The following is a 288,358-nucleotide window of genomic DNA, read 5'->3' as shown; positions in this document are numbered from 1 at the left end:
CAAAGACAAATGCTCTTTTAAGGAATTTTCTTTTAATGAACCTATTTGATTTATCCAACAGTTTTTGGAATTTTGGGATTATCTAATCTCTTTATAATTTAATCTTTCAGTGTATTTCTTTTATAATATTATTATAAAATTGTAATATTTTATAATATTGCAATTACAAAGTGTAATCCAGTTTTTATTTTCAGTAGAAGAATAAAATTGATGTATGTTCAGCAATTTATCCTCCCTTTGTATCTATCTGCTTTACTTTGGATGGGATTATTTTGCATCTGAGATTGCAATAGGGCTACACATAAAGGTGGAAAAACATTGAAAACCTTTTTCCTTCTTTTGCATATGAAATTAGTTTGCAACTGGAAGAACATTTATCAGATTCCACACAATATCTTTTTTTAAATGGCCTTTGTAGGGGCTTTTATGATTATTCCTCTAAAAGGCAATATCAGAAAAATGAAATAAATCCAGAGTTTTTTTCTATTTCTCTCTGTTTTCTTAGGCTCTTCAAAAACAACTAGATGATGTCAAAGAGGAGGAAATGTCATTGTTAAGCAAACATAAAGAGGTTGAAATTGAGTTAGCAGCTACAAGAGAACGCTTACAACAACAAGCCACAGACCTAGTGCTAAAAGCTAGTATGTGTGTATGTTTCTATTATTTTGTATATAATCCATTTTAAGTTATTATTGCTAGAATGTTTGCTCCTAATATTTGATGCATAAGAAAAACGTTAACTTTTTCATACAAAAGTATCTTCATTTTTTATTTTTATTAAAAATGATTTTATTTATTTTTTAGTCTGTTTCCATTGTTTAGGCAAAAAATCAGATCCAGCACAATCTGTAGGGTTCGTTATTTACTGAGGCTTACAACTAGCAAATATGCAGATGATTGCAGTCTTATGACCTAAGACTTACTTAGCCAATAAACCTCCTTACAGAAATGTTGGCAATATTAATCTATAAATCTATAATTCCAATATAACTGGAAAAACACTGGGGAAGCAGGGTCTGACAGTTAAATCTAATGAATTATAAGCATATGGAATTATTTTTCATGTTTTTCTGGAAATATGTTACAGTTTGAATTTTACAAGATAAAATGTATTAAGAACTCAGAACTCAGAATTTACCGTATTTTTCAGAGTATAAAACGCACCCTTTTTCCTCAAAAAGAGGCTGAAAATCTGAGTGCGTCTTATACACTGAATACAGCATTATTTCTCTCTCTCTATCCCTCTACCTACCTACCTACCTACCTACCTACTCTCTCTCCCTACCTACCTACTTTATTTCTCTCTCTCCCTCTACCTACCTACCTACCTTCTCTCTTTCCCTACCTACCTACTGAATTTCTCCCTCTCTCTCTCTATCCCTCTATCTACCTATCTAACTACTCTCTCTCTCCCTACCTATCTACTGTATCTCTCTCTCTTTCTATTTCTCTCTCTCTATCCCTCTACCTACCTACCTACACACACACTCTCTCTCCTTATCTACCTACTGTATTTCTCTATCACTCTCTATCTCATCTACCTACCTACTTTTTAAAAAAATTCGCCTCTTCAAAACCTTGGTGCATCTTATACTCCAAAAAATACGGTAGTTAATTTGTGTATAACATGCAAAAATGAATATTTAAAGAGTCCATTTGAACAAAATATCCCCATTAAAATAATTATGACTCAGTATTTATCATCTGACTATTACAATGGCCTAGTTCTGTTTTTTAAACTGGTTGGATTTTGGATACCTGTTATTTTGTACATGAAATGATATACCATGTTTCATTCTAATTAACTATTACCCCACATCTATCTTTTTATGTGAAAGACTATAAGGTTCATTGTAAATTTTGCTGTAGTCACACACTGCAGTGTTTTGTTCTTTATTACCTCTGCGCATCATTCAGCTAATATTTGTTGACGTTAGCTACTGTTCCAGCTAACAAAGCTAGGTCTGGCAGATTGTGGATATTATTAATATGTGAAGGACCACAAATTTTCAACCTTTGTCTTAAGTGATTGAGTAAAGGATCCTTTACTTTTTATCTTTAATATAGTAAATTGGCAGTTTCTCTATTTCCGTGATGGCAAACCTATGGCACGCATGCCACAGGTGGCATTTCTGAGGGCACATGAGGCATGCATGTGCGCACTGGCCAGCTGATTTTCGGCCTTCATTTTCTGCCGTTTTTCACCCTCCGGAGGCTTCACCCAATGTGCAAACCGGAAGTTCAGAAATGGACTTCCGGTTTGCATGTTGGGCTGTTTTTCGCCCTCCGGAGGGAGAAAAACGACCCAACAGGCAACTTGGAAGTCCATTCCTGAATTTCCGGTTTGTGTGTTGGGCCGTTTTATGCCCTCCCCAGGCTCTTAGAAAGTCTCTGGAGCTTGGGGAGAGTAAAAAATGAACTAAAGGGCCCACTGGAAGTCAAAAAATGGGTAGTTTCTCGCCTCCAGAGGGCCTCCGGGGGGAGGGAGGAGGCCATTTTCACCTTCCCCAGACTCCAAGAAAGCCGTGTGTGGGGCAGCACGGGGGGGGGGCATTAAATTGTGGAGGACACACGGGCATGCTTTTGGCACCCGAGGCGAAAAAGGTTCGCCATCCCTGCTCTATTTTATTTGTTTTGACAGTTGAAGACATTAGAAATAGATACTGTATTCCACCCCAGTTGAAGAAACAAGGGAAATTCAGATGATGCATAATGTCTGCAAAATGTCCATAGACCTGTCTTTCAGTATCTCACCACTGTTTCCTAGGATCTACTGCTTAAGATAACTGCCTCATTACAGTAAATTCTGAAAGAATTTAGAGTCATTTTGACACCTTTTTTTCTAAAAATGAAACTAAAATTCTTGGTGCCTTAATTTGTTTCTAATTATCTTATAGGCATAGACATTGATTTCTTTTTTTTAAAGTGTGATATATAACAAACCAGAAAAGGATGTCTTTTTGATAGCACCTTGTTTTTTTTAAGCAGAATTTGTTTTGCATTGTATGGGAAGCCTAATAAATAAGCAGTATTATAAAGATAAGCATTTCAGTCTCCTATATAGCTAATACAATTTTGTTTAGCGAGTAATAGCAAAATATAGAGAAAATGTATATAGAGAAATATAGTATATTTTTCACAACTTTAAATCATGAAAGGTTTATGTGATAACATCATAGAAGTGCTTCCTAGAGGTGGGGTGTGGCCGGTGAACTCCTGAAATATATTTCTTTCTACACTTATCTGATTGTAATTTTGGTTTAGATAAGATGGCATTGTAACAAGAATTAATTCTTTTTAAAAGCATCTGTTTTTATGAGAAGCTTTTTTCACTACTTCTCTTATGAAACAAGTAACATCACAATAGGAGATTAGGAGCTAAATCATGAAAATACGTACAGAAAGGAGCAAAGTCACCTTACTTCAGATTTCAGCTTGCTTCTGTTGTACCTCTGGTCAATGAACCAAGTCTAACATTGCATGATATTGTAGTGGGGCATTCCAGAATATTTTCTGTTTCAAATATGTCCCAAAATGAATGGGATTAAGCCAAAATCTATATAACCATTGTTCACTGAATAAAATAATGCCTGGATTCATACAATACCTGGAGTTATCATCTGCATTTACAAATTTCAAATGCCTATACTCTTACAACCCAGTAAGTCAAAATCAGCCATATTATAGCTTGATACATTATGTGAACCAGGCCAGTACGAGAAGCCATTCAAGTATAAATATTAATATTCCAGAAATACTTAATATTTCATTTTTACAGGTCATGTTGGAATGCTTCAAGCTACTCAAATGACACAGGAAGTTACAATATCTGATTTGGAATCAGAAAAATCTAGATTAAAGGAGAAATTGTCTCAATTGGAAGAGGAAAGAAATGTGTTACACAGTAAAACACAAAGTCTAGATGAAAGACAAAGGCAGCAACTTCTTACATTGGAGAAGGTAAAATATTCATGGGTGGGTTAAAATGAAAACTGAAATTATGTAAATATGTAAACTATTTGTTCTCTTTGAATGGCCTCCATGTTTTTTTTTAAAAAAAACCTTAATATTCAAAAGTGTCACCACTTGCATAAAAGCTGCATACCTTGAAAGGACACAATTTTGATCTTGGTACATAAGAACTATGGTAGTATCTTGAAGTCTGCTTGTACAACTTATACAATTAATGCTATTTCATTATTGTAAGCATTAGTCGTACAAGGTGTTAATTAGCAGTTTCTTAATCTCAATATCTGGTATAACATACAATTGCTATTGCATAGCTGATTAAACTACAAGCTGTTAGAAATATTTTGGAAGTTACAGTTAATGAGGACAAGAATTCTAGATATGCCAACAATCACCATCTTCCACTAGTGTGAGAAATAAGGTTTCATTAGTATGTGGAAAAGGCAGGGCAATATTCCAAATTTATAATAGAGAATACGAAAGACCTGCATCCTGATTTAAACTGAGGGCATTTAGCTGCTTAAATGTGTAATAAAGATTCATATCTAGATCTGCTATATTAAGTGAGCTTCTATGTGCAGGTCAGCTGAAGGAGAGAATCTGAAGACTTGATTGCCTTATCATTCCAACATCATTCATATCTAAACTATGATATAGATTAGATATTGCACGCATAGGAAAAAATCACAATGACAACTTAAGTGTAATGAACTCAAGACTATATAGTTTTCAAAATAAATTTATCTCATTTTGATTCTAAGTTGTATTGTTTAAATTAAAGAGAGTAAATGAAGCAAGGGAAACACAACAAGAATATTATGAAAAGGAGTTAATGAAATTGCAAGTCAAACTAGAAGGAGAGACTACGCAGATAAAAGAAGCTCATTCCAAGGCTTTGGAGGAGTTGGCATGGAAACATAATACTGCTCTTGAAGCAACACATAACAATGCTAACAAGGAAAAAAAGAAATTGCAAATGGTAAGAGAAATATTTATAATGATTGTTCCTGTTTTACTATAATAACATGTGTTGAGTTGTGTTTAATTGTAATAGCAGATTTTAAGTTCCACATATTTTGCAGCAAGAAAATTTCCAGCTTCACAGATTATTTTAATCAGATAGAATAGACCAGTGATGGTGAACGTTTTTCTGCTTGGATGCCAAAAGGGTGCACGCACGCCTGATAGCCCACACATGTGTACCCACACTCATAATGCAATGCCATCTCCCCCCCGGCATATGCATGCACAAACTCACTGCATCCCCCTGGCGCATGTGCGCAGGCCTCACTGAAACCTCTGGACTTTCGGTAGCCTGTTGGGTCGTTTTTCGTTCTCCCCAGGCTTCAAGAAAGCCTCCTGAAGCCTGGGGAGGGCGACAAACTGCCCAACGGGCATACCAGAAGTTTATAAACGAGTTCCGGTAGGCCCGTTATACCCGTTTTTCACCATCCACATACTCCAGAGGCTTTCCTGAAGCCTAGGGAGGACAAAAATGGCCTCCCGCTGCCCTCCGGAAGGCCGAAAATCAGCTGGCCAGTGCACGCATACACACTGCAGCTAACATAGGATAACGCCTCGCATGCCCTCAGATATGGCTCTGTGTGCCACCTAGGTTCGCCATCACGGGAATAGACTGTTAATATCAATTAAATAACCCAGACAACTCTTTTTTATTGCTGATATTTAAAAAGATTAATTAATTTTTTACAATATTTTGCACCGCTCCTATAAATGGATGACTATGGATGACTGGAGTTTCATGTAAGACTATGGATTGGGATTGTTTATAAATTCCAGAAGGACTTCAGATTGGTAGTAATTAATTAGCTTCTTGGTCATTAGTTTTGTCATTTGGTCTGCACATCAAATTTAAAAGTAAAACAATAAAATAGGCAAAATTACAGTTTATTATATTTATTCAAGGGAAAGCCATGGCTCAATGGCTAAGATGCTGAGCTTGTCAATCAGAAAGGTCAGCAGTTCGGTGGTTCGAATCCCAAGTGCCATGTAATGGAGCGAGCTCCCGTTACTTGTCCCAGCTTCTGCCAACCTAGCAGTTCAAAAGCATGTAAAAATGCAAGTAGAAAAATAGGGACCACTTTGGTGGGAAGGTAATAGTGTTCGGTGCGCCTTCGGCGCTTAGTCATGCTGGCCACATAACCACGGAGACTTCTTCGGACAGGAGTTGTAAACAACTAGCACATATGTGTGAGGGGAACCTTTACCTTTAGTTTTATTTATTCAATAATATATTATTTAGATATATTAATCAGATACAATAAAAATGTAGCACTGAAATGTAGCACTGAAAAAATTAAAATATGTCAAACAATTTAAAAGTTAACATTAAAAGCAATCAGTCTAAAATAAACCAGTTTTTATGATTAAATCGATTGGATTAAGAGTATAGCATCATAGACAAGAAATTTTAGGGCTCAGGAATTACTATAGAAAGATCCTATCTCTTGCATCCATCTTCTCTCTCTAGCTAGACCATTTGTTTCAACAGAAAAAAATGTCATGGAGACCAAAATCCCCATTGACGTATATCCTAGGTTTACTTCTTTTATGACTAATCCTAATATTGTACTCATATTGTAGAATAATCTAGAAGAAATCAGGTCAAATCATCCAAGTTACTGATGGTTATTTTGAATTTCCTTCTATAGAACTTATTTGCTTTCCTTTCTTTGGGAAGGACACTCATTTCCTTTGGCAGAGATAAACTGATTTTTATTTCCTTTTCTGTCTTCTATACTTGTAAAATTGCTGCAGCAGTTGTCCCAATTTTAGTTACATAAAGAAAACAATGCATCAAAAAAATCCATCACCACGAAAATGGTTCTACTTCTAAACATATTAACTACCATTTATTCCGGCTCTCTGTTTCATGTTTGTTATCCAAAGAGAAAATAGGTAACTCATTAATTTAATGCTTAATTCACAACTAAGGTAACGGAAGAAACTTTGGTGAGGAGTTTTGTCAAAAAAAACCTGGAAGTCTAAATAAGCAATCTATTAGATACCTATCTATTACCTACATAGTACTTCACATTAAAACACTATAAAGTATAGAGATTTGGCAGCTTCTTTTATTAAGCTGTAGTTACAGTTGCCCTGATTGCCCAACTCCATCTATCTGTAGAATTAGGTCTAATGTGCCAGCTGTGAAATTGCTGAATTGAATGAACATGGCAGTAGTTACCCATATTTTTTATAAAACTTGATTTTTTTAAATTGTTTAAATTATTTATAAGGTCACTCTTCTTTTGTATCATAACCCTGGACAACTCATGGAAAGAGCAATGAAAGCATAAAGAGGTAATGAAACCAGCACCAAAATTCCTGGTAACCATAAAAAAGCCCTTTTCCATGCAAGTAACCTTTGACTGATGACCTTATTCACTTAATAATGGTTCAAAGTTATGGTGGCCTCAGAAAAAAGTGACTTATGACCCATACTTGTATTAATGACTGTCATATCCTCCCTGATCACATGATTTCATGTGATGGGATGCTTGGCAACTGGCTCAAATTTACAACCAGTTGTAGTATCCTGTGGTCATGTTATAGTGATTTGTGATCTTTTTTTGCCAATTTCAAACAAAAAAACCCCTGGTTTTGCTTAACAACTGCCATCAAAATTGTCATGAAATTGGGTCTGACTTGACTTATGACTGGGGGAAATGATATGGAGCTCACCTACCCTATTCGATTTGATAGAAAAGGCAGGCACCGTCAGGGAGACAGATAGTCCTGCAAATAGCCTGGTCTTGTGCCATTCTGAGCCTGAAAGGGGGTAACCAATACTATGAATTGCATCCAGAAAGAAACTAGAAACACCTCATGCAGCAGAGGTATAATGTGGACTTGATTGATGAATTATCTTTCTCAATAAAAATCTTTCTACGCTTTAAGGTTATCTAGAGAGGACTGCCTTAGATACATTTGCTCTCTGAAAACAATTTCTGGATTATATCAGAGACTGAGCAGGAAAACAGAATATAAATCGTTAAGCAATATTTTTGAAGAATATAATCAATAAACAATAGAAGACTTAACATTTTTCTGCCTTGTTTTGTTTTTTAAGGAGCTGGAGCAGCAATTTGAGAAAGAGAAACAACATTTTGAAGATGAGAAGAATCAGCTTCGACAGCAGTTGGAAAGCCTAAAGGAAGAACTGACTACCAAATTGACATCCTCCAATCACGAGGTAAGAATCAACATAATAATATTACCTAATGCTGTGTGCATTCAAGTAAGTTTAATTATTAATGTTTTTTTCTTAATTGGTATTTTAGACTTGGATTCATTCTGTTCTGCTTCTTTTTGGCTAAAATAACAGTTCTGTTATTTATATATATATATATATGTGTGTGTGTGTGTGTGTGTGTGTTGTATTCGGGTCTTTTCCCATGTAAGATTGAGATTGTCTTGGCAACGTTTCGGTGAGGTCTCCCTCGCTATCTGCAAGCTGGGTTTATATATAAGCTCTGCCACGCTTTAAGCCGAAAACACCAGTCTGAAGATGGCGACAGAGACCTCGCCGAAACGTTGCCAAGACAATCTCAATCTTACATGGGAAAAGACCCGAATACAACAAGACCAGCATACCTACACCCATGAAAATCTACGAAAAAAATCTTACCTCTATGGGGACAAAACCTTCCTGCTCACCAGGACCTACGAGAAACTTGAAGTCCGAAGAGCCACCATCTTATGTGACCTCACATTCCTACGCAACTGCCGAGACAAAAGCCTTATCCCCACATGCTTCCAACTAAAATTCCATTCAAAAACCTCAGTCACCGAAAGTATCCTGAAAAGAACTGAATTAGCCCTAATCAGAAACGAACTCCACAGGAAAAGATTCCTACTAGATCAAACCAACCAAGACTACTTACTCTTCACCTCAAACTCAGCAACAAAATCCACCCAGCGCTCTGGGACAAATCCAAACAACTAGCCCTCTGGAGAGCCGAAACAGAAACCTCCCACAAGACAGACACACACACCAACAAACTCCACAGACTAGAAAAACAACAGAAGCCCAACCCCACTCCACAGTAATTCATGAAACAAACAACACACAACATATCAGACAGAACCCTCACCACAGCTGAAATCAATGTCCTTTCCAGAGGATTCAACTTTACAGTCGCCCCTAAATGCATCCCCACTGAAGACATCATATGCTGAGTTGAAGCTACACTCACCAAAATCAACCCAGATGAAGCCAATAAAATCAGACTTGCAGTCAGCAACATCCTTTGCTCCAGCAATTTACAGCAAGAAGAACAAAAAGCACTCACCAACCTGAGGAAAGACAACAACATAATCATTCTCCCAGCAGACAAAGGTAACGCCACAGTGGTGATGAACATGCCTGACTACCAAGCCAAACTATCCAACCTACTCCAAGACCCCACTTACAAATCTCTAAACACAGACTCCACCACCTACCTGGAAAAAACCACCAAATCCAAAATAAAAGCCTCTCCCATCAGTGAAGAGATCCAGCAAAGATCATCCCCAGAGAGAAATCTTCCAGATGTCCCAAATTCTATGGCCTCCCCAAGATACACAAAGAAGGAACACCACTCAGACCCATAGTCAGCTCCATAGGCTCACCTCTACAGAATCTTGCCAAATTCCTCGCCAAACAACTCCAACCCTACGCAGAATCCATCACCTCACCCGTACAAAACTCACTTCACTTCATAGAAACAATAAAGAAACAAAACCTACAACCCAGCGACCTACTCGTGAGTTTCGATGTCATATCCCTCTTCACCCAAGTGCCTATAAAAGAAGCCTTGACAGCTATCCAGAACAAACACAACCCCCCTAAACACATCTTGGACCTGACCAATCACTGCCTAACCAACACATACTTCATCCATAATGGACAAAGATACAAACAAATAGAAGAAGCACCCATGGGATCACCCCTCTCACCCGTCATCGCAAACTTATACATGGAACATTTTGAAACTAACGCCTCAGATAAATCTGAACACAAACACAAACTCTGGCTTAGATATGTTGATGACACTTTCGTGATTTGACCACACGGGAAAGAAAAACTGGACAACTTCCTCACACATCGCAACAGCCTACACCCCAAAATACAATTCACTATGGAAATAGAAGCAAACAACCAACTTCTCTTTCTGGACATCCTAATCTACAAAAAACCCAATGGCTCCCTAGGACACACCATCTACCGGAAAAAAAACACACACCAACTACTACTTAAATGCACAATCCTATCACCACCCTGCACAGATCAACTCTGTAGCCAAGACCCTCATCTCCAGAACCAAACACCTAGCTGACAAAGGCCACCTGAAAACTGAATTACACACTCTCACAAACGTATTAATCTCCAAACGGATTCCAAAGAAAAACAATTACCAACCGAATCCGAAGGGAGATTGCTCCCAAGAACCAAGACACAGAACAGGACAACAGCATCGCCCTCCTCCCTTACATCAAAGGCACCACAGATAAAATTAGCAAAATTCTCCACAAACACAATATCAAGACAGCCTTCAACACTGACCAAAAAATAGCCAATATCTTAAGAAACCCCAAAAACAAAATCCAGCTAGAAAACCAAGGAGTCTACAAAATACCATGCAAAATCTGCCCTGCAACATATATAGGACAAACAAACAGGAGAATAAATGCACGCATCGCAGAACACAAGAACGCAGTAAGAAAAAAAGAAAAAACTTCCTCCCTTTTCCAGCACTTTAAAGCTACAGGACATGAAATTAATTTTGAAGGAACCAAATTAAACTCCAAAACTGAACACTTCAACAAGAGAATAATTATGGAAGCTATCGAAATAGAGAAACACCCACACAACATGAATAAACGTGACGATACCTCCCACCTACCAGACATCTGGAAATCAGCCCTAGTCAACAAACGAGCCCCACCCACTACCCAGGCCGTTACAACAACACAAAACAACAATGGACACATAGCCAGACCAATCAGCACCAATCTACTAATCATGATACAACCACACAGCCTATCAATCCACTTACTGAAACAAAGCCAGCACTCCACATCGGCAGCTCCGACCACGCTTTAAGCCGAAAACACCAGGCTGAAGATGACGAGTGAGATCTTGCCAAGACAGTCTCAATCTTACATGGCAAAAGACCCGAATACAACAAGACCAGCATACCTACACCCATGAAAATCTACAAACATACACACACACACACACACACACACACACACACACACACACACACACACATGTATAGAAATAAATGCATTATTTTAGTGCCAGAATTTTATATCACTAACAAAACTAATAGGCTACTCATTCAGTGCTATTTTATATATGGAATTCAATATTACAAGTGATAATATAACCGCATTTGATTTCTGAGTGTCATATACATGTATATAGATTACAGATGAATTTCTGCTGTCAAATGTGGTTAATATTATATACTTTCTGGCTATGCACTATTATTATTGGATTTACTTTGGGGGGATTATTCCCTCCCCTATTTCTTCCCTCAGACTTTGATATAACTTTTCACTAGTATTTTCTATCAGAACATATGATGCTGGTAATAAATATGTTATTTATTACCAGCATCATATAGCACATACATAATGTTACATACATAGTGTATGAATGTTAGATATATATTATGTCTTCATTTGTTTTACATGTTTTAAGAACAGTGTTTTAATTAATTTTGGGTTCAGTATATTAAAATGATATATAAATGAAGATCGAAAATGTAAGATAAGTTCTGAGAATCTAAATATACATTCATCAAATCTAATTTCTTTTTTTAATAAACAATCATTATTTTCTTTCTGTATTATAGGTGGAGCATCTACAGGATGTCTTAAAAAAAAGTGAGCAGGGCCTTAGTAGTGCAGAAGGGCACATTTCTAACCTCCAAGAAACCCAAGAAATATTGCAAAAGGAATTAGAACTAACCCAGGCAAAACTAAGAGAAACCGCTGACTCCTTGCATAATGTTGAGGTAAATTCAGAATTCTATCATATGTATTCACTCCATTAGGCAAGCTCAGGTGGTCATATGACCTTCCATGCCATATATGGAGTAATATATTTTATTTTATTTCTTGAATATGACAATGGTTTTCAGCCTATTTAGAAGTGTGTTAAACAACATAGTGGATATTTCTATTAAATAATGCTTGCTAATACAGTTGTTTGCAACCTTGGGGTTTACAATAGATCTACCATAGCAGCAGTTGGCAGGAGCAAATGAAAGTGTTGCTTTCATGTTCTGTTTATGGTTTTGCTAAGATATTGGTCAAGCTAGGCTTTATTTAGCAAATATTGTATCTTTCATAGTGGTTAAACTGTGGGTAAAGGTCTGTCTCACCTGTTCCGATCAGCAGGCCTGGCATAATTACAACTGTTCCTCCTGGCAAATGCACTATTAACTGGTTATTTTAGGGGTATTGTTTTTAATTTATTGTGTGTGTTTTAGGGGTTTAAAATTTAAATTTATATTTATATATACTGGCTCTGTACAGTTCTTTTAATTCCATTTTAACCTCCTCCATTCCAACTGTACATATTCAACTTTTATTGTATTTTGATATATTTTGCATGGACTGTACACCGCCCCGAGTCCCTTTTGGGAGAGGGGGCGGTCTAGAAGCACGGTAAAATAAATAATAATAATAATAATAAATAAATAAATTACATACATATCAATGTTTTGCAAACTGTTCTTACAGTTATAGACAGGACTCTGTGTTCTCCCTTCTAATATTTATATAAAGCCGATGGGTGAGCTCACTCATGACCATGGGGTGGGATATCATCAGTAATCTGATTATACCCAACTATATATCTCTGCCCTTGGCAAATTAAGTGATGTGGTGAATCTTAGTGTCCAGAGCTTGTGAAGGACTGAATGGAACAGGGTAGGCTTCAACTGAACATCAGCAAGACTTAATAGTTTTGGGTCTTACTTGTTCTAGGGCTATACCATTTTGGCTTTTAGGCTGGGATGCCATCTAGGATGGCACCAGGCCTGGGAATCTTTGGGAACTGGAGACATTCCTAGATGATTGATATTCTTCCTTTTTCTGGGATTTGTATATTTATTTTTCCTATATAATGGTCTCATTGTAACAATTATATTTTATCATTCACCATGATTTATTTTATTTTATTTATATTCTGTGTTATTTAATTGCTGTATGCTACCTAGATTTGCTTTGTTTGAAATGGGCAGTCACATTAAACATTTCCATGTTAATGAAAAAATACTAATAATTCTGCATTTTGAAATGCATTAATGTTATTTCTTAGCATAATATTGTTATAGATTTTTATTTTATTTTAAGGGGGAATTAAATCAGGAGAGACAGCACCATGAAGCAATGATTGTAACCATGAGGGAAGAAGAAAAATTAAAACTCGATAGAATGGCTCGTGACCTGGAAATAAAATGGACAGAAAATCTTCGGCAAGTATTGTTTCCATTTATTTTCTCTTTTAAAGAAATGTGTATCTTAATAAAAAGGAGCCAATTCGGTGCAGTAGTTAAGGCATCTGGCTTAATACCAGGAGACCCTATGTTCTAGTCCTGCCTTAGGCATGAAGCCTGTTGAATGACTTTGGGTCATTCCCTTTCTCTTAACTCAAAGGTAGTGGCAAACCACTTTAGAAAATCTTGTGAAGAAAACTGTAGGGACTAGTCCAGGTAGTCACCAAGAGTCAAAAACTGATTCAAAGGAACAAACATATAGCTTAATAACAATAATTTTTTGACCAAGACTGTGCATTTCAACAAGGTTTCTACAATGTTTTAAATAGTAGAATAAGTTTTAGCTTTGACTCTCTTTTTTAGGCAGGAATGTACAAAACTTAGAGAGGAATTGAGACTTCAGCATGAAGAAGATAAAAAGTCAGCAATGACACAACTCTTGCAACTAAAGGAGAGAGAAAAAAATGCTGCCAGAGATAGCTGGCAGAAAAAAGTAGAAGATCTTTTGGATCAGGTAACCAGAATAATTAGTTGATAAATTAATGTCACTTTTAGATTTATTGAACTGAGATTTTTGTTGCAAAATTAATTCTCTTAAAATTTGATAAAAATAGTTGTTAAATTTGATATGAATTGTGTAGATTTCTCTTTATGAATATATGATTCAATATTGTTTAATTAATTATTAAAAATAGGAATGTGCCATACAACCAGCACACTAGAATGCTTCCTATAAAGGTTATGACATCATTAAGTTCTGCTCAATGTATAGTGTTACTTTAAAAAAACTGGCAGGAACCATTCCAGATTTTTAAAAAAAATCTATAGTAAATAAGTTAATAGGTTCTAGATAAATAAATCAATATATTCAATTACAGAGTTGCAAAAATCACAGTAAGGGACAAGCAAGGAATTTATTGAAGCTTATTCCAATACAGATAGTCCTTGACTTATAAATCACGATTGAGCCCAAAATTTCCATTGCTAAGCAAGACAGTTATTAACTCAGTTTTGCCCTATTTTATGGTTTTTCTTGTCACAGTGGTTGTGAATCACTGTAGCTGTTAAGTTAATAACATAGTTGTCAATGAATCTGGCATCCCCATTCACTTTGTTTATCAAAAGGTCACAAAAGGTGATCACATGACTCTGGGATACTGCAACTGTCATAAATAAATGTCAGTTACCAAACATCCAAATTTTGATCATGTGATCATAAGGATGCTGCAACAGTCCTAAAGGTGAAAAACGATTGTGTTACTTTTTTCAATGCTGAACTTTGAATAGTCACTAAATGAATGATTGTAAGTTAAGAACTACCTGTATAATTGTTAGCTGATGCACACATTTCTTCTGCTAGCAGACACTGGAGGAAGCATGTATCTTTTTTTATTCTGTCACATGTTTTAAGAATTTCAAATTGAAACCTTTTGTTTCTTTTTCTGAAAGAAGTAAATTAGCTTCATCCATTACTAGTATTACGTATCATAGCTAGATACTGAAAACAATAACTAGGTAGCTGAATACAAATTAAAATCCCAAGAAATAATGTATACATTAAGATTGAATAGGATATGGGATGTACATTTGTGTGTTCAACTTACACATTTTAGAAATTAAGTAATAGCAAAATATAATTTTAATTCTGAAATCTTTTAGGACAATCCCAGTAATTCCTAGGATTGTTCCATTGAATTCGGTGGAAATTCTTCCAATGATACAAAAATAAGACTCTGTTGATAGATCATTGCATAATAAGAATTAATGCTTTCATCACTAAGAAAAAATGAAATTGTTGTAGAATGTCCAGTAAAATGAGCAGCCATACTGAATAAAGTTTGAACTTGGTTTTTAAAGTATGTATCTGGAAATATATCAGCCTACTTAACCAAGTAGTTGTGGTTTCTTCTTCTTAATTATGGTGTCATAAATGATTTCATTTTCAGTAAAGGAAGCAGGTTTTGTCATTTGCCAAAGATCTCCTAGTTTTTCTGGATTAGAATATTTTTTGTGGCTGAGATTTTCTGAATTAATTTTATTATTAGCTAACGATTCCTATGAGATTGGTTCAGCAGCTACAAATAGTAGTTTGATTAGTACATAATTTTAATAAGTGAACTGATCTCTTTGTAAATTGTGATTCTGATAAAACTTTAATTAATAATTTAGGAAGTATCATATCATACATCAGTAAGCATTTTAAGGTTGTTAATAATTTGATTGAAAGAACAAATGACGGAATGAATCATGTATCCAACAGTGAAATTATCCATTATTCAATTTTAACAAGTATGGTCCTCATATCCATGTTGCATTTAATGTATATGGTGATGTACCACTTATACATGCTGACAGTACATCTTTAGCTTTTTAATAAATTGCAGGATATAATAAATTTCAAATATAATTTTGCTATGGAGTAGATATTATAAAGTAAAGTTCATATTTAAAAAGGAAAGAAAGTATTTATGAATTAAGTTGGTATTGGTAATAGTAAATTATGATGCAAAATTATTTTAGAAGTAAAAAATTGTATATGTTCAGTATTGAAAAATGTAGCTGAACCCCCCCCCCCAAAAAAAAAAAATATCTAAACAGCTATGCTAACAAATATATTTGCCAATTTTTCAGGAAATTATTTATTAAATTTTATGCAGAATACTATTTGGGCTAAAAGATAAAATACTTTCATTTAGAAACTGTATATAATTCTGAAATAATTTAGATATTTCTGATTTTTATCTTTTAAAAAGATTCAAAACATTTTTATTAAGTAGATTTTTAGAAGTGTTCAGAAGATTTATAAAACCATAGCAAAACTGTTCTATATTAGTTTTTCTCAACATATTTCCTTTATCATATCAATATGAATGTTCTGTCTTTTACTGCCCCTTTTTTATTCCATCTTCTTAGTTATTTCTGAATTATTTCTTTTATTCTTGTGATCTTTTCTTCATAGCGGCACTATCTTGGTGAAGCTTTGCATAAATCTATCAGCAATGTAAGTGAGTTGCACTTACAGTTTGTACGCAAGGGCATGCCTTTAATTTTCAGCTTGCATACTGGGCAATGTTGCTTTAAAATCTAACCCTTTGAAATAAAATAATTAAAATATTTATAGAAAGAGATTACATATTTTCATAAAAAACTGTGACCTGCTTTCACTATGTCTGTATTCATATTTGCTATCAGATATCAGTCATTCTATATACTGAAAAGAAGCTTGCAGCTAATATATTTGCAAATTACATAGCCTTTTTATAAAGCATGAACTAATGCGACTCAGTTATGGATGAACTATTATAAATCTTGGACTTCTGATATTCAATTATTGTAGCAAATATTTTACGGGCAACTTCCTTTAATATGCCACTTTTTGGTAATGCAAAATATCTCTTGAACTACAGTATCATAGATTTGCTGGTATTTTTTTCTGTTTGGTGCAATCCTATAGATGTTTCCTTAAAAATAAGAAACTTTGAGTTTAGAGATTAGGAGGTATAAGATTGCAATCTCCATGGCTGTAATTTTTGAGAAGATTATAATCATGGCTTGCACTTTGAGATAATGACTTATAATTTAAAAGTAGCATATACATATCAAGAAGATTTATTGTGGCAGCCTTTCAATTTTAAGCAAGGTATTAGGTCATATGAATGTTCAATTCTGGTAAAAAAAATCAAAAATATTACGATACATGTATGCGTTCAATTAGTGGTGCAAATAACTGTTTGAGTTGCGGGTTGGGAAAAAAGAAAATAGCATTTTCTTAATGTTATGTTTATGCCTGTGACTAGAGTGGGGCAAAAAAGATTGTGATTGAAACTTTGGAACAATTGTTCCAACTTCTAAATGATTTTAAAAAATAATCTAATCTTGAAATGGAAATCGGAATTGGCCCATTTCAAAGCCATAGCACTTTCAGCATACTGTTCCAAAATCAGAACAAACATTCCAATAGCATGGCAAGATATTACTGTTTTGTAATTTTGGCCACTAAATACATTTACACTTCTGTTTTTGGCTTAAAAATTAAAGTGTTAAGTTAAATATATAAGAAAAACATTAAAATATGCATTTCTAACCCAAGTCAGTACAGGTAATTCTCGACTTATGACCACAGTTCAGCCCAAAGTTTCTATTGCTAAGTGAGACAGTTAAGTGAATTCCTGCAGTTATTAAGTTAGTAACATGGTTGTTAAATGAATCCGACTTCCCCATTGAATTTGCCTGTCAGAAGGTTGCAAAAGGTGATGCTGGGATTTATTGCAACTGCCATAAATATGAGTAAATTGCCAACCATCTGAATTTTGATCACATAACCATGGAGATGCTTCTGTGGTTGTAAGTGTGAAAAATAGTCATAACTCACTTTTTTCAGTGCTGTTGTCACTTTGAATGGTCACTAAATGAAGCCAAGGATTACCTGTATTCAAAATATCAACACGATTAACCAAGTTAAATTAATTTGATACACTGCATGTTTCATATCTATTTTTTGTCAGTCTCTCTTATTTGTTTTATCTCCTTGACACGATTATCTCCCTAAAACTGACCTTGAGAAATTTATTAGGATGTGATGTATACAGCTGCAGAAAGATTAGAGTTAAAGGTATTGGCAAACATTTGGTATCCAAGCTTGTGAGAGTAAAGCATTTTTCACAGATATAACAGTACCACTGGGAATATTTCTGGGCAAATATCAATATTTCATGTAGATTCACAAATTTTAGTCATCCTTTTTCCTGTTTTTCAAAAGGGAGTAATAAATTTATAAAATTGTTTCTTTGGTTAAATGGTTTATTCCATGCAAGTTTGCATTCCACATTAAATATATCTTTACATTTAAAGGGGCTGAATGTGATTTTTTTGTGGGAGAATGGGGGATTTCTGTTTCCAGCAAAACATTAATTAAGAATAAGATATGTTGCTTGTTACAGTAATACTGTATGCAGTTTTTATTATTAATACATTGCTATTAGGCATTTTATAAAGAACATGATTCATGCATAATCCTGATTAGTGCTGTGGAACACCAAGTGAATATGGATCGTTGGCAAAGGGGAAAAAAATAATGGGGCATTTGTGTGATTAGACTTCTATTAAAGCCTTATTCAGTTCTGGGTAGAATAGAACACAGCTTCTGTGGTGAACATAGTTAAACAATGTGAAGAATTTTAGTATTCTGTTGTGTTTGGAAATTCAACGTTCAAATATTGGGGAAAATGCATCAGATTAGGCATGGGTATACTTTTGCTATAGCTGTCAGTACTACCATTAAAAAGCCACACCTTTTCTACAATAGCTATGTATTGCATCCCAAGGTATTTTTTGGATTTTAGGAGGCAATTTCCCAGAAGATTCATTTACTAAAGGGATATTAACTTTAAAATTTCCAGAGATTCCATTTCTTCAAAGGCCTCCATAGCAGAGATCTAGGATTTTGAAGAAATCCTATTGTTTTTAAAACCCATTGTTTCCATTTTTGTTCAACAATGAGATTTACAGCAGGGTGCATAGAAGAGTGAATAAAAGAGAAACAAGACTAGTACCCCTTTACCCTTCAGGCTTTTTGACTTTGGAAAATGTTCACGATATATGGATTTTGTTCTTCCTCCTTGCTTCAAGAAAACTATCTAGTTCTACCATGCAGTTTTCTTATGGTGATGGACTACCAATATAAACTGCTCTAAGTGCTACAGCAGTTAAATAATATACACTGTACAGTAGCAATTTGACAGGTTTTTTTTTAAAATCAAGAATCCAAAGGAGCCATTAGCTCAAAATTGTTTCCAGCTGTAGAAGCTGGATGATCTTCTGTCTGAAATGCTCTAATGTTAAGTTTCTGAGGGTGCCATCGAACCAGGCATATAACAAATTTGTCATAATCCATATATCTCATTCTCTGTGCTAATTTCAGCAGTATAGATATTGAAAATCACTGCAGTTTACAATACATTGAGAAAAGATTGAGAACTCCTGCTATAGTGGATCCTATAATTCTAAGATTTTATAAAAGAAAATTGTATGGTGGAAGGAAACTCAAACATTTATCCAACATCTAACAGAAGGTACTGAATTTGTTATAAATGCTTTTCTACTGCACAAATAGGTCAAGGGGGTAATTGAATTCCACATTGCCCAAAGCAATGAGCCTCTGTTGTGTTGAAGCAGCTGTGTTCTCAGGAAGATGGTTTGTGCATGGGTATCTCCAGACAAAACCTCTTTGGGGACCGCTGATAAAGTAAAGCAGTTCTGCATGCATAGACATGTGAAGACAAAGCCCTTAGAGTACCCACATCCTCCTGAGAATACTGCTACCTCAACATTTCAATGATGAATTCTTTGTTCACACTATTGCATTTGACAAAAGTGCCTTCAAAAATTTTGCACAGGTGTAATACATTTAGCATTTATGTTATCATGTAAATGAAAGCACAATAGAAATCTTAAATCTGAATTAACTTGTGTATTAATTCTTTCATCTATATACAGGGTATCTGTACCTTCACTGAATTATTTGTGAGTTCATCTGTGTTAAATAATACTCTTGTAACTATTTGACATTATGATCTGCATAATAAATATTTACAGACCAATGAAGTATAATGTTTGCACTGATCAAAAGAACTAAATTTAATCAGTTTGCTCTACAGTTAAGCTATTTGAAAACTGATATACTATGAATAAAACTAGTGATAGTGCCTGTGGTCTTTACTAATAATTACTTTATGTGAACTTATTCAGAGAGTGACAATATCACCAATATGATATTATAGTAATATTGGAACATTACACACTATTGTAGTGTAATGTGGTTTTGATAGAAAGAATGCCAATTGGATCTAAAAGCAGTATAGCTCTTCCTTCTGATCTCACCTGCAGTACTATTATTTTCTCCTAATCTCAATCTCTAATATGAACTTCCCATCCTGAAAATACTATGTAAGATCTGTGCATTACTGTGCATAGATAGCACATCACTCAATTTATAACTGAGTTTTAGTAAATTATCTACCATAGAAAAGTGTGGGTTAAGCTACAAAATTATATGGAAATAAGGAATTACAAATTAGGAGGATTATATATTATCTTTCCTTCCAGAGTTTAAGGCATTGTATATAGTACTTCTACTGCTTTACTGTAAAGATATGCTTGTGGGGTGCGTTTCATTGTCAGATAATACCAGATGTACCGTCAACTGAGCAACATGTCTAAATAGCAATTTGAAGCTGATTGTCAGTCCATAGTTGAATACACTAAGCAGTACACTACATTAAATATACTATATGATTATTCTTTTTCAGTGTCCTAAACAATTCTAGAGGTAATATAAAAGTCTAATATTAATTTCTTTAAAATTATTAGTAATTTATTCTAGAATCCAAAAATAAGATTGTAAACCCAATTGAGTTCATTAGAATTCCTGCCTAAGTAAGTGTATTGAAGATTTTTCATCTATTATTTTTATGAAGCAATCTTTTTGTACTTTTAAGAAGACTTTCTGTAACACTGACTAACAAGCTTTAGATATTAAAAGACACTGTCTGAGTGCTTTGAACTTGACTTTTAGATATCTGAGCATGTCACGGACAATTAGGGAGAGGCAGTTTATAGAATGCAAAGTGGCAATCTTTGTAGTAGTTCTCCTATCTTTTGTATCATGTTTGTTTCATGTTATAATGTATACCTGAACATTTCGTAAAAGAAATGTGTTGAACAACATATGCCAGAAGATAAGGATGCGATGTTTAAAAAGATACAAAATTTCTGTGTACATTGTACATTTCCTCTCATATCTCAAACTGCAACTCGGATTGTAGTTGTTCAGTGGACTAGTAACATATTTATAGATTTCTGTACTTTTCCAAAATTAATCTTAGTTTTAAAAAATCTATGCATACATTTAATTAGAATTTTATTTTGATATTTCTGTGTCATTTTGCTTTTCTGTGAATTAGATCACTCTGCTAAAGCAAAACCTAGAAATGCAGCTTTCACAGTCTCAGAACACAATGCAACAATTGCAGGCACAGTTTAGTCAAGAGCAGCAGAGATTGACTCAAGAAATTGAAGAACTGGAGGAAGAGCATCAACAGAGACATAAGTCCATGAAAGAAGCACATATCCTTGCCTTTCAGAGCATGGAAGAAACAAAAGAACAAGAGCAAAAGGTATGTTTAATGGGGGTTGGCAATATAACACATTTTCAAATGAAAGGCCATAAAAAAAAAGAAACATGAACATTATTTTAATTAAATACTTAATTTTTATTTTGAACATCCAAGAGACCCTCACCGATTTTCGTCTACAGTTGTCTTGTAACCAAACCACTTTGCTAAGTAGCACCCAGAGTACAGTGAATTACTGCATAAGATAGGGAAGCTACAGATAAAATTCCATAAGATAAAAACAAACAATTTTATATGCTTCATTGTAAGAATATTCTCATACTGATTTACTTCTCATAGGAACTTGAGGAACACTTGCAACAGAAGTATTCAGAAGAACTTCAAGCAGTGAAAGATGCACACAGACAAGCTATGGATATTTTCAAAATAGAAATGGAGCAGGAAGTGCAGACTCTTCGCTTTGAATTGGAAGACGAAGGGAAAGCAATGCTTGGTACTGTACTGTACTTTCATGTCACAATTTAAAATGTAAGCTTTGATTTAGAGGGCAGATATAATTTTCTCCCTGATACACAACAATGTAGGAATTTGGCTTTAGTTTTGCTAACAATACAGAAATGGTTTGCCATTGTCTTCTTATGGACTGTTTTTCTGACTTTCAAGCTAGTTTACAGGGTTTGGTGGCTTTCAATGTCAAAAACTTTTTGAAATCGACCAGCCTTTCCTAGATCATCTGCAACTTCCTGTTTGGAGGACATACAGAGTACAGAATACAGAATAACAGAGTTGGAAGGGACCTTGAAGGTCTTCTAGTCCAACCTTCTGCTCAAGTAGGAGATCCTATACCATTCTGGATAATTGGCTGTCCAATCTCTTCTTTAAAATCTCCAATGATGGAGCAGCCACAACTTCTGGAGGCAAGCTGTTCCACTGGTCAATTATTCTCACTATCAGGAAATTCATTCTTAGTTTTAGGTTGGATCTCTCTTTGAAACCATGTAGGTTTTTAAGATGAAAAATAGCATTCCTCAAGGTATTCCTTGAAGGGCAATTAATACCTCACAGTTTATAATATAAATATGATACTATAACTCAGTCTTTACAATTGTTATGATTTATCATCTCTTAAATCAAGTTGATGACTCTGCTTGAGATTTTTCATAAGATTCTGCCTGGCTAAACAAAGCTTTTCCATAGGTGTTTTAGATAGATGTGTTCTGTTTTCATATTCTGGGCTATATTCCTGTCTCCTTTTTCATTATCTTTGATAATAGTAGTTTCTTTAGTGTTATCTTTATATCTGTTTTTTTCACTATCAATATCAGTGCCTCATTTCAACAGAAATAGAGCAAAATCAGACCATAAAAAATTAGGGAGAAGTATCCACATCATTGGAGAAACTCAAGGTTTGCAAAAATACAATGCAGTATTTAAAATTTCAGAGAAACAAATCACTAAAAGAAGTAGTGGTGATTGTTCAATGTCATCAAATTGAATATTAGAAAAGAAAAGAGAATACTGGCTTAAAAGGAAGATAACGAATAATGTTTCTTTGAGCCTTTCACGGGTGATATAATATACTTTCCTATGATTTGCTTATCTGGTTGCTATTATTATCTCTCAGAGCTTGGTTGTTTTCTTGCAGACATTTCATTACCCAAACTAGATAACGTCATCAGGACTAGCAACTGATGATGTTACTTAGTTTGGGTAATGAAATGTCTGCAAGATAACCAAGGTCAGAGACCACCAAGGACCCCTCATTTCAACCCTTATCTACAAACATTCTTTATTGGCTTTAATTATCATCATCATTATCTTCTTTGGATTATTTTTGTTTCTCTTTTTGGAATATGTAAATGATGTTCTTTGAAAATATTTGCTTGCTACTTTGAATGTGCATGGTACAAAATACTGAGTTGTAAGTCTTATAAATATACATACATAAAATATATACATGTTATGTAATACTATTATGTTATACTATCCTGGAAAATAGTATGACTCCCTGAAAAAGGAGCACTCTTTCCAGAAATAGAAATTATATTTCTGGTCTAATAATATCCAGGTAATAAGGATAAAGCAAAAATTTAAAAATATGTCATCCTTTATTCTGGTATTTTGCCTTTATGAGATTCCTTCCAAATTCATGAGTTCTCTACACAATTCTTTTATACGAAGTTCACATACTTGGATATAAACAATTTTACTTCACATTTTGAAATTACTTTCTTGCTTGAGCAACATCAAACTTTGAACAACAAAAATAAATTGAAAGTGTGCATTGCAAATACTATAAATATGGAAGACACAAATTGTGGTATTCTTAATGAATGTCAGGGTAATACACTTATTATAGAAGGTTTTCCCACCAATGGCTGGGAAATAGTAGGGAAATCAGTGAGCAAATTGTGCCATTTTAAATATACTGTATATGTGATGCATTCACTATACGATAATAATATATATACCCATCAAAAATAATAAATATTTGTGAAGTATTTTTAAAATACTTTATTTGTATCTCTCAGCTTCTTTGCGCTCTGAACTGAATCACCAACATGCTGCAGCAATTGATCATCTCAGGCACAATCATCAGCAAGAAGTAGCAGCAGCTAAAATGGAACTTGAACGAAGCATAGAACTCAGCAGGCATCAGGTATATATACTCTATGCCCTAAAGATTATTAGCATATTTAAAACTAAAGCATAAGTGTTTGACCTTTATTTTATCTTTTTGATCAAAAAGTAACAAAAAAGCTATTTGATCAAAAATTGATATATGGTATTTGAGTCATTTCCCAGTTAACACATTTGAATTGAGTTACATCATCTGTCCAGTATTTCTTTGGACATTTTCTGGTCTTTTAAGGCACTTTTAAACTACTATTCCAAAGATAAGTAACAGAATTAAATGACAGCAGCAAATTATCAAACTAGAAAATGAAGATGTTTGACAATAAAATTTTCCCAAACTTTGCCAATAAAAATTGAAAATCACAAATTGCAGAAGGTCTGTAAAATGAGGACCCAGATTTTTGGGGGCAATATGCTGACTCTGTAAACCGCTTAGAGAACTGTAAAGCATTGTGAAACGGTATGTAAGGCTAAGTGATATTGCTATTGCTGTGTGCCTATCTGTCTACCCACCCACTTACCCACCCATCCACCCAAATCAAAAACCTGCATCTCCATTATGCACTGCCTGCTTCCTTGTTTTATCAATCTAGGATACCAATCCCACTATTCTATTAATTTATATTTCATTTGCCATTCAGCCATTCATTGTCTACCCACTAACATTCCATTCCCTCTCTTCAGTAATAAAGATTAAAACAGGATGTAGATGAATTAAAGAGATAAGATAGTTGCACAAAGAAAAAAAGAGAGAGTAAAAAATGACACAGGGGAAAAATAAACAGACAATTGGGGAAGAGGGGGAGAGTGCTGTTTAAGCATTATGAGAGAATTAAATTGAACAAGCATCTCAAATATCAGCCAATTATTATGGTAATCCTTGGTATAATCTATCTCTTTCAGCAGCAAGTCCACAATAATTTAAACCAGCATCTTCCAAAATGCACTGTATATTTTATACTAATGTCTATAAGCTTAAAGCCTGATCATTTATGACTGAAATTTCACTCATAGAATGCTTCTACAGGAGAAGGTCTATAGGTGGTTTCCCCCCTACTCCCTCTGTTTCCCTGAAAGAGATTGGGGGTGGCAGGAGAAATCTGTATTATTTGTTAATTTTAGGAACCACTTGTGGCAGTAAAAGTAAAGTAAAGAGAACTTTAGTTCAAATCAGCTATTTTATTTACAGAAGAACAAGTCTGGATCTAAACATCTTCGTTGAAATATGGTTTGGTGCTAAATAAAGGTGAAGACATCATAACAAAGATAATATAGTAATTGTAGACACTACCAAACCTTCTGGACAAATAACAGAAAACCTGAAATGGAGATCAGTCTTAGTAGTCTCTCTAGGTCCAGGGGAGGAAGGAAGTGCTTGTGTTGGCTGAAAAGATGAAAGCACAACTCAGTCTCCAAACTCAATTGCAATCTCATAATTCTTATTCAGTATTCCATTTAACTTTATATTTGATTTTTCACAGATGAAGAGGAATAAAGAGAAGACAAGAATCCCCTAATTTAAGGAAGATACATTGTCATTTAAATCAGGAGTGTACAACCCATGGCCCACAGGCTGCATATGATTCTGGACAGCTAGTAAAGTAGCCCCACAAGATTGTAAACTTTTAACAGTATTATGTGATGCATATGTATTAACTACATTATATATGTTATATGTGGCCCAAGACCATTCCTTTCCACTCAATGCAACCCAGGCAAGCCAAAAGGTTGAACACCAGTGATTTAAATATTCTGTTTTTAAATACAATCTAAATTACTAATAAGGAAATAGAAATATTTTAATGAAAAAACTGAGTATGTTTTTTTCTGCAGAAATGAATACACTATGCAGAACTATTACAAAGTGTTCTTTGATTATTAATATTTGCTCATTAGGAAAAAGAATTTATGTGCCGAATATCAGATGTACAGGATGACCTGAGGCATCGAGACCACCATATATCAGAATTGGATAAGGAAATACTTGCTTTGCATGAGAACATAAGTGCATTAACTAAGGAACTGGAGTTCAAAGGGAAGGAAATTCTACGAATACGTAGCGAATCTAATCAGCAAATTAGGTATGAGTATTTCTGATGTCAGGTAACACGTTCTAATTAATGCAGTTCCTAAAGCTGATAAATAACCTTTTTTAACTTTACATTGAATATTTTAGGTACTCAAATTCAAACTGCTGTACTCATCAAAATCTAATATTAATTAATGTAAAAATACATTTAGGCTGGGATTGCACATTATTCTAGACATTAGCAAGTGAAAAAAGCTATTTTGACCATTTAATTAAACGAATTTTGTTTGCTTTTCATTATTAAAGCATTAAAGGAGATGAAAAAAAATTATAAAAATAAGCTAAAGGTTGGAGAAATAGTAATAATTTTTCAATTATCAGTATCACTGCACAAAGCCTTTTCAAATATCAACATTAATGAACCCAACTGACATAAGAATAACTGTTTTTAACATAAAATGAAACAGGCTACATGAACAAGATTTAAGCAAGAAACATGAGAAAGAGTTGGATGTTATGACAGCTGACCACATCAGAGAGAAACAAAGTATGCTGGCAGATTTTAATAAAACCCAAGAGCTGCTCAAGGAAATTAATTCAGCTTTGCAAGTTTCGTAAGTTTTACTACCTTGAACAATTTCATATACGGGCTGAGTTTGAGTGGAATAATATATAACCATTATCTGTTTCCAATTGATACTGGAGAGGCATAGGCTTGTAAAAGTACATATAACTGAGAAGCTTAGTGTATCTGTTATCTTTGACAACCATGTCAACAAACATGCAGAATTGAACCCATGGGAAAAAATAAGAAGACATCCAATTCATACTTTCACTTAACCCTTGTAATATATTAAGTATTGGAAGCCAATACAAAATAAAAGGACAATGGGCATTCTCATAAAATCAATCAGTTGTTAGGTCAGCTAGATGAAGCAGTTCAAACAGTTCTACACACTCTTAAAAAGTATTTGGAAACTTCAATTACTTTCCCAAATGCAGCAGCCGGCATGGTTTTTTGCAAGCCTAATTTTGCACGTGTTACTTCTCCTGCGGGAGCAGCATTGGCTGCTGATTTGCTTCTGGGTCCAATTCAAGATGTTGGTTGTCACCTTCAAAATCCTACATGGCTTGAGACCACGTCTTTTCCCAGTCATATCTACTGGATCCACTAGAATGGGGAGGCAGGAAAAGCTATGGTCCCCTCTCCTAAGGAGGTCCATCTAGCAGGATAAAGAAGGGCCTTCCTCATGGTGGCTCCTCCCTTATCACTGCAGAGATAAGATTGACCCACACTTTTAGAGTCTTTCACAAGGCCCTGAAGATATGGTTCTGCCAATAGGCCTAGAGACCCAAGAGTGATAGGGAGCCAATTAAGAGGCTTGAATGATTGTTATTGCTGGGGAGCGGGGGGAGTGGTATTGTTTTGGTATTAAGATTTTATCCTTGTAAGCTATCCAGAATCACAGAATGAGTTGGGCAGCTATTTTTTAAAAAAACAACCACCATTTAATACATCCTTTCATTAGGACTGAACATCACACTAAAGATGCTTGGTAAGCCTCTTATTTTATTTTTGTGCCTCTGGTTAAATTGATGCAATATTTTTAAAACTAATAACTCCCATATAACATAATGTTGTTTATATTAATGGTTTTAATTAACTGTGTCTTCCCACAAATATCTATGCCACCGTATGATCCTTATATTTCTGTGTTTCATGTTTCTCTTTGTAATGTCAATTTCATTACACTGAACCTATGTCTTCTAATTAAGTTTCCAGTTTACTTTCACAATTATAAAGCACTGTCATCTTAAAATAGTCTACATTCACATATCTTTTTGGATACTTTTACTGTTGGAGAAAAATATGTCTTTGGGAAAAAATGCAACTAAGGACATTTTAAAATTCTCAAGTGTTATGGTTACTAATAATTATTGGATATCTTTACAGTGCAAGGACTATTTAATAGATTGTAAACTCTTACCCAGCTCTTATTCATCTGAGTCTGAATCTTAGAGAATAATGTACAAGCAAAGTTAAATAGCTGTTTGTATAGGTATGCTTCTTTTAAAATGGTAAGATTCCATTTGTAATGAAATTTGAACTGACAAACTGCCTGAAATAATTCTTTTTTCTATTTAAGTTTTGCTTCTTGTAATAAAGAAGCATAGAGATTTCTGTAAGAATAACAGTCTAAACTAGCGGTTCCCAACCTTTCTAGTTCTGCAGATTGGTAGCATTAGAGCTGAGGGGAGAGGGGATGGTTTTCTGTGTGTGCCTGTCGCTTGCGCAAATGGAGCTTCGTGCACTCACACACTTGCTTGTCGCTTGCACGTCCCAAGGGTTGGGGAATCTGATCTAAACTGCCTCTTCAGGAGAGGATAGAAGATTTTGTTGAATATAATAATATTTATCATAAAATATAATGAAATCAAAATTAGTTTTACTACATAATAACCCAATCTTAAAGCAGTAACTTTGGAGGCATGACCGCAAATAAAAGCTGAAGATTTAATGAAGTATAAAAGTATTTCATAAAAGTTTTTAAACTTTCCAAATATAGTCTGTCTGTAATTAGGGAATAAAAGAGTTCTGTTACTGTATGAGCCCGGCTGATAGAAAATATGCTATGTAGTAGTGACCCTAAGATGTTCTAAGATTAAGCTTGAGAAGATAGGGTTAACAACTTTTATAAATTCTGGTAATCGTCAGAAAACCTGATTAAAATTATGAAGAACTTTTAAAACCAAAGCAAAATTTCAAATTTATGTATTGTAAGAAAAAGGCAATTGGTATATTTAATATATATTTAGCATAATACAATCTGAACATCTCTTGCATACTCTGCATCAACTGGGATTCATAAATTGACACTAATAGAGCCAGATACTGTATTCTAAACTATCTTCCCATTGGGCCACAGAGCAAGTTGGCAAAAGGTCTTCTGCAGCTATTAAAGTCATTTGAGAGGATAAAATCCAGCTTTCAGACTATATACCCTATTCATTTATATGGCCTCCCATCTTTCAACCAACTCTGGGCAGCTACCAATTAAAAATTAAAAGACATATAAAATCATTTTAAAACTATAAAACTCAGCCGATTAAAATATTAAAAGCCACAAAAACTTGACACCAATCAGTTCTAATGTGTTCCAGCACTTGGGGAAAAACCTGATCTCTCTCTCTCTCTCTCTCTCTCTCTCTCTCTCTCTCTCATCTATCTATCTATCTATAGAGAGAGAGAGAGAGGGAGGGAGGGAAAGAGAGAGAGAGATTAGATAGATAGATAGATAGATAGATAGATAGATAGATAGATAGATAGATAGATAGATAGATAGATAGATAGATAGATAAGTAGATGTATGTTGTGGTCCAGCAGGATCCGTTTGAGCTGCTGACGGACTTATTTATTTATTATTTATTTTATTTCTTAGATTTTTAGACCGTCCCTCTCCCAAAAAGGGACTCGGGGCGGTGTACAGTCAATACAATAAAACCAGTCATAATAATTAAATACATTTAAGCTACATTTAAAATACATTTGGAGGGGGAGATAGGCTGTACTAAGAAATAAATACCTAAAAACATCACAATTAAAACCCCAAACCCTAAAATAAAATAAATCCCTGGGAGGTAAAACTAAGAAAGTGCCAGGCCAGCTGATTGAAATAGGTGAGTCTTTAACTTTTGCCGGAAGGAACGGAGGTCGGTGGTAGTTCGAATGTCTGGGGGGAGGTCATTCCAGAGGGTTGGGCCCATCACAGAGAAGGATCTACTCCTAGGTGTCGCCCGCTGGCATTGCCTAGCAGACGGCACCAGGAGGAGCCCCTCCCTGTGTGAGCGGATAGGTTGCAGGGACGTATGTGGTAGGATGCGATCCTGCAGATAACTAGGTCCTCTGCCATGGAGCGCTTTAAAGATGGTGATCAATACCTTGAAACGCACCCGAAAGGCCACAGGTAGCCAGTGCAGCTCGCGCAGGAGAGGTGTTACGTGGGAGTAACGTGTACGTCCCATAATAACCCGCGCGGCTGCGTTCTGAACTAGCTGCAGTCTCCGGATGCGTCCCAAGGGAAGCCCCATGTAGAGGGCATTGCAGTAGTCCAGGCGAGACGTCACCAGCGCATGAGTGACCATGCGCAGGGCACTCCGGTCCAGTAGGGGGCGCAATTGGCGCACCAGGCGAACCTGGTGGAACGCCCCCCTTGCCACGGCTGCCACATGGTCCTCCATTGACAGCCGGGCATCAAGGAGGACGCCCAAATTGCGCGCCCGCTCCACAGGGGACAGTTGTTCGCCCCCTATGGCCAGCGATGGAGTCAGCTGGCTGAACCGAGGTGCCGGTAACCACAGCCACTCGGTCTTGGAGGGGTTGAGTTTGAGTCTGTTGTCCCCCATCCAGACCCCGACGGCTTCCAAACACCGGGACATCACTTCGACAGCCTCGATGGGGTGGTTTGGGGTTGAAATATACAGCTGAGTATCATCAGCGTAAAGATGGTACTCAACCCCAAAACCACGGATGATCTCACCCAGCGGCTTCACATATGCGTTGAACAGAAGAGGCGAGAGGACCGACCCCTGTGGCACCCCACAAGTGAGTGGCCTCAGGGACGACCTCTGCCCCCCTGTCAACACACATTGCTTCCGGTCGGAGAGGTAGGAGCCGAACCACCGCAAAACGGTGCCTCCGACTCCCATCCCCTGATGGGAGTCGGATAGCGAGGAACCATATGATTCTGTCCTGGATGATGTGGATGATGTGCTGGTTTCAGATTCAGAGCAGGGACTAGAGGGGTTGGTTGGCCACCAGGAGGCACCTGAGCCATGGAGCAGTGGGGAGGATCAAAGGCAGTTTGTCCCTGATGCTAGATTGAGAAGGGCTGAGAAACAGAAGCAGCAATTACGTAGGCAGACTCACAGAAGATGGTTCAGCACAGGTGGTTGTGGATCGGCCCCTCCCAAGAGAGCTTATAGGTGAGGCGTTGGGAGGGGACATTTGCAGGAAACAACCGTGTCTGCTCGTTGGGACTGTATGCGGTGCTTCATTCGAAATTATCTGGGTTGTTTTCTTGAACGTGAGTTGTTGGGGCCTTCAGCCAAAGGATTTGTTATCTCAGTAATTAAAGTGGCAAACATCCAAGCCTGTGTTCTGGTTTATTCACAGGCGTGGAAAGGAGGGGTCAGAACAGATATATATGAAACCCCATCAGAAAACTGGTTCTTCAACTGCCTCCAGAATCAATGCACCTAATCATATGAATCCATCATATCAGCATATAGCTTCAGTTTGTTTAATGTTTACCCTTGTCTGTTAGAATCCATATAAAAGTCCAAAACCAGAAAGCAATCTGAAAGGTTAATTCAAAACTTACTAATCTTTCTACAAATTCAAGGGTCTGTGTTTTTGGCCTTTCCGTATTTTTCTGTAGATTGATTTTTTCCACTCACTCCTTTAATGCTTCTTCACTGTCTTTTTAGAACTTTTCTGCAATTTTCTTAATTTCTGCTTTCATTCTGTGGTGTTTTGACTGCTTATATTAACTTTTTTTTAGTTAGCATGATACTTTTTCACTCATTAGTTGATTCATTATAATTTTATTATTGAGGTTATGTTGTTTCAACTGTAAATTATGACAGCATTTTCTTTAGCATAACCAACAAAAAGATGTTTATAGGTATAAATCTATACCTCTTTTTATATATAATAGATTTATTTATTGAATCAATCTGATAATATGGATTTACAGTATTATCTTTAAACTTTGACTCACTACTAATGCATTGGTGATACTTTTGTCTTCTATAAAGTTTAGAAGAAATGGAAGATAAATATCAAAACAGGGAACCAAGGCCAGAAGACCTGCAGCTTATTGCAGAACTGAAAGACCTGATTGCAGAGAGGGATCAGCTGATAAAGAAGCTGATTGTAAGATAATTTGGTGGGCTTTGTTTTGAGCATGTGAGATGCTAGTATTTTTTTGTCAAATATTCCATACATATTACATGTGAAAGGCAACAATCTAATGAAAGTGGCTTTCTGTTTTAATCTCAGTTATCTAAGCTGCACACACAATTCCACATCTCTTTTTGTACAATTAAACAGTTGTTGGAAATGTTACTTATAAAATTGTATCTTTTGTATTATAGATAAATCACAATGCTATTGAAATTTTAAAACATTTGGGGGGAGTATCTTTTCCTTCCTGGTTTGCATTTATATAAACAATGTTTATTTTAATGTGTTTTCTAATAAGTGTGTTCTGAATTTTGCTGATAACAAATTTGCTAATATGAATCGTTTGCGGCTTCCTGTATCACAATAGGGGAGAGCAAAAATTGTCTTACAGAATCTTTGGACTCAATGCAAAGTGAGAATGCTAATGCTACTATAGAGAAGGATTATAGGAATGCCACAAATTATTACATAAATGGAGCAAATGTTGCCAATCTTAGTTCAGCTTCAACAGTTTCATATTTGAAGTGAAGATTTTTTCTGTAAATAAAGTTTGGTCACCCTAGCTAAATAATCATAATTGAATATATTGAAAACAATATCCACTTATTCTTTTCTTTATTAGGATGACAAAAAATTCTATCAACTGGAACTAGTCAATAGGGAGACTAACTTCAACAAAGTGTTTAATGCAAGTCCTAATGTTGGTGTTATTAATCCTCTAGTAAAGGTATGGAACATAATTATTACCTTAAAAGTAGAAAATGGGGGTTGGTAATCTTACAAATAACAGAAGTCTATTAACAAACACTAGACAACAACACAGGTTAGAAATAAGCAAGGTTTTCACAATGTGGTCAATTTTTCTTTTAAATAGGATATATAAGTGTGCTTGTATAGTATATTTGTTTAACACGGGATTTCTTTTTTTAAAGCAACATTTCCTTAGAGTCACACTCAATCCCTGGTGACTTCCTGCCACCCTTTAATTCTTTTAGCAGCAATACAGAGAGATTATTTCATGCTGCTATTTTTTTTACTTCCTGACCTCCTCTATAGGCTGTTGATGAGCCATCCAAGCACTAATTTATATTGAGCTTGTTTAGCATTTGAGGTAGGTGGGTACTGTATTTTAGAATTGCTTTATATTTTATTTCTCAGAAACAATTTGTTCCTCTCAACTTTCTCAAACTACATTGCTAATTATACCAATTTTTGCAACTGCACTTTGATTGCTAATATCCTCTTTCAAAATCAAATTTTGATATTTATTTGGTTTAGCATTTACTAACACTGTAGTTAAGTGGACAGGAAAACTTAGTTAAAAGTATCAGTATAAGATTGCTTCTCTTCCTTCTTCTGGAGTTTCTGTTATAACAAAGTCTCTTCCTTGAAGAAATACTTTGTTGCGTAGCAGCAATTCTGGACTCAGATTATTATCTTATTTGAAGTTATGTCCTTTGCATATTAGCATTCCAGTGTTGTGGATGTATTTTCTTTAGTAAATTGTTATAAAAGAATCAAATGCTTCTCCCAGAAGAAAAAGCAATGGAATGCATGTTAGTCCAAAGGAAAAAACCTCAAAATCCACAATTGAAGAATACTTGGAATTATTGGATTGACTTGAAGTATCAAAAACTATGGAAATCATGTGCTGTATTCTGTTTCAGTATATAAAAGAAATAATATTTAATGTTAGAAAATATGAATAATTATTGCTAAAATAATTCAAGATTTTGTTATATAGTACATTTTCTATTTAAAAAATTGTGCCATCAAGTGAAAGAATTATCTTTTTGTACTTCCTAATATGATGCTGAGTTAATAATAGACCACATTGCTTCCCTTTCTCTACAATTGTCATCTATTTTTCATTTACATTTTATAGAGGATTGCAATGATTATTTCCAGTTGATGTTCACATAGCACTGGCTACAATGCACAAAGTGAACATCTCTTTAGAATCTCATACTTGATTTAAATGTATTCTGTCTTCATGTAATGGAACCCTTTAACATTGTTACATACATGTGTGTAATTTTATTGTGTGAGATACGAACACAAAAGTTTTGATTTGAAATCTGTTTATCTTTTTCTATACTCAAATATAAACTTACTTCTTGACTTTTTAATTTTTTTGTCAGTTTTGGCACTGGAAATACCTTTACACCCTCTTGATAATTTAATTATATTTTTCAAACCATCTTTTCTAGACATTTGAACAGTTCTTTTCATTCAAAAAGAGAAGGAAAGCAAGCAGTTGAAACGGGTGTGTACCCAATTAAAAATAATTAAATGGGTCTACTCTTGAATTATTGTAGAATGAGTCTATTCCAATATACCATATTTTTCAGAGTATAAGATGCACCTTTTTCCCTCAAAAAAGAGGCTGAAATTTTGGGTGCGTCTTATACACTGAACAGAGCATTTTTTTGCCTCTCAAACCCAGCCCCCTTCACCAAAATGGCCGTGCAGAGCCTGTAGAAGGCTTTCAGAGAGCTCCTGGGGACTGGGGAGGGCAGAAATGAGTGAAAAATGGGCTGGTTTTTTGCTCAATTTTGCCCTCCCCCCCCAGGCCCCAGGAGTACTCTATAAGCCTCTTAAAAGCTATGCATGCAATTTTTTGGACAAAAACCGGGCCCATTTTTTGCTCGTTTTTGGGGGGTCCACCCCCTAGGAGCACTCTGCAAGCCCCCTAAAGGTTATTCATGCCTTTTTTTGGAGGGAAAACGGGTCCGTTTTTGTGAAAAATGGGCAGTTTTGGAGAGGTTTGCAGAATGCAAAAGCCTTTTTTTTAAAAAAAATTGCCTCTTCAAAACATTGGTGCATCTTATACTCTGAAAAATATGGTACATTTCAAACTAACAAAAAAAGGAAAAGTAAGTAGGTTGAGCACTTATTATTAAAACGTAATCTTTGCTAGGTTTAATAAGATTTGCCTTCTGTTTTATATATATATATATATACATATATATATATATATATATATATATATATATATATATATATATATATATATATATATACATATACATATATATATATACATATATATATATACATATATATATATATATATATATATATACATATATATATATACATATATATATATATATATACATACATACATACATACATACATACATACATACATACATATATATATATATATATATATATATATATATATATATAACAATGAAAGAAAAGCAATCAATATGGTGAAATTAAGAATGGCTTTAACGTATTTAAAAATACCTGTGGCAACTTGAATCAACAGTAAACAGTTACCAGGATCTTCAATCTAAAATTAAAAGGTTATCTCCAGTGCAGAATCATTTTGATTGTAAACATGGAGCCGCGCCCTGGAGAATTGTACTGCTAACTAAAATAGTGTTAGTTCCATGAGGAATCTTTCAGGTAAAATTATAGCAAAGCATTGCTTTGCAAGGTGACACGACTTTTGTGTGGAAGCAACCTAAAATTGAAAAAGTAAGAGATCTTCACCTAAAACTATTTAATTGGGGAAAATTCTTCCATTTAAACTAAGATAAAATGAAGGATTACTGCATTAGTTATCTATCCAAAGTAAGAGTTCTTAGAAGATTTTATGACAAAGTGTTTAAAAAGAGGTAATATCAATTAGCGTCAAAAATACTTGTTATATAAAATTCTTAGTACATGGCTATAAAAATCAAATAAATCATATTAATAAAAGATAACATTGAATTGTTTTCTGATATGGAAAAACCTTGAGACTGAGCTTAATGCCAAAATCTCGACTATATTATAAACACTAAAAAAGAAAAAAAACATATTAAATAGTATAGATAAGTATTTAATTTCTGACTCCACATGTGCACCCGCCAGCTGCTCTCTTCTGGGTTCTGGTGTGCGCATGTGCATGCTCCAGTTTCGGCACTCAGTGCCAAAAAGGTTAACCATCACTGGCATATATGAAGTAGTTTTGTTAAACATTCTTTAACAAAATTTAGTGAATATCTATTATGTATATAAATAGGCCTACTTATTTTAATATAATTAAATAGTTTATGGCCAGAGTAATTGAGGTTGGGCCTCTTCTTCGCCTGACCCTAACCTTGATATAAACATGCCCTGGCAACTTGACAACTAGCTAAATTAGCTATTTTAAACATCTGACCAAACTCATAACATCCATGTTAGGGATGGTAATTGGTTTTTATTTTCCAATTAACAGGTGATATTTATCATGGCTTGCTGTTAATTGATAAATTGGTTTTCCCATCTATATGATGTTCAAGAATATAGAAAATGAATTAGTTGTACCTGGTAGACCATAATTATGTTTCAGATTATTCTGATTCTAAATCAGTACCTTCAGCAAAGTAACAAAGAACAGATAAACTTGAATGATATTGAAAATAGGGAGCAGATTTTTCTGTGAAAATCTGAAGGTTGTGGAATTAAGACCCTTAATCCAATCAAAAGATTTGTAATTTTTGAAGAACTATTTTATAGAAGAATTCACTTAAGTGAGGCACTGCATGGCTATTGGAAGCATTTTATTCAACTCTTCCCCTATTTTTACTCAGAATATAAGAATTTGCTACCAATATGGCAACATCTGTTATATTCTCTCAACAGTTAAAGCCAGAAAAAATAAAATAAATGGAAATTAAATATTTTTGTTGCAAGTTTTTTTTCCCCTGACAAATGAAACATACTGGGCAAAACTTAGCTTATAATCCTAGTTATTTATTTGTTTGTTTTTTAATTTGCCACTTCCTATGAAAATATTTTGAAGCAGGATTTAATTCATTTTATGGCAATCAGGAACCATGGTTATATAAGAAAATGACTGCAAATAGAAAGTAAAATCAGTTTTTCTGATACACTTAAAACTTTCCAATTTTTTGGTTGGGAGATTCAAAATTATAACAACACAGTATTACTTTTAATAGAAAAGTAGTTTCCACTGTTTTTCGGGAATTGAAGCTAAATAAACTAAATCTATTAAAATTATTGAAAAGTCAAGCATCGTATTGCAGCAATCCCCAAATCATGAATAAAGAATAATTTAAAACATCTCAGTAATTTCCTGATTTGTACACTCCCTTCCCTACATGTGTTATTTTTAATGCAGCAAAAGAAGAAGAATGATAGATCAGCAAACAGGTTTGTGAGTGTCCCCAATCTAAGTGCTTTGGAATCTAGTGGAGTGGGCAATGGACATGCTAACCGCCTGGACCCTATTCCTAATTCATCCATCCACGATATTGAGTTCAACAGCAGCAGACCACTTCCACAACCAATACCACCCAAAGAGCCCAAGATGGTTTTGAGGTGAGCAGAGCCTCACCAGTTTTTGATTATTTTTTTTCCTAACTTGGAAAACAAAAATTGATTTCTTTTTAGTTGACCCCTCTACCCACCCACCCACTTGGTTTAAGAATACTGGAGTATGGATATTATTTTAGAATCATAATTTTCGCACTCTATTTTAAACCTCTTTATAGTATCCCTTTTTATTGTAAAGCTTGTTGAAATATGATTCCCCCAATAAGTCTTATTTCCCTTAAAATTTCAAAGTGTTATATTATTATCAATGTGTTGTGTGCTTTTACCTTTATGAACAATTGTGTTAAATGTTTGTTATTTCTACCTGCCCTTCGAGAATGTTACAATCCCCCAAATCAAAATGATATTTTGTAACAGTATTTCTAACAAAATATTTACCATATTAGATTTGTATTGATTTTCCTCACCACAGAAAAAATATTTTTCGATAAACAAGCTTTGAGTATATGTGAATATAGCATGTGCATGTATTACATACCATTTAATGTTACGCTTCAGCATTAAAATATCAAGCTCCACTTTGCATTGCAATTGGAATATGTTTTATTATCTAACTGAAATATCATTATATAATGCTTGATATCATGGAAAAGTAAATGTTTCTTTATTCTGCTTTAATGCAATTTACAAAGCTGGGGCAGAAAAAAGAATAGGAAGTTTGCACTATAACATTTTATTTCTTAACTTGACTTAGGAATCCCATAAAATGTAATCTTCCTTATTTTCCCTTTGCATGTAAAATGCATGTATGCTCAGACGCCATTAACAAGCATGTGCATGAATTCATGAATTATGATGACGGAGTTCCCTTACAAATTATTGTGTTCCCTGATTTGTCCTATAAACGGTAGGGATTATTTTAATGTTCTAGCTACATAATGTAATTATACTAAAGCAATAAAAATATATGTAGTGATTATATCATACAAGTTTACTCGATAATTGTGGGTAAAAAAAGAGCTTGCTTTGTATTGAATCCCTTGTTCTATTGTATCTGATTCCATATGCATGCAATTTCAATAATTTACTCTGAGTATGTAATATTTAAAATATGTAATTGTTCAGTGCCAGATAATTCAGCATGACCTAAGAATATGATGCTTGCATCATATTTGACAACTAACTTGACCAGAAGAAAAGGATGCTAAAAGAGGATGCTCTTTAAAAACAAGCCTTCCCTTGCTCTTGCTTTTTTTTTTTTTTGACAAAAGCAGCAACTCCAATTTTTTTCACCAAAACACTATTTTTCTACCCTGTTGTGTGACTTAGTGACTTGTCTATGCTGCTGATGCTCTCCAATGGAGTGGATGACCGAAGGTTGAAAATGGGGAATTAAACTACCTCATAGACTAATGTGACTTTGAAATTATAAAAGTTGATTCTGTGCTGTTTTTGTATGCTTTTTCCAGGCAGTTTGCACCTTGACTCTTGGTTGTGGGTTAAATCTGTCTTTTCTTTCTATGAATCTAGCCCTCCTCAGACTGAAGCTTCCCCAATGGCTTCACCAGATCCACAACGTCAAGAATGGTTCGCTCGTTACTTCACATTCTGAGAGATTATTTTGAATGGCACAGCATGGTGTGGACTGTACTGTTCATAATAGCATGACCTTAAAATAAACCCTTATGTGAAACAAGCTTCCTTGTAATATGTCAAACACTGTGAATGAGAACGTATTTGTCTCTCTGATTTGAAAATGCACTCTATTTTATGTGATACTTGTTGGAATCACTTGACATAGTTATATAAATGTGCTTAATGACACTTATTTTTATTTAAAATTGAAAAGTATTTAAACTTTGTAATTACTGCATAATAAAATTTCATACAAGAAATGTAATCTTTCCTCCACTTTTCCTATAAATATGTATTTTCTTTAGTTTCAGAGAAGGTTTTCGCATCCCATTTCTCTCAAATGCAATTAATTGCATGGTTATTATATATTAAAATAAATTGTTAACAATTTAAAAATCAGACAATGGCAAAATATGTTCAAATCCATATATTTTTAATTAACTTAAAGAACTGACTTTAAAAATTGTGATTTATTCTAAAAGTGGGGAAGACTGCTAAATTATAATAATATATAAAGCAAGGTGGTGATAAGATTATAGTAAGAATAATGATGGATATTTTAATGTTGAAATTCATCAGCTTTTGTCATAAATATTTTATAAATACATGCAGAAACAATTCTCTTTAGACATTTAACATTTGGGGTTACTATATTAGGTAATGCTGTTATTAATAAAGTGAAATTTATGGAAAGCTGCATTTTGAGGATATTTAACTTTTGGAAAAACTCAGGCATTAATAAAAAAAATAGTGCTAAACAAAATAATTATGCATAATAAAGCATGCAAATCTTTCATTAGAGTTCCAGCATAAATGTTAACATTTTTCTCTTCCATTACAAAATTAAGCCATGACCATGTAATTTCACCTGGAGAATGAGCCTGATTTTCCACTCTATTACATTTGTCTTATAATTGTGCAGGTTTTCTGAGAGAAAAAGATGTAATATACTGGCAAATCTGGTTTTTATATATTTTGTTAATACTATTGATGTTATTCCCAAGATTACCACAATAAAACTAACACTGGTAATCTCAGGGAGAAGCTTTTCTTTGTTTTATGAATGTACTTTTAAGATTTGATCTTTGTATGCATAAAGGGGGAGTAGGGAGATTGTGTGGTTATTTTAAAAAGTTTTTATTCTTAGATACAAAAATATAGCTCTCCATTATTTCTGCTAAAGCCTGACTGCATCTTCCCATTATGCAACAGCATAATCAACCAATGGTTCCATCAATAATATAGTAAATTTTATATGTAGCATATGTACAAAAAATTTGTATGTTTTCATATAAAATGTCCTAATCAGACTTTTCAAATTGTATCTCCTGTAAACTCATCCTGAATGCTTCACTGGAAGCAGTGTTCTAATGCTTTCCTGCTAATCTAAAGCAGTATTTGGCAAATAGTCTATGTCTGTGTAAAGGTACATACAGCCTTTACATTAGAAGAAAGCCATATTAAGATAAAGATTTCTTGGCTGTTACATATAATAAAATATACTGGATAATTTTGCAATGATGATCCAAAATACTATTGTGTTATGTTTTTCTTTAAAATTGTATGATTTGTTTACCTTAATACTAAAGGATTGGCTGGAGGGCACCAGAATTCTGTAGTTAACATGTTGAATTAGAACTACTAGTAGGCAATCCCAAACAGAAGTAGATCCACAACAATGGAAACTTATTTGGTGACTTTCTATCCAGTTACCTTCTCTGAGCCTAGCTTACCTCATAAGGTTGTTGTGGGAGGAAAATGGAGGAATGATATCTTATATATCATCATAGGCTCCTAAGGAAAGATGGGATATAAGTCAAATGTTAAACTTCAAAACTATAATAGTATTTTAGTATTCTTGTTCATTTTTTCTAGTGTAATATCAATGAAATCTTTAGTATTCTTTTCTATACTGAGAATATGAGAGAAGACATTCATTTGTATATTTTACTCTGCCGCAGCAACTTACTACAGGACAGAAACTGTTTTATCAGAAAACACAAGTCATTTCCCCATACCAATTTTAAATTCAGTCTTCAAATTAATAAACTAACCTTCAAAATAGTATTATCCAAAGTGTTAATGCATAGAAACTTGCTTTCATATTCTATATCAAAATTATGGAAAACATTCAAAAGAGCTTTGCAAAGCAAATCACTACAAGCTTTTCTCCACAATATATTGTCACATCCTTTGGAAAGTGTGCACGGCTACTGCAAAAGCTGTTTCCAGGATGTGTTCAGACATCTCTTAAACTGTTATAGCACCAAAGTAAACTGTATATGGCTCAGGCAATGGGAGACAGCCTTCAAAGCAGTTTTACATGCTTTCCCCAGGTACAGTTGCTTTAATGCCTCAAGGATGAGCGCCTCACCATGCCAACACACTTTGCAAGGCAACTTTTTCAAGATTTCATAGATTCTATTTTGTAGGAAGCTGAAAGTGAGCTTTAAAAAGCCCAGTCATTTCAATATGAAATGGCAAATAAATAGATGAACTACCCTCCTTGTAGTCTAGTCATTTGTTTTCAACAATTTGCTATAAACGATACATTTTTTTTCTCACTAACGTTCAACCTATACATGTAAAAATTGTTCTGTGAATAGCAATCTGCTAATACTGTGATCTCCAATATAGCAAGTTGGAATGCTAGTGCTCTTGCTGTGCAACAGGTTCTATGCTACCTTTTATAAAAAAAATTAATAAAAAAAAATGGGTGATGCTGCAAAAGGAAGTATTAGTCTCCAGAACTGTTTTAATTCCTGGAAGCACCTCTGGTTATTCTAGAAGCTTACTTTTATAAGAGCAACTTAATTTAATGCACAGCTTTTAAGTGTATTAAATGTCATATTTTGAAGCCATATACAGCACCTTCAAGGCAACATGTGTGACATCAACGTGTCACTTTCTAAAACAATATTTTATATATTTAAACTGCATATTTAAAAGCATACATCATATGATTTATTATGAGAAAGCAGCATACATTTCATTACTGTACCCTTAGCTTCATTTCTACAAATGTAAATACTGGTAGATTGAAATATCTATTTTTCCCGTATTTCCTTTTTACTTTGCAAACTTTTTAAGACATGATAAGGAATCTCTCACTATTATAAATTGAGAATAAAAGAGAAATGTTAGTTTCAAAGTTTGACTTAAATATTCAGCCATTTTGACTGTCAAAGCTAGAATGCTCAAACTATTCCTATATCTTGGACCTACTCCAATATTTCCTCTAGATATATCTTACTGTACAATCGCCCTACTTGACATTTTCCAGTGGGACCAGAAGATGTCATTTTTGGTTTGTAATCATTGGCTTTTAAATGATGTACAACTGTAATGGAAAAACCTGTTAGAAGTAGGAAACATCTGGAGGTTTTTACAAGGATAATTATAGGACAACAGACTTATCCGTACATTTCTCACTACCAACACTCAATGGTACAGAAAAGGTCCAAAATATTTGCAAGGCTTTTTGTTTGTTCATAGTCATCCAATCCCTTCCATATGAGCCTATTACTCAGACTGACATAATTTCCCATGAAGAAATCCTGGTTACTGATTCCCATGAAGAAATGTTGGTTATATCCTGCAGTAATTTTTCCACCATACTGCCTCTTTTCAAAATAAATGCAATTCTTTTTAAGTGTGCGTAAGCTGTAACATCATAAACTAAATCAAGTAAAGTATATACAGCAGTGTAAAAAACGAGAGACAATTCCCTTCAGACATAGAAAAATGTTCAGCTCTTCTAACTAGGGCTGCATATGTGTTTATTAACTGATACCAACTCAGTTGATACAAAAAAGTAAAATACTGGGACATGAGGATCATTGCTGGTATTTCCAAAACAGGATTCAAGTATTAACCTTCCTGAGGACTTCCCAGCACACTTCATTTTGCTTTTTCTTTCACTTTTGTCTTAATCTGAGGACAAAGCTGTCTTCCACTATAGTACTTTTAGCATGTGTGTGCCTTCTAGACTAGGGGTCTCCAACCTTGGCAACTTTTAAGACTTATGAACTTCAACTCCCAGTTTCTCAGCCAGTTTTGCTGAGAAGTCCATAAATCTTAAAGTTGCCAAGGTTGGAGACCCCTGGTCTAGACAGCGATTCCTAGCAACAGCCTGAACAAGCCCCTGCGGTTTTCATGGCAAGACTTCAGAAGCGGCTTTGCCTTTCCTGCTTTTTCCTAGTTCTGAAAATGACCGGCTCAAGGAAGGCGAGAAGTCACGGTTTCTGGCCTGGTACCTTAACCCCTACACCGAATTTTACTGCTCAAAGAAATAATACAGATAAGATACTTTAGATAATACAGATGGGGGGGGAGTGGGAGAGACAGCCACCGATAATTAATTTCTGCTTTTTTTCCGGTCTGCAAGAGAAACAACTCTCTGCCCCCCACTCCTCCCAATTCCGGTGCCTTCCCGTTGCATAACTGGAGGACGGCTTCAATTCCCTCTCTCCAATTTTAAAGTTCAATATTGCAGCCCACCTGCTCCACCTCACGCTTATTCATGGAGTAGCAGTTTATTACAACCCAGTCAAAAAAGTGAACTCCCGAGAACGGAGCCGGCAAGCTTGGTTCGCTTTCTCTTCGAAGGGCTTCATTTACTCAGCGAGGCCTGGCCACCGCCAATCGTCGCCACCCCCCCCCCCCCGCACGCAACCCTCGCCCCCAGGGGCAGCACAGACAGATCCAGCAGTCCGAAAAGGGAAATCGCCCGCCTTTTCCCCGCCTGTCACCAAGCGGCAGAGCCGGAGGAGAGGAGCCAATCTTCGCCGGTCCCGCCTCCTCCTTCTCCTCCTCCTGCCGGCTGGTTCCTGCCGCTCGTTTTTGCCGCCAGACCGGTAAAAGGTTTTCCCGCCAGCCCTAAGCTTCGCCATGCGGATGGTAAGTGGCGTGGAGTGAGAGAGAAGCGTCCCGCCCTGGAGAGTTCGCGCTGCTCCTCTTTTGCAGCGCGGCCCCCTATTTCTCCTTCACCGACCCGGGTAAGCCCGCCGGCGTGAAACTTGAGGGCCAAACTTCGCCTGCCTCTTAATTGAGCCGCTCGGAGCTTGCCCGCCCCTCCTTCAGCCCCGCCCTCGTCACTTCTGATTCTCCAACAGGGTTCTCTACAATAACAATAGCACTTAGATGTATAGACCGCTCCACAGTGCTTTTACAGCCCTCTCTAAGTGGTTTACACAGTCAGCATATTTCGCCCAACAATCTGGGTCCTTATTTTATCCACCTCGCAAGGATAGAGGGGAGGGGTTGGGGGGGGGGAGAAGTATCTTTGAGCTCAGAAGGCTAAAAATTGGAGCGAAACGACCTTCACTTGCGCCAAATGCAGCCTTGGACACACACTCACTCTCTCTTTCTCTCTCACTCACTCACCTGAAGATTGAACTATAAAAATCTGGGGACGAGCAAAAAATCTTTTGAGACACGATGCTGCCCTACCTTTTCTAAATGTTTACATCAAATTCTTATTTATTTAGCTGTTCTATACTTTGCTGCATTCAGGACTATTCTCAGAATATATATATTTTTTACCAGTTTGGTAGGTCTCCTTTTCTGGATTTCCTGGAAAATACCTGTTTTCTCTTTATTTGGTTTTAAATATGCCTGTCATAATATAAGTAGCTGGTTAGATCGGTAATTATAAAGCACTAAAATGAGTACATTTAATAAAAACAAAAATAAATGTTGCAGGTTGATAATCCAAAAATTGAAGTGAAAAGGGAGACTAGAGGGAACAGAGATAAACAAAAACTGGGTCTGAAATTGCAGTTAATCTAACAAGCTGTTTTTCTGCCTCTGATGGACAGATGATTGTGGAAGGCTTGTTACAATAATTAATATAGCTCTGTAGCTACTTAATGCTCATAAGAATGCCCAGGAATCTTTTTATGAAGTTCTAATTGAAATCACACCAAAAGCAACAGTTGGAGCTACCCTGTATTTGCCTAATTCTTTAGGAGTAAGGAATGTTTTCTGTTCACTGTTTCACATATATTTATTTTTCTGCAAATTAGGAATGTTTCCAATATTTTGATATTTTTTTCTGTTAACAAGAAATGTTTTCTTCCTACTCTGGAGTTACTGCTCTGTTGTACTGTTTCTTATGAAACTGTTCAACGCTTTAAAAACCAGAAATGTAAAAAATAGCTTTTAAAAATTGAAGGTCTTCCAGACTAGATTTCTCTTATAGAATCACATCGCTACACAGAATTTTGCAGGAGATCCAGCTATTAATAATAATTCATTCATAGTTCCCCCAATTCTGTTATTTCTCTTCTCTAAATAAATTCGGCAAGAATGATAAGCTATAAGACCTTTTCTTGGTTACCATCAGGAGCTATTCATCTGGACGCAGCCTTTTTCAAAGAGAAGAACACTTTTACTGTGACCCTGAGAAGATTGAAGAAGTTCTGCTCTTCTGTACACGAATAAACATTGTTTGAAAGTACTAATATGCCAACTGAACCCAAGATGAGTTGACTTCTGAGCTGCTCTAGTATGTTTATCTTTGATTATTATTTATTTGTACAGATTTTGCATTTAGCTATTCTGAGTCAAATTTGTAAGCCATATAATAAATACATACATACAGACATATACATACATACATACATACATACATACATACATACATACATACATACATTTACATACATACATACATACAGTATATGGACATAAGTATTATCATTGAAATGTGCTGGCCAGGAGACAATAAAAAGGTTTTATCCAAGAAAGGAAGCAAAATAGAGAGCAAGGATTCAGGGGAAGAGTTGAAACATAATTATGAAGCAAATTAGTTTTATGCAATGTGCTAGAAGCATAATTTAATTAAGTTAATTTAATATTGTCTTGTATCTCTTCTAATTATAGGATTCATGATGGTTTTAACTACAGAGCAAATAAACCTGATTGGACAAGTATTTGAATCATATATTCTGGCATATCACCAAAATGACGTCTTGCAGATTTTAAGGGAAAAAGATGATGATGCCCATTACCCTGTTATTGTTGATGCATTGACACTTTTTGAAACCAACATGGAAATTGGTGAATATTTTAATGCCTTCCCCAATGAAGTGCTTCCCATTTTTGATAATGCATTGCGTAGAGCAGCTGCGACAGTTTGTCAGTCAGCTTCCCAAGCCCAGGAATTCATCATTAAACAGAATCTCCATGCCAGAGTATCAGGTAAATTGCATTTCTTGTGATACATAAAAATCTTGGTTAGCTTTGTAAAAAGTCTCTGTGGCTTATGTAAATGTACTTTTATAGCAAGACTGTGCTTTTCATTAAGATAGCCTTATTGCACATGCCAAACCTGAACAATAACTTTCATAATTTCCAATTAGTATTGGTAGCTGAAGATAATTGGAACAATTTTTAGCCGGAAAAGGCTGACTTACAGAATTCAAATCCAAGAGCAAAACTGCTGACCAGACTATAGAATTGTGAATAGGGACCAAGATGCTTTTTCTTGGTCCTTTCTCAAGAAGTTTGGGGTGATTTATGGAAATTCTATGCTGATGCACACACACTGTCTTCTTTTTCTTCTTTCAGTGGTAATTTTCAGCATGCTTCCCCAGTTCCAAGCTTTTTATTTATATACCTATATCTTTATTTATATCTACAGTACCATTGATGGCATGCTCTTTTTCCAGTTTCAGTTCAGTGATTTAATTTCTTTCCTTCACAACAGTCAACACTTTCCTAGTCAGCCTTCATATCTCTTATAATTTGTTAAATAAATTGGATGGACAGACAGATGGACGCACACAGACAAATAGATATAAAAAAATATCCACACTGCTTATATTTTATTTCTAGATTCCAAATGCTTGTTTGAAAGGGGGGGGGGGGGTTGCAAGAGAGGCTGGTAGTTCTTTGAAACAGTGTATCTCTTTTTGTCCTGACATGATTAACCCCTGTTTTAAAATAGGTCACATAGTTTAAGCCAGGGGTGTCCAAACTTGGGAACTTTAAGACTTGTGGACTTCAACTCCAGCTGGGGAATTCTGGGAGTTGAAGTCCACAAGTCTTAAAGTTCCCAAGTTTGGACACTCCTGGCTTAAGCCAATTAATAGAGGGGAAAGGACGTTACAGGGAAAATATGGGAAACAAAATTCCCTTTTTAATTTTATAAAGAGTATAATCTATCTGAATCTATAGAAATATAAGGTCGCCTCAAAAAGGAGCAGCAGTTCTGATGGAAGATTTTTTTAAAAAATTCTGTTTTATGAAGTAATTTTAGATGATTTAACCCAATAAAAATTCTATATTGTGTCGATTGTTTTTATATGATAGCAAGTTCCTTTCTGATGCTGAGTCTCTTTAATGTTTGCTGTTGAGGTTTTGGGTAGGAACACAAAAATATTGTTAGGTGGTGTTTCTAAATTTTTTGACAAATATATCCTTAAATAAGGGATACATAAAAAACGATCAGCAAACTTCTTCAACATCTGATTAGATATTGAGTTTACAGATTATACAAATCCATTATTTTTTAATTTGGTTTTAGCTCAGCATGCTATGTGTAGCCAGCCTCTTTAGTTTCAAATGATCGTTTAAATCTTAGCATGTTATCTAAAGAAAGTACTTTGTCCCCTTTATTTGACCATCCACACTTAAATGAAATGTGTGAACCAAGAATTCCTGAGGCCAAGTTGCTAAATCAAAATTAAAAGTTAGTGGGAACTGCCAATGAAATAATCTCTCTTTGTTGTTTTACCAGGTTTACCTGTATGCCCAGAACTAACGAGAGACCACATCCCAAAGACTAGAGACGTAGGGCATTTCTTGTCAGTCACTGGCACTGTTATTCGGACCAGCCTAGTGAAAGTCCTGGAATTTGAGCGGGATTACATGTGCAACAAATGCAAGCACATCTTTGTGGTCAAGGCTGACTTTGAACAATATTATGCTTTCTGCCGTCTATCAACCTGCCCTGGGAAAGAAGGTTGCACCTCCTCAAAGTTCACTTGTCTCTCTGGAACATCCTGTGCTCCCAGTAGATGCAAAGACTATCAAGAGATAAAGATTCAAGAGCAGGTTGTAAAAAAAAGTATTCACACAGTTTTGGTTGGCTATACATTTCTTGAGGGATTTAATGGATAAATAGTAGAAGCCATGTAAGATCCTTTCTCCATGTTACTGTTGCCTTTTCCATTATGCGAAAAATGTTTCATAGGGAACTTAGCTGATGGAAGTGTAGAGTCACATCTAGGGCTCTTTTTGTTCCCCTTTTGCTATATTCTTGTATCCCATAAATATACTTTTAAATCTTTTAAAAGAATCAAATCTTTTAAAGCAGATTTGTGGGAGTATAGTGTGAAAGGATTCCATTCTAGTTATTCTCCCAGAGGGCAAGCATGCTACTAACTGCAGTGTAAATGCAAGGGCATCTGCTTCTGAATGAACCATTCAATTTTTATTAGAGTTACAGACCAACATTGGAATCTGATTCTGAAGAAACTTATATAAGATAGACTCTAATGGAAATTTAGATCAAATGAAAGCAGATTTCTAAACAGTTGCTTGTCTGAATATCCACAGGATGATCACTATTTATTTCTAGTTCATCATACTTTCTGTAAAATTGGACTCATGGCCAATACAGTTGGTCACTGGTTCTCATCTGGTAGCATACATAAATTTAGTTGTAGTCCTTGAAACTTGTAAGTATTTGCTAACCTTACAATAAAATAAATACATTTTATCTTGTCCAGGCTCAAAGGCTTTCTGTTGGAAATATTCCCCGTTCTATGATGGTGGTCCTTGAAGATGATTTAGTTGATGGTTGCAAATCTGGTGAGTTCTATGACAGATTCTTTTGGAAAATAACTTCATTTTTAGGCATTCATACTTAAAGAAGAATTCAAATTAACATTTAACCGTGTTCTTCTCTACTAGTAATGTACATGTCATGTTGTTTCATTGTTGTTACAATTTTATTGATTGTATAACATGAAATGCCATTGTCTTAGATCAAAACTTCAAATGATATGATGATTAATGTTTAAAATTTCCAAGTCTCAAAAAAAAACTATTCTTCAATAATGGAGACATTGAAATACACGCTCTTCTATGCTAACACCTTTCCACAGAATTTGGGCTGATGTGTTCAAAATACTGTTCCCAGTTAACAGTCTTTATTTTCTATGTTTTAATATAGATTTAAAAGAAAATAAAAATTTAATTGCATGCAAATGTGTGGGGTGGGTGGCAGGAATGGATTGTAAATTCTTCTAAGTGTTTACTTTCTTGTTAACATTTTCCTGCAATTAATTTTTTAAACAGTCCAATAGCCAGAGCTCTCTGGATTTACAATAAGCACATACACACCCAAAGAGAGAAAATACAATTTGTGTTAAAACATATCCAATAAAATAAAATACAAAAAAAACAAAGTTAGGCAAGCTGGTCATCACCAAATATAATTAAAAGCTGATGGTAGCATGCTAACATGGGGATCATTTGAGATTCCCTGGGAAGTGTTGCATAAATAGTGCTACCACAAAAAAGGCTGTCCACCTTGTAAACATCCTCTTCACCTCCTTTGGTGTGGAGACACTCCTCAGAAGATAGTAAGGTCTGGGTAGATACATGCAAGAGAAGGCACTCCTTCAGTTCGTCCAAAACAGGTTTCAAAGAAACTGCTTTGTAATTCTCTCGATTCCTTCTCTATCTCCTTTTAAAGATTTGAGTTATATTGGCCTTTTTTCTAACCCTTATGGAAGGATTCCTGTCTTTTGTGAGAAGTAGCATATATGGTGAACAGCTTAGCATTTTTATTCAAAAAGTTTTTGAATTCCTTTAGAATCCTGGAATGTCTAGAAAACTATAGCCAGTAAACAATAATATGCTAAATTAACACGGCTTAGCATGATCTATGAGACCATTATGTCCCCAAATGCCAATAATTACGTGAGTTTTGACTTAACACAATGTCATTTCACATTGTAACATCAGTATAATTATAATAATAGCAATGAAACAATATGACATGTACATTACAGACAGGCAAAGCTTCTATACTAATGTGTGCCAAATTTTCATGACAGTTCTTGGTGTTTGTTTGCTTTTGTCTTCCTTAGGTGATGACATTACAGTTTATGGAGTAGTGATGCAAAGATGGAAGCCTTTTCACCAGGATTCCCGCTGTGATGTAGAGATTGTTTTAAAGGCCAATTATATTCAAGTGAATAATGAGCAAATTACGGGCATCACAATTGATGAGGATGTTCGCAAAGAATTTAAAGATTTTTGGGAAAGACACAGGAATGACCCTTTAGCAGGTTTGGGAAAAAATAAAAACATTTGTACTGACAGCTTGCTTTTGAAATGCACCAATTTTATCCTTTATAATCAAATTGTATTCCACACACTCTAAAATCTGATGGGGAGCTTCATAGATAATATTTAAATTAAATGAGAAAAAGGGATAAGAATAGTAATTTTTAAGAAAAAGAATGGTGGCTTAAATTAGCTTTAACTAGCTTAAAGCATGGCATCTTAAATTTTAACCTTGCTATGTGTATTGGGTTGATGTATAAAGAGACATCAAACAGCAGCCTTCTCCAATTTAGTACGGTATAGATTCATTGAACTGCAGCTCCCTTTATTAGTTGCACTAGCCAGGAATGAGGGAAATTGTAGTCTTGGAATGCCTTAAACTGGGGGAAGATGCCGTACCATGTACTGCTATTGTGGAATTGAGATGCTAGCTTGAGCATAGATAGAATGCAAATAGCCTTTGTTTATTGTTTTTTCATAGTTGTGATCAAAGAAACAGAAGACAGATGCTGGCATTTGTGTATATGATCAATACATTTTTATATATTATTTCTCCCACCTAAAATTCTATGTATCTTCCTAAATTGCATGTAGAGTTGTTGTAGAAGTTCCAGTTCATTTCGCTGGAGACACCTATTCCATTATGTGCCTTTTTCCAATTAAATGAAGAAAGGAAGCTTTTGTTGATGTAACAATTCTGCATCTGGAGTAGAACTCTTAAGGACCAATAATAATCTCGGGAATCTTTCTTAGAATCTTAATTCTACCCTTTTAGAATATTAAGCTTTACCCAATGTGTTATCTGCCACATGTTTTCAATTACTTTTCATTATTATTAAATTTCTATGCTGCCCACTTCACTGGAATCCAGTTCATTAGACCAAGTTAAGGTAAAATGTGGTTAGGAATGATGGGAGTTGTCATTCTAAACATCTGGAAATAATGATTCAATAAATCAGTGAATAAACCTAAAGAAAAAAACACTTTCACCCTGTTATCTCTGTCAAACTATCCAATAAAAAGTATTGGATCTAGCAGTTTATTTTTACTATAACTGAGTCAAAATGAAATTTAAGGAAACTCCAGTGATTTCTAAACCCTCTATATAAATGCTAAGATGAATTAGGCATGGTTAGTATTTGGATGGGACACCCCAGATTATAGTATTGTCTATATTGAGAAACTGAAAAAGTGTTGCAGAAGGAAACAGCGGCAACGTTGCCTTAAAAATTATATAGATGTTCGAAAAATCAGCAAGATCGCTGGAAATCAATTAGTAATCTATTATTCTTTTCATACTTTTCCAGGGAGGAATGAAATTTTAGCAAGTTTGTGTCCTCAGATTTTTGGATTATATCTTGTGAAACTGGCTGTAGCTATGGTGCTTGCGGGAGGGGTACAGAGAACAGATAATACCGGCACTCGAGTTAGAGGTTGGTATACAATATTCTCTTCCTTCTTATTCTTACACCGTAATAGAACTCTTTTCTTTCTCTCTCTCCTTGTTAGACAGTGGCCTGAAAAATATTTTTAAATTTAGATTAGACTAGTTTTCTTCGTTGTGTACATTCTTGGGGAACTAAACAAGTTAAGGATTCTATTTTATGTTTTGACAAGGCATAGGAATAATAATGCTTACAGGCAGAATTAAGATTAAAAAAATGGAATATACATAGCTTTTACAATTTCTAGAACTAAAGTATGCTTTATTATAAAATGAATATATATATACAAAATGGATATGTTGCCTTCCTTTTTTTTTCCCCTAACAGAATTTGCATCTCTTATTTAATATTGCACCTTAACTTTACCCAAAGCAATTTTTTGCATTTGAAATTAATGGCCATAAATATCATATTGTTGAAAAATTGTTTTTGTTATGGCTCTGTGTATGTTTAATCTGAACAATATTTTAGGCATAGTTAATGCCATAGTCTGAATTTCATTTATAATGACATCCAAAATATCTTTAGATCTTAAAAAAATAAAACTGTGATGTGTCAATACACAATCTCCCCTTAAATGGACAAAAGAATGATGACCTTGTGATACACACCTTGAAAAAATGCAAGAGGTTAGAAAGGTCTGAAACAGAAGAAAGGGCTCAACAGGGATTCTTCTGTACATAGTGCTAAAGATACATAATATAGTTTGAACTTTAAATATACTGTTCCATAGGACAAGGCCCCACTTGTTTGAAAACGTTTAGAGTAGCTATTAAAGGTAAAACTACATTTTTATCATTACTTTAAAGTTAACGATATATTCAAATAATATTCAAACAGAGAAAATATTAATCAGTTTCAACCATTTGTAATCAAAGGAGCAGCTTTTTTATCTCAAACTAGAGTGTTTGCTTAAATTGGTTATGATAAACTTTCGGCCAGTTTTTATTTTATTTCATTCCTTTGATATTGAATGCCTGAATTACTGCTTACAAGAAGGTGCATTATCTGCCTCTTGATTGTGGACGTGATCCTCAAAGGGTTTTGTTAATATGCCTATAAACATAAATTTAAATTTTAAAACTTATCTTTAAAATAATGGTATCATTTCTGTATAAGTGTAGAATATCCAGAACGTTTTTTTGGAAATTAAGGTTCTTTTCTGAATAAGCGTTGTTTTGTCAACTCTTTTTTTGTTTTTGTACCTTGCCATTTAGAAATGATTGTCAGTAAATGTTTTTGCAAAGAATCAAAAGGATAGACAATTCTGTCATTTTAATCACAGTTTTACATTTACCTTTTCCCATATTACGATTAAATTAAATTAATTAAATTAAAAATGTATGTATTAGTGTTTAGTAAGATCATGCAGTAATCTGCATGAAGAAGAAAAGGGGATTCATCTAAATAAACTTCCATGGTTTCCCTATCAACTATAGACTACATATGGGCTTATATTTCTGCATTTTATATTTCTTCAATACAATTCTCATCTAAAATTTGGTCTGTAGAAAACTTGGGCATCTTTACTCTACCTCCAGGTGAATCACATCTTTTATTGGTTGGAGACCCCGGTACTGGTAAATCTCAATTTCTGAAATATGCAGCAAAGATTACTCCACGATCTGTACTTACGGCAGGAATTGGATCTACTAGTGCAGGTAAATAACGCTGCATGGATATCAATTTTTAGAAAATGGGTAAGGGCCTCAGTTGCGCAGTGATTAGAATGAAGTACCGCAGGTTACTTCAAGTTACTGACTGCAATTTGGCAGTTTGAATCTCACCAAACTCAGTGTTGACTCAGCCTTCCATCCTTCCAAGGTCGGTAAAATGAGGACCCAATTTGTTGGGGGACAATATACTCACTCAGTAAACCACTTATAGAGGGCTATAAAGCACCGTGAAGCAATATATAAGTCTAAGTGCTATTGCTATTGCTAAAAGCCAAATTTCTCAAATTCTCCACTAATATGTAGCCTTTCACAGACTAGCACAGGCAATCTGCTTGTCTTACTGTTGACAATCACAGTTGTCCCTGATCCCATTTCTTCCTGTTGTGGTTCATGCCCCCACCGGTACTTCATAACTTCCCTCTTTTTTACCATCACCCAGATGATGTTGCTAGATCTCCAAAAACCCTTGCCTAGCTTCCTCCACATTCAGCAAGCCCAGATATTCCTGTGATCTAATATGTCATCTCTAGTTCCACGGTTGGCTGCAAACGCAATGATAGAGAAAGAAGCTGGTGCTGATGGCAGGCAAAAGTGCAGCTCTAGGCAGTTTTTTTTCCCCCATGCAGAAGAAAACCGTTCCTATTTCAGTGATTTATGTTCGGGGAGGCAGATGACAAAGGATGCTCCTTGAATTATATTTGAATTGTAATGCGTGTGCCCACTCTAATAATGCATCTTCAAGTTAGCTTGTAATTAAGGAGTGATTCTATGCATAATCATTACAGCACTATTTGGTAGCTCAGGAAGGGAACTTTCATTTCTAAACAAGAGAGAGCAACTCATGTACTCTAGCCTCTTTTTCGCAGTGCCTTCAATTTTCCAGTTCACCAACCCTGAGTTAACAATGGCAGAGTTTTTCTCTGATAAATGTGTTCACACATCTTAACATATTTAAAAAACCCAAATACAAGAACAACGGGAGAAACATCAAAGTATCATCATCCTGCCTCTGCAGCCCTCACAGGCAGAATAATGGGTTGATATATCCAAGGCAAAGTTCTCCAAAGTAAAGTGGGGGGGGGGGTGGATTCAGGCAGCAGAAATTAGGAAACACTGGAAATGCACTGCTGCTCAGAAAGAATTAAGAGTATGTGCTAACCAGATTCATTATAAATGTATATAAAAGTTTTACTTAGGAGGTGGTAGCCTTCCCAATGGATTTTATAAGCATCATTAAATAATCTGTCAAAGTTTGGAAACTACATGCAGAGCTTCTTTTCCACTGACTGCTCCTAGGAATTCCCACTAAAAAACAGAGTTGAAGTTCACCCAAGTTGAAGATAATTTGGTTTGGGGAAGGACAATCTAGGGATAATGGGGGTAAATGGTGGGATTTTTCTTCTGAAAGTTAGCCTTACTTGGTAATTTCTAATAGCTGACATGTGAACAGAAGAAACTGCTAAGCTCCACAGTTTTTTCCATTTTCCTCTAGAGGAATGGATATGGTCTTCATATAGTCAACGAATAATGAAGGTGAAGTCCAATACAGAAATTGTTAGCAGACAAGGGTCTTTGTACCCAAACTATAATCTTAAGAGATATGGATAAATGCATCAAAAGTCAGGTGTGTAATTCTAAGGCCCTTATGTTAAAAGTGATTCTCCCTTGGTGCCAAAAAGAAGGAAAAATCCTGGTACTTGAAGATGAGATGGAGCAGTGGTGGGTTGCAGGCGGTACACCCCAGTACGGGCATACCGGAGCCTGCCCGGAGCACCGGGTACAGTTCCGGTATGGTGCTCTGGAGTGCCCGCCTGCCCTTGCTCCTTACCTGTCTTTAAAGTCTTCCGCGCATGCGCACAGCGCATACAACACTTGTGTGACACTCCACTGAGCAGCTGGAGCGTCACAGAGGTGTCGCTGAACAGTAAGATGCTTGCGCGTACTGCGCGCGTCCATGTGGATGATGCCGGGCCCATTCCAACCGTACTGGACCCATCACTGAGATGGAGGCTCAGAAAGGGACATTATAATTTAGAATATGTTCCCAAAGATAAACTGTTAAAATTGTCTGAATTGCTGAATGTTTTGGGAGTAAATTATGCAAAATCCTACATCCTCTAACAGACCTCTTAGTAGATAGTTATTTTAAAGGATGGAGAATTGACTAAACCTATGAGGCTGTTTAGGAATGCAAGCTACTAGTTCAGTAAGCACCAAAGTCCCCTGCAGAATAATAGCTTGTGCAACTGATGTTAGCCTAGACTTCATTAACAGAGTTGACTATGTCAACTGACCAATTCTTGAGCTGATTACTAAATCATTAATTCTTGACAATCAGCTCAGGAATTGGTCAGTTTGATATATTCCTTCCCTCTTCCTAAACATTTTTATTGAAACTAGGGGATGCTAACCTTTTTGATAGATTCTACAGAAATAATATTTAGCAGCGAAGAAATTAATGTATGTACTGAAAATGCTGTTTCACACACTAACATTTTCACATCTTTAAAATTCCTACTTAAATCATTAAGTCTTATTTCCACATTAAAGCCAAAATTCATTTTCTTCCCATCTCCTTACTTTGCACAGCCACCTTCATATATCAATTTTAATCTTAGTAGTTTGCTCGCTGAATTCCAATAGTGGTGGTGTGATAAGTTATATGGCACTTCCCTTTTCACATTGCTAAACTTTATAGTAGAGTAAGCTGCATGGAAAATCATGAGATGTATGGCAGTGATACATACTGAATCCTGAGCTTCAGATACAACAATTTATATCAAATGTAGCCATTTTGAATCTTAACTTTCCTTTGGCCTTGTCACCTCTTAGATTTTCACCTGGAAAACATATGACATGCCTTGCAACCTTTTTTGGAATATTAGATAACAACAAAAAGCTAAAAAGGACAGAAAGTTGAGTCCCAGACCAGAAATGTGGCCATCTCCAAACTCATGTCTGTTCTTGTGTAGAGATTCCACATAAGACATAATTTCAGGCATAGTAATTTTAGCACTTTCTTCTATCTTCAGGGAAGGGAACTTTTCAAAGAATAGGAGTGTTCTAAGATTAGCCAAGAGGGGCAGCTTGGTCTAGTGGTTAAGGCACCAGACTGGAAACTGGGAGTCCAGGCGTTCTAATCCAACATGACCTTGGCCCACCCACTTTCAACTCTTGAGAAGGACATAAGGCAATGATAAGCCATTACTGAAGCCTTACCAAAAAATCTCCAGTGATAAGTCCAGGCGGTTACCAGGGTTTAAAAAATAGGTGTGTGCGCACACACATACATACACACTAACCAATAGTCTCAACCAACTAATGTAATAATTTACCTATATAGATTTGTAACAAATATACTCTTAAATATGAATGGCATCATCTAGAGGAGTCACACTGATCATGTTCAGACCTTTATTCTTTGCAAGTCCTACATTCTACCAACTGTACGTAAATCTTTCATCCAAGAGCCAACAACAAAGCCTGACATTTAAGTCTAATGCACCAAGTTTAGCTGCTTAGAATGAGAGAGGAGGCCAATCGTTACAAGTTAAAGAACAGCGTCCTTGTGGATAATTGTACTGTACTTATAAAGATTTGCGACTTCTGTTTCTTAAACCACAAATTCCTATAACAGTATTTGTCACCCCATCAGGGAAAAAAGTCTGGAGTACCTAGGCCAGCTAATGGTATTAAAATCCTCTATTTTTGGTTTGAGATACTATATAATCCCAGTAGCAGCTGTGCCTTTTCCGACATTGCCTGGGAGCTTAAAGCTTGACAGTCTTTGAAGTTTTAGTCATTGGTCACATTCTTTACTTTTACTTGCTGTAACCATCATAATCTGACAAGAGTGCTATGGCACTTGCCCACCCAAGGCCCCTTTGGCAGCCTGCATATAACACTGTTATCACCGATAAGAGTGATATTAAGTTGCATTAGACTGGTCTCATATGAATCTTAAAATTAACACCTGCAGTTTGCAGGTAGCTGTCACCTTTTGTTTGGGCCAGCTCTGCCCACTATGCACACAATTCACACTCAAAGCTTCTAAAGCATAAAAAGACCATTGCGTTCAAGCTAAGCTTATGTAGGCTTCACTAAAGCCCACCTATAATTTACAACTAAAAACATGTAAACGTTATCATCCCTGCCTATGCCTAGTTTGCATCTCTTTATTGCGTATCTAACACTAGATTAAAAAAAAAAAAACCTCAGGCAGTTACTTAAAAATAGTTTTATTTATACATCCACTCAAATACTTTTCCTTATAAACTTTCTACAGGGTGTGTGTTCTTTAAGCAATTTTCACATTTGTTTAATATGTAATTCCAAAGAAAAAGTTTCTGTGATGGTTGTGTTCTGTGTACGTGTTTAGAGCTCAACATATAACATAGCGCAGAAGGTCACATGCAGTCCATATGAGATTCCAACATGACATTTAGAGAGTTTTCAGATGTTGGCCACCCTTTTGAGGCCGAAGGCAGGGCATCTGTAGAAAGGAGTGACTGGAGGTTTGGGTTACTGCTCTCGGCATCTGTCAGTTTTTCAGTGTTGTCCTCCCAGTTAATATGGAATCTTGTGACTCTGGGATTAGATGCCAAAATATTCCTCTGAAGCTAGAAAACAGAGAGATGAATGTTTTAGAAGATGCAGACTTTCTTTTGTATTAGATGACGTGCGCAATATAAACCAGGAAAGAGAAAGGTCAAGGTTGAGAAAAATAATGTAGCTGTTTAAACGTCAAAAGGCAGACTACTCAAAACAGGCTTATGCTCTTCGATAAGATAGCAATCAACTGATGCAAATGTGGGTAGCAGAGAAACAACCCTCTGTTTTGCTCTAAAAACAAAGCCAACTGTCGTGTCGTCTCCCCGCCCCGCTTCCCCTTATGTTTTCACTGAAGGTTAAATTTGTGATTCAGATCTACAAAAATAAACAGGTTAGCATTTTTTCCCAGTAGGAACTAACACTCCCTGTATCAGTTCAATTAATGATGAAAGAACTTTATGAACACAATGGGTAGTTAAGTGAGAATGTCACATAATCCCCATTTGCGGGACCTTTTGCAAGCTTCCCCATTTACACTGCTTGAAGGAAGCTGGCAAAGAGGCCACTAACAGAGATCACGAGATCTTGGGATCAGATCACAAGGTCTTGGAGTCATTGCAATGACCAGAACTTGAAGGACTGGTCGTAAGTACCATTTGTTTGATGTGACTGTAAGTTCAAACAATTGCTAAACTAGTGGTTGTTAAGGGAGGATTACCTGTAGATATTACATTGTATAATACCAAATAGTATATCCAATACACTCTTCCTTTCAATAAGGGTAACTTAAGAGTTGGGACATTTTTGTTCGGCAAAATGAAATACTAAATTTACAGCAAAAGGAGGACATTTTTATGACTGGCCTGTAGTGAAGAATTTTAAAAAATCCTCCCAAAATGAAGCCCTTTTAAGCCTACCCAGAAATGATATGGCCAAGCTTAGAACCTGCTCCATTATCATGCTTTCTGCTACAAATTGTTAATAAGCAGCATCTGTCACTAGGCTAAGGGCATATTTACAAAGGAACATATGGATATTTAGACGCATTCCTAGACTAACTTGAGTTGATTTATGTTCTAGGGCTTGATGTCTAGCTCACATTTAACTTTAACCATCGTAACTTTGAGACATTATTAAACTTGTTAAGGTAATTATGCGAGGTCTACCTATACACTAAAGATGAAGTAATGAGATTTCTCTGAGCATATATACTCAAGTTTGTCATTTGTGAATAGAATTAAGATTTAAACTCCATTTGCCACAAATCCATCCTTGTTGGTTTAGGATACAAGTTCTTACAGCAATAAAAAATGCTTTCTTCCACACACAGAACAAATGGGGGGGGGGGGGGGAGACACATAGGTCTGCTTGTAGGAAACCCGAAGGTTGGTTTGGGTTTCCCCTAAAACAAATCTGGAAGAGTTTTAAAGAGCAGGTAGGAGAAGGCTGGTGCCCTTTGTTCCTCTCTCTTCATGTCCTAGCTGCAACAGCTTCGTTCCCTTTATGTTCTCTTTCAATTACTCTGCACCAATGCGCTTTCCTTGTTATGGGCGCTTGTACTCTAAACCAACCAGGATGGATTTGTGACAAATGGATTTAGAATCTTAATCCCAGCCTCTACCAGCGTACCAGGCCCTCACCCACCTTTGACAGATGTACACCTCCAAGCCCGGAAGTGCTGATACTCACTAAATGCTAAATGCTTTGAATGCTCAGTGCCCAGAACAGTTTGTAAGTCTCTAGTTTGGAGGAACACTTTCTCAAGTAGTTCTTTTCTTTTTTTCATCACAGTATAATGTAAGAGACAAGGGCCAAATTTGGGGGGAGGGGCTATTCTCACTGGTCTACTAACATTACCTCAGCTCATCCTGGAGGAAGAAATGGCCCCAGAGGTACAAAATGCAACATTATCACTAATAGATGACTAACAGCTGCTTAATTTTTACCTATTAACTGTTGCTTACTTTTAAGCAATGTTGATTAACCAATTCTATTTTGGTTTATTGTAGTTTTTAAAAAAATGGACATATGGATGGATTTACACAGTATATAATATCCTACCTTAGAAAAGTCTGGCTTTACCGGAGGGTTTTCCCTCAATTCTGTTTCAGTGTATTCATTGTTTACATAATACCCAACTCTGATAAATTCTTGGCCTCTGTAAGTGCAGGTGATTAAGACAACCGTTACACCTACAGCATCTGCATCAGGAATAAGTCCTGGATTAGGAGCATCTGCCTATAGTAAAAAATAAAAAAGAACAGGATTAATCAAGTTACATAACTTAGATTTCAAACGCTATCATTATTTCATTTCCTGGGGTCAGACCAGTTAATTTTTAGAAGACTTAAGTGTATTACTGGCCTTCTTTTACCTTAGAATTTTTTGAATACCACCACAAGTAAGTATATATGTCACTAACCAGGCCATTTAATTAAGAAGTTACCTACCTTAATCCCTTATCTCAAAAGGCAACTTCTAAAGATTAGATGAACTCCAACTAAACTTCATATTCATACACACACACACACATCTTTGAAGTGATACATCTCAAAAATGTTTTCCAGACTTCAGACATACAACTAAAGTATATTATCAACAGGTTCCATAACAACTATATCATAATATGGTATTTACAGTGTTAGTTTTAAAATTATAGTTTAACATCTAGCTAATATAAACTGACAAATGCCATGTAAATTTTAAAAGATCATTCCCTCTTCACTTCACATAAAGTATCTGGAATTAACCTGATCACTTTATGTTGAAGTTTAAAAATATCTCTGACTCTTCCAATTCCCTCCCACTCAAAAAGAGATAAATACTATATAACATGCATTTTTATATGGAAACTCATTCTCATTCACCTCTTTTATAAAAGTACATTTAAAAGAAGTTTCCTTTTGCTTCCGAAATCTAATTTCTTCAAGAGCAAATACACTGCATTTTAAATTGCCTCCAATTTCTGCTAATTGATAGAAATGTACATTCACAGTTTTGGACAAAATCATACAATAAAATATATATATTTTTATTGGCAACGCGGAGTAAAAGCAACATGAAGGATGGTGATAGAAGCATTTTGGGATTCATTTTTTTAAAATATACCAGTTATGTGTGCTTAAATGATTTTGTAATGGTTTTTTTTTTAGTTATACACTAGGAAGATAGCAAGTAATGCAATTTGTTCAACAAACAAGTTAAACCAAACCACTACAAGATAAAATTAGATGCTCATAGTACTTTTGCTAACTGTACTCCCCATCTTTGGTTCTAGAGAACCAGATAATAACCAATGACAACTAATATTGAGAAACTACCAGTAAAAAAATAAAAGCCAATCAAAAATTTAGTCGAAAGTGGGATCAACTAACTCAGGGACTTAATGCCTTAAATAATTATTGTATTTATTCTTTCTGAAAGTTGATTTCCAGTAATAGGAAGCTGCAGAACTTAGAAATCTACCAAGAAGCCTCCCTTATCTCTTCTAGCAGCAAACTAGATCCTATTAAGAGCAGCCCCTTTTAATAGGACCTTAATGAGTAAAATTTTGTCCTGTCTGGCACTAGCCATGGTGCTGGACAATTGTAGAAAACCTAAGGGACCCAGATTAGTTTGTGATCCACTGATATCTTAGCTGCTTTTGCAACCATCTCTTCTCCTGCCTCTCATGTTCAATAAACAAAGTGGCTCACTTAAAGTCAAAGCAAGGAAAAACAAGTGGGAGGCTTAGCTTTGCCCACCATAGTTATGAAAAAAAATGTTTTTAACAGAATAACCCATTTTGAGAGATTTACTATTCTTCGACCTCTAGAGATCAAATAAGAGGGTTATCTTAACAGAATAGAAATATTTAACAGAATAAGAGTTGGAAGGAACCTTGGAGGTCTTCTAGTCCAACCTCCTATTCAAGCAGGATATTCTATACTATTTCAGACAAATGATTATTCAATGTCTTCTTAGGTGCCCTCATAACCTCAGGGGACAAGTCGTTCCACTGATTGTTTTAACTGTCAGGAAATTTCCTCCCCAGATTGATTCTACTCCACTTACAGACTCTTCTATTCCTTTCCTTTGGGTCACTTATTGTTCACAGGCATATATATGATTTAAATTAGATGTCAGGTAAAGATGGTTATCTAACCTTGGCTGAAACTGTTTTAAATAAATGGCAGCTCTAAATTTCAGTTCCATTTGACCAATGAATTGGTGACATTTGATCATGAAAAAATTATTTCTATTATACTTTTACCATGATATATGTGTAAACTCAGTAAATGTAAGAAATATTCCTGCCTCCTATTTACCCCCAAATAATTTAGAGGAGCAACTATTGTGTGGCATTTAAGAACTGGCTTACCTGAAATACAAACATATGTCTTCCTGCAGGAACAGGGCCTACTAAAACTGAATCTAAAACTTGATCGTATTCCTCACTTTCTGCTGAGCCCACATAAATGATTTTCCATTCCAAATCTACATTTGGAGAAAAAGACTTTTAAATGAAACATTCAAAATTTAGGTTTTATTAAAAGCCCCCTTCCTCCCCCCCCCACAACAGTAGTAACAAAACCCCTTCCAAACCACCCATCTCTTTGAACTCTACCCTTGAAAACAAAAATAAGAAATCCTATCCTTAAACTTAACTTCGATCAAATCAAGCCTTTACAACCTAATGTTGACGTCAGTGGCACTTACTGAAAATTAGTTGGGTGGGGTGGGTAATTGAACTTTCAAATTCAAATTACAGCACTAATTCTCCAATACCATCGCCTCCATCCAAAGGGGGAAGAGAAGGCAAGGGTCTCTTTGCCCGCCAATTAAGTCCCAGTTTGCAAGGCTTGAATTGCCTGGGTGGTTTTATTTCGCCACCGAGGAGGGCGAAAACTGGATTTGCTCGCGTAACTCCCGACCTGCAAAAGGTCCGATAACCGAAGCGCTCTTCCGAAAGAGGAGCTTAACGGAGGCAAAGCAGCGCCACGGTTACTCCTCTGCCAGTACTTTCCACGCTTTGCAACCGCGAGTCCCTGGAGAGAAGAGCAAACCACGCTCGGGGGGCATCCAAGCCCACCCAAAGCTAGGCCAACGCTGGCGGGAGCCTTGCCTCGGTGCCCCTTTCCCGGCTCGGCGAGTCCTGCTCGGGCGGGCACTTTAAAAAGCCCCCCCCCCCTCTCGCGTAGGCGGCAACATGGCTGCTCCCAGCACCCGAGCAACTTCCCTGCAACTTGCGGCTTCCCTTTTTTCCTCCCGGGCGCTCGCCCCTGGTCCCGAGCCGCGCGGCTGGAGTGCGGGAAAACCTAGCGCCTCCGGCTCGCTTCTTCCAGGCAGCCCGCCCGGCGGAACGCTTCCCCCACTCCCGAGGAAAGACGCTCCCGCAGCCGAGGCCTTTTGCAAAGTTTTAAGCCTGGGAGCCCGGAAAAAAGAGGTGGGGGGCTCGGCGGGGACTCACCTTCGGAGAGGTCCTCTATGCACTCGAAGGTGATTTCGAACTGGAAGGGGTTGTAGAAAGGCGAAGGGTTGTCCAGCACCACGACGTTGTTCACCTGAACCTTTGCCATGTTGGGCGGGGAAGGGGAGAGGAAGCGCGGGGAAAGAGGACCCGCGAACAATAGTCGGAGCGCGTCCCTCCTGCCGCCTGGGAAAGTGCAAGGGAGCTCGCCTTGCGCGGGAGGACGGACGCTGGCCAGGGATGGAGGGATGGAGTTAGGAAACTTCGCCGCTGCTCCTCCCTTCTGCTCCCGCCGCCTTTGGCGGAGGCATCGGGCGGGCGCTCGCTTCTATCTCTCTTCTTTTTTTCCCTCCACCCCGAGAGCGCTCCGCGCTGTTTTGCAGCTTTTGCTACTCCACCAAACTCCAGCCCATTCTCCTCGGTTAACTGGCAGCGCGGGCCCGGATTGGCTACGGGCGGAGCCGTGACCCTCCTCCCGCTGCCGAGGTTTCCCTGAGAGAGCAAGAAGGGCTCCGTGACTGGAGCGGGATGCCGAAGCTTCGCTGGCGCTCCACCTGCCGGGCTCGGCGCCGGCTTTCGCCAAAGAAGCGCCGGCGGGACTTCGCTGGAGGGAAGGGGGCGTGAGCTACAGGCCCGGCCCGGGGATTGCCTGTCGCCTCAAGACCGAGAACTCTTCCCTCCTGTCCGCCGCCTCTTTTATTTTGCGTGAAAAAGTGCCTCGTTTTTAATTTGAGAGATTTGGTTAGTAGTTAGTAAAGCAGTGTTTGTCCACCCTAGTGCAGAGGACCTGATAGTGATGGATTGCAATAAAGAGAATATAAGGTAGTCCTCGAATTACAACAATTCACTTAGTGACCGTTCAATATTTTTTTTAAGTGACTTATGACCATTTTTCACACACATGACCTTTGTGGCATTCCCCGTGGTCACATGATTTACAATACAATACAATACAATAGCAGAGTTGGAAGGGACCTTGGAGGTCTTCTAGTCCAACCGCCTGCCTAGGCAGGAAACCCTATACCATTTCAGACAAATAGCTATCCAACATCTTCTTAAAGACTTCCAGTATTGGGGCATTCACAACTTCTGGAGGCAAGCTGTTCCACTGATTAATTGTTCTAACTGTCAGGAAATTTCTCCTCGGTTCTAAGTTGCTTCTCTCCTCGATTAGTTTCCACCCATTGCTTCTTTTTCTACACTCAGGTGCTTGACTCCCTCTTCTTTGTGGCAACCCCTGAGATATTGGAACACTGCTATCACATCTCCCCTAGGCCTTCTTTCTCTTAAGCTAAACATACCCAGTTCCTGCAACTGTTCTTCATATGTTTTAGTCTCCAGTCCCCTAATCCTCTTTGTTGCTCTTCTCTGCACTCTTTCTAGAGTCTCCACATCTTTTTTACATCGTGGTGACCAAAACTGAATGCAGTATTCCAAGTGTGGCCTTACCAAAGCATTATAAAGTGGTATTAACACTTCACGTGATCTTGATTCTATTCCTCTGTTTATGTATCCTAGAACTGTGTTGGCTTTTTTGGCAGCAGCTGCACACTGCTGGCTCATATTTAAATGGTTGTCCACTAGGACTCCAAGATCCCTTTCACAGTTACTACTGTTGAGCAAGATACCTCCTATACTGTATCTGTGCATTTCGTTTTTCTTGCCTAAATGTAGAACCTTATTCTTTTCACCATTGAATTTCATTTTATTAGATAGTGCCCAATGTTCAAGTTTGTCAAGATCGTTCTGTATCTTAAGCCTGTCTTCTGGAGTGTTGGCTATTCCTGCCATCTTGGTGTCATCTGCAAATTTGATGAGTTCCCCATTTATTCCCTCATCCAAATCATTGATGAAGATGTTGAAGAGTACTGGTCCTAAAACAGAGCCTTGGGGTACCCCACTGCATACCTCCCTCCATGTAGATGCAATTCCATTGAGGACTACACGTTGAGTGTGGTTGGTCAGCCAGTTACGAATGCATCTGGTGGTGATGCTGTCTAACCCACATTCTTCTACTTTATCTAGTAGTAGGTTATGGTCTACCTTATCAAATGCCTTACTGAAGTCCAAGTAAACTATATCGACGGCATTCCTCTGGTACACTAATTTTGTCACTTTGTCAAAGAATGCAATAAGATTAGTCTGGCATGATCTGTTTTTGACAAACGCATGTGGCTTTTGGCTATTACTTTGTTTACTTCTAGGTGTTCGCTAATTCGTTGCTTGATTATCTTTTCCAGAATCTTTCCTGGTATTGAGGTCAGGCTGATAGGTCTGTAGTTTCCTGGATCTATTTTTTTCCTTTTTTGAAGATGGGAACCACATCAGCTCTTTTCCAGTCCTCTGGCAGTTCCCCGGTGCTCCAGGATCTCTGAAAGATATAGTTCAGTGGTTCTGAGATGATCTCTGCCAGTTCCTTCAGAACCCTGGGATGTAATCCATCCGGTCCTGGTGATTTGAACTCGTCTAGGGTAGATTGGTGCTCACTTACCATTTTCTTCCCTATTTCAATTTGTGTTCCTAATCTGATTTTTGTAGTGCTATTTTTGATAGGTTGGACTGTTTTATCCCTTTGTGTAAAGACAGATACAAAAAATGAATTAAATAGTTCTGCTTTCTCCCTGTTGCTTGTCACCTTCTTGCCACTTTCTCCCAGCAATGGACCATTTGAATGCATGGCAATTGACTCATATTTATGACTGTTGCAGTGTCTTGGGGTCATGTGATCACCTTTTGCAACCTTCTGACAAGCAAAGTCAATAGGGAAACTAGATTCACTTAACACCCATCTTACTAATTTTAACAACTGGTGTGATTCACTTAACATATGTGCAAAAGTTGTAAAATGCAGCAAAATTCACTTAACAAATCTCTCACTTAACAGCATAAATTTTGGGCTCAATTGCAGTCGTAAGATGAGGACTACCTATACGTGTGTGTGTTTGGGATTAGACTTCAGCCTCTGATAGATGCATTGAATTTTTTAAGGCTTCAATTCATCTTTAATTTTGCTTCTGGATCAATGGACCTGTGTGTGTGTGTGTGTGTGTGTGTGAGAGAGAGAGAGAGAGAGGGAGGGAGAGGGAGAGGGAGAGAGAGAGAGAGAGAGAGAGAGAGAGAGAGAGAGATCATAACCAAGAATGCATTTTTGCAGCTTAGAATGTTTTCCTAGTTGTAGCCTTCCTTTCATAGCCCTATGCATGTGATTGATGGCTTGGTCATGTTTCAAACTGTTGCAGTAAACTTCATTGTTATGCTACCTTTCAGAAACATCCAGAAATTGTAACTATTTCAGAATTTTAGTGTTCTGTCATTGATTGGTTCTAGCCATTGAATTGCATCAGGACTGTGGTTCATACATTTCTGGAGAAAATCTTTATGCTGTGGCTTGTGGCTTTAAATGTTTGGGTAGTATTGTTCCATTGTTAGGAATGAATCTTGGTCATACTAGTGTGACTCAGCTAAGATATTGAGTTTATCAATCAGAAAGGTTGGCAATTTGGCCGTTAAAATCCCTAGTGCCTTGTAACGGAGTGAGCTCCTGTTACTTGTCCGAGCTTCTGCCTACCTAGCAGTTCGAAAGCACATAAAAATGCAAGTAGAAAAATAGGGACCACTTTGGTGGGAAGGTAACAGTGTTCCATGCACTTTCGGCATTTAGTCATGCCGGCCACATGAACATGGAGACGTTTTCAGACAGCACTGGATCTTTGGCTTTGAAACAGAGATGAGCACCGCCCCCTAGAGTCAGGAACTACTAGCACATATGTGCGAGGGGAACCTTTACCTTAAATCTATAAGTATATATTTAAGCATAAGTAAAGTTGCAGCAGATTGTCAGTGTTTTAGCCTTTTCCAGCTTGTGTACACACCAGCTATAATATATGGACTTCAACTCCCAAAATTCTCAGCAAATAGTCATGCTGGCTTTCAGATTCTAGAAGATGAAGTCTGCAGATCTGGAGAATGCTGAAGTGGGGAATAGTATTCTTCAGTATAGTATAGTATTGGAAATAAAATACAATTTTACCTCTGCAGCAAAACAAATACAACAGCACTAAAATTGTACTTTTAAATTAGCAGACTGAAAACCAAATTGCCAGAGCAGTGTGAATATGAAAATATATTTTTTCTGGTCTAGTTAAAATCAATTGTTAATATCCTTTAAGAAATGAGAGTGTCTTTATTTTCCATGTGATGAACTGTAAAAGTGGTGATAGTTTGCATGTGATGAACTATCAGTGATATATTAAAAAAAGGAGTAGGGCCTTCTAATACCAGTAGGGTGGCTTCATGTTTGAAATGGTAAATGTACAAATTAAATACTGTAATTTTGCTTTAATTTGTCTCTTGTGTATATTTCAAGCAAATGCTTTTTTAAAAAAAATACATATGTGATTAGCATTAGTATAAAATGCAGAATTTTCATGAAGACAGAGTGAGATAATTCCTTGGTTAACAATGCAGATGCCAACAATGTCAAATTTGTGTTCGCCTAGAATTAGTAAAGCTTTTATGTTCCTATAGTTTAAGCATGGGCTTTGGAAAGTCACACTGAGATGACATTCAGAGCAAGAATACTCTGCTTTCAAAGTTGCTTTTTCAGAGGCAACTGGACTTTCTTATTTTTCTTTGAAGACATTTTACTTCTCATCCAAGAAGCTTCTTTTTTAAAATAATTTAATTATAGTTTTTTCTTTAACATCCCTAAGTGCTTAGTGAACAGTACATTGTCAGGGTCAATATTAGGGGTGGGTTTCTGCCGGTTCTAACCTCTTCTATAGAAGAGGTTCCACAAATCTACAGTGCCGTTTAGAACCGGTTCCAGCTCCCTCCCCCCACCCGTCCGCACATCATCAAGATGAAGAACGAGAGGAGGAATTCTGGGAGTTGAAGTCCACAAGTCTTAAAGCTGTCAAGTTTGAACACCCCTGGTTTTTTTTTCTCTAAAGGGTTAGGGGTGCAAGGTTCTTGTAACTTGACAGCTTTAAGACTTGCGTGCTTCAAATGCCAGAGTTTCTGAGCCAACATTTTGGTTGCTAAGCAAGAGCGTTGTTAAGTGAGTTTCACCACATTTTACAAGTTGGCCACGCCCACCCAGTCACATGACTGCCAAGCCACTCCCACTTGGTCACATGGCTGGCAAGCCACTCCCACCCAGTCACATGGCCGGCAATCCACTTCCACCTGGTCATATGGCCTGCAAGCCACTCCCACAAAACAGGCCACACCTACAGAAGAGGTTCTAAAAAAAATTGAAACCCACCACTGGTCAATATACTCTAGGCCCGTGATGGCGAAACTATGGCACGCGTGCCACAGGTGGCACATGGAGCCATTTCTGAGGGCACGCAAGGCATTGCCCTGTCAGCTCCAGTGCGCATGTGCCCGCTGGCCAGCTGATTTTCAATAGTTTTTTTTAATCTCCAGAGGATTCCCTGAAGCCTCCAAACGGCGAAAAACAGCCCAATGCAAACCAGAAATGAGGAGAGAGCTGCTAGAAAGACAAGGGGAAAGACAAGCGGCAAGGAAAGAGGCTTCTTTCACTCGTGCTGGCTGCTCTGTTCCCCCCTCCTCCCCCTGCTACTAAAAAGGATCCTGCCCGATCGCTGGAATCCAAAGGGAAACGAGGAGAGAGCTGCCAGCATGGGGGAAAGACAAGCGGCAAGGAAAGAGGCTTCTTTCACTCGTGCTGGCTGCTCTGTTCCCCCCTCCTCCCCCTGCTACTAAAAAGGATCCTGCCCGATCGCTGGAATCCAAAGGAAAATGAGAGAGCTGCCAGCATGGGGGAAAGACAAGCGGCAAGGAAAGAAAAAAAGAGGCTTCTTTCACTCAACGTGGCTGCTCTGTTGCCCTTTTCTCCATTTCAGTGCTACGCCATCGAGGTTGCCCCACCCACCATCGCCCAGGTCCTCGTTTCTCCCAAGCATTTCTTTGCCTACCTGATTTCCAGCTCCATCGCGTTTCTTGCCATCGTGCAGAGAAACAAAGTTTGTGGGACTAAAAAAAACTTCAATCAATCAATTACAACTTTGGGAGGGGGGAGATCTCACAAAGTTGGAATTGATTGATTGAAGGGGTTTTTTTTAGTCCCACAAACTTTGTTTTCCTGTCCAAAACGGCAAGAAAAACAATGGAAAAATGCTACGGAGGGGAAATTAAATAGGCAAAGAAATGCATGGGAGAAGTGAGGACCTGGGCGATGGTGGATAGGGCAGGCTCCATGGAGTGGTGCTGAAATGGAGAAAAGGGCAACCGAGCAGCCACCTTGAGGGAAAAAAAACTGCTTTTTCTTATTTCCTTGCTGCTTGTCTTTCCCTCATGCAGATAGCTCTCTTCCTCATTTCCCTTTGGATTGCAGCCACCAGGCAGGATCCTCTGTGCTACGGGGGGGGGGGGGGGAAACAGAGCAGCCACTTTGAGGGGAAAAAGCTGCCTTTTCTTCTTTCCTTGCTGCTTGTCTTTCCCCTGTGCCAGCAGCTCCCTTCCTCATTTGTCTATTGACTGTAGTGTCCAGGATCCTCTTTAATAGAAGGGGGGAATTTAGCAACTGGACTCACACCTGCCATAGTAAAAAGGGCCCAATCTTTACACAGGAGAATGATAAGGGAAGGTTTTTTGACACAGGAGCACACTTGAGCATCCCCCCACCCCCACTCCAATCTCTGCCCATTTGTGGCAAAGCAACTTCTCCCCTCACTGGGTGTTAGCCAAGGGGAAGCAGCCAGAGCAGGGAGTGGCGAGGAAGCCTTGCACAAAAATGCGCGGTCCACACAGGTGAGGGGGGGCATTAAGTTATGTGGGTGGGCACTCGAGTTTGTGTGATAGCGCGCACGCATGTGCTTTTGGCACCCGAGGCGAAAAAGGTTCACCATCACTGCTCTAGGCGCAATACTAATAATAGTGATACTATTTAGATATACATATTCATAATCTTTCAACTTCCAGCATTTGTGTATACATTGTAATTGTAATACATTCTATTATATATCAGTATACATAATACTATTTACCCAATTTCTACTTTCTACCTCTTTTTTTCTAACTCTTAAAAAAATAGCCACATATTAAGAAGTATTCTATATCTATCCATCATCATTTGCCCTTTTTAAAATTTCAACTCTTGTTGACTTTTTGGTAAATCTTTCATGTTTCTCCCTTGGGATTTTGTATCTCTTTACATCAAGCTTATTTAATATTAAGTATTTCCTCAATACCTATCTCTTGCTGTTAGAACTCTAGAACACCCATCTGTAGTTTTTTCATCACTTTCGGGAGATCTTTCTCTTTATTCTCTTCTATATTTTGAACTCTTAAAGAGTAATCTATCTGTTCCGTTTTAAGAATTATTACTATCTCTTCCATATCTTTATCTGCTTGTCTCATTTTTTAAAAAATTTATCTCCTCTATTCTTTCCTCAGCTCCTTGTTTCTCCTCTATTTTCTGATTTTTTTGTTCATCTTCTGTTGTCATTTGCTGGGGGTTTTCTAGTCTCACATCTGCATCTGTTCCATCATCTCCCTATGATTCCTTGTCATATCTTCCTATTATATTCCTTGCAGACAGCTGGTCATTTACATTCTTTTAGAGAGTCATTAAGGCCACTTGGAGGTTTATCTGTGTCATCAGGGTCACCTGAGTGGTGCAAAATGCATGTGGGAGCCGCCTTGGAACTGTTGAAAGGAGTGTTGTAGACCAGAGACAGATGATGTCATATCCCCCCTCCCTCTGTTGAGGGAGGACTGTTCAGTTTTGACATAGATGGCCTCTTTTGAACAGCCTTTTCTCAACAGAAGGGAAGGGATACTCAGCTGAGCCTGATGATACAGATAAACCTCCAGGTGGCCTAAATGACTCTCTAAAAATGCAAATCACCACGTGTCTGCAAGGAGTATAATTCCTTCCATTCCCCACCATCCAGCCAGAGCTGAAGAAGCTTTTTGGATGAGAAGTGAAATGTCTTAAAACACACACACGAAAGTCCAGTTGCCCCTTGGAAAAGGTTGTCCTTTGGCACAGCCATGGCCTAGATGACAGAAGCTCCATAGACAAGCTGCTTCCAGTTGCATTTTTAAAGCAGCTGCTTGTAGTCCTACCAGGCTTTTACAGGGAAGATTGTGTTCTCAAGGTTTGACTGTAACTGCTGTGAAAGACTCTGGAGAATGGAATTTGGAGGCTGGTGCACTGGTCCTGGCCGACGGAGGCCTCTGCTGCATAGATGAGTTTAACAGCATCAAGGAACATGACAGAACAAGCATCCATGAGGCCATGGAGCAGCAAACCATCAGTGTTGCCAAGGCTGGGTAAGTAGGTTTAAAATGTTAATATTGCAGTTGTACTTTTTTTTTTAACTTATTGATCCTTGTGCTGATATTGTAGGATTGCCTGTGCGATGAAATAGTTTAAGGCAGTGGTTCCCAATGTGGGCCGCACACCCCACAGGGGGGCAATTTGATTTTTAATGGGGGCAATTCAAACAAGAGCTATTAACTGAATTTTTGAAAGCCCACTAATTGTTCTTATATATTTGTGACGAAACAGCTGTGTTTCATTTACCTATTGTTGCCTTTGTTAAAGTGCATTTCCTAGGGCCTGGTCTGAAAAGGATAACCCAGCTGGGGGGGAGGAGAGAGCAACCGCCAGCCAATCAGATGTAGTCCTACAAAGGCTCATGGGATTGGCAGTCTCTCTCTCCCCCCCCCCCTTGTGGGCTTTGCTGCTGGGTGGTTGCAGGGAGAGCTGATCTGTGGGGAGACAGAGTGGATGGCTACTGGGGGAAACCCAGCAGTGAGAATACAGAACCAGGACCCAGGTTTAAGTAAGAAATCGTTAGATTTACAATTATTTTTAGTCTGTGTTTTCCCAGACTGTGTTATACAAGACTTTTCCTCTCAGAGCAATCTGGGGCTGGGGCACGCATGCATAGGCCTTGCCAGGCCTGTGTGATTCACCTCCACCTACTTGAACTACCAAAGCATTTCCCCACTAAGCTACAGGTTCAAACCGAGTGGGCAAGTGGGGGGTGGTGGTGTCATAGAATCTACTGTCTTTCGTTCTTTTATTTTTCTCTTTCATGGATGCCATGTTCTTTGGAACCTTGTTTAAACCAAGCTAATGGACTTTTAGGCTTCCTCCGCGTGAGTAGGAGTACACTTTTTGAATAGTATGAATTATATGTCACCGGGGGCAGGGAATCAGGATTCTAGAGATGCTTAGGTGGGACATGGCTAAAAAAGGTTGGGAACCACTAGTTTAAGGGTACAAAATAAGCCTGAAAGATCCAGAATCTGCTTCCTATTTCATTATGAAACTTTTGGAATAGGCCAGCTTCAGTCCATATCTGCCCATCCATCTCACCAGCCTCACAGAGAATAAAATAGGAACAGAATGGAAGAAGAAACGTGCCTTGGACTAAATGCAGCAAACAAAATATTAAAAACTTTTGATATTTATGTATTTACTTACCAAGCACATCTAAATTATGTTAAAGTAACCCAAATGTCTTTACAATCCCCAAGGCATGTCACAACTTTTGCATACCCCTCATGTTTGGAAATTGAAAGTTGAAAAATGTTGAGATGCCTTGTGAAGTAATTAAACATTTTCAATTCTATTACTGAGATCAGAGACAAAACAATTTAACTTCATTTTTTTTAAAAAAACTGTGTTCTATAAGGATAATATCACCGCCCTGAGTCCCTTTTGGGAGAGGGGGCGGTCTAGAAATACGAAATAAAGTAAAGTAAAGTAAAGTAATATAAATCACAACCCATTTAGATGGGTTGTATATGGACGTTATAGATTGCAACCCAGCCCACTCAAAAATAACAGAGATTAGAGGGCGGGGCTTGATGTCGCTACAACACGACATGCAATCTTGGGGCTCCAGGATTGCTGTCGATATCTCTGTTGCTGGACATCCTTTTTGGATCTAAACCGTTCTAAAGAAACGGTGATAGTGAAGGGCATGTCCTGCTGATCTCAGGGGCATCGCAATGCCCCTGATTGATCCAGGAAAAAGCTCTTTTTGCCGGCTACAAGAGAAGCAGCCAATATGGCTGCAGAAGGTTGGGACAAGCCCCTGAAATGGAAGCAGTACAGGAGAGACAGTGTGCCGAAATGGTGAGAAAAATCTTCATTATTGGAGAAGAAAACCCAAAAGACTCAGAGTTAAAATAAAATTGAAGACAGAAGGAAATAAGCAGCGAATTTACCCTGGTTTAAAACTATTGTGTTATCTTTTCCACTTTAAATTTGTTTGTTTTCTATGGACGGTCTTTTTACAAATGCCTCATACTTTTAAACTGGACTGGTCTTTTTTTTCCCTTCTTCCTCTATACTTTTCTTATTTTTTGTGGTTGTGGATTAAAAGCCTCTTTCCTTGCAAGGCTCAGCTGGATCGTAATAGTTACAATTTTTTTTTTCTCTTTCCGGCTCCGGAGTTCGGAGCTTAGAAAAGAGAGGCAATAATAGAGGGAAAGGATGTAACACTGCCATCTAGTGGCTAGAGGCTTGGCAACATCTCGGCTTTGTTTACTGAAAGGGTTAGTGGGAAAAACTTCACTGAATTTGTTTGAAATCTAGCAAAAGCCTTGGATGTCTTAGAGACAGTGTTCATAACTTGGAAAAATGGCACAATATGAAAAGGAACTAACATTGCAAAAAATTATGTTAGAAATTCAAAAATTCTTAATAACTACAGAGAGAATTGAAAAGAGTCTTTAATATATAGATCAAAACACAAAATACCAAAATACAGAAAGTACGGAGGGAAGAGTTGAGAATACTTATAAAACAACGATGAAATTTGAGGACAGAGTTCAAAAAATTACAGTGACATGAAAGGGATAAGAAAATTGTTGACATTGACAGCAAATCGAATGCGGAGGGAAATGATAAGTGTGAAATATGGAAGGAGAGATCGATGAACTGGAACTCTATCTCAGATGTCAAAACATAGATGAAGAAAAGGGAGAAAATTTGGCAGAAACAATGAGTGTAATTTCGGCAGAAGCACCAGTGATAACAAAAGTCAAGCAGATGAAAGGAACAGATGGAGGGTTTCGAATTCTTATAAGATATCCAATGAACAACAAGTTGTCAAGAGAAGTCCACATAACACTTATCAAGAAAACACTTAGAATACAGATTCTACAAATGGCAAGAGATATTGGACTGCACTATTTCTGGAAGGATATAGGATGATGAAATGAAATGTCACAATAAAATTTAGTTAAATTTAGTTAAATTTTGAGTACTATGTATAAGATAAAGTAATAATAGCTACAGTCAAATAAATGATTAATAATGATAATAAAGTATTCATATATACTAGGTTGATAATATGAAATTCTATATAAACTGTAAGTGAGGAGGATGGAGATGAGGTTGAAAAGCCTTTTTATAAAAGATAAATAATTCTATATAGAATAGAATATAAAGATGTAATATCATTGGATGATTTCAGGATGATGTAATGAAATGCCATAAAATAAATTTACCTCAAATTTAATATGCCTCATATAAAAATGATGTAATAATAGCTATGCTTAATGGATGTTTAACAATTATAACAATTTGTATAAATGTATTTTAGATTGATAATACTAATAACGGAAAAACATGGAATTGAAAATTATTAGAGAATGTTATTAATGCTAAAATAATAGAATGATTTAGAATAGGATACAAAAAAATCTTTATTGTTGGATATATTGAAGATGATATAATGAATCATTATAACACAAATGGATACATATTTAGAATACCTTGTTTAAAATGGTGAAACAATAGTGATAATTAAACTAATATTAAAAAATAAATAAATAAATAACAGAGATTACAGTGGGCACTCTGCAGCTCCAAAGCTCTTTTACAGCCCCTTGATATCTTGGGTGTATTACGGCATTTTACCATCCTTCCAATATTTTTCAAAATTGCCAGGTGAAGAAGCAGCAGCAGCTTTTGATTAGCTATTAGCTCTCATTCCCCCCCCCCCCAATCTCCCGTTTGAAATTACCACAATGAATTGTCAAAATTTGCAGCAAAGCTTTCAGGATGTGAATAAAAGCTAGATGCATGAGAAAATAATGCACTTTGGTTTTATGTTTACGTCACCCTTGTACCAATGTAAGTCTGATCGTAAACATGGACTTGAAATAACCATTACTGGATACTATTTTCAGCAAAAGTGAAAATCCATTTTTAGTCAAGAGCGCAATGAAACTTGTTTGGTGCTGCCGATGGAATTTTAGAACCTTTTTTCCATTCCAAGTATGTGTTCCGGAGTTCCAGATTTTCCTTTCCATATTTAGCAATCCTTATGGCATTATGCAAAGGGGTCAACTCTCATTTCCTTTTTGAATCTCTGTTGATACTGGCTTCAAGTCAAAATGCTTTTCCCATGTTGCGTACTGTTACAAATATGAAAGCTAAGATGATTGGTGCTGTATTTGTTCCCATTCAATATGTGAGGTAAGGTCTAAGATGGCACCAACTAGAAATAGATCAAACCTAACTCAGATTTAGAACAGCTGCCTGGCTGCCTGCAACAACTGTTATGCTATGACCACGAGGAGAAAAAATATCCTGGTTCTTTGAAAACAAATCTGGGGTCAAGGTCAAACAAATTAAAGAAGGCAAAAGCATATTGTATTCAAGAGCTGCCATAGACATTCTTACTATAAGTCAGACTGTTTGTATGTTGATTCTTTGAGAATATGCACAATAATTTAAGATGTGTATGTATTTACAATAGGGATGCGGTGGCTGAGTGGCTAAGACGCTGAGCTTATCAATTAGAAAGGCTGACAGTTTGGCAGTTCGAATCCCTAGCGCCGCGTAACGGAGTGAGCTCCTGTTACTTGTCCCAGCTTCTGCCAACTTAGCAGTTCAAAAGCACATAAAAAAGCAAGTAGAAAAATAGGAACCACCTTTGGTGGGAAGGTAACAGTGTTCCATGCGCCTTCGGCATTTAGTCATGCCCGCCACATAACCACGGAGATATCTTTGGACAGCGCGTGGCTGTTCGGCTTTGAAAGAGAGATGAGCACCGCCCCCTAGAGTTGGAAACAACTAGCACATATGTGCAAGGGGAACCTTTACCTTATGTATTTACAGTGCATCAAATAAGTATACAGTAGCTGTATGTATAAGTGGCCTCTATCAGAGTGGAAATGAAAGTTTGCATGTGAGTAAAAGTTTTTCAAGTATCAGGATAATCTGGTTTGGATTAAACAAAGAGGGTCTCCTGGGGAAGATTACTTGATCAGGGAATATCTATGTAGATTAAAGCAAACCAAGAGAAGAATTGAATTAATTGTGATTGGGACCTGGCAAAATTTAAAGTTTTCAAATTCAGAATTAGTTTTGCAAATAGTTCATTCTTATTCTCACTGAAGAAACTGTTTTATTAATCAGATAAGAAAGTATTTGGCAACCCAGCACCATTTTGAAATGTGTAGTGTTGTTGCTTCTAGTCAAAATAGGATTGTTGTCATCCATCACCTATATGTTTGTCTTGACATACCTATGCAAATCATTCTTTGTTATAATCCGCAAGTCTTTTTCAGGGACTTGTGCTATCATCCAGATTCTTCAGTTCACATAAAGTAAATGGAAATCTTTGGGATCCCTTAAGGAAGATTTAGAATGAAATATGTTCTACCGGTAACATGTTAAAAATTCATTTCTAACAGAGTTTAGTTCTATTTAATACTAATGCCACCCTCTTTTTCCTTCAGTTTAGTGTGCAAACTAAATACAAGGACCACAATTTTGGCAGCAACCAATCCAAAGGGCCAATATGACACTAATGAATCCATCTCTGTCAACATAGCCCTTGGAAGCCCTCTTCTTAGCAGGTTTGATCTTGTCTTGGTATTGTTGGATACAAAAAATGAAGAATGGGATCAAATAATTTCATCCTTCATACTGGAAAATAAAGGTAACCTTTTTATATTACTTTTTATGGAATTATGTGAATCAGTTTGTCACTGATCATAATAAATTTTTTTGCACAAATAAAGGTTTCCCTTGCCTTACATGAATTCACTTTGTGTAAAGTTACTATTGTGAATCTGTTTAAAAATTCCTATTATGCAAAAAGGAAAAAAAAATCAATGTTATTTGTGCCAACAACATCTGGAAATATGCAAAACTTCTTCTCACTAAAATTGCTTGAACAGTTCCCTATCAAAACCTCTTTCTACTTCACTCGCACATTTACTGTCATGTTGTGCAGTTGTTCTAGTTGTGCATCCTGGCTTCTACTTATTTTCATATCGGTCATGTATTATTACTCAATGCTCAAAATGGCTATCAACGTTTTCCCCAATCCCCTTACATAAAATGAAAAGAAAGACGTCACCAACACCAAACCTTGGGCGTATTATGTCACACCAATCAGATGCAGGATCATCAATGGATCATCATCATAAGTCAAGTTTTTCATCAGGGTGATGCTATTGTGTGCAACAGAGCAAAGATTTTTTTTTCATTTTCTGTTTGATACTATCATACTGTTAAGATATTTTCCATAAACTAGTAGTCTCGATATGAGATATATAGATATATGTTTAGTATTTAGTATTTTACTATTTTTAAACATTACCTTGTTTTCTCTCCTTTTTTTTATTCTGGTTGGGGTGTTGTAAAAAAAAACAGTTTTTACTTTTCAGTATTTCTTTCACCATTTTAGTTTGGTATTGTCACATTCTGTTGTTGTTGTTGTTGTTGTTGTATTATCACTTTAAAATATAATGAAATAGATACGATAATAATAACTAGCAACAATGGAAGAAATACTATTTGCCTGCAAGCAAGAACTTGTAGAACCACAAAATGGACAAGTAATAGGAAATAAAAAAGCTAAAATACTCTGGGACATTAGAATTCAAATAGACAAGCACCTGCCACATAACACTCCACCCTTAACCATTGTTGATAAGAAAGACAAAAAAGGTTTGAATGGTGGACGTCACATATCTGGAGACAACAGAACAGAAGGGAAAGAACTGGGGGGAGGGGGCGGTCACAAAATACAAAGGCCTGAAAATTGAAAAAGGATGACTAGAAAAGAACACAAAGATATCACAAATAGTAATAGGCACCTTGGGTACAATCCCAAAACATCTGGAGTACCAGTACAACACCATCAGCAGTAACAAAAATCACCATCAGTCAATTGCAAAAGACAGTTTTACTTGAAACTGCTTACATCCATGATGATACCTTTAATGGTATTATACAATATCTCCCTGTCGTATGTCCTTGGGATATCCTCAGTAAGTGGATACAAATGCCAAATCCAGTCTAAATATTTGGCTGACTGTGTGACCAATACAAAGAGTATGAGACCATTGCAAAGTGGATTACAATACCCAAGGTGACTTGTTATGCTAAGCAAAACATTTTTTTCCAAATTTTCAAATAATAGGGTTTTGACACTCTGGTATGTGAATCCTGCATTGTCATTCATAAGCTACAGATAGGACTTAGTGATAGGATGAACCCAGCCAATGCAGCTCATACGGTGAACCACAAATAAGTAAGCGAAGGCATAGCAAAGGGTCAGAGTTCAACCAGTTAGATAAACCCAACCACCCAAGCATATTACATTGAAGAAATTCAAATTTATCAAATACAATTATTGAATGCTGATTAAGTTTTGGATTGGTCAGAAAACCACTTCTGTGAGACTAAGGCTAGAACACTTCCCCCCCCCCCCCCCCCAATGAAATCATGCATATAGTGTTGTTGTTGCTTTATTATTTAATTCTTTTTTCAGGCTGCCCAAGCACATGTGAAAAGCTCTGGTCTATGGAAAAAATGAAAACTTACTTCTGCCTTATCAAGAATCTCCAGCCAATACTGACCAATGAAAGCCACCTGATCCTTGTCCGCTACTATCAGATGCAGCGGCAGAGCGACTGCCGGAACGCAGCCCGAACCACCATCCGCTTATTAGAGAGCTTGATCCGGCTCGCTGAAGGTGAAACCTCTTCTTTCCCCACTTGCTTTTCCAATAGCTGCATCGCACAGAATTGATTAACAAACACACATTAAAGAAATGCCGCAGTCAATATTTTACCCAGTTCAATAGATTTGATTTCTAAAGTCAAATGCTATTGTCTACCTCCAGAGGCCACCAAAATAGCTTTCTTTGTTTTGACGTGATTCAAGGGCCAAGAAGTCAAAAGATTCTTGCCCTATATATATAAATAGGTTATAAATGTAAAGTTTCTTCATGCATGCATAATATGATCCAAGCAGAAATTTCTAGCTTACTCGTATGTGAGCTGAAACACAGAAAAAGGAGATATTACACTTTGTACTTTGTTTATTATGCTTTGTACTTTGTTTATCACAGAAGCACACTATGAGCAGCTATGCGTGTGTGTAAGATTTTCTTATTAAAAAAAGATTTTACATAAGATTAAAAACTACAGAAGCGTAAAAAGAAAAACAGAAAAAAGATAGTAGAATCAAAGAAAAAGTGAAGGACAAGGAAAGAGAAGGAAAAAGGAAAATAATCTGAGCAGCTTTCAATGTTCTATCTGGTCACATGTATTCAATGGACTTACATAAAGTCTTCTGCTGTTTCTGGAATGGGTTTACAATACCGCAATTTGGAACAGAATAGGGTTGTATGCGTTTCCCCAGAATATAACTGAGGGATTCTCACCATCAATCCTCAATTGTTATCAGTGACAAAATAGCTTTTTTGTTTCGTGCTCTTATATATACTCTGAAATAATCCAAGTTTAGAAATTATGGCTGATTTTTTTTACCTGGAAGCTGTAAGCAGTTAAGGATATTAATAATTTTGACTTGCTTAAGTTTATAAAATACGAAATAACAGAGTTGGAAGGGACCTGGGAGGTCTTCTAGTCCAATCCCCTGCTCAAGCTGGAGACGCTATACCATACTGGACAAATGACTGTCCAATCTTTTAAAAACTTCCAGTGACGAAATACCCACAACTGCTGAGGCAAGCTGTTCCACTGGTTAATTGTTCTCACTGACAGGAAATTTCTCCTTAATTCTAGGTTGCATCTCTCTTTGTTAAGCTTCCATCCATTAGTCCTTGTCTTGGTTGGTGGGTGGTTCTCGTTGGAAAATATAAAAGGAAAGAATGTTATATATACCATCTGGAGCTCCTGATCAAAAGACAGGATATAGAAATAGTATTAAGGCTTATATGCCGCTTCATAGTGCTTTACAGCCCTCTCTAAGCAGTTTACAGCATATTGCCTCCAACAATCTGGGTCCTCATTTTACCAGACTCAGAAGGATGGAAGGCTGAGCTGGTGAAAATTGAACTGCTGCCAGTGAGCTGAATTAGCCTGCAATACTGCATTCTAACCACTACGCCACAACAGCTCTTTTTTTCATCTAGTGTGGACTCAGATGTTTCGAGATATAAGTATTAAAAGATGTGTATATGAAATAGAGATGCTTCTAATAAGTAGGAAGATGATTCTAATAGGTAGAGAAATAAAGTGACAGATATTTACCTGTTTTAGATATGTATGTTTATTTATGATATACCCCATTTTGAAACCTTACATGCACAGCAAAAGGGAAACTAACAGAAATTAAACAAAATAAAACAGGATAGCACAACAATTCCAGAGGAGAACAGGATTTTAACTACATCAGTAAATTGCCCCTTTCATTGATCACTTAACTCTAAAAAGCAGCTGAAACAGTTGTGCAGTATTGAATACCTGTGACTAAATTAAGCTAGTAAATGCATTCCAGTTAGATTAGATTAGATTAGATAGAATAGAATAGAATAGGAACAGGAACAGGAACAGGAACAGGAACGAATAGGAATAGGAATAGGAATAGGAATAGGAATAGAGGTATATATAGGTATTGGGTGTTCTTAATAAAACTTAGGTGTATGTTCATTTAATTTATTCCATGTAACAATTTACTCATCAACTTTTGTAGATTTTCTTTAATATCTGTTTTTCAGCACATGCCCGATTGATGTTCAGGGAAATTGTAACTGTGGAAGATGCAGTAACAGTGGTTTCAGTGATGGAATCCTCCATGCAGGTAAGTTTGCATATATGCTATAGGTAACAGATACAATTGTCTATAATATAAGAGACCACAAACTGTAGGTACTTTTTAAAAAAAATAAAGACATGTTCTCCAATTTAAAAAAAAGCAAACATATTCTCCACTTTCCAGATCTTGTCACTTTGCATAAAAGTCCATTCCTGTTCATAGTCAGTTATGGAAATTGGAATGTGTCACATTCATGTACCTCACAAGTAAATTTTTCTGCATACACAATATTGTTCTGTTTTAAATGACTTTTCGAGACCTTGCTGTGTGATATTTATATAATATGAATATTATTTGTGGCAAGCCCAAAGAAATGACCTTGGAGAAGCAAGGTAGATTGAAAGCATATGTAAGCCCAGGATACAGAGAAAGGGTGAGCCGTTGTCTCATTCCTCCCAAATTCATTAGAGTCTGACCTTCAAGTTTTTGTTTCGATACCCTACGTCAGGGGTGTCCAAACTTGGGAACTTTAAGACTTGTGGACTTCAACTCCCAGAATTCCCCAGCCAGCCATGCTGGCTGGGGAATTCTAGGAGTTGAAGTCCACAAGTCTTAAAGTTCCCAAGTTTGGACACCCCTGCCCTATGTCAACATGGTTTCCGCTAGAATTGGGGAGCCTGATTCTTGACATGCTCCACCTCGAAGGGATCACAGTATGGTATGACGTGTGTGTACATTCTAGAAATATTTAAAAAATGACCTTATGGAAGAGCAAGTTCAGTTAATATGGCTCTGGAAAAGAAATTATTATAAGTCATTTTAATATTTTAAAATGGACACTTGATAAATCCAAAGATCAACAGGTTTTTTTTACATAAAAGAGATCATAGGGCCTTTATCTGTCCTGCATTTTTTATGAAGAACTACAGTTAGTCCTCTACTTATGACCATAATTAAGCTCAACATTTCTGTTGTTAAGCGAGACATTTGTTAAGTGGGGTTTGCCCCATTTTACAATATTTCTTGCCGCAATTGTGAGGTGAATCACTGCAGTTAATTAGTAGCATGGTTGTTAAGTGAACCTGACTTCCCCATTGATTTTGCTTGTTCAGAAGGTTGCAAAAGGGGATCACGTGACCTTTGGACACAGCAGCAGTCATAAGTATGAACCAGTTGCCAATCATCTGAATTTGGATCACATAGTCACGGGGATGCTGCCAAGATCGTCAGTGTGAAAAACAGTCCTAAGCAATGTTCCCTCTAATTTTTTTTCAGTGTGAGCAGAAAAGTATAGTGTTTGAGCGGCACATTTTTATGCCTGAGCAGCACCTGAATTTTTTGCACAGGTGTCACCTAAGAAAACAACAAAATCAGTATTATTTGAAACTCAAAGTTATGTTTATTCAAGGTACCTGCTTAATTAAAAGTGTTATATAGTATCACTTAACAACGCTCCTGCTTAGCAACCAAAATGTTGGGTCAGAAACTCTGGCATTTGAAGCACGCAAGTCTTAAAACTGTCAAGTTACAAGATCCTTGCATCCCTAACCCTTTAGGAAAAAAAAACCCAAGGGGTCTTCAAACTTGACAGCTTTAAGACTTGTGGACTTCAACTCCCAGAATTCCTTCTCCAGTCATGTTGGCTCAGGAACTCTGGCATTGAAGCATGCAAGTCTTAATGCTGTCAAGTTGCAAGACCCTTGCACCCCTAACTCTTTAGGGAAAAAAAACCAGGGTCTTCAAACCTGACAGGACAAAAAGGTTAACCATCACTGTGATATGGGGGGAGGGGGGGATCTGGGTGCGTAAGTACAGAAAAAACCAGTGCATACCAGCTCTTCTTTCCTCTCAGCAGCTCCTGCCGTTAAACATAATTTCTAGCCCTCAGGTTTTAATGAATTAAGAGCCTAGGTTTATGGAAATGTTCTTCTTTCCTCAAGATAATCAATTGTGTACTATCCCTTTTTGTTTGGGAGTGGCCCAAGTTCTCCTAAGGCTTCTCAGGAGCAGAACAGGGGATGGGAAGCCTTTTATTGATTAAAAGTCTATGAGATTCTCAATCATCGAGGTCATGGTTATTCCAAAGATGCTTTTCAAAAGGCAGTTGGACTTTCTTGGATTTTTTTCCCTTGAAAGCTTCCTTTTTTTTTATTACCTTATTTAAGATCGAAGTCAAAGGTCGTGAATATTTTCTGGGCCTTATGTAACGTTCCAAGGGTGCAAACTCTTAAGGTTTTTTGGAAAAAATATAATGTTGCTCCACGTTTGCAAACTTTACCAAGTTTTTACTATGTTTAATTTAACAGAAAAACAGAGTTGGTAGAGACCTTGTAGGATTTCTAATCTAGCCCCCTGCTCAGACAGGAAACATATACCATTTCAGACAAATATTTAAGAAGTTTTGACAGAAGATAGTTTTTACATCACAATTCTTGTCTTACTTCAGGGAGGTGCACTTCTTGGTGGTGCCAATGCACTCCACACTTCCTTTCCTGAAAATCCGGTGGAACAATATAGAATGCAGTGTGAACTCATCTTGAAGAAGCTGGAATTGGAACACCTTCTGCAGGAGGAATTAAGAAGGCTTGACAGGTGCAAAATATTTATATTTGGCAAGAAAAACATCAGATTTAAATCAGATTACACATCAGCTGCTATGACAATGTGTGATGTGATGAATATTAATATTTTCTTGTTAGCCATGGTCTTGAAGACATGTGGATGAAAATAATTAACAACATAAGGGAGAATCGTTCTGTTATTTGTTTATTTATATTCAATACCAATATCAATACCTAGTATTGCAGTCCTAAACACATGACAGAAAAATCTTCATTTATTCCTGAGTAAATAAACATAGAATTTTACTGCAGAAGAATGATTTGCTTGAATATTATCCACAGGTAGTCATCAACCTATTACCGATTGCTTTACAGCTGTTTGAGGTTACGATGGATTTCCCTATAGCTACTTATGACCCATATTTAAAGTTACAATGGCCATACTCCGACCCACAAAGTCACGTGATTGCATTTTGGGCACTTGGCAACCAGGTTATTTTTGTGGCTGTTTGCAGTATTCTGCAGTCATGTGAACACCCTTTGGGGAAAATGGATTCATTTAACAACTGCAGTATTTGCTTAACGATTACAGCAGTTGCTTAACAACCACTGCAAAAAAATGTCCAAAAATAAAAATGGGTCAGTTCATGTGACTTATACAATGACTTAACAACCATAGATCTGAACTCAATTACAGTTGTAAGTCGAGGAGTACTGTATTCACAAAAAGCAAATCTTCTAATCTGATTTAACTCAAATTCCTAAAGTCATAGATTTACTAATGTTTGCACCCATAAGAAAACATCACTTCTATGTTTCAAAGTTTATAAAAATGCAACTTATTTTGGCAAAAAATATTTTCCTTTTAATTTTTTTTTTAGGTTTTTACAGAATGGAAATTTAAGCCCGTCTCTGCAATGCAAAGGAGCATCTTTAAGTAATGGCATGTTTGGGGAATTAGAGCAGAGGATTCATTCCCAACATTCAGAAAAAGAAGAAAATAACATTCAGTTTCAACCTTTCTCAGCCAAAGTAAGTTCTGATGCTGATATGCATCTGGGATTCCCAACCAGACAAGTATCTAATGATGCCCAAGTAAGAGAAAAATCGAAGAGTCTTAATGAGAGCAACAGTGATAACACCTTGAATTGGTTTGATAGTATAGCAGAAGATAACATGGAAAGTGAGAAGGTCACTTGTGATTTTCCAGTTGCAGTAACATCTGAGGACAATCTGGCTTTGGAAGCAACGAATAGTAGATCTTCTAAAAAGACCGACTGTTTAAGAGAAGCTGAGCAAACCAAGAAGAGGGAATCAATGACAAAAGAAGACCAGGGGGACTCTTGTATACAGACTATTTTTTCCTTTGAGAGGATACAAAAGCCTATAAACTCCCCTTCAGGGGCAATCCATAAAGGTTCAGGTGCTACACCTGGCACACCTAATTCAGTCATTACTCAAAGGGCCTCTAAGAAGTGGCGGAAGAGAAACATTGAAAGCATCCAGAGATTTTGTATAAAAACAGCAGATTCCAAGACTGAGGATCATCAGCCTCCATTATCTTCTCATCCTGCAATTATCCCAGATTGTCCTGGAAAAGATACTGGAGCTTCTCCGTATCACAATGTGCCTTCAAGGCACTTGACACCAACAACATTAAATCGGAAGCGAAATAGAGACCAAACCAACAAAGTAAGAAATTGCAATGAACCTGCCATCCCTGTGAACTCAGAAGCTGCCCCTGCTAAGTTCGCAAAATTTTCCTTTCAACGAAAGCCCAAGCTAACTCTGTCTCCTGAAAATGAGGGACATCACACGTTACAGGAGACTATTTGCAACCCTGACCTTTTTACCCCAAGTACATCAAAAGGAGAACATCTGACGGAAGAAGATCCTGAAAAACATCAGGGGAGCCATAGTCTTAACACAGGAAATACGGCCACGGAGAAACAAGCCGGTGAAAACAAGAAAGAGGAAGAGAAGCCAAAGCCAGCTAAGGCCACCGCCATTTCTTTCACAAAAACACCAGGGGCAAGAATAGAACCTGGGGACCGTCAAGACTCAAGAAAAGTGTGCTCCAGCACTTTGGCAAAGCTAGCAAAATTTGCCTTTACACCATCAGACGAATCTCCAGTTTCCTTGAATGTCACCACTAAGGAAAAAGTGAGAGAAAGGCAGCCATTGAAGACTCAGAAAGATTGTGCAGAACCCACCCGGAAGTGCTTTGAATTAGGAAACGCTCACAGAATTCCAGGGAAATCATTGTTCTCGGTAACTGATTTGGACGATGCACTCTTGGACTTTGACTGGGATGAAGAGGCTCAGAAATATGCTAAAACTTAAACCTTAATGCTTGCTACCTTCTCAAAAATATATTGTGGCACTTTTATAAACGCTTTAATTTTTTGATTGGGGAATAATGCTGCAAATAATAAGCAACCTAACAGACTTTTTAAAAAATTGAATCGGGTTCTAAAAAGACCATGCTCCTACAACAAACTTGCAAAAATGTGATGCTATTGGAATGCTCAAAATGAAATAAACTTGGTGCTCTCCAACTCACCAGGTAAAGGCAACAGCCCTTTACACCACCTTCCTGGGTTTTCTCTTCATTGAGAGCTAGTGTAAACACTAGCAGTATTGGGAAATCTGGTGGTAGATTGGGAATGTTCCTCTTTTTTATGTCTGTTTAAGCATATGGGTTTGATAGAGGACACACATCATGTCAAATTATGTTAACAGTGTCACATTTTTGCATCATTTTGTGTCAACATGCGCAATGTCACTTGTCTTCCTTCCTGCAGATATCCTGTGATATTAAGACCTTTCCAACAATGAGCTTCATATTTTCAGAGGACATTGTTCAGGGCCTAAGGTTTATGGGGACTAGGGGCGTTATATTCCATGATCAGGACAGAGATGTATAAAACTACAGCTTTAAGGTAGTCAAGTCTGCAGAACTAATATGGATAATCAGATTGAAAAGCAATGAGTGAGACGCTTTCATTTGGATGTTTCCCTAAGATATAAATCCATACATTATTCAACTAGCATATTTTGGTGAATTATGAGATGAAGAATCCATATTGAAGACGTACACATTAAGGTTTTTAAAATTATTTGAGTTTCCTTCTTAGCACCCTATAGAAATGTGTGGTTTCAATTTTGTTTTCAAGTAAAATGATCTACAAAATCCTTGAAAAGTGGGAGGGGCCCTCCCCTCTTTAACTTCTGTTTCACTTTACCATATGTTTGTCTAGCTCCGTTTCATAATGAGTACTGATCTATGACTTTAATTAGGTAACAGATAACATTTATTATATTGGGCTCAGGAAGGAGCTTGAATTCTTTGTTAAAAAGGACAGTTTAGCTGCTAAAGTTTGTGAGCCAATGTAGCTATTAAAATTATTAATGTGGCAATTTACTTCAATTAATACGTATGATTATCACTGCTTTCCCCCAATAAAATGTCAACCAATTGCTGTCCTCAGTCCATTTTTAGCACCATGCTTTGCTTTACAGAGGATGTATAAAATGCTCTGAGAATTCCTCTCCCTATTTCAATAATCCAATGAAATTGTAATAAATTGTATATTGATTGTATATTGAACAACATCATACATGACAGTATCTTCTTTGCTTTCCTTGTGTTGTCTGGGATCTCATCTGAAATTTCATATAGTTTTGTGAAATTTAATGTAGGAGATTTATTCATCTCTTGCTGATTTAGACACAAGTTGAAGTGTCAGTGTGATAGTCTCATTCTTAAAGGTCTTCGACTGCATCATCCACAAAAGGAGAACATTTCAGTCACTTGGAAAGTTATAGTACTAAGGGAATTAATAAAACATCAAGCAAAACTCCCAAGTGGGGAGGATTCATGTCGTGACTTACCTAGTTTTGACTTTTGGCATCATTGTGATTATGAACTGATTGCCCACAGCTTCTGGATGTGTGCTGTGATCAGACTGGGGTTACCTAGAAACACCCATCACAATTAATTTTGGATTCATGGAAACAGCGGAAGTAGGATTTACCAACTAATAGAAACAAGGGAGAATAATGTTGTATACCTATGATGGCAAACCTATGGCACGCGTGCCAGAGGTGGCATGCAGCACCCTCTGTGGGCACGTGAGCCATTGCCCCAGTTCAGCTCCGCCACGTATGCCTCCCTCTGGCCAGCTGGTCTTTGAGTCTCTGTCGCACATGCGGGGGGAGGACATATGCGGGGGGCCACATGAATGCGGGGGCCACACATGCATGCAGGGGAGGGCAGAGTGCATGCAGGGGGCCCATGCATGCGTGGGGGGCAGGGCACATGCAGGGGCTGCACATGCATGGGGAGCAGGGAGCATAAGGGCCATTTGCACAAGCACGGGATGGGGCATATGTGTGGGGGGTGCACTTGCATTGCATTTTGGGGATTTGAGCACAGGCATGTGCATTTGCTTGTGCACATACGCAGTGGGCATGTGTGCTTGGTCCAGAAAAGGTTAGGGTGCTTGTATACACTCGGAAGGGTGTTGCATTCGGTTGTCCTTTCACAGATTGGGGTTCTATCATAAAATAGCTGCTTAGTTGATCACAAACAAGGATGCAGTTTGTGAATCAGAACCACATCCTGTTGGTTCATCATAGTCACCCAATCTTTGCCAAGACTTTTTTTTTTATCCATCTCTAGACCAACTCAATAATATCCACTTAAATTCAGTACAAACCCCATTCCTTACTAGCACTGATTGTGTTACTTAGGTAATGAAAATCTGTAAGAAAACAACCAACTCAGAGAGCCCCAAGAACTCTTCATTTTAATCCTGAGCAACAAATATTTACCTTTATTGGCAATATCCAGTTACTCATTCCAAAACTGAAAGCAAAGTGAGGTTTTAGATGAGTATCATAATTTCTAAAGCCAACGCAATGGATTATGAAGCATGTTACAGTTTCTTAAGAAAAAGAGAGGTGAGGTAGGTAAACTTCGGCTTTCAAACCACTTGATTTTGAAAATCAAAATAGCTTCCAATAGGTTTGAAATCTCTTACTCTCTGCTAAGACTTAATACAAGATTTATCTTCCAAAGCACTGCAAATATACACTGGTTTCCCTGAACTTTTTGTATTAAAGCCTTGTCACTCCGTATGGAACAGTGAAGCACACAAAAGCCTCTGCATTTTCGGAGGCATTTTCTAACCACCAGGAGGTGCCCTAACTATTTCAGTAGACATTTAACAGCTAAGTCTGACTTCTCTCTATATATCCCTGCTTCCTTTCTCTCAAACTGTACCGTCCTTAATACTCTTAAGGCTCTATTCCATGCATAAAATGAACTGTTGTATTATAATAATAAATGTATTTTGTTGTTAAGGCATTGCAAGAGTGTTGTATTGCTTTTATGGTAACATACCAGCAGTATCACAGAGTCTTGGAAAGTGTGTGTGAGAGAAGGAGAGAGGGAGAGGGAGAGAGCCAGCATCTCTTCCAAGATATCAAGATTACATATATGACATTTTCTTCCCCAACTTTACACCACAACAACTCTGGACTAGCTTAGGTAAAGTGACTGGTCAAAGTGAGCTTCTGTGGGTGAAGGTGGATTAGAAACTGGATCTCCTCAGTCCTAGTCAACAAGACAACAGTGTACCCACATAACATCAGTCATTGGCTTTTTGGGTTTGGATTGATGGAAACTAGTCCACCATATCTAGTGGTTACATGTTGCAGTAGCTATCAAAACATTGCAGACATGTTCATTAACTAGATATGTAAAAGTGATGAAAAGATTTATCTATGACATATTATTAAAATGTTCTTTTTTTGTTTTTCCTACCATTTAAAGTCTTCCTCCTTTGCAGTTGAGTTCCTCCATCTTTAAATATTCAGTTTTTGTGGGCATAGTGTTAGATACTTGCTCTAACTTCAGTGGTTTCCACCAAGGTCCTCTGTTCCGGCGGGAACAGAGGTTTAATCCTATTGGTCGAAGGGTCTGACAGCTCCCTGAAGACCCACTATGTGCCCAAGCCGTCCAAGCATGTTCACCAGCATGAGTTTAACATCAGAAACCAGAAGGAGGGCAAGTCAATTAACAAGTGTGTTGCGGCACTCCGCAAGGCCGCAGCGTACTGCGAATTCTGAGACCTGGACGAGCAGATTCTGGACCGCATAATTTGCGGCATGCGGGACATTAACCTGCAGAGGAGGTTACTCGCTAAATCTAACCTCACTCTGCAGATCGCACTGGATGAGGCCAGGGTGTTCGAATCAGCCGTCAAATCTACTGAGACTCTGAAGCGCCAAAGCGCTCCACAAGACTCACGAAAGAGTACACCCGTACATCGTAAGGCTGCAGAGCCCGAGAGCAAAGAAGGCGAAGAAGATGACAGCTGCCGCATGCGCAGTAGCCGCACCCAGGTGGCGCGCAAATTCAAACCGCGTTTTCCACCTTGCGCTAGTTGCGGAGGAGACCATGCCAGATCAGCTTGCCGTTTCCACAATACAACCTGCCAGCGCTGCGAGCGAAAGGGGCACATCGCCTAGGTGTGCCGGAGCGAATTCCCTGCCACTACCTGGCAGCCTAGAAGCGCACCAAACCGCCAACAGAGGCCCAGCCAAGGGGCCTGGCAGAACCCACCACGGCGCTCAAAGGGCGACAATAGAGTCACCTACCATACGTCAATCAGCCAAGTCTGCACCAGGCGGCCAAAAAAGCTGAAGGTCACAGTCCTCATCGAGGAATCTCCGTGTGAGATGGAGATAGACACCAGGTCATCATTGACCATCATGCCATGGTCTACCCTAAAGCAGGCTATCCCTAGCCTAAAGAAGCAGCATCTTCGCTCCCCTGACATCCGCCTACACGATTACCAGGGAAACCAGGTCCCCATCGTGGGCCAAGGCACCTTCCAGGTGAAGTTCAAGTTCAGCAGAAAACTCCCAGTGACAGTGGTCAGCGGCAACCTGCAGGGCCTCCTAGGGCTAGATTGGTTCCAAGCCCTGTGCCTAGAGGTGACCAGTATCAACGCCTTGAAAGACGACGGCGCTGAAGCCATCTTTAAGGAGTTCGAGGACGTCTTCAACACCGATCTGGGTAAGTATGTGGGGACTCCAATTTCCTTTGGTTTGGACCCCAACATAGCCCCAATAAGGCTAAAACCCAGGAGAGTGCCTTTTGCTCTCCGCCCCAAAATTGACAGGGAAATTGACAAGCTCGTAGGCCAGGGAATCCGAGAGCCTACGAGCAGGTTACAATAGGTTTAATCCTATTGGTCGAAGGGTCTGACAGCTCCCTATAAAAGGGCTGCTGTCAGACTCAACCTTCGCTGGATTGTTCTCACTTGTACTTAATAAAGAGCTGTTGTTACCGTTAAGCCTGTGTGTGCCTATCCATTACCCAATCTAACACATAGTAATAGGTATAGTAGTATATTTTCATGGAGTATTAATTGCTCTGTGCGTCTTTAGGCCTATTTCCAAAAATGATATTAGACAGACCTTCACCAACAATTGCTAATTTTTTGAATAATTAACTGTTTGTTGCAAGAGAATTTTATTTCTCAATTTGTGAGTTTTATACTATTGTTTCAAGCTAAGCCCTATTCTGAGCATTATTCAAAATATCATTTAAACATTCTCAAATATTTTCTTGCTCAGTTTTTCTTTGTGCAACAACATAAAATACTGTTGGCAATAAAGATGACACTGGAAGCTGATACTGAACTTTATAACTGTAGAAAGTTAGCACAGACACCCCTCTCCCAGAAAAATGAAATATCCTAGGAAATATTGAAAAGGCAGAATATTTTATTTCCCTGGATCAGGAATGGAGAAACATGTTTTTAGGCAAGAAAGAGACACACTCTTAATAGCCCCCACTTTCCTTAGTGGGCCATTAAAATGCCCAAGCCAGTCTAATGCTCAACCAAACTTGATTCAAAGCACATCCTAAAGAGTTGCCCCTGCATGGGCCCATGGGAGTCTGACAACCAATCAGAATATATTTATTACACAGGAACAGGAAACAGAAAGGTGGGGCCGAACAGAATATAAAAACCCAGCAAGCCCCTTCTTCCTCTTCTCTTCCTCACCCAACATCTGGAAGCATGCAATCACCTTTTCTGTTCAGGATCTCAAGCCATGTGATCTTGTCCACCATTAAACCATCTTTCCAAGCAGCCTCCGTGTCTCTAGTGTCTTTTTCCCCATTTGGAGTTGAACCCATGAGGATATTTCTTCCAACATAACAAAACAATCCTTTGTTTAAAAATTATGTTGGTTTTTTAAAAAATTGAATGGATCAAGACTGGAGAACACCAAGTTGGAAGAAGTGTCCTTCTGGGTTCAGCTCCAAGTAGGAAAAAGACACTGGAGATATGGAGGCTGTTTGGAAAGATAGTTTAATGGTGGACAGGACCACATGGCTTGAGTCCTGAACAGAAAAGATGATTGCATGCTTCAATGTTGGGTGAAGAAGAAGAGCGAGAAGGGCTGAATGGTCCTGGCTTTATAGTCTCTGTTCGGCCCCACCTCTCTCTTTCCTGTTCCTGTGTAAGAAATGTGTTCTGATTGGTTGTCAGATTCCCATGGGGCCATGCAGGGGCAACTCTTTAGGTTATGCTTTGAGTCAAATTTGGTTGAGCATTAGACTGGCTTGGGCATTTTAATGGCCCATTAAGGAAAGTGGGGGGCTATTAACAGTGAGCATGGCTTTTTCACAGGTGCCCTCTGGTGAGATGGGTAAAGGGTTAATTATGCCTTAATCCCATCACCCTGGAGCTGAAGGGTGGAAACTCTTTGTTATGTAGAATAGACTAGCTTGGGCATTTTAATGGTCCATTAAGGAAAGTGGGGGCTATTAACAGTGAGTCTGTTTCCTGCCTAAAACCATGTTTCTCCATTTCTGATCTGTTCTGCCTTTTCAATACTTCCCAGGATATTTCATTTTTCTAGGAGAGGGCTGGGTGCTAACTTCCTACAATATCATCTTGAGCTCCTAAATGAAAGGTGAGATAACATGTCAAATAAAACCTGCTAATAGCTGCATATCAAAACATTCTTACAGATCTAGTTAATAAAATCAGATGAAAAGTTAGCAATGACAGTGGTCCTACCTTCCTGATTAATGAATAAGCATCATAATGAGCTAAACTGGACTTCTTTGGAGAGATTTCACCTCCTCAAATGGAGAAAGCAGAACTGTCAGAAAGGGTGACCTAAAAAAACCCCACCTAGATGCTGCCCACAAAAGTCTATTTGGCAGCACACACAAAAAGGATGGGACTTGATCACAGTTGTGGTCGGGGTGGGGAGTTAGAAAGAGAGATTTGAAGGAAAGGGCCTTCATAGGTTGTCCCTATGTGTGGCTTTGGAAATAAGTCTCGCTTTTTAAGAGATAAAAAAGGAATCGCCCTTCCCTTCCCTCCCACCCCCTTCCCTTCTTCAAGCAGTGTGGTTTCCCAGTTCTGTGTGCTTCTAAATAAATCTGCCTTGTCCTTCAGAAGCAATGAACGTCCGCTAGCATTCACTAATAGCTGGTCTCAGCTCATACTCGACCTTCCCAACAGCTCTATTACAGTGCACATGCATTACTCTTCTGAAATGGGACCTGATGCAATTTCCTTAGTTGGTGTTCTTGGAGCCCTCTACAATGGGCTAAGGAGTACATCTTTTAACAAGAGTTCAGCTCTACAGCAATTCTTTCACGGAACACTTTGAAGGACAAAAGATCTTCTTTCCAATCTCTGGAGATTTTCTCAAAGGAAGGGTGACATTGATCAATACTGACTTGGCTTGTGCTCACGTAAAACGATCCTGCGTGCCAAAGAGAAGGAACTGCTGAAGTAAGGAGCTTTCACCCGCATCTCCTCGCTGTCACCTCTGAGCAATTGGCACAGTTTTCCAAGCTAGAGGGGGGGGGGGGGAGGAAACTGCGGAATCAGAGAGAAGACAAGGAGAAGCATTCACCAGACAGGCAAAGTGATACAGTTTTCAGCTGCGGGCTATTTAAACAATGGCTCTGAATTGACCTTAGTGCTTGGTTGGAAGCACAATTTTAATATCTCCATATTGCTGCACTTTGAGAGGGGGGGAGGGAGGAAGGGAGAGGGGGGAGGGAGAGCGAGAGAGAGCTTTCTTTCCCCCAATTTCATTCCTCCACCCCAGTTTTGCATCAATCTCTGTTCAAGTAGTGGAATATAAACCAACCTTGTCTTCCTTGTCTGTGTGGTGAATAAGTGTCCATCTTCCACTGCACCGTTTGGTTCTTTGTTTCTTTGCATTTGTTACCTCCTAAATATTTTTTTCCCTCTATTTCTGGTTGTCATGGTCCTCTGTGTTTTGTTGTGGCTTCTCCTTTGCTAGTAGTTACACATAGCTAAACAGCCAAACTGTAAGCAAGTGCTTGAATTTCCAATTAGTATAAATAACCAAAATCTGTAGTAAATTTAGCAGCATGAACATTTTCACTACAATATTTCGATTACTACCCCTTCCTTTTCTTTTTAATGCCCCAACAGCTTTGGGTCAGCATTTCATGACCGCTTCTGATTGCGACCAAATCGGGTTCCGACCAAAAAATTCACAATTTTTTTTCCCACGGCCGATTTCCCTTTCCTTACCATTTTTTTTTTGTAAGCACCAAATTTTCAAAATTAGGTTTGAGCAGGGACGTGCGGTCAGGGGAGGCAGGGGAGGCAGAGCGTCACCTCTCTTCATGAAATATTATAATATTATATACATCCGCCCGGCCGCACCTGGGAGCTGCGGAGGCAGAAATGTTGTCGGCGCTCCCGGATGACGAAGGCGCTTTCGTGGCTTCATCATCCGGGAGCGCCGACAACATTTCTGCCTCCGCAGCTCCCGGGCGCGGCCGGACGGATGTAGCCAGAGCGACGCCGAGGCGGTCCGGGCGGACGAAAGAGCGAGCGAGCGAGCGATGGAGGATCAGGCAGCCTGATCCTTGGTCGCTCGCCCGCCGGACTGCCTCGGCGCCACTCTGGCTACCTCCATCCGTCCACGCCCGCAAGCTGCGGAGGCAGAAATGTTGTCGGCGCTCCCGGATGACGAAAGCGACTGGGGAACGACGAGAACCTTCCTGCCTCTGCTGGACTTTGCGCGCTCCTCGTGACTGCAATATACGTCCAGAAGTGGCTTTTGTGGCTAATGGGGTTTGGGCTTCCAGCCCAACAGCCCCTGCCACTTCTGGACGTCTATTGCCGTCGCGAGGAGCACGCAAAGTCCAGCAGAGGCAGGAAGGTTATCGTCGTTCCCCAGTCGCTTTCGAGGACTGCGGAGCGCGAGCCGGCGGAGCACGCTCAGGAAGGCGGGGAATGGGATCACGTGTGCTGGAGGCTGAGGCAGACTCAGCCTCCAGCACACGTGGTCCCATTCCCCGCTTTCCTGATGACGTCACCAGCCTCACCAGCCATAAACCTCACCGCACGTCACTGGGTTTGAGTCACAACCAAATTGGGTTGCGACCAAAGTTATGGAACAAATTATGGTTGTGACCAGAAGGTCTACTGCAGAACATATTCTCCTGTTTTGGATTTTTCTCCTGAAGGTTTATCTCCTTCAGGTTTTGTTTTGCTTTATATTTTATTTTACTTTATTATTTTGTATTGTGGTATTTCTTTGCATGTGTCCATGTTCCTTCTCTCTACATAAGTATTCAAACCGGGAGAACTGAGATCAGGCTTAACAATAATGGTGATGCTGATGGTAAATTTGCTCCAGCTGGTTGCTCTGAGATGTCAGACTCCTCTCTCTGGAGACTGAGATGACCTAAAATCTGATGGCCACCATGGCAATCCTAGGTTGATCCTAGATCATCCTTAGCCTGACCCACATTATCAGCAAAACATTAGCTCTGATTTTTAACTCTGAACAAATGGAACCAGATTTCATTCTGTGGAAATTTCCAACAATTATTTGTTTTAGATAGATTGGCTCCTTGCAACAGAGGAAGGCTTGACTGATTAAGGTAACCCATACCAGGCACCTGATGGATCCAGAATGCTTGGAGAATTTGCCAACAACCTGGAAGGCGATATTGATAGATATCTGTTTAATATCTGTTTATGTAGTGGGCCTACATAACTTGTACATGGGAAAAGTTTTGAACTGAAACATTACACAGAAATTTGTAATTGAAAAATCACAAATAATTATGGGCTTCATAGAAATCCAGGTGCACCAATCAGTTTAGTAGCTAAAGCAGCCGTAGAGCTGGTGATAGCGGGGTGGGGGTGGGGGTAGAGAAGGCTGGTAATGTTTGAGATTTACTGACTTTTTAAAAAGCAAAACACAGAGACCAGGGATAGGTTCCAGCAGTCACTACTGGAACCTATTCCTTGTCTCTGTGTTTTGCTTTTTAAAAAGTAAGTAAATTCACCACTGCCACTCTGAAAAGCATGCTGTTGAGCATCTCCAACATCACTAGCCTTCTCTCTCCTCCCCCTCCACTATCACCAGCTCATAGTGCGCTTGATGTGCGCTGTGCATGAGTACACGCTTGATGTGCGCTGTGTGCTCATGCACAGTGCAATAGATATTGATCTGCGCATGTGCAGAAGCAAAAAACAAGATGGCAGCACCATGGCGGTGCCTGGAGAACCGGTTCGGGGGCGTGGAAGGCCAGGGTCACTGCCAGTTCCAGCGACCCAGACTGCCAAACCACTACCGTTTTGGCCGAATCAGTCCAAACAGGTAGGAACCTTCCACTGACAGAGACAATATTTTCCTTGGCTTCTTCCCTTCTTTGAAACACCTTACTGTAGGGGTCCCCAAATCTCTGGGCCATGGACCGGTACCAGTCAACAGCCTGATAGGAAGTGGGCCTTGCAAGCAGCAGACAAGCAAGCAAAGCTTCATCTGCACATCCATGGGATCTAGGTTGCACACAAAACTATCTCCCCTCTCTCCACGGTCCATGAAAGACAATTTTTCTTCCAGTCTGATGCTAGTCCCTGGCATCAGAAAGGTTGGAGGTTGTTGCTTATTGTACCTCTCCCAAAAAAAATGGTTGATAGCTGGCTTTGATGATTAAGTGGCTATTTAGAAGATCTGTACCATTATGGTTCCTATTTATGATCTAATCATTCATACATACATACATACACACACACATACACACATACACACATATACACACACACACACAAAATTTTATATTCTGTTTGATTTTGTATACTGCTTGAAACGTCTGGAGTAACACAATTTGTAAATTTGACAAATAAATGAGGTATACTCTACATGAAAATATATGTATATGTATGCATATATGTAACACATTCAATAATAGTTCCACTTGTGACCCCAGCTCTATTCCAATAAGAATGGATTTAAACTTTGTTAGTCTCTACATCAGAGAGCCCTGTGGGTTAAACTAATTCTTTCTTTTTGTGGCCAGAACTTTTAAAGTACATGAAGCATTTTTTATCCAGGATTTTTTTTTTCCTTTGGCATTCAAGTGCTATTAGCAGCCAGCAAGCCACGGGGCTTCTGTTTACTGGAGCAGAAGAGTTCTTTTTCATAAAGGCCTCCCTCCCAGAATGCTGTGGGAAGGCTTCAGAGTTCTGCGACAATCTAATTCTTGCTTCATCTGATTTTACTAGTGCATCACCAGATGACATATTAAGTGCAGAGAAATCAGGAGGCTGCATAGTCTATTATGCACAATAAAAGGAAGTCTAAAGTTTCCACTGGCATTTGCTCCACTTTAGTTCATTCTTACATTGGCATTTTAGCCAATTTGGCCATGATCCAAGGATCCAAGGCTACACGTTGATTGTTGACATTGGCTTTTGGAAGAGCTTTATCCATTTGGGCAGAAACACCTCTTATTTATTGGCAGCTGAAGAACCAAAAGCTATAATGTTTGAAATGCTTGATAGTAGCTGGTTCATGAGAAAGAACATCTTCACAAGAGGAGAATCTTCTAATTGCATATCTAAACATACCAACAGGTTAGTTGCCTAAAGCACTCCAAAACGACCCGTGCTGGCTGAGGAATTGTAGGAGTTGATGTCCATCTATCTTAAGTTTGCCAAGTTTGAATAACACTGCTTTATTCTATTAAACACATTCATTTTTTAAAGATAGTCAAACCAACACCATTCGACCCAAAGCAGATGTATTCCAAATCTTAGTTTTAAAAAAATCCATGCAAAGACACACACATGTACATACACAAGAACTCATGATAAGCACTGACATCCATAGAGGAAAAAGGACCTTGTGTATATGCTGTTGGATGCTGTTTTGTTAGGAAATGAGAAGATGGAAAATTAAGAGATTGGCAAAGGTTATTTTGGAACAGACTTCCAACTATTTGACTTCCTGAATATGTACACTCTGTAACACAATGTTTTGTAGAACATTTTATTGCAGGCTTCACACTTTTTGACTTCTAATATGTACACATCCAGCTGCTGTAAAAACAGTAATACAGAGTTCAGTACATCCATACATAATATTTGTACGAACAGCAAATCATAGCAGTTGTGGATATATATCTTTGGTTACATGATAATTTACTGATTCCAGAGAAAATCAGATTTGCAAAAAATCCAATTCACAGCTGCCAAGGTATATATAATCTTTGGATTTTTCCTGTTCTTGAAAGAAGAGTTTAATTGCTCTGCAATCCTTCTACCATTATGGTACCCTTTTAGCCATAATTTTTCCATATTTTGGCTTCCCAAACCAATGCTGTAAACCTGAACTATCAGTTCAAATGATTCCCTGAATATCAAGGGACAGATCAATCGACCTGTACAATTACATTTAAGTATAAAAAATGTCTTGCTTTGGAAATGTTTCGTGCTATCTGGGGGAAAAGCAGATTTTATTTTACACTGAAAACTGATTCACTCACATTTAAGGCCAATGACATCAGATGGTGATTTGCATGAGTGAAGGAATCATCATCCAACAAACATTCCATTCTTTATGGACACATTCATCTGTGTGTCACCTCAAGATAAGCAATCAATCAACCTTGATGTAAAAATGAGCCCTGAGATAAAAGCTGAGCTTGAAAGTAAAACCTGACCATATATTTGTCTTACCAGTTTTGAAAGATGGGAAAGAAACTCCAAAGAATTTTAACTGCTTAAACTCATATCAGTATTATTGAAGAGATCCAAACATTGTATATGCACCTTTTAATCTGGAATGGTCTTTCACAAATGCCTATAGTTCTTATTCTTAATAAGATAACAATACTTTCACACTGAAAGAATAAAAACAAAATACAAATCCATGAAACAGAAATCCAGTACCTAGCAGAGCAAATTTAAGACAATTGTAGGAGGTTCCTGGGTGTTTAGGAAGAGGGAATAAGATACAATTTAGAGATACATACTAAGATACATACATATGTTTTCCCATTTGCAATATATGGCTGTGAAAGTTGGACCACAAGAAAGGCTGAGCGCCAAAGAATTGAGGCCTTTGAACTATGGTGCTGGAGAAGAGTCCTGCAAGTCCCTTGGACTGCCAGGCCATCAAATCGGTCAATCCTAGAGAGGATCAACCCTGACTGCTCTTTAGAAGGCCAGATTCTGAAAGTGAAACTCAAATACTTTGGCCACCTAATGAGAAGGAAGGACTCACTGGAGAAGAGCCGAATGCTGGGAACGATTGAGGGCAAAAGAAGAAGAGGATGACAGAGAATGAGGTGGCTGGATGGAGTCACTGAAGCAGTAGGTGTGAGCTTAAATGGACTCAAGAGCATGGTAGAGGACAGAAAGGCCTGGAGGAATGTTGTCCATGGGGCCGCAATGGGTCAGACACATCTTCACAACTAACAACAACTATAACTGTTGAGAAGTATTACAACAGTTAATAGATTACTGTAGAATTAATATTGCATTTAGAGTAGACTTGTTGTCTGAACTTAATATATTAATAAATGCAATGTAGCTAAAATTAGATCATGGAAGTTCATAATTAAATACCTTATCAAACAAGTGTTTGCTTTTGCTGGCTGGCTGGCTGTCTGGCTGGCTGGCTGGCTGGCTGGCTGGCTGGCTGGCTGGTTGGCTGGTTTTGGAATGAGACATTGTGATGAACAGACCCCATCTTGCAGGAGTTCAATTTTAGTCTCTCTAGTTTCATTGGGGGGGGGGGGGAACCAAAATTCCATATATCATTGCTGTTACAAATATTGCATTAATCTGCAACTTGATTCAGCTTTCTCACAAAGTAAAGCTCAAATTCCCTACTTGGCACTCTAGACTTGTTGATATTATAACGTCAACAGATAACATAGGAAGTACTAAAATAGCATTTGAAAATTAATACACTTTATGACTATTCTAAGAATAGTTCTCTTAAACATTCCCAGGACAAAAAGTATACTTCCATTTAAATTCAGGTTATCAGTTAACCGGAAAAATCTCAGCTTCATGGCAGCATCTTGCAGGTGGACTTCAGAAAAAGCTATCACTGCTCCAACTTCCTCTTTCTGCATTTGGCAGTTCCTTGGCTTTCCCCTTCCAGCAGGCCTGCAAAATAGACTCAAAGAAAGGAGAAAGTTCAGAGAAATACTTAGGTATGCAATACATAGACTTTATATGGGAAAGCTGAGATTTCTAGGCAGCTAAGACTTAATGTAATTGTTTTAAAATAGGTACATGTCCTTTGAGGTCTGAAATATCTGCACATATTGATCAACAACCACAAAAAGATAGATGCTACTGAGATTTACATTTGATATTCTCTGAGAAAATAAAAATTACACATTGGTCTAAAAGATGTTCAAAACTGGAGGCCTTTAGTTAGAGCACATTCCAGGGACTGCAATTTATCTCTTGTGCAAAAAAACCCAAAACCCTCTGTGACTGCAACAATGTGTTATACTATTTACTCATTTATCTATTTAATAAAATGGTCATACTTTAGGTCAAGGCCTTTCAAACACTAAGAATCTTTATTTATCACATTTCTGTGCCTTGCTACAACAGTATGTTCATGATTGGGATACTGCCCTGGGCTATGAAGTTTGTTGTAATTGAACACATTCTTCCCCCTCACAACCCCCAAACATTATGTGAAACAAATGTGCTTTTCAAAACAACCACCCAGTAAATTAAGTTTCACTGTAATACAGCATAGCTTTGTTTCAGCAAAAGGCCTTTTTCTTACCAATGAAATCTACATAGATTTGCCTGTAAGGTTCCAGCCACCCCAGCCCATGAACTTAACCCTAATCTTGGCTTGGCAATGTATATAAGCCATGATTGTAACAAATGTATCTGTTACTTTAAATGCTAGAGAGATGTAATTGGTTGCTGTTACCTCAAGCAGCCATAAGAGGGAGCCAGAATGACTGTTAGCTCTCTGTTTGTTAGACGCTGATCGGTGTATTGTGAGGTACTGTGTTTTGCTACTGTTAGCTGTTTTGTGTGCTAAACTGAATATTGATAACTGACTGACTGAACTGTGTATGACTTGGACTGTTTGGTGGACTCTGAATACTTCTATATTTCCACATAGTAAACTACTATATTTTATACTATTCAGTGTCCCTGTATGCTGGTTTGTGCGTGTTCTTCCATACCACTCTCATTATGCTTCTCTGCACACTCGCTCTTCTAATGGGGAGCTTATTTACTTAACACTGGTTATGGGCCCAGAGTGTACCAGACGTAGCTAAAAAGAAAGTTGGTGTTGATACGCAATACCGTATACAGACAGCTGTTTAGTATGTAAGTGTTACTATTATGGAAAAGATGGCACATGCCCCATCAGCAAGTCTATCACTGATAACCTGGTTGGGTGGTCTATGAAATGCAGCCTACTCCTGCATAGTGAGGGATTGTGGGATGCTGTACAGAATCCACTGGACGTGACTTCTTGGGATCCAGATGACGATGATGCCAAGAAGATAGCAGAGGTCAATGGATTGTAATCATCCTCTGCTACCAAGTGTTAAGTAAGTAAGCTCCCCGTTAGGAGAGCGAGTGCACAGCAGAAGCGTGCTGGGCCCATAACCAGTGTTAAGTAAGTAAGCTCCCAGTTATCAATATTCAGTTTAGCACATAAAACAGCTAACAGTAGCAAAACACAGTACCTCACAATACACCGATCAGCATCTAACAAAGAGAGAGCTAACAGTCATTCTGGCTCCCTCTTACGGCTGCTTGAGGTAAGAGCAACCAATTACATCTCTCTAGCATTTAAAGTAACAGATACGTTTGTTACAATCATGGCTTATATACATTGCCAAGCCAAGATTAGGGTTACATCCCTAACACATCTAACTTTCAGGAACTGGAAAATCACCATCTGAGATTTCTTTCAGTCCAGAAGGAAGGAAGGGGGCTTGACAAGAGTGAATGGATGTGTGTGACCTGGGAACAGTTACATGTTCAAGTCAAAACACCATTGAGGTCGTGACATCCTGAGAACAAGAGTGTGGTGGCAAGCGGTATGTCAGGCCTACAGCCATCTTTTATTTTGGATCTTTGGCCTGCCACACTTTCTATTATTCTGCTATGCATTTTCCATTGTGGGAAAATGGGAGGGGGGATTGTAAGGAGTCACATACTATGTAGTCACAACAAAATTCTTTCTGGAAAGCCAAGGTCATCCTTTCTCTCGGCACTGCTGCACCTGACCGGAATTGGATGGGTGGAACTGCCAGCATGACAGTGGGATATTGGACCATGTGATGGACTTCTGGATATGGGGGGAAGATCTTGATCTTTCAACTAGGTGGGGAAAACAGGGAAGCTTTCAGATTTGGGTTTTTCCTGATGAGCCAACATGGCTCTTTTAATAAATTGGAACTTTGAGCAATACTTTACCTTGGACTCTGATTTACTTGTGGATGCTATTTGGAACCCTGACACAGTGATTAGAATGCAGTATTGCAGGCTAGCTCTACCCACAGCCAGGAGTTCAATCTTGACCAGCTCAAGGTTGACTCACCCTTCCATCCTTCCAAAAGATGATAAAATGAGGACCCAGACTGTTGGGGACAATATACTGACTTGGTAAATCACTTAGAGTGAGCTGTAAAGCACTGTGAAGCGGTATATTATGAGGTGCTATAAGTTGGAGGGCTGGATGTTGTAAAGATCCAAGGGATGGTGAGAACAGCATGTCAGCAATGTAGGGAAGGGAATTGTGTGCTAGTGAATATTTACAGGGAATACTGAATTTTAAATCTTTGATGACTTTTATAGTGTGTGTGTGTGTGTGTGTGTGTGTACACACATCTATACAAGACACAGAGAGAGTTATTGCCTATTTTAATCTGATGATAATAACCAAAGTGGAATAAAATTTTTGATTCATTTATTAAATATTCTATCGTTAAAAGATTTTACAGAACTTTCTCCATTAAATTTAACCTTTTTTCATTATTTCATTTCCCACAAAGTAAGAAAAAGGTCTCTCTTCCTTCAGAAAAGTATTTAGCACAGGGGCTAAATTCATTTTCCTCCTTGCTGTAAGTAATTCAGTTAGAGACTCCCAAATGAACTAAGTTTTGCTAGCTAATCATAAACACATCAAACACAAAGATAATCTCTGGCTCCATTTTCTACTCACTGGGATAAAAATGAATCAAGGATGCTTGCTTATGACTCAGCCATATAATTTGCCTGCAGAGTGATGCAGGCACCTTGTGTTATCTTGACAACAGGGCAGCTTTAAACACAGTGCCATAGGAAGGCATCCTTGAGTGGCCAAAATCATTGCTCTTCCCCAACATCTTTTCTGTTCCTTTTGGGGCTTATGTTGAGATACTTCATTTTACTTTGTTCTTTCACAGACCTTAGCATTCAGATCCCAAATCAGCTCTTATCCTTTTATTGGAATTCCAGAATGAGAGTTTGTTTGTATGGATTTTTATTAATGTAAAGAAGGGCTATTAAACTTGCTGTCCACAGGCCAGATTCATCATGTGCTGGCTGCACCCATATCCAGTTTAGGGAAGAGGGGGGAAGTCACGATACATCATGTGACAACGCCGTGACAATGCGAGTTTGACATTCCTGATGTAAAGTGAACCAAGGTTGAATTTTTTTTTTAAAGTGTATGTTAAAAATAAAAGTTGTCATATGTACATGTAGAAACTTTTATTTCCTCTGTAGATAGATGAATCCTCACTCCTTAACAGCAGACCTAGGATCAAGGTGCAAGCTTCTGCACCAGGTAAGTGATCTTTACACTTCAGGCTACTTTCTAAAGCCTTCTTGGTCAACCTTAGAACTTTTTTTGTCTCCTTAAGGTCTAACTAGCTCAAAGTCATTTGACTTCCAGGGAAGATATGACATAGGCACATGACTCAAGCCACTTTGTTAATGTTGACATCACTCTTGGTTGCAGAGCATTGTGAGAAATCATAGGTGTTACTATATGGATTCTTCAATATTGCTTTGAATATTGTCTAACTACCCATATCAACTCAACAGTGCGTACTGAGAGTGAAGATTGTCTACCAGATAATAAATTTCTCAAGCTCATCCCAAAGATTGTGTTGTGGTAGGCTCAACTGATAATAGGGCTTTCTATTAAAGGCACTCAGCATGCTTTCAGATCTCTTTAATAGGAATGTGTCAAGTTTTCTAACAGTTCTAGTCTAGTTGTGGCCATACGTCCTGAAAAATAAATAGCAATGTGTCCATAATCAAAGTATTCTGTGCAAAGGCAATTTGTATTTTGAATCCACATGGTCCTTAGTGTGAAGCTCTTCAGTGTTCCAGCAAAATGCACAAGAAATTCACTTTTGATTATAAATCACTATTGAGATGGCTTCAATGGACAACCTGGAAGCCACTTAAGAAAGCAAATGTGGGGCATTTCTTCAATTTTCGAAACTTTGTTCTGTGTTTCACTGTCTTTCAAACTTAATGTTCTTGGTAGAACTGGTTAACAAGAAGCAACTCTCAAGGAAGCCAAATGTCCACAGAAGAGAGAGCGGCCAAATCTTCCCTGGGTTTCCCATTTCATTTGTTAAGATTTAGCAATACTTCTTCCAAGAATGATGGTGGCCATTTCTCAGCAACATCTACAAAAGTGCTATTTCAGTGCTGTTTTTCCAAACAGAAATTAAAGCAAGATCTGACAGGTCACATTTGCTGTCACTTGAGTGAAAAGATGAAAATTGATGGAATATCAAATTAGCTAGCCAGCCTTCTCTTGTACATGCTTGTGCATCATGGACTAATCTCTCTCCAGAGGATAATGGGGATCAGGTGGCTGAGAAACCTGTCATTACTTCATACAAAATCCATGCAAAATCACCCAGAAACTCTTGGCACTGACTGTCCCCCTCCCTCCCTCCCTCCCTCTCTCCCTCCCTCCCTCTCTCTCTCTCTCACACACACACACACACACGCACACACACACACACACACACACAGAGGGAGAGCGGGAGAGAGAGAGAGAGAGAGAGACAGACATACTAATTTCTTCTCTTCTGAGCAGGCTCATGTCTCAATCCAACCAATTCCATCTGGAAAGCTCTCCCTATTTCGACTGAACAGATTTCCCACCCCAAGAGAGTTGCTGCCAGAAAGAGAAACAGAGTTATGGTTCTGCCAGAGAGTTCACTGACTTCAAAATAATCTTTCAAATATTCAAATGAAATTTATTCCACATTCATTGTTATTATTCTTCAAAAGAAATCTTCTGTGGGCACAGAGCTGAAGGCCAGCCTTTGAAATGGAAGCAAAATATCTGCCTTTTGGTTAGAAGGCAAAGAGGAGTTTTCTGGTTTATGGTGGCTGTTTGTGTTATTGTTTCTCCTCTGCACCCACCCCATTATGAATCCACAGATAACAACTCCACTTTCTTTGTATTATTTCATTCTCCGTTTCTTTCTCTGGGATGTAGCATTTCACAGGATTTGTCAGATTGGATTAGCTAGGAATTCTTGCTGCACTCTAGAAAGAAACTGTGTCTTTCTTTTGATCGCTCTGAACCTTGTAAAGGAAGCAAACTGCCTTAAGCTGTGTGTTCATTTTCCAGCAAGAAGAAAGTCTATAAGGGTAGGGTGGAATTCTAACCATGGCTGATTTTGCAAATGTAAGTGAAATAAGATATGACACACTTGAATGGGAGGCCACTAAGAAACCAGCACTGTAGATTAGACTGGGAGTTCAAACAAACAAACAAGAACAAAACATAAATTTGTTGTGCCAAATCACTTCCATGTTGCTGCCAAGAAAACTACATGGGGATGTCCATAAAGTCACCCAAAGCTGAGGATGATTTGAGAAAGAAACCATACCTTTTAATTCTAAACATATGTATGAAGGAGTATGTCCATGAAAACAGATGGACACCAGACAAACATGTGAAATTGGGCACATGTAAACATAGTTAAGGTGGAACAGGATTGTACAGATGTACTCTTTGTGAGAGCTACAATATATTCAGAATGAAAACAGGAAGATTGCTGTTGCAGAACTAATAGAGTGGCCTCTAGGCATATTTTATTACTTTAATGAATTCAGGATTTGATAGTAAATGCCTATATAGTATATATGGTACTTAGCCTAACCAAGAAACATTTGAGATATCTCTGTGGTTATAGTAATCTTACAGCAAGACATTTTGGGCAAATAATTTGTGGGTAATTCAAATTGTTGTTGTTAATCTTTAATTAATTTAATCTTCATTCAAAACAGTCATAACTTAACTTTGCATTAATATTTGCCACTAAGGCAGGCAATTCAGAGTTAACATTCCAAAGTAATTATACTTTGCTATCTAATATTATTTTAATATTCAGCCAAAAATTATCAACATTTGTCGGCAAAATAAGACTTCTAGAGATTCTATTCATATAGATCCAAAACCATTTAACTAATAGAATGGTGTATAGTATTTTAATTAATTAATCATTAGCCATGGAATTATATACATATGTAGAGCATATAAAAGCAGTATAATCAGTCATGAAGCCACAGCCTGTTTGGCGTAGTGATTAAGGTTGTAGCCTAGAAACCAGAAAATTGTGAATTTTAGTCCTGCCTTAGGGAGGAAAGCAAGTTGGGTGACTTTGGGCTAGTCACTCTCCCTCAGCCCAACTCACCTCACAAAGTGGCTGTTTGGGGGGGAAATGGGAGGATGGAGAAGTGTTTGGCATGCTTATCACTTTGAGTTATTTCTAAAAAGAATAGGACTGGAATTTTTAAAAAAATAGTTGGTCTAATCTTGTATGGTGGAGTTGAGGATATAGACAACTAGTTTAATTATGAAGGTAAGAGTTAATGTGTAAGCCAGAGAGTATGAAATAGTGTCACATAGATTGTGGTCAATGCACATTAAAACAGAAATCATTAGGTTGATGATATTTGAATACTATAGTACAAAAAATTCCTCTCACAAATTTCCTTCAGAGGTTGTTTAAAACTGGAGATTTACATACAATTATTCCTTTGTTTCTCTTGCTTAACCAGTGGTTAACTTGATCAGTGTCTCCTATGTTATGCTCCACCAAATGATAATAGAAAAATAAAATATGAATTTTGAAGAACATTGTACAACATTCTAAATGAATGTGCTAAGGGAAAAATTACTCTGTTAGATGAATCATAGAATCATAGATATCAACTAGTATATTTTGAGACCATCAAAGAGGTCATAGAATCATAGACTCATAGGACTGAAAGGGATCTGGGACATCTAGTGATTAGTCAAAGCCCCTGCCCATGGAAGAAGTCTTTATTTCAACCTGCATAAATGGTTGTCAATTCTTTTCTTGAAAACCTCCAGTGATGCAATTCCAAGAGGAAAGTTGTTCCATTGATTACTGGTAATCATTTCTACTGTCAAGGTAAAAACATGATGACATGGAGGAATGAGAAGAGAAGAGAACATATACAAAACTGATTTTTGCTATTTAGTTGAGAATAGTAAGCATCTGCTTAGAGAAAGGTGTGTGTTTTGATTATGTAGTTTCAAATGTCTATTCATATTCAATGATGGAATGAATCTAAAGGAATGAATCTAAAGGAATGAATCTAAAGGAATGAATCTAAAAACAAAAATATGAATCTAAAAATATAATGAATTTGATTAAAAGAATTAGTGAAGAATACAATAGAATGAAAGGGTAAGCCCTTTATTTGATAGGGATAAAACTATTATTTGGAGTGGTTCTTCAGGGGGAAAAAGACTTTTAAGAAAAGACAATGTGAGATAAATTACATTGTAAATGGATCAATTGTAGAGAGAAAGGGTGTGATTCCTGTATTTTAAAAAGTGCTAGAAGTTGGATTAATCACCCAGAAGAATGAATGTAACATAAGGAAAATAAGTTGTGAAGGCTGCATGGAATATGTAGAATGAAAAAAAAAAGAATGTGGCAAAGTTTTGTTAAGAGTATCTGGATTTATACTGAAGGGAAGTATGAAAAAGGGTGTTTGGAGGAGCTGTAAATGAGCTAAATGCATACAAGAGAATGATTGCTGCAAAACTGAGGATAAAATACTGCATTCTGTAGAGAAAGATAAAATGTTGTTGCATATTATGTAATCATAGGGATCAACAAATAGTTGTGATTAAGGGAAGCAGAGGAAAGGTAGAGCAATTGATGCAAACAAATAATTGGTTTGGGAGCGGCTGAAGAGGTTAAACTAGGAGCCTCCAATAGATTGAGTGGAGTGAAAGATGAAAACGATTATAAATTAGCTTATAAGTAATGACTGAGATGCAATTTAGGAGAATTGTAATCAAAATGGTACAAGAGATAACAATGAGAAATCCGGTGTGGGGTTATTTCAAGCAGGAGATACGTGGACCAGATTTTTTTCTCTTTAGCCAATCATTCAAAAAACACAAGAAAGTTTATTCATTGGTTGATTTAAAGAAAAGGCATTAATAAAGTGAATAGCTGAAATTACAGACTTTTTTTGCATTAGTACAGCATTAGGTGGTTGGCTGCTGAATATAAGAGCAATATAAGGTAGAAGTAAACCAGGCATGAAAATAAATGGCGTAAGTAGCAAATGAATCACTAACAAATACATAAAAAGAATCTGATGTACCAATAGTTGTTTTCTATATTTACGGACTAGAGTATCATAAATGCTTGTAATATTGCTATAACTGGGTTGTCTGGGGAATGAATGTGGTATATTTTTATTAGATGATATAAAGTTCGTGGCCTGGATCCCAGTTTATTTGCAGTAAATGTCAGACAGACCATGTGTTGCAATGAAGAATATCAATCCTAAAAAAAAAAAAACCCAAGGTACTTGTTTTGGACAGAGCAAATGGATTGGATTGCAAGTTATCTATAAAAAGCAATCAAGGAAAACAAATAATCTGTAGGCCTTTCTAGAATGTAAACAAAGTACCTTGATGTGGCTGGATTTTATTGAGACAATAATTGAGGATGAGATTGTAAAATAAATGTTTAAAAACCTTTGAAAGGGCAGAGAGGAAATGGGAGACTGAGAAGTTGGCATTGGTTCATGAAATCCTGAAAAAGAGAGAAGTGAAATGATAGAAGAAAAGTCACCATACAAAGCAATGTGGTAGCTGTGATGGAAATAAGAATGGATTGCAAAACTAGAAGATTAGAAGGAATGTAAGTTGGCTTTAACTATCACTATTGCTTATCTCATGCTTTTAATTACTTTGGGTTACTTTTTTTATTTTTCTTCTGAACTCTGCATAACATTGCTTTCCTTGAAAGATAAAAGTGATGAGTAAACATATGTGGAAATTCTATCCTTCAGGGTCATTTACGTAACAGAAGCTCTGAGCATGCTCGAGGGCAGTGAATTTCTGTGTATTTCTGTTTTCCTTGAGGGACCCTCTGGGTCTGAAAAATCAAATCTTGTAAATATTTCTTTCTTTTTTCCTGATAGCCTTCTAAGATGAGGACAAAACAATAGCAAAATGAAACAAAGGAACCTAGAAGCTGGTAATGGAAATCCTAGACTTCCTAGAGCTGAGAATATAAACCAACATATTCTGACAGTTCAAATAACTTTTAAAAGAGGACTTTCTGAAAAGGCGACTCTTATAACTAACACAGTAGCGACAGTAGGCTGAGAGTGCTTTTTTTAGTGTATCCATATCCATATCCATATCCTGTTGTTGTTGTTTTTGTTTGTTTGTTTCTTAGCAGTAAAGAAGGCAGATCTGAAGCTGAGAAAGATTAGAAGCTGCCAAAGCCTTCAGCCCAGAGTGGCAGAGAACTTGGCCCAAGGAAAGCTTCCCAGCTTCTCCCCGTCTCAGTGTCCTTCAGGTATGAGAAGCTCAACTCCTGGAATATCCAGGGAGTATGGCCATTGCTGGGGCAGCTGCAAGATGGCAAATAATGAAAGCAGATATTGCATAGTGGGCTTCAGTAGGCAAGAACCAGACCAGCGTAACTGCAACAGCTTTTATTGACTCAAAATGGAACTGGGGAACTTCAGGCAAATGCCTGTGATTTATACTCTAGGCCCACAGGGCTTTAACCAATCATAGAACTAGAAAAAGCCCACCCAAATAGAAATGTTCTACATTTCCCTCCAAAACAGTTGGGGTCATCTAAAGGTTAGTTTCACTTTAGCACAGTTAACACAACTATATACAACAGCAAATCTCAGCCCCTTGTTTATGTGTTTCCTATGACACTGTATACATGCTTGGAAGGGGCCATGTTTGTAATCGAACAGCACAACACTGCGTATGTCATTTAGGCAATTGTCTCCAATCTTGCAGGTCCCTCTAGGCTCGCAATGGCGAACCTATGGCACGGGTGCCACAGGTGACACACAGAACCATTTCTGAGGGCATGTGCGGCGTTGCCCTGTCAGCTCCGCCAGCTCATTTTCGGCCTTGATTTTCGGCCATTTTTCACCTTCTGGAGACTTCAGTTTGGGAACAGACTTCCAGTTTGCATGTTGGGCTGTTTTTTGCCCTCTGGAAGCTTCAGGGAAGTCTCTTGAAGCCTCTGGGGGGCAAAAAACCACCCAACGTGCAAACTAGAAGTTCGGTAATCGATTTCCGGTTTGCACGTTGAGCTGTTTTTCCCCTCTGGAGGGAGAAAAATGGCCCAACAGGCAACCTGGAAGTTGGAAAATGAGCCATTTCTTGCCTTCAGAGGGCCTCTGGGGTGTGGGGAAGGTCATTTTCGCCATCTCCAGGCTCCAAGAAAGTCATGCGTGCATGTGCAGGGCAGCTGGGGGGGGCACAGGCGCATGCACAGGGGGCACGGCATGGGGTGCATTAAATTATGGGGGTGGGCACGTGAGCATGCGCAATAGCTTTTGGCACTCGAGGCGAAAAGGGTTCACCATCACTGCTCTAGGCTTTACTGAGAATTCTATGAATTGATACCCAGTTCAGTTCAACAGGGAAATTCTGGGAGTTGAAGTCCAACATCTTAAAGTTGCTAAGGTTGAGAAACACTGCTCTAAGAACAGCTGCTTGCCAATTCTGGTATGAGGGGACAAGCAGACAGCGAGGAGAAACTCTTAGAGCTGTGTGGACCCCAATTCCCAGATTTGCCCCAGCCAGGAATTTGGGAAATTGAAATCCACACACCTTCAAGCTGCCAAGGTTGAGAAACCCAGCCTTAAATTATAGGCTTTATCTTAAATATGCGATGTGCTGAAAATACACCAGATGTGCCTACCTGCCTTCGTCCTCCTTGCAACTGAATGGAAGACCTGATTCAGTGGCATCTATCACACAACTCAAGCATCATGCTGCCAAATACCAATTCTCCATTTCCTTTAGCATCTCTCTGCTTTACATGCCTCATTTCTCAGCTAATGGTTTTCATTTTGCTGTATAACATAAAATACATATCATAAAAGACAAAACTGGACACAATCCATTAAACAATTTAACCTTCCTTCCTTTGGTTCAATAAGCTACAATTAGAATGGAATTAAGTAGCGAGGAACCTCATTATGAACAATTAATGGCTTCTCCCACTTAACAAGAATTATTTTATGGCTGTCAAGGGAGGTGCTTTCACTAAGGATCATGGCAGCTTTGGCTGTAATGCAGGGCACTTCCCAGCTTTATAAAGAAGTTCATAAGAGAATTGACGCAACAACTGGCTAAAGAGATAAGATTGTTTTCTTACTGGAAAGACACAGGTTGATAAAGAAGGTTGATAATCCAAAATTTAGCTAACCTTTGGTGATTAATAAGTAGGATTTTGTAGACACTTTTAGAATGTTTTCTTTAAAATGTTTATTTGTTAATTAATAACTCATTATGATAATAATAATGAAATAATAATCTTATTTAGTAAAAACAACTTGGATATAAATTGTAAATCGAGACCTGGGAAAAAGATTTATCAATTTTACTAATACATTTTTGCTTAGATCTTGTTATAAAGATGTAATTTCTCTTGGGTACTTATAAACTTTAATAACAAACTTTTGTTTAGATTTTATTATAAAGATGTAATTTTTCTTGGGTCGGAGGAGAGGATATGTGATATAAATGGTTACAAAAAATTTCTTTTTTCTTTAGATAACTGCAATAATAATAAGGAAATGTTAATGAATAATGTTTAATGATATTTATACTATAAAAGGGTAATTATTGGAGGTTAATAGGAATAGCTAAAGAATGCCTGTGGTTGGTTGTGTCTTTAAATACAAATGATTCCAGCATGTTTAAATAATCATAGCTAAATGAGAATGATGGTACATTGATGCCAGAATACAAAAAAACTTCAATTTAAAATGTAAATCAAAAATATGAAGGATGTATAAAGAATTATTGTGGTAGTAACGCACGGAATTTATTTGTAACCAATCAACATGCTTTCTACAAGAAGTAATGAAGAATGATTCTTTTTTGTGTGTGTTTTTGTTCAATTAAAATAATAAAAAATGTTTCCCAAAAAAAGAAGAAGTGGTGAGTGGCAGTCATCATCAGTATAAGAGGACATTACTTTTGTGTTTGCATCCACGGGCATAGCAGGGCCCTGATATGTTCCTACATATGACTTAATACGTTGTCTTGCAGCAAGACAATTTCCTGCATTTGTGGAGAGTCACATGCTGCCAATGAAATGTGCAATGTCGTAGACCTGATCAATCTGATTATTTTGGAATAACGTGCTTTATCTGAATCCAGATGCAGTGTTTTTGTCCTGTGATTCTTTTGTTAAGGTTGTTTATTTTTTTAAAAAAGCCATGCAGTTATACAAGAAGAAAGGAGAAACAGATAAAGGCGATAAAGAAGAGCAGAGGGATTACAACACATAGCAAAAAAGCCTTGAAAGAATTATCTTTGGGTTGATATTTAAGTCACTTCGGCCCCTTTTCTTGGTGTAATCTTAATTTTGGGTGTGGGACAAAGTTTCTGAGGTTCAGAATCTTTTGGATACCATGATGGAAACTCTGCAAAACTATTTTTCCAGCTTGAGGATAGGTGGAAAAGTAGCTGTATATTATCAGGAATTTGTAATAGCGTTCTTTTTCATTTGCCGAATCTACTGTATGTAACTGGTTGGGATCAGTAATCACTTTAATTTCCCACAGATAGACTTTAAGAGTTTTAATATCCCACTGGAAAACACATGCCTCTTTTTCAATTGTACTCATATTTGCGGACCAGTTTTTAGACACATACAAGACTGAATGATGTCCATCATAGTAAGTTTATACGAGGACTGCTTCTAGTCCAACTGCAGAAATATCTACACACACAATGTAAAAAGGATGACTGTAATATAATCCTTGTAAGCCTAGTTCAATTCGTCAAGCCATTTTTAAGTACTCAAAAGCTTGTTGACAGCTAGAAATTTATTCTACTTTGAGTTTTAATCTACCTATTTGATTTCATGATTTCTTTTTTTAATGTCTTTATCATTTATAATTGTTTTATATATTCGCCATAACTCTGATTACAAATGGCTGGGCCATCCAGACAGACCTGACTGAGGAAATTCATGGTATGCACATAATATCTAAGGCAACTAGATATCACAGACTTCATTAGTTCTTCAACAATTTTCTTGCCAATGAAAGTTTTTGTTGCCTCTATGGAATGTGTTACATAGTCACAAATGAGCAACGTATAGTAATGGCCTTTGTTAGTCTTAAAAAGTAGTCCACTATATATAAGGCAATCTTCTAGAAAAATACTGAGATAAGAGGCATTCTAATCATAGGTATCTTATCTCAAGTTAAGATGGCTAGAATTCCTCTAATCTCAGTATTTGAGAATCTTGAGATTCTTTTCTTTTTAGTAGCTGTCATTTATAGTAAGACTGACATTACTGGTTCATCTCTTTAGCTTTTCTTGACAAATTAAATCAGTCTGATGGTTGATAGACAGATTTATCCCTCCATAAATGGCCATATTTCTGTTCTTGGTCTCCTCCTAAATTGTGTCATTTTTTTTCTATCTCTTTATCTGTCCCTTTTGTTCCTATATAAACCTGACAAACCTGACCTAGCTTGGATTTTCAAGATCAGCCAAGGTCAACTAGGTGCTAGTTTAAATTCAGAAAGTGATTAAAGTTAAGGTAACAACAGCAACATACTTTTTCCAAATAATATCCTCTTAACAAATGTCTTCATCTAACGAAATGTAGCTCCTTACAGATTCATTCCGCAGTTCACTTTGCAAGAATGATTTTCACAGTGTTCTGTTCAAATGTCCCCTTTTTAAAATCTACCAATAAAGACAAGGGAAGGAACAAAAGTCTTTTAATAGCTAGTCTGCCAAAAGTTCAGCGACTTCTTAATTTTAAACATTGTGTTTGTCTTTTACCAAACTTGACTGCCTCCCAATGAAGGCTCTACGGAGAAGTTATGTTATTATAATTTACTACTGGTGAATTTGAAGAATCAGCCAAGCTTTTATGTGGTAGCTTATCTGGTACTATCTGTAGTTTATGGCTGCTTTAAGTACAGTTGGCAGGAATTCAGAAGAATTTTCACCATGTGCAGGATACAGTGTTGTACAGAGCTCCATCTGTGCTAACTGGGAGCCAGGTCCAAGTCAGTTCCCTATAGATCATCATAGAAAACAATAATTTGAAAGGAATGGGATGCTGATATTTCCAGCTTTTGTACATATTCCTGTTTTTTCCTGTCTTCATAATGAAGTCGTCATGCTTCAGATCCCAAAGCAAGAACCCTTGGCTGGGTTAGGCACATCCAGCAATTCCAATGGGTTTAGGCCTGCTTAATTATTCATAAGATAAGAGTTCTTCACCTAAATGAAAAAGAAAGATCTGGGAATAATACTTGGCTCAATAAGCTATGATGACCATCTGTTTGTCCAAATGAACATATTTTAAATTCCCAATAAATGCATCGAGAAGAACTTCTATTTTGCTGGGTTGTTTTTGGAAAGTAACAACAGTATATGTTATTAAGGTGACCAACTTTTTTACAATGAAAAGGAGGACAAATAAATTGGGAAAAATATATTGTAAATAAAAAAAATATTTTACTCATTGCAACAATAAAACACTAAAATATGATATATGCATAATAAAAACATTTATAACATTTTATATTGTAATTATTTATTTTATTTATTTATTTATTACTTGAACTTATTAGTCGCCCCCTCTCCCCACAGGGACTCGGGGCGACGTACAAAAGTATTATATAGCGTACAGAGGAGGTAAGAATAAATAAATAAGTTACAATACCTAAAAAAGTTAAAACCCCAGTGAAATTAACCCTTAAAAACTAAAATTACCAATTAAAAATGCCCTGGGCTGGAGAGGTTGTAGAATTATGCCAGGTCAGCTAGTCGAAACAGGTAGGTTTTCAGCTTCATACGGAAGGAGCGAAGGTCGGTTGTAGTCCTGATGTCTGGGGGGAGGTCATTCCAAAGGGTGGGGCCCACTACAGAGAAGGCCCTACTTCTGGGCGCTGCCCTCTGGCACTCTCTGGAGGACGGCACCCGGAGTAGTCCCTCTCTGTGTGAGTGGACGGGTCGCAGGGATGTATGGGGTAGGATGCTTACATGCCTGTTAATTATTATTTAAATGAGTACTTTTTCATTGAATTAATATTTTTTGTCAATGTATCATCTTCTAACAATACATTGGAAATATCTGAACAAGAAATATCCTTCATATTGAATTTTACGGCAAGTGCTGCAGCTAGAGGATCAACATTCAATCTCGATTTATCACTTGTCAAAAAATCATTGGCAATTGAAAAAAACTCTTTCAACTGCTGCATTAGTTCCAGGGCAGCACAACATAAATTGAACAAGTATAAATAAATGTTCACATGGAATATGTTCATTTTTGAAATGGCTGAAAATATCCACCCATCTTTTATCAATTTCAACATGTTGATTTTCCCATTGTATTAATTTTTCAGAATTTAAATATACATATAGTCTTCTAATTTCTTCAAAGAGACAATTGTCGTCTATTTTAATGTCTAGCATTTCTTTAGATAAAAATTCAACACAAGATTCAATATCTGTTCAATATACTTGCGATGAAGTAAAAAACCACCATTAAAAACTGTTTAATAAAATGTGAATTGTACTTACCTCTGTATAATTGAATATTCACTGAGAAAGAAATAATTACCATGAGTCATTCAATTGCCGACATGCCGTGAGTCTACTGCGTGTGTATGTGCCGTGTTGTGTTTCGGTAAGAACTAAACAAAGCCACTTGCACGCAGCGCTCTCTCTCAAGGTCTCCCGTGCGGAGCGCATGCGTCTCATAATCACGTCTTATACTGCACTATACCGAGTCTTGACGAATTGTCATGTCAAATACAAATACGTCACATAACTCGCAACAGATTAGTCTTCAAATATCAAAAAGGAGGACATGTAGGAAGACACTTTTCGAGGGAGGACAGAACTTACAAAAGAAGGACTGTCCTCCCTAAAGGAGGACGGTTGGTCACCTTATATGTTATTGGTACAGTATCTGACATAATAAAAACATCATTAATTCTTTACCTTGGGTATGCAAACCGTTAAACTAGTAAGTGTTCCCTAATCTAGAATTAATTTGTGGCGTATTTCATATAGAAGGTGCATAGGATAAAAATCTAATAAAATAAATATAGTAGTAAAGGTAAAGGTTCCCCTCGCAGATATGTGCTAGTTGTTCCTGACTCTAGGGGGAGGTGCTCAACTCCATTTCAAAGCTAAAGAGCCAGCGCTGTCCAAAGACGTTTCCATGGTTATGTGGCCAGCATGACTAAATGCCGAAGGCGCACAGAATGCTGTTACCTTCCCACCAAAGGTGGTTCCTATTTTTCTACTTGCATTTTTATATGCTTTTGAACTGCTTGGTTGGCAGAAGCTGGGACAAGTAATGGGAGCTTACTCCATTACGCAGCTAGGGATTTGAACCGCCAAACTTCCAACCTTTCTGATTGACAAGCTCAGCCTTTTAAAACTATTGCTTTGTCTTAAAGTTCCCCAAGTATTTTCTTGAACTGGAAGCTGTAAATCTGTTGCTCTCTGTTGCTTATTATTTAATTCTATCACGGTATGATTACATTCATAGCTTTCCTGAAAAGGCAATTAATATGGTTTTTAATCGAGTGCTTTACAGCAAAAAAATAAAGGTGTTATGCTTTAGAATGCATTCTTATACATGTGCTCCAAGGTATACTTGAGTGAGTTCCAAGGGGGAGATTGATCCTTTGAAGGATATTTAGGAGTACAGCCTCAATAAATGTATACTGTGTGATCTTGAATGGGATATTTTTCAGAATGTCACCAGCTCATGCATCCATACTTCACTTGAAACTTTTACATGCGTATTTCTGTTTTGGAGAGAAGACCATGTAATGGGTTTTAGAATAACTAAGAAGTATGAGACAATACGATTCCAAAGTGACTGTTATATAGTTATTTCTGAGATGTATTTCTATCTTGCCATTCACTTTCCTTCTTTGACTAGAATATTCTGAAAAAGGCCATGTCTGACATTTAGCTAACTATTGTCTGTTTCTACACCTATTAATGAATTAATATTATTGGCTAAAAAGAATGCTGTTTGGAAACATCTAATCCTTTAGTACTGGTGAATTGCTAAGCATGTTGCCATATATCTTGAATCCAGAATAGGACAATTTTCTGGCTTGCAAAATCATTGTTATTTGTTTAGTAGAATTCTGCATGTTGCCAGCTGCAACCAGCTGGAAATGCTGGCAGCCTAAAGAGCAGAGCCTTAGTTGCCATATCCTAGCCATTTTACACCTGCATGTTAAGCTGGGATGATCAAATTGCTCTGAGACCAGTCCACTGAGGTCCATTTACCTTCCACCAAACATTACTTTAAGCTTCTGAGTAAATCTCCAAATAGGGAAGATGACACATTTTTATTTCTGCTGTTCAAATTGTGCTTCAGTTACAACTTCCCATTTATTCTTTCTCATGGGATACATCTTAATAAATGTAAGGAATTATTGGGGTTTGGCTTTCAGGACATTTGGACAAGATCCAGATGACAGATTTGAAAATGTGAGTTGATAAACCATCTTTGTGGTAACAGTCTGGCAAATAATTTCGCTTTGGTAGTGTGCAGGGTTTGTCAACACAAAAGTCTCATGTTCAAGTACTACTGCCTCCTAGTGAAGGATGTTTCATACAAGAGAGATGAACTTCAGATCTGGAGATTTTTCTCACAATGTAATATTATGTTGTGACAAATATAACTATGCGAATGCTTTAGTTTCTGTTCTCTCGCATCCGATATTAGCTTCTACCTGGCTTGAAAAAACAAACACAGACACACACAGACACGCACAGACACGCACACTCACACGATGAAGATTAGGAAAACTCCTGTGTTAACTTTTGGATGAGAAGGGAAATAAACTGTTATGCTTATCACCTAATGAATCTATATTTTTCACATGTAACTTACATCATTCTGAATATATTTCATTAACTGCTCATTTTCACTGGACTAGGAGGCATACCTTTACATACTCAGCCTCTGTTTAATGTGTTCTTTTTAATTTTCTATGTAATATGCAAAAAAGAAAAAAAAGAAATGATATGGGGCAATTCAGCAGGTTTGTGCTGAAAATGACAGTTGAAATGTGCATTCTCACTTATACCTTGCATTAGAAAACCACGATTTCCTGTCATCTAAAGATGTTGCAGAGGAAGTCATTAAATACCATGTTGTCTTTATTTGAAAGTTGAAGTTTTTCATTCTCTCTTCATTCTGTTTGCTATATTCTTCTCAAAATGTTCTTTAGCATTCTTTAGAAAAACCAATCTCTGAATCCTATGAATGAAAAGGTAAATAAATACTGGGGACGTGTTATATATGAAATGTATGCTTGTAAAATAATCCCTTTCTGGACTAGGCATATGAGTCAGATTCTACAGTTGAATTTGATTCAGGAAATTACTTGATTTAGTACAGTAGCTCTGAAAGTGATGAAATAGTTTTTCAAATACTGGCTTTATAATGTTAAGATGCTGTGGAAACAAAATGAGCAAACTGATTCCTTTGTCCCACAAGACAAAGGGCTGCTACTGTGCATGTATTTCAGAATGAAGTGGCCCATAGATTAGATTATACTGTTTTAGCTTGGTTAGAATCATGTTTCTTAATATAAAATCAGGAAACCCTACCGGCAGGGACACAGCCCAGTGTGCTAACTGGCATGCAGGAAGCATTACAAGATGGCGCACACACTCCTATGTTTCTTTAAGGCAAAAGCATGCAGCCCCCATCAACTAGTCAACTGCATCATGATTTGTGAACATACAATGGGTTAGTGGTGGGATCCTGCGGTTTAACAACCAATTCGGTGATCATGTGTTTCACGGGTGGGCCAAACTGAACAGGTTCACTCTCAGCTGATCGTCGGAGCTACCGGTTCACCCGAACTGGTCCAAACCGACTGAATTTCACCCCTGACTATAGTCAAAAGGAGGTGGGCCAGGATCCCATTTGAAACATTTTCAGGGGAGAACTGAAGGGATTAAAAAAGATACTTCTAATGTAAATCTACTGGATTCCCTGTATGGATTGCCCCGTGACTATGTAGGATAGATGGGGAGAAAGCTAACCAAGAGATTGCAAGAACACAAGCAAGCGGTCAGACGAGGAAACCTAAACTCATTGGTAGCCTCACATTTCAATGAACAAGGGCATACATTCAATTTAGCAGCTACTAAGATTGTAGGCTAAGCAGGTACAAAAATAGCCAGGAAAATGATTGTGATGACTGGAAAATGGGCACCTTGTCAGTCAACAGGAGCACTGGTTTACCACCAGCTTTTCAGGTACTTAGGAGCTGAGGACTTGAGAGCACCCAAAGACTTCATAGCTGGCCATCATCACCCCAATCAACAACTAAAAAGTTGCTTACAACCAGGCACCAGATAAATATTACACATAGAATAGCCTAAAACACACATTCTGGTAGAGAGAAGTTCCCTGAGGATAGGCTCCAAGCACAAGTCCAGAAGCTCAGAAGACTAAGCCTCTGGTCCTAGTGACCGATCCAGATTGGATCCTGTGATTTTAAAAAGTGCCTTAAGAAAGAGAAGTCCTGAAGGATTCTATCTGCCCTTAAATTCAACCTGTAAAGAACAATGAAACATGTTCATCACCACCCTTAAGGGAGAACTCAGCTCCTGAGAGAGACACTCTGGCTGATTTGTTGTTAGTTGCGAAGTCATGTCTGACCTATTGCGACCTCATGGACAACATTCCTTCAGACCTTCCTGTCCTCTACCATCCTCTGGAGTCCATTTAAGCTCATGCCTACAGCTTCGGTGACTCCATCCAGCCACCTCATTCTCTGTCGTCCTCTTCTTCTTTTGCCCTCAGTCTTTCCCAGCATTAGGCTCTTCTCCAGTGAGTCCTTCCTTCTCATTAGGTGGCCAAAGTATTTAAGTTTCATACTGTGCCGATAGGATAGCATTTTTTTGCATCTTTATCTTAAGAACGTAAGTCACTCTTATCCTTTCAAGATTTTACAACCTCATTTGTGGTGGCTGTTGCTTAGGTATCAACAATTTCTTCAAAGGTTGAAGAACTATGTGTTAGAAATAGTGCCCCAGAATGATTGATAACTTTCTGCACTTGCTGTGTGTAGGCCTCTTCTAATGTTTGTATTAAGCCAGTCCATTTAGTATAAAGAATAATATTTGTACTTTTTGTTTAATGGCAGTGGCTTCCTGGCTCTGTAGCAGGAAATGGGGTGGAGAGGAAAAACAGCCGACCGCCTGCCTGACCTGTTCAGATAACCCATTCTCGTACATTGAATTATGGTGTTCTTCAGGAGAGACACTATCGATACAAATCCACTTAGAGGCAGGTCTCACCGCCTCTGCAGTTCAGTTTCACAAACGCACTTGCATTGCAATTATTTTTCAGTACCAAAAAGAAAGGAAGCAAAAATTAATTACATTTTTCCAGTCTGAGGAAATATTGGAGGGGGTGGGGAGAAGGATTATTTTGTAGTTGTTTCCAGGGCAACATGAAGAATGAGCCAAACAAGAGTGAGAGATTAAAGCTGTTTGGATCGGCTTCAGGAACCACGCAAGGTCCTAAGAAGAGCTGGCTGCTCCACATTCACTAACCTACGTGTCTGCACACACTGTTGACTTTTTCTTGACAGATGCTAGAATTGATAATGTATTTCTAGATTACTTAAGGCTATCAGAGGCGGGCTGCACAAACAGGGATAACCACTAGATGGCAAGAAAGATAGTCGTAAAACATTGCTGCCATCTAGTAAACATCTGGATTTTTGCAGCCTAAATCTGCTGGCCTGTCAGCACAAAGGCGAATAACTACCACTTGTCTCAGCCAACAAAATTTGCTTTGTTAAAATATTATGCTTTGATAATTGGCTAAGGCAGAGGACCAGATGGGGCTGTCCTTGTTGTGCATGTGTAGCAGGTGAGGGGTAAAACGATTAATCAACTTCTTGGCTTTGCTGCCATCACGCCTCAGCCTACTACTAGCTGTTGTGAAAAACACCCACCAAGCATGACAACTGCAGAAGGCATGGGATGAGTTTGGCTCAGGATTATGTCCATCATTTTTAGATTCTTTCCTATGGACTTCCTCCTACACACATTTCTGCATAACCTAAGCTAGGTTTGGAGGGGGGGAGGAGAGAGAGGAAGAAATAGAAGGAGAGGGAGGGATGGAGAGAGAGAAAAATAAGAGTTTTGAAGGGAGCTGAATCATAGCCAGCCCTTGTAATACTTCTCTTTATGCAAGAATTAAATGTCAACTTCCAGATTTCAGTCTGCTCTGTTCAGGAGGCCGTAGGGAGAACGATCTTCTTACTTTACTACCATGCTATTTTAGATTGTTATACTCTTTCGCTAATTAGCCTATTTCAAGCACTGGCAAGTAGTTTTCATTACACACGGTAGAGTCCAGATCTTTAGGGAAGCAGCTAGAGAATCTGGGATGAAGCTGGCTGAGAACTGTAGGGAAAGGAGCATGTCTAAAATAGACCCCAAGCCCCACAGTTCTCTGATTCTACCCAGTCTGATTTCACCTCTGATGTAATGGGTTATAAACTGCATCAAATTTTACACACCTTGAGGCTGTCATTGGATGCTGTGAGCTTTAAGTGGGGAGCGGGTGGAAATACTACTTTTGCACTGCAGCGTGTTCTGCCCACAAGGCAAGCTAAGACATCTAGAATGTGGTTTGGACCAGAAACTTTTCTCCTAGGCATAATACCGGAGGGGTTTAAGAAAGATACACTTTATCTAATTATACATATACTAACTGCAGCGCGCATAACCTATGCACAGTATTGGAAAAAAGAAAATACACCATCAGAGCTAGATATAATCAGAAAAGTGTTGGCCTGTGCAGAAGAAGATAGGCTCACTCTTGAACTTAAAAATAAAGGGGAATCAGAATATTTTGTGGTATGGAATAGATTTTATGATTGGTATAAGACAAGATGACAAGACTGGAACAAATGTATATATTGTGATTGGACAGAAGGATAGACAATGTATCAAGTAGTTTAACTGTTAATGGTTGAAACTAGCTGTATATAATGTGAATGTATGGTCACTCCGACTCCGCGGTATTGCATTGTTTTTAAATGTAAAAATAATCAAAATATATTTTTTTAAAAATAGAATGTGGTTTGGAAAGAAAATGGGAAAATAATAATAATACTAATAATACCTGGGTTACATCTAATATGACATAATACATTGCTGGAATTATAGGTAGTTCTCAACTTAAACCACTCATTTACTGACCATTTGAAGTTACAACAGCAACTGAAAAAAGTGACATAACTGTTTCACACTTACGACTGTTGCAGCATCCCCATAGTCACGTGATCAAAATTTGGATGTTTGGCAACTGGTTCATATTTATGACGGTTGCCGTGTCTTGGGGTCAGGTGATCAGCTTTGTTACCTTCTGTCAAGCAAAGTCAGTCAGGAAGCCAGATTCACATAACAACCAGGTTACTAGCTTATGAACTTCAGTGATTCACTTAATAAATGCGGCAAGAAAGATCATAAAATGGGACCTCTCTTAGTAACAGAAATATTGGGCTCAATTGTGGTAATAAGTCAAGGTGCTACCTTTATATATGTATTTACTTCATCAATAAAAAAGTTTTAAAAACTTCTTAAAACTTAAAAAAAAGTTCCCAAAACTTCAATACGTTTTAGATTACTTCCTTTTCAACAAGAAATTATGTTTTACATATTATTCAGTGAATATTGTATATAGTTGGAGGTGCAATTAATGTTGAAATTAACATTTTATTGAAATACTGTATATTGTTCTATTTTAGTAAGAAGCAATTCTGTATATTAACCCAAATCTGAGTTCTTATATTTTCAGATATTCATATGCTATAGCAAATGGGAGTTGACTTCAGACGAAGAAAATTGACTTACAATCAAGGTTTATTGTTCAACCTCAAAAATATAAACATATAACTTAAACCATTTAGTGTTTTGCAGTATTAATTAACATAGTTCAACCCTGGGGGAGTGAAACAAATAATTGGCTAAATTGATATACGTATGTCTGTAAAAAATACTTCTTACAAGTTTTTCTTTCTTTTCTTTTCAGCTCCCTCTCCCCTGCTCCTTTTATAATCTTGTGTGCTTTTGTATTTAGTTAATGAAAACAACTTAAAGGGAACATTGTTACAGCTGTGGAAAGCCCCCCCTCCCTCCTAGAAGAATGAAATACTTTGGGAAATATTAAAAAAGGCAGAATATTGCATTCCTTAAAGGAGAAATGGAGAAACATGTTTTCAACGGCAGAAAGCAGCCCCCTATCTTTCTTAGTAGTCCACAGCAGATTCCAGCACTTAAGGAGATGAAGATCTTATTGAAAGAGGTAGCCAATTATCAAGATTTATTGAGTTCATCAATAAATGAATCTTCTTTCCAATCAGCCTCCATTTTATTTCCAGCATCTTTCTCCCAGCTTGGAACTAAACTAGATGGATGTTTCTTCTGACATAGCAAAGAATGATATAAGTCTATTTCATCCATGCGCTGAGGATAAATGTATACAAAGGGGGCATGGCAAAAAATAAACAAACAAATGTAGCCCGGGCATGTTTTCACTGCGGTTAAATGAAATGTAGAAAAACCCTATGATGTGGTTTGGTCTTCATAAATGGCATTACAGGAATGCTACATGGAAATTACCACAAAATTCCAAAAGATCAACACTGCTATCAGTATGCTTTTGGAGAGAACAGTCCCACATAGATTTTGAAACTCAAACGATGGGTAGTCTGTATTATTCCATAATATAATGGCAAATACACTTCGGTTGAAAGTGCTGTCCATTTCTGAGTTAAACACTGAAATTAAAAATACAGTCTGTGGTAAAAAGCTGATGCAGTTCAGTAAGCTGTAAAGCAAAATATCCTTTGTCATTGAACTGGGAAATTAACCTTGATCACAAGTTTAAGAACATTAAAGGAAACTTGAAAGTGGTTTTTTTTTATAATGGTTTGGTATTTGAAAAAGAACTTTTCAAATCAGCAATGACTTTTAGAAATATGGAGCTGAATTGGAGTATCTAAATGTAATCCTTTTTGGCCAAGTAAGCTTTTTTATCCTGTCTTTCCACTGAAGCTTCCTGTCTGCCCCTCTAGTTGGTCCAGAGGTAGTATTCAGCCAGTTCTGACCAGTTCTGGAGAACCCGTAGTGGATATTTTGAGTAGTTCGGAAACCAGCAAATAGGCTGCCCCTGTCCCCACTGCCTCCCAGTCTCCTAGCTGATCTTCTTTTGTTGTCCTGAACAAACGGAGCTGAAAAGCAGGTTAGTGGGGTGGGGAGGGAATGGGGATTTTGCAGCAACCATCCCCTGCCACGCCCACAAAGTCACACCTACAAAGCCAGGCCCACAAAGCCATGTCCACAGAACCATTAGTAAAAAAAAAAAAAAAAACGAATCCCACCACTGAGCTGGTCCTGATGTTCTGCTGAACCCCTAGAAAGGAGAAATATTTGAGGGGGATGAATATACTTTCAGGGCAGCTTTGGCCTTTCCGAGAATTGCTGCCACTAAACATGCATCACATGAACAACAAACAAAATGTGCATGCATCTATGTCCTTCACACTTGCATTCATGCGCATTTGGACACCAAATCACAGAGTTACATGATTCTCTCAAAGGAGGCATTGGAAGTGTGAGGTTCATGTATCTGTGTTATTTAATGCTTACTGGCAGGTGGGCCTTTCAAAGTCTGGTCTGGCACCGGATATGCTTCCAGTCCCTAAGGATTGGCTGGCTATTCTTGCTCTACCAGGGTGTTATGAGATGGAAGCGACCCTGGCTGGGATGATTGGAAGAGATTTTCATTAGAGTTACAGAGTTGTGAATGAGTAAAGGGGTAAAAAAGACAAACCAGGATTTCAACCAGGTTTTTTTTTTGGTCATATATAAACTTACAGACAATATACATAGGCCCCAAATTTCAATATTCCACAAATTGCACATTCATCAGTTTGATAATTATAACGTGAATTAGTGTTCAAAGTTATCCATCCAGACTATATAATTTCAAAGAGCTTTGCAAATAATAGCTTCCTTAAACAAGTAACAGTGGTAATCACGTATCAGGCACAGGATGCAATTTGAAGTTCAAAAGTGATGCTCAACTGCTTGTGTGTAGGACCTTCGTAAATGTCCCAGCAGCTGATGTCTCCTCCATAATTTTAGCAAGCTGCTAATTGAGGATAAAAAGTGAAGGAAAGACATTTTGTTCCTTTTCTTAATTTAATAAGAAGCTTGGTTTTATAGTCAAATTGCATATATACAGAAAATGCACATTTTGGTTTTCTTACTGCCTGAGAGGACTACATGTATAAGAGAGTCTTCCATGTAGACTTTCGAGCAACAACTGGTTTTTGGGTGGTCAGAAGCTGTTTGGAAAAAAAAGAAAATAATAATTGCAGAAAAACTGGAGTTGCATTACATGAATTTTAAAAGATGGCTAGATTATTCCCAAGATACAACTCAACCCACACTCAAGCTGAATTCCCAGTGATGTTGAGTATAATCCAACACACAATTACACCTTCTTAAAGAAAAAGCTATTCGAACCGGACAATTCTTTTCAGATTAAAAGCGTCTGGCGGTTGTAATACTTTGGGAACCCATTGCTTGTAGTAGAGTTTATAAAAGACAATGTTCAAATAGACAATCTTCAAATAACATTACTGCTTTAGAGAGTTTGGGGACAGAAACAGTGGCAGTGTAGAAAAAGTTCAGCAGAATTTTTTTAAAAAATGACAGCAGCCTGTTCGAAGAAATGAATGTCCTCCATTCCTTTTCTCAAGTAGTAGTTGCCCTGTCATCAAGGGATTGGCCTGTCCTATGTCCCTGAACCCCACATACCTAGAGAAAGATCTGAGGGGATAGCATTAGAAACCAATGACAGACCACTTGGCTGTTAGCAATGTGCTTGGCAGGAACTGGCCTGCTGATTCCATTGTGTTTGAATCATTCTAACATTGTAAAGGACACCAAGATCTAATTGACTTTGTGGGAAAATGGAATTTTGCCACCAAGACAATGAATTCTGACACTATGTATGCTCAACTGCTCTTGATCAAAAGGCAGGAGACTACAATACAATGTATTCACAGCCCTAAGGCCAGTGTATTTATCATCCTACCATCTCTACTAATTTGATTATAAAAATAACAGATATTTAGAAGAAATAAAATGCAAATTAGGTATAGTTGCAATTAACAAGGGATTTCAGCAAATGTAACTTTGTGTCAGTTTGCTATGAAAAGCTGTGTTTACTGAAATTCACTTCTCATTGTGATTATTATTCAAATCAGGTCTATCTATCTATCTATCTATCTATCTATCTATCTATCTATCTATCTATCTATCATCTATCTATCTATCATCTATCTATCTATCTATCTATCTATCTATCTATCTATCTATCTATCTATCTATCTATCATCTATCATCATCTACAGTATCTATCTAGTTCAGTGGTAGTCAACCTTTTTCTACCTACCGCCCACTAATGGATCTTTCTTGATGGAAAAATTTCCTTACCGCCCACCAGTTTTTGCACAAGTGCGGAATATTTTTTAGAAAGGAGGGTGTTTTTTAAAAAAAGAAATGTACATACATTTATCTTTTTATTTCTACTTTATGCATGTTTATAATGTTTTTAACTTTATAAAGTTTAATTAGAAAACAATAAAGTAAATTGAAATTAGCTTTACTAGTGATTAATGAGATCTTTGAGGCTGATGCTGCGAGACTAAATATTTGATATCTGGTTCGATTTTCGTAAGGAACAAACGAAGGTCTCCTCTTTCGGTGCTTTTCCTTTTTATCTCCTTTTTTATCTTCCTTACGGCTATGTACAAAAGTAAGGCTGAGCTAGTTAGCCCACTTATTATTATTAGCCAACAACAATTCTCTCCTGCCTTTTCTTTCTCCTATTTTGCAACTGCTCTGCTCCGCTTCTGCCTGTCCCTGCTATCAGTTTCTACTCGACTTCTCCTCCTTTCCCCACAACCCCACTCCCTTCTAGCACTGTTGATGTTACCTAGTTTGGTAATGAAATGTCTGTAAGAAAACCACCAAGCTCAGAAAGCAGCAAGGATCCCACTATCCCCCACCTCCTCTTTCTCCCTTTCATTCTCCTTTTTGTCTTTTCTGTTCCTTCCCCCCACCCTTCTAGCACTGATGATGTTACCTAGTTTGGTAATGAAATGTCTGTAAGAAAACCACCAAGCTCAGAAAGCAGCAAGGATCCCCTATCCCCCACCTCCTCTTTCTCCCTTTCATTCTCCTTTTTTCTTTTCTGCTCCTCCCCCCCACCCCCTTCTAGCACTGATGATGTTACCTAGTTTGGTAATGAAATGTCTGTAAGAAAACCACCAAGCTCAGAAAGCAGCAAGGATCCCCTATCCCCCACCTCCTCTTTCTCCCTTTCATTCTCCTTTTTGTCTTTTCTGCTTCTCCCCCCCCCCCCTTCTAGCACTTCACCAGCTCAGGCGCGACCGGAGAAGTTTTTCTTCTCAGAAATGTCTTCAGTGGAGCGGTGGCAGCCTGGCAGGCTGAGCCTGCGTCCCTTTCAGGAGCTTCACTGAGGAAACTTCTCCAGTCGCGCCTGAGCTGGTGGAGCGCAGGCAAGCGCCGTCCCATTGCCAGGGAAACAGTGAGTGAGGTGAATCACGTGGTTGCTCAGATCACACAGGTGCAGCCCGACCGGAGAAGTTTCTCTTCAGAAGATAGTCTCCTCCCCTTCCTCTTCCCACATGTTTGCTTGTGCAGGCGCTTGCGCTCACCTGCCCACTCGCACAAAAGTAGGTTTTAACCTCCGAAATCCCTAACGCACGCATTCTCGCGCGCGTTAGTTCAAAAGGAGGTTTTAACCTCCGAAATCCCCACCGCCCACCTGGAATCCCAAACCACCCACTAGTGGGCGGTAGGGACCAGATTGACGACCCATGATCTAGTTGATGTTCATTAGGATAAACCCGTGCTTTTTCATTCTTTATCCACAGATGTCTATATGGGAAAACTGTCATCGTGGTAACTATAACTAACCTATGTGGGACATTTTCAGCAACACAAACACACACATACACACATACCACATACTTCTATGTTGTCAGTTGTCTTTTTAAACCATGATTGGGAAGAAACTAGTGAAGGAATTAGTTTTAGGATCATGAAGTCTGTTTCAGGAATGATTTCCAAAGGGTCCCAATATGAAAAAACTAAACATGCACAAGATTTTTTAAAAAATCCTTATGTGGCTCTATATTCATTTTATAGACACTAATCAGAAGCTCCCAATTTAGCACTGACTTATACATTTTCTTCCATGAACTGTAGCAGAACAGGTAGTTCTCAACAAAAAATAATATATGTAGTTCAGAAGTGAACTGTGGAGTCCTTCATTCTCTCTGACCTTGGTTGTTTGCTTGCACATATTTCATTATCTATGTAAATTGGTGCTCTCTGAATGCCCAACGTTCAGTGCCTGACAATGTTACCTAGTCTGGTAATGAAAAATCTACAAGCAAATAGCCCAGCTGAGAGAGCAGCAAGGACTCCACAGGAAGTCTTCATTTCAGGATTAATTTTTTTCCTTGCAAGAAGCCTATTGATTAAACGTAGTGATGAAACAAACTGGAAGGGGGTGAAATGATAGAGAGCTATTCCCATTATAACATGAACAGTTTTCAGTGATAGGATAATTCCTCTTGCTCTTTCCTCTGTTGCATCTCCTCTGCACCCCATCTCTGCTTTAGAAGATTCCCTAATCCTCCAAAAGGTTGGGCAGAACACAGGATTTTTCAGTGACAAAAGAATTGAACCAACAACGGTGTCTAGTTGTTGATGAAAGGAAAACTTTGGATGCAATCTGGATTATTAAACTAAACTTGTTTATTTTGAAGCAAAAGATTATGACTATTTTTTTTTAAAGGCCAGTGGAAACAAACATAATGCTTAACAGCCTGGCATTATCAATCTCTAAAGATTTGCTTTTAAATTATTACAATAATATGTAAACAAGTATATTATATATGCAATCTATGGATTTATCAGAGAGCTCTAGTTTGCCAGAGTGCAATTTTGCAGCATTAAAGTGTTTTTTTCAACAACACCACAAAAAAACAAACCCCACCCTATTTTTTAATAGTGTACAAAACCCAAACTGGTCATGGTGAGAATGTTCTTACCTCTAATCTGTACTCCCATCTATTTTTGCAAATAATACCATTTAAATTATATTTAAACCTATTATATTTTAGAATGACAGATGTAATCTTCCTTATTTTTCATCACATTTCAACACTGAAATGTTAATCTCTGGAAAAAGAAGCAACAGCTGGTTTTGAAGACTTATTATCTTCTGTATCTTAACGGGTAACAGTTTCATCAATATATTTCATAATATATTTCAGTGCATGAAATTATACAACCGAAGAGGCCATTGTTTTCAAAAGTAAACTTTATAAAATCATCTTGTGAATTCCATATAATGTAGCAAAGGACATGCAAACAAAAATTAGGCCATGAATGAAAATTATAATGGCTGTGTCCAAAATTAATGTGAGCTATACTGTAAACTAATAAATAAATAGTTGTTAAAAGAAAAGTAGAAGAAAACTCCCTCGTGTTGCTGCTTTGTGTATTAAATTGCAAATGAATTCACTTCTTGATTATCAAAATTGCATCATTATTTGGTATAGGTAATTTTATTTTTGGGGGGATCGTGGCAATATTAGTCCTGATCAAAATAACAATGCAATGCACACCTTACTTCTACGATTGAAATGCAGTTTGAAAAGCACAATATATAAGATAGACCTTTATGATGTGTGTTCAACAAGAATGCAGAAGATGGCTTTCAGACATCTCTCCAATTCCTTTCCTAGCAGTAGTCATAGAAGTTATTTGTATTTGCTTCTCTATAGTGTACTGGTTTTTTTCCTCCCCTCATATTTCTTGTGTTTGGGAAACACTGATTATATTGGGTACATGCCACTCTGGGCCAAATTAGTGTTTTATGGTAGAACAGTTCCCAACTTTTTAAGGAACTGCCCAGCTGCTTCAACTATAAAGGTATATTGGAAATTTCTTTCTCCCTACTTGTTTCAATCTGATCAAGCCCACTTTAAAACTTCAACTTTCTTTTGTCAACACAAACCCAAACTCTGTAATAAGCATTGTAGCAATGTTACTAAAATGTACAGATAGCTTTCACTAATACTTTTTCAGCATTTTCCAACCATGAGAATTATTCAACCTCTATTACCCCAGAGTTACCGTAGCTCCTAGTATTGCCCTCCATCACATATGTACTGCAAAGTGCCTTGATAATATGATGGAAGTCAGATGTTTTAAATAAATAAGCCAAGTATTGTTCTAACTGCCTGAAGTCTTATCGACCTTCAAGTGGAAAGCTGGAGTATTCCACAGTCTGTCTGAATGAGAAGCGAAACGTCTTCAAAGAAAAACCAGGAAGTCCAGTTGTCTCTTGAAAAAGCATCTTTGGGACAACCATGACTTGGATGACTGAGAATCTGACATAGAAAATTTGTCTGGAAGACTGGCGGGGGGGGGGGGGGGATTTTCTCAGCTCTCTTACTTTCATCTTCTGATGCACCACATTACAAACACAAGGAGGTGGAAGGGGGAAAATTCCATCTTGAGTATGTCTTCCTATAAACTCACTATAATTAGAAAGTTGTTTACTATCTTCTGCTCCTATTTATATGTTCTTGGGTGTTGATTTTCAGTAGAAGTCATGTGGAACAACATTTGAAAGCACACGGTACAGAACATGCCATGCGTAGATGCAATCCTGAACAGGGTGTAACGTGAGCTCCTTTTCATGAGAAAAATAAAGTCTGTGTGTGGGGGGGGAAGGAATGGAAACAGAGAGATCCTTTCCCTGCCTTGCCTCATTTTCAAGTGACCACCCCATTCCATCTTGGAATGTTAATAAAATGATCCCCACAATATCCCGTATCAGACTTTGAACCTGCTGGAACATGTGCTTCTAAGGCTGCCTTGAAATGATGTCATCTATGTCCAGATAAATTAATAACCCTGAATCTCTCCCTTATAGTATGTCTATGCTTGACTATTTTAACTCCTGGCCCAATAACATGAAATCATATAACGCATTCAGTACAAAGTAAAAAATATTCTGTAATTAACAAGCCAGGCCTAATCATGCCTGAAAAGTGCATAAATAAAAAGTGCATTAAAAAAAGTGCATAAAATGATAAGATAATGTGCCACTACTAGTTTTTTGTGACACTCCTTTTGGCCAATATTTAGGCCAACGCTTGGGGGCAGGTGGCAGCTTTATTCCTAACAGTAAGCAGGAATAATACTCATGTTGACAGGGGGCAATCAATTGATTAAAGAGGTGCCACTGTGTATTATAATACGTATTCTTATCTAGCCATGCCTTGTATAACATTGGGGAAGCTTCTGTGGAATTCAAGTCAGGGAGCCAGATAGTTCGTCCAATAACATAATTAAGGGAGACAGGGAAGAGACAAGGAAAGAAAAACAGTGATAGAAAGAACCTTTGTATATTATCTTGGGTATAAACAACCCAATAATGTTAGTAGAATGTACAAGAGATGAAATGAGGTTTGTGGCAGACAGGTCTGCACTGACATGAACGAGAGTTCACAGAACAGATACCTGGCATGTTGTGTATGTGTAGCTTCTCTGCGTGTGACTAAAACTCACTTTTAGGTCAAGAAAAGGACAAATGTCATGGACAAGGTCTTAATGCTATGATTCCTGATTCCTTTTCATTTAGCTAATAGCCTCTTATTGGTTTCTTAAGTAGAGATAATGAGATAGAGTAATGAGGGAGAGCAGATCAGGGATACATATATTTCCTTTCTTGTAATTCAAGTATTATGGGCTTTCTCTCATCTTTTACTTAATAGTCCATTTCATTCTCACACTTACACTGATTCTATACAGGTCTACACAGAAATATGATCTATTGAGCAATAAGCATATATAAATATCTAGGGTGCCCAATTAAAACATATTCAAATGTGCATTTTATATATGCTAAAATGAATGTGCAAATATCGTGCAATATAATTCATTCAGTCCCCCAATCAAAGTGTGAAAATCCTGAACAACTGTCAAACTAATTGAGAAGACTCTTGATTCATTTGATTCAATTCTGCCAATAATTGAATTAATTGTGGCTCCTATTGATTGCTATTAATTAATTATTTTCCTGTTTGATAGAAAACAATCCAGTCCCCTTAAGAAACCATGAAGTGTGTCAAATTTCATATTTATTTATTAAATTTATAGGCTGCCCATATCACTTAGAGGTGACTCTAGGCAGTTTAAAAACAGGTAAAAGCAACAAGATAAAACATTAAGTTATTGGTATTAACATAAAATTGACTTAATAAGTATAAATTTCAAAATAATATACACATTTAAACATAGTTACTGCATGTAATAACTTTTGTTGAACACTATTGTATAGAAATATATATTTAAATAAAGCATTCATTTCTATTCCCATTTTTTTTTAAAAAATCTTATTTTACATTTATAGGTTTTTGTAAGTAAATACCGTATTTTTCGCCCTATAAGACGCTCCGGAATAAAAGACGCACCCAATTTTAAAGGAGGAAAATCTAGAAAAAAAAGATTCTGAACCAAATACTATAGTAAAATATTTTATATCAACTATATAAAGTTAACAGCAGTTTAAGAACAATTTTATGTCAACCATGTAACACAGGGGTGTCCAAACTTTTTTCAAAGAGGGCCAGATTGGATGAAGTGAACATGCTGGAGGGCCGAACATTTTTCCGAACATTCTTTGAACAATAACAATTAAATGCAAATGAATTATTTTATGCCAAGTTAATTGCAAATGGCATACTTTTCATTTCATAACATTAAGAACAACTGACAGCTGAGTTTTCACAATGTATCCATCTTTTCCCTGAAGACTCGTGTTTAGTACATTCAGATGCTTTCTTTCCTCTTTCCCTCTTACTTGTCTATCCTTCCTTCCACCCTCCCTTCCTCCTTCCCTTCCTTCCTGCCTCCCTTCCAGTTCCCTCCTTCCTCTTTCCTCCTGCCTGCCTGCCTTCTTTCCCTCCTGCTTATCTATGCTTCCTTCCTTCCTTGCACCTCCCTCCCTTCTGCCTGCCTGCCTTCTTTCCCCTTTCCCTATCCTCCTATCCTTCCTTTCGATTTAAAAAAAATAAAACATTAATCAACATTAGAGTACCTGTAACACTTTTCCACTGAATAATTGAGACAAGTGATTGTACATGATTCTGTTTGCAAAGTTAATCTGGCATTGTATTTTTTTTTTTTTAGGAAGCCACAAGATTAACACTGTGGCCTTTCCGGGAATATATTGGTACATGTGGACTTTGGCAATGATTCATCGTTCTTCAGTAAAAATGAGAGATCAAGCAATAGGCGGGAAACAGAAGCTTGAAATTTAATTGTAGAAGACTAGGTGTTCCAATCAGGAAGTCATATATTTAACTTTTGACAAATTTATTTTTAAGAAAGAATAAAAATCAGATAGTAAAAAGCAGCTTCTGCCTAAGGTCTCAGAATACAGCCGGATACAACTTAGTTGTAGTACTGAAGAGGACGTTCAGTCATTTTGTCAAAGATCTGTTTCCTGCTTAGCTTATGAAAACAAAACAAATACGTATGTCAACTGTTGATTCCAAAAATGTGGTTTCCACCCATAACTGATCTTCTATCTTCTCTTCTATCAGAAGCTTCTTCTTCTATCATGCTTCAATTTTATATATTATATAAAAGGGGGCATAGACATTTCAAAGCACAAGTTAAAAAAACTCCCTTAGTTACTATATGCTGCAAGTATTGATCAATACAACCTTAGCTAGATTGAAGAAACTGGGACAACATTGATAGGAAATGTTGGTATTAATTTGTAATAAATTGAACCTTTGCTGTTTCTGGGTTGCTTTACAAAACTTTTTTCTCTTTCTGACTCACTTCTGTAACCAGACATCAATCTTCAGAAGTACCGAGGGAAATATGTGTGTGTGTGTGTGTGTGTGTGTGTTTGCACATGTGTGTATCTTACATTTACAAAACAAACAAGAGTCACTGGAGGGAAACATTATGCTTGCATAAAAGTTAAAAACAGCCAAAAACATGGCTGACCCAAGTCAAAATATCTAGATTCCACCACTGAAAGCAAAATCAGGAGGTTACAAGATATTAGAGAAGGAATTAATGACAGGCACTCCTGCTAATATTATGTTTATTGGGGCACAATAAAAATGGGCTGAAGAATAACTCTCTAGAAAGGATATATCAAATAACTATGAGTAATGAGAAGGTGTGGCAAAATATCCAAATAGTATATGACCAAATAGGACCAAATTTTGACAAAGATACTGAGTGAATAGCAGCATCACTGTTTTCTTACATGTGAATTCTGATGCCCAATTTGAAATGTCTGAACTCCTTTAGATACAATGGTACAATGATACAAACATTTGGGATACTTTTTGGGTGGGAACCATTTTTTGGGGGTACAAAAGTTAATATAGCTTTTTTAAAAATGGAGAACAATATTGCCTGAATTTAAAATTCAACTCCCACACTGCATTTATATTTAAACCCTCTGTGTGGAAAAGCAGCATTTTGCTAAGAAATATCTACCACCTTCAAATACAGGAATAGATTTGGAGTAATTGGATAGCATTTGAATAGACTCAGAAAAATGAAAATGGACCCATCCATTTTTCCCCATATGAAGATCACTCTACTTATTTCCAATTGCTGCCGTGTCTGAACCACTTTGTCAGAGACTTGAGTATAATAAATTAATTATACAGAGGGTAGTTGCTTTTAGAGCTAAAATAGATGAAGATATCAGCTACATTCACTGTACGTCTCCCTTTCTAACTCTTCAACGCATAATAGATGATGACCCTCCCTTGTTTCTAATAAATAAATTATATGCATATTAGCTAAGAATGTTTCAGACATTATTGTCTAGAGAGCTGGAAATGAGCTTATAAAATGCACTCAGTCCAATCATATCTTGGAGTGGAGTAACAAAAGTTATTAGAATAACAATGCCCCAAAGAAAATCTCTAGTACATGTCACAGCTGCTTTCTATTGTACCCTATTTTACAACCTGCAATTAATTATATCTATCAGATGAAGGCAAAAGCAGGGGAGAGGGAGGGACTTGTGAATTAGAGTCCTTCATTGTTCCTCCTGTTTCTGAGAAACATATGCTGCAACCAATGATGAGTGTCAGCTGTTGTCCTTGCAGCAGATTTGAACCTGTTTACTGTGTCCAAAATTAAGGTTTTTTTTCTCTAAGGACAAACCCAAAGAAAAACTGCAGAGCTCTGACAAACCAAGAAACATGTTTGAATGCAAGGGACTGCTGAATTTTCAGTAAACCATATGAAAAATTCTGCAAGCTAGCTGTTAAAACATCTTTCTGATTTCCAATGTATATATGGAGCAAAAATTGGTATAATTTACTTGTGTCTCTTGAGTTAGGGTTTCAATCTGCAACAATTCTTAACAAAACATCAGCATTGTATTATATTTCGATTAACCGCTTGTCTAGGAACTGGTATAGATTATGTTACATCTAGTCACGATCATATTTTAAAGTAGATCTATTGAATAAAGACATAAGTTAATCACTATCAAATAACTCTTAAGATCAAATTAACTTAATTTCAGAGAGCCTATTATAATTAAAGCAAAGTCTAGATTCAATCTCTTTGTATTTATTTATTAAATAAAGGAAATACTCCTTTCTTGCTGAATCATTCAGATATGAAAGATGATAATGATAGATCAGAGGTGGGTTCCTACCGGTTCGGCCTCGTTCGGCCGAGTAGGAAGTAACTTGGCCTGCCACACCCCTGAACTGATTTTTTGCTTCTGCACATGCGCAGAAGCTTTTTTTTTTAGTACTGTGCATGTGTGCGCGGAGTGCATCCCTGAGCCAACTGGCAGTAGCAGCAGCCGGAACCCACCGCTGTGATAGGTAGGTAGATAGGTAGGTAGGTAGGTAGATAAGGTAGGTGGGCAGGCAGGCAGATGATAGATGATGACAGACATAGATAATGCTTATATGTGTACAAACCACCTGGGGTTGGGTGGGATCTAAATTATGTAAATAAATTTAAATACTGCAGTATCATAAAAGCAGTATTTTAGAATAAATAGCCAAGATGACCAAGTTACTTACTAAAACACAATCATAATTTGCCACACATGATGCCAGAACCATAAAGGAGGTCAATTGCTTTTACTAAACAAGATATCACAGTTACTTGCTTGTTGATTTTTTTTATTTATTAAATTTAGAATCTGTTCAATTAAGAGTGATTCCAGGCAGCTACATTTAAAATAGAAAACAGTACAAAAGAATCTAAACATCTGGAATACACATTAAAATACACTATAACCAAACCAAATCAGTCTTGGAACAGTTCCTACATAATTTGATTTAACGATCCCAAGGAATATAAAAATATCATTTCACCTAATTTGAGATCAAAATAATACCTAAAGATTTGTTAAAGGGAGTAGAATACATGGTAATACTGCTTTTCAGTCTGGTTTTAACTAAACCATTTTACGCATTTTATGTCCTAAGGGGAATGGAACAGATTTATCAGCCTTAGTTAATTGTACACATATTTTAACACAGATTCCATATAGACATCCAGATGTGAAAGGCATTTCTAGATTGCAATTTGGTTCTTTAACAAAGAATAATTCCATTCAAAATAGACTGAATATTACTCTCTTTAGCAATCTGGAATACCTACGTGTTTTCTGGAGAAAGGCTCCTCCTTGCAACTTTTAATTGGCATTTCTCCAGCCTATGAGTCATCAGAAAAATACAACATAATTTGTGCTGCCTCACGGCTGAAGTCTAATTTGCCTTAGTAACGAAACTGCAAATGTTTATGTCTTTGCAACTTTCCTACAAGACAGTTTAAGGGTGATTAGTGAATTTCCTTGGCTTCATTTCCCATCTTACCCAATGTCACCTGCTGGCAAGCAAAGTGTCATCAATTCCTATTTTTCAAAGGTGGTAAGAAAAAACTGGATGAATTTAGTGTAAGTAATAGGTTGTCAGCATGGGCAGCATTAGGGACAGGTCTTCCAGAAGATCAATAGACTTCTGCCCATAATAGGTTTGGCTGCCAGGTCAATGGGAAGGAACAGAGTAAACCTACATTAGACCAGGTTTTTCTTTTTGACCCAGGGGAGCACGACAGCAAGATGGTGGTGGGAAATAATGATCAATGAATAATCCATAACAATGGGCATTATAGAAAATTTCTCTACTTTCAGCCATAAAATCCCCAGCCAAACAGAATATCAAATCCATCATGTGCTGTGCTGCATATTTATGCCAGATGACAACTGGGATCCATATTTACTGTAGTAGACAGTATGAAATCCTGACCCATTTCTGTTCTTTCCACCCGAGCAGAAAGAAAATTGCCCTACAGCAGAGGAACAAAAGTTCAACTCCTGACAAGATGATTTTGGGAAACTGAAAGAAAAGCAAGACCAACTTGAATATAATGTGAATTGATTACAAGAAGTGATTTGATTCAGGCATGAAATCCTCTTATTTTCACTTCTGGTTCGGAACTGGGAGCACGTGCGGGGCGCTTCTGCTCATGCGCAGAGCATCTGTGATGACGTCTGGCAGGTGGGCAGAGCCTCCCACCACGACTACTGGTTTGCCTGATCCGGGGCAAACCAGCAGAATACCACCTCTGATTTGATTCCATGCCACATTATTGGATAATGGCATGCCTAGAAATAACATGAGTCAATAGAAACAGCAAAAGTTTTGTCTAAGACCGATGGCACAATGGAAGACACAGTTGCTGGTCAATGGTGATATTGAGAGAGGTTAATATCAAGAGAGGAATCTACCAAAGATACTCATTATTGCTCCTGTTGTTTGTCATTGCACAGATTCCTCTGTCAACAACACTGAATAACTCAGGCCATGGCTATCAAACATCAAAAACATCTGCTATTCTACCTTCTTTACATGGTCAATTTGAAGCTGTATGGAAAAATGCCACCTGAAATAGAAGCACTGCTATAAGATGGGCTCCAGCATGAGTCGAAAAGTTTAGAAGACAAAACCTTTGGTCCCAGTGACTGACCCAGAATGGATCCTACTTCTTGCGGAATTTGTATGGTCTGAGGAAGATGAGAGCTATGCCAGAGATTCAATCATACTGACAGGTCTCATCAGCGGAGTCAGACAAAGAGTGTCTCTCCCATGAAAAAACATGGTGAGATGTAACTTAGAGAAATCCATACCCATTCAGTCATCACCCAGGTTACAGGAACCATGCTGGGTGTTGGAGTTCCTGGACATCTGGTGAAAAATGGACTACAGAACTCGGGATTGCTAGCTGAATAGCAAAGGCCAGCAGCTGAAGAACTACTGGAAGAAAAAATGCCCTTACAAAGAAATAATGATCTGTTATTACACATCAAGTCCAAGAAGAAGGGGATATTTGAAACAAATGCACCAATTCTGGAAAGAACAAAATCTGGAATCATAAATAACAGAACAGAGGCTAGCAGATCATTGTTGAATTATAATACAAAATATTCACAGAAGAATTGGAAGAGTTGCAAAGGTCTAGCACCAGAAAGAACACTGACATTTCCTCCAAAAAGAAGTCGAGGGTAGTCCAATGCCACATCAGAGATCATTCCAGTTAGATCAGCTGCTCAAGTGCAGCAGCAACCATTCAACATTCGCCAACTGTTATTCTGTTACTGAGATGAAGTTTCTATAAACTATAGGCACCCACTTAACACTCACACCCACACCCAGCCCTAGACTGCTGCATCACAGAGTAGCAGACACAACTGGACGTGATTGATTCTTCTCTTAGTCAGGTCTCTGCAATATATGCCAGGTCAGCACTTTTGGCATTAAACCAGGGATAATGCATGTTTTAATGGCAATCGACCTGGCATTAAAAGCAAGGGCATTTAGGTTGCGGATATGTCTGATCACAAAGTTTAAAAAAAGAAAGAGGAGATCTTGTAGAGAACTTCTAATGAAAAAAAGTGGGATATGTAGCCTACAAATCAAATCAAATTTTAAAGATGTTCCCAGAAGGTTGCCATAAAACAACACACAATTGCCTTGCAATTTTATTTCATGACCAATATATGGTCCGTTCTCATGTCACCCTTCAGTTCACTGTTGCAGTTTTTGTCGTGTAAGGTCATTTGCACAGTTTTAGAGGCAGGCACTCTGTCTTAATGAATATTCTCCTCAGATTATATGGCAACATTGCATCCTAAACTAACTGGTGAGATTTATCATTCCTAGGCTGGTACATCATGTACTCTTTTCTTCTTCTTCTGCAGAAAGCAAGGCATTCTTTTTTCTAGCAAGCAGAAAGTGCAATATTCAGAGGAGTCATATGGTTCTAATATGTATACAGGTAGTCTTTGATTTACAATCATTTGTTTAGTCACTGTTCAAAGTTATAATGGCACTGAAAAAAGTGACATGATTATTTTTCGCTTATGACCATTGCAATATTGCCATGGTCTTGTGATAAAAATTCAGATGTGTGGCAACTGACAGTTGCAATGTCCCAGGATCATGTAATCATTTTTTGCAACCTTCTAACAAGCAAAGTCAATTGGGAAGCCAGATTCATTTAATAATCGTATTATTAACTTAACAATTGCAGTGGTTCACTTAACAACTGCCTGCTAAGTGATGGAAATTTTAGGTTCAATTGTGGCTGTAAGTCAAGGACCACCTGAATCTGTTTAGAAGTAAGGTCTCATTGAAATTTTCTAACTAAATCAATCTTAAATTGAATTGCAATTGAAATAGTTCAATTCAACAATTATCAGTCACAAATACATCAAGCAATGGCATAGGTTTTAGATGTGATTATTATGTTGCATTTATTGTTGCATTATCAGTAATAATATATTTCTGTTTCTAAAACTGCAACCCTATGAACATGTATAGGTTTGGATTGCCACTGCAGTTCTCGATAATAATGCAACAAATATTGTATACCAATATATTTGCTAAGTAGAGAATCTCCATATATACTTCTGTTTCATAAATACCTTAAGAGTCACTTTGATTCTGAATTTTAATACTTACTGAATATTCTATCAATAATTTATCTTATATTAAGTATTTACTATGAGTCTCTTCCCAAACTACGATTATTAGATATTGCAGTAACAAAAAATCAACAACGGCTTATCTGTGTTTATCAGAAAATGAATATGCAATTGTTCGTATACAAGATTCAGACATTTTCCCTCTAGGCTACCTTTTGTTATTTATTTTATTTATGTTCTGCCTTTATTATTTTTATAAACAAATCAAGGCAGCAAAGATATCTAATACTCCTTCCTATTTTCCCCATAACAACAATCCTCTGATGTTATAAGGATGCATCATATTTTTGGAACACAAAATTGAATTGAATTGAAACACTGCAGTTGATAGGTTAGTAACCCAGTTGTTAAGTGAATCTGGCTTTCTTATTGACTTCCCTGTCAGAAGGTCGCAAAAGGTGATCACATGACCCTGGGATTCCATGACCGTCATAAATATGAACCTGTTGCCAAGCATCTCAACTTTGATCAAATGATCATAGGGTTATGCAAAGGTTATGTGAAAATCAGTCATGCCGCATTTTTCAGTGCCGTTGTAACTTTGAACGGTCACTAAACGAACTGTTGTAAGCCGAGGACAGTATCAGGCCTGCAGTCATATTCTTTTCTGGATCTTTGGCCTGCCACTCTCTCTCTTATTTTACTATACTGTTTCATTAGTGGGGAACTGGGAGGGGGAATAGTAAGGAGTAGAATGTGATGTTGTCAAAATAAAATTCCTTTCTAGAAGCCAAGGTCATCCTTTGTCTTTGCACCTCTGCACCTGACCGGAACTAGATGGGTGGAACTGCCAGCATGGACCATGGAAGATTGGACCATGTGATGGACTTGTGGGTGTGGGGGCAAGATCATGAACCTTCAACTGGGTAGGGAAACCTCAAGAAGCTCAGATTCGGGTTTCCCCCAGATGTGCCAACATGATTCTCTTAATAAATTGGAACTTAGAGCAATACTTTGCCTTGGATTCTGATTTAATTTTGGAGGTTATTTGGAATGCTGACACACAGCCTGTATTATAGAAAGGCCTTTGATTATATTATTCACCTCTCAAGCAGTAGAAAATGCTCAGAAAAGTTATAAGAATTGCAGAATATCTCATTGTCTCATGTAAAATTATTTACAAATCTGAAGACTTCAGTACAAATAGAACATGGAGGAAAAGAATGGCTTTGGATTGGCAAACGAATGAGACAAAGCTATACAATCTCCCTTACTCATTCAAAGTATATGCTAAGTACATATTGAGGGAAAGTAGATTGGAAGATTACCATGGTTTTAAAGTTGGAGGAAGAAACAGCAATAACCTATGCTAGGCTAATGACACTATTCTAGAAGTTACCATCCAAAGTTACTCTGTGGCAAGATGGATGGCTAATTAATTTTACAAACAAACAAATGCAAAGGATCTGCAAAGTCAAACAAAATAAAAACCACTTACAAAAGCATATCAATGAATATTTCAATGAAAGAAAATATCTGAAAGATTTGAAAAATACAGCAATATGTGAACTGTACAAATCAGAATACTTATTTAATGATAGAATTATGTCAGGACTATTTTGGCAAAATAAAGTTATTGAACAAATAAACCCAGCTTTATTACCCCTATCACAAATGTGAAGCTCAAATTATACTTTGGACAAGTTATATGAAAATTTGTTCTCTGGATAAATTTCTAATGCTGGGGAAGATAAAAGAAAAGAGAATAGGATGATGGCTAAGAGAATGAATTAAGTTATATTGGCAATGATAGACTGCTAGAAGTCCTAAAGAACCAGATTGTCATAGAGATAATCTATCTAGGAATAGGAATATTCTCTATTGGCCAAGTGTGATTGGATGCACAAGGAATTTGTCTCTGGGGCATAAGCTCCCACTGTACATACAAACAACAAGGTGATTAATCACAGATCATAAATCATAAGATATGAATAACAAATGATAAATTGTTATTAAGAGTCAATACTGACTCTTATTGTTAGACAATTGTTGCTAAGACTCAATTGTTGTTAAGAGGCAACATTGATTTGTTCACACATAACCAGTGGTTAAACCTTAATATTTCCAGAATCAATTGCTGATGCCAGTTCCTACTTATTATATATATTTATATTTTGTTGTTTTGTAAAAATATTAGCAATAATGGTAATTTTATCTTTAGGAGCAAGTGACATATCCTTTCCATTCTTATGCCCACTTTCTTATACTTTAAAAATTATATTATAAATATTTATTGATTGTTTAAATTACTAAAATTAAGTAAAAGGAAGTACATGTGGATTTGATGCTGTCAATTGCCAAAAAGCACAAGCCAGATTTCATCTGAAAATGTTCTACTTAGACAAGCAGTTAATGAACCAGGGACAAATATGTTGTAATTTAATAAAATTATATCTGTGATGACATAAAAGGGGATTTCAGCTGTCTTTCTCTTCTACCTGACTATTGGCGTACAATACAATACAATACAATACAATACAATACAATACAATACAATACAATACAATACAATACAATAGTAGAGTTGGAAGGGACCTTGGAGGTCTTCTAGTCTAACCCCCTGCCTAGGCAGGAAACCCTATACCATTTCAGAGAGATGGCTATCCAACATCTTCTTAAAGACTTCCAGTGTTGGGGCATTCATAACTTCTGGAGGCAAGATGTTCCACTGATTAATTGTTCTAACTGTCAGGAAATTTCTCCTCAGTTTTAAGTTGCTTCTCTCCTTGATTAGTTTCCACCCATTGCTTCTTGTTCTACCCTCAGGTGCCTTGGAGAATAGTTTGACTTTCTCTTCTTTGTGGCAACCCCTGAGATATTGGAACACTGCTATCATGTCTCCCCTAGTCCTTCTTTCTCTTAAGCTAAACATACCCAGTTCCTGCAACCGTTCTTCATATGTTTTAGTCTCCAGTCCCCTAATCATCTCTGTTGCTCTTCTCTGCACTCTTTCTAGACTCTCCACATCTTTTTTACATCGTGGCGACCAGAACTGAATGCAGTATTCCAAGTGTGGCCTTACCAAGGCATTATAATATGGTGTATATGGAGAGTTTTCCATCTTATTTATGGTTTTGTGGCTGCTAGATTAGACAGGATGACTACAGTTCACCTGAAAATCATATGACGCAATAATCTTGTTTTGAACAGTTTGTTGAATAATAGACTGGTGGACACAGGTAGCTTCACACTTCATAATGAACCAAAGACTGAAAAAACATATTATTACTGCATTGAATCAACTCTGCCAAAGTATATATCTTAGTAACACTGGAAGCTCTGAGGTACTTTTGCACATCCTGTCTCCATACTTACTTAGTTTAAACATCTTTTGGCTACTAATGGAGTAGAAGTCTAGACTAGATAAGCTTTTGGTCCTATCAGCTAAGTTTGAATTTCTTAAGTTAGTTTCCTATACACCTAACACATGAAATTGAATAAAAGCCAGCTACAAAAGTCCTATTAAACGTGTTTGCTTCAAATGTAATATATTATATGGAGTATATAAAGTATGATGGGTAGATATGAAAAAGCAGATGAGAAAGGCTGAGATGTGAGCCATATTATTACTCCTCCAAACGTTATTGCACAATTGGAAAGTTGCTGGCTAACGACTTCACGGAATTTCTTTCATGCTATTAACAAATGAGAAGTTAAACATTTTCACCTAGTGAATTGTCTATCTATTTCCACATCCCTGGAATAATTGGGAGTGTGATCTGACAAGTTTATTTAAAATGAGAATGGCAAGATTCCTGCTAGATTAATATTTAAACACACATATTTGCTAAAAATTATCTTCTGGTACTGCATCTGATAGTGCCAAGTCTCTGATCCAACTATTTAGCCCTACCTGACCCTGTTAAGAGTTGCCTTTTTCTGATATAATTGTTTCCAGCGATACAAGAGTTCCATTGTATTTGGATCCAAATTCTGTCCATCCAATCAGATGCTATCCAGGTAGCCGTCAATTTACAACCACAATTGAGCCCAACATTTTTGTTGCTAAGTGAGACAATTGTTAAGTGAGTTTTGCCCCATTTTGTAATCTTTCTTGCCAGTTTTTAAATGAATCACTGCAGTTGTTAAGTTAGCAGCACGAATATTAAGTGAATCTGGCTTCCCCGTTGACTTTGCTTGTTGCTTGTTGATTGTATGACCCCAAGACACTGCAACCATCATAAATGTGTGTCAATTGCCAAGTGTCTAAATTTTGATAATATGACCCACGAAGTACTGCAACAGTTGTGTGAAAAATAGTCATAAGACATTTTTTTCAGTGCTGGGTGTAACTTCAAATGATCATTAAATGAACTGTAACAAGCTGAGGAATACCTGTACAGGTAGTCCTCAAGTTGCAACCACAATTGGGACAGTAACTTCCACAGCTAAGTGATCTAGTTGTTAAGGGAGTTACACCCAATTTTACAACTTTTGCTATGGTTAAGCAAATCACCACAGTCCTCCATAATTTTTAAAAGTGGGAAGGACAAAAAAGTGACAAGAACAAATAATTTAAAAACATTGATCTACAACAAATAGATTTTCACAGGAAAACGTATCCACAAAAGGGTGGAAATGGTAGAGGGGTTAAAACGCAAAGTTGAATATTGTAAATATGTTTTTAATCAGTATGTTTTTTGGGTGGGGGGAAGGGGTTACTTTAATACTGCATGTCAAATGCAAATGATTAAGATGTTTGCCAACCTTTTTGAGAGGAGAAACATACCAGTCTATATGTATTTTATTGACAAATAACAGATCACGCTTGTCTCTGGGCAAGTTCCACTAAAATTAGGACATACACACACCATGCTTTTTGAGACTGACATATATATTACCGTAGCCTCTCTGAGGTGTATAGCTGTGAGACAAAAATAAACAAGAGGAAACTGTGCATGTTAGTTCTGCTTTTTTCTTGTCTTTCTGGCAGATGTTACTACATAAATCTTGTGTGGAAACTTTTCTAAGTGGGAAGCCATTGGTGGCCCAGTTTTCCACTCTTAATTTCAACATCATTGATTCTATCTTGAGCCACATCCTCTGATGATATAAAACAGAGAGTTATGGAACTTGCAGGAAATAAACGGTGGGCCCTGAATGAAATACAGTTGCATATTCTCCATCAACTTTATTGGTGGTGGAGGGGAGGTTATTCTAATGTGATTAACTTGGCTAGCAAAACGATTAGCATTTCACAAAGCTCCCTTTATCCACAGAGGATGCTTTCAATAGCAATTCCCTTATTGGTACACTGTTCGTGTGGTGGAAAGTTATTGCCGAAAATCTCCCTTAGCATTAGGTGGTTTTTTTTTTTAGTTTTATTTTCCCCCAATGCCGGAACGGGCTAAATGGCTTTGGCCCTTCTGCAAGTGGTCAGGGGCACATTCCCTTCGCAGCAGCGCTTCTCTTCTTCATCCCCATCCCCCGGTTCTCCAGTTACCCCCTACGCTGCTCGCGGACAAGAAGGCGGCGTGACTCGGCTGCCACGCCACCCCCTTCCCTCCGCGCATCCCGCTGTCTCAGCTCCTTCTCCTTCCTCTCCGGAGGAGCAGCAGCATCTGCTGCTGAGTTCCCGCCTCTATCTCCGCCCGGCACCAAGCAAGGGGGAGGCGGAGGAAAGAGCAGAGAAGCGGCGCCGCAGCCAGGGCAGCCGCAGCTAAAGAAAGGGAGTTTTGTCCTCGCTGCTGCTGCCGGCCTCGGAGCAAAGCGACCATGGCCGCAGCTTGCCTCAGGCCGGAGGCGGGCTGCGAAGCGCGAAAGGCAACTACAGCCGCAGGAGAAGCAAACGCCCAGCAGTGACCAACCCTCCTTCTCCTAACGTCCAGGCCGCGCGTCCTTCGGCGTCGCGAGGCGGGGGGGGGGGGGGCTGACGCTCCGCTTCGCTTTGCCGTCGCCCCTCGCTTTCCCCTCGGCAGCGGAGGCGGTTACCAGCACCATGTGGGGGAGGCTTCTCTCCGAGATCGGGCAAAACGGGGACTACCGGATAGGTAAGGCGAGGGAAAAGCGGGCCAACTTGCGCGTGGCGCGGCGGGGCACACGGCGTCAGCTTAGGGGCGTCAGCTGGTCCAGCTCGGTGCCCGGCCGGCGTGTCGGGGCGAGAGAGAGAGAGAGAGAGAGAACGCGACCCCGACCCCGAATTGGGTTTTGGGGAGAAGAGTCGCCGCTCCGGATTCTGGACTGCGTTCTCTCCTTGCTCGCCCCGGGTTTCCATCGTGCCCTGCCAGTCTCCCTCCCGGGTCTCCCTGCTTGGTTCCCGGGTCCGAAAGAGTTCGTTATGTTAACGCGCGTCGCCATCAGGCTCGGGGCTCTGGAGAAGGAGCGGGGCGAAGGGAGAATTGCGGAGGGGGAAGAGCCGCTTAGGCACCCGGTGGAGGCAGCGGCGATCTGCGCGGCCGTGCGGATTGCAGCCAGCCCGGGTGGGGAGGAAGGAAGGAAGGGAGGGAGAGAGGGGGTTGACACTGTTAAAAGCAATAGTAGAAGTAAGAGTCGGGGCTATATTTAGAGCTTTTCTCCACAATCCTCTTTAAATCTGGGATTGGGGAGCAGGGCTTGATTTGAGAAGTGACAGCCAGCGCCAAGTCACTGGGCTTCTTCTCAAATTGCCCTCTTTTCGGAAGCTTCCGGAGATAAGTTGGAAGACAGAGGATTTGGGGTTAAAAAAGGAATAAATGACGTATGCTCCGCTCTTGGTGCTTAGCTGGTCAGGCAGGAGAGATGCCCGTCCTTGTTTCAGAAAGTAAGGCCAACTTTGGGTGTAGGTAGGACTTTACCTTGAAATCCCGTTGACTGAAACTCCATCCCTGTTATGGGGCTGAGTGAATTACTCCTCGGGAGGTGGTATAGTTGTAGCATTTGGACGGGTACCTAACAGTATGTCCTGCCCGGTTCACACATCAATATCTCAAGTTAGCAAAACAGGCCAGTGATCTGTCTTATTAAACCATCCAAGATAACATTGTGTTGAATATATTGTGCTTTGTTTCCGCTGTCATGCCCTAGGTTGATACTGCTATGGAACAGTTCCTTTGCACTGGTTGAGAACAAGCTGTACTTTCCTGCACAGCTTTTAGGATAAATAATACAGTTATTTGGTAATTCTTTTGATATGAATTACTGTACTGTTCTGTACTTTTTAGGAATAGAATGTGTTGCTTGAAAGGGTCAGCTGTTATAGAGGAGAACAAGTATCATATCTTACATAAAAATGTAATTGTTTACTACCTCCATTTTCTGATATTTTAATTAATAATCCTTTACGCCGAAAAAAGTGAACTTGTTTTGTTGATAAATGTACTAATTTTACATTTGGGTTACAAAAGAATCATAACCTTAAAAATGAACTGCAGAATTTGACTGGTTCACTATAAGTTTATATGCAATTATATATTTAAATAACGCTTTCATTAGGGTTAGTGGTACTCCAGTGATCATGTGTCATAGCTGAGACAAAAGTAGTCCAGATGAAAACCATAGTAAATTATGAAAAGTTTAATCAAATCTTTAAATTTACTATAAATGATAAAAAATAAGCACAGAATGCCTAAAAACATATATTGGTAAACATTGGAAAAAAGTGGATTTTTGCCTCCCTCATGGCAAAACCAATATCTTTGACAGAGTGATTGGTGGCATTTATACAAAAAGTTGAAAACAACTGCATTAGAATATACTGTTGTACCTATTTTGTCCTTTGGATCGATGTCATTGTGATTTTCTGTATCATGAAATGGTTGGGTACAAATGCTTCCTTATGTCATTCTGGATATTATCTCATTCTAAAGTGAAATGTTTTTTAGAATTCATTATAATTTCTCTGCTCTGTGCAAGCCTCCCAAAGACAACCTGACTCATCTACTTGCAGAATTTTATTCAGTTGACCTTTACCTTTTCTATACTATTGGATGGACTCTGAAGATTTATCTATTCACCTTCCCTTTAATTGAATTAGGAATTATTTTTGTATATAATACATCTTATATAATTTTTATTTGATTTCTTAAAGTTGTTTAAACCTATTATTGTGTAGATTTAAATATAATATTATTTTAATATTCTTACAAGTTTGAAAAAGTTTACTTAGAAACATGGCTCATTATTTTTTTTAAAAAATCATAAGTAAATAAATAATTCGTCACGTATATTTAGTTTTACATTACTGATTTCTTGCAGTTTATGTTGCTTAATATTGTATTTATACTACAGGGAAAAATTACACTTTAAAAGAAAGCCTGTTTTGCATTTTAGAAATGTTGGATCCAAATAAATTAATTGAAAATAGAAAACCAAGGCCAGAACATATAGCACAAAACATGGGAATATAGCATCTATGATCTGGACACTATCAACTTTCTATACTCCAAATCCAGTCATGTCTGACAATTGGCAATCACGTGTACAGGCTAGTAGTTGAGAATTATACAGTACTAGGTCATATTTTAATATTTTAGTGATATTCAATTTTATAAACTTAATGAAATACAGGAAATGATAGATCAAGTATCATAGTTTTTAATCATCAACCAAGTGGTGCCAATCAATAAAAGTTTGTAAGTGCAATTAGCAGGCCTTTCCATGAACATAATGTTGAAATGAAGAGATACAGAGGTCTGTGAAAAACACAGTTACAAAAATGCACATCTTCCCTCTGTATTATATTTAAGTATTATTCTTATTTTGTTTAGAAAATACTGAAATGATAAATAAAGTGGATTGATTGAAGTTATTGATAGTGGAAAATTAACAGGAAGTGATGTTTTTCATTGTAAAAGCTAGAAATTCTGTGCGATTTGCATATATATATATTCGTAAATTTTCACGGGTATAGGTATGCAGGTATTGGCTTATTCGGGTTTTTTCCCATGTAAGATTGACAGTATCTTGGCAATGTTTTGACGAGGTCACACTCGTCATCTTCAGGCTGGTGCCTTTGGCTTCGTGCTTGTGTGAGCAAAGCGTGATCGGAGCTGCTGTTTTTCTATAAATATAGGTATGTGTGTGTGGAATTGTTGGCTTTGTTGCTTTAAATGGATTGGTTGGTTGTGTTGTCACATCTTGATTGGTTGATGGAATTGAAGTTTGGTGAGGGTGATTGGTGATGGTGTCCTGTGTTGTTCTGGGTCCTGTTTCGGTTTTTGTGGCTGAGACTCATTTATTGACTAGGGCAGTCAGAAAAGAAGAAAAAACTTCCTCCCTTTTCCAGCACCTTGGAAGGATGGAAGGCTGAGTCAATCTTGAGCCTCGTGAAATTCGAACTGTCAAACTGCTGGCAGCCGGTGATCAGCAGAAGTAGCCTGCAGTACTGCATTCTAACCACTGCGCCACCACAGCTCTTGTGTCATAGTTTGTGTCAGCAGAATGAATCCTAACATATTTCTTCCACTCCAGAATTTTGGAGATATTGGAACAGATTTGAGATTTGGGGTTTTGGGCTCAGTGGCCAAATATATACATACATACATACATACATACATACATACATACATACATACATACATACATACACACACACACACACACACACACACACACACAGTACACACACACACAGTACACACACACACAGTACACACACACACACACACAGTACACACACATACACACACAATATTTTAATTGCTGAGATATAAAAGAGGCTACTTGCTGAGTCTATCATTACTGATGGTGTTACTCTTTGATTGGTGCAAATTACTGTTTGTTATAATGCTTCAACCAATCAGATTAGTTTAACTATGATGGTATAAAGATTCTTAAAAGCTGAACTTCTTTACATTATTCTGTGATTCAGCAATTTTTGTAAGTACCAGAGACAGTAAAAATTATGTAAAGAAAAATGTTACATATTATTATTAATTAATTTATTATGGCTGCCCACACCAAAAATCTGTTAAAGTGTTGACTATAGCCAAACAGAAATATCAATCTTAATTGATTCCAATTTATCCTATTTGTAGATTGCTTAATGAGTAGCCTTGATTATACAAATGGTGATCTGTCTAAACACAGATTCTATTTGCAGGCTAAAAATAAAATAAAAATATTTATGAAGTGCTATCTTCTCCCTGAGCACAATGTATGAATCCACTGATAACCTAGGCAGAGATATAATATTATCCAAATATGAAATATAGTAGCATGCCCTTTTTTGAATTTCTCCTCAGTTTTTAATTGGGATGCCTCATAGTTTTTGAAGAACATTTCTGAACTCTTATGAAAGAGAAAGTACCGTAGCTGTGAAAATAAGACTGATTGATAATTTGATACTTGTGAGTATAAATAAATGTACTCAGCTTTTATTTCATTATATTTTAGATTTCATTGTTCAGAGATGTGACCATCCTCCGAGAAGCAATATGAATTGGCTGTGTAAAGCATTACATAATTCATTCCAGATTCAGATGATTTTTTTTCACATGATAAATGTAGTGTTGAACAAGATTCTCAGCTCTCTTTTCAAGATGAAATTGCTTCTGTTGCTTTTCTAGCATTTGAAAATTTTAGAATATATTCATTTTACCCAACTAAACATGCAGGGCTGATATAGTTGTGTGAGGTGCGTGACTATCAAGTTACGTATGACATCAGTAGTCATGAATGACACAACTGCTCTTTGCTTGTGCTATTTTAAAAATCCATAATTATTTCTTTTCTCTAGAAGCCAAAGACTCCTGCTCTGTGCTATTTGAGTGCAGAGAAGCAATACAGCAGATAAGATGTTGTTTGTAAATAACCTGATTATTTTTAATAAGGGTAGTATTTCCGCTTTTGATGGGCCATATACCAATTTAATTATCTTGATTAATATTATAGTCCCAATAGAGACTGAAATTAGTTTTCAAGAAAGCATACATACAATGAGGCTTTTTTGAAAATGGGCTGACTTTATTTGGTGGAGGACTACTATATGTTTATTTTCATACGTATTATTCCATATAATGTGGCTTCATTGCATTTTTTAAAATATGAATACTACAATGTTTTTAATCTGAAGCAAGTTTTGCAAAGCCTTCAACTTGAATGAGAAAAACATGACAATCTATTTAAAAGCTTGCTGCATCAGTTAAGCAAAGAATAGAAAATAATGAATACATATGTTTGTGGGAGGGAAATATATATTTGTTTAAAATATTTCAGCTGGCCTTTGTAGGAAAATTACTTCCAATAATATAGTAGTGTTGATTTTTGATGGATTATATCTATTGTTGTTGATTGCTGTTGATTAATTATTGTATCCATGCATTATCCCTAACTTGATCCCTCAGGTCTTCCAATGAATCACTTGTCACTTAACGGAGTCCATTCACTTTACCTTTACTTGTGTTCTTTTTCTCTTTCCTTCCAGCTTTCTGAGCGCCGGTGCCATTTGTGGTCATTTGTGCCTCCAAGTGAGAAATGCCACAGTGAAATTATTTTTTGTCATATTTCTTAGCTTTCATAATACAGATTTTTTTTTGCTGAGTATTAATTTGCTATTCATTCCTGTAGTGAAAGCCAATCCACATTTTTATCATCCAAGTTATGATATATTTAAGTTAATAACTCTTCATAAAAGGCAATTAGGTATGATTGATTTTAAAAGACTTTTATTTAAGGGAAAAACTTAGATATAAAACAATTCAGTAATCTTCCTTTGAACCAATCTGCCATAATACATGAAATGATTGGGATGAGGGACGTGCCTTTGTTTCAAACACGAGGAGTGCTATGTGTTTCAAGTACAGCTGCTAGCCACCAGTATATATCCTTGACACAAAATTTCTCAGAAATAATATCATTTTTATCAATCAGTGTTTCCTACTAGTCTATCTGTTCCTTAGTAATATCTAATAATTGCTGTTTCTTGAACAATAACATTTCTTAGCAACAGGTAATTTGTAATGAAAGTGATAACCTCACTGACAATGTCATAATGTAAATTTCAATAGTAGGGTGAGTTCACAATCTGTTATGAGCTTTTTTGGGTTTTGTGGATTGGATGACTATTTAAAGCAAAACTGCTGAATATGTACTTTATAGATGATGACACCTGGATAGTATAACTAGAGCCTTCTTTGTTTTATGAGGGTGGAATGGATGCGGGGGATGAGGATATGATGGAGATACAAATGCAGTGGTGATGCTGGCTTGTAAGAATGCTGATGTGTCCTTGCAAAAACAGAAATTGATAGTGAGCTTTTAATTCTTTATAGTAGCACTGTTATTGGTAGAATGTTCAGTATTAGGTTGAAATTACAGTGCAGCAGAGGTGCACACAAAATATGACTAGTTTTGAACCTGTTGTGTTACACTGTTTCGCATTTGCCATAGTTTAGCAGAAACAAAATCTGGAATGTAGGTGTAAAATTGCATAAGGTACAAGCAAATAAGAAAATAAACCTCAAAATAGACAATCTAACATGGAACATCATGTTTTAAGAACTTACCAGAGAGGAGGGAATAAGAAATCAGCTAATATTTAACCATTGTTAATGTTCAGTTACAACCTTCATTATCTTCTTTCATTTTCAGTAAGAGGAAGTTGAATATCCAAGGTCAAATTTTTTCTGCCATTTATAGATACAAGAATTATATAAAGTAGAGATTATAAATAAATCGTGTAAAATATTATAAAATAAAATCAGTATTGTTATGAATCAGTAATGAATAAATTTATTATTCAATACGGAGTAACAAAGATAACTTCTAAATTACCTGTCACCGTCATGGTTATGGTCCTGAAATACAACCTATACAATTTGAAATGCTTCTTCTTTGTATCACTTCTGCATATGCTAGCAATCCAGTTTAAAATGATAAGAAATATATTTAATTGCTTGGGAATCCATTTATTTATTATATATGGGAGCAGATGTCTCATACCCATTGTTGAAGAAAAACCCATTTGTTACTAATAGTCTATAATAGGAGAAAAGCTGCTTCTGCACTTGTCTCCAGTGTCAACTGTTCTGTCTTCCACATAACTTTAGAATCCTATCTTTGGTTTGTAACCTGAGGTTCAGGAGTCAAACATGTAAGCATACGAGCTTATATTTTAATTCCAGTGGTGTCCTTTACTACAAACCATCCTAATGAACATTTCAATAGCACTTTATCACTACACTTTTATCAAAGGCTAATATTCTGTGTTCAACCACTTCTTATTTTTTTCCTGTTAACCTTTTCTTCTCGAGCAGAGTAAGTTAAATTCATTGATTTCCTTCCACATAATTATATGCAGGCTTTTAATACATTTGTATTTTCACAAACTCTCTTGCCAGTTTGTTGTCTACTTTTATGGAGCATTGATTTGTAGTTTTAAAGTCAACTGTAATAACAGTGAAAACTATATTTCAGATTTCATTGATTTGTTAAGAAATAATACAATAGAATTAATTGATTCTTAGAAGTGGACTATCACTGACTTGGAAACCAGTATAATCCTGTGAATCAAATAGCACAGAATTAGAGCTAGCTACCAAATGCTCATATTGGCCATACTAAGTCTACAACAACTGATAGTGCTGCATGAGATGGGGACAGAAAGAAATTCAGAAAAAGATCTGAAACAACTTTAGCTTGCTTTAAGTGATCTTCATATCCTGATTGATTTATCCTCCTGGTTCGTTTAATGATAATGAAAATAGTCTGTGAGCCCCCCCCCCCCTTTTTAGAAGTTTGCAGTGTATTTTGCAACTCAAAAAATAGTACCTGTTTATGAGGGAATTTATATATTAGGGAAAAGTTTGCAGAGAAACACATCAAGTGGAAAATACTTTTCAAAAGCATGGCTCAACTGGAAAAAAACATACAGAGTAAAGTTGGAGAAATTTTTTTTACGACAATAGATACACATTTTCATGTTAAATGACTCTCTAAATGAGTGGTTCTCAACCTGTGGGTCAGGACCCCTTTGGGGGTTGAATGACCCTTTCAAAGGGGTCGCCTAAGACCACCGGAAAACACATATTTTCAATGATCTTAGGAACTGAGACACCAATTTTATGGTTGGGGGTAACCACAACATGAGGAACTGTATTAAAGGGTCACGGCATTGGGAAGGTTGAGAACCACTGCTCTAAATTGATTAGAAATGGCTGAAAAGAAAAGTAAAACAAACAAACAAACAAACACACATACACACACACACACACACACACGTCCTCACATACTGTCGTTTATGAAGGATATGCACTTTGTATTGAATTTCCCTTACACTATTTTCCCCCCAGTATTTTTTTTTGCTAACTGTGCTGCCAGATCTGATTGGATTTTTCCATTTAAAAATCGAGCTAAGACAAACACAATTGATTAGTTTTTGTGAATAATAGTTTTGTTATTCATGTAACTCTTTGATTGAATGTTGCAAAATTTCTTTTTTTAATGGTAATGTTTTATGCCAATAGAAAAAGTATGTATGTTTGCAGCAAAAAAGAGATCATCACATTGTTAATGTTATTTTTGTTTCAGAACCCTGGAACATAGGGTTCAGTTCCCTGTTAAGTCTATGGCTGAGCATGGTGGCCCTAAGAGAATCACTATCTTGCAGCTTCAGGTTCCTAATTGTAAAATGGGAGTAATAGTGACTGTTCTTCAAAAGGTATCAGAAGACTGTAATACTGAAGGTATTTAAATTTGTTTTCTGTTCTAAGCTAAGGTAGATTATATGTAGTATAATAAAAAGACATACTTCACATACCAGTGATAATAACACTCTTCCTCATCCTAGCATTCTTATAACGTACAGATGTACAGTTCCTTTTACACTCAGCAGCCATGACGATTGGGTAGGTCATATGGATTACATTTTCTGTATCTACAAAGAGCTTTTGCTAGTACTCCTTTTTTAGTTCTAAATTAATGTTTTACAAATTTAAATTACAGAACATCAATCTTTTGGGGGGGAGCACACATGACTGCTTCTTTATATAAAATGAAGTAAAATAATAAATTATACAAAATAGTTATGAGCTTGCATGAAAAGGCATGTTTCAATTTTTGGAATGAAGTTTGTTTAAAAAGTTTATTTTTTTTTAATCCTACTTCAATATTTATTGTTGAAAGATTATAACTCTTCATGGGATATATGAGATTACACTTTCATCTGTCAAGTGACAGTATGACAATTGTTCATTCTGTCAATATTTGGATTTCTTTGTTCTGAGTACAAAAAAAATCCACTTTCATGAAAATGAAGTCAGAAGAACAAATAGTAATATTTATACTATTTTTGAAGGTGCCCATTTTGAACAATACCAAATTGTTGGGGAATACTGATGTTTTTTGGGACACAATTTAAGAAATATTGGAATACCAAGCATAAGGTGGTTTCTTATAAAGTCATTACATTTAAACTATTTTCCTTTTAAATTATAGTTATATAAATTTAAAACAGATTGTGTGGATGATTTTGTCATAAAATATCAGTTAAGTAAGAAATTATTTAAAAAAAGGTTCATTTTTTTGCTTACTTGTTAGCTGTGAACATTTCAAAGGGAAGTGAAGGGATCCAACCACCTGTCATTTTAACATCTCTAGGGTTCTTATGGGATAGGTACCAGAAACAATCTGGGAAGCAAAAGAACATGGTTGAGTCTTTGCTTTCTATCGTATTCCAATCTTTTTTTAAAGTTAGAATAAGAAGGAAAAGAAACTTAATAGGTACTACAGGAGGTATCCATTGATATATGCTTATAAAATACATGACAGAATATAGATGTAAGATAGATTTTACATTATAGTTGTTTTTCTAAGAACAAGTCTTTATTTCTTGTATGTTATTTAAGGCCAGTTTATTGGAAAAGTTTGGAAGAGCCATCGTAACTGAAACAATTCTATGTTGTATTATTGTGAACTTGAAATTAAAAATTGAGGAAATTGTTAGAAAGCTGAACTTAAATTACATAACATGTTTCTTTGTTCCCAAGGCTATGAGTAAGTGAAAATTGGATGTGCATATCAGATGGAGCTATAAAGTGGCTTGAATTTGAAGGCAAAATAGTGCTTGTCAGCAACTTTTTAAATTGAAGAGGCATTTTTCTGAGACTTCATTGTAGCTGAAAATAAAAATAGCAAGATACATTCATTTCCCAAAAGAATGATGGAAAGAGTGAGTAAGAAAAGGTGATGTGGAAGTTGTTTGAAATAAAATAAAATATTTAGATTACAAAGTGCTGCAGATGTGTGTGGCATTAGGCTAGTGAGAACTATGAAAAAGTAAGGGCAGCACAAAAGTTGCTTTCTGGAATGAAGTTTAAAAAGCTAGTGGTAGGAAAAAATACACATAAAAGAGAATTGTTGGTCAAAAATCAAGGATGACAAAAGGTTATTGTATTTTATATGCAAACACATGCACATACATGCACACAGACATACATAGAAGGATAGGTCTGAATAATGTCAAAGGACAAAATAGTTTAAGATTAACGAAAGCAGAGAATTGTAGAGAAATTGTAATAGGAGAAATATTTGTTTTGGAAATAGGTGAAGAGAGTTTAGCAAAGAGCCTCCAGTAGAGTGAGTGGAACTAAAAATGAAAGCGATAGAATAATTTGGGAGGAAACTTCATCAAGAGAATACAGGAAAGTATATTTTAGAGTTTTGTGTGGGAGTGATGGAGATACAGTATGTTGAAGAGTCAGATTGAAATTAATAGAATGAATGTTAACGTCTATGAAAAGAGATGGAAAGGAAGGCATAAATGCTGTGAAAATGTTGAAGTAAAGTAATATAGTTGCAGTATAGGCAGTATAATTGGTGAAATGTTAAAATATGGATGTGACTTATGGACTCGTAAGTGATTTGTTAAATAAATTATGTGATTTAATGCATGTGAAGAGTGCAACTGTGCCTGATTAGAAAAAACCCATTAATTACACCTCTATTACAAAGTGTATTTGTTGATTTAGAGAAAAGGTACAAAATGAATAGAATTATGTACAGGTGGTCCTCTATTTTCAACAGTTGATTTACTGACTGTTGAAAGTTACATTGGCACTGAAAAAAGTGACTTATGACCATTTTTTATACTTACGACAACTGCAGTCTCCCCATAGTCACGTGATCAAAATTTAAACACTTGACAACTAACTCAATTATGATGGTTGAGTATCCCAGGTTCACATTATCACCTTTTGTAACCTTCTAACAGGCAAAGTCAATGGGGAAGCCAGATTCACTTAACAGTCATGTTACTAACTTAACCACTGCAACGATACACTTAACAACTGTGGCAAGAAAGGTCATAAAATTGGACAAAACTCACTTAACAAATGTCTCGCTTAGCAACATAAATTTTGGACTCAATTGTGGTTGTAAGTTGAGGACTACCTGTAATGCTTTGGATCAGTATACAAATGGTGGCTGGTTTGAATTTGGTACGAGTGGTATATGATGAAAACAAGGCATGAATGGGAATGGAAAATTTAACAAATGGTTAGCATTGAGCCTGAAGTAAAGAGTGTGTAATGTTCTGTTGCTTGTTTAACATAGAAATAGATAGAGACACATATATTTTGGAAGAAATCTTCCAATACATCATAGTAATAGGAGGTATTTCAAGTTGACTTGTATTAATATGAGCAACAAATGTCACAATTCTTCTGGTTCCAAAGGTAAAAGGCAGAAACAAAAGGTTCATCGTAGTTCTGCCCTAGCTCCCTCCCCCTTTCATATGGTATACATATTTCTACCTATCCCATGTTATTGATGGTGGCCTGCAAAATAAAATAAATGAGAGCCCACGTTAACTATACTATCTGTGGGGACCCTAGTTCTCCAGTTTGAAAGCGATGTGCCAGGAATTTCTTTTGCACAGGTTGAGGCCCCGAACATATCATACGATACCTGAGTCTGGATTGCCTCCAACTCTACACCTAGCAATAGTGGTTGGTATCTTATGTAAGAGCTGATCTATGTATTTTGTATAGATAAGATGGTTTTATGAATGGATTCACTCTTTGCATTTCCAGAGGTCACAAGAAAACATTCTATTCAAGGCTGTCTCAAACTGGGGAATGTTATTTGGAACAAGCTGGTCATACCTTGTTTTCCTAAAATTAGATATACTAGAGATCTGGTAACCAACCAGCCTATTTATACCCCAGAAGAGGACAAGCACTTTTAACGCTTTACTACTAGCTACTAAAGGAAGCTGTTGCATTGGTACAAATCTCTAAACAAATCCTTCTACTCAGTATGGGAATTTGCTATAGAACTGTCTAGGAATGGTAATTCCATCTATAAAAGTTAACACTGCACTATGTGATTCAGTCCTTCTACATACATCGCCACCTGCATTCCATCGCTGTGCTGCAAAGAGTGCTGTTTACGATTCCTAACTTGCCAGAAGAGGTTAAATAGTGAACCTGCTAAAATATACAGGTATTTACTTTACTAGCTGAATACCTGTGTTTTCTGGAGGAATTTGCAAGATTAGCCAGGCCTGGGTATTCTGATGTCCAATTGGCCTTGAGACAGAGTTCAAATTGAAGCCACGCCTCTGTGCTCCTTGCTTCTGGTTCCCAGTTTCAACTCTTTCTGGCTGAAGAAGGATGAGTTGCTTTTGGTTCCTGGTTCTTCCAAAAACAATCCAGTGCCATCCTGCAATTCCCTCCTCCCTGCCTTCTCCCCTTTGCCTCCATCTGATTCCTGGAAGCCTCCCCTTGGTGTGGCTCGCTCCCGGCCACCAGTAAGGGCTTTAGAAGTTGTTTGTTGGGGCTATAGAGGCAGGATGCCATTCTGACGGCCATTTTGGGTCTCAATTTCCTGCAGGCCGCATGGGCTGGGGCAGAGTTTGCTACGGAGCCTCGATCTCATCCCTGCCTTCCTGGGGGGGAGGGCATCCTTTCTGCAGCGGCGGCAAGGCCCTGCGGGCCCAGATATGGCGATGGCGTCTCCTTTCGCATCAGAGATCCAATTCCGAGGAAAAGGTTCCAGTGACACCACAGGTGCAGCTGTCGTTGAGGTGGTTGCTCTCCCCGGCGCCACACAAGGGCTGCAAGTTCAGGGAGCCGGAGCGCCTCATCCTGACAATGGACGCCAGCTTGTATGGGTGGGGAGCTCTCTTGGAGTCCCGGATGGCGCAGGGGCATTGGACCTCCAACACAATATAAATTGGCTGGAGCTGCAAGCGATTCACTTGGCACTGCAGCACTTCAGGGACCATGTTCGGGATCGGGATGTCTTGGTGCTAACCGACAATGTGGTGGCGAAGGCCCATGTCAACCGACAGGGTGGCACTCACTCCAAGGCTCTTCGAATCAAGGTGATGGCACTCGGCACCTGGGCAGAGAGGCATCTTCGATCGCTCAGGGCAGAGCACATCACAGGAGTGAACAATCATCAAGCTGAGTTCAGTTGGGCCACGGTCGACCATGGCTCAGTTGGGCCACGGTCGATCATGGCTCAGTTGGGCCACGGTCGACCATGGAGAGTGGAGCCTTTCTCCGGAGCTGTTCCAGACCATCTGCTCCAGGTTCGGCCGTCCAGAGGTGGACTTGTTTGCCACACTGCAGAACGCTCAGGTGGATTGGTTCTTCTCTCAGTTCCCTATTCGGGGGATAGAAGGGGTCAACGCTCTTTGGATTCTGTGGCCGGAGGGCCTGCTCTACGCCTTCCCTCCTCTTCCCCTTCTCCCTGGGGTAGTTCGGAAGGTGTCTCAGAGGGGGTGGAGCTCATCTAGTGGCACCTTACTGGCCGCACCCGGCGTGGTTTGCGGACCTAATGTGTCTGTCGGTGTCACGACCATGGAGGAACCTGGGGAGGGATGTGGACCTTAGGCAGGGGAACCTAGTGCATCCTGACCCACAGTGGCTGCAGCTAGCCGTATGGAGATTGAGTGGGAGAGCCTGAGGGCAGCCCAGTTTTCATAGAGGGTAATCTCCACCATTGAGGCCTCACGCAGGGGTTCCACTACTAGGATTTATGATTCCACCTGGTGGGTTTTTGCAGAGTGGTGCTGAACCTTGGGAGTGAATCCCTGCGAGGCTTCGGTACCCCACGTCTTGGAGGTCTTCCAGGAGGGGTTGGATAAGGGGCTCTCGCATGGCACCCTTAGGAGGCAGGTAGCGGCCCTCTCCACGATCATTTGGGGAGAAGAGCTCCTTCCGCTTTTCCAGCTTCCATTAGTTAAGAGGTTCTTGAAGGGGGCAGTAACCTCCGCTCCCCGGTAGTCCACAGGTTTCCCACATGGAGTCTCACCATGGTTCTCCAAGCAATGACTGGAGCACCGTTCGAACCTTTGAGGACATTTGGCTTGAAGTTCGTGACCCTGAAGGTAGTGTTCCTTGTGGCAGTCACCTCGGCACACCGCATCTCCGAACTGGGGGCGCTGTCCTCCAGGTCGGATCTTTGCACCTTCCACAATAATAGGGTCGTCCTGCGCCTGGATCTGACCTTTATTCCCAAAATTAACTTCCTTTTTCATAGATCACAGGAAGTGGTGTTACCGTATTTTTGTCAGGAAAGTCTCATGACAGGGAGCGCCTTTGGCACAGCTAGATGTCAGGCATGCCTTGCGCATTTACGGAGAGCCTCAGGAGATCCGAGGTGCTTTTCGTTTCCTTTTATTCATCTTCCTTGGGGAAGAGGGTGTCCTCTGCTATAGGGAGGTGGATCAAATTAGACATTGCATTGGCCTATGAGGCTCAGCACCTTCTGGTGCCCCAGGGCATCACAGCGCACTCCACCAGGAACGCGGCTACCTTGGCGGCCTGGGCCACAAATGAGCCTATTGTAGAGATTTGCAGAGCTACTACATGAGCGTTCCCGTCTCCCTTTATTAGACACTACAGGTTAGACGCCTATGCATCGGCTGATGCAGCGTTTGGTTGTAAGGTATTGCAGCAGGTGGTAGCGCATGAGGAGCCCAGGACCAATAGTGCCTTCCCTGAGGGACGTTAGTTTGGGTATATCTTAGTCCTGGCTAATCCTGCAAATTCCTCCAGAAAATGACAGTTGGTCTTACCTGAACTGTTGTTTTGGGAGGTTTGCAGGATTAGCCAGATTCCTGCCCTAGCATTGGTTCCTGGGGTTGGGGACTTCGGGGGATAGGGTTTGTCTCCTTATGACTTGTTTTCAGGTGTTCTGCAGCGGACTTGACTCATTGAAACTGGGAACCAGAAGCAAGGAGCACAGAGGCGTGGCTTCAGTTTTAACTCTGTCTCAAGGCCAGTTGGACGTCAGAATACCCAGTCCTGTCTAATCCTGCAAACCTCCCAAAACAAAGGTAAGACCAACTGTCACTCCACTATGAAACCATGTGATTGGGCTTGATAAATCGACACTTACAGCTTGAAAATTAATGTGTAGTTATGATCGGCCTCTCCTCTCCCCTTCTCTCTTCAGGCTGGCCCCATTGATCCACTCCTACTCCCTTCTCTCCCTCAGGCTTGCCCCACAGAGGCTTCTTCTCTCCTATCCTCCTTCTCTCCCTCATACTTGCCCCACAGAGGCCTCTCCTATCTGATTCCTCTTCTCTCCCTCAGGCTCCTCTCCAAACTCCCAGCCCACAAGCTGGCCACGTCCAAGTGGCAGTTGGAACAGAGTTATTTTCAGATTGGGAGGGGGAGTAGAACATCTAACTCCTTAGCATCAGAGCATGTTAATAATAATATAAGAAATACTAATGATCGGCTGGTCATTTCGAAAAATCCTTTCTTAGTGAGCACCTAGAAGCCAAGAGCTATATATATATATATGTATATGTATATGTATATGTATATGTATATGTATATGTATATGTATATGTATGTATTTGTGTTACAATTTTTTTATTTATCAGTACAAATACAACATATATAGATAGATAGATAGATAGATAGATAGATAGATAGATAGATGATAGATAGATAGATAGATAGATAGATAGGTAGATGGATGATAGGTAGGTAGGTAGGTAGGTAGGTAGGTAGGTAGGTAGGTAGGTAGATAGATGAGAGAGAGAGAGAGAGAGAGAGAGAGAGAGAAAGAGAGAGAGAGAGAGAAAGAGAGAGAGAGATTGATTGACTTGATGCCTGAGAACAAAGTGAATTAGTGTGATGAAGCCTTCTAGTCTCTTGTCCATTTAGCACAGTGGTTCTCAACCTTCCCAATGCTGTGACCCTTTAATACAGTTCCACACGTTGTGGTGACCCCCAACCATAAAATTGGTGTCTCGGTTCCTAAGACCATTGAAAATATGTGTTTTCCGGTGGTCTTAGGTGACCCCTTTGAAAGGGTCGTTCGACCCCCCACTGATTTAGCAGAAGGGGAGATAATGATTTATTAAGGAAGAAAACATAGGCATATACCTTGAACTTTGTGATGATATGAAATTTGTAATGCTTTAGTCAGTAAAGAATGTATTGTTCACCAACTAACATGGCTGAAAAAGGGGTTTCCTTCCTAAAAGGAAATTTGTCTTGGTCCTGCATTTTCATCAAAAGAAGAAATCAACACTATAGTGTCAGGTTTGTTGTCTAGTGATAAGAAAGATACAAGTAGCCCTCATTTAATGATGATATTTGGGACCAGCAACTTTATTGCTAAGCAATGTATGGTAGTTGTAAAGTACAGTGTCATGTAATTGCGCTGACTTACAGCAGCAGTTCTGGGGGTGCTGTCGTTAAGTGAATATTGACCAATCTTTAAACATGATGTCATATCACTATTTGCGACCTCCTTTGATTTTGCTTGTTGCAAGCTAGCAATGAAGGTTTCAAATGATGATTGCTGGACATTGCAACCATCCTACTTGGGAGTCAGTTGCCAAATGACAGAATTGTGGTCACGTCACCATGAGTCGTTGCAACAGCCACGGCTACAAGGTCTGATGATAATTCTCATTCAGCAATGTCAGCAGGACCACATGTTTATTCTTAAACAAGGACTGCCAAAGCTTTGTAATAATTACTAGTAGTTCCTACTGGTCAAATCTGACAGAATTCTAAATTTGCTAAAAGAGAGATTGCTCATGCTAATGTTTACCTTTATTTTTCTCCCCAAGCTAGATATTTCTGTGAGTTAGAATGTTCATGTAATTTGATATGCAAATAAATAATGGGGAGTATGCAATATCATCTTTATTTTTTAATATATATATTTAAATTTTATTTACAAACATGTAAAATACACACACACAAAACTTAGATGTAGATCATCTTTAATAAAGAGAAAACTGTCTCGGTGTTTATCGTAAATGGATAACATAATGTTAAGACAAGGACTACTCGCAACTGAGGGGTTACACCACTTATAATGTGCTTCTAATCTAACAATATAACTTTATTCTTTGAAGTGTCCTTTGTAGTGGGATCTTCTTTCCACTAATATTACAAATCTGATTTTTGCTATAAATGAACTGTTAGATATAGTAATTGTCTGAATTTGAATTGCATTCCCATGAACAGAATTCATGTCATCAGAAATAAGACCTTTTGTAACTCAAATGCATGTTTCCTTTGAACTCTCAGACAATGTCTAAGCCCAGGTAAAATAGTTAAAACAATTTCCCCATGCAATAATCAAAATTTTGAGTGGCTGATAATCAAATAATAAAAAACGGGGCTGAAGAGTGCAGGAAGATGGAGAGGTGAGCCATCATAACAAGAATGAAGTAATGAATTATTTTTATGAGCTAAAGTAGAAATAAGAAACATTTGTAGCTCAGATTTCTGTTTCTTTAGTAAAGCAATGGATTAGTGAGAATAAAGTAAGAGAAAAATAAGAGAAGAAATCAACTAATAGTGCTTCAGAATTCTGCTCTGAAACTGCACATTATTTTAATAAGAAAAGTGATTCTGGAAAGAATCCTAGGCAAATAAGATATGATTTACATAAACTAAACAGTTTGTTTAATTCATTATTTTCTATATTTTGTTTGTGAAGGCATTTTCTCCCTGGAATTTGTAATGTTATAATAAATGCCTTTGCTAAATATTACAAGGAAAATTTGTTTTATCATAAAAGTTTATGATAAATATTTAGCATAAATGTTTATTATAAAATGATAGATAACTTTCATTCTATTAAAGCAGTAAATGGTTAACTGGAAACTTTTATAAGGAAGGTGGAGCAGAAGATTAAAAGGAGAGAGGTATGTGAGAAGAGAAGTAGTTGGCAGAGTAAAAGGAGAGAAAGAAAAATACTAAAAGAGAAGAGAGTGATGGCTCTGATGAAGAAGTAAATTCTAGAAATAAAATTTTATAAATAAAATGGAGTCCTAAAAAAGAAATAAATAACAGCAATTTCTCATGTAGTGTAATTGTTAAATAATTTTATTTGTTTATAATTACATGGTTCACTCAGACAGAATATAGTAAGATGCATAACCTCTTGCTTAGATATTATGTTTTCAGGGAAAGAGTTGCTAAAAAGACTAAAGTGTGTGTCTGTCTGTCCGTCCGTCCGTCCGTCCCTCCTTCTCTCTCTATCTAATTGTCTGTCTGCCTGCCTGCCTACCTACCTACCTACCTACTTACTTACTTATCTGTCTATAGTGTAAAAGATTCTAAAGTCTCTACTTAAAATGATCGGAGATACAAAATATTTAGTCCTTGACAATATAGTAGTTGGATTGTCTTCTAAAAAACAATTCCATAGCCCTCAAACATGCCAAAGAAGTATATTTATAATTTTTCCAGTGCCTTTCTATTTATCCATGAAATGTTCTAGTCCTACAGTTAATAAGTTGTACTTGCCACCCATAAATACCTGGACTACTACCATGTTTCCCCGAAAATAAGGCAGGGTCTTATTTTCTTTTTAGCCATAAAATATGGCTTAGGCCTTATTATGAGGGGAGGGTTTATTGTTTTGGGGCTGCCGGTTGGCTGCTCTCTTGTGAGTGGACTCTCAAAGAGCTGGGCACAGCCTCATGGGCGAATGGCTGTGTTGCATTGTCGCAGCAGCGCAACACAGCAGCCATGAAGCGACCACACTCACCAGCAGCCACCCTGCAAATCCCCTTTCCAGCCAGGCACAGCGCCATTCACTGACCTAGAGGTATCGCCAAACCGCTCCCGCAGCTTGGCGCCTTTGAAATGCCAATGAATGGTGCTCTGCATGGCTGGAAAGGGGGGTTGCGCGAGCGGCTGTTCCGCTCTCGCTCACGCGCCTCCCAGCCTCACGATGCCTTGACCCAGCTCTCTCTGCAGAGGAAGAGCACCTCCGCTTCTGCCGCCCGCCACATGGCTTTTTCTGCGGCTTCCAAACCGAGTCTTCTGGCAGTGGCCGCTCTGGGCATACGCCCTATGGTTGTATGCTCTGCCGGCAGTGGCCCACAATCATAGAGAATACGCCCAGAGCGGCCATCAATCTGGAGCGGGAGGAAAGGATGAGACGCCCCTGCTGTTTCCACATCTGCTCTGCAGAAGTTTTGTTAAGGTCATTTGCAAAGATCAAAACTTTTTAAACAGGAGGGGCGCCCTGCTTAATGGTATGTGAAACTGGGGGAGGGGAAGGGCAGAGAGAACCATTATATTTTTATTTTGACGGGTAGAAAATGTTTTTTCCTCCTGGGATTTGGCGGTGTGTGTGTGTATGTGGATGGAAAGCAGTCTTTTGAACTGGAGGGGGCGTTATTTCTTTGGAAAGGCTAGGGATAACTCTTGGGATACGATTTTATCTAACAAAAAAATTTGTCCGAAAATTGCAAATGGCAAAAAATGGGATAAGACAGGAAAAACTCTGAAAGAGAGGAGCGTAAAAACAATTTTTGAAGGGGGTAGGCGAGAGAGTTAGAGTGATGATTTAGCACTCCAGTTATTAAACTGTCTGGTGTATTTATCATTCAAACCTCTCCTTCGTGGCTTCGGTCTGTTGAATTCAATGCTGGACTCTAGGAGAACATGATACCATGGTGATTCTGAATGTGACAGTTTTGGATGTGTTTGCAGATCCAGGCTGGCATCAGCTGAGTTGTATTTGATAGATCCAAATGGAAATTTGGATTATATTGTGGGAAGAGGTGGATGCAGTTGTTGTTTTTTCTTTGGGAAGGGAAAAAAAAGATTAACAGTCTTCCTTGTAAATTAGGACTTATGAGAACACTGGAATCATAATTCATGATTTTAGGGAAATGGTATTTTTAAAATTATCAGGATTTCATTTGCAGTTGTTGGCTCATCTCCAAAACTAGTACATTTCATCTTGTGCATACCCAGTTTGTATTATTGTAAAGGAAAAAGGACATCAGAGAAGAAAAGGCAATGTTTTGCAGGTCTCTTCAAATATTCTCTGGACTTTGTCAAAAGGTTTATTCTCTAGCAAGGATGGATAAAGTTGTGGCTAAAATATATATATCTGAATCTATTGCAGAGGAAACTCTGTCCTCCATTGCCCAAATTCTTCTGTGGAGAAGTTGTTGGAGAGAAAGTCTCTTCAGTGGATAAAATCCCTGATTATCTCTGCTGGTTAAAGTGCTCGTGTCCTTTGAGAATATGAGTTCAGCTGCGGATCTTGAACATGCCTTTGTGGCTTATTCCTGTATATTTGTGGAATAATCAAAATACTGTTGCCTTATTCTTCTAGTGTTTCTTTTCCCCTTGTTCAAGGTTAGATGTAGTTCATCTTCTGTTGCATCTGAGAAATTTGCAATAGATATTGAATTTCACTCTCTGGAGAAGAATGCTTGTATTTGTGATTCTCCATTTGTAATGCAGGGATCACTGCTGAATAGCAAGACTATACATAATTTTTATTTATTTATTATATTTGTAAATTGTACTTATGTTGAAATTTTAAAAAATATATTACAATACTATTTTTGTGTTCTATGAAAATTTTGGTTGCTCCATATAGACCAAATTTTAATCAATATTTTTATTAAATATTGTTTACAAAGTTAAAAGGTAAAAAATATTTTTAAAAAGAAACATAAAGAGGAATGTGTTGAAAACAATAGAAAGCAAGAAAAAGGGGAACAAAATTACCTAAAGAAGTAACTTCTAATCTTCTTTATAGTTGATCTACCCATATCCCCCTTCAACATTTCATAACATAGCTCCCTTTTCCCATGTACAGCTCTTTTTAATCAGTAAATCCAGAAATCTCTAATTCATTCTTATCCATTTTCAGCAAAAAGTCCATAAAGAGTTTCCAGTATTTGACAAATGTCCTTGTACCTTCCCTAATCAAACAAATCAATTTAAGTATTTTTGTAAGCTCTGTTTTCACAAATTATTCCTCCATTGTGGATATTTTTTATATTCTTCCGTCTTTGTGTATAAAATCTCTACACAGTCATCCATTTGAATTTTTAAACTTGGGAAAATAAAGTTTGTTACTACTTTAAAAATTGGATTGGTATTGCCTATTGATATAGTCACTTTTCTTTTTTTAAAAAAAAATACGAGGGTCATACTGAATTTGCACTTTCATCTTTGCTCTTCAATAAGGAATTTATTAAGCTTTCTTTACTTCCAGCCATAAGAATAGTATCATCATTATATATGAGGTGACTTATTTTTCTCCCAAATTATTTTAATTCCAATTTCTATTTCATTCAGTCTTCAATTTCTTATGATATTATGTTTTTGTTTCTTGATGCCTTAGAATTGGTGTTAACTCCTGGCAACTGTCTAGACAAGTCTCTGCAGTTTTCTGGGCAAAATTGTGGAAATGGTTTGCTGCTACCTTCTTCCTAGGGTTGAGAGAGAATGACTGATCCAAAGTCACCCAGCTGGCTTGGTGCCCAGCAGGACTAGAACAAAGTCTTCCAATTTCTAGCCTGGTGCCTTCGCCACCACATCAATGGCGCTCTTTGCATAGAAGTTAAATAGAGTAACAGTATACAAGGTGATTGGAGCGTCTGCCTTTTTAGATGCTGACTTGTACGTCTGGCAGTTCTTGTTGCAGGTATTGTTAAACTCTGGATTGCAAACCTTGAACATTATCTTAACCAACCTGACAGGTAAGTGCAGTTGTTCAGTAATCTGAGCATTCTTTCTGCGCTTTTTTGGTATTAAAATAAGAATTGCTCTTTTCCAGGCTCTTAACCATTGCTTTCCCTACCTGCCTACAAATTATAAGTAGTGCTGTGATTGTATCATCCTGAGAGGTTTTAAGTTTGGTTGGTTTAAGAGCTTCTGCAGCTTTATTGTCAGCTGTAAATTCTAGAGCCCAATTAACTTTACAGTGATCAAACCTTTTTCCCCTAGCAGTTCTTTGCCTTCTATATCTTTAATCATGTCCATCTTTGCACAATGTTGGACTTGTATTCTGTAAATATCCTAAATAAATCTCTTTTCCTTCCATTTGTTGTTACTTCAGTTTCTTTACATTATTTATTTAGATGTATCTGTTTGTCTCTTAATCTTCTCCAGAACTCAGCTTTTAATTTAAATTCCTCTGTCTCTGATGCCTTTTGTTTCCTGCTGTATCAGCAAGCAGCAATTCAGCTTCTGTTGTTTGCATTTTGGGATATTTTTGTTTGCATCATCTTAATGATGTCATGAACTTTAATCCCAATTTACTCTGCTACTCCAGTTTTCCAACCTAATCCATTAAATTTAATCTTCATAGTAACTTTATAATCATATGGAGCAAAGATGGTATTCAGCAGGTGCTGAACAGTTCTGGAGAACCGGTAGTGGAAATTTTGAGTTCTTCAGCGAATTGGTAAATACCACCTGTGACTGGCCCCGCCCCCATCTATTCTCTGCCTTCCGAGTCCCAGTTGATTAGGAAGAAATGGGGATTTTGCAGTAACCCTCCCCTCGAGTGGGGAGGGAATGGAGATTTTACAGTATCCTTCCCCTGGAATGGGGTGGAAATGGAGATTTTACAGTATCCTTCCCCGGTCATGGCCACCAAGCCACACCCATAGAAGCAGTAGTAAAGTTTTTTGAATCCCACCACTGATATGGAGTACTGTTGAAGTTGTACCTTGTTGGTGTGATGATTTTGGTTTATTTAGCGTAAGTTGTAATTTTCAAAAAGGAGTTTGCGAATTGAGCTTCAATCAGCATTAGATCTTAATTTTGCTAATTAAAAGAACAAACATATGCTTATAACGGGAATTGATCCCTTTATAATTTCTATCCCTAAGTGTGCGAGAGGCGTTGGTCCAGAAGAAAATTCCAAAGATCAATCATAACATTCATTCAGTACCATTGTACCTTTAAATGGTTGCTAAATGAATGGTTATATGTTGAAGACTGTCTTATTTGTTTGAAGAGTATATCATTAGTTTGATTTTGATGTTGCTAATCTGATGATGTCTACATGTAGTTTCATTTAGATTGTTGAAATAAGGTATTACCCATAAAGTTTGAATTTTCTTTCCAGAACTTTTATTAATTTGATTCCTCCTTTCCAAGGTCAACTTTTCCATTATTCAACATATAATTGTTTATTTTCAAGTTACGCATTTTAGTCTCTTGTAATTTAGTCTCCTGTAACTTGAATGCATTTGGGTCAATATTAAAGGTTGCAGGGGAAATGATATTGCCATAGGTCTATACTACAGGCCACCCAACCAAGCAGAGGAAGTAGATGAACTTTTTGCTAGTCAGCTAACTAAGGTATGTAGGAAGCACACCACAATAGTAGTGGGGGATTTTAACTACCCTGATATCAACTGGGAAACAAACACTGCACCAAGTGGAAGATCCAACAGGTTCCTAACAAACCTAGCAGACAACTTTGTTTCCCAAAAAGTAGAGAAGGGAACAAGGGGATCGGCCATATTGGACTAAATTCTCACTAACAGAGAGGAAATGATAGAAGGTGTTGAAGCCACAGGAACCCTGGGGGCAAGTGACCATGCAATATTGGAATTCAACAGTATGCAAAGACAAGTAATAGAACAAAGTGAAACTAGAGCCTTGGACTTTGAGAGAGCTAATTTCAATAAACTTAGAGAGAGCTTGGGAAAAATTCCATGGATGAGAATCCTCAAGGGGAAAACAACTCAAGAAGCTTGGGAAATTTTGAAAAATGAGATTACAAAAGCACAGTCTATCACAATACCAATGAAGAAGAAAAATAACAGCTCCCAAAAGAAACTAGCATGGCTGCATAAAGAACTCTCTGACAAATTGAAAGACAAAAAAGATAAGTATAAAAAGTGGAAAGGGGGGACATAACTAAGGCAGAATATCAGCAAACAGCCTGAGCCTGTAAAGATGAAGTGAGGAAAGCTAAGGCTCACAATGAAGAAAGGCTTCCCACAAAAGTAAAAAATAACAAAAAAAGCTTCTTCCAACATGTTAAAAACAAGAAAAAAGTTAAGGAAACAATTAGTCCATTGTTGGGAGAAAGTGGCAAGAAGGTTACAAGCAACAGGGAGAAAGCAGAATTATTTTAATCATGTTTTGCATCTGTTTCACACAGGGATAAAGCAATCCAACCTATCAAAAACAGCACCACAAAAATCAGATTAGGAACACAAGTTGAAATAGGGAAAAAATGGTAAGTGAGCATCTGTCTACCCTAGACGAGTTCAAATCACCAGGACCGGATGGATTACACCCCAGGGTTCTGAAGGAACTGGCAGACGAGATCTCAGAACCACTGAATTATATCTTTCAGAGATCCTGGAACACCGGGGAACTACCAGAGGACTGGAAAAGAGCTGATGTGGTTCCCATCTTCAAAAAAGGGAAAAAAACAGATCCAGGAGACTACAGACCTATCAGCCTGACCTCAATACCAGGAAAGATTCTGGAAAAGATAATCAAGCAATGAATTAGCAAACACCTAGAAGCAAACAAAGTAATAGTCAAAAGCCAACATGGGTTTGTCAAAAACAGATCATGCCAGACTAATCTTATTGCATTCTTTGATAATGTGACAAAATTAGTGGACCAGAGGAATGCCGTCGATAACGTTTACTTGGACTTCAGTAAGGCATTTGATAAGGTAGACCATAACCTACTACTAGATAAAACAGAAGAATGTGGGTTAGACAGCATCACCACCAGATGGATTCGTAATTGGCTGACCAACCGCACTCAACGTGTAGTCCTCAATAGAACTGCATCTTCATGGAGGGAAGTATGCAGTGGAGTACCCCAAGACTCTGTTTTGGGCCCAGTACTTTGGGCTTCAACATCTTCATCAATGATTTCGGTGAGGGAATAAATGGGGAACTTATCAAATTTGCAGATGACACCAAGCTGGCAGGAATAGCCAACACTCCAGAAGATAGGCTAAAGATACAGAAGGATCTTGACAAACTTGAACATTGGGCACTAATAAAATGAAATTCAATGGTGAAAAGAGTTAGGTTCTACATTTAGGCAACAAAAACGAAATGCACAGGTACAGTATAGGTGGCACCTTGCTCAACAGTAGTAACTATGAAAGGGATCTTGGAGTCCTAGTGGACAACCATTTAAATACGAGCCAGCAGTGTGCAGCAGCTGCCAAAAAAGCCAACACAGTTCTAGGCTGCATCAACAGAGGGATAGAATCAAGATCACGTGAAGTGTTAATACCACTTTATAATGCCTTGGTAAGGCCACACTTGGAATACTGCATTCAGTTTTGGTCACCACGATGTAGAAAAGATGTGGAGACTCTAGAAAGAGTGCAGAGAAGAGCAACAAAGATGATTAGGGGACTGGAGACTAAAACATGAAGAATGGTTGCAGGAACTGGGTCTGTCTAGTTTAATAGAAAGAAGCACATGGGAGACATGATAGCAGTGTTCCAATATCTCAGGGGTTGCCACAAAGAAGAGGGAGTCAAACTATTCTCCAAGGTACCTGAGGGTAGAACAAGAAGCAATGGGTGGAAACTAATGAAGGACAGAAGCAACTTAGAACTGAGGAGAAATTTCCTGACAGTTAGAACAATTAATCAGTGGAACAGCTTGCCTCCAGAAGTTGTGAATGCCCCAACACTGGAAGTCTTTAAGAAGATGTTGGATAGCCATTTGGCTGAAACAATATAGGGTTTCCTGCCTAGGCAGGGGGTTGGACTAGAAGACCTCCAAGGTCCCTTCCAACTCTGCTATTGTATTATTATGTATTGTTGGTTTTTGTGGGGAGGATATTTGTTATCAGAAACCTAGAGTTGGCTTGGTTTTTTTCTCCTCCAGTAAATCATATTTGCTCTGATTCCTTACCTGTGATCTGCCTTTCATGCTTAACCTTACTGGGAATCTATACTTTCAGTTATAGGTGTCATTGAGATCCTTCAGTAGTAGAAAGCAGAATTGCAGATAAAGTTTTATTAAAGTCACTACTCCCTAAACTGTCTGTAAAAATAATACGAATGCCCTAAATTACTTCCTTCAGGACATCATTATTGAAAAAGGCCTTTAATTATGTGAGAGAAATTTGATAATGGTCTCTAGTGGAGATCTTAGTGTCCTAATAGGAAAATGAGAAGGAACATTTCTTCAGATTACATGACTGAAAGCTATTTAGGTTTTATAGAGTAATACTACTTCAAATTAGACCTTGAAAAATGTCCTGACCACCAGTGCATATAGCAAAGCACTGATATATGATTGTATCAGATGCTACAAGTCGGCTCTGGTTTGAACTCATTGAAGTTTCTGAATAATTTTCAAATGAGACTCCATGTGCAGTGTATTTTTATAATTCAGCTGGAAAATTACTGGACCATGAAAAGACTGTTGCAAGGTTATCTCTGTGCAAATATGGTCATAGCAGATATAGCAGCCTGAGCCCCTTAGATTTTTAATGGCAGACATAGATCCAGATGTAATAATTAATCATTTAGATTAATATGCAAGTAGTCCTTTACTTACAATAGTTCATATAATGACTGTTCAAAGTTACAATGGCACTAAAAAAGTGACATGATCGTTTTTCACACTTAACGACCATTGTAGCATCCCCATGGTCATAGGATCTTTTTAGATGTTTAGCAACTAGTTCATATTTATGACAATTGCATGTCCAGGGGTCATGTGATCAGCTTTTGCGACCTAACAAGCAAAGTCAATGCGGAAACCAGATTCACTTAACCATGTTACTAACTTAACAAATGCAATGATTCCCTTAACAACTACGGCAAGAATAGTTGTAAAATGGGGCAAAACTCACTTAACAAATGTTTTCCTTAACAACATAAATTTTTGGGCTCAATTGTGGTCGTAACTCAAGGACTACCTGTCTTCTATATTGATCTAATATTCTGTGCAGCTTCCTCTATAATAAGAGTCGATATATTTTAAATGAGAAGATCTCTCTCACACACATACCACAGTATATTTGCCTTTAAATCATAATTTGTTAATACTCAACCAATTAATTATCAATATTAAAAGTATCTGCAAGATCTGTTACCATCATCAAAATAATGAAAGCAGATCTAATGGCATGTGTAAATGACCTTGGGGAGTCAGGGGAAGTGATGTTTCCTAGGAAACAATCAGCCAAGAGAGGGAGGAGCCCTCAGAGGAAGAAACTTAGGAAGGAACTGCTCTAATTGATCGGGTGGTTAAAAGTGGTGGCAGGAGGTTTGTACCTTCAGAAATGCAATATTATATTAATATAGTCTTACAATAAAATAGAATGAGCTCATCTAAACTCCTGTCAGGTTTAGCTGGGAAGGCTTATATCAACCATGCAACTCTTAAGGGTACAAGTCTCCCACTGCCATTTTTACCACTTAGTCAATTAGAGCATTTCCTTCCTAAGTTTCTTCTTTGAATGCCATTGTCTTATAACCACGTAGACTTGTAGCAGGATACATAATTCTACTAGGGAGAGACAAGGCAAGTAGATCAGTGAGCTTTGTAGTAATATGATGGATAAGTGTACAGATGGAAGACAGAACAATTTGGGGGGAAATTACAGCTCTGCTTTCTGTTGTGCCAAAAATAAAGATGAAAGAGAAAGAATTTTAAAAACTGGTGGCAGTATGAATTACAGAAAGTAGAAGAGATTCTGGCTGTGTAGTTAGAACACAAAGTGTAAGTCACTCGTATGTTCCTCTTGTGCTCTGTGTAGAAAAGGGTAAAAGCAATGGAAAAATATGAAACCATTACAAATAAAAGGCAGCTTTTTTCAAATCTTGCAATTGCATAATTAAATGAGATTGAATGACTGTATAAAAGAAGAATGGTTTCTGTTTGGTTTTGCTTAGTTATAAAATGATCTTTGTATAACTCTGAACGATGCAGTTTTCCTCATTAGGTAATTGTTTCATTGTTATTCGTTTTAAAGCTCTTTTAAATCTGATATACTTTGGACTTACTGGAATAGTGAAATATGTCTTGTTTGTAATAAATGATGCCAGAGGTCATAGAATCTACATTGTTTCCCCTAACCATCACAATTTTGGGCTGTATTCTGTCAAGTTAGATTGCTTATGATTGCATATTGTAAAATTGTTCCATTAAATATAATGGTTGATGAAATTTGCTTTGTGGTCAGAGGTTTTCTGTGTTTAAAATAAATGGAAATCTTTGCTAGAGAAATGCATTGGGATTTGATACATGAATACCATATACAAAATTAATTGTATTTATCCATTATTTCAACAAATACAATTTGGGCAGAATCAAACTTTTCTAACACTGACTAATGTTTGATGTAAAATTTCCTGCTTACCTCTCAAATGCTGTTAAAGCAAATTTAAATTTGCAAAGTGAATTTAAAAATCAAGTATATATCCCAAGCAAATTCACATTGAACAGAAGAAATATACATATAATAATGGGTTAATGCCGATGGTCTTCTTCCAAGCTACAAGAGGTTTTTTTTTTTTTCATATTAAAAGTTCACGTCTTAAGAAATAAACTGCAGAACTGTTTTCTATAGACTTCTTGTCTTTTAATTTTATATATGAATAATTTCCACATAACTGAGTTTATGTTTAACTTATCTTGAGCTAATTAAATACAAGATTGTTTTTTTTTCTATGCAGGCCCAGAATGTTCTTCATCAGGATGGTTTTCGGGTACTGATCCTCTGTGGCAAGCCACGGCAGGTCCAGCCAGCCGTCAAAGTATTCATATCAGAAGACACAGCATAGCTTCTGACAGTGGAGACACAGGTGTTGGAACTTCCTGTTCTGATAGTGTGGAAGGTCAGTAGCTATGTGTAAACCAAAGGACGTATGGTAGAAAATTGGGAATAATTGTTGTTTCAATAATTAAAAAGCCGAGAAAGATGCAGAGACTTAAGGTGACCTGTCTAAAGACTAAAAGATGCAACATGATCTTAAGGATGATTTACTTGGGAATTGAAACCCATTCTGTTTTTTAAATTTAAGTTTAGATTTAAATAAATAAATAAAGGATTGCATTCACACTTTTGTTTTCATTCTATTTTTAAAAAGTGATTATAAAAAATAATAATTTGAGAATACACACACACACACACACACACAAATGAAATTTTACAGTAGAATGCATATATTTTATTATTGTTTACATGTTTTCCTACTTAGTTCTTCCCTAAGTGTTACCTTTAAAATACTCTAAGGAAATATCTCTGTATAATATTGATAAGGGTTCTGCAAAACAGTGTAATATATCATGACTAACAATTTCAGTGGTGTAAATTTACTTAACTTTCTAAAGGAGCACTACAATATTTTGTAGCTGTAAGAGTAATTAAAATAAAATTAATTAACAGAATTAAATGGAAAATAAAGGGGGAAACAGATACGTTGCGAATAATATAAAATGCATCTTATTTAGTCAAAGCGTATGCATTTGTGTGTCCATATACACTGGAACAGAAAAGAGGCAAAGACTTTAACACATTCATTATATATTACATATTCAAACTAATGAAGTTTTAGCAGAAAAAAGGTGATATGCTTTATAAAACTTCTATTAACAAACTGAGAAAGGAAAACTATATGAATATTCAATGGTGATGGGAAATCAGCCAGAAGCAGGGATGGGCGGCTGGGGATTTGCACGGGTTCAGGTGATCCTCTAGCTAGGATTCTGCCCAGTTTGGCAAACCTCCAAATGCCACCCCTTGCTGGCTCCACCCCTCCCCTCCCAGGAGTCTCCACGCAGCCTGTACATCATGCCAGGTAAGTGCAGGGCCCGCATGGAGGCTCACGGAGGGGGAAAAATGGGCCTATTTCAAGGTTCCAGAAGTCCAGAAATGGGACTGTTTCTGTCCTCCGGAGAGCCTCCAGAGCCTGGGGGAAGCAGTTTTTGCCCTCCTGGAGGCTCAAGGAAAGCCTCCAAGCTTGGGGAGGGCAAAAACGCCCCCCTGCCATGGTGCAGGGGGCTGACTAGGACACGCCGACCCAACAACGCGGCAGTGAACCCGTTGCTGCAATTTTTGAAGCTCACCCCTGGCCAGAAGTAATAAATCAAGTTTTTTTTTCCCATAGAAAAGCAACTGTAGTTGTAACATAGGAACTGAATATTTACTGGCATCTGGACCTCAGCTACGCCATTTATCACATCACTAGATAGTGACACCTTTTTAATAAAAGATTTGCTGACTGCTGTGTGAGGATTGTTGGGGGCAATATCCTGACTCTGTAAACCGCTTAGAGAGGGCTGTAAAAGCACTATGAAGCGGTATATAAGTCTGCTATTGCTCTTAATGGTAAAATGGTAATGGGGCCATACAGACTGCTGTGATATAGTTAATCTTGTTCCTTGTTGGTATGATCTTCAGAAAAACAGTGAAGAGAGAATTATTGCAAAATAATATTTGATGGCTTGGTTTATCATATTGATTGACAAGTTTCATTAATTTTTAGTTATGGCTGTTTTTGCATTGTTACTGGAAGAATGCTTTTCCCCTTTTCTCTCCCTTACCTTTCATAAGCATGTTCTATTACTTTATATTGCATGTATCATCATCATCTTAGCATTTTTCCTGTACATACAGGGTCCACTATTTATATTGCATGTATCACTTCGTTTTAATGTATTGTATTGTTATATAATTTTTTTGCTTTCATTATAAAGTGCTTTAAGATATTTTGGCATAGAAAACTATATACAAAAATTGCATGTAGCACGGGCATGGTAGTAACCTAGTCTACACCTGCTCTATTTTAATACTGTCTGTGAAAGAATTGAAGGAGATGAAACCTAAGTTAAGAGATACTTAGGGTCAATTAAGAACAAACTCACCTGAATCCAGGTTAAAGCCACTCTTGAGACCCACTTTATAACATTAAGGGCAGCAAAGAGCCACTTCACCCTTATTGTGTCTGTGGATAGCCACTTGGTGGCCCCCTCGGGTAGAGGAGACTCAGAGGTACACCTAAAGGGGCACATAGAAGATTTTACAGACTACCTGTTGGACAAATTTGTTCAAATTCATTCTCAGTTAACCCTGTAGAGGTGTTAGAAATGCAGTTTAGCCATATTATCTAGGAAGAGTTTGAATCTATTGGACCTGGGGAAGTAGACAGAGTTCTCATGATCATCTGCTTATTAGAACTGCGCCTCTCCTCTGTAATGAAAGCTTCCCAGCTGTCTATCTCTACCCTAGTGAAGTAAGCAGTGCTATTAACTTTCTGTCTCTGTGCCCAGAGGTCAGGCCTTTCAGGTAGTCCAGTCAAGAAACCATGAGTCCTAACATTACCTTTATTATACAGATTCAGTAACAGAATCTTGTAAGAATGAAAGCATTTCTTCCACTGCCTTTACTTTCCAGAGAAGTAGGGTGGGTCCTTTCTGAGACACTTTCTTCATCTCCATCTTTCTTTTGGACTCGGGATTCTCCTGTCAGGCCTTTGTCTAGGTCCGGGATGGCGAACCTATGGCACGCGTATCACACGTGGCATGCGGAGCCATTTGTCAGGGCACCCGAGGTGTTGCCCTATCAGCTCGCCAACGTGCATGCCCGTGCTGGCCAGCTGAGTTCAGCCTTTTTTAAAGCCATTTTTCGCCCTCCCCAATCTCCAGAGGCTTTATAGGAGCCTGTGGAGGGCAAAAACAGCCTCCCTTGCTTCCACCCCCCCCCCCGAGGCCCTCCGGAGGGTTCAGGAGCTTCTCTGAAGCTTCCAGAGCGCAAAAAACTAGCCTCCGGAAGGCCCTTGAAGGCTCTGGAGGGCTTAAACCAGCCCTGTGAGCAAACCGGAAGTCCATTCCCGAACTTCCGGTTTGCCCGTAGGTCTGTTTTCTTTTGCACTCCGGAGGCTTCAGGGAAGCTCCTGATGCCTCTGGAGGGCCTCTAGGGGGCGGGGGAGGCTGTTTACGCCCTTCCCAGGCTCCTTTAAAGCCTCTGGAGCCTGGGGAGGGTGAAAAAAGCATGCAAAAAATGGGGGGAGTGCTTGTCATGTGCGCATGCACGCTGGGGGGGTCACACATTGCATTATGTGTGCAGCACACCTGCGCATGACCCTCCCCTACGCTCCCCCCGCTTATGACACGTGAGCCAAAAAAGGTTCGCCATCGCTGGTCTAGGTTGTAGCTTTTTCTCCTGTCTCCCAAGGTTAATATATATGAAAAACATGAATGCTGCTGGTATAGATGGTATAATTTGAAATGTAATTAAGCTGTAGGTGTGATTTCCTTTCTCTAGCCAAAAAAATAGATTATTAGCAGTAATATTCGCTTATAGCTTTCATGGGCTGTAGTCAGTCTTGTCAGACTATGTAACACTACCTCTTTCTGTACTGGGCATGATTTTATTAAACATTCATGAATTAAAAAAAAAACAAGCTAAGAAACTATTTTCATGGTATTTATAAAGTTTTGATAAGTCTGCAATGTTGAAGACTTACGGCTTTCCCTTCTAATGGATATTCACTTTTTTCAGGATTTTAGGCTGACAATTATTAAAGCTGTAAAATCAGTTTTTAAAAGGCTACAAATAGTATGCTTCAACATTGTTTGTTGAGATGCCAATAAACATTAAATGGTATAGTGGTAGTGGTAGTGGTTTGGCGGCCTAGGTCTCTGGAACTGGTAGCAACCCAGGCCTGCCACACCCTCGAACTGGTTGTCCGAGCTGTGCCATCTTGTTTTTTGTTTCTGCGCATGCACAGAGCCTTTTTTGTTGCTCTGCGCATGCATGTACAGCACATCCACGAGCGAACCTGCAGTAGAGACTGCCGGAACCCACCCCTGATATGGTAGTGAGTTTTTATTAAATCTTGCTTCCTAACACTTTGCAATTATATCATATTCCAAGAGAGCCTGGGATGGGTACAGTATAATTTATCCCTTCTCCTGCTTGTAGCTTGATTTTAACAAATTTCAATCTGTTTTATGATTGTTGCCCATTTCAAAATAACCTCAGGAGGTTTTCTGTTTCCTGATTGTTTTTGCCAAACAACTAATATCTATTTTAATAAGACTTACCCCCCTCTTTTCCCCCTAAATGCCTGCATTCCTTGTTCTAGAACAGGGGTGTCCAAACTTGGGAACTTTAAGACTTGTGGACTTCAACTCCAGCCGGGGAATTCTGGGAGTTGAAGTCCACAAGTCTTAAAGTTCCCAAGTTTGGACACCCCTGTTCTAGAAGAAATGCTAAGGAGTATCAAAATAATTGCCAAAAGACAAGCAATTGTGGGCACTATGGTAAATGCCTCAGCTAAACAGATTGTTTTTTTCTTTCAAAAATACGTTGCTTGAAAATAAACTGAAGTTGAAAATACCTTAGGCCTTAAATTTCAGCGGTTCAATGCGATGAAAAGAGGTGAAGGAGTTTTTTTAAAAAATAGCAGTAGAGCTGATAGCATTGCTTTTCTTTAGCAGTGAGCAATGGTTAACAGTTGAATGAGAATCTTGTGCTCAATGGCTGCTTCATTTAATTTCCTTTCTTCTTATATCTGAACTGCTGAAGAAGGAAGCGTTCAGCTGAACCTACTTCAGTTTTTTTTAAAAAGAAATAGTGGATGGAAGACAAGGATTTTTTTTTTTAAAAAAAGCTGATAATAAGAGAAAGAAGTCATAATATTCATTCAGACCCACTGGTTTTTATGAAAAGAATATTAACTAATATTTTTGTATGCTCCATTTCTTTGAATGGTATGACATTCCATGAGCAATGCTTTAGAGTTTAAGGATTTTTTGGGGGGTTGAAAAATAGAGAATTATCATATACATTATATTAGATGAATGCTCTGTTTTTTCTCTTATCAGCCAAATATGTTGTCCATGACAGTCTTTTTGTGCAAAGCAGCATATAAGGAGTGTGCTTTGCAAACATGGTTTTATCTGGATGACAAGTTACTGATGGCACTTTTCTCCAAAGTTTTTAGATTGCACAATGCCTCATGATTTATTCTGCTCCTATGTTTTTCAAAATTTATATCAAAGTGTTCAGGGAAATTATCAGGAAATGCATGCCCCAGTGCCCTCTTTACTGGATGATGCTCAGATCTTCTCTTTCTCCAACGTTGGTGGAGACAGCGGTCATGTATGGGTTAACTCAGTCAGTAACCAATTGAACTGAGTCTACCAAAGTAATGTCATCACCTCAGAGGAGTGTCCTCCCGCTTTTTTTAGACTCAGTTTGATCCGAACTGGCTGTGTTAACTGCTTTCTCCTCAACTTTAGTAGATATTTTAATTACCTTTCATTGGATATTTTTCTAAATTTCATCCAAATTACATCCAAATTGGAAGGAATCAGAGGATAGCTCCTCAGAGCTAAGTCAATTAGCCCGGACTTTTTGGAGAGAGTCAACAGAGCTCCTTCGAGGCTTCTGCCTCTTGAGCTTACTGGCAATTCAGAGTCTCTCTTGCAAGCAGCGCCTCTCAGCAACGGCCGTTGGAGGCCCCGCTCTGCGCTGCTGCCTCTGCTAACCTCCGGGCCTCTCCCTCGTGCCACACCGCTGGCAAGGCTGCCAGCATCCAGAAAAAAGCCGCCAGCAGCTGCCGCCACCGGGAAGCGCTCCCGCCTCACCGGACCGCCGCTGCTGCTCTCTTGGTCTCCGCAGCCTCTCCGCAGAGCCCTCGACGCCCTCCCTCGTTCTGCGGCCTCGGCTGCCTTGTGACACCCAGCCCATAGGCTCTGTAGCCTCAGCGGCCATTTTGTTTTTGCGTGAAGATCTCCGGTGGCCATTTTCGGAGTGTTCAATGAGTCGTGAGTACAGACCATGGCCTCATCTCCTGCCCCTGAGCCACAAATGCCTAAACCAGCCCCAGAAGCCTCCCCCATGGAGCCCTCTCCCAAGACCCACAGGGAGTCACATAGGGGTGTAGCCAAGTCACAAGCAAAGGACAGTGCCACCCAGGTCAATAAGGAGGAGGTTCCTGCTCCTCCCCTTTTTCTAGAGGTAGTAGAGAATCAGTGGGCTCACCCTTCTACCTTTCCCAATCCCGGGAGCAATGACTGCCACTTCTACAAGATGGAAAAGGCCTTTTCTCAGGCTCTCCAGTTGCCTAACATCGACCCTCCTATAGCCTCCCTTGCTAATGCTTCCTAATAGTGACAGGGGATGTGGCTGATAAGTTGAAACCAGAGGACAAGCGGACAGAACTTACTCTACGTAAACATTTCATCGCCTCCGCATGGGCAATAAAGTCCGATGCAGCTGCCTCCTATTTCAACCGATCAGCCCTGATGTGGCTTCGTCAGTTACAGGATCGCATTCCGATCCAGGATGAGAGACTTCCATCAGGATATTACAAAAATCATTGCTGCCATACATTTCTCTGTGGATTCCACCCTAGATGCTGTAAAGTACTCATCCCGAGCACTGGCCACCTCCGTGACTTCTAGGCAGCTGTTATGATTGCGCAATTGGCAGATGGACAATACGTCCAAGTGGGCCTGGCGGCTGCGCCCTACTCTAAAGCCAATCTTTTTGGTGAATGCTTGGATCCCCTCCCCATAGAGAATAGGGACAAGAAGAAGGTCTTGCCAACCAACACCAAGAAGAAGGACAATTGTCCGTCCTCGTACTGCAGGCAGTCTTTCAGGGCCCCTGAACCAGAGAAGCAACAACAGAAGTATGCCCCTTATAGATCGGATAGGCTTTTCCAGAGGCCCTATTAGCAGGACAGAGGTAGGTTCTAGGGCCAGTCCAGACAGCCCTTTCTAGGGGGCGGGGTGGCCGCCCCTTCCACACAGGGAAATGACTCCAATCCGAGCATTCCCATAGGAGGCCGCCTGGAACTGTTTGCGGATCTGTGGGATCGCGTGACTTCAGATGCCTGGGTTCGGTCCACTATCCAGAATGGACTCTGTCTGGAATTCCTTTCCATGCCCACGACCACCTTCAGAACCCTTCCACCATCCGGGTATCTGGAACCCCGTCGTCAGATGTCCCTAGCCATTCAACATCTCTGGACATCCAGGCGGTGGAACTCGTCCCAGAAATGGAACACGGGCAGGGTCTCTACTCCAATCTTTTTCTTGTTCCAAAGAGCTTGGGGGGGGGGGGAGGCTGGAGAGCAACACTGAACCTCAAGCGCCTCAACCGTTTTCTGATCTACAGGCGCTTCAAGATGTCTTCCCTCAGGTCCATTCTTCAGGCATCAGGCGGGGGGACTTCCTAGCATCAGTGGACCCGACAGAAGCCTACCTCCACATCCCAATCCTTCCTGCTCATCGCAGGTTCCTCCGCTTCTTCCTCAACAGGCTTCACTTCCAATATAGGGCCCTCCCCTTTGGGTTGTCCTCAGCCCCGTGCACATTCACGAAGGTCCTGGCAGCATTGGCGGCTCACCTGTGCTCGGTTCTGGTGAGACTACAATATTACCTTGACGACGTGCTCATGCAGGCCCCCTCTTACGCTCGGGCCGTTCTAGACCTACAGCTAACCATCCGAACCTTGCAGACCCTGGGGTTTTCTGTCAACTTTCCCAAAAGCCACCTCTCACCCACAACAAGAATCTTACATCTGGGGGCGGTGATAGATTCCATAGAGGGCACGGTTCGTCTATCCTCAGACCGGCTGGTCAGGCCCTGGCAAGACAGGTTCGCGCAAGACGGTCAGTTTCCATCCTGACCCTGTCCCGCCTTTTGGGCAAGATGGTGTCGTGCATAGGGATTGTGCCCTGGGCACGGCTTCCTTCACAGACTCTGCAGTGGGCCCTCATCCCGTTCCAGCGAAAACGCCTGAGCAACTCCCTGCGACTCATTCATCTGCCAGCGGATTTGCGGCTATCTCTGCGGTGGTGGCTGTCCACTGCCCTTCAATGTGGATCGGAGTTCTGGGAGCCGGATCGAGTGACCATCACTACAGACGCAAGCCTGTTCGGTTGGGGAGCGCTCATGGACTCCAAGATGGTGCAGGGCCCTTGGACCCGGTCGGACCTTCACCACAATATAAACTGGCTGGAGCTGAAGGCCGCCAGACTGGCTCTCCACCAGTTCAGAGACACGATAGAGGGCCATCACGTTCTTCTATTGACAGACAATGTGGCCACAAAGGCCCACATAAACCACCAAAGTGGGACTCACTCCAGAACCCTTTGGTTGGAGGCTCTGAAACTAGGCTCCTGGGCAAAGAGACATCTTGCATCAGTGGTTTCGGAGCACATTTCGGGCACGGCCAACCACCAGGCCAATTGGTTGAGCACGCGACTGTTGACCACGGGGATTGGCAGCTTCTACCAGATCTCTTCCAGAAGATTTGCCAGAGGTTCGGCGATCCGTTGGTGGACTTGTTCGCGACCCCGTTGAATGCCCAGCTCCCAAGATTCTTCATCCATTTTCCACCCCTGGCTGCAGAAGGGATGGATGCTCTCTGGAGCAGATGGCCTCCAGGTCTGTTGTAGCCCTTCCCCCCACTCCCTCTGATCCCAGGGACCCTGAGGAAGGTAGTGGTAGAGAGGGCAGACATCATTCTGATCGCCCCTTACTGGCTCAGATGGCCTTGGTTTGCTGACCTCGTCCAGCTCTCCATCTCTCCCCCGTGTAGGATTCTCCGAGAGGAGCTTTCCCTACGCCAGGTGGTCTTAATCCATCCGGAGCCCCGGTGGCTCCACTTGGCGCTTGAGCGGAGCCTACTGAGAAGTGCCAACTTGTCCTCCTGAGTTATACCAACTATCGAGGCATCAAGACGCCCCTCCACCACTTGGGTATACAACTCCACATGGGCTGCGTTTGTTAAGTGGTATGGCCCATTCAGCATTTGTCCGACAGAGGCCTCAGTCGCTCAAATTCTGGATTTCCTACAAAAAGGCCTGGATGGAGGACTCTCCCATAACATCCTACAGCATCAGGTAGTGGCTCTGGCCTCGATCCTGCCAGTGGAAGATTGCTCGTCCTTGCCTCAACAACCCTTTTTCAAGAGGTTTCTAAGGGGGGCTGCTAATTGACGGCCTCCCCCCATTCATAGATTCCCAAACTGGGACCTGCCACTTGTACTTAGGGCCCTGGTGGGGGCTCCCTTTGAGCCCTTGCGCACAGTTCACCTTAGGTTTCTATCTCTCAAGGTGGCGTTTCTGGTCACCGTGACCTCGGCCAGACGCATCTCCAAGTTAGGGGCTCTATCATCTAGGACCTCTGCCAGTTCCACCAGGATAGAGTAGTCCTGAGGTTGGATCCTACATTTCTCCCTATGGTCCATTTACCCTTCCATCAAGCGCAGGAGGTCATCCTACACAATTTTTGCCCGACTCCCTCCCATGAGAGGGAGCAACTTTGGCACAGGCTGGACGTGCGTCGCACCTTGCACATTTATCTCTGACACATGTCTTCCTTCTGTAGATCTGCAGCTCTCTTCATTTCATTCCAACCGGGCTCCTTGGGAGCCAGGGTTTCCTCGGCCACCGTTGGCAGGTGGTTACGACAGACCATCTCCATGGCCTACGAGTCCTCAGGCTGGCCTCCCCCCTCGGGGATCACGGCCCACTCCACACGGGGTGCCGCTACTACAGCAGCATGGGCCACGAGGGCTCCGTTCAAAGACATTTGCCGGGCAGCCACTTGGGCCTCCCCGACTCCGTTTATCCGCCACTACCGGCTGGATGCCTTTGCATTGGCTGAGGCGTCCTTCGGACGTAGGGTCCTACAGCAGGTAGTGGCAGCCCCTCCCCCCGAGTCTTAGTTACCCTCCCAGGGACTGAGCTTGGGTACGTCCCAGGAGTCACCCCTCCCTCGAATCTACCGAAAAGAAACGTTCAGGTAAGGACCAACGTTCTTTTTCAGAGTATAAGAGCACCAGAGTATAAAATGCATCAAGATTTTGAAGAGGCAAATTTAAAAAAAAGTTTTTGCACTCTGCAGACTCCCAAAGACTGCCCTTTCAAAAAAAAGGGCATGAATAGCCTTTAGGAGGCTTGTAGAGTGCTCCTGGAGGGTGGGGCGGGGGGCCAAAAACAAGCAAAAAACGGCCCGTTTTTTGCAAAAATGGGCCCTTTTTGTCAAAAAAGGGCATACATTGCCTTCAGGAGGCTTAGAGTGCTCCTGGGGGTTGGAGGGGGGGGAATTGAGCAAAAAATGGCACTGCCATTTTGGTGAAGGGCCGGGGTTTCGGGAGGCAAAAAATGCTGTATTCAGTGTACAAGATGCACCCAGACTTTCAGCCTCTTTTTTGAGGGAAAAAGGTGCATCTTATACTCAAAAAAAAAATAGTAGTTGTTAAATGAGTTTTGCCCCATATTGCAACCTTTCTTGCCACAGTGAAGTGAACCACTTCATTTGTTAAGTTAGTAACATGGTTTTTGAAGGAATATGGCTTCCCCATTGATTTTGCTTGTTTGAAGGTGTCAGAAGGTGATCACATGACCCCAGGACACTGCCACACACACAAATACAGGACCATTGCAAAGGGTCTGAATTTTGAGCTCGTGACCATTGGGATGCTGCAGTGGTAGTAAATTTGAAAAATTGCCATGTCCCTTTTTTCAGTGCCGTTGTAACTGATCACTAAATGAACGGTAGTAAGTCGAGGACTACCTGTATTGTAATGTACTTTAAACTGGATGCCTTTGAAATAAACCTGGAAATTGTAACAGATTCATAAATGCTGGGTCTAAGCTTTTATCTGGTATCTCCTCTGAGGAGCACGTGTGACCTATCTTGCTTGAATTACATCAGCTTCATATTACTTTCTAAGTCATATGCTCGTTTAAACATATAAATCGTTTAAAGCTTGGGTCTCAGCTACCTATGAGAAGATATTCCCCATTATGTCACCAACCTGAAGCCTCCATTCATCCTCCATGGATCTATTACAAGTGCTGCTTAGAAAGGGGGCCTAGCAACCTCTAGTGGCAGAACCTTCTTGCTTGCCATTACTAGTATTGTGATACTCCTTCACCTTATGGAATGCAGACTTTACTCACAGAGCCTGATTTTAAAGTCCCAAGGGAGAAAATGTGAGTTTCATATACAGGTGAAACTCTAAAAATTAGAATATCATGCAAAAGTTCATTTATTTCAGTAATGCAACTTAAAAGGTAAAACTAATAAATGAGATAAGACTCATTACATGCAAAGCAAGATAGTTCAAGCTGTGATTTGTCATAATTGTGATGATTATGGCGTACAGCTCATGAAAACCCCAAATCCACCATCTCAGAAAATTAGAATATTACATGCAATCAATAAAACAAGGATTGTACATGGAACAATATCGGACCTCTGAAAAGTATAAGCATGCAGATGTACTTTTTGCCAAAAGCACCAAAAACTGGTTCAATGACCGTGGGATTACTGTGCTTGATTGGCCTCTCCATTCTTCCTCCATACTCTGGGTCCTTGGTTTCCAAATGAGATGCAAAAGTTGCTCTCATCAGAAAAGAGGACTTTGGACCACTGAGCAACAGGACTTTGGACCACTGTGCTTCATTAAGACCAGGGTCAACTCAGCCGTCTACCAGGAGATTTTGGAGCATTTCATGCTTCCTTCTGCAGACGAGATTTATGGGGATGCTGACTTCATTTTCCAGCTGCCTACACTGCCAAAAGCACCAAAACCTGGTTCAATGACTGTTGGATTACTGTGCTTCATTGGCCAGCAATCTCTCCTGACTTGAATCCCATAGAGAATCTATGGGGCATTGCCAAGAGAAAGATGAGAGACATGAGACTGAACAATGCAGAAGAGCTGAAGGCCGCTATTGAAGCATCCTGGTCTTCCATAACACCTCAGCAGTGCCACAGACTGATAGCTTCCATGCCACGCCGCATTGAGGCAGTAATTGCTGCAAAAGGGGCCCAAACCAAGTACTGAGTATATCTGCATGCTTATACTTTTCAGAGGTCCGATATTGTTCTATGTACAATCCTTGTTTTATTGATTGCATGTAATATTCTAATTTTCTGAAATGGTGGATTTGGGGTTTTCATGAGCTGTACGTCATCACAATTATGACAAATCACGGCTTGAACTATCTTGCTTTGCATGTAATGAGTCTTATCTCATAATATTAGTTTCACCTTTTAAGTTGCATTACTGAAATAGATGAACTTTTGCACGATATTCTAATTTTTTGAGTTTCACCTGTAGGTTTAACTCTGTAGCTTCTGAATTTAGAAATTAAGCAGAGGATTGGGTGAACAGAGTGTAGCTTTGAAATAATTAACAACAATGTTCTGTAAGTGGGCATTTAAGAACCAATTTATTTGTACTTATATGTTATCTACTTGCTTTGGCCTTATCATTTTAGATGCAAAGGTAAAAAGCCTTGTTCTTTTACCATGTTACATTGCGTGCAAAAGAAATGTGAGTAGAATCCTGCAGAGGTTTTGAAGATACTGTAATTGAGTTAGATTCAGAATTGGGCAGAAGAGAAGTTTTGAACTTAATCTCAATTGAGTGTAGGTAGCCTTTGCTGTTCATTCACTATCCCCCTCACAAATCCCTAGGAATACAGAAATATGGTCTACAAAGTTGGGGGAGCCTGTGAAGAAATAGAGGAAGGAAGGCTGCTGCCTAAAAGCAGCAGCAGCAACAGCAACAACCACAACAAAGCTCATCCCCCTTTTTCCATCATAAAATCTTTGCTTGGATCCCTCTTTCTTCAGTGAAAGGGGGTCCTTAGAGGTCCAATCTTGTTCCAAACCATTGCTTCTTAGACATTTTGTGTCTATGAAAATGTAGGAAATCAGCTAACTTTGATGGGAATTAGTTGAAAATAAATATAATAAGGTATACAGATCACTTTGCAAACCAGAAAAAGTAATTGTGGAAAGCATTAGTATCTCAAGTTAGTTGTTAGTTTCAGGGGTTCTCAAAGTAATTGTTGCAGGAACATAGGAACAGAGGACTCTATTAAAAGCTAAGTTGTTATCTTTAAAGGATTCATTTAATATACATAACTAGTAATATAAATAATATGTATTTGCTGGCATTGCATGTTCTAACTAAAATGGAATATTTGAGTGATAATTAAGTAATATTTAATGTTAGAAAGGAAGAGGAAAGAAAAAAGTGGAAACTGTAGATATCTTTCAACATGGTGGAATTCCACGGAGAAAAGCAAAAAGCTTACATTTTCCAATTCTAACAAATGCACTTACTGGAGGAAGCAACTTTCTTGGCAGCATGTTGTATTGATTTTTAAGTTAGAGACTGAAAGTCTCTAAGATTCTGTAACAGTAGACTGTAATTTGTTGAAAAGTGAACTGGCTGTAAATCAAAAATGGTTTTGTAAACCAACCTGCTCATTTTGTATTGAACTGGAGTTAAATATGCTTCTCATTTTTCTATTGGTTTTTTAACTATTTCTAAGCAATTGGCATTAAAAAGAATTACATGAATATCAACCTTTTGAATGTAAATATAGACATAATATTTTTCAATATTAAAAAGTGCTATTATATAACTTTAATAGTTGACTAATTAGATATTGAAACATTGTGATTTTGAAAAGCATAGATATCAGAAATGTTATCTATTTGTTTCTATTGAAAGTATTTTTTATTTAAATTTAAAATATGGATGTAAAAATATTTGTTTTCCATATTCGTAAAATGTGCACATTTATCCACTGTCTTCCTCTCCTCATAAAAAAAAGGCTCTGGGATCCAGGTCAAATTCAGACATCATTAAGTTTAATGAGCTACCTTAAATTGGACATATTGTTTATTTAATTCTGTCACTGAAATCCATGTAATTCAAAATGCCTAATAAATTGGATGATACTTTTGCACACAAGATTGATGAAACAAAAAGAATAATGTTCTGTAAATTGCTTTACCATAAAAAAAAATTAGCACATCTGAGGCCTTGAAGTTTAAACACCTTTAATTGAAGCAAGCTTCAGTATGGCTGAACTTCACATATCAAACTCAGAGGCTAACTGCTGCCCCTAATTAAGGAAGCACAACCTACCTGCGCCAAAGCTTATTGTGTTTACCAATTTGTTTGTAATTGTGAGAAAATTATATCGGCAGAACTGATAGCTGTTTGGCTTTCAGAATAAAGGAACAGCCAACAACAGGAAATCATGACCATAAAATGCCTTCTTCGGCCATTGCGAGACACTATGTACAGGCTACCAAGTGGATCCAATCTCTGCATTTAAAGTTTTACTGCACCACAGGAACTCGTGTTTCCTTCTGTTTGCTGGGGCGGTTGCCATTAACCGTTTGAAGCCTCCCTTATGAGTGCAGAAATAGCTTTACGTCAACTCTAAACCTGTTGTTAACAGCAGCAGAGCCTTGTTTGTAGATGTTACCACTTTGAAAAGCTTGTCTTTCTCACAATGGCAGAGGGAAAGGCTCTTGCTTTGTTCCCAGGCTGTAGAACTTACTCGCTTAGAAGCTGCTATTGGCCCCGTTCTCTTAGCATTTAGCAAATCCACAAAAGGCACATCTTTTGACCATTCTTTAAGATTAAACTACTTATTTGATTATTTTTTAAATTTGCATTGTTAAACATTGTTTTTTTAAATATTGCAATTATCATGACTGCTCAAAAAATCAAAAAAAAAATCAAATCATTTTTACTTCATTTAACAGTTTATGATTTTATTCTTTGTAATTAATGCTCCGATTAGCAGGCCTGGCATAATTACAACTGTCCCTCCTGGCAAATGTACTATTAACTGGTTATTTTAGGGGTATTGTTTTTAATTTATTGTGTGTGTTTTAGGGGTTCAAAATCCTATATTTATATATACTGCTTTGTACAGTTCTTTTAATTCCATTTTTAACCTCCTCCATCCCAACTGTACATATTCAATTTTTATTGTATTTTGATATATTTTGCATGGACTGTACACCGCCCCGAGTCCCTTTTGGGAGAGGGGGCGGTCTAGAAGCATGAAAAATAAATAAATAAAATAAATAAATAAAATCTATGCCTCCCGTGGGTGTAAGGCTTGCCATTGGTTGCTTTCCTGCATGCGTTATAGCCTTAATTAATGCTCTTGTTAGATCTTATATTTGAGGCTGCTTTTAACAGTGTTATTGTAATGTAGGTATTGATGAGTCAATACGAAATGCTTGCATATACCTCTGTCCTTTCAATAACAATACAGCCAAAAGATGTTGCCCAAACAATATCAAATTCTTTTAAAATAAAGAAATCTAAAAGCTTGAAGTTTCTTTAGCGAAATGTTTGGCTATCAATCTCACTATTTGTATTTTAGAAAGATTAATGCCACACGTGGAGAGGGAATTACATGAAAACTGTTAAAAAAATATAAGGTCGCAGAAAGAGTAGAGATTGCCCTAGAAGCAGTAATAATCAACTAACACAAGATAGAAGCCATACCATGCTGCACTAATCAAATTGTAGGAAGCAGCATAATTCTTCTGGTATCATTCATTGTTTAAAAAGCAATGTGAATGCTGATTGTTAGTTCAGAAGCATATGGACAGAACAGTGCCTGCATATTTTGCTGTATATTGTTCATTCTGTAAGAGAAATCTTGTAAAAATTAAAGCTGTGACTCCAAGGATTGTGGTTCAGGGTTTTCCCTTTCTGCTTTCTCTCAGGATATACATTGCTGTGACTGGTCACAAAACTCTTCAACTGTAGCTAAGTTTAATGTTTCAAGTTGGTTCCCTTCCTGAATTAATATCTATCAGACATAAGAAGGATGAAGCAGGTGCTGGAGTTGCCCACTCTACTGTATTCTTATATTTTTCACAGTCTGCTTTTAATTCTTCCGCTCAGTGTTTCAGTTGTGTGCAATTCTGTTCTCCCCAATCTTAGAGAAAAAGAGCTGTGCTGTCCATATGGATAGTGATTAATATGATTTACAACTGGAAATATTTAAGTCTTAAGTGAAACAATATGCGTGTTTCAGAAATTCCACCAAAAATGTGAAATCTTTGTCAGAGCTCAGAAGTACAATGTGGAATTTTTAACACCTGTATCAAGTTAGCAGATGGAATGCTTGAATGTTTGTTTATCGAATTTATTTGTTGCCAGGTAGCTTACAAAAAAATTCCCTACATTCAGACTACAGCATAGATATAATAAAACAAACAAACAATAAAAAAAATGCATTGTAACATCTAAAACAAAACTTCTAAAATGATGTTAAAATGTAAGTATCCAATCAATATCACATAGAGTAATACTTGAGTTTTGAATGTAATAGAGCCTGCCAATTACATTCATAATCCGAGGATTCATTAGTTGGATCATGTTAAATGAACGTGATCCCTCCCTGCTTTATCCAATGTATTTGTTAATCGAATGCACAGGTCATTAAGTGCACATGAGGTATCTCAGAGTGGGGAAGACCATGGGGGGAGGGGGAGGGGCTGGTGCTTCCAATTAGCCAAGACCTCCCCGATGCACTGAGATATCCCCACCACCATCCTACCCCACCGGATCTCCACGGTCACTGGGCCTGTAGACGGAAAGATTTCAATTGAATGCAAGACAATGTATTTTTAATAAGCTGTACAGTAGTTATCCTTTTATAAGTTTTTATATTTTTGTGCAAGTAGTCCTCGATTTACAACCATTCTTTAATGAATGTTCAAAGTTACAACAACACTGAAAAAGTGACTTATGACCAGGTCTCCCATTTCTGACAATTGCATCATCCCCATAGTCACATGAGCAAACTTTGGACACTTCGCAGCTGGCATGTATTTACAAGGGTTGCAGTATTCTGGGAGCCTGGAATTGGTATTTGCAACCTTTCTAAGGAGCTTCTGACAAACAGAGCCAATGACAGATTTGCTTAACAGCTGCATAATTCACTTAACAACTGTATTGATTTACTTAACCACAATGGCAAAAGATAAAATAAAATGGGGCATGATGCAATAACAATAGCTTTGCTTAGCAACATAAATTTGGGGTTCAATTGTAGTCATAAGTCAAGGACTGCAGTATCTGCAGTCTTAGTGTTTCAGAGGGGGTTGATTAAAGTAATTGCCCTTTTAAAAAGTAGGCAGAATATTGTGCTGCTCTTCCCATAAATGATATTTAAATGATACTGAATTTTGATCACATGACTGGGAATGCTTTGACGGTCATAAGTGCGATGACCAGTCATAAGTCACTTTTTTCAGTGGCATGGTAACATTGAATAGTCACTAAATGAATGATTATAACTTGAGGTCTACCTATAAAAGCAGCCTTAGATTAAATCTAGATATTTTCACATGATATGTTCCTTTTGTTGTTTAAAGAGCACATTACTTTTATTTTGAAAAAAGATCCTTCATAACAGTTCATGTTCTTCCAATACATGTGTTAAAAATCAAGTTGTTAATTTATGGTCTCTTGAGTATGTGTTGCAGTTACATGCCAAAATTAAGCAATTCTAAGCATATTTTCTTCAGTGACTCTAAGGATTAAGAAAATATTATGATGTATTCTACTGGCATGGATACTTTGCTATTTTCTGCTATTCTGCTATACCAGAGGTGTCAAACTCAAGGCTCAGGGCCCAGATCCTGTTCATGGGGTGCTTAGGTCTGGCCCGCGGGACTGCCCTGGGTACAGCAAAGGACTGCCCCGCGGTGGCTCTTTCAATGAAAACGGAGCTCTATTTTCTGTGACAGAGGGTTGCAGGAAGCCAAAAACGGGGCTCAGGATCCCATTTTTGCTGGCAGAGCGCTCAGGCCACCATAGGTGCCCCCAATACAAATGACTAGATTGGTTTTAGTTTTGTTGTGCAAAAAGGTTATATACTCAAATGATGAAACAAATACCGTTTTCCCAAGCTTCTGAACACTTACCACTCTGTATGGTATGCAAGAGTATGTATGCAGATACATTTACTGCGTGTCACAATTCAGCCTAGTGTCTTTGGTGGGGGCTGTATTTGCTATTACAATTAGATGTTACAAAAGACATTAGAAACTCCACTGGGCAAAATAGCTTCATTTTAAGAAAGAGGAGAAGGAGAATGAGTTTAAATAATTTAACAACACTAAATCTTTCTGGTTTACTGAATTGGATATGGAGATTTTAATGAACGGAACACAGAATTAATTACTGTATTCAAATATGATAATGTTTAATACTTTACTCTTACATTTAGTTCTTAGATTCAGAAACTACTGTTATATTCATTCATTTATGTTACTATGAATGATTTTGGAGAGTGCCTGTTTTCAAAGAAGAAATATATCATTGGTGGAATCTAAAGTACAATTATTAGGCAGTGAGCACCATTGTTTAGAAACATTTCACTGTCTAACAAGTTATTTTTCACAATTTTTAAATAAGCATTAGAAATGAAAGTTGCTTATTTCTTTTTATTTTTCAGTAGCATAAACTTTGCTTGCTAAAATAATGCTTTTGGAAACCTGCCAGCTAGGTTGCAAGGAGGGATCAAGTGAGGAGGCAGCTTTTGTTGAATACTATCATTGCACAGCCTCAAATGGCATAAGCTTTACCTCCCCCAAGATCCATGAAACCTTATCTGGTCATTCCCAGGGACAGGCAAGCAGTCTGGGGAGATTCTTGTAACATAGGTAGTAGACAATGAAGCTGTTTACTTTAGCTATTTATGAGTGGATAGGTTTGCTTGTGCCTGATACAATGTCAGACCCAAGCCAAAGATGACCCAGCAAAATCTGATCAAGTCTTATTATTAGCATTTATATACCGCCCCCTCTCCCGAAAGGAGAGAGGGGGCGGTATATAAAGTCTAATCCTTTATTTGCTTAAGGTAGAATCTTGCCAAACTTAAGCTATAACCTTCTAACCTGCTAAATGTATCTTGAGGGATTCTAGGGCATGGCTATCCTGAACTTCTTCCCTCTTCCCTCCCTTCACCTTGGCATTGTGCAGTCTCTTAATCTGGGTCTCTTTTTGGGAAAATTCTATGTTGCCAAAACTCTCCCTTCCCCCACTTCTTCAAGTGCACACATCATCGTAAATATCCCAAAGCTGCTTTTTCAAAAGGAAGGTGGACTTTGTTTTTCCCTGAAGACGTTTCACTTCACTGAAGCTTCTTCGGTTCTATCTGAGTGGTGGAGAATAGAAGGATTTATGTTACTTGCAGTCATCTGGTTGTTAGCATTCCTTCTGAGAGTCGTTGAGACCACTTGGAGGTTTCTCTGTGCCCTCAGGATCACTTGAATCCTGTAGTAGTCTGCCATTCTTTTTTAATGGAAATCCATTCATACCCACACCATTTAAAAGGTGTTCACTCCAAAGTGAGTAGCTAACTGTCTATGGAGTTTTGCACCATTTGCCTACAAGAAGCCTGGAAATTCAGCTCCTAGTATTTCTTGGTGGTGATAGAAACACTTCACCTAAAGCCTTGAAATGTCACTAGCTGGTGGCAATGGTGCTGGGTTAGGTGCTGCTCAATGGTCTGAATCAGAAGAATAGACGTCTTAAACATTATTATTGTGATTCTTCAGTCATTTAGAATTCATAACCACTAGTTGAATAGTGTATTCTGTTTACAGTCTTTTCTTAACTACAGCCGTGTATCTTTTGTCTTGGGATTAAGCTCCATTTAAGGGATTTATTTTTGAGCAGGCAACTATAGGGTTGTATTGCTCAGGAAATTATTGGTTTTTAAATAGAAAAAATGCCTCTAAATATATCTATATTTATATTTTATGCCTCATTTAAAATTAAATCTGACACTTATATCTGTCCACTTAGATGCCCAGTTTTTCTTATTGGATATTCCAGGAGCATTAACTGAGTCAATAGTGGCTGTAGTTGGCCTATCCCATATACCAGGGGTGTCCAAACTTGGCAACTTTAAGACTTGTGGACTTCAACTCCCAGAATTCCCCAGCCAGCATGGCTGGCTGCGGAATTCTGGGAGTTGAAGTCCACAAGTCTTAAAGTTGCCAAGTTTGGACACCCCTGCCATATACTATCCGTAATTGGCTGAGTGGTTATGAACAATATTCAGCACATTTTGCATTAAGAGTATTAAGTATTTAGTTCGCTGTGGAGAAGCAGCTCTGGGAATTTACATTACCAGGAATAATAAAATACTTGCATATGTCAGATTTTACATTAGAATACACTACCGTGGAAAGAGTAAATAAACCTATTATAACAATGAGGAAATATTGAGAATTTTCAAATGGGCTTAACAGAAAGAGCATTTAAGCATTTTTCTATGAAATTAGTCACAAGAAAGAATCATATTTATGATTTTGATCCATCGAGGCATCCCTTCTGAAAGTTGAGAAGCTTTTACATCAATGTTTCTCAACCACAGCAAATTTAAGGTATATGGACTTCAATTTCCAGAATTCTTCAGTCAGCCATTGTGGTACATGGTAGTGATAATAGAGATTTCTTCTCATCTTTTCCTGATTTTTGATAACCCTTCAAAACTGTTTCAGGCCCTATTATTTTAGGCATTCCCTGACCTTCAGGAGAAGATTTTTGGAGGTTACTGAGGTGGAAAGGTGTTCTGGGAAGTTATCTTTAGTATAACAAGATAATAAAAAAGGTTCTTCCAACATGTTAAAAACAGGAAAAAAGTCAAGGAAATAATTGGTCCCTTGCTGGGAGAAAGTGGCAAGAAGGTGATAAGCAACAGGAAGAAAGCAAAACTACCGTATTTTTCGGAGTATAAGATGCACCTTTTTCCCTCAAAAAAGAGGCTGAAAATCTGGGTGCGTCTTATACACTGAATACAGCATTTTTTGCCTCCCCAAACCCCACCCCCTTCACCAAAATGCCAGACTAATAATAGTGCATTCTTTCACAAAGTGACAAAACTAGTGTTCCAGAGGAGTAATGTCGATATAATTTACTTGGACTTCAGTAAGGCATTTGATAAAGTAGACGATAGCCTACTACTAGATAAAGTAGAAACATGTGGGTTAGACTGTATCACCACCAGATGGATTCGTAACTGGCTGACCAACCGCATTCAACATGTAGTCCTCAATGGAACTGCATCTACATGGAGGGAAGTATGCAGTGGAGTACCCCAGCGCTCTGTTTTAGGTCCAATACTCTTCAACATCTTCATCAATGACTTGGATGAGGGGATAGATGGGAAACTCATCAAATTTGCAGATGACACCAAACTGGCAGGAATAGCCAACACTCCAGAAGATAGGCTCAAGATACAGAAGGATCTTGACAGACTTGAACATTGGGCACTATCTAAGAAAATGAAATTCAATGTGAAAAAAGTAAGGTTCTTCATTTAGGCAACAAAAACGGAATGCACAGGTACAGTATAGATGATACCTTGCTCAGTAGTAGTAACTGTGAAAGGGATCTTGGAGTCCTAGTGGACAACCATTTAAATATGAGCCAGCAGTGTGCAGCAGCTGCCAAAAAAAGCCAACACAGTTCTAGGCTGCATAAACAGAGGGATAGAATCAAGATCACGTGAAGTGTTAATACCACTTTATAATGCCTTGGTAAGGCCATACTTGGAATACTGCATTCAGTTTTGGTCGCCACGATGTGAAAAAGATGTGGATACTCTAGAAAGAGTGCAGAGAAGAGCAACAAAGATGATTAGAGGTCTGGTGGCTAAAACATATGAAGAATGGTTGCAGGAACTGAATATGTCTAGTTTAATGAAAAGAAGTACTAGGGGAGACATGATAGCAGTGTTCCAATATCTCAGGGGTTGCCACAAAGAAGAGGGAGTCACTATTCTCCAAAGCACCTGAGGATAGAACAAGAAGCAGTGGGTGCAAACTAATCAAGGAGAGAAGCAACTTACAACTAAGGAGAAATTTCCTGACAGTTAGAACAATTATCAGTGGAACAGCTTGCCTCCAGAAGTTGTGAATGCTCCAACACTGGAAGTTTTTTAGATGATGTTAGATAACCATTTGTCTGAAGCGGTGTAGGGTTTCCTGCCTAAGCAGGGGGTTGGACTAGAAGACCTCCAAGGTTGCTTCCAACTGTTATTCTATTCTATTCTATTCATATTTTCCTTCTTCTGATACCTCTTAAATTCAGGTCATCTGCTATCCGACTTTTAGCAATTAATGCATTATCAGGAGGCTAATTACATACAGTACACTGATCTGAAAACATATAATCAAGGGTAAGCATGCTTAGCACTTGGATAGGAGATCACCAATAAAGTTTAGAGATTGGGAAGTTGAAAAATGTTTGAGTAATCTGCATATTGTATAATCATTTCTTCAATTCCTTTATCAAGAAACGTTGAACAGTTCAGGGTCTAGGCCATAGCCGAAGGCACTGCATTACATAATGCTTTCAGGTTGAGTGTTTTACCATATTTGATATTATAAGGGGCTATTACAAGAATCTTCACTGAATTTCTATAGCACTTCCCCATTCAGTTAATAATGCTAAGAATCGTTAAAAGATTAGTTTGGCAAGATTTATTTGTGACAAATCCATAGTGGTTCTTATTAATTATCACATTCCTAACCAGATGCTCAGGTAAATGTTGCTTAATGATTTAAACGACATGGACCTTGCCATTACAGGCAACAGATTAGCAAGGTTGTAATTTCTAGAGCCCTCCATATTCCCTACATTTCCCCTCTTCTAGTCTTCTATGACATTTATCTGTTCTCCAGGATTTCAGTTTGTGCCTGTGTAACCATATTCTCTAATTATTTCAGAATTCTAGAGTATAATTCATTGGTCCTGGGGATTTCAGTTCCTTTAAATTAGCTAACTATAGTCAGAGTATAAACCATATTGCTGTATCACTTCAACAAGCTTTAGTAATGACTTAGCTGTCATACTAAAGCTGTAATATCATCAGCATATAGAAAAATATAATATTCGGTATCAATTTCCACCCCACCTTTAATATTTGAAACCTGTCTAATCAAATAAGTCATGGTTTGAAAATCAAATTGAAAATTAAAAGAAAATTTAAAAAACAAAGTATATCTTTGCTGAACGCTTCAAAGTAGTGTTGCAGAATAAAGACACCAAGTTATGTTCCAGTGAACAGAAGATAACGGAAACATGTATGTTCTTAAAATAGATCTTATGAATTCAGTCTGAACAATTTTAAATGCCCTTTTGCCATCTAATGAAATTAGAACTTAGAACAGTTGCTTCCAATTTATCTGCAGCTATGTCCATGTATTATCTGATGGAAACTGCAGTTGGAACAAGTCAAGATATTAGATGCAATATCTAGGTTTGTTAATTAAGAAAGATTTCTATAGGCAATTTCCATCTGAACATTTATTGCATTTTGTGTACAAAATATTTCTTATCATACTTGACTCTGAATTTTATATTGAAAAACATTATCCTTTATATAGTTAAAATATGCTTTTAATTTTATGTTTTATTTATTCAAAGTGGATAGAATGGATATAAAAAGCCTACACACTCTGGTTAAAATCTCTGGCTAGATTTTTGAGATGTAAATAAAATCATACCAAGACAAATCACTTCAGAATTATTTTCACCTTTAATATAACATATATACTATACAATTCAATTGGAAAACAAGCTGAAATTCTTTTGTGAAAAATACGGGTTGTGTAGATTTTTTTAGATCCACTGTAATTCTTCTTTTCAGCTGTACATCTCCAAAAGTAATTTACTGTAATACTTTATAAAAATCAGTAGGACAACAGTTTTACCCTCCAAATTTGCATTTTAAAAGATACTACTGTGTTTTCCCGAAAATTAGACAGTTTTCTTTTCTTTTGACCCCTCGAATAAACGCGTTGCCTTATTTTCAGAGGGGTTTTATTATTTTTGAGGTGCAGGAGGCAGCAAGCGTGGTTACCTCATGGCTGCTGCTGTGTTGAGATATTGTTGGGGAAGGCTTCTTATCCGGGGAGGTCTTATTTTTGAGGAAACAGGGTACATACAAGAAAATGGTATTGGAGAAGCATCAGGTTCCTCTTCCTTTTTTAAAGAAACAGGAGAAACTCTTAAGATTTGATAAGTAATAGATTTCCACTAGCTGACTATGATGGATGAACAAAAAACCTGTCTGTTTCTAAGTGGAGGCAGGGGGATTAATCCTGCTTGCTTTCTCTCCATTTTATTTATTTATTACATTTATAATGTAATAAATGTAATATAATGTATAATGTCCATCTCACCCATAAGGCAATTCTTGGCAGCTTATAAATGATAAAAAATATAAATATAAAAACAATTAAAATAGAAAGTGTTATATAGGAACCAAGACCAAGGGGACACAAGACATGGGAGTGAGGTCTTCTCATCCTGTCAACCATGTCTAGTGAAGAGCAACCCATATGAACCCCTTTTTCTCTGCAGCTTGTTGGAACCTATTACAAATGCATTCTTTTAATAGTCTCACTACTGTATGAATAAGTAAGTGAAAATGTCCAATATGAACTATACAGTTGCTTTTCTGAGTTTCTCTTTAATAAGTCGGGACTAGGTAAATTGGGAAAATCTGCAATAATTCATGTCATTAATAAATTTGTAATTGTATTTTTTCCGTAAGAGCCAAAATAGTGGTTTTAAAATAAAATATAGTACACTATGAGAACAAAACAAGGGTAGATTCATATTAAATTATGTGAAAGAATACTGGCAGAGAGATGAGCAGATAACATTGAGTAGGATTAAAAATAAAATCCTTTTGTTTAGCTTTGACCTTCATTTCAGATGACCAGACATTTTTATTATATATGGACTTTTTACAGTTACTTAAATTAGAAGATGTAGTAAGTGGGGGGGGGGGGGGAATCAAGGATAAAACTGAATCAACCTGCATGCTTGCCAACCTGAATTCCATATTGCTGACAAGCCAGCCACAAGACCCAAGGTCTTGGATTAATTGTGATTTATAGCAAGAGAGAAGGTCAATGGAGACAGGATGAAAATGTGTCAGGAAACTTAACAGTAAGATAGCTTCTACAGATTTGAATTGAGAGCATCTTACTGTTGATTGAAAAAGTACCACCCCAAGTCAGTTTTCTTTTAGTTTGGAGATCAAAGATTTGGGGGGGGGGGGATCCTTCCCGTATTAGTCATGGTAATTATTATCAGTTCTCTTTCCTGCAAGCTACTTTTGCTTAAATAGTTACTCTAGATATATCTCAAAATGTAGTCATTATTAAATTTTGCATTTAAAATAATTGTTACCAAAATCGAATTGTGGGGGATATTAGAATTTGGTTGTAGTTGAAACTGTAACCCTATCCATTAATACAGCCTGTGCTGTAAAAGGATTTATGACTACATGTTCTTTTCTAAAGTTTTTAGGGTATGTGAATTATATAGCAGAGTAAAATAATATTCATTGACATATAATAAACATTTGGTATTGCTGGTTATGAAATACATGGTTGGACTATCCAACAAGATGCAGTTCACTGGTGAGAAAAATGAGGTCCTGTACTTAGGCAGGAAAAACCAAATGCATAGGTATAGAAGATGCCAGAGTTCCCCAACCTTTCTAGGTTGATGGCCTGGAGAGGGAGAGGCAGGCGGCTTTACGTGTGCATGTGCATGGGCGAACAAAACTGCGCTCCTTGCGCAAATGGATGTGAATGCAGTGCAAATAGGTCCGCAAGCACTTCACAAATGGGTCTGTGAGCATGACACAAATGGGGCCATGAAAGCCTGTACGATGCTTGCCATGAGCCTAACGCAAATGGGGCTGGGAGCATGACACAAATAGAGCCACAAGTGCAATGCAAATGGGGCCATGAGCACTCATGGAACACTCGCAGCGACGCTAGCATGAGTGGGGTCTGTGCACTCACTTGCACTGGCCAGCCATTCATGCGGTCCAGTTGGGGACCCCTGGAATATGAAACACCAGGCTCAACAATAGTAACTGTGAGAAGGATCTTGGTGTTGTAGTAGACCACCTCTTAAGTATAAGCCAGCAGTGTTCTTTAGCAGTCAAAAAAGGCAATGCAGTCCTAGTCTGCCTCAAGTGAAAGTACTGCTTTATACAACACTCATGAGACCACACTTGAAATACTGCATACAGTTCTGGTTGTCAAAATACAAAAAAAGATGCTGAGGCCCTAGAAAGAGTGCAATGAAGAGCAGCAAAGATGATAAGGAATCTGGAGGCTAACCTATATGATATAAAGTTAAGAGAACTACCATATTTTTCGGAGTATAAGACACACCTTTTCCCCTCAAAAAAGAGGCTGAAAATCTGGGTGTGTTTTATATACCGGATATAGCATTTTTTGCCTCCCAAAACCCCACCCCCTTCACCAAAATGGCCGTGCATATCCTTTAGGAGACTTTCAGAGTGCTCATTTCTGTGGAGGACAAAAATGAGTGAAAAATGGTCTGGTTTTTTGCTTAGGTTTCTGCCCCCACCCCCACCCCCCAGCCCGCAGGAGCATTCTACAAGCCTCCTAAAGGCTATGCATGCCCTTTTTTCGGACACAAAATGGGTCATTTTTTGCTCTTTTGTCCCCCCCTCAGGAGCACTCTACAAGCTGCCAAAAAGATTCGTGCCCTTTTCTTGAAAGAAGTAAACGGGCTCGTTTTCACGAAAAATGGGACCTCAATGAGACAAAGGGAGGCGTGGTCAAAGAAAAATCTACTCAGTCCTAGGGCAGATAGACTGTGTTTAACCCATGCTTGGACTCTCCAAGCAGCGCATAGGAGAAACCAATGTTTGCTTATGGTTTCTGAAAAAAATCCACATATAGTGAACAATGGGTTTCCTTAATGACTGTTGTGTTCACTTAACAACCACCAGGGTCACTTAATGACTGCTACATTTGCTTAATGACCTGCTGCAAAGAAAGTTGTAAAATTTTCCATTCACATGATGATCTACTTTATGACTGTCAGAACTTATGACTATAATTACCAGTCAATTATGGTCGTAAATTAAGGACTATATTATAAAAAGGCATAGAAAAATATGTAAGTTATATTGTTCTAACAGTCTAAGTAACATTTTGAGCATTGGTATATTATATTTCCTTCCTCATTATATCCTATTTATACTTCCTGCCTTAAAATGCAAAACTATTCTGATTCCTTTAAATACTTTAGCGAGAATTCATTTTTTCTATATATAACCTGTAGGTGATAAATGTCTTGTACTTTATTATCATGTTGGTGTAACATACCATACTGCATGTTTGGATTCTAGTCAAAAAAAGATTTTATCTCCAGGTATTTCACTTTCAATAGAATAGAAATCAGTTTCTTTCACCAGGCAATGTTTTTTTAAAATACGGCAGTGAGATTGTACCAAAAAAAGTGTTTTAGGTAGCCTGTTCAGGTTTCTGTTTTCTATTTAACCTGATTAATCTGCAATATAGGCATTGCAGCAATGTACATACATCCAGTGTTATAGGCAGAAATAAAGCATTAAAAGATCTGTCTTCAAATATAGAAGGAACTATCTATAAATGAGATATCTCAAATAATACAGATAGTAACACTATATTTCTAGGATTGCTCCTGAAATGACTTTTATTAAATTTGCAGCTATAACCATAGTTGTCATTATATGTGAGATGTTCCTGGTGTATATTTTTAACTCCTTTTATCATTTAATTGTTTGGGGTAAGTCTTGAATTGGCCTATAATTGATACCCAGTGATGATAGCTATTGAATTTAAAGGTGAGTGGAGAAAGTCATTGCCTTTAAGCTTTTAATCTCTGTTTTCAGTAATGGAAATAATGTATTCCTAGTCCTAGAGGGTTGTAGCATTCATTGTTGGGCTTCTTAATGGCATCTGGCTTCTGTCTATTGAAAACTGAATGGTGAATTTGATGGGGCTATGACATGATCTGGTAAGGCAACTTCTGTGCAAATAACCAGTTTAACTGATTAAGTAGGTTGCTAGCAAACTGAATGTATCTTGGCTTTGTATTTGCAGTACTGTGGCAACTTCTGTTGTGTTAGTCTCTCTTTTTTAGCCAGGAACACAACAGAGCAGTTACATCTTAATACAATTGAGCCTATTGTTGGCTTGTTCAGTGAAAAATAGTGACCTTTTTCAGTATAGCTCTATAATAGAACATTAAGATATTGAATTTGTCTGGTGGTTAGAAAAATACAATATTATGCTTTTGGGTGCAGACAGAAATCATATGAAAGAAGAAGAAAGGATTGACTTGAATAACTTGTTTTGAAACACACACACACACACACACACAGACACACACAAACAGACCATGTTGTCTCGGTAGCCTCATCAAGAAGAAAAATCTGTAACACTTTAAACATTGTAGTGGCATTTCTTTCAGGAACTTAATCATTTGCTTTCTTTACTTCTAAGCCATTACTGTAGAGTGAAATAAAATTCTGTAACTAAATATTTATTTTAAGTAAAAAGAAAACCACAGAGGTGCCATTATGTCATGTTGTTGATACACAACTCCCTGAATAGAAATAGTACTTTTTGCACCTTTTCTTCAGTGTTGTTGATGGTGAAAACAGCCTTTATACACATTCATTGTGGATAATAAAAATGGCAACTGAACATCCAAACAGTGCAAATGATTTGATAAAAAATTATATCTGTTCCAGCAGTTATCATGACTCCTGGTAATACAGTAGAAAACTATCATCTCTGTTTAATTAGATTAACTCCTGCTTTTCACTCTATTTAATTGGTGGAACCAGCCCACAATACAGACTTCAAAATATGGGACTTAGGAAGAGCTGAATACTGTGCAGAACCCATCAGAGTGCAAGCTGCTTTTTCATTGAATCACAGTTAAAGAAGAAACACAGTTGAAGGCAGAAAGTGGGGTGGCAGTTAGTTAGTATTCAGAGCGAACCTACCGTGACTGTTCCTCTAACAATATCCACAGGAAACTGAATGTGGTTGCTATTAAGCATTGGTAAAAACCTTGAGCTTGATTCCTAATTGCTTCACAAGTCTATATAGTTTTCTGCATGGTAGAAATAGTCTGCCACTGTCAGGTTCTAAGATATTTTTGTTGTCTTCCATTCGTAGCCTATAACTCTGGTATTCCTTGATAATCTCCTGCCAAGTTCAGACAAACTCATGCGAAATTCTACCATCTCCTGAGACTTCACAGGTTTATTTCCACTTAATCCCATTGCACAGTTACCTAAGTATAAGCCCCAGTGAATTTATAACTGATTAAATATTCATACATTGGTCACTTAATCTTCTGTTCTCTGTAATGCAGCTGGGATGGGAAATATGTTTCTAACATTATTTAAATTTAAAATGCTCAGACTGGATGAGCAGGAAAAAAATAAATAATGGTTCTTCTTCTAGTAACTGGTATTTTAAATTAAATATAATCCTCATTTAACAATAATTTGTTCAGCGATCGTTCAAAGTTACAACAATGCTAATTGAGTAACATGTTTCCCCTAAAATAAGACATGCCCTGCTAATAAGTCCAATCGGGCTTCTCAGAGCATGCACCATAATAAGCCCTCCCCCGAAAATAAGCCCGCCCCAACTATTTAAGCGCATGCGCAACTGGTCCCCACCATTACCACTGTACCACCTATCAGTACAGCTTCCAGGGCAAAAAGAGGACCTGCCGCAAAAAGAGCTGCAGGCCAAGCAAAGCGCTTCACGTCCCGTTCCCTCCTGTGCAAAGAGCCCGCCGCAAAAAGAGCGGCAGGCCAGCAATGCGATCACCCCCTCCTGCCTGTTCCCTCTCATGCAAAAAAACCCCGCCCACCCCACCCCAATGGTAAAGGCAGCCTGCCTGGTTCTCTTCCCTGCCGCCCCTTTAGCGAGGGGTTGCAGGTGGGGAGGAGAAGTGAGGCTGCGTTCTTTGCCCTTCTGTCCATTGAAGCCCCTTGTAAAAAAACCTCGTGAGTTGAACGCATGAGGTTTTTTTTACAAGGGGATTCACTGGACAAAAGGGAGAGGAACACGACGGACCTGGAAAGGTAAGAGGTGCACCTCGCAGCCCAACACCGCCCACCTTGCAACAATAGTAAAGGCAGCCTTTAGCAAGGGGTGGCAGGTGGGGGGGGGAGAAGCAAAATGTGCCTCTTACCTGTTCAGCCCCGCTGCGTTCCTCGCCCATTCGTCCAGTGAAGCCCCTTGTAAAAAAAACCTCGCAAGTTGAACTCATGAGGGTTTTTTTACAAGGACGAAAGGGCAAGGAGTGCAGCGGAGCTGTTAGTCTCCGGTAGCACTAGGACACGCGTCTCGCTTCTCCCACCACTGCTACCCCTCACTAAAGGGATGTCAGGGAAGGGAAGCAGCCAGGCCCGCCATTATCATTGGGGCATAGTGGGAGGTGTTCTTTTTGCGTGAGAGGGAATGGTGTGCGAGGTGCGTTGCTGGCCTGCCACCTCCCACCCCACCCCCAATGTAACAGCTGCTTGGCTTCTTCCAAATTGCAAAGGATTTATTAGCTATTCCCCAGCATTTGGGGGGGGGGGGAATGCAAAGGATTTATTAGATTTTCTAGCTCTGACCCGAGGCAACTGGAAACTCGACACAAAACACTTTCTCCCTCCGTGCCTCTCTCTCTTTCTCCCTTCCCTTCTTCTAATTGGCTGGCAGCTAACTGTCTCTTGAGCCCAAAAGGCTGGGGTGAAGAATATCTCTCCCAAAGGCCCGTGAGGAAGGGATGGGGACGGAAGAGAAGGATGAACAGCCAGGTGCCTCACAGCGGAGATGAAGTGATAAGAGGTGGATGACTGGGGGAGAAACCCTGGGGGCGAAAGGCAAGAGGAGAACAGTCCCATTCCATGCTAGGCCGCGCATCTCGCTTCTCCTCCCCCTCGCTAAAGGAACGTTGAGAAAGGGAAGAAGCCAGGTAGCTGTTACATTGGGGATGGGGTGGGAGGTGGCAGGCCAGCAACACACCTCGCACACCATTCCCTCTCACGCAAAAAGAAGACCTCCCACTAAACCCCAATGATAACGGCAGGCCTGGCTGCTTCCCTTCCCTGACATCCCTTTAGTGAGGGGTAACAGTGGTGGGAGAAGCGAGACACGTGTCCTAGTGTTACGGGAGACTGACAGCTCCGCTGCGTTCTTTGCCCTTTCGTCCTTGTAAAAAAAACCTAGTGAGGTCAATTTGCGATGTTTTTTTTACAAGGGGCTTCACTGAATGCAGCAGGGCTGAACAGGTAAGAGACACGCCTCACTTCTCCCCCCACACCTGCCACCCCTCGTTAAAGGGGCGGCGGGGAAGGAAACCAGGCAGGCTGCCTTTACCATTAGGGCGAGGGGGCGATGTTGGGCCGTGAGGTGCACCTCTTACCTTTCCAGGTCCGTCGTGTTCCTTGACATTGTATCCAGGGAAGCCCCTGGAAAAAAAAAGAAAAGAAACCCTTCTCGCGACTTCAAGAAGTTTGATAGAACTCGCAAGAAGGTTTTTTTTACCAGCGGCTTCCTGGGACACAATAGCAAGGAACGCGACGGACCTGAAAAGGTAAATGGCACACCTCGCTTCTCGCCTGCCCCAGAAAAAAATAATCCCTCCCCTATAATAAGCCCAAGGCCATATTTCGTGGGTAAAAAAAAATAAGACCCTGTCTTATTTTCGGGGAAACACGGTAGTAGTAATGGCAGATCCCCAAAATTACAGTCACATGATGAAAATCTGAGTGGTTGGAACTTGCCTACTTTTATAATTGCCAAGTATGCTTCAAATTCCACTACCCACCTATTCCCACCCCATCTCTTCCCCTTTGGCCATCCAACACTCTACTACTCCCTACCTCTACTGTTCCCCACTGGCCCCAGCTGCCCATTGCCATCTTCTTCCACCATCCATTGCTGAAGAAGCACACCCAATTGAGGCTAGTTGCTGACCCTTCACAAGGCCTCTCTGATCATAATTTGTGACTTTCCTTTCCAGACTCCGACAAACAAAGTAAACGGAGAAGCTGGCAGGAAGTCACAGTCACTTGAGGTCCTTGCTTAATGACCCACAGTGAATTGCTTAACAACAGTAACCAGGGATTGCCAGAATGGCCATTGCTAAGTGGGTAATAATATAATTTGGCCCTTTACAGCCATATCACTTAGCAATTGAAGTTCTTAACCATCAAGTGTGGGCTACCCATACTTGGTAAGTTCCCCACAAAAAGAATTGTTGGAAACTCATTACATCTTGCCAGGGTTAGGACCTGTTCTGAATTTCAGTAGTGTTATTTGGCTTAAATATCTTCCAGGCTTGAAAGAAGGCGAGCCCAAGAGCTGGTCTTTTGGAATGATTCGAACTCTTTGTATGTTGTTTAAGAGAAAACTGTTGCACTTCATTTTCATACCCTGAGAACAAACAACATCACCAGTTCAAATCAGGGATTTCAAGCAGGGGTGAAATCCAGCACGTTCTGACAGGTTCTGGAGAACTGGTAGCAGAAATTTTGAGTAGTTCAGAGAAACAGTAGCGGAAATTTTCAGTAGTTCGGAGAACCGGCAGATGCCACCTCTGGCTGGCCCCAGAGGGGTGGGAATGGAGATTTTGCAGTATCTTTCTCCTGCCACGCCCAGCAAGCTACAACCACCAAGCCAAGCCACGCCCACCAAGCCACAGAACTGGTAATAAAAAAAAATGAATTTCACCACTGGTCTCAGGCCTTTGAGGACCAAAAAAAAAAAAAAAAGATCTTAGTGTAGAGGAAAGATTATATGTCCACACGTGAGCTTAAATTTTCATTGTTGCTAGCCTCATGGTACAACACCATGTCAGGAACATTGTTTATAGTCCAGTTCTTCAGAAGTATTTCCGAGTATACTTAGTGTAACATTTAAATATACAGTACTAGAATTGGTTCAAATATTTTATAATTAACGATGTCTTTGGCGACATTGGTTAACAGATATGTCCATGAAATACAATATGAGAGGTGTCATATGTAATGAAATTCAAGCCTGATCTATGGGAATCCCTATCTCACTGTGATTTCCAAGGATTTATGTGGCTGATTCTTTACCCAGAGAGTTCAATATTCTAGAGAAATTGCAGTAACAGAAAGAAAGTTTCACTTGTTTCTCCATTTCAGAACACCAGAAATGTGATGATAAGAATAAAAACGGGACGACTTTTAACAAGCCTCCTGTGTCACAGCAACGTGAGCGGCAGCGTGGGGGGAGGTTGAGCTGTGTAATGTAGGAGGTTCTAATGCCAGGATTAACTGTTTATTTTTGCATCTCTGCAGACTTTGATACAAAGCAGCAGTTGCTTGGCATGGGAGAGCTGCCTCTGCCTCACCTATGTTAATTTTAACTTGCTTATTTGTTTAGGAACATTGACACATTCGGATTTTCTGTAAGCCTTCTGATATTTCAGATTGAGAATGGAGCCAGAATGAGAGGACTGAGACAGTTGTCATACCATTGTAACATTCTGGGTTTTTCCAGGTATAGCCTTTGATTTGGCCTCCTGCTTTTATGAGCACAATAGAATCTTTTCACACCCTCCTTTCTGCAGCCTCTTCTTCCCCATAGAGGCCCCATAGAAGCCTCTTTCTGAGAATTGGGGAGATTCATGTGATGTTGTAGAGCAGAGGTCTTCAAACTTGGCAACTTTAACACTCCTGGACTTCAACTCCTAGAATTCTCCAGCCAGCTGGCTGGAGAATTCTGGGAGTTGAAGTCCACGAGTCTTAATGTTGCCAAATTTGGGGACCCCTGTTGTAGGGATTGCTGCAACAAAGGGAACATACCAAACATTGGAATCATCCTTACCTTTTTGGCTCCAACTTATTGCGTATCCATATTGTCTGTGTATTTGAACATTTCTTATAATTATATTAGCCTTTAATTTTTGAATATCATAAACAGGAAAAATAGCACTTACATGTCACCTAATGTTTAAGTTCTACTTATCAAGTGCAACTTCTTCCTATTTAGTTCCTTAAAATTATTTTTTAGAATATATCTCGAACTGGAGTTATTACTAAAAAGCAACAGTGTTCTTTTGAAGTTTTCTACTTTCTCATTATCGAATTTCATCAACCAACCAACCAACAAAAAATTTGATGTAATTTCTGTTTCCTGGCATGTTATTGATCTCCATAGTTTGGTGTATATATTTTTTTCTTTTCGACTACTCTGCTACAAATACTGTTAGGCCTTCTTCTTGTATATATGTCAACTGTAAGACCTGCTAAAATAAATTAATTTCTTATAAGGAAATTAATAAGTATGAATACACTTTATAACGGTGTAGATTGTATGCAGTAAGTCTTATACTTCTTTTTAAAGAGAAAAACCATAATCATTGTCCAAAAATTGAATAACAGAAAGTAAAAGGATTAATTCAATAAAATAAAATAAAAAATTAGCAGTTCTCATAGTTTGTGTTCATACAAAATGAACCATATACAGAATCTATTTGCTTCTGGTCAGATCTTTTTATGCAAAAAGAATCAGAACTGCACCCAGGTATTATTATTAAAAGCCTAGTGCTCTCTCTCCTTTCTCCCTCTCTCTCTCTCTTTCTCCCCCCCTGTCCCTCTCCCCCTGTCTCTCCCCCTGTCTCTCTCCATCTCCCCCCCCATGTCTCCCCCTCTCTCTTGCGCTCTCTCTCGCTCTCTCTCTGCAGTTATTTCCTTAGCAAGTCAAATTATTTGTTAATTACAAAATCCTAGTCTGAGACTGGCTTGTTGGAAGAGAAAGAAGCTTTCTTGGTAAACATTTTATTAATACTGTATAACTCTCTGTAGGAGGACCCCATTCAGAGACAACAGGGTATTTCAGCATGGTTGTTTGCTAGTGATAAGGTAAAATTCATAGCAGTTGTTGCTAACTGTCCATATGTATCTTTGTAGAAAAAACAGTCTTAAACATATAGTCTTTAATAGTGATGTCAGACTTATATTTCATGATGCAAATGACTTGAATAAAACACCTGCATAATTTTGTCATATGATGCAAAAGAACATTAATAGATCATTTGAGTCATCTGTGCCATGATACAATGCAACCTCTCTTGCCACTACATCTGTCTATGTTCATGGATATATTAAATGTATATTTTAAATAATTTAAACCTATTTGTTTGTGTTATTCCCGTTAAGACTGGCTATTTCACAAGAACTGACATGATGAACATCTTTCTTCCCAGATCATTCCACATCAAGTGGTACTTCCTCGTTTAAGCCCAGCCGCTCGTTGGTCTCAATTCCCACTGCCCATGTAATGCCATCTCATATCAACACTTCACTTTCAAAACATAGGGATCCTCTCAAGTCCAACTCTGCAAAGTGGAGCACAAACCTTTTGAGATCTGCTCAAAGCAGGCATCAGGGCATGTTGGACAGCTCTCTTGATATGAAAGATTTGAGGCCTGTAAGGAAGTGGTCATCGTTGTCCAAACTCAGCACACCTCTTAGTTGTAACCAGGATGGGGATGTTTATTCTGCGGAATTCAGGACCAACTTGGATACAAATGGAAGAGACAAGACTGCTTCACCACAATTAAGAACACATGGGTCTAATTGCTTGTACAATAGTATGGAACGATTAAAGTCTGAGGACAGAAAAAATGGGAAGAAAAATAATTCTGCTTTGAACTGCAAATACAAATTTGAAAGTTGCAGCAAAGAAGATTGGGGGGTTCCTGATGTCTCAAACAGGAGACATGCCTTAGATATGACCTATAGTGCCTTACCTGAAAGCAAGCCTGCTCCATTAAACTCTGAAGCTTTTCATCAAGAATATATAACTTTGGAACCACAGGCTGCAGTCCCATCTCAGGTTTCCATTCAATCTTCTGAAAGGACTCAGAGGTGGCTTACAGAACAATTTCGTACAAATCCTCCAGAATCCAGGCCTTCGGAGGAGTCATACAGCTTATCTCCTTGGCAGTTACAGCAACTTGAAGAGCTTAGAACAGGAAGTGAACACACTCTGCAGGTAAGAATAAAATTTCAGTGTTTGCTGCCACCAAGTGGTTTATGAGAAAAATAATACCAGGCATCATTCTGTTCAATGAAAAAGCTTGTATCTGCTGTTCTGTTTTATTAAAAATGTTTTTATTGGAAATCAGTTGAGATAGCAGTTGTTATAAAATGGTGCTAACATATTTCACTTAATTCATCTCAGTTTTCTTTTCTTTCTCCACATGCAAATATTGGAAGGAAGATTAAAAATGAATATGTAGCTTTGGCAGGCATCCATGGAGAGGCAGTGATAACACATGCATGGTACTATTATCACGTAAATGCTGCAACTTACATACTTGTGTAAGATGTCATACAAATATAATCATATTAAGCTCTTGGCAGCCCACTTCAGCCCAGAGCAGGATTCTCTAGCATTTCCTTTAACAAGATTTATTTGAAAAGAAATGGAATAAAGTTGCAGAAACTTAAGCAACTGGACTGCTTTTACTTTAGAACCCACATATTAAAGCAGAAAGTTTGTACATTACCATTACGGATCACTTTTTATCTGATGTATATATATGGCCATACAAAGAAAGAGGGAAAACGCCAAAGTTTTGTAAACACTCCTTAAGACAGCAGCGTGCTTTTTCAGGGTTACACAGATGCCTGGAAAATGGTGGGCTGCTTTCAGAAATATCAGAGGGCCATGTGCAAAGATCAGGAAGCATATTTGCAGCTTTTTTTTCTTGATACCTTCAAGTCAGCATTTATTCCTTGCAACTGGTCTAGTCCTTGTAGTTTTATAGGCAAAGTTTTTCAGAAGTGATTTGCCATTGCCTGCTTCTTACAGTTTAGAGGGAATGACACCAAACGAGCATACCAAATCCTATTTATTTATTTAAACAAACATAAGGGATTCTTTTTCAGTTTGCTTATTGTTACAATTTAAATGCTTCTCAATTCTAAAACAGATTCTTAGGGATTTCACTGGTTTTGCATAATGTGAATGTTTCAGGTGACCAGTTACAGAGAAGCACACCCATCTTCTCCCATTTACCTATATATTTAGCTTAGCTTGTAAATTGCAAACACTGACATTTTCTGGCTAGACATCACTGATTCAGCAAACGCACCTCAGTCAAGTCGTGGTTGCATATTACACCTAATATATCAAGATGCTGGGGGATAAGATGACACCCACATAATTTGATGCAGAGCTCTGGGTAATTCAAAAAGAATCCATGTTCCTTTGCAGTTCAGGTAAATTGAAAAACAAAATATCTGTAAAATAGAGTGCTTCTTAAACTTAAGTCCTTGATTCACTTCATTCCAGTCGGCCAAAACACTTCAGGGTGATAATACCGTGTTTCCCCGAAAATACAACCTGTCCTAAAACTAAATCTTGCCACATTTGGCAAAAATATAAGCTCACCCCCGAAAATAAACCCCCTGGACAACCCCCCCCTCCGGCCAGGTAGAGCACCGCTCACCGACATAGCGGTATCCTGAAGGCTCCAAGCCGCAGGAGCCAGAGGGGGAGAGAAAGGCGCTCACATTGCTTGGCGCCTTCGGGATACCGCTAGGTTGGAGAGTGGCGTTCTGCCTGGCCGGAGTGGGGAGTTCCAGGCAGCTGCTCCTTTGCCTCAACATGTCCGGACCTAGCTCTTCCTGCAGCAGCAGCAGCCGCCGCACTCCGAGCATAACGTCTTCTACGGTTACAAACTCCAAAACTCGGCTGCTGAATCTTCCAGCAGCGGCCGCTCTAGAAGTGTGCTCTATGGTTGTGGGCTGGGTGCTGGAACTCTCTGTAAGAAAGTCTTCCAGACAGAGAGTCTTCCAGCAGCCAGCCCACAACCACAGAGTGCACTCCTAGAGCGGCCGCTGCTGGAAGACTCGGCAGCCGAGTTTGGGAGCTTGTAACTGTAGAAGACTTTATGCTCGGAGTGTGGCGGCTGCGGCGGCTGCAGGGAGAGCTGGACATGCTGAGGCTAGGAGGCATGCCTGCTCGGGGCGGAACAGGCGCTCGTGCAACCCCCTTCTCAGCCGGGCAGAGCTCCTTGCACTGACCTAGGGCGTATCCCGAATGTGCCAAGCCACGGGAGCTGGGCAGCGGCCAGAGCGCCACGTGGCTTGGCGCTTTAGGGATACCCCCAGGTCAGTGAATGGCGCTCTGCCCGGCTGGAGAGGGGTTTGTCGGGCGGTTTCTTGTGAGCTTGGTCACCTCATGGTTGCTTGCCCCTGAGGCTGTGCCCAGCTGTTCAGGAGCCAGTTCGCAAGGGAGCAGCTGCCCGGCAACCCCAAAACAATAAACCCTCCCCTATAATAAGCCCAAGGCCATATTTTGTAAGTAAAAAGAAAATAAGACCCTGTCATATTTTCAGGGAAACACGGTAGGATTTACTGAGGAAGTAAATATTAATATCATGGTTAACATTAATTTTGCATTGAACCTCTGTGGTTCCTGCAGGGAGAAATTAGAAGCTGCTCTTTCTATATTGTAGCAGAAGATATAAAGCAGGGGTGTCAAATTGGCGGCCTATGGGCCAAATGCATCACGTGCAGGCCACACCCGTCCCAGCTCTATGAAGGGAAAAAAACATCACAAAACATCACGTGACATCAACATGACACCACGCGTTTGACACCCCTGCTATAAAGGAGAGAGAGAAGAGACACCACTATGGAGCCTTGGCAGTGTCTCTGCCCTATCAGTAAGAAAGAAGTACTTAGATTTATGTACCATGTACATGATCAAAAAAAATATTAGGTAGCCAGCATTTATAAACTGTCAAGATTTATTTACTTGACATAGAACATAATATTTAATAATTAGTAGAACCTTATCAGGTAAGCCAGTTTTCTTTCTCCGTATGGTAGAGTGCTAAGGCTAAAGGAAAGAAGTAATGTTTTAGGTAAAGTCTTTTATTGAGTTTAGAGTAGAAGCAAAATTAAAAGTAAAGTCTTTTGTTGTTTCTTAGTCTCATGACTATAATATTTGACCACATCACAGATTTGTCAGGTATGTCATAATTAGGAACAATAATTATGTAACAGTTTCATTTAACATTCCCAGTGTGACACAGAACAATGATATGAAAATAATAATTGTAACAACAATTATAGATACACACACCTAATTTACCTTAGTGTCGTAATTCTAATATGATCTTGATCGCTAGCTGTTAATAATATCATATATTTAAATGAAAAAAAGGAGGAAAAGTTTGGATTTCTATCATTTAGAATGCTTTAATAATTTTTTTTCCTTCAATAACTTTACAAATCCTATAATGGTGAAGATTTGCTTATATGCCTATGTTTTATTGTGTGTTGTGAAAATAATTCTATGCTGAGAAATAGACGAAGTCATAATCTAATTTTAGTTTTCTTCCCGTTTGGGCTTTTTTCACCCTTGTGATATTGCTGCTGCTGAGTTCAGTGAGGAAATTAATATTGTCATACATTTTTGTAGAGATGGAACATGTTATCTTCTTTTTCACTATTCAGCAAAGTGACACTGTTGATACATTAAAATAAATGACATGATAACGTACCGTGTTTCCCCGAAAATACAACCTGTCCTGAAACTAATGCCTTGCCACATTTTTCATTTATTTTATTTATTTATTTATATTTGGTGCTTCTAGACCGCCCCCTCTCCCAGAAGGGACTCGGGGCGGTGAACAGTCCATAGAGAATATCACAAAATACAATAAAAAGTTAAATATGTACAGTTTGGAGGAGGTTAAAATGCAATTAAAAGAACTGTACAAAGCTAATATAAATATAAGTTTAAATCCCTAAAACAGACACAACAAATTAAAAACCCCTAAGATAACCAGATAATAATACATTTGCCAGGTGGGACAGTTGTAATTATGCCAGGCCTGCTAATCGGAACAGGTGAGTCTTCAATTTTTGCCGGAAGGAGCGGAGGTCAGAAGTAGTTCTAATGTCGGGGGGGAGGTCATTCCAGAGGGTTGGGCCCATCACAGAGAAGGCCCTACTCCTTGGTGTCGCCCATTGGCATTGCCTAGTGGACGGCACCAGGAGAAGTCCCTCCCTGTGTGAGCGAATTGGCCGCAGGGATGTATGTGGGAGGATGCGATCCCGCAAGTAACTAGGTCCCATGCCATGGAGCGCTTTAAAGATGGTAATCAGCACCTTGAAACGCACCCGAAAAACCACAGGTAGCCAGTGCAGCTCGCGCAGGAGAGGTGTTACGTGGGAGTACCTCGTACTCCCCATCACAGCCCGCGCGGCTGCATTCTGAACTAACTGCAGTCTCCGGGCGCGTCCCAAGGGCAGCCCCATGTAGAGAGCGTTGCAGTAATCCAGGCGGGACGTCACCAGCGCATGAGTGACTGTGCGTAGGGCATCCCGGTCCAGTAGGGGGCGCAATTGGCGCACCAGGCGAACCTGGTGGAACGCCCCCCTCGCCACGGCTGCCACATGGTCATCCATTGACAGCCGGGCATCAAGGAGGACGCCCAAATTGCGCGCCCGTTCCACAGGGGGCAATTGTTCGCCCCCTATGGCCAGTGATGGAATCAGCTGGCTGAACCGAGGTGCTGGTAGCCACAGCCACTCGGTCTTGGAGGGGTTGAGTTTAAGTCTGTTGTCCCCCATCCAGACCCCGACGGCTCCTCATTGGGGTGGTTTGGGGTTGAAATATACAGCTGAGTATCATCAGCGTAGAAGTGATACTCAACCCCAAAACCACGGATGATCTCACCCAGCGGCTTCACATATGTGTTGAACAGGAGAGGCGAGAGGACCGACCCCTGTGGCACTCCACAAGTGAGTGGCCTCGGGGTCGACCTCTGTCCCCCTGTCAACACACATTGCCTCCGGTCGGAGAGGTAGGAGCCGAACCACCGCAAAACGGTACCTCCGACTCCTATCCCCTCCAACCGGCGCAATAGGATACCATGGTCGATGGTATCAAAAGCCGCCGAGAGGTCTAATAGGACCAGGATAGAGGAACAACCTCTATCTCTGGCCCTCCAGAGATCATCAACCAACGCGACCAAGGCTGTCTCTGTGCTGTGCCCGGGTCGGAAGCCGGACTGGCGTGAGTCTAGATACTCAGATTCGTCAAGGTGTCGTGGAAACTGCTGCGCCACCACATTCTCAACAACCTTCGCTAGAAACGGAAGGTTGGAGACTGGACGATAGTTAGCTAGCTCCATTGGGTAGAGTGAAGGCCTCTTAAGTAAGGGCCTCACCACCGCCTCCTTCAAGGCGGTTGGTAAGGATCCCTCACCCAATGAGGCATTCACCAGGCCCAGAAGCCAGCCTCGGGTCACCTCCCAAGATGCCAGTACCAACCAGGAGGGACACGGGTCCATTAAACATGTGGTGGGTCGCAGCCGTCCACGCAACCTATCCAAATCCTCGGGGGCAACAGAATCAAACTCCTCCCAGGATGGTCTCACAAGACTCGCTGTTGGCGGCCCGTCCGGTCCACTGAGTGGGCAAAAATATAACCCCACCCCCCAAAATAAGCCCCCTGGACAATTCCCCCCCCTCTGGCCAGGCAGAGCACTGCTCATTGACCTAGCGGTATTCTGAAGGCGCCAAGCTGCGGGAGACGGGGGGAAGGCGCTTACGTTGCTTGGTGCCTTCGGGATACCGCTAGGTTGGGGAGTGGTGTTCTGCCTGGCCAGAGTGGGGAGTTGCTGGGCAGCTGCTCCCTTGCAAGCGGGCTCCCGAAGAGCCAGGCACAGCCTCGGGCTAAGCAGCCATGAGGTGACCACTCTCTGTCCGGCAGCCAGCCCACAACCATAGAGCACACTCCTAAAGCGGCCGCTGCTGGAAGACTCGGCAGCTGAGTTTTGGAGTTTGGAAGCCGTAGAAGAAGTTATGCTTGGAGCGCGGTGGCGGTGGCAGCACTCTGCAGGGAGAGCTGGGCCAGGGCATGGTGAGGCTGGGAGGCATGCTTCCTGGGGGCGGAACAGGCGCTCGCGCAACCCCCCTCTCCAGCCGGGCAGAGCTCCATTTACTGACCTAGGGAGTATCCCTAATGTGCCAAGCTGTGGGAGCTGGGGGGCAGGCAGAGTGCCATGTGGCTTGGCGCCTTAGGGATACCCCCTAGGTCAGTGAATGGCATTTTGCCCGGCTGGAGAGGTGGTTTGCCCGGCGGCTGCTTGTGAGCATGGTCACCTCATGGCTGCTTCGCCCCTGAGGCTGTGCCCGATCACAAGGGAGCAGCTGCCTGGCAACCCCAAAACAATAAGCCCTCCCCCTATAATACGGCCAAGGCCATATTTCGTGGGGCAAAAGAAAATAAGAGCCTGTCTTATTTTCGGGAAAACACGGTATCAGTAACCCAATGCATTTGTTGAAGTATTTGTACTAACATTTTCATGCAAGTAGACTTTGACTTATGACTACAATTGAGCTCAACATTTCCATTGCTAAGCAAGATAGTTGTTAAGTGAGTCACACCCCATTTATGACCGTTTTACTGTGGTTGTTAAGTGAATCACTGCACTTGTTAAATGAATCATGTCATTGTGCAAATCTGGCTTCCCCCTTTAACTTTGCTTATAAGAAGCTGGCTGGGAACATTGCAAATGGTGATCACATGATCCTAGGACAATTCAACTGTCATAAATGCATGTTGCCAAGCACCCAAATGACCTTGAGGCCTTCCTATAAATCTCAACAAGATGCAGCACTTTTGGGAAGCCCTGAGTTTGGTTGTTCTTGAAATTCCTCAAAATGTCAAATTTTACTGTATTCCAGGTCTTATTTAAGTAAGTGTCCCCTCTCCCCAATATAACAAGATATTTGTGTTTTCAATGGCAAATTCCAGACTCCAGAAGTCAAGGATAGTGGCCTAAGTAATGTTGAGAAAGGAGAGGTATAATCTGCTAAAATAAATTTGTTTCTAAATTATCAGAAAATTTTGTTATAATTATTTGTATTTTTGAAAAGTTAAAAAAAATTGTATCTGTTTTCTGAAGATATGTTATCAGACATAGTTCGTCTTGTAACATTTATTATATTGCCGGAATTCTCAAGTTTTTGAAAGTGACTCTTATCCTAAGATCAGCACACACATATGCATCCCACAATACAAAGAATCCTTGGGTTACAACAACAATTGGATTCAGAATTGCCATCCCTAAGCAATGCGGTTGTATAGTGTGATGTCACAAGACCATGTCACTTAGTGATGACAGTTCCAGCAGTCCTAGATGCTGTCATTAAGTGAGGACTGCATGGGTTTGTTAAGCCATGGTAATTGTGACTTCCAAGCTCCTGAGGGTTTCCCATTTACTTTGATTGTGGGAAGCTGGCAGAGGACATTGGAAATTGCAATCACATCTGGAGTATAATTTCACTGGGTATTTCCTTTCTGTGTGAAATAAAGATAAGAAGAGAAAAAGTAGCAAATGGAAATATTTTGCTTACAAAGAAATTGTGCATTCTTAGTTTCTGAAGTCTGCTTGAAGTTATAACTTGCAATATCATCACAATAAAAATCAATACATAAAAAAAAATCTTAAAGTCATATTTTCTAATTATCTTTCAGATTCCTCTCATCTGGCATGAAAGGCATAGGGAGAGAGTAATTGAATAGTACTTAGTCTGAAACTTTCTAACAGTGGATTTGAGAGGCAGACTCCCCCAAATAAAACTCACAATAGAAACAAGCAGGCTTAGAAGTAATTTACATACAATATGGAAAGGTTAATATGCTTTTAGTGGAAAGAGTATTCTATGGTTTGTTAAAAATGTTATTACAATAATACTCTATTATAGCACTTTATAATAGAATATAAATGCCCTGTTGTAATATTAACAATAATAAGCAATGTAATCTTATGCTCAGTTGTTCATAATGAAGTCTCATTATGCTCATTTTTATTCCCAAGTATAGGTATCATTATCAAATATGCGAAATTTACTCTGAATAAGTATATGTCTTCATGTAGTTTTTCTACTTCCTCTAAATGGCTATTTCCCTTATCTCCAATATAAGAGTTACAGGTGATTCCATGTTCATATCCATTATTTTCTTCCTGTAGAGAATTTCATGTTTGTTTTTCCTTATTTCTATTTTAGGTTTCAGATTGTGCTGTTTATCTGTTCTGTTCCGTTGTAAAAATAATATTTTTTTTTAATTTCAGTGGAAGCTTCCCTGATCTGCAGGGTTAAGCTTTTTTTGTCTTGTTCATTTTGTTCTTTATATTCATATAGTTTGAAGGTTCAAGTTACCATGATGGCATAAATGAAGACTTTAAAAATAAACCCTCACATGAGCTTTACAAGAATAAACATAAGAACAAGAACCAAAAAAATAAGTAGAAAATTGAGTAACAGGTTGAGACCTCTATTTGTAGCAAAATCCATTGTGGCAAACTCTGCACTTATTTTACTTGCACTAGAAATCTTGATTGTTGTTATAAGCAGGTTCAGTTCAGTCACAGTGAGTTACAGTTGACATATGTGGGCTGCAGTACTCGTGTGAGCATTTCTTGACTCATAAGAGCTTTTTTTGTCCAATACCTGAAAAAAAAATGATAGTGAGCCACAGCTAATGTGAGTACCTCCTCCCCAAACTCATCTTGAAAGGAAATATAGGCAGTCATCTAACAGGCAATAATTTCCCCCAAATTATATATTGGTATTACTTTTTCATGCCAAGCAGGATAAAACCTCCCAATCCAAAATACCCTATTTTTCGGAGTATAAGACCCACCCAGATTTTGAAGAGGCAAATTAAAAAAAAAAGTTTTTGCACTCTGCAGACATCCCAAAAATGGCCCGTTTTTCGCAAAAATGGCCCCATTTTTTTGTCAAAAAAATGGCATGCATAGCCTTTAGGAGGCTTATAGAGTGCTTCTGGGGGCTGGGGGGGGGGCAAAAATGAGCAAAAAATGGCTTGTTTTCCCTCAGTTTTGCCCTCCCTAGCCCCCAGGAGCACTCTGGAAGTCTTATAAAAGGCTATGCTCGGCCATTTTTACGAAGGGGGCGGGGTTTCAGTAGGCCAAAAATTCTGTATTCAGTGTATAAGACGCAACCCAGATTTTCACCCTCTTGAGGGAAAAAGGTGGGACATATACTCCGAAAAATACGGTATGTCACAGTTTAATAAATTGTATTTATTATTCATTATCTGCTTCAAGATACAGCAGCATTGTTAATTATCTATCTTTGTTCTAAATGTTGTTAACATTGTTTATAAAAGAATTTAATATAAAAAGCTAGTTTATATGATTAAAGATTACTCTACAAAGCACATTTTTTATTATAATCAGCTACCCATGTTCTTTTCCATCCTGCCTCACCTGTCTTCTCTGATCTGGAGGCCATTAAGGGGCTGGTATTACTACTACCTAGTCAGCAATGACCAGCAGAGTAGGGAATCCTTTGTCTTTTTACTACTCTTCATATTTAAACTGAATTTGAATAAAGTGTCAGTGAGTCAAATCTAATCTTTCTTCAAGCTCCAGGTTGAAGAGTGAGATGGACCATTAGATATCTGAGGCATAAGAACTATTTAAGGGAAGAATGGGACTCTGGTATGCAGTATGTAAGGACAGCAATGCTATGTTTATTCCTGCTGAAACGAAATTAGAAGCTATTTCTTTACATATGTTTTTCTTTTGTGTGATTCATTTTTTGACTTTTATAATCTCTATATTTTCTTCTGTCTTTAGTTTTCTAAAATCTTCATAAAAATTTCTTTTAATAAAAAGTATTCATCGAAAAGTAAGGAGAGTTTACTAGTTAATTATCTGGCTATTCATTTTCAAATTTTTGCTACTCAGATGCAAGAACAAAATACCGTAACTGGATAAATGGGAAGGAGAGTAAAAGTTTGAAATTAAGTCTTAAAACTGAAACAGTTGTGAATAAAATGAATTTGGTTTTTACATTACTAATCTGTTTTTACAATTAATCTTAGAATTTCAGGTAAACTTATGGACACATGCAGTTTTTATTAGAATGATTAGAATGAAATTGTACACAAATGCTGCCTTTTGGGGGGCATGCGAGCAATACCACAACACTTGATGTCAGTCTCACACTTCCTTGTCTCCCTTGGAAATGCTGCCTCCAGCAGATTTCCTATGTAGATACTTCCCAACTTCCAGAAACCACTTGAAACCAGTATTGATATCTGATAGTTGATATTGTTTTTTATGTAATTGTTATTTTATATTAAACGGAGTTTTGTTCCACATTGCAGAATCCAAAATTGGGGAAGTGAAAGAAGGTCCTGAAATAGGCAATAATGATGTGAAAACAATGATCTTTAGATTTAATTTTGGCATACTTTATTTATGGTTGGATACTCTGTAGTGTTGCACAAAAATGACTGAACTCATTTTCATGTATTAAGCAGTGAGAATTAAAATAAAATATAATACCTTGTTAAATAGTTAGCTTTCATTTTATTTTAGGAAACTTTAGAGCTGGTTGTTTCTCGGTAAGGAAAATAAATTCATATGTAACATAATTATGTTATGAAGAGTACATTCTCAGTGGAATTATTCTAAGATTGTAATCAATCATTCAACATTTGTTTCTTACTACTTTAGGTATAGTGATATTAAATACACATACATATATAGTTAAAGCAACAGCCTATAAACTTCATAGAAGTGATAAGAAGAACCATTCTATAAAAGATGTTTCACACAACCAAAATATTTTTTATCTGTAGTCCACTTAATGTTATATTGGAAAAAATTGAAATCAGATTCAAATATTCACTTTTTTTAAGCTGTGCTTAAAAAACCATGCTGTTTTATGCAGTCTGACGACAGATTGAACTTCTAATGCAAACAATAAAAAGCTGTTGTACAGATTTATTTATTTATTTTGACTGACTGATTCTTCACAGAACAAAAACATGAAAAGATTAAATTTGCAAGAATTCACCATCTAGTCCTCTTGCTAAATTATATGAATGAAGAGCAACTGTATAATAAGTTACCTAGAAGATGTCAGTAATGTTACAGGAAAGAATATATTCAATATTTATAAATATATCAAATTAGACAATCCATGAAATCATTTTTGAGATATTTCCTTAACTAATCAGAAAAAAAGCCAGGCAAACACGTAGTTTGGAGCAGGAGCAACTCCTGGCTTCCTGCTGGCCAGGAGGAAGACTTGCAAGCATTGGAAATGCTCATCATTATCTTGCAAAATTTCAATTCCACAGGAGTAAACATTTTGGATGTATTCTTTAAGTTATCTCATTTCAGGTATATTGATTCAAAAATTGTTGCCCTATGATATACCATTTCACATAGTTGAAGGTTGCAAGCAAACCAATATATAGATGTCTAAAAGTATATTTATAGTTGTATTTCAATAGAACGAGGCAATAAATATGCAATGCTTTATTGTCTTTTCAAAGCTTATATTATGAATATGTAGAGGGGAAAAGTTAATAAATGCTTCAGTTAACAATCCAAGTACTCAAGATACATTTATCTCCTAGATAAGGATTTAATTGTGCAATTAATAGTGCATTCAGCCCATTCTTTATTCATGAAAGTAAACACTTATAGCTGGTTAGTAATAACAAACAAATAATCTGGAACCAAAATTTCAAGGCTGCTATTTAAAATTTTATAGTTGGACATTTTACACATAACACTAATCATTAACATCCACAGAAGTCTTCCTTTAAAAATAAAGCAGGCGAATTAGCTCATGCATCGCCTTGTGATAGTAGTTTTCAAATCACTGTTCAGTACAGGTGCTTTTAATGGTTACAGTGAGTAAGAGTGGAGGTGGTGAGAAATTTTTTAGACAAAGTGCTGGACTTTCTTGCATAGATTTCCTTGTGCTGGATGTTTCTTGTTTGGTTCTTTTCTCCTTCTCGTGCATTTCCCATTGCATAAGATAGTGAAGATCAACCAAAAATACAGGACTTCAAAGAAGCATCACAATGATGCATATTAGCAACAGACATATCAAGATAAGACAGAAGTTTACAAAAAGCTCCTGAAGCCTTTGTCGTGTTTGTGGATGCACCTCAATAGTTGAGGCTCTCCTCAGAGCAGAGCGAGTTATGTACTGGACCTTCTCCATGGCAACAGGAAAGCAGAAATTTAAGAAAGAATGGGTTTCTAAGAAGCAGAGACTTTCAGGGAGAGTGCTTAATATCTTCGGTTTGAGAAGTTTTAAGAATCTTTGTGGAGCTAGGGAAAGTAGGAAAGTGAAGTTAGAATTACAGCATACAGTGATTTAATCAGCAAGTGTAGATTATTTCAAGGTGACAATGCAACACGTTGTATAATGAAACAAAGTCTTAATAAGAAACAAAACATGTATACCAGTATTCTAAATGCAGATTGCGGTAAATATATTTTAGTGTCTTCATGGTGTATATAAGTTGCATAACTACAACTATACACAGAATTTGTGAACAATTTTAGCCCTGCGGTTAAATGTCCTAAGATGTTCTGTTGTGTAAAATAACATGCATAGGAAAGCAGTCTTGAGATACAGTAGATGTTTGACACATTGGTTGTGATTTGTGACTCACTGAGCTGAGTTCAGTCCACCAACCATGTATGGTGATGACTCAGAGGACTCATTAAGCCTTCTCCGTTTGATGCCCACAAAAACAAAAAAGCTGTCAAGCACTTGACAATCCAAAAAACTACAAGCATAGTTGGTGGGTTGTGTTCAGTTTGAACCATGATTTTTGCTGGAATGGTTTGCATAATAAATGTGCTTCACAGTCCCTGCTTTTCTCTATATTATTTTCGGCCCTGTTTGGAGATTAAGGGCAATAGTCTATTAGCCATCAAAAATATTTGCCTGACACTATGTCCAGTTTCTTTTTTTATCTTACATTTGTCAAGGGTTGATATTGTAATAACAAAACTGTATTCTCAAGGGACTCGGTAAAAATGCTATCACTCTTCTGGCCAAATATGGACACATTTATTCTAAATCCTACTCCAGCCGGCTATCATGAATTAAATACTTACAGATCAAACACATTTGCTAACTTAACACTTGACAGATATACCTCTAAATAGATGGTATAAATATTTATTTTATTGATAGGTTGTGTCACATATATCACTCTGTTGAATTTCACATTGTAATGACATTTATTTTATAGAATTTTCCATGTTATATGGAAGGATCAGCAGTTTACTTGTTGATATAATATAATTCTGTTTCTGCCAAGGTTAGCAGCTGCTATTTCAATAATTAAATACATGGAAAAGGAAAAACTAAAAGAATTAATGATTAATCCTTATATACTAGCCTTCATTTTACGTCAAAATGCAACAGTCAGTTGACATTAATTTGATTTAATGCTATCACTTTGCTTACAAGGCTTTGGTAGTATTTTAGAGTTGTTCTTTATTTTATACCAGGAGATAATATCAGAACTACTGGCACTTTGAAGGAAATGGGAATCCTATGGAAATTTTTAGACCAATTGGGACTGTGATTCAGTTTTTGTTCTGAAAACGTTACTATTTAAATTTGGCTAGATAGAACTCTTTTTTTTGTTGTGCCTAAAAACTGAATTCTTGTAATTATGCTGTAATAATGTTTTTCTGTGTTTTACCATATTTACATTTGAATTTTTAAAATCTCATTCGGAGTATTATGGACACTTGAATCCCTCAAATCAGTTTAATTGAAATTATAATTCAGTGTATTAGGGTGTCCTGGTGTAGAAAAGCGGTTTTGAAAGATGACCAAGTACTTTTTAAAATTTTTAATAATTCATTCGCGTTATACTTTGAGTTCTTATGTCCCATGCAATACAAGTTCCAGTTGACTAAAGTTAACTTGTGGAAGAAAAAGTTAGTAATGTGAATCCATCTATAATTATACTGTGAAGGATCTTTTTTTACAAAAAGAAATGAACTATGCTATAATTATAAGATGAAGCCTAGTATACATGTAAGTATCAATTAATAAAAAATAAAATGATAATGAATAGGATTAGTTTCTTGGTTTTATGTATTGTGTAGAGAAAGGCTGGCTGAGTATATTTCTGGAAGGTTCTGAAAACATACTAAGCATTTTATTGGTTTTCAGGACCCCAATGGATGGTCTTTTAATTTCTTCGATTTTTACTCTTCCTGATTTAAATGTAGTGTTTTAATGTTACGATTTCAGTGTTGTTTAGATGTTATGTTTTGTTAAAATTTATGTCCATCTATCTGTCTTGTCTGCTTGTTTTAGAAACTATCTGGACTTTGTTGTAGTTTTAGAATCAAAACCTCTTTTACAAACAACTGAATAGTGAGATTGTTTTCCCATTAGAGGTCATGAGTCTCCTGCTGCTTGAAATTTTGGCAGGTGTCAGTTATTAATTTCCAAACAAGTGAAAACTAGGTGTTTTTTTTCATGATCTCTATTGCATTAGTTGGAAATCTAAATTATGTAGTCAATGATGGATCTGAAGTAAAATATTTTTTAGAAAATACTGCATTATTCTGTTAATTAAAAGTAGACATTAACAGCTAACAAAAGACATTAACAAAATAAAGAATAATTTGTTAAGAGATAAATAATAGGAAATGCCCAGAAAACTATGGGAATGAAGACTAAAGGTAGTAAGTAAGTGGGTCAAGAAAGTTGAAAAGAAGCAGTAAGTGAAAAGAAATATTAATGGTGAATATTAAGAGGAAATTAAATATTATTGAAAAGTGGATAACTTTTCAGTGACATTCTGCCTCCTTTTCAATCCAAGAATCAGATTGGTAGATGTTTTCTCAAAAGAAATAATGGAATTACCTTCACCAGGTTTATTTTGTTTTAAAAGGAGGGGTAGGCATGTTACATCCTAAGATCCAAAAATGTTGATTGTACAAAACCTGTAAATTTGCCAGTCTATTTGGTTGCTGAAACTGAATTTGTATTTGGTGAAAATGCAACCTTTCTCTAAGAATATATTATTCCGTAAATCAGCTTCTAAATTTTGCTAACATTAATGTTTCATTCTATGCTATTTACACAAGAGTAAACCTTACAGAATATAGTGGAATTTTATCCCAAGTAAGCATTCTAGCAAGCTTTATATATTAAATCTGGATATTTTAAGAGTGTTTCCTACTAAAATGCATTTTGGTTTTGCTAGTTTCAAGAGGTTTTATTCTTTTTTCACATTTTTGTTCCTGTTATCATATAGTCTTTGATGTTAGTTTGAGATTTAATAGATGATAAAATCATTTAATATCGGTCATTTGGAATCTGTTTGACAACTATCCTGCGCAAGATTAGATCCTAAATTCAAGATATAACAGGTTTAAATAGTTTAGTCTGGAATTGTAGGATCAGAACTGTTGACTAGGATTCAGAAATCCTAGATCTGCTTGCCAACAATTCTTTGTCCGTTTATTTCTTTAACATTAGATTCATCATTCTATTCCAAAAACAATAGTATTAAAGCCAGTTTGTCCAAAAAGGGACTTCTGCTGAACATTACGTTCTTCCCTATATTAGTCTTTTGGGACTTCTCTGATTTGCTTTTGGGATCCATTATCTATCTCCTTAAACATAGGTGGCTCAGTGGTTAAGACGCTGAGCTTACCGAATCTCCTGCATGAGCAGGGGTTTGGACTAGATGACCTCCAAGGTCTCTTCTAACTCTGTTACTGTTAACCTAATATATGATTCATTTGCTTGGCAACAGTAAATATAAACATATGCAAAATACATTTGTTGACACCAGATATGATATATGGATTCTACAAATGATTGTTTTAAACAATCATGAAACTGTTCATGTATCTAACAAAAGTTAAACTAAAGAGGAGAGGAATGCTAAATAGCAATAGCAGACTGCGTCACAGTACTTTGCAGCCCTCTCTAAACGGTTTACAGAGTCAGCATATTGCCCCCCAACAATTTGGGTCTTCATTTTTTACCGACCTTGGAAAGATGGAAGGCTGGGTCAACCTTGAACCGGTGAGACTCGAACTGCCAAACTGCAGACAGCCAGCAGAAGTAGCCTGCAGTACCGCTTTCTAATGCTATAGTCTAGATATTATTATTTTTTTGCAGAAAGAGCTGTAATATTAGATTTAATGTCATTTACTAGATTACTTCCTTCCTTCCCCACTTCTTTTCTCTTTTATTTTCTGTCACTCCTCTCTCCCTCTCTTTGGCTCTAACATGCATACAGAATGCTTGATGTGTTTGCTTCTTTTATACAACAAAAATAAACACAGAAGGTATCTTACACTTGAGTTCTATATCAAATTATAATGTTCAACAAAGGTATAGACTATTTGTTACTGGAATCAGGATCGTTAATAGGAAAATAAAAAGTTCTATTGTAATAAAAGTAGAATCCCTTACCTTAATGACTGATGATTACTGAATTATATGAAGATGTGCTGTGGGAAACTAAAAGACGTTCTCTGTCATCAGATTTATGGGAGCAACTGAAGTTCACTGAAGGAAAAAAATAACAAAAGTTTCATAGGCTGGGCTCATGATGTCATTCAGGAATTTAACTCCAGTGATTGGTTACACAACAGATTGCAAGAACAGAGAGATTGCAGACCTAGCCTTGTTTAGGGCAAGGATGTTTAGTATTTGATTTCACATGGAAAAAGTAGAGATAGAACATGTCCACAATTCAAGAAATCCAAACAAACAAATGATAGTTCTGTTAATAATATTTGGATAGCGCTTCATTTCCTTCCATTCAGCTTGAATGATAATACTTACCTTTCAGTATATACAAACATAAATCTACTAGGTGTAAAAAAAAAACATGAAATTAGATGTACAATTTATATATACTTAAGGATAACATACTTAGGCATTAGAAATATGGATGACCTCTAGATAACATCAAAGATATAGCCCAAACTCCAACTTTTAGTGGTCATCCAGATTTTTGCAAGCCAAATGTGATAGCTCAATCCAAGCTAATATTCAGATCATTTTTCAGTTAACAAATCTGTACACCGCAGATACTTGAAATGAAACTTTCTGCTGTTCTTAAAACATTTGTGTTGAAGAAGAACTTGTGGTGTTCATTTTAAAATTATGTTAAATATTTCAGTACTGCTTTATAATCAGGAGACTCTCAAGTCTACTGAAAGGACATTTGTTTTCATTGGTGAGGGGAGGACATGGCAGTCTGGTATTGTGTGCTTAAATTAGCATTTGGATTTATAGTCCAGATAATTTGGACATTGAATGAACATGCAGTCTTGTTACTATGTATACTTCATACTTAAGCAGTTCAAGAAATCCTATTGCCAGGTGAATTTGCAACATTGGCAACAATAAGATATATAGCTTTAGGCGACAGGCGATTTTGGCCTGTCTTCTAGCTGAGATAAGCATTTCAGGGTGCTATAAGCGGCAATCTTTTAAGTAGCAGTTATTGTTCCTTGTCATTGTTGAAAGTACACAGACTTTTAAGAGAGTGGTATTAGCCCTTTCAAAAAGAATCTTCTTAAGATAGATATTACTTTGTTTAACATACATGGCATTGATATTTTACTAATGTTAGCCAAGCTATTGGAAAAGGTGTCCTGTGTTTCATCTAATATATATTTATTAATTTAAAATATACATGGCTAGTATTCTTTATGCATACATTTTATTTTATTTTTATTCAGGTAAGTAAAAGTGGCGTGTGGTTAAATAAATATCCCCATAAATTAGATGCTGTTTAAGAATTTTAGAAGTTACATTCCCAACACATCTGGAGGGTCTCAGCTACGGGAGGGTTGCAGTGTAGGTGCATTGGATATGTTGGCTTCTGTTACAAATGAGTTTGATATATGCTGTTATACTGCACATTTCACCTTCTTACTTCTTGGCATCAGTACATTAGAAATATTGAGTTAAACCTAATGTAATTTACTGTACATTCCATTATTGGTTAATTTTCTTCTGACCAGAAACCTTTGAATACTTTTAATTCCAATAGGAAACAATACTGTATATTTATATCTCTCTTTTCAAAACTTTTAACATCCCAATTGTCCTTTTATGATCTCTCAAGAATACCAGTTTTCTTTTCTTTTCTTTTTTCAGGTGTCATGTTTGAAAAGCAAACTGGTAGTTGTGAACTATGGAGGGTGTGGTACCATGTCAGGATTTAAATCTCATGGCCTTGATTCAGTCACCCTACTCCAAAATCTGAGTTTCCTTTCTCTGTTCCTGCCTATATCAATAAAGCAAATCATTCTTCGATGCTCTTGGGGTCCCCTTGCTTAGGATTCCTGATATGTAAACTACACATGCATGACATGTACTGTATATTTTTGTATGTCTAAAATACTATTTAGACCAATCCCATTTCATCAATTTTTGGGTTTTATATGACATTTTAATCCCATCCATGTACAAGTTTCTATTTCTGTTTACAATAGACCTTGTAAAACATGGTGTTTTGTTCCTCACAGATTTGGAATTTTTGTAGTAACCTGTAAAATGAGTTGGTCAGTCAATCTCTTCAATCATATATAATGTTATACTTTCTCCAAACAGACATTTTTTAAATAAAGTAAGTAAACCTGACTCATTCTTCCTTGAATTTAGTATTTGCAAATTTTACGGTGTGAAAGATATTTGTAGAGGAAGAGAAAAGAGTTAGAAATACACTTTGAAATTAAACCACATACAGAAAATTCCTGAGAAATATTAGAAAAATGCTGAATGATTTGGAATATTAGCACACTTAAATGCAGCATGCTTGGTGTTTTGTTTTTTAATTTGCTTCAAGGGACAAAAATATGCAGCTGCTGCTTACGTGACCTTAAATGGAAATAAACTGGGCTTTCTCCAGAGAGATTAAGAATCTACTACTAGACCTTCCTTCCTTCCTTCCTTCCTTCCTTCCTTCCTTCCTTCCTTCCTTCCTTCCTTCCTTCCTTCCCTCCCTCCCTCCCTCCCTCCCTCCCTCCGTCACTCTGCAGTCACTAAGCAAGTCACCAGGTGACTGAACCCGATTTTTTGACAATTTTTACCCTGGTGAAGCAAATCTTTGGTTGTTAACTGAATCCATTTTCTTCAATTGACACTGCTTGTCAGATTCCAGCTTGGGAAGTTCGCAAAACACAATAACATGACTGCAGATTGCAGCAAACAGTTGTAAATATGAGCCAAGCACCTCACCCAAATTGCAATCACGTGATTGCAAAGGTGGTCCAAGTGGGAAGATGGGTCTTAAAAGACTTTTTCTGAGCCTGTAATAACTTTAAAGTGTTATTAAATGAACAATGATAAGTCGAGGACTAGCAATATAGCCCAGACAACAGAAATCTTTCACAGCCCGTTAGTTAAGACAAGTGGACTAGTATGTTGAAACAGAATAATGCAGTTTTGTATGTTTTGATTTGCTCTGATGATAGTCACATACAATATAGCAGGAAAGATGTTTTTGACATCAATGAATGCAGAAAGAGTGAATCTATGTAAACTAAAAATTGTCCTAAAGATGAATTACTGTGTGTAATCATTTTTCAAAACCAGTGGTACTTTTAAAGCTTTACTTGCAACTAGACTTTTAAATTCTATGCCATTTTTTTCTTTGCTCTCTTGATGACATCCATGTGTTAAAATGGCTTTTCCTTTTTTTAAAAAAAGCATTTTTTTTTTAGAAAAAGGAAAGTATTCACTGGGAACACAACCAAAATGTTTGTTTGAATAATAGCAAATAAGGCCAAATTTAGAATGTTAACACAGAACATGAAAATGCTATTAATTCTCCTTCGAATGTTCTTCCTCTTCTGTACTCTTGACCAGATTTGAAAGAATATGAAATATTGTGTGTGACTGCCATATTTGAATGTGTACAATCTTCTATTGATTAAGTTACAATTTGGCATCTTCATTTTCAAAGTATTACAAATAGGATTGTCTCCCAACCTATCAAATTATATTGTGACATCTGAAAAGAATGAATTTTCCTTGCTATGCAGTTTATTAGGAAGAACTATTGGTTCTTCCATTAGATAATTGCTATATATTTAAGGTATGGTAGCAACCAATACTGAATATCAGTTCTTCACACATGTTAATGATATGATGGCTATCCTTGGTAATTATACATTGTCATCACACAGTCTTATTAAATTGTTTATCCTCTGAGGATAGTAGAACAAATTTAATTTGTTGCTTTTGGAATATATTTGGCTATAGATTATTTTAAGTGATTGGGATTTATTGTTTGTAAAAAATAAAATTTTGGATTTTATATTGAATATATCACAATATGCTGAATTCAATCTAAGCAAATGTAAAAAATCAGTATCAGTAGATATAACTTGATGGGGGGGAAATTTTATTTAAGTCTTTGGGGTAAATTTAATGTTAAAAAATTAATAGTACTATGAGATTAATGTATATTTTAAGAAGGTGGGGGAGAGTTATTTCCATCTTTGGGCCTATTTGAGAATAAATGTGTAAATCTCTGAAATCTTGCAAACTTTTAGATTCCACATGTAGTAAATAGAGATCTTTGTAAATCGATAAGCATTTCATATTTCATTTATTTTATTAATAATAAAGGATTTTATTTTGACCCCTAATCATACGAGAACCAGTGGAACAACCATTATTTTAAAGTAGTGAAGAAGGTATTTTATTGGGATGTTTACATTAAATAAGGGGTCATTGCTTTAAATCAATTGGTTTTAAAAACATTAGGATATCTGAACATGAGCAATCATATATTGCTTAAATAGTACAAACCAGATAGGCTGGCAGACTCATGGTTAACTGTGATTTAGGATCCTTAAGAGATGCAGTGCTTCAATGGAAACCAATAATTAAATTTTATAAAGAAAAATAGAATGAAAGGTAGTATTTGAACTATGGAATGGAATGAAATGAAGAATTGGGGTGCCTAATTTCGGAGAATCAGTAGGCCAAGAATTTAAAAACTATATTTCTTATGAATTAAAAAATTGTTAATTCATCAGAAAAATATTGTTTTGTGATAATTGGGCATGCCTGTCAAAGGATTCTTAATCCATAAAACATTGACCTTTCAATCCTGGTATCAGCCAAAATTCATGCAAGGATGGCCAGAATAACATTGTGTCTCTTTTAACCTTGCACAAATAAACTAACTGTATATTCTTTCCTTTTACTTCTAATAGTTTTAATTTTTAGTTCAAATATTTTGTAGGATTTGATTTCTCTTCATTTCTTTCTTTATCCTATCACACAAAGTTCTTTGGGTCTTTAATAAGTCTATTTGGTAAATCCAGTAAAAAGATATCCAGATTTTATTTTAATTTACCATTTTTTAAAAATTTTTAAAATGTTACCCAATTTTTTTATGGGGAGGTTTTGTTTTCAATATATCTAGAAGCACATCCTTTTCCAAGTTAATGGGGGGGGGGTTGTTCTCCATAGTGAGGGGAGGAGTATCCAGGATGGGTTGATCTTGTCCTCTCATTGATTGGACTGAGACAGATAAGTTCCTTAGGCCACGCCCTGGCCACCAGGTACTACCCAGTTATCGTCTCAGTCCCTCAGTGGATAGCTGTGATCATCCCAAAGTCCTGAGAACTACATTAATACAACCCTCTAGCGTAAATCGATCCTTCCCTGCCCACATGAGTACTGGGGACTTGGCTAAATCCCCTCTGGGGGAAAGAAGCCCGTGCTCCAGCTCTCCAGGACAGCACACAGCCTAGGACATTGCTGTGAGACCTAGGACACTAAGTGAGGACCCTTACCGGGCTAGCTAGCCGGGCGCTTCACAAAATCCGCTGCAGGGAAGGCGACACCAGAGGAGGCTCTACCAGCACCGGAGCGCTCCGCCGCTCCCCTCAGGGGTCAAGCGACGAACTGCAGAGCGCCCGTGCCTGCCTGCAATCACCAGAGAAGACTAGCAAGCCACAGAGAACAGGCGGAGGAGAGAGAGAGAGACCTCCAGCAGCAGCAGAAGCCGCTCGGCAGCTCGCAGAGTACAAGCTGCTTCTACAGGCGCCCGGAGAGGCATCTTTGAATTTGGAGCCCAGCACCATCTTGGAACCACATGGTCCAAGATGGCGGCTGCCTGTAGCACAGAAGATACCGGCAGGAGCTCAGCCCTGCAGCCAGAAGCCCCACCGGAGGCACTGAAGACCCTTAATCAGGCCAGAGACTGCAACTGAAGGTACTGTTAAGGGTGGGGGAGGCAAGGCAAAGGCCAAAAGGAAGCACATTTCCTCCAAGGTGGCAAAGAGGCAAGCTGTGGCTCCAAGCCTCCCAGAGGCAGAGGCACCAAGCCCTGGAGCGTATCTGCCACAAGGCCAGCAGTAAGAAGGACCCCTCTGGCCAGGAACCTGAGGAGAGATTACCTGGGCTCCCTTCACCCGGCAGGACTGCAGAGCCCCCCCCCCACTACAGGTGAGGATCCCCTTCAATACCTAGGGCATCTGGGGGTCTGTGCAGGGATGGCAGTCACCCCCACGCGTCTCAGCAGTGGGGCCATCACCTCAGGTCTTCCCTCCTACACCTGCAGACAGACAGCCACAACAGTGTTCCCAAATTTCCAGAATATGATGTTGCAGGCTTTTCAGCAATGCATGGTAGCGGCCTTTCAACAGCCACAGATGCAGCCTCAGGTGGCACCCTTGCCGATGGTCCCTAAGGGGCTGGAGTCCCAGGAGGAGAACCATCCAAGTTCCCAGGCCTCATCCCAGGAGGACAGTGAGTTGGAATCCAAAGAGGGAGAAATCATGGAGGACAAACTCTCTGAAGACGAAGACATGCCTCCTCCTAAGCCTACCTTTTCCGGATTGTTCTAGCCCTCTTTGTATAAATCCTTGCTGTTCAAGGCCAAGACAGCCGCCAAGCTGGGCAACAAACCAGCAGAAACACCAATGCACCTCCAGGGTTTCTCAGCTGAGAACAACTTTGAAGAGCAGGCCATCGAGACTGACATGGTGCCCATACCCAAGTCCTTTCTTGACCTGGTCAAGCGACAATGGGCATCCCCCACGGCAGGCCCCATGCCCACCTCTACGGACAAGACATTCTTCAACGTGGACAAGGACATGGTGCAGGTGCTGTCGCAACCCGCCATCGATGCACCTGTTATGGCCCTGCATACACCTACCAACATGCCCGGGGAACCAGAGAATGCTCTGAAACCGAAAGACAAGAAGGCTGATCTCGCCTTACAGAGGAGCCACCAAGCAGCAGCCTGGGCAGTGAAAGCAGCCACCACCGCCTCCTTCTTTAACCGGTCTTCTCTACTGTGACTACAGGATCTCCAGCAGCGAATCCCCATTTCAGATGTCAGGCCACACCAAGACATCAACAAGCTGGTGGCTACCATCCAGTTTTCTTCAGATGCTACCTTAGCAGCAGCCAGGTTTGCCTCTAGGGCAATCGCCTCTTCTGTAGCATCTTGCAGGTTGCTTTGGCTACGACAGTAGCAGGCAGATGTATGCCACAAATGATGCCAGGCTTCGCCCCCCTTCACGTGGGGATCCCTCTTTGGAACAGCTCTTCATCCCTTCCTGATAGAGAACAAGGACAAGTGGAAGATGCTTCCCACCGTTCCGAGGAAGGCCAGCCTCAGGGTGGCTCCATACCCCAGACATTTCAACCCCCGGGGGCAAGACTTCGGGTCATTCTTCCGGGGTCAGGATTCCTTCAGGGGGTCATATTTTGGGTACTCAGGCTTCAGGCAGTACCAGGGAGGCTTCCCTTCCAGGCAGAAATACTCAGATAGACAGCAAAGGGGCAGGCAGCAGAAGCGGTCCTTTCGAGGGGGCGGTGGTGGCGGCGGGTGCTCCTTCTGCAAGAACTAGCCCTAGACCTAGCTCACCTCCTATTGGGGGACGCTTGGCATATTTTGCTGACTGCTGGGACCTATCCTCTGACGCGTGGGTTCAGAACACCATTCGGTATGGCCTCTCACTCGAGTTCCTCTCCAGCCCTCCCAGCTTCTTCCGGATCTGCCCTGTCTCAAACAACCCGATCTGCAGGTTGCTGATGCAGGAGGTCATCCAACACATTTTGGACATCAGGGCTATCCAACCAGTGCCTCTAGAGCAAATAGGCCAGGGGTATTATTCCATTCTGTTTGTGATCCCCAAGGCCTCAGGCGGCTGGAGAGTGATTCTTGACTTGAAACGCCCGAACCGATTCATACGCTATTGGAGGTTTAAGATGCATTCACTGCATTCCATATTGGAAGGGGTTAGGCAGGGAGATTTCCTCACCTCCATAGACCTCACGGAGGCCTACTGCATATACCTATAGCCCCAGAACACTGTCAACATCTCAGTTTCTGCTACCTAGGTCACCATTTCCAGTATCGGGCCTTGCCTCTCGGGTTGTCATCTGCTCCTCGAGTTTTCACTAAGGTAATGGCAGCATTGACAGCGCATCTGAGGCAGATGCCTGTTTGAATTCAAGGTTATTTAGACGACCTGCTGTTGCAGTCAGCCTCCTTTAAGGATGCGCTATGACCACGGGTTTTCAGTAAACCTGGCCAAAAGCCACCTTCACCCCTCCACTAGTCTGATTCACCTAGGAGCCTTGATAGATACAGAGGCAGGCACGGTTTCTCTGTCATCAGAAAGACAGCTCTCTCTTAGGCAGCTAGCCTCCCAGGTAGCCGGGGAGCGTAGGGTGTCCTTAGCCATTCTGTCCAAGTTGCTAGGTACCATGGTGTCCACCATTGGCATTGTCCCTTGGGCTCGGTTCCACACTAGAGACCTTCAATGGTTCTTTTTGCCTTTCCAGCAAAGGCGCACGAGCCGCTCTCAGACCAAAGTCATCCTACCAGCAAAAGTAGTCCGGTCACTGGCGTGGTGGGCGTCCCCGGCGATATCAAAAGGGGAAGTCTTCAGAGAACCAGACCAGGTGACGGTAACAACGGACGCCAGCTTGTTCGGATGGGGCTCCCATCTGTGGGCTCAGATGGCGCAAGGACAATGGAGCCAGGCGGAATTAACTCACAATATAAACTGGTTGGAACTCAGGGCATTGGAACGCTGGGCCCTACTGCATTTTCACCACTCAGTCAGGGGCAGTCACATTCTGGTCCTCACGGACAACATCACCACCAAGGCACACATAAACAGACAGGGGGGGACCGGATCGAAGTTACTCATGCTGGAGGCCGAAAGACTGGGACATTGGGCCGAGAGGAACCTGCTCTCAATTGCCACAGAGCATATTGCAGGGGTGGACAACATCAGAGCTGACTGGCTTAGTCAGACCGAGGTGGACAACTCGGAGTGGAAGTTGCAGCCAGCAATCTTCGAGGAAGTGGTGAACTGCTTCGGCTACCTGGTGGTCGACCTATTTGCCACCCCTCTCAACACTCAGCTCCCAAGGTTTTATTCCAGGTACTAGACGGGGGTGTGGAAGGGGTGAATGCTCTCTGCTGTCCCTTGCCACGGGGGGGTCCTCTATGCCTATCCACACTTGCCCCTGATCCCCAGGGTCATACAAAAAATCTTACGGGAAGGGGCAGAGGTGGTGTTGATTGCCCCACACTGGCCCCGAGGCCTTTTGTTTGCTGACCTCCAATTTCTCTCAGTGGACAGGCCCTGGAGGATTCACCAGGAGAGGATCTCCCTCAGCCAGGGGTCGTTGGAGCACCTGGACCCTCAGTGGCTCCAGTTGACTGCCTGGCGCTTCAGCGGAGCATCCTGAGGGAAGACCACTTCTCCCCCAGGGTTATACAGACTATCCAGGCAGCTCGCAGACCCTCCACAGAGTGCATCTACAGCGCCACATGGCGCGCCTTCTCCTCATGGTGCGCTTCCAGGGACCACGATCTGGTTCAGACCACTGTTGCTCAAGTTCTAGACTTCCTTCAGGCGGGCCTGGACAGAGGGTTGGCTCCCAACATGATTAGGACATAGGTCTCGGCTATCTCATCGGTACTCCTGTACGGTAGGTCTCAGACACTGACTCACCACCCCATGGTCAGGCGTTTCCTCAAGGGAGCCTCCAATCTTAAACCGCCCACGGTACACAGGTACCCTTCCTGGGACTTACACAAGGTGCTGGATGCTCTGACAGGCCCCCTGTTTGAACCATTACGAACGGTTTCTCTTAAGTTCTTGACACTTAAGGTGCCCTTTTTGGTGGCCATCAGCTTCACCAGGAGGATATCCGAACTACAGGCACTGTCTACCAGGGAAGATCTCTGCGTGTTCCACCAGGACAGGGTGGTGCTACGGTTGGACCCCTCCTTCATACCCAAGGTGTGCTCTTGCTTCCATCGCTCGCAGGAGCTGATATTGCCCAATTTCTGCCCGGACCCTTCCCACCCTTTAGAGAGGAAGTGGCACACCTTGGACATAAGAATCTATTGTGTTTTTCTCTCTCTATTTTTCTCTTTCTATCCCTCTACCTATCGACCTACCTACTCTCTCCCTCTCTCCCTATCTATCTACTGTATTTCTCTTTATCTCTCTCTCTATTTCTCTCTTTCTATCCCTCTACGTACCTATCTACCTACCTATCTACACACTCTCTCCCCACCTACCTACCTACTGTATTTCTCTCTCTATCCTTTTATCTACCTACCAACCTACCTACTCTCTCTTCCTATCTATTGCATTTCTCTCTTATCTCTCTCTATTTCTCTCTCTCTATCCCTCTACCTACCTATCTATACTCTCTCTCCCTACCTACCTACCTACTGTATTTATCTCTCTCTTTCTTTCTCTCTCTCTCTCTCTCTCCCTTTATCTACCTAACTACTCTCTCCCTACCTACCTACTGTATTTATCTCTCTTTCTCTACCTCTCTATCCCTCTACCTACCTATCTATACTCTCTCTCCCTACCTACCTACTGTATTTCTCTCTCTCTCTCTCTCTCTCTCTCTCTCTCTCTCTCTCTCTCTCTCTCTCTCTCTCTTTCTCTCTCCCTTTATCTACCTAACTACTCTCTCCCTACCTACCTACTGTATTTCTCTCTCTTTCTCTCCCTCTCTATCCCTCTACCTACCTACCTACCTACTTTTTTTAAAAAAATTGCCTCTTCAAAACCTGAGTGCATCTTGTACTAGGAAAAATGCGGTATGTGATGCCTATTTTGAAAAGCCTCTATGTTGTAAAAATGAAACTTTGATGCAAATGCATTTCCATTTAATCTAAATTTCACAATAAATTTAAAGATTGTATTTAGTTTATAATGCTATCTATTGTTATTGAACCAATTTCGTTGTATTTAACTACAATGACAATAAAGATTATACTTATAATAATATATGCAATTATTTCTATTAGTTTATATTGTTTTGTAGCTTTTTTTTACTTTACATTAATTTTCTTTGTTTTACAAGTTACCAAATTAACTTGAAAGTTTTTGAATGTACATGTTATTGAAGAACATCATGAGAACATGGTATGCTTTCTTTTCCTCCTCTGCACGTCATGATTTATCACAATGCATTTCTTTATTTTTCTTTTTTCTTTGCTTCCTAGTGCTTTTCCACAAGGGCAGGGTCTGCTTTTTTCAGATAAACCAAGTGTTGATACATTAATTATAACAGGAAGCGACCAATAAGCTTGTCACATCATGGGCTGCGAGACAACAACTGGCCTAAAATCATCCAACCATTTTACAAGCCTAATGTGGGACTAGAACTCAAAAAATGCTCCTGGTTTCTAGCTTGGTGCCTTAACCATTACAACAAACTGTCTCGCTTTCCTTTTTTTCTCTCTTATTAAACTTAGTATACTTTTTTGTAGCAGTCAGCCTCTCATTGTGCAGATCACAGTTTAGATTCCTGATCATGCAGAACACCCATATGCAGAAAATATAAATTAACTTGTGTTTGTTTGCAGGGTTATAAAACTCTAACCATAGTAAATTCATCATGTATTTGATAATTATAAATGTAGATCCAGTTTACACAATTTTTAGCATTTTAGCAGTAACACTACTACTTTGCCCTTTAGTCGGTTTTGAAGGCTTGTTGAATGAAAGCTCAAGTCATAAAATAAGATTTTTACGGTGTGAATTCCTCTTTCATCTTGTCTACCATCTTGCATCAGAAAATGTTACATGTCTGGCAAAAAAAATGTGCTAAGAGACTTGTAACTTTGGAACTGTGTTGAGTGTTTTCCTGATAAACTGTTCCAGGAAACAATGAGATTAGTTGTGTTCTTTGACATGTTTTGAGTGCTGGATGAACACAGAGGCAAAGACATATGAAGGAGAGATAAAAGGCTGCAATGCCAACTGAGGTACTGTTCAGTAACAAATAATTCTGGAGCTGGATTATTTCCATTTTAGCAGCAATTATTGAATAGAGGCCAGATATTGTATTTGTTGCTTTAGTGATGATTTTTCAGCTGTGTTTTATTCAAGGGAACATTCCAGCTTTGAACAACTTAACGGGAATTTACGGAAACAATTAAGAATAATCACTTTCAAATCTTAGATGTTCATTCTCGGTATCATACATTTTGATTAATTAGTATACACTGTCTAGAGTTTACCATTAGCTTTTCTTAACTTGCATCCAGAGAATATTTGAAATATAAGTCATGGCAGAATTTTGGGCACTGCATACGCCAAAGAAATACTTAGAGGGATAGGAGCTAGCATCCTCATAGAAGGATGTTGTTATACCGAGTGATGGCAAAGAACATGTAGTGTGGCTTGTGTCAAAGAGAATATAGGATTCAACATCTCTAAGAAGTTTACCACCTATAAATGATGATCACCTATAAAACCCTTCATGACATACACCCTGCTTATTTATGGGGTTGTCTATCTGCAATACTTCCTACCCAATTGCTGTGTATGGTTGGGCAGATTGGATACCCTCAAGACCCCTTCATTCAAATGTCTTTTCATGGGACCAAGGAAGAGTGCCTTCTGTGTTGCATCCCTTTCCTCTGAAATAGCATTCCTGTAGATGTAAGGATGGTGCCACTCTCTTAGAGTTCCCAGACTTGGGTTAGTTTGTGGAGATCCTGACATGTTTTTGACTGTAATCGCTGTTTCTTTGTTTGAGTGACAATGTTTTGTTATGTTTTTAATAATTTCAATTACATATTTTGATAAATTGTAAACCATCCAGTCTTTTGAGTTTTGGAATGGATGGCCATAATAAATTATCATCCCTGAACTGCAACACTGTGATATGCAGTTTTTTGCCATTGGTTAATAGCAGTCCTGTGGAGATGCACATACCATAAGTCATAAACCTGTTGTATGCTCATGGCACATTTCAGCTGGTTTCAGTGACTTTTGTGGGAGATCTTAAGTCTTTTGCCTTGAAACAATGATTTACTTAATACATGGCATTCTGTGCAGCTGAATTCTGTTTATTGACAAGTGGTTTAGTGCATTAATTTAGTAATGCACAAATTCATTTGTTCAAGAATTGAAGGAGCTATAGTAGCACTCTGGTCTCCATATTTTCCATCTCAACAATCCCATGAGTATGACTTGTACTGGAAATATTCTGTAAAATCAATATTGTATTAATCTCTTTTTATTATGAATGCATATTTGGGCAATAAGACAGCATATTGAGGAATGAATGTTAATTAATATCCTGTATTATTTGATAGCTTACTTTTTCACTTTACCTTTGTTTACTAGCATTTTTTTTTTTTGCTCTAAAATATACATTGCATATTTATAGGAAAACATTCACACATTAAAGCCAAAATATTTATATTCATGTTCAGAAATAAAAGCACATGGGAGAATAGTAGTACAGTCAAATAGCTTTAGATGTATGGCTAGCATGTCCTTATCTGCTCTTAAAGGTTCTTGGAACTAAATATACACTGTATTTTCTTATATTCACAATTCTCTTTTCATGAATTTTTATTCATGGTCAAATTCCAGTGATTATCATTTAGAATTTTATGAAGGCAATAGATATATGCTTTCCTCAGTTTTTATCAAGCTGCTGATTTTTGAAAGTGGCTTATCAAAAATCCTTATAGTGTCAAGTTGCAGAGGTCAATTTTCTGGAATGAAACAAAAGGTTAAACTCTTACCTTTTTCTCGCTTTACATTTTCATTTTTGTTAATGGAGTACTTGCACTTTCAGCAAGTATAGATCCTGTCAGGAGTTGGCTACTTTTCTAGATGACAAATAGGACAAGATAGCTTCTTTCCCTTGTAAAAGGCTTATTTTGCTACCTGTTGGTGGACTATAAGATAGAATCTACTGTATATTTGACTTGGCTTTGGTGTTCAGTTAAGTTTTCCTGGCTATTCCAGATTGATTGTTAATTGAAATTGGAAGATTCTTCTTTCTTGCAGTGTCTCTTACAAATGATGGAAGCAGTCTTCATCTTTAGTAAACCCATTTGCTAAATCTTTTCATACACCTTTGGAAAAAGAATTTAATTTTTCAGTAGCTTAGGGTACATCATTTCATAGTTAGTTACATAGAGCCAGTTTGGCAAGCAATTAAGGTGCCAATGAATATTAGTTATATTACAGTTATATTAAAATTTTATGGTGTTCTCATTATTCAGCCGAAATATTTGGCATTGTTTTACTTTCTTAAATGTATGATTTCATTCAATCATATAGTAATATATTGGGGCTCAGGAATAATGTTATTATACTTTATATTTCAGAATATAAAAATTGATAAGCCTTTAAAAATTAATAGGGCTCTAGGAACTTCAAAGAAGGTGAATGGGTGTAATGATCTTTAGTGAATTTCACTGTAATGAGAAGATAATATAAACACTTATTAAAACAAGTGTTTCTATACTTAGGAGAGACCTTCTGTTATCTCTGGAAAATTCCAGACACACTTGCTCTGAACGTCATCTGAAGTGCCACCTAAAAGTGTTGTCTATAACATTGGCCAGAATATAAGTTGAAACTTTCTGAAAATGTGTGACTAACTATAGAGTAGATCGTCGCAGAATTTATTAATGTATTACATATTTTCTGTCTTAAAATTTTGTAACTGGTCCATGAGAGTGTAAACTCTTTGCAAGTATTTCTCTCAATGAAGTGTGTTGATTGTAAAAGTGTTACAGAAGAAGAAGAGATGAATTAGAACATTACATATGAGACAGATAAATGTTTTTCCTTATGTTAAATATTAATATAGTTACCAGAGAGAAAAACCATGATTTGTATGTTTTGTTTTAAAAGAATCTTTCCCAAATACAATACAATACAATACAATACAATACAATACAATAGCAGAATTGGAAGGGACCTTGGAGGTCTTCTAGTCCAACCCCCTGCCTAGGCAGGAAACCCTATACTGTTTCAGACAAATGGCTATCCAACATCTTCTTGAAGACTTCCAGTGTTGGGGCATTCACAACTTCTGGAGGCAAGCTGTTCCACTGATTAATTGTTCTAACTGTCAGGAAGTTTCTCCTCAGTTCTAAGTTGCTTCTCTCCTTGGTTAGTTTCCACCCATTGCTTCTTGTTCTACCCTCAGGTGCCTTGGAGAATAGTTTGACTCCCTCTTCTTTGTGGCAACCCCTGAGATAGTGGAACACTGCTATCATGTCTTCCCTAGTCCTTCTTTCTATTAAACTAGACTTACCCAGTTCCTGCAACCGTTCTTCATGTTTTAGCCTCCAGTCCCCTAATCATCTTTGTTGCTCTTCTCTGCATTCTTTCTAGAGTCTCCACATCTTTTCTACATCGTGGTGACCAAACTGAATGCAATATTCCAAGTGTGGCCTTACCAAAGCATTATAAAGTGGTATTAACACTTCACGTGATCTTGATTCTATCCCTCTGTTGATGCAGCCTAGAACTGTGTTGGCTTTTTTGGCAGCTGCTGCACACTGCTGGCTCATATTTAAATGATTGTCCACTAGGATTCCAAGATCCCTTTCACAATTACTACTGTTGAGCAAGGTATCACCTATACTGTACCTGTGCATTTCATTTTTCTCGCCTAAATGTAGAACCTTACTCTTTTCACCATTGAATTTCATTTTATTAGATAGTGCCCAATGTTCAAGTTTGTCAAGATCCTTCTGTATCTTTAGCCTATCTTCTGGAGTGTTGGCTATTCCTGCCAGCTTGGTGTCATCTGCACATTTGATGAGTTCCCCATTTATTCCCTCATCCAAATCATTGATGAAGATGTTGAAGAGTACTGGACCCAAAACAGAGCCTTGGGGTACTCCACTGCATACCTCCCTCCATGTAGATGCAGTTCCATTGAAGATTACATGTTGAGTGCGGTTGGTCAGCCAGTTACGAATCCATCTGGTGGTGATGCTGTCCAACCTATATTCTTCTACTTTATGTAGTAGTAGGTTATGGTCTACCTTATCAAATGCCTTACTGAAGTCTAAGTAAACTATATCGACGGCATTCCTCTGGTCCACTAATTTTGTCACTTTGTCAAAGAATGCAATAAGATTAGTCTGGCATGCTGTTTTTGACAAACCCATGTTGGCTTTTGGCTATTACTTTGTTTGCTTCTAGGTGTTCGCCAATTCGTTGCTTGATTATCTTTTCCAGAATCTTTTCTGATATTGAGGTCAGGCTGATAGGTCTGTAGTCTCCTGGATCTGTTTTTTTCCCTTTTTTGAAGATGGGAACCACATCAGCTCTTTTCCAGTCCTCTGGTAATTCCCCGGTGCTCCAGGATCTCTGGAAGATATAGTTCAGTGGTTCTGAGATCTCGTCTGCCAGTTCCTTCAGAACCCTGGGGTGTAATCCATCCGGTCCTGGTGATTTGAACTCGTCTAGGGTAGACAGATGCTCACTTACCATTTTCTTCCCTATTTCAATTTGTGTTCCTAATCTGATTTTTGTGGTGCTGTTTTTGATAGGTTGGACTGTTTTATCCCTGTGTAAAGACAGATACAAAACATGAGTTAAATAGTTCTGCTTTCTCCCTATTGCTTGTCACCTTCTTGCCACTTTCTCCCAGCAATGGGCCAATTGTTTCCTTAACTCTTTTCTTGTTTTTAACATGTTGGAAGAAGCTTTTTTTGTTATTTTTTACTTTTCTGGCAAGCCTTTCTTCATTGTGAGCCTTAGCTTTCCTCACTTCATCTTTACATGCTCAGGCTATTTGCTGATATCCTGCCTTAGTTATGTCTCCCCCTTTCCACTTTTTGTACTTATCTTTTTTGTCTTTCAATTTGTCAGAGAGTTCTTTATGCAGCCATGCTGGTTTCTTTTGGGAGCTGTTATTTTTCTTCTTCATTGGTATTGTGCTAGACTGGGCTTTTGTAATCTCATTTTTCAAAATTTCCCAAGCTTCTTGAGTTGTTTTCCCCTTGAGGATTCTCATCCATGGAATTTTTCCCAAGCTCTCTCTGAGTTTATTGAAATTAGCTCTCTTAAAGTCCAAGACTCTGGTTTCACTTCGTTCTATTACTTGTCTTTGCATAATGTTGAATTCCAATATTGCATGGTCACTTGCCCCCAGGGTTCCTGTGGCTTCAACACCTTCTATCATTTCCTCTCTGTTAGTGAGAATTAAGTCCAATATGGCTGATCCTCTTGTTCCCTTCTCTACTTTTTGGGAAACAAAGTTGTCTGCTAGGTTTGTTAGGAACCTGTTGGATCTTCCACTTGGTGCAGAATTTGTTTCCCAGTTGATGTCAGGGTAGTTGAAATCCCCCACTACCATTGTGGTGTGCTTCCTACATACCTTAGTTAGCTGACTAGCAAAAAGTTCATCTACTTCCTCTGCTTGGTTGGGTGGCCTGTAGTATAGACCTAGGGCAATGTCATTCCCCCCCCCCCAACCCTTAATATTGACCCAAATGCATTCAAGATAGTTCTCATCATTGTTGTGCTCTATTTCTGTAGAGAGGTAATTATTTCTTATATATAGTGCAACCCCACCTCCTCTTTTATTTGGTCTATTTCTTTTAAATAATTTAAATCCTTCTAGCTGTATGTTCCATTTGTCGGTTTCATCCCACCAAGTTTCTGTAATGGCAACAATATCGTATCTTCCCACTTTTACTTGAATTTCTAATTCGCCCTGTTTATTCCTCATACTCTGTGCATTCGTGTATAGACATTTGAGTCCATTTTGATTGACCCTGTGTTTACTGTCTACATAACCTGTGTTATGCCTGACTGCCCCTATTTTCTTTCCACTTGTTTGATTCATGCACATGGTATGGCACTCACTATTAAATACAAAGTCCAACAGTTGAAATTATAGGAAATTCTAAGCGCACAGTTTAACCAGTATTCACATTGCATGTTCTAAATTTTGTATTTGTTGCTTTACAATTTATTCTTCATAATGTTTATAGTACTAAAATGTAGACACCAAAGCCAAGCTCACTTATATGTAACTTTCATTGGTCTATATAATATACAGTATTATCTGGTGTATACTGAAAGAAAAACATGCCTATCACAAAATTGTTGTACATGGCTTCAGAAGCAGTTCAGCTATAGTTTTTAAATAGTTTATTCTTCATCTTTTGGATTCCTCCAATTTAGTAATCTACTGATTAATTAAATTGACCTATTGACTCTTTTAGGATGCTACCTTTGATATTTAGAAATATCACATAATCTGTCTTTTAGTCATACAGGATTTTTTTTTCTGCTTCAGAACTTGCTGTGAGAGTTCAGTACTATGTACCCTACAGAATCAAAAGTTCATCTGTTCTGAATATTTGTAGGTCAAACAAATTACATTAATAGCACTGGTAAAATAGTGTACTGTAAGTTGCTTAGATTCACCTGATTGAATCAGCATTTCTTTTATGAATACATTATTTAAACGTTGTATTTAAATATTAAAAACTGTTGAGATTGATCATTTAGAAATAAATGACAAAGAAATAAATTAGCTTATACTGCTATATTAATAAAAATATAGTGTCGTAAATTTTCCAACTCTGGTATCCATAACATTTAAGAAAAAATATACATAATATATATCCTGCATATGCCTTACATGCTGCAACAAAACAAAACTCATAGGGAGATTTAAGATAGGAACCAGTACTATAGGAGTAGAGATGATCTAGAAAACATTCTTCTGGTTGCAGAATGGTACAGGTAGTCCTTGAGTTACAACCATAATTGAGCCTCAGCAAAAACATCATTAATTGCAGTCATATGACCACAAGACACTGTAAATGACCATAAATGCTGACCAGTCACCAAGGGTCCAAAATATTGTCTCTGACCTGGGGCGGGGAGCTGGATGTCAGAACTTCAAAATTAGGTCATAAATCCCATTTTTAAGGTCTGTTGTAATTTTGAATGACCACTAAGTGATTGTAAATTGAGGACTACCTATCTTTTTTTTCCTTGCAGGTTTTTTTTAGCAACATTTTTTGGAAGTGGTTTGCCTTAGTCTTCCCCTAGGACTGAGAAAGAGAGAGATTGGCCCAAAGTCATGCAGCTGGCTTTATGCCCAAGGCAGGAGTAGATTCACTGTCTCCCAGCTTCTAGTCTAAAGACTTCAACCACTACACCAAACAGGCTCTCATACATTTTTACTGAGATGAAAATATGTTTCTTTTTAAATGTCATGCTGATATTCAGAAGAAAATTGTAGAGTAGGAAGTGGCATTTAATCATCAGATCTAATCCCTATGCTCAGTAGGAAAAAGCTTCCTCTAGTGAAGCTTAACTACTGGTTACCCAGACATATCTGTGTACGTTTTTGGCAATAGTACCAAGTTTTTTTACCATTGCCTGCCTTTGGAAATTTTTCAACTTCCCATGTAGCCTACAATCCTGGGATTTATTGGCAGTCTGCCTTGTATGCACTAAACAATCCAACTGTGCTTAGCTTTCTTTGAGATACGCCTAATTTTGGAAACTCCTCGTGAGCCCTACATAAAGCTGACTTTCATACGTCATTGTAAAGAAAAATTAAAGATTACATTTTTCATTAATATAGCTGTATTATGTATGAGCATCATTGAAATGCTGAACAAATGGTCAGTGGCCTAGCTTCTCGGTATGAGATATTCATGTCTCCAAAGCATAACCAATGAATCCCATGATGATGAAAAAGAAGTAATTTTTAAAAAAATTGTGTTCATGCTTCAATTAGCTTTTACTTTCATAAAAAAGTATAGCAAGAAAACATTAGACAGAAATATTGCAGATTAAAGCTTCTATAATATGTGAAATAGTTATATTTCAGGTATATCTTAAAGAAAGAACATGGATTTTGTAGTTTCCAAATCTATTCATGAAGTATATTGGTTATTTATTAATGACTAAGCACCTTGATAAATGTTATAAATGTATAAATATGATAGGAAGGTAGACTTCTCATTTTCTGATTTATTAATATTATTTTCATGCATATTTTTGTGCAGGTTCTGGGTGGATCGTATCATCAAAGTTATCCAGCTACAAACTTTCAGGACTATAATAATTGGGAGTCCCTGATGAAAATTAAAGAAGGGCTGTTAAGGCAAAAAGAAATTGTGATTGATAGGTAAGTATATCTATTGTACTCTCAATTTGCTTCAGATTTGCCTTGCAAAGCAAAGCAGACCCTTATTTTGCCATCTTTGAGTAGTGGGCTCTGGGGCTGTTTTAGTGCATAATGTATGCACAATTTTGTATACTTTTAAGTTTTTAATTTGTATAATGGTAATTATTTTTCTACTTGTTTTTATGCTTTGTAAGTCTTATAAGAAAGATGGGTGGCATAAAAATAATAAAAAATGAATAAAATAAATGTACTCTAATGCTGAATATTTGATCTCTGGTTACCTTTGTTTGTCGAAGCATAACAAAGCTCTGCATTAAACTACACTGATATATAAAAAAGTATTATTGTTAAATAAGATGCAATTAAAATTGAACAGTACTATGGAATTGGTCCATTTCAGTTTAAACCAATAAGCAATTGTCAATGTGTTGTTTCTGAAGGTTTATGTATAACATTTGATGCAGTATGGCTGCCTATATTCATATTTATTAATGGGAACCTGTGTAGTCTTTTCTTAATTCACATTTTTATGGGTCCAGCAACCAACCTTTTGGTGTACCTAGGTATTCTTTGCTTTTCTTAATACTTGCATGAAGAAAATTACATAATAAAAACAAATGCATATGATTAAGGATGTTTAAAAAAGTGACATCCATACTGAAATCATTATGGCAAAGGTATATCCTTATATAGGTTTTGGGCTGTGATTGGCATTTCCTTGATAGAACAAGATAACCACAAATATACATTCTCATTCTCAGCATTACTTCTATTTGCATGGATTGATTGAAAGATAAAAAGGGTTCATGACTCTTTGAAGATAATTCATTAAGAAATGTTGACAGTTTAATTGAAATTGTTTATAAAGCACCAACATTAGATGACTGTAATAAAGGTGTGAAGGCACGGGAAGGTTCCTATTCCCTTCTGCCTAATTGCCATATGATTTAGTTTTGCTTTATTTTTATATTGCATTATTTTCATTACTTAGCAATTATTAAACACTACATTTTAACACTAGAGGGAGTAATACCGTGTTTCCCCGAAAATAAGACACGCCCTGCTAATAAGCCCAATCGGGCTTTTCAGAGCATGCGCCATAATAAGCCCTCCCCTGAAAATAAGCCCGCCCCCAACTATTTAAGCGCATGCACAACTGGTCCCCGCCATTACCACTGTACCACCTATCGGTACAGCTTTCAGGGCAAAAAGAGGGCCTGCCGCAAAAAGAGCTGCAGGCCAGCAATGCGATCACCCCGTCCTGCTTGTTCCCTCTTGTGCAAAAAAAACCAAAACCACCCACCCCAATGGTAAAGGAAGCCTGCCTGATTCCCTTCTCTGCCGCCCCTTTAGCGAGGGATGGCAGGTGGGGGGGAGAGAAGCGAGGTGCACGTCCTAGTGCTACCAGACTGACACTCCGCTGCGTTCCTCGCCCATTTGTCCAGTGAAGCCTCTTGTAAAAAAATCCTCGCAAGTTGAACTCTTGAGGTGGATAGGCGCCTTCTCTGCTCAGCTACCTGCAGCATGGCCATAAATCAAGGCTGGCAGGCTTGCTGCAGTTAATTCCAGGCAAAGACCATGTGAGTGAGGCATGGCCTCCACAGCCCCTGACCCAGTGCAGTCCCAAGGGAGAAATGGCAGAGGAAGGCCAAAGCAGACTCAGGACCAGGGCAGCGGCCTCCAGACCTGCAGCTGACCAGCGCCCTTCCAGAGTGGCTGCCAGGGACGAGTCAAGGAGACAGAAGGCCTTAGAAAAACAGGTGGCCGGGGCGGAGAGGCCAGCACAAGTTGTTAGGCCTGAATCCCCTTGTAGATCTAGATCTCCAATAGGGCCCAGCTCTCACCATTCTGGCTCTCCCCCACCCCCCCGGGGTTTCAGCCCTTCTTCCCCTTCCATCTCCCCTGCAAGATCTCGCGGGCAGGTGGCTTCTCCTTCACCTCCCGTCTCACCAAGATCGTATAGGGAGGGGGTAGGAGATCCAGGGGAAGGGGGATCTCGGGACTACCTTCCGGCCTCACAACTTGCCCCCCAGGGCCCCCCGTCCTGGGGTCCTTCTGATGAGGACCTAGAGGATCTTGACCTTCTGCCTGACAGCATCAGGAGCTCATTTCCTCCGCTATATCTAAGGGCTTTGCCTTCGGCCTTTCCCAATAGGAATGCTCCTCTCAAGGAGTGGCAAGGCCTCATTCTGTCTCCAGGTGCCCCAGCTCTCCATCCTCTCTCGGGGACAGGATCCACCTAGGCCTCCTTCCCCTTCGGTGGTTAGTGAGGGCTCAATTCTAGGGGAGGTGGCTCATCCAGACCTGGGGTTCTCGGAAGATGAGGACTCTGTTCCTCCTGACCCTCCGGCATTTCCAAGCCTCTTTCATCCCCTGGCCTTCAAACCTCTTATACATAAGGCTAAAAAGACTACCCAGATTGGTACAGGGGCTCCTCCAGTGTCTCAACACAGAGATCCCAACCTGGCTATGTTTATAAATCCCAATACAGATAAGGAGGAAGTCCCAGCCCCCCCCCCCTTTATTCCTAGAGGTGGTTAAGAACCAGTGGTCTCGACCTTCCTCCTTGCCTAATCCTGGGAGTAATGATCGGCACTTCTACAATATGGAGCAGGTCTTCTCCCAAGCTCTACAATTACCAACAGTAGACGCCCCCATTGCCCTTCTCACTAGTGCATCTACCGTAGCCTCAAGATATGGCCGACAAACTAAAGCCCGAGGACAAGTGTGCAGAACTTACACTTCGTAAGAATTTCAACGCTTCGGCCTGGGCCATTGAGTCAGCTGCTGCAGCTTCTTACTTTAATCACACGACGGTTATGTGGCTACACCAATTACAGGACCGCATTCCACTCCAAGATGAACGTCTTCATTAAGAACTCACCAAAATTATCTTGGCCACTCAGTTTTCTGCAGACGCCACTCTAGATTCCATCAAATTTGCTTCAAGAGCATTGTCTACCTCAGTAACATCAAGGCGCCTCTTGTAGCTTCGCAATTGGCAAATGGACAACAAGTGCAAATGGAATTTGGCAGCAGCCCCTTTCACCGGCCCCAATCTCTTCAGGGCCTCGCTTGACCCGATCCTTGTGGAAAACAAGGACAAGAAGAAGGTCCTTCCCTCTAATACCAAGAAGCCAGAGTCCCGTCCGGCTTCTTACCGAAGACCTTCTTCTTTCAGGCCTCCTGACCATGACTATTGCCAGCAGCGGTATGCCCCCTACAGATATGACAGACAGAGTCACTGTCCTTTTTATCAGGATAGGGGTAAATATCAGGGTCAGTCCAAATGGCCCTTTCGCGGAGGGGGCAGCCGCCCCTTCCGCAGAAGGAAATGATTCCAACCCGGGTCAGCCCATAGGCGGCCGCCTTGCATCCTTCACGGAACAGTGGGACCAGATAACATCGGATGCCTGGGTCAGGTCAACCATCAACCTCCGTCTGGAGTTTCTCTATCTTCCCCCAATGCTCTTCAGGACCTTCCCTCCGTCCAACGATCTGGAACGACGTCGACTAATGTGTCTAGCCATCCAACATCTGCTGGACATTCGAGCCGTCAAACCGGTCCTGCCGGAGGAGCACAGGTTGGGTCTATACTCCAACCTATTTGTTGTCCCAAAGAGCTCTGGGGGATAGAGGGCGATCCTGGACCTGAAGCGCCTAAACTCTTACCTCGTCTACCAGCGCTTCAAAATGTCCTCCCTCAGGTCCATCCTCCTGAGGATCCGACAGGACGCTTTATGGCCTCAATAGACTTGATAGAAGCATATCTGCATATCCCAATACTGCCAGCCCATCGCAGATTCCTTCGCTTCTCCCACGAGGAGCACCACTTTCAATACAGGGCTCTCCCATTTGGTCTAGCCTCTGCCCCCCGCACGTTCACGAAGGTCCTGGAAGCATTGGCGGCTCACCTGTGATCCCTCCTGGTGAGACTCCATTGCTATCTCAACAACGTTCTCATCCTGGCCCAATCCCGAACACATGCAGTTCGCGACCTGAATCTGACCATCCAGACATTACAGTCCCTGGGATTTTCCATCAACTTCCCCAACCATCAAAGCTAAACTAAGAAAATTATTCCATCAATAGATATAGCATTTGAAGGGAATAATAATAAATGAAAAGTAATAATTTAATTGTTAAGCATCTGTAAAAACATATGCTAACAATCACTTGCATTCTTCCTGAGATAAGATATAAATCCTTTATATGCCACCCCTATCTCCTCCAGGAATCAGCACGTATGCTCTATCTCAAATACCAGAGCAATCCTCACACCTTTTGTGCTGTTAATAAGGGACCAAATGGGCAATTAAGCAAACAGAAAAGGGAAAAGATAACAAAACAAAACATAAACACTACCAGGAAGGTGTAAATCTAAGTTAGGATATATGCCTGAGTTTTACAGTGTAGTTAGATTACATGACTAGAGTAATTTAGAATAATTAGGATACCAATTTGAGGGAGCCTGAATGTGTTTTCAAAATGTGAAGTATACCTATGGTTGACACGTGTTGGGGAATCTTACCACAGAACAATGGTGAACTCTTAATAATACACCTTTAAGCCTGTGCAAAGATAAAAGAGGAAATAGGCCCTCTCAGGAGAAAGAAATCTTCCCCAGCATTTTGGGTTGGGGGGATTGCAAAGGATTTATTAGCTATTCCCCAGCATTTTGGGGTGGGGGGAATGCAAAGGATTTATTAGATTTTCTAGCTCGGACCCGAGGCAACTGGAAACTCGACACAAAACACTTTCTCCCTCCGTGCCTCTCTCTTTCTCCCTTCCCTTCCTCTGATTGGCTGGTGACTAACTGTCTCTTGAGCCCAAAAGGCCGGGGTGAAGAGTCTCTCTCCCAAAGGCCCATGAGGAAGGGCTGGGGACGGAAGAGAAGGACGAACAGCCAGGTCCCTCACAGCGGAGGCGAAGTGATAAGAGGTGGATGACTGGGGGAGAAACCTTGGGGGCGAAATAGGTGGGCGAAGAGCAGGAGGAGAACAGTCCCATTCCACGCTAGGACGAGCTTTTCACTTCTCCCCCCTCGCTAAAGGGACATCGAGGAAAGGAAGAAGCCAGGCAGCTGTTACATTGGGGATGGGGTGGGAGGTGGCAGGCCAGCAACACACCTCGCACCCCATTCCCTCTCACGCAAAAAGAACACCTCCCACCAAGCCCCAATGATAACGGAGGGGCTGGTTGCTTCCCTTCCTTGACGTCCCTTTAGTGAGGGATAGCAGTGGGGGGAGATGTGAGACGCGTGTCCTAGTGCTACTGGAGACTAACAGCTCCACTGCGTTCCTTGCCCTTTCATCCTTGTAAAAAAAACCTCGTGAGTTCAACTTGCGAGGTTTTTTTTTACAAGGGGCTTCACTGGACGAATGGGCGAGGAACGCAGCAGGGCTGAACAGGTAAGAGGCACGCCTCGCTTCTCCCCCCCCCACCTACCACCCCTCGCTAAAGGCTGCCTTTACTATTGTTGCAAGGTGAGCAGTGTTGGGCTGCGAGGCGCGCCTCTTACCTTTCCAGGTCCGTCGCATTCCTCGCCATTGTGTCCAGGGAAGCCCCTGGTTAAAAAAAAAAGAAACTTCTCGCGACTTCAAGAAGTTTGATAGAACTTGCTAGAAGGGTTTTTTTTTTACCAGCGGCTTCCCTGGACACAATGGCGAGGAGTGCTATGGAGCTGGAAAGGTAAAAGGCGCGCCTCGCTTCACGCCTACCCCAGAAAATAATAAGCCCTCCCCTATAATAAGCCCAAGGCCATATTTCGTGGGTCAAAAAAATAAGACCCTGTCTTATTTTCGGGGAAACACAGTATTTTTTTACATGGTTTTGCATAGTATTACATTTGTGCCTTGCACTGGCTCTCTTGAAGATAACCTACACCAGTGGTCGGCAAGCCGCGGCTCGCGAGCCACATGCGGCTCTTTACACACTTTAATCCGGCTCTTCTGTGTACCGGGCGCCCGCTCCCCTCCCTCCTCTCGGGCACTTCAAAACAAGCGCCTCTTTCCCTTTTTTCTTTTCAACCCACAATGATTAGGGAGGATCCTGAAGTCGGGCGGGGACGAGAAGCGAGGAGGCAGAAAAAGAAACGGAGGCTAAGGAGCTTCCCCCCGCCTCCTCCCAGCAAAAATCTAACCGGGGAGCCGGGCGGGCAGTAGCAAATTAGCCGATCACGCTGGCTCCCTGATAAGATTTTTGCGGGGGGGGGGAGAAGCTCCTTAGCCTCCATCTCTTTTTCTCCCTCCTCGCTTCCTGGGGCTCCACCAATGGGGGAGCAAGGCCCGCCCAGCGCCGGCTTTGGGCTAACACAGAGGTCTGCAATGTTGGCTGTTTTAAGACTGGTGGACTTCAATTCTCAGAATTCTGGGAGTTGAAGTCCACCAGTCTTAAGAGCCAATTTTGCAGATCCCTGGGCTAATATGATTGATGCCCTTGGTGGACTTCAATTCTCAGAATTCTGGGAGTTGAAGTCCACAAGTCTTCAAGCTGTCAGGTTTGAAGACCCTGGGTTTTTTTCTCTAAAGGGTTAGGGGTGCAAGGGTCTTGCTACTTGACAGCTTTAAGACTTGCATGCTTCAATGCCAGAGTTCCTGAGCCAACATGACTGGAGGAGGAATTCTGGGAGTTGAAGTCCACAAGTCTTCAAGCTGTCAGGTTTGAAGACCCTGGGTTTTTTTTTCTAAAGGGTTGGGGGTGCGAGGGTCTTGCAACTTGACAGCTTTAAGACTTGCGTGCTTCAAATGCCAGAGTTTATTGAAACTAAAAACAGTGTACCATCCTATGTATTTTCAGTTTTAAAAATGTGGCTCTCAAAATAAATTTCAATCGTGGTTTTGGCGAGATTTGGCTCAGTTGAAAAAAAAGGTTGCCCACCACTGACCTACACTATGCAACTACTTCTTTACAGTACTTTCAATTGTTTTGACCTTTATTGGCCATGGCATACTACACATGTCTACTGAAGTGTTCGTGCTAATACTGGCACTGTTTATTGGCAAGGATTACCTAGAATGGTAGTGTGAATAATTTCCAAATGCTAGACATATGACATAAGTCCCTGGAAATAATATCATTTGCTGTGTTCTCACTTAAACAACAGAGTGATGTTCAAAATGCTTTTTTAGGAAGATAAACTCAAAGGTTAAGATTTGGAGGAGTATCGTTCCACATAATGGAATAATACTTGAAATTCTGAAGTAGCTGCTGATCATCATAATAGAAATATGATGCATTGATCATCATTAATAGAAATATGGTTAACATTGTGAGTCTGTTGATTAAATGCATGGTTTATGTTCCTTGTAGAGTTGTATTTGCTTTGACTTGATCAGTGACAGAACAAAGCCATATTGATATTGCTTGATGCATAATTGAGCCATATCAAAAAACTGGTCTTAAATTTAATATGATTAAATTCTACCGTAGAATTCCTCCTAGCAAATCCACTGTTTGTGTGAATCCATTTGCCTCATGCTCTGTTGAACTTCATGCTGTTTGCATATACTTTTAAATATTCAGAAACATAAGTTCAATTTTGCACAGTTGTGCTGTTCTTGCCCTTTTATATGATTGCTCTTTTTTTTTACTGCCTAAAATATATTGGGGATGCATTCCAACATGGGTTACAGGGTCCCGTTTGTTCTTTCTAAAAGCCATCTAACAAGCAGCTAATGTAATTTCTTAGGATTCTACCAAGCTATGCCCTTTTGGAAGGAATGTTACTGTTAATCAGCTTCAGTTCTAATTCCAAGTTCTCATGCCAAGTACTAATGCTATAATGGAGAGGGAATGCTCTCTATTATTGTTATAGAGCTATTCATTTTATAAACCTTTATCAGGCTTGTAGAAACAGTGCTTCAACCCTTTGTTCTTTTATTGCTGAAAACTTAGGCGTGCTTACTTAAAAGTAATCCTTTTTTAACGGAATAAAAACAATTTTGAAGACATTTGTGGGATGGCTGAAAATTATTATCTTGTTTTGAGTTTCGGAATATGCTTTTCAGAGCCGAGTAATAAAACTAGGCATCATTGGTAGCAAAGGCGTGCAACAATGGTACAACATCTGATAGCATAACATATCCTCTCGCCTTCTCGAAGATCCCATGACTTCTCAGTTACATACGAGAGAACTGGCATCAAATTGAAAGAGAGCAAGGGAAAGTTCCATTGCATGAGTGGATATACACTCACACATAGTTGGACCTTTTCCATTACTCTAAATCTGGCTTCACCAGAGATTTATATCAATGAAATATATATTGCACATGCTGTCTTTTTCATTTGAGAAGACAAGAATTAATATCCAGGATATATTGAAATATATATTTTCTATTCTTATCTTATGTTTGGTCAAATATGACAACAATTTCACCAAAGCAAAGGCAATAAGATATACAGTTTGATGTAGTAATTAAGGCACCAGGATAGAAACCAGGAGATTGTGAGGCACAAAGCCAACTGGGTGATATTGATCCAGTCATTCTGTCTCAGCTCTAGGAAGCAGGCAATGGTAAATCACTTCTGAAATCTTGCCAACAAACCTTTATCATTTAAACATGTAGCTGTGTTTATTTGCCTGTGTTATATCATAGCAATAACAGCAAACAAAATTATATAAGATGTATCTGAATACAGTTACATTTGACTTCAAAATAACAAATTGGTTACTGAACGTTTAAAGAAGATAGTGCAGGTATGGAATCAAATTTAGCAGCTGAAAATATTATTGAACCTAAAATAACTGTTTAGTTTTCTGAATGTAGAGTATAGAGAAAAAAATAGTTCAGACTATATAACAATTAAATGCATTATTCTGAATTTGAAAGGTGTATATAAAATAACAAGGAGCCCCCCAATATTTCAAGTTTGTCCATATTTAAGTAACGTCTGTTGAAAGGAAGACAGAATCAATACAATTTCAATCAGCATCTATAAGTAAATATTATGCGTGTGAAGAGTAAATGTATAACTAAAAATCTATTGCCTCTTAGCACCTGTTTATCTGCCAAATAAATTATATGCAGTATGTTTAAAATACTGTATATGTAGAGGAGAAAAGAAAGAAGAATCTTGGGACTGGTTTTTGAAATAACCAACTTCAGGTTTTATTAAACCCATTGGAAGAAATTAAATTGAATCAGCATTTATAATTAACAGGAGGAAAGGAGGGAGAACAAAGTGGCCTCTGTGTTCCAATATAACAGTGGAGGAGTTGTACAAAGAAAATAACTGTCAGCATGAGATATTTCCTGGCTTCTCAAGGGAAGATTTATACATCTCCAATAAGATACAGTTTCCTGCGAAAGGGGAAAAATGGAAGTGATAAAGAAGAATAACCTGTAATGAATCATAGAATGCAATATCAGCTGAACAGCCATCAGTATATTTTCTATGTGTGTGTGCACGGATAGCCATTCATCTTCATGTAGCACAATCCTGTCTGCACAAAGTATTCCAAGTAGCCATAGGTATATTAGCTCACTTCTGTTTATGGAATCCCTGTTGCTGTAAACAGAACTTTGCATATCATCACATCGGCCTAATTGTGTAATGGGGAAACAGTATGTTACTCTGATTTTTATTTAAGGTTGCTATAGATTGAAATTACAAGATTTGTTCACTAATCTTAAAAAAACGGCTTTATTCAAAAACACAAGAGATATTTAGAGAAAAGATGTAAGAAGAGTGATGAGCTCATAAAAGTTCAGTCAAGTAATATGCTCAGTATTCTGTAAGAGATCAGCATTGAAAATTGACAGTTGTCTATACAGGTCTAATAAATTTCCTTCCAGTAGTAGCTACCTTAATAATAAAACAATGTTCTGGTATGGCATATATATTAGGAGATATATATCTGTAACATACAAAAATAGATCTTTAATGGAATAAACAGCACGCTTTCCCTAACAAAATTGTCAAGAGTTTGTATCCTGATTGCTGGGATAGAAATGCAATAAATAAATAGACTTACATAATAATAAAATCCATGAATTAAGAAACAGTCTTCTTGTCATTAGGAAGGTAATAGCACTATTATGAGGTGTGTTGCTTGGAGAATACAGTGAGTTATTGTGGATGGGGCATTCCAGGATGAAGAAAAGATGCATGGATAGTATTTCATTGCAGATTGAATATTAATCAATAATATGACGGGGTTGCCAATGCAGTTTTGGAATTCATAAACTTAGATATAGCTTCCATATGACAGGAATATTGACTAACAAGAGGTAACCCATGACCAATTTCATCCTTAATGGGACTTTTAAGACATGAATAGCTAGATGCTATTTTATATAGTTCAGACCCTCTACCAGTACTGAACTAACAGATCTTTTTAGATGACTCTATACAGCACAGTGGTTTTATATCATTCTACCCAACCCACCAGAGTGGGGAGGTAGGGAATTCTATGGGTCGCCTTCTAAGGAGATCCATCTAATAGGACCAGGAAGAAGGGCCTTCTCTCTAGTGTCTCCTTCCCTGTAGAGCATCATACTTGAGATAAGATTGCCCCCCACCTTGATAGTCTTTTTCAAGACCCTGAAAACTTGATTTTGCCAACAGGCCTGGGGACCCCACAGTGGAATGGAGCTCATCAAATGGCTTATTTGAAAATTGTTGCCAGGAGGTGTGGGGAGGGTTATTGCTTTTTATTGTTTTCATATTGGGATTTTCATCTTTGTAAGCTGAGAGTGAGTTGGGCAGCCATATAATTTTTTCTAAATAAATCAAATAAATAAAATTCACATTTAAGTCATGAAAAAACCTGTACGTGGGGTTATGTCTAACATAATACCTGTGTGTCTCTTTGAGAAGTTAAAGTAACATATATCATTTTGATAGGAAATCACAGGAAGTAATAGATTTACTATCACAGCGCATTGCAGACTTCATCTCCAGTATTGTGTTCCGCACTGTTATCTCATATTAAGAGGATTCAAATAACCTGGGACATTCAGAGAAGAGGAGTTAGAATAATCAAAGGACTAAAAAGAAAAGAGTTTAAAGGAATAGGGAATGCTTGATCATGAGAAGAAAAGACTGGGGATACAATAGAATTCTTTAAATACAGTAGCTGAAATATGTCAAACTGAAGAGCAAGACATGTTCTCCATTGCTCCATAGTGCAGGACATGAAATAATAGATACAGAAAGAAAATTCTCATTGATTGTTAGAAAGGCTTCTTGGTACTCAGAACAATTTGGCAGTGGAACTAATGGGCTCTTTGTTCACTAAATATGTTCATGCAGAAGCTGCCATGGATGCTTTAATTTGAATTCTTGCCCCAAGACAGGAGGTGGATTCACTAGCTTAAATGCCCAATTCCAACTTTATGATTATATGATTCTGGATGCTTTGTAAGGAAGGATCTTCAGATTCTAGGCTAGCACTCCCCAGACAAATCCTCCTGGAACGGCATGCAATCATCACCTCTGCAACTATCCATGTTAATTTCTTTTTATTGGATCCAGTGGAAAGAATATCAATTGTTTGGAACTATCTGCTTCTATTTGATAGTTACAGAGTTATTGCTTCTGTTTCTGTCCACTAAAGAAAGACAGGTAGGTTGTCTAATTAATTAATGAATTACAATTAATCAACATTTACAGGAGTCTGACACGTAGATGCAGCTTACTTTATCACTGAGAACAAATGATTGTGATTGATATTTTACTCTCTGATAAGTGCAATTTATCAAATATCAAAATGATTGATATTTTACTGTGTGACAGGTGCAACTAACTTTGCAAAATGTGATAAATAAATAGGGGCTTTCAGCAAGGAAATTAGAAGTACCTTAGAAGGAAATAATGGAATTAAGTGATTTTTTTAAAAAAGGATTTTAAACAGCTTAACTAAAACAAACTATTTTTTTAAAAAAAAAGAAGCCATGATTAATTTTGAGAGTAAACCATTTCATTTTGGTATGTGAATTTGGATTTCTCCATAGCAGAAACTTGAGAACATTTAACAAGTTAAATTTAACAATCTAAAAGATGCTAGTATTATTTCTAGACCAGCACTGTTGTCATATTATTTCAGTTGTCAAAGGCTGAGTAGATTTCTGGAATCATAGTGCGAAGTGCATGCTGCATTTTTTTCTTTTAGCAAAGCCTTATCAACATGGAGTTACATAGTGGATTACCAGTAACAGCTGTTGAGGTACCAAAGGATTATAGCCATCATACAACATTATCAACAATGAAATGCACAAGTCATGAGACTTTTATTGTCAGACAACTCCAGAGACTTAGAGGATTACTTACAGAATTGAAGATATTCCTGTAGAGTTTGTTTTGATACGCTTTTTGAATAGCCATCATCTTTTATATTCTCTTTTTAAGGTTCAAATCAGGAAAATTAAAGTTGTCCTAGCTAATTGCTTAAAAATTAAAGAAAATATTAATATTGATCCATGTTTTTTTAAAAAATTAGACTTGAGTATAACAAGCCATCCCTAGTAAGACATTCAGCTGCTTTTGCCCACAGCCAGCAGGAAATTGTGCCACCCTAAATCTTGCTGTCACCACAATGTTCTGTAACCTGGATTTGGTTCTGTGCTGGTCTGCTGTCCAAACAGCTTGAATGCACAACATTCTAAGGTGTTGCTATTGTTACTATTGCTTTCTTTGCTAAAATTCCAGCTCCAGGAACACTGGGCATATTGGTTGGAGGAGACTTTTTAGTATATGAAAAGCTTCCTCCAGTTGTTATGCAGAACAGTTTGGCTACTCCATGCGCTATCATTTTTTTTTCCTTTCAGATTGTATCAACAACTGATTGAAGTTAAAGAAAAAAAAATTAAGAATCAACAAGTCAACCCTTTAATCTAATGATGACTTGGTGGCAATAAAGAATTGTTTTTTTTAAAAAAAATCTTGCTTGCCATCTAGTAGTTGTCTGAATGTCTGTAATTAAGATGCATCCAACAGATGTTGGCTGCCAAAAAAAAACTGTCAGGCCTGGAAGCCATCTTGGGCATTGGATCTTCAGGCCTGCCACATTTAGTGCCATGGGAAACTGGGAGGGGGGATTGTATGAAGCTGGGGAAATATATAGTCATAATAACATTCCTTTCTCCGAGAGTCAAGGCTACTCTTGCCCTGCACCTGAAGGGGTGGGACTGGGAAATATCCCCAGTTGGGACGGTGTATTGATTGGACCATGTGATGGACATGTGGGTACTGGGGCAGGGACTTGGACTTTCTTTTGGATGGGGAAACCTGGAAGCTTTCAGATTCGGGTTTTCCCAAATGTGTCAATATTGCATTTCTAATAAAACGGACCTTTGAGGAATGCCTCGCCTCGCTCTGACAAACTGTTTGAGAAAGATAGTTAGCTTGGGGTGGGAGACATAAATTATGTAACATGAAGAAAGGAAAATAAGAAGCCAAGATTTTCCTGGGGGAAGCAGCAACTGGGAAAGGAATTCCCAACCATACAAGCTGTAGAGGTACAAGAACTGAGTTCTTTCAATTGCACTTTCAAGAGTACAGATTAAGTCAGGTGAATTACAAGCTACAGTATGTAATAATCAAAAGGTTGTTATCTTGGTATGAAAATGCATGGAAATTGGAATGTATTCATGAATCCAAATATGTAAGTGCAATGAAAATATATTGTTATAGCACAAGTAAAATATATAAAAGTTAAATTTTACATACCACTTGCAGATTTCTGGAGATGGAAAATGCATATATATTATTCATTGATATATGTTGGAGAAACATTTTCTGTTCTGAGATAACTTATATTCTGCATTTCCCATTAAGAATGCCATTTACATAAGGGACCTCTCCCCATTCAGATCAACAAAAGAAGAAGAATCTTTTATTTTTATTTTTTAAGTGTAGAAAGAGCTGTGAATCCACTGAAATGAATCAAGGTTTCATAAACATCAGAGTTTTATATGCTCAATGAAAATCACAGGAACAGGAATAAAATGTTGATCACCTCAATATTAATTCAAACAGTCAGTACAAATTACGTTTGAGATAATAAAATGCTAATTCCATCTCAAATGTATGAGGGGATGAAAATTGAAGTTGCAAATAAGACTCAAGTGACTTGACTTTTTCCTTTCTTATAATTTCCAGGCAAAACCAGCAAATTAACCTTCTGTATCAGAAAATAAGAGAGAATGAACTACGAGCTCAACAAGCAAGATTAGGGCATGTTGTAAATTGTGAAGAATCATACATGAATAGTTTCCAGGTAAGATGAGGTTCTTGATCTGTATTTGTTATTATTAGTCTAATGAAAATCCTAAATAATTCAACATCCTTAAGGACAAGTTTATATTAACATTATAATGAAACATCCCGTTTTCCACATTTTGAAATATAAAAGGAATTTGATGCATAGTGTAAAGGAGCACTTTTTCATTTGAATATTGTTTGAAATCAGTTCATTATATGTGTTATTACTTCCTTACACTGGTATTTTTTGGAGTATAAGATGCACCTTTTTCCCTCAAAAAAGAGGGTGAAAATCTGGATGCGTCTTATACATTGAATACAGCATTTTTGGCCTCCCAAAACCCCACTCCCGCGCATCCTGTTTTTCACAAAAATGGACATGCAGAGGGTTTGGGAGGCCTGCAAAGTGCTCCTGGGGCCCGGGGAGGACAAAAACGAGTGAAAAATGAGCCATTTTTGAGGCAAAAATGAGACACAAAGTTAGCTAGGGGCTGCAAGGAAAACAGTATCCCTGCTCCCCACCGCAGCATATCCCAAAGGTCAATTCAGGAAGAAAGAAGGTTCATCTGTCAATTGCTGGCATCTCACAACCATCCCTATCTTGCCAGCAGGCATCCTATTCAAAAATTCTAGTAAGAGAATCTTTTTGAAGAGCCTTCCTTCAGCTGTGTAGTAGTTAATCATAACTTATTCAAGGAATCCTTTTTTCTATTTTTTTTTCTTGTTCTTTTCTTAAAGCAGCCTCAGTATGAGAAACCATCAATGCCAGCTCAATTTACAGACAGATCTTTGACCCAATGTGAAAGGGAGCAAGTTAAGCTTGCATCAGTACAAAATAAGGAGGTGCAACTCAGTGAGTTTTTGAAAGAAATAGTAAACAAATCCAATGAAGATAAAAAGAAAATGGAAGAGAAGGTGAGTCTCATATTAACTTTATTGAATCATTTGACCACTATAATTCAAGCATACATTGTTTAGTGGTGTATGCTGCATTTCAGGCTGCAAATTTATTTACTGATTTTTATATCATTCACTAGGAAAAGTTTCCTGTTTTGTATAATTGAGAAAAACATTTCTTCTATATTGCTTTATAGTGCCCTATATTTTCAGATAAAGATGATTGAATATTAGTTTCATTGAAATCATCTGGACAAATTGCTTGTGACAAGTCTCATTGATTTAAGTGAGAGTTAAGTTGAAATGACTACATCCAATTCATTCTCTTGTGGGATAAAATTTATACTTCATGTTATATCCTAATGCAGCGGCCCCCAACCTTTTGGCCACCAGGGACCGGTTCCATGGAGAGAGGCTTCTCCTTTGACTGGAGGGGGTGTGGTTTTACGTGTTGCCTGCATCCCATGTATACGCAGATGGGGCTTTGCTCATGCATAGTCCTATTTCTGCAGTGGTGGGTTCCTGCCGGATCGCACCGGATCGCGCGCTCCCTTTCAGCGCTGAACCTGGAAATACGTTCTTGCCCCGCCCCTGGCGACGGGACGACGCTTGCCTGCGCTCCACCAGCTCGGCTGGGACCGCAGACGTTTCTCTGCTCAGCAATGTCTTCAGTGGAGCGGTGGCAGCCTGGCAGGCTGAGCCTGCGTCCCTTTCAGGCGCTCCGCTCCGCTGAGGAAACGTCTCCGGTCCCAGCTGAGCTGGTGGAGCGCAGGCGAGCAATCTCCCGTCGCCAGGGGCAGGGCAAGAACGTACTTCCGGGTTCAGCGCCGAAAGGGAGCGTGCGATCCGGTGCGATCCGGCAGGAACCCACCACTATTTCTGGCACGCCACATTTCTTGTGCCAGTCCGTGGCCTGGGAGGTTGGGGACTCCTGCCCTAGTGTGCATAGTTAATTCAGTTTTACCACTGTTTTTTGGGTTCTTTATTACCTCACCTTTTGTTTTGTTTCAGATTATAGCCACTAGAGAAATAAATACTTAAAGAGAAATTATATCAGTCCTAATAAAATCACATATTTCAGCAAAATTCTGTACAGCTTTGTATGGTCTGAAAATGAAAAAGATATTTGCTAAGCTTCAGCTAATTATGAAAATGGATAAAAATGTGAAAAATAGTATTGTCTAATCTTATGAATCAAATTGTGCAGCCTATAAACTTTAGCATTAAACAGTTTTGTATTTTAATGTTTTATTGATAGCTTTGCATAAATATATATATATATATACTGAAACAAATCATTGCAAAGACAGAAACATACAAAGCCATCGATAAAAAAATAAAACACAAAACTGTTTAATATATTTGATTTTTTTCAATATGCAATAGATAAAAATAAACCAACAAAAGGATATAAAGTAAAAAAAAGTTTTCTTTCACTTTTGATACTGTTGTGAACCACACAGTCACATTGATGATGTGAGCAGTTCCACAAATTGAATACATAAATAAAATTGTAAAATGGTCTTTGATTTTTTTGTTAGTTGCGAAGTTGTGTCCGACCCATCGCAACCCCACTTCCTGTCCTCTACCATCCCCCAGAGTCCATTTAAGCTCATGCCAACTGCTTCAGTGACTCCATCCAGCCACCTTATTCTCTGTCGTCTCTTTCTTCTTTTGCCCTCAATCTTTCCCAGCATTAGGCTCTTCTCCAGTGAGTCCTTCCTTCTCATTAGGTGGCCAAAGTATTTGAGTTTCATCTTCAGGAACTGGCCTTCTAAAGAGCAGTCAGGGTTGATGATCTCTAGGACTGACAGATTTGATCTTCTTGCAGTCCAAGGGACTCGCAGGAGTCTTCTCCAGCACCACAGTTCAAAGGCCTCAATTTTTTGGCACTCAGTCTTCCTAATGGTCCAACTTTCACAGCCATACATTGCAACTGGGAAAACCATAGCATTGACTATACACACTTTTGTTGGCAGGGTGATGGCGCTTGATAAAACCCATCATATTTTCCCACTGGCTTGTTGATCACTCCTGTTAGCATGACATTTGGGTATTTTGTTTCTAGTTTATCTTGCTCTTTTAATGTTTTTTTAAACTAGTAATCTCTATTAATTTTTATAATCATCAAAAGTAATACAAATTGTATGCAATTGTTCATTTTTAATGTGATTAGTGAACTTAACAAATAATAAAACAAGGTATATTATGGATGGTAATAGATACTAAATATAAGTATCTTTTGTCTTTGTAAAAATATTTTGTACTTGAAATGTTTTTTTTAGAAAAACAGAAAACATTGAAGCTATTTTATGCAGATTTCTGTTACATTTTAGACATAGTGTACCAGCAGGAATAAAAATTATGCTACTTTGAAGGGTTTTTTCCCCCTGGTTTGGCAGGTAATTTCAGGAAGCATAATTTAATTGGTTTCTAGAGTGCTGGTATTAATAAAACAAGACATAGTTTGGATAGACATGTAGGTGAATCTTGTAGAAATATTTAATTATGAAAATATTACACTAAGCAAAAGTATGCAGTCTTTTAAAAAAATCAATATTATATTATGTCTTGTTTATCTTTTCACTGATATTTTTATTAAAATACTAAACAATCCTTGACCCATTGGATTTATCGTTTCAGAGATATTTCCTTGCCAAATTCTTCAATGCCTTCAACAATGTCAGAACTTATAACATACTGCCTTTACGGGAAAATGTTGGGTTAGATTCAGAAATGTATCTGCCTTGAAAATAGCCCACATTAAACTGTACAGCACAGTCAAATATCAACACTTGAAATCTTTTATGACATTAAGTACTATGTCATAAACTGTTTTATGATGATTTGTATGTCCTAAAATGTTTTATGGTATATAACTTTGCCAAATTTCAATTCTATGAGAGTCCTAGCCTCCAGATTTTGGACACATTCTGTAAGTTAACCCATTTTAAGTACCTTGGTTCAACAATTATTGTCCTATGATGCACTGTTTTGACTAGATAAAGGTTACATTTTTAGTAATATATAAATAGATAGTGCTGGGGAAAAAGGTGATTGAGTTTGAAAAATAAATCAACCTATTCTCCTTTTTTATTGGTTTCTTACTTCACGTTAGATAACATCTAATCTTAACTTTATTTCTAGCTCAAAACCCGAGACAGGTACATAAGTAGCCTAAAAAAGAAATGCCAGAAAGAATTCGAACAAAATAAAGAGAAACAGAGGCGAATTGAAACACTTGAAAAATACCTAGCTGATTTGCCAACACTGGATGATGTCGAGAAGCAAAGTAAAGAGGTAATCGATGCGGGTTTTTTTGCTTTAAAAGCAGCCCTTTCAGAGGTTTTGCATTTTAGTGCTTCCCACCTACCCACAGTGTCCTCTATACAGTTTCCATACTTCCAACAGAAATCCCTTTAACTATCAATTGTGTTCAGAATTATTGAATACACAGACATAAATCCAACAGTGCTCCTGTACCAGTGCAGTAGCCCAACTGATGTTGGAGTATCAGTTCCTAGTTTCCCCTGCAGCCTCCCGGTTCTGCTTTCCAGAAGTTATATGAGAGTTTCTGCAGAAGGAAAAAAGAGAAGAGAAAATCTTAATGCACAAATAAAAATTGCTTGCCTTAAATTTCCTTGTCAGATTTTAAATTGACAGGTACATCAGTTAGTATGTGTGTGTGTTGGGGGGGAGGAATGGGTATGTGTGCACACATGTCCATGCATCTGTGTTTAAGGAAAAAATAATTATGAAAAATGATGCTAATTTTCAATTTTATAATAGTCCAGCTGTTGCATTACATACATTATTTTTAACATCTTGGACCTAAGAAAATTAATAGATGTGAGGTGATCATAATTACAGAATTAATTTTCTAGAAAATCCCAACATAATCTGTCAATGTAATACAAAATAAGAATTATTTTTTTTACATTACAAATTTACATTATAAAAATTGTTAAAAGTGAAGTTTCCCCCTATCCTTATAATGGAACAAACTTTTAAATTGGATATGAATACAATGCTTTAAGGGTGATAATATTAAAAAAAAACAGCAAACCTGAAACATTTTATTGTTGCTATTTAATAATAGTACAAAGCCCAGACAAACATTTGGTTGGATCTTTTGGATCTATAAATGCCTCACAAAAGAAGAAATGAAAATGAATTATGCTGAATTTTAGAAACTTCAAAAAGATTTTGAAATACTGGAAGTTGTGTATATTATTCCTTGTCCCAAAGATGCAACTAGACTTTCTGATTTTTCTTTAACACATTTTGCCTTTCATACATGAAGCTTCTGCATTATCCCTTGAGAACTTTGTTATTTGTAAAAATGACAATTTATGGCCGTGCTCCTTTTCTTTGATAGCCTCTGCAAACTGTTTTCTTTTGCTTTGCATTTCTCTTTTGAATGATGCCAAGAGAACAGATTCTATTCTTGCAAGTCTATGGGAAAATCTTCACTCCCTCCCTCCCTCCCTGTCCTGCAGATTTTTTTGGCAACCTTTTTGGGGAAGTGGTTGGCTCTTGGCCTCTTCCTAGGGCTGAGAAAGAGTTACAGTCCCCAAATGACCAAGAACGTGTCTTAGGAAGGATTAGAACTCACAGTCTCTGTTTTTTGTCTGGTTCCCTTAAGCACTATGCCAAACTGACTCTTGTGACAAGCATAGCTCTGCATAGTAAAGAAAAAAACTTCTTTTACAGCTACTGGGTCTTGAAGAAAAATATAAGCAACTGAAAGCTGCTATGGTTAAGCTAGAAAAGGAACTGGAGGAATCTGAGACACAACGTAAAGAAAAAGAATTGCAGCTTGTGTGCCAGAAGAAGAAAGAAAAAGAATTGATAGTTGCAGTGCAAAGGTATGAGAATATAGTTGATCACCTTCTGGGTGTTGCTGCATATAAGGTATTTCCATCTAGTGGCATGCTGACTCAATTCTAGTGCGGTTGGTAGAAATAAACTTTAGTATGAATTGCTTTGCTATGTCACACAGAAGGCAGGGAAGCCACATTTGCAAAAGTTATTCAGTGCATATGAATCTTTGTGATTTTAGGGAGGAGGGGGTGGAAAATCTCCGTCAAGTGAATTATTTAATTCATTAGTTAAATGATTATTCGTGATTGGCTTATGGTTTAAAGCTGCTTTTCCAACCTGGTGTACTTTTAATGTTTTATAACACATCCTCCATCAATTACAGGAGGTGTGGCTGATACTAATTTTCAAGCTTGGTATAGCTGGCAAAACTTCAGTGTTCACACATAGTGACTTAGTAATCATAAAAAGATCTCGCATATAGAAAATGGTAAACTTTCACCCATTGATGAAAGGATCAAACCCAGGAAGGAGGTTCTTAGATCTCTTCTCTAGGGAATAAGGGCTGCTCTTCTCTATACAGATGACTGGAAGATTATTCCCTGTTTTGAATACAGCAAAGCAGTTCTTTATTTCAGCATAAATACTCAATTTATCTATGTACAAAAAAAGAAACATGCTTCTCTTTGTACAAGAAAAAAAAGTTTCCTTCCTCTGCAGTGAAATGAGGCCATTTTCTCTATAGAGAACAAAAAAACCTCTAAGAGTGATAAATCTAGAAAAAAAATGAAGGGTTTCCCCCCCCTGTTGGTCAAAACTTCATGGGACATGGTTCTCCTCTATGAAGCTCCACTCACTTCATTTACCTAGTGTGCTGACAATGTTGGAGGGACAGTTTGGCTCTTGGCATCTCTGCCTAACATCTTAAAAGTTAGCAGAAAATATTAGGAAGAATCTGAAAAATGCCACGGAAGTCATCAAGAATTTCTTCTAATTTCCCTTCTGAACATAATCTCTACAGATGATAGTCAGTCTGGAAGTTGTATATTTATGCTGCCGTTTCCTGAAAGAAACTCACAGGATCCAAAAGATTAGCAATTTTAACTTCTGGCAACAAAACTAACAATATGTGACATCTTTAAAGGCTGGCAGAGTTTTTGTGAATTGCCAGTTTTGGTGGTATCATTTCAATGCCAGTTGAAGTGGATCTTAAAATAAGGCAATTGGAATCCCTTGTTTTATAAAGTTTTTTGAAAAACTGTTACAGAAATTAAAAGAAAAAAATGATAATTCTTTAGTATAGATAAAGTTATCTTAGTATTTCATTTTGAATATCTTAAAGTATGGGCCACTTGAGTTCATGACCGTATGTTCCTAAAAGATAGGTACAACAAACAAACAGCTTGTTCAGATGATGAAAGGTTAGATATTTAAGGATGGTTAGCCAAATCTCTGAGTGCATTGTTTCCATCTTACATTTGGTACCTCTTGTGTTTGTGAGAGTATAATCCACCGTGCTGGCTTTGTGTTCTCCTGAAAGTCTATACATACCGTATTTGAAGCAGTGTCTTGTTTCTATTTTAAAACACAATTTTCATTGTGATAATATTTTTATCTTTGAAACATGATAATAAGTAAAAGTTAGATGCTTACCTGTTCTGGAACATTTGTATGTCATAGGGATATTACATGGACAAGGCTTTTTTTGGGTGTGGGGGGGGGCATAATATTTAACCGATACGGGAAACTGTGTGTTATCCATTTCATTTTTCTTGTCTTTGAATCGAAACCTTTTCCCTGACTTGTCTGCTTGTTTTGCTTACTAAAATGTAAACTACAGCTTGCAACAGAAAGTAGAAAAATGCCTGGAAGATGGGGTCCGTCTTCCTATGTTGGACGCAAAACAGCTTCAGAGTGAAAATGAAAGCCTCAAAGAAAAAAATGAGAAGGCTAATAAGGTCAGTACATTAAATGGTTGTCTAAATAGCAAGACGATTCAGTTTTGACCCATATTGCTCTCATATTAGTTTTTCCTCTCTGTTACCATTAACAAGAAAAGAAGTACCAGCAAGTGCTGTGACTCAGGATTTCTGTATGCCCAGATAGAGAGACAGAGATTGAGAATGGAGGCAAACCAATGCAAGCCTCCAGTTACTGACTTGCTGCTGTTAGCATTATTTATTTATGTAATATTGAATGGAAGATATTTTATTCCAACATTACTATCTAAATATTTATAGATATAGTTTTCTAAGAATTTAAGAATATCTCACTGGGATCAAGCCAGTCCCCATCTTCATCCAGCATTCCGTCCATAAATAAAATTGCCCACGGATTCCACTCTTTGCCTTCTGGCTTTAACTGGTTAGCAATTCATAATGGATAGGTCCACTGGGAAAGTTTCCTGAAAAGCTGTTGAAGAGGAATTTTGTAGAAGATTTTTTAAAGGTCAGGAATGGCGGCAAAGTAACCAACATGACTATTAGTATTCTCAAAAGCTCCAGATGGTTGGATGCCTCGTGAAATCCATGCTGATTTTATTCAGCAACATTCTTTAGTTGTTCTTTTCTGGTTGTCATTTCTACAAATTTTCCAGTTGCATATATTACTGGAACTCCCCTGGGTCCCTTTTTAAAGGCTCGTATCACTTTCATCCCATCCTCCTGTAAGTGCCCTTCAGAATATTAGCACTTCTAAGCTCCCCATCAATCTCGCTGTGTTGTTAATTCCAAACCTGATGTTGCAATATCTTTTAGAAGTGTATGTCCTTCAAAAAAGATAAAGGAAACCAGAAACATAAATAAGAATGTTATTACCTTCTTTTCCTCAACAGGTCATAGACAATCAACAAAATCGGATCGCCGAGATATCTTTAGAGATACAGGTAAAATACAATGTGATTTTCACAGTTTCATGTTTACCGTCTGTATCAGAAGAAATCATTTTCATCATAAAAGAAAGCTGTGAATGCACTTCATAAACTAGCATTATTTTAGTTACTAATATTTAATTATTTATATAGCTTCAGTCATTTAGCTTTCTATTTATTCATAAGCTGCTTTGAATTATCTAGAACTGAAAGTCTAAAAATAAATCATACGAAGGAATATATGCTATAACCTGGCCAGCTTGAATAGAAAAGGGAAACCTTATCCTTACAGACCAGTTATTTCCCCCATCAGCAGGACTTCTGTTGTGTCAGTGAAGTGAGGCTGGAATTTATTGCCTAATGTTGGCATGCACCTGGCTGCTGATTTATGACAAGCTGACTTGCCTAGAATGCCTTATGATATTGGGGATAGAGTTTTTGCTGGAAGAGGGCAGGAAGAGAGTTGCCAGTTTTACTCTGTTCATTTTCAGTAGTAAAAACCTCCCACATAACGGCAAAAAATACAGTTATTACTGATACCTTAACAGTATATCTTTGCTGGTATCTCCACATTAGTTTCCCCACAATTTTCTCTGCCTTTTCATCCCTTTAGCTTGCCTTGTACAAAAATATGTTAGTTTGTTGTTTAAAAAGAAACAAGAAAATAAGACCAAGTAGTTTTTTTTAAAAAAAAATACTTAGCAGACATCTTTGGGTATTTCACAAACAGGAAAAATAACTGATCATAAAAGTGGTTTTATCTGGCAGAAAGGGTTTGTGAAAATTGATCGTTTTTGAATGTGAAACATTAACTGGAAACTCTAGTTATAATCCACAACATAGTGCTGAAATTCTCTCCTAGCAGAAACATATGAATCCAGTGTCTATTCTTCTCCAGAGGATAAATGTTTATGAGTTTAGAATATTTTTCAGATTGGTTATTACTGAGATGTGTGTACTCAACAGAATTCACAACCAGCATGATTTTTTAAAAATCATTCTGGGGTTGATGTTTACAGGGGTTTGGCATCTAGAAACTGCCGAGTTGGGAAAGGGTGATTTAGAGCAAATAAAGCAAGTGGAGGTTTGAAACAAATGTAAAGTGTGATCCTGGAATACCAGTAGAAATGATAATAACATTGAGATCTTGATGTGGTTGTCTTGCTGATCAACTCATAGATGTGTGTTTCTGTTTTGAATGTGACGGTGTTTGGCATGCTAATTATTTTATAGCTTTCCTTTTTTTTTCTGTAGTCCTCCCAGAATCACTCCTTGTGAGATGGGTGGCCATATAACTTTGATAAATGAATAAATACATTAGGAACTAGATTTTATATCTAACTCCAGATATAGCAAGATGGCAGAAAGGATGGACCTTGTGAAAAGAACTATGAAAAAAGAAAAAAGGAAGGAAGTAACATTTTATAGGAGGCAGATATCTTTCATTTTTCTTTCTCTTTTTGAGTTTTGAAAGCTAGACTGTTGAGATTCCCACCAGTTCAAACTCTGCCTTGTTGCAGGGCACTATGCAGGGATGGGAAAAAATGTTGGCTGTACTTGACAGTCTCTGTGCAATCCAGGCTATTTGTTGTTCAGCTGTGAGGGAATGATAAGCAATTCATACATAGTAAAGGGGAGAGGAACAAGGATGGATGCCAAAAATGTGATGCTTTCAAAGCTAGAAAAGATCTTTGATATGAAATAGCTATGGACATGGTGGTTGGGCTTCTGTCCCAAAGTATTCAGTAGTGTGAGGCTTTATCAAGTCTTTACTAAGGGAAGACAAAACATTAAAAAAAAATCTACTTAATGATTATTTATACAAAATTCATACTGGTTATTGTTAAAAAATAGAATGTTTGGAACAGAGTTTGTTGACCAGCAATTTTAGTTGCAGTACAGTAGAATTCTGTTTTAAATATCTAGCCATTATATTTTGCAACTAATTTTATCCTTTTTCAGGCATACAGTCTGAACAGATGAAGATCTTTCCCCCAAATCCAGTAATCATATTTTTCAGAGATGATAATAATGCACAGGGAAAAGGGTCAGCTCTGTTCAACAAGGCTGTTGCAAATTTATATTAAGGCAACATGCCAGGTGCAAAGGAATTTAGCTTTCTTTCATTCACAGTACAGCTGGACCTTCTTATCTACAATTCTGTGTATCTACAGTTGATAAATAAAACGGATAAATCTTGTTTCTCCATGGCCAGTTCCAACTGCTGACAGTTGGATAGAGGTCCAGTCCAAAGCTCCTCTATGTTCTCGCCTCTGCAGTTTTAACATCTACATGGAATTGCTAGCTGAGGTCATCCGTCAACATGGCATCAGGTATCATCAGTATGTTGACGACACGCAGTGTATATTTTGACCTCTGGTCAACCAAGTGATGCCATTAAAGTCTTGTTCCAATGATTGGAAGGGTTTCAGGTCCGGATGCATAGGATCAGGCTTAAAGTGACAAGACTTACTAGATATGGGTACTGATTTTTCCACTGCTGGTGATTCTCCATATTTGGCTCTGAATGGACTAGTTCCCTTAACAAAACTGGTGCACAATTCGGGAATCCTCCTTTATCCAGTACTCCTGCTGAAAAAACAGATGGCATCTCTGAACATTATACAGCTCCACCTGTTTCACCAATTGCACTCTTTCCAGGACTGGAAGTCCCTTCTCAAGGTCACCTATGTGTTGACTATTCAGTGCACTTCATATGAGACTACCTTTGAAACCCAACCAGAAGCTAAAGCTGGGTCAGAATATAGCAACAGGAGCAGTTATGAGTATGTCTATGTAACAACTCTGTTATTTGAGCCGAAATGACTTTTAGTGAGTTTTCACATGCAACTTGAGGGTGCTGGTTATCACTTACAAAGCCCTGCATGATATAGGGTGGTGATGGAAAACCTATGGTACACATGTCAGAGGTGGCACACAGAGCCCTCTCTGTGGGCATGTGCACCATCGCCAGCTGGTCTTCATGAGTGCTGGAGCGCCGGAAAGCAGCCAGAAAAATGTGCAAAGAACAGGCTGGTTTTCATGCTGTTTTCTGGGCCATTTTCAGGAGGTTTTTTTAGGCCACAAATGGCCTGAAAATGGCCCAAAAAGTGGCCAAAACCAACCAAAAAACAGGCATGCATGTGTCAGCCAGCTAGTCTTTGGGTTTTTGGTACGCATGCACATGCATGTATGTGCATTCCGTTTGGGCACTTGGTGCTGAAAAGGTTTGTCATCACTGATATAGGAGACATTTTGGCTCTTGTAATGACTGTCCAATCTATTCTATCCAGTTGGCACACACTGAATCTCATATATTAAACAATGTCATTTGATAGGACATAGGAAGTATACCTTCTCTGTTATGGTGCCTGGAATAACATCCTACCAGACCTTAAGTCTTCAAACAATGTCTGAAAACCTGATTTTTTTATCCTGAAGCTCTGGGATAGGTCTCGCCATCTGAGATGCAGTGTCTGTTTCTATTTCAACCATGTCAGTTTCTATAAAAGAATTTAGAGCTATTCAACAGCTCCTAAAGATGGACATGGTGAGGGGGAAACATAACCTTTTCTTGAGATTCTTTAGGATAAGGTGTGATAAATAAAAGGCTGGAAAAGCTTACAAGATTCAGGTAGGCTAGGTTACTAAAAGGTACCAGTTTCCAAAAGTTTCCAGCTATGCTATTTTATTGCTGTAAAGGGGTAACAGAATCTTAAACGTTAGCACATTTTGAAACATTATCTCTGTTTTTAATGTGTACAGTTCCCACTACTGAGTTGGGCAAACTTTTATATGTAAATAAATAAAATCAGTTACTCAGTCCAGAATTTATTATTTGTGGTGAGCAACTTTGTATATCTATAGTTGTTTTTTACATGGCTCTGATCCATTTTTCAGACCTAGGCTTCCTTATACAGTAAAAGGCATACACTTAGTCCCAAAAACCCTCTTTTTATTTCAAAGGCTGTGAATTATGTTCATTCACAGCCCATAATGAGTCCCAAATAGTTGTAAAGAGTCCTACAGTAGGCTGCCAAAGTCTTTTCATCTCTTTAGCTTGCCTTGTACAAAAATATGTTAGTTTGTTCTTTAAAAAGAACAAAAGTTGATAAGCACCCACCTTTATCTTCCTTGAAACACTGCCAAAGACTTAATTGGCAATTAGCTTGGCAAGGCCATGCGGAACAAAGAGTCATAACGGAACTTCAGAAGGTAAACTGACCAGCATGAACCAAGTTGCTTCTTGCAAAGGCTCACATGCCTTTGCTCCTCCTTTATGTCCTATGGGAGGGGCCAATCACCTCCAAGCCTTATTCCCGAGTTGTCCCTTCTGTCTTAACTGTTCTTACCTTCTGGCAGTTCTGTGTATGTGCGCACTGGGAACAGGGGGAGCCTGTTCTTCTGCCTTGCAGAAAATGTTGCTCTGCAGAAGGACTTCAGGAAAACATATAGCCTGCAGCTCAGTCAGGCATTGAAGTACATTGAAGATTATTGGATACTTTTATTTTTACCTTTTTTACATTGAAGGTTAGCCAAAAATTATATCAAAATCACTGAGGTGCCAATTTCTGATTTGCCCAGTACCTTAAGTCTTCCCCATCAGTGAACCATTTCATTAGACCAGCGGTTCTCAAATAGTGGGGCGCGCCCCCCTGGGGGGACGCGAGGCTCTGTAAAGGGGGGCGCGAAGGCTCCCTTTCCATCTGGGTGCAACGGCGGCGAAGGCGTGGGCGAGGCATAATATATCCCGCCTGGAACTGGCAGCACTTCGGACTGGATTTTCATTGGAGCCGCGGGCTGGAGCTGTGCAAGAAGCCTGCTCAGGCGGGGGTGGGAGGGAGGGAAGCATGGGACCGCCCGTCTTCGCCACCGCGTAGCTCTCCTCCCCGCCAGCAGCTCCACTGCCAGCATTCCATCTGGAAGCGGAAGCGCAACAGCCGCTGTTGGGGAAGGGACAAAGGGGCGGCGGTCGCCCGATCTTGCCACCGCCACCCCTTCGCCCCTGGTAACGGCGACTGTTGTGCTGCTGCTTCCAGCTGGGATGCTGGAGGAGCTGCTGGCAGGGAGGGAGGGAAGAAGGGCAGAAGGGAGGTGGAAGGAAGGAAAGAAAAGCAGACACGCCGGAGGGAAAGAGGAAAGAAGGCAAGCAGGCAGGAAGGAGGCAGAAGGAAGGAGGGAAGAATGGAACTGGAAGGGAGGCAGGGAAGGAGGGAGGGAGAAAGGAAGGATAGGAGGATAGGGAAAGAGGAAAGAAGGCAAGCAGCCAGGCAGAAGGGAGGGAGGTGCAAGGAAGGAAGAAAGCATAGATAAGCAGGAGGGAAAGAAGGCAGGCAGGCAGGAGGAAAGAGGAAGGAGGGAACTGGAAGGGAGGCAGGGAAGGAGGGAGGGAGAAAGGAAGGATAGGAGGATAGGGAAAGAGGAAAGAAGGCAGGCAGGCAGAAGGGAGGGAGGTGCAAGGAAGGAAGGAAGCATAGATAAGCAGGAGGGAAAGAAGGCAGGCAGGCAGGAGGAAAGAGGAAGGAGGGAACTGGAAGGGAGGCAGGGAAGGAGGGAGGGAGAAAGGAAGGATAGGATAGGGAAAGAGGAAAGAAGGCAGGCAGGCAGAAGGGAGGGAGGTGCAAGGAAGGAAGGAAGCATAGATAAGCAGGAGGGAAAGAAGGCAGGCAGGCAGGAGGAAAGAGGAAGGAGGGAACTGGAAGGGAGGCAGGGAAGGAGGGAGGGAGAAAGGAAGGATAGGAGGATAGGGAAAGAGGAAAGAAGGCAGGCAGGCAGAAGGGAGGGAGGTGCAAGGAAGGAAGAAAGCATAGATAAGCAGGAGGGAAAGAAGGCAGGCAGGCAGGGGGAAAGAGGAAGGAGGGAACTGGAAGGGAGGAAGGAAGGGAAGGAGGAAGGGAGGGTGGAAGGAAGGATAGACAAGTAAGAGGGAAAGAGGAAAGAAAGCATGTGACTACGGTGGGAGACGAGGAAAGACCGGTGTGCTATGTTATGCAGAGGTGTACTTATAACAATTTTATAGACAAATGATACTATTTACAGTCGGCGGGGGGGGGGCGCGAAATGTTTTCTTCTTCCTAGGGGGGGGGCATGACAGAAAATAATTGAGAAGCACTGCATTAGACTAACTCATAATTACTTGACAATAGCAAATTCAAAGAGTGATCCTCTTTGAATCTTTGATTATTTTCTGTGTTCTTTTTCTCAGAATGTTTTTATAGCTATAATGTAATCAAATAAAGGGTTAGATTTTGGTGGCCAAAAGAAAGCATCAGTAGACACAAAAGAAGTGTCATGCTAGTTGACAGAGAAACTCTGAAATGAATCATGGCACAGTTGCTGAGTTCTGTTTGTTTTTCCTTCAAGAAGGAAAACCTAAGAAGGGATATTCTCCTCCTCCTTGTTGATGTTAAAGTTCATTGTTGAGCAAAGGCTAAACCTCAATAGTCCCCATTCCTGCAGTAAAATCATTCAAGGGAAGAGAGAATCATAAGTGGCTTTTTCATTTATGCCGGTACACTGGAACTCTTGAGTATTTTCACTATTAATCACTAATCAACAAGGAAAACACCAAAATAAAATTGAAAAAATTGAACTATTGATTTATTCATACAACATAAGTAAAGATAACTTTTCCATTTTATCCCTAGTCTATGCAAGAAAAGATTTTGGAAGGAAATCTGACAATTCAGAAACAAAAAAATGAACTTGAAGACAAGGATAAGAGTGTACAGCAGTTAAAGGAGGTACTTCTTGAAGTAAGTTTCTCAGATTATCCTCTGAATCAAATTTACCTATCTGCCTTCTTTTTCATGTATTGTGAGTGAACTGTGAAATAATTTCCCATCTTGCAATTAATTATGAGAGCTTTTTTGAAAATGTAAGTTCTGGACAAGAACCAGATACACTGATAAACATCTTACTGTAATTGAGAAGGTCGCTGATGAACCAATAGCTAGTGGTGACAGATTGATTTGCTATTTGAAACAAACAAAATATTATGCCTAATATTGAACAATGTGGCTATATGTTCTGTCAAAATATGTCAACATTTAATGTCCACCACTCTGGCCTTCCATTTCACCACAGTTTTCTTACAAGATGCCAAGCATCTGATTCATGCCCCTGAATTCTGAATTTTCTTCAAAATAAAATATAAGCATATTCATTTTCATAATGCCCATATTCAATTAGATTTTTTTCTGAAATAAGCTAAGTGAATGAAATATTTTTGTACTTTTATTTTCATCTTGTTTTAATAAAGAACCAAAGATTTATGGAAGAAAATGCAAGTTTAAGAGAACAGATTCATCAGATGGAACAGTCCAGACAACCGGTAGCCGAAAAACTACCTGTGGCAAATCAGTTGTTCATAGAGATGTCTCACTGTCTGTTTGACTTGAAAGCACTTTGCAGTATTCTTACTCACAGAGCTCAGGGCAAAGAACCTAACCTGTCCTTGCTGCTTGGAATCCAATGTAAGTAATGCGGATAGAGATGCCTACTGTTCCTTTTGGCACTGAGTAGACCTGGGAAAGGAAAATCTAGGAATGTTAATAAGAGAAGAATAGGAGGCTCTAGATTGATGTACATTTCTCACTTAGGTAAAATACTAATAAATACAAGTCACCTAGAATTGGGAAAAAACAGATATACAGTATATATGAAAGGCTTATTTTCCACAATTGTAATTCAAAAATATTCAGTTATGTTTGAGAATTAAACTTAATCTTCTTATAATATTGGGCTCCCTGCAGCTTTTCCACAGCATAGTTTGTATGATCTTTGTGGTCTCCAAGCAGCCATGTAATAAGTTCCATTTGTATCTGAGTTTTTTTGTTTTTGTTTAAAAACACATTTCAGTATGAAGTCATGCTGAAAATTGGTTCTTTGAAACAGACAGCCTGTGGTGCCACTACTAGATTTTTTTACCTCAGAGTATCAGGCTCTCATTTTAATTCCCTTTAAAAAAGCCTAAGGAGCAAGAAGTTCTAGTAATTTCAATTGAGTAATTGGAGCACTCCAGTTTCCCCCAAAATGAACTTTATTAAGGCCTCATTTCTTTTTACTGGCTTATATCTCATCTGTTCTGGTGACTGCCTGAATGGGGTATTATTGTCAATTTTTCTCAAGTTAACTTCTAATTCTGGCAGAAAATGAAAACAAATAATCCTCCACCAGAGAATACTGTTTGATCAAAATTGCTTCCCTAAAATCTCCTCCTTCTATCCACATTCAATTTTTAGGAGGCAGAAAATATAAAGCCAAGAAGCTGACTTTCTCCTCTATAATATCTCTAATTTTAAAATGATCATAACAATATACATTTTGTCAAGAAAGTGAAGCAGAATTTCTGTAGAAACAGAATTAGGTCATGTATAATTGTATGTTTTGAACTGGTGACTTGTTTAACTTCTAGCCCTGGTTCTTCCTTGACAGCAATGAACTGCTCCTCTGAAGATGAGAAGCACCACAGCACAGAAAGTCTCTCTAAGAAGCTCTCAGAGGTTTGTCAGTTACGGAAAGATATTGATGAACTGAGGACTATAATTTCAGACTGCTATGCTCAGGACATGGGAGAAAATTGCATTACACAGTGATGACATCTTGGCCTCACACTTACAACTAAGTTATTAAATGCTGCTCTGGTTTTAGTTCCTCATGTTTCTGTTACAAACAATACTGGAAAGCAAATGCTGTGCCAGGTGAAAAGGTTTCATGCATAGTTCATGCAGATAATACACTCTTCTTTCGAAGGGATTTTGTGCTGCAAGAAAAAAAAATCTAATTTCTTTAAAACTACTGAATGTAGGTCAAAGCTGTGAATAATGTTGTTCTTTTGAAAATGGTTTTTATTTCTTTTGTTACGCTGGTAAAAGAAAAGACAGTGTTTTCTGGAGTAAAAACAGAAGAGGGCGCTATAACAGTGGTTCAGCAAGCTTTAGGGTAGAAGATCAGACCCGGGAATCTTCATGACAAAAGCTGTTGGACATGCTTGGTTATTTGAAGGTCAGGTATTAGAACGGTGGGTGAAGAGTCACAACAAAGATTTTTTTTTTTAATCCAGGGAGTACCGGTGGTTTGGGCCAGACAAAAAAGAAAATATAGATAAAAATTATATGCTCTTTAAAGGCTGCATTCCCAGTTTGATTATTGTTTTATTCTGCAGTTCTTGTGTAATGCAAAGGGACAAAAAGATGAAAAAACATTCACATTTCAGAGAAGGAAGGGATTCAGACTTAGAATTTAGTCACCAACTATTAAGCTCTTTTGCATTAATTAGGCTGGGCAAAAATGGCTTTGATAAAAGATTTTTTAAAAAAATCAAAAACATTTAAGTGTAATATCTTCATAACAATATGTATTTACTCTTTGTTTGAAATTTGGGCAAAGTAGAGTCCGCTGAATGTGAATGTTTGAATTCCAGCACACAGAAAAATAGAAAGCCTTAAAGAAGCCTGATTTCTTCTGGCGACCTGAAACAGCAGATCTTGATGAATAATTAATAGAGTTGCTCCAAAATTATATCACAACTGGCATAAAAACCTTATGTGAGAACAGAGTTCTTGACTGTTCAGGCAAATATGCTTAAGTTCCTCTTATTGCCAGAAGAGGATGTTGGATGAAATCAGCAGTGCCAGCCTTCATAGATGCAGTGTTAAAATGCCTGAATGAAAGGTATGCCACTTTGTAATCCAGGTTTATATATTTTGCTGTGTTAAAATTTATATGCCGTTTGTTAAGACAAGCCTGATGCCATTTTATTATGACAATCTATTCTACAATCTACAAAAAACACCACCTTTGAAAAAAAAAAGAAGCTAACTAAATACAATGCATGATGCTCTTAGATGCCAGGAAGCTCATAACTTCAGTCTTGCCAAAAGTTGATGCTTAAAGAGCAAGAAACGGATTACTATTCTCAATTTCTTACATTAATATTTTTCCTTAAACAATTTTTAAACCATAATTTTAGATTGATATTTTCACATCTTGTGTGATTCAAATTTACGTTTTATTTGTATAGGATGCAGTTTTTAAAAAATGGTCTTTTGAAAGTTATATTTATTTTAATATGAGCTTATTCCTACTCTGATGACTATACTATGTGTGGAAATTTATGTTAATATTGAACTTAACTGACGCTCAGTCGTTTTAAAGTCACGTCTGTAAATATTACATAGAAGCAGCAAGTAAAGTATAAAGATCCTTAATCCTGCTGATTAATGCCTGAATTTAAAATATTAAGATCACAATCCCAAGAGTACTACTAGAAATAAAATTGAGCAGTACTTATAATTGTAACATTAAATTCATATCTATGCAGATGAAGGGGTGAATGATCAGAACCTGGTTCACTTTCTCACCAATGAACAATAAGTGCAAGCCTGACTTTCTTACTACACTGTGCTATTAAGAAGCACAAATGTCATTTTGTGATACTAAATGTTCTCATTTTATATTGTACTTGACTCTGTATCTTGCAAACAATTTGGAACTGCAGCATTATATTATTATTAAGAAAGAATCTTCCACAAAAAAAGATAAGAGCAGTTTGTGGAAGTAGATTCTTGACAAAAATTGTCAAGAAATTTCATTTTTGCATGGGCTGCAAATAACGGATTTTAATTAACTAGTTGGCTGGGTTGTTTAGTTTCTTTCCTTTAACAGCCATCCTATTTGAGAGGTGGGTTCCTACCAGTTCAGGCCAGTTCGGCTGAACCAGTAGTAACTTGGAGCCTGGGTTGCTGGCACCAGCAGTGACCCAGGCATGTCACACTCCTGAACCGGTCCTCCCGACGGCGGCGCAGAGCAATTTTAGTGGTAATGCACGTGCAGCGTGTGTCAAGTGCATGTGTGCGGCACGCCCCTGAACGAACCGGCAGTAGCGGCCACCAGAACTCACCCCTGTCCTAATTGCCTATTTTATAACATCATGAGGTCATACCACCACTTTTACTTTGAATAGACAATCATATAACACTCAAGGAAGAACTAATTTTTGAGAGATTATCCCAGATACCGATACTGTTGATCCTTGCCAGACATTTGTTTAACTAATGTAGTTTAACAGTTTCAAACATATTCATACTCTATGCATGTTTATGAACTTTGAAAAAAAAAGTTTGACAAATTATTTTACAATTTGTATTTTTAAAAAGTTGATATTTTTGTTCCTGAAATAAGAATTGTGTCACAAGAAATGCCTCCTAATATGCTGTAGAGCAGTGTTTTTCAAACCTGGCAACTTCAACCTGGTCTTCAATTCCTAGAATTGTCCAGCCAGCATGCTGTCCACCTATCTTAAAGTTGCCAAGTTTAAAAAATACTTGTAACTAAGACTTTGGTGAAAATAAATGGGTAATTTGTTTAACAATAATATAATTATTTCAGTTTAATGTGCATATATGTATTATTGTAAATACATAGATAAAACTTCACTAATTTATTAAAAATAAGGTCACTGCTTTACAGCACTTTGGGGGACTTGCTTTAGTGTTCACCCATGGTGTTCACTCATATCCAGTGAAAATAACAAAGATGTAACATGCATTTCAGCTGCATTCCTGTTGTCAACAACCCTCAGTGACTGCAATTCATTGGTCGAATAGAGGAGACTCTTAATGGATGTGCGTTGATAAGGATCTTCAGTGTTTTAGAGAAGGCCTCAGGCTGTACATCTAGGGTGGCCTTCTTTACATTACCAGCAAACACAAAGTGTTGGGAATTAGGGCTATTAGTATGACCTCTTTTCTTCTTACCCATTCATTGGAACAACTAAAATGAGGTTGTGATTTCTGACATTTTGCCCAACCAAACTGCCCAGTAAAAAAAGTATGCTGTGAATCACAAACCTATTCAAGCATTTGATAGAGACTGCTGAGTGGAAAGCATTAGGTATTTGTTCCTACTTTAAACAAGAAGGGTCTTAGATTTACCCTCAAATGCTAAATAACAGGGAGAAGGCATCTGCAACTGCTTGTGTGTAGTTTATATAGTATATAGAAAGAGATTTGTTTCTCCAATAAAGGCTCCATATGTCCTGGTAATTAGTATAATGTGTCTTAGTGAAATGAAAACAGTCAAAGATGGTAACCAAAGACAGAAGGACAAAATTAAATGAGCCATAAATGCACAGTATTATTTTATTAATAATAACTTAGCAGTTTTGGAATCTTAAAGAACTTACCTGTTTAAAATGGCTATTTAGTAGCTTGAGTTCTGCATAAGAGATGCATGAGTTTTTTTCATTGAATATGTGTGTGGCCTCATTCAACACTTGTTATAAAAATGGTTAACTAACAATAGCTTTTTTAGAAAAAAATGGTTCACAATGGTATTACTAAGTTGATTTAGTCATGACAACCTTTCCCCACAGATACAGGAGATCATTCAAAGAGCTGAAAAAGTATTACTAATAAATAAAATGTAGATAGGTTTGTCAACATAGATGAAGGCAAAAATTACATATTTCATATGTCAAGGTTGCATTTTTACAGATGTGTAGATGACATTCTATAGTAACTATAATTTAAGAATGTATCCTAAAAAGGAATTTAGAAAGTTACTTTCATACCTGTCTAATGCAGTTATTTATATGCCATTTGTATGTACAGTATTCAAATTTAGTACTGTAGTATAAACTTAATTTGACTTGATTTTTTGTAAAGCAGGGTCAGTGATCCTATTTGGAAAATTGATTTAGCTCTGACAGTAATGCCCAAATCAGTAATACTTCATCATTATATAAGGGTAGAGTTAGGTGTTAAATATTTAAGTTTTTGGAATGTAAGTTATGAGCACGTAGATCATTTTTAGTAGGTTTGCCATAATCAGTCACCCTGGAAATAGATATTTTTTTAAAAAAGTAATATAAATGAACCAAAATTATTTTTTAACCTTTTTATTACTCTACAAATTAGTTTTTAGTTATTTATTCCCATCCCACTCCCGTTTGGAAAAATTTTGAAAAGTTATTTCTTGTTAGATTCCAGAATGAGAAGAAAAGATAAATGCAAGATGAGGTGTGCATCAGTTTTACTCTGCCTAAAACCTAAACGGGCTAAATTCATCTAACCCCCAAATTTAATTATTCAACAATGCTTCTCTAAATCTGTGCATATATAAAAATAATTCTAAACATAAAAGAGATTTGACATCATATTCTAGATTTGGATTTCAAACAAAACTGAAGGCAAAGTTACTATTCTGTAAAAAGACAATGGATATTTTTAAAAATTAGATGCATTAGTCAATAAACCAATAGTCATTGGCGTATTATTTCCATCTCTTTGTAACTCTGTGCCTCTTATTTTTGTTCATGGCATAAAAGTAACATTTTAATAGCCATGAAAGTATCAAAATTTGCACTTTGTTTCCTCTGATTTTTGAGACTTTTTAGCTTGTAAAAGTGGGAGAAACTTTTCGTAAATAGAAATATTTTTTTATCTTTGAAACTTAATCTGGTCTTTTTTCTACCAGCTTTTCTGTATATGGTGGAGAATATGCAGGAAATTCAGTCAGAGTGTCCTTTTGTATATATATTAGGTTGTTAAGGCAGTGGCAAGGCAAGGGAAAAGAGGGCTCTCCTTCAAAGCACAGCAGACTTAAACTGGATCAGTTTTCTAACGCTGGTAGTTCTTCAATGTTGGGTTCAGTTTTTGAGTCGCTCAGAATACCTCATGTGTACATAGAAGTTGTCATGACTTAAATCGAAATGCATTCAGTGTTGTTGCTGTTTTTAATTTTTAATTTTATTTTTAAAGAGCCACCGGCTGGCTCATCTCTAGGCCTGTCATTCTTGCCTACCCTCTTTTTGTAACTTTTTTAAAAGTAGCATTTACAGCTAGAATTTTGAATGCCAAAGTTCTATTTATTAAATGATAAAAAATGTTCATTGTTGATTATACTAGTATTTTTCCACTCAATCTGTTTGTTTGATGTTTGAATTTGTATCTGCGGAAGAAAAATAAATTTTGTTACAAAAGCTGGACATTCTATTTGTTTGTCCCTAATTTTAAATAATATGGTATTATTGGGGTAAATGTTGTGTATGATCTCTCCTGATAGCACAAAAGAATATTGTCAATGAATGGAAATGAAATACAGTCAGGTAGCATACAAATGTAATTATTTTTATCTGTTCACAGTAATGTGAAGTTGCAGTTGTCAGTTCTTTACCCTGTGTTGGCCTTCATATTCACTGAGTTTTCCCCAAGTACCTAGGATGTCGTAATATATCAGCATAGTATATGTGGAGATCCAAGCAGTATGTCCTTTTGCCATTATTATCATTAACTAGAGCTGCTTGCTAGAAGTTATCCAGCAAGAAATACTGGGTCCTCTGTGAATTGGACCATGGATCAAAATAGATTCATGTTGCAGTTACCTCATTAGAGAATACTTGATATAACTAGCTAAGAAAGACATAAATTCCCTTGCACTTGCTCAACTTTGGAACATAGAATGGAGGCAGTACTGGAGTCATACTTGTCTACAATCTTTGATGGAATCACTATGGGGTTGTTGCATCCTATTCTAGTATTCCTTGATCCCTCAGCAGCTTTTCATACTGTTCACCACAGTATTTTCATGGGGGTCTATAACAATTCACCATGGCCAACTCACCAAGGCCAACTTGCCACAGGTTAACTCACTGCAGGACAAGAAGAAATGGTGGAATAGAATCGTTAAAGAAAGGATGCACAAGAAGTGGCAGAATGAAATATGAATGGCAAAAATTAAAATAATATTTATTTATTTTAAATAATAGACTTGTTAAATTGTCCCACAATGAGTTGACCTGCAGTGAGTTGGCCGTGGCAGGTTGTCCTGTACCAAGTTGCCCATGGTGAGTTGGCTGCAGTGAGTTGGTGGTGGCAAGTTTGCCGCAACGATTTTGCCGCAGCGAGTTGGCTATGGCAAGTTGTCCCAGTTCCTCTTCATGGACTTGTCAGCAGGGTTTAGAGGTAGGGGCTGTTGTAATGATTTGCCCCCTTCCTTCCAGTTGGTGTTGAGCTGGAGGCTGTTTGGGTCTGGATGAGGAGGAACAGGTTTTGGCTCAATCCTCATTGGCTATGACTTTTACTCCCCCCCCCCCAAGGTTAGAGGCATTTTCAATGTTTTGAATGGGATTGCACTTCCCCTTTAAATTGGCCCCCGTGAGCCCTCCTGGACTCTATGACAACCTTGATGCAGGTTCATCAAGCACGCCGATTGCACTCTTCCACAACCAGGAGGCCCTTCAGATGGTTAATTGTGCCACAGTCACCTTGTGACTAGACTATCCAGTGAACTCTGGGACTGCCCTTGAAGACCACCAGAAAGCTTCAACTGGTCCAAAATGCAGCAGCACAGGCAGTAGCAGGCACAATGTTGTTGACGCTCATGTGTCATAAGTGCTACACTGCTCATTTCAAATACACTCTTGTCAGTTCACAGCAATCAGAATTACATTTAAAAAAACAGTGTAAAAACCCCTACAACAACAGCTTTATACATAGCTCAGTTTCACTGTTTCTCGAGGCCGAAAAAGATGCTTCTGAAGAATAAATGCAAAGTATTCATTTCTATTCAATACCGATTTAATTTGGTAACTTTAGCTACTAGATTGTTAGAGTGCGTCACATGGAGCTGAATTTCTAGTCTGTATGAAAAATAAACCAATCAAAGGTATTATTGGCAAATAGAACAAGAACCACCGCAATAAAAGAATAAAAAAAAAACGTGAAAATTAAATTAAATCTATTACTCAGAGCTCTACAATGCTTCAACTTTTGACACTTCCAAATGTAAGGTATTTTTTGTATGCAATCCCTCTGTCTCATTAGCCAAATTTAAATGTCAAACTTACATCGTCACAGCAGCGTCACGTGACGTATCAAGACTTTTCCACTCGTTAAACTGGGAGTGGGCGTGGCCAGCACGTGACGCATCTGGCCCACAGGCTGCAAGATTTGACAGTCCTGATTTAAACAGTTTAATAGAGTGTTAACTGTAGCCTCTGCAGATTTTAAAAATCTTAGTTGCTTCTTTATTGTTCAAAGAAATTTACAGTTCTGAATGATTAATGATAAAATCAAGAATTTTATCAAGAATAAAATAAATTGCACAACCAGAGAAGGAAACATATCCCCTGAAACAATAACACTGTCCATTTAAGAAAAGCCATTGAAAAAGTAAAAATCAACTGAATTTTGAAACAATAGTTTCCAAATATATAGCACCATGGGGAAAGATATACCATCACCTTTCATACAATTCTGAAAATTCTTGCTTTCAGGTATTTTTTTCAGAATGGAAAAGTAATATGTGAGAATAGAACAAATTAAAGTCATAACTTTAAAAATATGCTTTTGAGTGTCAATTTTAAATTTCTGTTGAGTGTCATATTGTGTGTTTTGATAGGGTAAAAGATTTTTTTTTGTACTATGCTAAACTTACTGTCAGTAAGTTTAGTAATGGGAAATCCTCAACTTCCAACAATGAAACTAGACAGGACATTAAATACATGTTCGCAATCTGCTTTCTAGCCTTTCAAAGATAGCAAGCAATCACTGATTAAGAATGATAAAAGCTGCTGCAGATGAGAATTTCAGTCTCATCCACTATTGGCCTGGTTCTAATAAAAATTGCATTTATAAGTAAAGCTACAATAGATTACAGTTTTTTTTAAAAGTCGTCTTGATACAAGCAAAAAATGTAGTAATGGAAGCAATGTTCCCTCTAATTTTTTTTCAGTGTGTGCAGAAAAGTATAGTGTTTGAGCGGCACATTTTCATGCCTGAGCACATGAATTTTTTTTGTAACATTTATTCCAGTCTTAGCTTTACGTTTCGACATCAGTTCTGTCCACATCCTGGACGCCAATTAAGCAAAGATGTTGTTATATTACTTATTTCTCTGCTCATTTAGATCTATCTGTAGATCTTATCTGTAGATCTACCCCATCTTATTTATCTGTCAGCCTATGATATAAACCTAACTACAAAATTATAAATGTCTACATTACTAATATAACTATTCTCCACTTTGATTAAACAGATGGTATCTATTATAATTTGTTGTATGTGGACTGGTTCAAATCCCACTTTTATATTTCTGGAGGATCACATGCTAAGCTAGATGCTT

At 38.5% G+C, this 288,358-nt stretch overlaps 5 protein-coding genes across 15 annotated transcripts in view; 3 read left to right on the top strand and 2 right to left on the bottom strand.

Annotated features, from left to right (window-relative positions):
- The window catches only part of FAM184A (family with sequence similarity 184 member A), a 52,659-nt gene extending 13,433 nt beyond the window's left edge, over positions 1-39,226 (top strand). Inside the window, exons 3-20 of one of the 8 annotated variants that reach the window (XR_014174409.1) lie at positions 506-641; positions 3,779-3,960; positions 4,751-4,948; positions 8,063-8,185; positions 11,838-11,999; positions 13,345-13,470; positions 13,855-14,001; positions 16,447-16,488; positions 21,449-21,661; positions 21,959-22,112; positions 24,151-24,278; positions 26,153-26,337; positions 26,753-26,899; positions 32,103-32,220; positions 32,873-32,977; positions 37,376-37,575; positions 38,347-38,437; positions 39,061-39,226. Coding sequence is in view for 6 of the 8 variants with exons in the window: in XM_081941715.1 (XP_081797841.1) it covers positions 506-641; positions 3,779-3,960; positions 4,751-4,948; positions 8,063-8,185; positions 11,838-11,999; positions 13,345-13,470; positions 13,855-14,001; positions 16,447-16,488; positions 21,449-21,661; positions 21,959-22,112; positions 24,151-24,278; positions 26,153-26,337; positions 26,753-26,899; positions 32,103-32,220; positions 32,873-32,977; positions 37,376-37,575; positions 39,061-39,142 (2,448 nt within the window). In the remaining 2 variants the exon portion in view is untranslated. Of the gene's footprint in view, positions 1-505; positions 642-3,778; positions 3,961-4,750; positions 4,949-8,062; positions 8,186-11,837; positions 12,000-13,344; positions 13,471-13,854; positions 14,002-16,446; positions 16,489-21,448; positions 21,662-21,958; positions 22,113-24,150; positions 24,279-26,152; positions 26,338-26,752; positions 26,900-32,102; positions 32,221-32,872; positions 32,978-37,375; positions 37,576-38,346 lie in introns of those variants that run through there. The other 7 variants (XM_081941715.1, XM_081941717.1, XM_081941716.1 and 4 more) reach the window with 7 other exon arrangements.
- Positions 39,227-43,939: 4,713 nt separating this feature from the next.
- MCM9 (minichromosome maintenance 9 homologous recombination repair factor) lies at positions 43,940-87,817 on the top strand. Of its 2 annotated transcripts, none has more exons than XM_081940696.1 (14): positions 43,940-44,064; positions 45,512-45,673; positions 46,051-46,368; positions 47,909-48,225; positions 48,903-48,984; positions 50,271-50,471; positions 51,777-51,902; positions 53,456-53,575; positions 71,720-71,894; positions 77,334-77,536; positions 79,379-79,582; positions 81,575-81,657; positions 84,059-84,204; positions 85,055-87,817. In XM_081940696.1, the coding sequence occupies exons 3-14, from the start codon at positions 46,056-46,058 to the stop codon at positions 86,514-86,516; spliced, it is 3,432 nt and encodes a 1,143-aa protein (XP_081796822.1). In that variant the 5' UTR covers positions 43,940-44,064; positions 45,512-45,673; positions 46,051-46,055; the 3' UTR covers positions 86,517-87,817. The 2 variants fall into 2 exon arrangements, with proteins under 2 accessions (XP_081796822.1, XP_081796821.1); XM_081940695.1 differs by having other exon boundaries at positions 43,978-44,162.
- On the bottom strand, positions 57,813-64,059 carry ASF1A (anti-silencing function 1A histone chaperone). The gene is made up of 4 exons (XM_081943742.1): positions 63,591-64,059; positions 62,502-62,617; positions 60,203-60,379; positions 57,813-58,209 (listed from the first exon to the last, which is right to left on the bottom strand). Exons 1-4 carry the CDS (start codon positions 63,697-63,699, stop codon positions 57,997-57,999), a joined length of 615 nt encoding a protein of 204 aa, XP_081799868.1. The 5' UTR covers positions 63,700-64,059; the 3' UTR covers positions 57,813-57,996.
- Positions 87,818-146,932: 59,115 nt separating the features above from the next.
- CEP85L (centrosomal protein 85L) lies at positions 146,933-285,221 on the top strand. Of its 3 annotated transcripts, XR_014174720.1 has the most exons (14): positions 146,933-147,302; positions 176,116-176,277; positions 211,362-212,152; positions 248,318-248,439; positions 262,543-262,660; positions 263,383-263,559; positions 266,689-266,841; positions 268,255-268,409; positions 270,203-270,320; positions 271,196-271,246; positions 277,879-277,986; positions 278,493-278,706; positions 279,668-282,061; positions 282,115-285,221. XR_014174720.1 is itself a non-coding variant. In XM_081945085.1 (13 exons), the coding sequence occupies exons 1-13, from the start codon at positions 147,251-147,253 to the stop codon at positions 279,826-279,828; spliced, it is 2,379 nt and encodes a 792-aa protein (XP_081801211.1). In that variant the 5' UTR covers positions 146,933-147,250; the 3' UTR covers positions 279,829-285,221. The 3 variants fall into 3 exon arrangements, 2 of the variants coding, with proteins under 2 accessions (XP_081801211.1, XP_081801210.1); XM_081945085.1 differs by having other exon boundaries at positions 263,386-263,559; positions 279,668-285,221; XM_081945084.1 differs by having other exon boundaries at positions 279,668-285,221.
- Positions 223,622-231,093, bottom strand: PLN (phospholamban). Its single transcript, XM_081945087.1, has 3 exons — positions 231,078-231,093; positions 228,442-228,537; positions 223,622-224,300 (listed from the first exon to the last, which is right to left on the bottom strand). The coding sequence occupies exon 3, from the start codon at positions 224,188-224,190 to the stop codon at positions 224,032-224,034; it is 159 nt and encodes a 52-aa protein (XP_081801213.1). The 5' UTR covers positions 224,191-224,300; positions 228,442-228,537; positions 231,078-231,093; the 3' UTR covers positions 223,622-224,031.
- Positions 285,222-288,358: the final 3,137 nt, after the last annotated feature.

This window comes from Natrix helvetica (genome assembly GCF_964273705.1).
Source record: "Natrix helvetica genome assembly, chromosome: 2".
NCBI lineage: Eukaryota > Metazoa > Chordata > Lepidosauria > Squamata > Natricidae > Natrix > Natrix helvetica.
Note: the sequence above shows the minus strand (reverse complement) of the source record. Positions and strands in the feature narration are given on the sequence as shown.

Bases quoted from the DNA above. Each gene is read 5' to 3' on its own strand.
- MCM9 (XM_081940696.1), top strand. From the start codon at position 46,056: ATGATGGTTTTAACTACAGAGCAAATAAACCTGATTGGACAAGTATTT. The intron at 77,537-79,378 runs GTAACCTTTTTA...TTCTTTTTTCAG, and splicing joins CTTCATACTGGAAAATAAAG to GCTGCCCAAGCACATGTGAA. The intron at 81,658-84,058 runs GTAAGTTTGCAT...GTCTTACTTCAG, and splicing joins TGATGGAATCCTCCATGCAG to GGAGGTGCACTTCTTGGTGG.
- ASF1A (XM_081943742.1), bottom strand. From the start codon at position 63,699: ATGGCAAAGGTTCAGGTGAACAACGTCGTGGTGCTGGACAACCCTTCG. The intron at 60,380-62,501 runs GTAAGCCAGTTC...TTTTTACTATAG, and splicing joins GACATATGTTTGTATTTCAG to GCAGATGCTCCTAATCCAGG. The intron at 58,210-60,202 runs GTAGGATATTAT...TCTGTTTTCTAG, and splicing joins TAAAGCCAGACTTTTCTAAG to CTTCAGAGGAATATTTTGGC.
- CEP85L (XM_081945084.1), top strand. From the start codon at position 147,251: ATGTGGGGGAGGCTTCTCTCCGAGATCGGGCAAAACGGGGACTACCGG. The intron at 271,247-277,878 runs GTAAAATACAAT...TTTTATCCCTAG, and splicing joins AGATATCTTTAGAGATACAG to TCTATGCAAGAAAAGATTTT. The intron at 278,707-279,667 runs GTAAGTAATGCG...CTTCCTTGACAG, and splicing joins CTTGCTGCTTGGAATCCAAT to CAATGAACTGCTCCTCTGAA.
- PLN (XM_081945087.1), bottom strand. From the start codon at position 224,190: ATGGAGAAGGTCCAGTACATAACTCGCTCTGCTCTGAGGAGAGCCTCA.